At 37.2% G+C, this 288,358-nt stretch overlaps 1 protein-coding gene across 3 annotated transcripts; it reads left to right on the top strand.

Annotated features, from left to right (window-relative positions):
* Positions 1–56,458: 56,458 nt before the first annotated feature.
* On the top strand, positions 56,459–218,469 carry IKZF2 (IKAROS family zinc finger 2). 3 transcript variants are annotated; one of them, XM_055123067.1, is made up of 9 exons: positions 57,273–57,592; positions 58,929–58,995; positions 60,682–60,730; positions 61,498–61,602; positions 160,142–160,408; positions 168,376–168,543; positions 199,849–199,986; positions 209,173–209,316; positions 217,471–218,469. In XM_055123067.1, exons 2-9 carry the CDS (start codon positions 58,993–58,995, stop codon positions 218,193–218,195), a joined length of 1,599 nt encoding a protein of 532 aa, XP_054979042.1. In that variant the 5' UTR covers positions 57,273–57,592; positions 58,929–58,992; the 3' UTR covers positions 218,196–218,469. The 3 variants fall into 3 exon arrangements, with proteins under 3 accessions (XP_054979044.1, XP_054979042.1, XP_054979043.1); XM_055123068.1 differs by having other exon boundaries at positions 58,929–59,032; XM_055123069.1 differs by lacking the exons at positions 57,273–57,592; positions 58,929–58,995 and adding an exon at positions 56,459–56,556.
* The last annotated feature ends 69,889 nt before the right edge of the window (positions 218,470–288,358 follow it).

Raw genomic sequence — 288,358 nt, 5'->3', positions numbered from 1 at the left:
TGACTGGTTCATCACCTCCATGACTGTGAAAGGAATGCTGAGAGTGGGAAAGCCACAAACAGATGCCTGTCTTCGGAAACTCTCGAGCACATTTGCCAATGTGGTCTGGTGTGAGCCTCAGGCAATCACAAGCTAATGTCCGAGCTCACAAAACTATGCAGAGAAGAGATAAAGGAAGACCTCAAAGAGAGAAGAGAAGCAGTGTTGACTGATGCGGCAGAAGCCAAAAAATGTATTCGCAATACTCGCCTGTCCTTCGCCAACTACAAGACCAAGATGACTGCCCTCCGATGTCCTGATCAATCTATCACATTGTCCAGAAGGGCAATGGAAAAGGTTATCCATGACTTCTACTCGGATCTCTTTGATAGCCATGTCTACCTGCCCACATACCAAATTCCACAGGATAGATATGTCATTCCTAACATCCTCCCTTCCAAAATCCGACATGCCATTTCATCAGTAAAGACGAGTACAGCACCCGGTACAGACAAGGTCAGACCCGAACACCTGACGAATCTGCTGCCAGTACTCGTCAATGCACTGGCTCAGCTCTTCACACGCTACCTGTCGGAATGCAAGGTCCGTCCCAGTGGAAAACCAGCAGGACCATCCTGTAGTACAAGAAGGGAGACGTCCATGACATTGGCAACTATCACCCAATCTGCCTGTTGTCCATCATCTACAAGTTATTCACTCGAGTCACCCTGAATAGAATTGGCAGAACACTAGATGAAGGACAACCATGCAAGCAAGCTGGGTTCCAAAAAGGATTCGGCACAATCAACCATATCCACACGGTGACCAAGCTCATTGAGGTTTCGCAAGAGTTCAAGATACTGCTCTGTCTAACATTGATTGATTTAAAGGCCTTTGATTCTGTTGAGACTGAGGCAGTCATCAAAGCCCTAGCCAAAGAGGGCATTCAAACTCAGTACATCAAGGTCATCCTTGAACTGTATTACGGATTCACCACTACCATTCTACAAAGAAGTGTTCATGAACGTAAAGAGAGGGGTTTGACAGGGTGACACCATTTCACCGAAACTCTTCAGTGCCACCCTCGAGAATGTCATGCTACCACTGGAACGGGAAGGAATGGGAGTGAAGATAGACTGTTGACAACTACACCACCTCTGCTTTGCTGATGACATCATTCTCATAACACGAAATGTTAGCCAAGCGACACAAATGCTGGCCGACTTTGACCGCAATTGTGGAAAGGTTGGACTGCAGCTAAATTTCACCAAAACAACATTCATAAAAAAATGATCTAGTCCCTGGTGTTCATTTACTCTCAACGGAATGAACATCTCCAAATGCAACAGCTATGTATACCTGGGTCGAGATCTCAACATGAGGAATGACTTGGCACCAGAACTGTGCAGGAGGAAGAGAGCAGCGTGGAACACCTTCAAGAGCGTCGAAGAAGTGGTTAGGCAGACGAAGAACCTCTGACTTTGGGCACGTCTTTTTGACTCTACCGTTCTTCCTGTACTAACATATACCCAGAGTCCTGGGCCCTATGCAAACAGGATGAGAACGCTATCCAAGTATCCCAAAGAGGAATCAAAAGAGCTTTGCTTCCAGTATCACATTCCACCCAAATGAGAGAAGGAATCTAGAGTTCCAACCTCCATTGACGATCAAGAATCAGGGATGCTGTCTCATTTGCCAAGGCGTCAAAAATCAGATGTGCCAGACACTTAATGCGATTCAGAGATGATCACTGGACTAGAGCTGTTACTGACTGGATTCCACAGGACCGCATGGCCGCCCACCTACAAGATGATAAGACTTCTTCACCAAGACCCTGAATAAACAGTTTGAGGCTCTTCATGTTTCTGGAGTGAGCAGATGCCATTGGGCTACACTAGCACATGACAGGGACGAATGGAGATTTTGCTGGTGCCCGCTCAAGCAAATCGACGAATAACAGGATGACAAGTGATACAAGTGATATATTACTTGTTACCATTAAATGGCTGGCAGAATAATCTTTTTTTCTGTTGTATAAAAACTGTGAAAATTGTCATATCTCACTATGGGGACATTAAGTCCTTGTCTGAGGGTTTACTAAGCTGTTGTTGCATGTTAAGCCTTCTGTGTTATGCTTCTGTTAGTCGAGATGGGTTGGCTTCTGTGTTACATTCCCCTCCAATCTGGTGTGCTACTACTGGGATGTCAATGTTGTAGAGTTTGGACATGTTGCTCCAGAAAATCCAGAATATTTTACAGGCAGTTAGCTGAAAGCCTCTACTTTTTTTGTACTATTTGGATTTTTAAAAAAAATCAAGAAAAATGGTATAGGGGCAAGACCTTATCAAATCCTTAAACAGAATTTTGAAACTAGCATACTTCTTGGAAAGAAAGTCACGAGGAATAATCAAACATCTCCCCCTCCCCCCCATGCCAGCCTCCAGCAAAAAAAAAAAAAAAAAAAGTGTTGCTGCCTAAATTACAGACAAACAAATGTATAGGGCTAGAGGGAGTACGTGGATTAAGGGACTTGCCCTGCATGTGGCTGTTTCCACTGAATGAAGCTACTCCAGTTGTGTGCTAGGGTTTCAGTCCTGGTGGTGCTTGGGGAACCATACCCTGCCTTGGATCTCAGTTATCTTTCTGGAGCCAGAGAGCTTCAAGCACAAGGTGGCGGACCCTAGTTCAATCCAGGTATCACATGTCACCTGAGCACCACTTCCTATGGGCCTAGAGACCCAAACACCACCCAGCGTAGCCCAGGTAATTCAGGGCGCTGTGTCCTGGGCCCTTTCGGTCCTCACGATGAAATACTGCCTTGATTAGCTGAGACTCTCCAGGAGGGGCTGTTTGGGAATCCTGAGCACTGTTTAGGAGAAACCCTCTGATAATAATAATAAAATATATATGAGGTCATTCTTGATGCAATTTTCTTGTCCTACATAATCCCAGAACATTCCGTATATATCACTAGCCTTTGGAGTCAAGGATAATTTCCGGTTATTTTTGTATTTCCAGAGTGTAGCATGGTGAGTGGAATATTAATACCAGTTAGTATGTAATAGTTCAGATAGTGAGTAACTTTGTTTCCACACTGAAAGATGAGGTTAATATTTCAACTGTATGGTAGATAAATGTAGGAGCTCTTTGTATTCCACTCATTGCCATACAAATAAATACTGAGAATCAAAAGTTTAGCGTTATATTTCCAAATCGTCAGTGTGAAAGCATTGCTTCCTGTCACTGTCACTGTCAACCCATTGCTCATCGGTTTGCTCGAGTGGGCACCAGTAATGTCTCCATTGTGAGACTTGTTACTGTTTTTTGGCATATCGAATACGCCAAAGGTAGCTTGCCAGGCTCTGCAGTGTGGGTGAGATACTCTCGGTAGCTTGCCGGGCTCTCCAAGAGGGCGGAGGAATCAAACCCGGGTCATCTGCGTGCAAGGTGAACACCCTACCCACTGCACTATCACTCCAACCCGTTGCTGCCTAAGTTAAAGAAAAACAAATGTATAAGGCTAGAGAGAGAGAGAGAGAGAGAGAGAGAGAGAAAGAGAGAGAGAAAGAGAGAGAAAGAGAGAGAGAGAGAGAGAGAGAGAGAGAGTACATGGATCAAGGCATTTGCCTAGCATGTGGCTGTCTTCCACTGAATATCCATGACACATATGGTCCCCTGAGCATCGAGCACATAGCCTGAGTACTGCTGGTATGACCCTTAAATCAAACACAACCAACCAAACAAAAAATGTCACTAGAACCAGAAAGATAGTATCCGAGTTGAGGAACTCAACTTACATGTCAAAGTTCAATTCCTGGTACCATATATGGTTACCTCAGTACTACCAAGAATGATCCCTGGGTACAGAGCATTGCCGAGAGTAGCTGACAAAACATTTTATAAAATGCATTTATCAAATTTAGATGAAAATTCTTTCATTCTTACAGATAAATATAGATGGATAAATATTTCATTTGGGACTTCTTCATTATTACTTAAAATTGTGCTCATAATCCATAATCAATGCATTTTTGACACATAATGCTATACCCATGAAGTTCTTGCAATTTATAAACTAATGTTACTTCAATAACCATATTTTAAAAATTTAACAGGAAGATATGTCATAGATTTTACAGTCTGAAAACTTGATATCTATATTCATTTGGAAAGGCTTTTAAAGGGCAAATATGCATTCTAAATAACAAGTTACATATACTAAATGGGTATAATAAAAATAGAGTTATCATAAATGTCTAAAGTTTATAATATTTATACCACAGTGTATGAAACAGAAGGATTCTTACCTGGAAAAAAGTAGATTAAGTAAATAAATGGTAATAATTAAAACACTTAATTAAAAATACAAGCAAGTTTTGGGAGCTGGAGTTATATATAGTACAGAGGGTAGGGCACCTGTCTTGCATGTGGCCAACCTTGGCCCTGAGCACTGCTGGGTGTGGGACTAGAGCCAAAATAACATGAATAATAATGAATTTTAAGAGATTTTAAAATAAAAGTTTTAATGTTAACAAATATACCAATCTGATTAGGAGAATAGATGCCAAGACCAGTAACAATAATGGGCCTCATTCCCCTGATCCTGAATGCGACAGGGACTAATGGAGACATTACTGGTGCCCGCTCGAGCAAGTCAATGAGCAACTGGAGGACAGTCATACAGTGATTAGTATTCTGTTTTTCTGAAGCTTAAGAGTAGTTTCATAGTAATGTATGTACACATGCTTGCTTTAATAAAATTTTATTATTGTAACTGTAGCACTGTAGCACTGTCATCCCATTGTTCATCAATTTGCTGGAGCAGGCACCAGTTATTTCTCCATTGTGAGACTTGTTACTGTTTTTGGCATATATACAGAATACTCGATGGGTAGGTTGCCAGGCTCTGCCGTGTGGGTGGGATACTCTCCGTAGCTTGACAGGCTCTCCAAGAAGGACGGAGGAATCAAATCCTGATCAGCTGTGTGCAAGTCAAATGCCCTACCCACTGTGCTATCGCTCCAGTTCATATTATTGTAACAGGTCAAAGAAATATAGTTGTAATTAATTTATTGGAATAATATTTGATTACACATTGAAATAAACTTAAGATACATCAAAGAGTGATCCTGTGGGGGTTTTTTGACATGTATTTCTTGGCTAAACAACTATTTAAAACATACAGAAATTCCTCATAACATTTCAATTCCAATTTCCCTCAATTAAAATTTTATAAAAGTGTACACTTTCCATAAATTCAATTTTTATATTTTAATTGCTTAGTTTGCTCTTATGTCTTTGCTTCTTTTAAAATGGCAAAATCTTCAGCAATCAACATCTCTCTATGGAATCCCTGATAAGTTTGGAAATCTATAGTTTCTGAAGAACTATATTCTAATTCTTGAAAGCATTATGCTCATGGTAAAACTTTGTAGCACAGTACTTTACTCAAAATGTCATAAATTAAAATAATGATCTTTGAAAAAAAGCAAAGCACTTATGTTGTATATGTGCCAATGGAAAGAGAGATAATAAGTGGAGTTAAGAAGCTTCCGAATATTCAACTTTCCTGGCACTTACCAATACTCATCCTTCAGGCTTTGTTGTCATTTTATTTTCAGAATTCCTAGATTTATATTTTTGCTTCTATAATATCATTGCTAGTACATAACAAACCTCTGTGTACTTCATTCCGTCTGATCTGTTCCTTGCATTACACATTGTTCTTCCCTTTCTTGCTGCATCCTCTTTGCCAAAATACATCTTCCAACAGAGATAAAAGCAAACTTGAGGATGTGGCTACTCATCCACACATTCCTATTTTTAAAACAAAACCAAACAAAACCAAAGGTTGGGTGGTGGAGAGTGTGGTGTGCTATCAAAACCTAGTAATCATGCTTTCTAGAATGATTTTTATGTTTATTATTCTATATAAAAGACATACATTTTCATAATTAAATGGCTTAATTTCATACTTAAATGACTAAGTTTGTACTTAAATGGCTTTTAGTTGAGGTAAAAGCCATACACATTCTTGCTTAAACCTCTGATAATTTTTTTAAAAAAAAACAACTTTTTTTTCATCATTTGACACTAGGCTTGTTAAAAGTAGTTCAATATGCTGTTTCACTCCCATATGAAATGCCAGCATGGAATTTTTAGCATCGTGGATATGTTGTGGGATCAACACAACAGACTGTGTATTGAGTCCGTAAAAGTGAACTTTGCATATTTTTAAATATACTTTTTACTTGTTAGGAAGCAAAGAAAAAAATTAAAATAGAATTGATAAAAGTCATATAAGGTGTAATACAGATTGCTAACAAATAACTTTCCATTCTGTATATAATATGGACATTTCATCTTTTAAAATCAAATATATGCCTTTAGAAAAATGAACAACTCAAAAGTTTTGTAAGCAATTCTTCAAAAAGTAAGCAACCAATACTTCGTGGAGGAAGAGAGAAATTACTTGATAATTTCCTTTTTTTCTATTGAGATATAAATGACACGCAACATTGTGTAAGTTTAAGGCATACAACATGTTGGTTTGACGCATTCTTAAAATGCAATATGATTGCCGCAGTATGTAAATTGATACCATTCTAAGGTAATACCACACATCTATAATTTGTTGTTAATGTGGAAAACAAAGTCTAATCGCTGGCGATATTTGATGACTATTAACATAACAGTATTGACTATAGTCACTATACTACACATAGTTATAGTTATAAAAAAAGCTCATTTATCTATCTCCTGTCTGTTTTTGTGCCCTTCGAAAACATCTTTCCAATACCCCCTCTGGTCCCCAATAACTGCCATGCCATTCTACCCTCTGTTATGACAAGTTTTTTTCAGATTCCACATATGTAGTAGCATGCATCATTCCCTGACATCTCACTTAGCATAATGCTTCCAAGCTTCATCTATGTTGCAAATGTCAGGATATCCTTCTTTCTAATGTCTGAATATATGCACAAATCATATTTTTGTTTACCCATTCATCCACTGATAAACACGTTTCCATTGAAACGTGTTATTGATTTTTAAAACGACTTTACTTATCTATGGAAAAGGGATTCCCTTACCCTACGGTGCTATGGGCTGGAGCGATAGCTCAGCGGTTGGGTGTTTGCCTTTCATGCGGGCAACCCGTGTTCGATTCCTCTGCCCCTCTCGGAGAGCCCGGCAAGCTACCGAGAGTATGGAGCCCGCACAGCAGAGCCTGGCAAGCTACCCGTGAGTATTGGATATGTCAAAAACAGTAACAATAAGTCTCTCAATGAGAGACGTTAGTGGTGCCTGCTCGGACAAATCGATGAGCAATGGGATGACAGTGACAGTGACAGTGCTTTGGGGTTATTCCTGGCTCTGTGTTTAGAAGTGACTTCTGGTGGTGCTTGGGGAGCATAAGTAATGTCAAGGATCAAATGGGGGTCAAACAGCTACATGCTTTAGCCCTGTATTGTTTCTCTGACCTCTTCATATCCTGATTTTTATAAATAGTGCTACAATGAAGTTGAGTTTGTAGATATCCCTTTGAAATGCTGATTTCAACTTCTTCACAAATGTAGTTCAGAAAGGAATTGCTGAATCATATGGTAGTAAGCCTTCCTTTAGTCTTAATAACTGGTGTTGCTAATTTTGAAAATGTGCTGCACATTTCTTCATCTTGGAGGCAAACCTCTCCTTTAAGAGAAGATAGCTCAAAGGACTAGTGCATATGTCTGGGCTCTATGCGTAAGGTACCAGGTTCAATCCTAGGCACTGCATGACCATCTTTGCTGGGTGTAACCCTTGTGACCATAAGCACCATTGGCCAAGCACCAAACCATCTGGTACAGTTAGCTAAGTATCATTAACAGTGGGTTCTGAGGGCTCCTATCAATGTTTGGAAACCCTGACTTCAGTGAAAATAAATTAATTTTTGATTAATAAGATATTCAATGCAAACAGTTCATACTATCTAAACAATTTCATTATTTATAATTCTTTTAATATTTATAAGAACATTTTTACCTGAGGTGCCCTGATATTCTTGGACATAGAAATTTTGCTTACTCATCTTCCTTTTTCTTTGGAATTTAATCTAGGAAATGGAGAGAAATACCACTTTTTAAAATATTTTACTAATTGCCGAGTTATCTTCCACAATGTTTCCATCAGTCTACTCTCTCTGCAACACTGTGGAGAGTACTTATATTCTTGTCACCTGAGCAATTAAAAAATATTTATCTGAAAATTTATCTTTGTGTTATCTTCTTTGAATATGTTTTCTTCTTATGAAATTAATGACTCCTGCTTTTGAGATGGAGCTGGAACCATAGTTCCAGTGGGTAGGGCATCTGCCTTGCACGTGGCCAACCTAGGTTCGATTACTCTGCCCCTCTTGGAGAGCCCAGCAAGCTACCAAGAGTATCCCACCCACATGGCAGAGGCTGGCAAGCTACCCGTGGAGTATTAGATATGCCAAAAACAGTAACAACATGTCTCACAATGGAGACGTTACTGATGCCCGCTTGAGCAAATCGATGAGCAATGGATGACAGTGACAGTGACAGCTTTTGAGGTAAAATAGAAAATGTTTCGTAATTTCCTCACGTGACCCTTTCTCTGGGCTGAGGCATTAGTGTCTCTTCCTCCTCTAGGAACACTGATATTCCTTTGAAATTCTTTTTCAATTTCTTCACAAATGAATTCCAGAAAGGAATTGCTATATTATACCATAGCAAACCTTTCTTTAATCTTAATAATGAATTATAGCCATATCCTATGACATCACTACCGTAAGCACCTCTTTAGAATCTTATGTCCAAATAGAGCCAAACTAGGAATTCAGTAGGTGAGTTGTAAGAATAGAATGAAAACAATAAAAGAAAAACGCACAAGTGTATGTGGGGGGTGGGGGGGCAGAGGATATGTAAGATAGAAAAGAGACCAGCATGACAGTAATAGCTGGGAATGGTCATGCTGGACAAGATCTGAGTGTTAAAAGTAGATAAAGGGATGAATATATTTGATAATCTTCCAGTATCAATATTGTAAACCACAATGGCCAAAAGGAAAGAGAGAGAGACAGAGATACAGAGAGAGAGAGAGAGAGAGAGAGAGAGAAGAAAAGTGCCTGCCATAGAACACAGAGGAAGACAGGGTGTGAGGGTGGGGGTGATGGGAGGGAACCTGGGGACCCTGGTGCTGCGAAATGTACACTTGTAGAGGGATGGGTGTTGGAATACTGTGTGCCTGAAATGACTCTATGACTGAAGTACTGTAATCGTGAACATTTTTGTAAGGGTCTATCTCATGGTGATTTAATTAAAAAGAAAAAAAAAACAAAGATAGAAAATAAAAAGACACCTCAGAGCAAACCAACCTTGCCCTACCTTGATCCTGCACTTCCAGGACCAGACCTTTGAGAAATGACTTCTGTTGTTCAACCCAAACAATCTAGTGCATTTTGTGATTGCAGTCAGAAGAGAATAATATATCTTTCTTTAAGTTGATAGTAGTGTCATAAAAATTTTCTTCTTATACTTAGTGATTTTTTTTCAATTTAAGTCGCTAATTTAATAACTCAAGATAGAGTTGGGGGGCTGGAACGATAGTACGGCAGGTAGGGCATTTGTCTTGCATGCGGCCGACCAGGGTTCGAGTCTCAGCATCCCATATGGTTCCCCGAGCACCACTAGGAGTAATTCCTGAGTGCAGAGCCAAGAGGAGTCAGCCCTGAGCATTGCAGGGTGTGACCCCCCCCAAAAGGTAGAGTTGAGATTATTTTGGTGTAAATGAGAGCTAGGATCACAGCTTTCATTTTCAAATTTGAGCCATTTGTTCCAACATTTTTTTCTTTCGAAATTCTCTTCAATATTCTGATTTGTGATCTCTACTGCTTGCTGAACTCCCAAGGAATATTATTTGTGTCTGTTTAAAACCCCTTGCCCAGTCGGGGCCCATGCTCGGCTCCGGCCGGCCGGCCGGGTTTTTGGCCCGGGCGCCCATGCCCCTGCAGAGCCGGTGGATGTGGAACGAGCGCGGGAACCAGAGACAGCTTTAGGAATTGGGGTTCCAGCAAGTGCTTGCACCCATGTATGGAGACTGTGAACTAACTTTGGCTACATGCTGTTCCAGGAAGAGAAATGATTCATTTTCAAACTTAAATCTTCGCGGACTTAATTACTATAATACAGAAAGTGTAAACCGCACGGCCGCTACCGCGGCTGTGCGACATTTTATCTCTTCATTCTCATCAGAGGAAAACTTATTATCAAATATTTCCCTATTAATAGAGCTGTATTCTTAGGGGATAAATTCCAACAAAAATAGTGAGTCTGTTTTGAAACTCTAACAACAATAGTGAGTTATGTGTTGAAATCTGGAATGTAATCAAGGTAAAGAGAAAAGGAAGTGAAATTATCACTCACCTGCAGGGTGGGTTGGGGGGTGAGGGGTGGGATGTATACTGTTTTTTCTTTTGTTTGTTTGTTTGTTTGTTTTGTTTTTGCTTTTGTTTTTGTTTTTTTTGGTGGTGGAATATGGGCACTGATGAAGGGATGGGTGTTTGAGCATTGTGTAACTGAGATATAAGCCTGAGAACTTTGTAACTTTCCACTTGGTGATTCAATAAAATAAATTAAAAAAAATAAATAAAACCCCTTGATCTCTTCCATTGATTTGCATGAATAGTAGTGTTATTGTAATGTATCATAAAATCAATCATCACACCTTAATGATTTGGTTTATCTTCTTTGGTAAACTTCTACTCGTTGTTTTTCAATGAGTACTCATTGTTTTTTGGATAACCATTATGTATTTTGACTATTAGATATATGGGTTATAGTTTCATGTAAAAAGAGAAGATTTCTGTGCTATATTTATAAATAGGTATATAAAAAAATCATCCCTTTTCAATACCTGTCCCCAGCAAGGAGACACATTGCCTCTATACACTCTGCTCGCCTTTCGTGTTTTTCATTTCATTGGTTGGTTTGTGCTTTTCCTTTGTACAGGTTGCATCTCTTTCTTGGTAAGTTTGTTCCGGGTCTCCTTAGGAAAGGGTCTGGACTTTGCATAGGAAGATAAAACGCCCTGCTGTGTCAGTTTAGTCTGAAACATATCCCTCCTTCTCAGGTCTTAGCTTCTCCCTCAAAATAGCATTTCTGAAGACTTCTGCTAAGCTTCTGATCAATTTCATTTTTTGAAAACCCCATCGTCCAAGTTCGGAATCCAAAATCTTAAACCGGAGGCTTCTGCCCGCATCTTGACAACCACCTTGTCACTGATTCTCAAAAGCTGCTAACACGACCTGAGAAGGAGGCCTGAAAGCTTTGGTTGCTTAGCGACAAATGGGACTAGCTCCTCCTCTCCCCATTCTTCTAGAAATAAAGGCTTAAGCCTTAGGGCCCAGAAGGGAAACATCAGTTAGCACTCAGAGTAAAGGGCCTTTCTTCCTTAATCTGCTTTTGCTTATTTCCCAAACCCGGGGCTGCATTGCAAGATTTGGTCACAGGATGGAGTTTTAAAGGGAAGACTCGTCCTATGTGGCACTGAGAAACCAGGGTGCCCATAATCCCCAGCTCTCCCACCCTCCAGGATAACAATATTCCCTGTCTGGATTGCAGCCCTGGTGGAAGAAACACACTTGAATCACGAATGCTGGCTGCTATTGTCACTTAACTTGTCTCAGAGAAGGAAATGGGGTCAGCGACCAGTGTCGGCAGCAAGGAGAAACTGCTCATGCCCTTCCCAGTGGAAAGCCCACCCTAAACTCAAGCCAACTCTTTTTTATATTGGACTCATATGAAACTAGAGGAATCACCAATTCATCTCCGCAACACACATTCAGCTCACTTGTTTTGTTCCCTCAGTGCAAAAAAAAAACCCCAAAAAACAAAAAACCAATTATTGAATCTGGGAACCTGGAGAGGTCACTGTTATGACATTTGCCTTGAGAGTGACCTTACTTCTATCCCCAGTATTGCATATATTTCTTCCCCAACAGCTGCAGGAGTGACCCTTGAGCTCAGAGCCAGGAATAAGCCCTGAACACAGCTGTGTGTGGCTCAAGCCCCTGCCCCCTTCCCCACCCCTCAAGATGACTTGTATTACTTGTCATCCTGTTGTTCATTGATTTGTTCAAGCAGGCTCGAACGTCTCCTTTCATTCTTGTTGCGTGTTAGTGTAGCCCAATGGCATCTGCTCGTTCCAGGAACACAAAGAGCCTCAAACCGTTCATTCAGGATCTTGAAGAAGAAGTCTGAACATCTTGTAGGTGGGCAGCCACACGGTCTTTTGATGTCCCGTGAAATCCAGTTGGTAACAGCTCTAGTCCAGCAGCCGTCTTTAAAATGCATTACGTATCCGGTCCACCTGATTTTTGATGCCTTGGCAAACGAGACAGCATTCCTGATTCTTGATCATTGACAGAGCTTGGAACTCCGGATGCCTTCTATCACTTGAGTGGAATGTGATACTCTAAGCATAGCTCTTTTGATTCCTCTTTGGGATTCCTGAATAACATCCTCATCCTGCTTTCATAAGGCCCAGTTCTCTAAGGCATATGTTAGTGCACGGAGTACGGTGGAGTTGAATAGATGTGTTTAGAGCCAGAGGTTCTTCATCCTCTTAACCACTTCTTTGATGCTCTTGAAGGCATTCCACGCTGCTCTTTTCCTCCTGCACAGTTCAGGTGCCAGGTTATTTGTCATGCTGAGTTCTCGACCTAGGTACACATAACTGCTGCATTCAGAAATGTTCGTTCCATTGAAAGCAAATGGAACATAAGGAACCAGTCCGTTTCTCATGAACATTGTCTTCATGAGATTCAGCTGCAGTCCGACCTTTCCACAATTGAGCTGGAAGTCGGCCAGCATTTGTGCTGCTTGGCTGATATTTGGTGTTATTAGAATGATGTCATCAGCAAAGAGGAGGTGGTGTAGTTGCCGACCATCTATCTTCACTCCCATTTCTTCCCATTCCAGTCATTGCATGATGGTCTCGAGGGTGGCACTGAAGAGTTTTGGTGAAATGGTATCACCCTGCTGAACTCCTCTCTTTACATCAATGATCACTTCCTTGTAGAATGGTGAGATACCGGTGGTGAATCTGTAATACAGCTCGAGGAGGATCCTGATGTACTGAGTTTGAACGCCCTGTTTGGCTAGGGCTTTGATGACTACTTCAGTCTCAACAGAATCAAAGGCCTTCTTTAAATCCATGAAGATTAGACAGAGCAGCATCTTGAACTCTCGTGAAATCTCAATAAGCTTGGTCACCATGTGGATATGGTCGATCGTGCTGAATCCTTTTCAGAACCAGGCTTGTTCGCATGGTTGTCCTTCATCTAGTGTTCTGCCAATCCTATTCAGGATGACTCAAGTGAACAACTTGTAGGCGACGGACAAAAGGCAGATTGGGCAATCGTTGCCGATGTCATGGATGTCTCCCTTCTTGTACTACAGGACAGTCCTGCTATTTTTCCATTGAGACAGAATTTTGCATTCAGACAGGTAGCATGTGAAGAATTGAGCTAGTGACATATCTATCCTGCGGAATTTGGTTTGTGGGCAGGTGGACGTGGCTATCAAACAGATCCAAGTAGAAGTTGTGGATAACCTTTTCCATTGCCTTCCTGGAAGATGTGATAGATTCATCAAGATATCAGAGGACAGTCATTTTGGTCTTATAGTTGGCGAAGGACAGGTGGAGTGTTGCATATACTTTTCCTGGCTGCCAAAAACGAAGGACTAAAATGACTATTAGCAAAATGACTAAAATCACTTGTATCACACTTGTCACTTGTCCCGTTGATCTTCGATTTGCTCGAGCGGGCACCAGTAGTGTCTCCATTTGTCCCTGTTGCAAGCTAGTGCAGCCCAATGATATCTCCTTGCTCCAGGAACAGGAAGAGCCTCAAATCGTTCATTCAGAGATTTGACGAAGAAATCTGACCATCTAGTTGGTGGGCGGCCACGAGGTCTTCTGACATCCTGTAGAATCCAGTCGGTAACAGCTCTAGTCCAGTGGTCATCTCTGAATCACTTTACATGACCAGCCCATCTGATTTTTGATGCCTTGGTAAATGAGACAGCGTCCCTGATTCTTGATTGTGTTGTGGTGATTTTAATGCCAAGATAGGTCCAAGAAGGTCGCCTGAAGAACTCCACATTGGGACACATGACTAGAATGGAATGATCAGGGTGAGAGACTGTCTGAATTCATCATGTCGACCAAGATCATCCATGGTAACTCACAGTTCCAGAAGGCCAAATCTAAACGCTGGACATAGGAGTCTCCCGGTGGACAGTTCCACAGTGAAATTGACCACATCATATTCAATCGAAGGTTTTGTCTCACCGATGTCGCTGTTGTCCCAAAATTTCAAATGGGATCGGACCACCCTCTTTTTCGTGCAAAATTCTACTTCACAGAGCGGAGAGAAAAGTCTGCAAAATTTAAGTTTAAGAAGGCAACTCCCAGAATGACCACCAACTGGGAGCTCTTTGGCACTATTGCAGCAACGTGGAAAGATGCTGTTTTTGATAACATCGATGAGGAATACGATCAACTGGTTCAGCACCTCCATGACTGTGTGAAGAATGCCGAGAGTGAGAAAGCCACAAACAGACGCCTATCTTCGGAAACTCTCGAGCTCTTTGGTCAACGTGGTTTAGCGCGAGCCTCAGGCAACCACAAGCTAACATCCGAGCTCACAAAGCTGTGCAGAGATGCGATAAAGGAAGACCCCAAAGAGAGAAGAGCAGCAGTGTTGGCCAGTGCAGCAGAAGCCGGGAAAAGTATTCACAATGCTCGCCCGTACTTTGCCAACTACAAGACCAAGATGACTGCCCTCCAACGTCCCGATGGATCTATCACATCTCCCAGAAAGGCAATGGAGAGGATTATTCACGACTTCTACTCGGATCTCTTTGACAGTCATGTCCACCTGCCCACGTACCAAATTCCGCAGGATGGATATGTCATTCCCAACGTTCTCCCTTCTGAAATCTGACACACCATTTTATTGGTAAAGACTCGTACAGCACCTGGTCCGGACAAGGTCAGACCCAAACACCTGAAGAATCTGCTGCCTGTACTCATCAATACACTGACTAAAATATGAAAAATAATAAAATCTTTTAAGATGAATTGGATTCTCTTTAAAGACTTTTTAAACCTTGCACAGGGGTTACTCCTGTCTTTGCACACAGGAATTACTCCTGGCAATGCTCAGGGAACCATATGGGATGCTGGGAATCAAACCTGGGTCAGCCACATGCAAGGCAAATGCCCTACCCGCTGTATTATCTCTGCAGCTCCTCTAAAGACTTTTTTTTTTCAGCTAGGACACAATCAGGGCCAGGAGAGGCAGCTAGGACACAATCAGGGCCAGGAGAGGCCATCAATCAAGGGATGAAAATCTGACTTTTAACAAGTGGTTGAGGTAATGCTAAGGAGTGGGAACAGGCCACAGTGGATATCTACTTTACTGCACATTCCTACTATTTTCACTTTTGAGTCATTGTTTCATTTGTCTCTCTTTTACACCCTCAAAGGCTAATTTTCCGACCTACTTTGGAGGCACATCTTTTAAAGGAACGAGTTGTTTAAGCCTCTTTCCATTTAAACTTAATAATAGCAATATTAGTTTAATAATTTACACTAAATGCATTAAATATTTCATGAAACTGAGCAGCCATTATAGAACACTTTTATGCGTGCTATGTGCTGCCATAACACCTTTCTGTATGATCACGTAAGTCTCACATGTAAGTTAATACCTTAAAGGCAAGCAAGGAAACTGTGGCACAAGTGTTAAGAAGTACTCACAGTAGCACACACTTATAACCTGTGAACTTGCTAGGAAGCTGAGTGGACTGGCCACAGAGCAAGACTTATTTTTGTCATCTTAGTTTCAGTTTTCTGTGTTTTGTGTCCTTTCCTTTATTTTTAGTGATTTACTTTATGGTCTATACTTTTGTCCCTAGCTTTGTGGTCTGAGTCCTGAAGTGTCTGGTCTAACTCTTTCTACGAGGAGATCTCCTCCTTCCTCTAAGGGACGTCAGACAACTATCTAAAAGTTTGATCAGGGCCAGGGTGAGGAGGAGCTGGGTGCTCACCTTACATACCAAAGGATGCTCAGTTTACATACCAGGGCCTTGGAATATTGTTGAACCGTGAAAGGAAAGAGGGTCCAAGGCCTGGCCTATAGCACCTATCTTTAGTCTTCCAGGTTAAGTAAGACTTATTAGAATTTTGTCCAATTCCCAAAAAACAATAAGATGCTCCAAAGAAATGACATCCCTAAGTTGATTTGTTCTTAACTGCAATCTCTTTGGAAGAAATTCTCTAATGTTTATGTTCTGTATTTGGCATCATTTCTAAAGTCTACCTCTCCCTTTCACCCAATCCAGTTCCGCCTTCACCAATGCGATTGGTCTAATTTGATTGAAGAAGTGCTTGAAAAAAAAATCAGAGGTAGAATATATGGCATAAATGCACATTATTCTGGAATTGCAAAGTTATTTTTGATTCATTAAAAAAAAAAACCAAAACTTTCTGTGCGAGAAACGGACCCTCTGCTCCTAAAAACTACAATCTAAGAGGTCTTCTAACCCATTTTGTCACCCAGAACGGCTTCTTACAGAAATGCATCTAGACTGTGAACTGAGCTACAATATCAGAAATCCAAAACCGAGCTCATAGAGTCTTAATTCTCAGCAATGAAAAGAAATTATTAAGTGATGCCTTTTCAGCAGGCCTGATTGTTGGGGGGGAAATTCCAAACAATAATAGTGAGTTCTCTATTGAAATATTGAATGTATTCAAAGTATAGACATAATAAAGTGAAGATCATTAGCTACTAGGTGGGGGCTGGGTGGGAGGGGATTATATTGGGGTTCTTGGTGGTGGAACATGTGCACTGGTGAAGGGATGGGGGTTTAATCATTATATGACTGAGACTTAAACCTGAAAGCTTTGTATTTTTTTTCACGGTGATTCAATAAAATAAAAACTTTAAAAAAAAAGTTTATTCAAGGGAAGTTTTTTACCTACTCAATATTACCACTAAAACTATGCCTAACTGGGGCTGGAAAGATACAGCAAGTAAGCTGCTTGTCTCACATGAGGCTGACCAGGTTTTGATTCTGGCATCCCATATGGTCAGTAGAAAAAAAACTTGTTTATTTTAGGTATAATCATCAAGAATTCACTGTTTATGTACAAAGAGTGTGTTTACCTACGGCATCTAAAAACTAACATTAAGGAAAGATGAGAATGATAATATGTGGTAAAGTTAACAGTTTATATAAAAACATAGAGTTTACAGATATGTTACAAATTAATACTTATCTACTTGGAATCTAAATGTCATAATGAATGTTACCTATTTATCAAAAAAATCACATCCAGATCAGGAAAAACATTCAAAGGACATTAGCCTGCTCTGTGGCACAAAACTCACCAATCTCTTGTTTGCAGTTGTGTTCTGAAATGTAGCAACAACTTAGATTCTGGATGTCTGACAAAATTTCACTGGCTCCAGTAAAAGTCAATGAAACTTTTGCATGAGTCAGATCATGTTCCTTAAGTTATTTAAGCGTTAAGTATGAATTTGGATGAGTAGAACAGAGGACAAATTGATTAAGGACAAGCACTTTACAATGATTGTGTAAACCACTGACAGTGCAAAAAGGTTGAATTCCAAAAAGTTGTGCTAACATGGGACAAAGTAACTTTAAAAATTAATTGAGAACACTTTTATTGAACTCTAGGTACTTTCGAAGAGCTAGTTCTAGGGATGTGGTTCACCTGGCAGAGCACGTGCCTTGCATTTGATCCCCAGAACCACGTGGTCTCTTGAGAATTATTGATTGAAGCTCTAGTGACTCCTAAACACTGCCTAGAGAAATCTTCGCACCCCCTTCCCCCAAACACTATTGGCTGTGACTCCTGAAAAGTCCATAATTTAAGCTACTTTAATAAAGTAAATGAGTTGCAATATTATTTTGAAGGTATTGTAAAGTATTAGCTAAAAATGCTTATAGAGCTTGTTAATAATCTGTCACAATTGTTCGTTGGTGTTCTACTCCTGAAAAAAAATGTATATGTTCCATTAGTGCTTCACAAAACAACATAAGGAAAACTTTTTAAATCTTCTTTCTGCTACAGAGACACGGCAGTAAAACGTCTAATTATAATGCTACTAAACCTCATAAAACACAGAATCCTTTCTCACCACTGAAGTCCTAAAAGGGGGATGCAACATGGTCAGAATTATTTCTGGTTTTGAAAACATCAATTATGAATTGTGTTTTTACCAGCAACTGCTTACCACATATCTGGGAATTTGGTATAATTTTCACAAATGAGGTAACTAATGCAGTTTTGTGCTATATCTTACCTCAAAATAGTACTATACCTCTCAAGGAGCATTCTAGGCCTTGGAGGTTTTGAGTGCCGCTCAGGAAATTATATCTAGGCTCTACAGGAAAAAGGAAAATATCACAAGATATACAGACCCATGAAATGAAAGACAACTGATGCAGAGACCAAGAACAAAGAGAGCAGAGAGGGATAAAAATTGAAAAATAGAAAATTATGACTGCATGACTCTCAGGTAATGATTCTGGTTAATGTAAAATATCTCCCATTGCTTCTTAGCTTTGCTTCATACATCCTCCAGAGAAGGAAAACAATCACTTAAAAATTATGGCATAGGCCTGAGAGCTAAGTTTATTCTCTCAGTGAGAGGGCAATTAATTCAGTGTTTAGTGTCCACTTATAACCCTTTGATCTTTACATTCACCTACTGATAATCTAGCTCATGGATATTCTGAATATAAACTTTCTTCAGTAGGATCATTTTCATAATAAATTGCACGTGACTCTTTTTGTTACATTAGTAATCATTGCTTTTCAAAATTTAAGGTAAAATGAGTCTTCTTTGACATTCTTTTAAAAGAATTTTTTAAAAATCTTTTTCCACCTGTTGTTTTCCATTTGAGCATTGATCAAAGCTAATGGGTTGCTATTCCTTAGATACCAATATTGTTCTCCCCTAGAAGAAGCTGAAAACATTAATACAATTATTCAAGCTGACCTGATCATTTTTCTTGAAAGCACAACTCATAAACTACCCACACCCAGCGACTAGATACAGTGTTCTATTTATCAGTTCAACAAAAATTTAAACATCTCAAGATGATGAAAAAAAAACCCATGGAATTAATTTAAAATCATACTTAGAACTAGTGGATTATTTCTCGCCTGTCCTTTCTCTGTCTCAAAAAAAAAGAAGAGGTCTCTATCTTAAGATGTTGTAACTTATAACAAACGATTTCAGCAGCAATGTGACATTTGAAATAAATAACATGTCATAGGTCATGAAGTAAATAAATAAAACAAAAGTGATCCATATAAAAATACTACCACTATTTAACAAACACCAATGTCAAAAGGACCAGACAGGTAATATCCATCAGTTAAATAAGGCCCATGTAAGTATATGTATAAAATCTTGTATGTAGAGGAGACTGTGACAAGTTGGAGAAACTAAGGCAGATGAATTCAGGTAGACCAATGTGTGTGTGTGAGAGAGAGAGAGATAGAGAGAGAGAGATAGAGAGAGAGAGAAAGAGAGAGAGAGACAGTACACACACACCTATATATACAGGTATAAAATGTATAAAAACAAACGTATAGTGAGACTAGAGCAATAGTATAGCAGGTAGGGCATTTGCCTTTCACACAACCAAACTGTATTTGACACTTTGCACTCCATATGGTTCCATAAGCCCCACCAGGAATGATCTTTGAGTGTAGAACTAGGAGTAAGCCCTGAGCACCACTGGGTGTGGCCCCCAAACCAAAACTAAATGAATAAACTTGTTAAAAATAAAAAATAAAAGCAAACATGTTCATATATACCTCTTATGAAGAAATTATTTTTTAGCATATTCTATCTAAAACAGTCATTTCCCAGTATCCTCATTCAGTTCCATGACTTTAAAACTGTTAAATACAGATGAGAGTCACTCTTACAACCTACTCCGAATTTCTCCCTTAAGTCATTTCTGATCATATTCAACATCTCCACTGTGTCATAGACCAGGCATTGAAGACATAACATTGTACTTTCCCTGGGATCTAAATGAGACTTTCCCTCTTTCTTTTCTGCCTCCATGAAAGGCCCCACCACCTACCGTTACTCAAGTCAAAACTCTCAAGTCTTCATTGGTGCCTTTTCTTTTTATCTGTTAAGGCCACTCTAAAAACAAGTTCGGTGAGCTCTACTTTCAAAATCTGTTCAGAGTCAGACCACTCCTTGCTAATACCACCACCACTACTTACTTTCATTTTTTCCCTGTCTTCCAGACAGTCGAAAATAACCTATGAGTTGTTTCCTTATTTTCAATATTTTTTCCCACATGGTCTCTTTGCCATGGAACAGTTCAAGAACCTCTTAGATACAAAATAAAATTTAAACTATAAAATAAAATCTAAAGTTAATTATAAAATAAACATAAAGTTAAAATATAAAATCAATTTGAAATCTTCCATTGAGTCTCAGGATGATGTTAGTTGAGAGAAAAGGCTCCAGGAGGGTAGACTTTATCTGTGTTCTTCTCTGGTATTCCCAGGGGCAAGAACTCTGCCAGGAACACAGTGGTTTATCCATAATGGATGCATGGGTGGATGGATCGCTAGATTAATGAAAGCAATGAATGAAGAATGAATAGTGTGACAAACCAAGGCATGCAATCTCAAAGGGCATGCTTTTTTCCCTTTTGACAGGAGGACTTGGGATACATTCTGGCTCGGTGCTCAAGGGCCACATACTAGCTCTATGCCCAAAGGTGCTGAGGGGATCAGATAATGTGCTGGAACTAAGTTCGATACACTCAAGAGAAACACCTTAATTTTTGTACTAATTCTTGGGCCACAGCAAAGTTTATGCACTGATGCTTGTCACTAACCATGCTGGATTATGAATCGTGCCGGGTTATGAAAGGTATAGCACTGTAGCACTGTTGTCCCGTTGTTCATTGATTTGCTCGAGCAGGCACCAATAACGTCTCCATTATAAGACTTGTTATTGTTTTTGGCATATCGAATATCCCACAGGTAGCTCGCCAGGCTCTGCCGTGCAGGCGGGATACTCTCGGTAGCTTGCCAGGCTCTCCGAGAGGGATGAAGGAATTGAACATGGGTCAGCCTCATGCAAGGCAAAGCCCTACCTGCTGTGCTATGAAAGGTATAAGGAATCAAAATGGTGTTTCAATTCTTTCTAAAAACAATTGGCTGAAGTATTGTCAATGTGGGCTGGAGTGATAGCACAGTGGATAGGGTGTTTGCCTTGCACACAGCCGACCCGGGTTCAATTCCTCCGCCGCTCTCGGAGAGCCTGGTAAGCTGTGGAGAGTATCTCGCCCTCATGGCAGAGTCTGGCAAACTACCCCATAGCATATTCGATATGCCAAAAACAGTAACAACAAAGTGTCACAACGGAGACGTTACTGGTGCCTACTCGAGCAAATCGATGAGCAACAGGATGACAGTGACAGCTGCAGGATTGTCAATGCAAGTGTGACTGATTGTATATGAGTTTAAGAAATCTTGCCGTGATAGTGTTCTGGAGAATGTTTTCAATGGAAACCAACCACATAGGAAGATTCGTATAATATAATCAAAAGGTAATTTGGAATAGAGTTGTGGCAATAGATGTTTTTAGCACATTCACATGTAGTTATCATAAGGCTAGTGATAGAAAGGTTGAGCCTGGGAATTAGAGTTGTCTACCATATATATTAAAATTAGATCCATTGAAGAAGTGGTCCTCCAGCATATCATGAAGATTAGAAATTGAAGAGAATCTACAATACAAGCAAATATGTAAATAAAAAAATGTAAGAGTCAGACAGAGGATGAAAAGCTTGGAAAACAGAACAAGAATGGTTATCAGGTAAAGAATAAACTACTGTTGTCTGCCCAGAAAGAACTAAAGTAGCTTACTGAAGTGCCTAATATATTCTCAAGAAGTAGTATGTACCAGGAGACTCTGAATCAAATTACACCATCACTCAAAAGAGCTAATGTGTAAAACCATCAGAACAGAGTAGATGGACAAGCTGGAAAGACATAATGGGTTGATCAATACAGTGTCATGCTTGGAATTAAATATGGTATATGATAAATAAGCAATAACGGATAGCAAGGTGCTGGGAAATGTTGAGTTGAGAAATGATGACAGAGGAAATAAAAGAAAGGGGAATGAAATATCATATCAAGGCTAACAGCCTGTTATTCCTATTCTACCTCAATCTTCTCACTCACTCACCATTTACTTGCAAAACTTTGTAGCAGTTTTACAATCCTGGAGATTGTTCCTTACCAAAGTACATGTGTCTTGAGGGAAGTTAGCAAACTTTCATACATGCTTCACTGCAATCCTTTTGTAATATAACAAGTCAGAATTGTCATTACGCATTATTTTTGCTTTGCAGTGCCAGGGATTGGCATCTCAAATGCAAATTCTCCTCTTCTGAGCCATCGCTAGTTTTTATAATTAAAAAAAGGTCAAAATTCTAGGCCAAGGAAATTGCTTAAAAGCCTAGAGCATAATCTTTGCCTGTCAGAGCCCTGACCTGAATCCGAGCATTGCATTGCTCCCTGAGCACCACCAGGAAGGGCCCCAGAGCACTGTGATAGAGTAGCCCCCAAGTACCACAAACAGTGGCCCCAAACCAAAAAAAACTCATCATTTTATTTAGAAAATTTAGTTCATTCCACTCATTTGGGGGGTTCCCAGTAAGTACTCAGGAGTCCTGGGGGCCCTTTCCAGAGATTCTTGACCCATGTCACACCAGAGGCTGTGATACATGGTGGCAGTGCTTAGGAAACTCCAGCTCTATACCTGGGGGTGATCTAGGGACCATGTGGTACTGGAGATGGAACCAGAATCATCATGGTTGATGCAACCTGCATGCAAGGCTCACGTGCTTTATCCCTCTAGATACTAATTTTATTATTTATTTATTTATTTATTTATTTATTTATTTATTTATTTATTTATTTATTTTTTGCTTTTTTTGGGTCACACCCGGCAATGCTCAGGGGCTACTCCTGGCTCTGCACTCAAGAATTACCCCTGGCGGTGCTCGGGGGACCTTATGGGATGCTGGGAATTGAAGCCGGGTCGGCCGCGTGCAAGGCGAACGCCCTACCTGCTGTGCTGTCTCTCCAGCCCCTGGATACTAATTTTAAATCATTGCCTAAGCCTCTTATGGCAAGAGCTATGAGTTTACTCTTGATCAACTGCAAATGCTATTTTTGTACCACATTTTGAACTAACATAAATAGGAACAAGATGCGTTTAGGAAATCTATTGTTTCTTGAGCAATTATATACCCTAGAAATCTTCTAGGTACTACAGATGGATCAACCAATTCGACCTGCACAACAGCTCTATGGAGTAGGCTTAATTATATTGCCAAGTTTCAAGTGGTGAAACTGAGTTTCAGAAGTTCTGAGTGTCTTGCTTGCTCAGCATGGTACCAAGAACTCATCTTCTCAGTTATTTTGCCTCCAATATTTTCTCATTCACTTCTGGTTTTCTTTTTGGTGGGAGCTAAATTTCATGCTTTCACCCTCACAAAATGACCCAGAAGATCATCTCTACAATTGCTTACCATGTGGCATTCATTTTTGTATGTTGGCAATATAAGCAGATTCTGCTGTGTGGCTTTTGGAACTGAACAATCAGAGAAAAACTGACCTCAATGATGGAGCACTTCCATATAGATTTTAATATGAAATAAATATCAAATTGTGATCAATATTTAATCTCTTACAAATAATGGGCTTATTTCCATTTCCTGGTGAGAAAACCTCCAGGGATCTTCTTAGCTGACAGAACCAATGACTAGGAAAGGAACCTAGGAGGCGAGTATTCTCCAAAGTAGTTTGCAGATGCCTACTTTCTTTGCACTGAAAATTTCCAAAGTTTTGCAGCACACACATTTTACTAGCTTTACCTTTTTCTATCCTAAATTTAAAGTTTTCTATAATTTATTGCACCTTAATATATTTGCTTGCTGCAAATATATGCTGCATTTATGACCACAGTTTTAGAGGATAGAATCATCTAGGCATAGCTCTTAATTTTGTGTATTATATTGATATATTTATCTTCTCTGTTTGAAATATAAATAAAATAAAGCATGTATTTTTATTTTACAACTTTATATCAATTGCTTTAATTTTTTGTGCATACCTGATATATGTGAATAAAGTACATAAACAAAAGGTAAAACAGAGCATTGTGTAATTAAGTTAGATGACAAAATTACTGGTTTAATTACTTGGTTAATTAATTTTGGTTTGGGGCCACACCCATCTGGATTCAGGGCTTACTCCTGGCTCTGTGCTGAGGATCACTCCTGGCTTTGTTCCAGGGAACATGTGTGGTGCCATCTAAAGAATAAAAGTCAGCCTTTCTCAAAACATACCTGTGTTATGCCTCCAAATTCAACTGTTTTAATTTTAATAGTAATGACCAGTTCCTTTATTTTTAAATCAGCATCAGGATCATTTGCAAATGAAGTTGGTTCTGTGTAACTCTTGTAATGCAACTAACACGTTGGGGATTTTGACTTAGCACACTTGACTGCTTTGTTCATCTTACCTTTTCACTGAAGTGGGTATGGTATGAGGACCATTTATTATATTGACAGTTATGGTGGGTTCAAAAATGAACACAGAAACTACATAACCCAGTGCTTGCAGTTGTGTGTTCACACACTAACATATGATTATGAGTAGAACTTGCAATCTAAATAAGAATTCTAGATTATATAAATGTTAATAATGAAACTGTTTCCTTCATGTTTGCAGAATATTATAATTGGGACTGGAGCAATAGTACAGCAGGTAGGGCATTTGCCTTGCACGAGGTTGACCCAAGTTCAATTTCTAGCATCCCATATGGTCCCCTAAGCACTGCCAGGAGTAATTCCTGAGTGCAAAGCCAGGAGTAACCCCTGTGCATCACCAGGTGTGACCCCCAAAAAGAAAAAAATTATAATTGGGAGATGCTAAATAAATTATATGATCATATAAGAAATATTTGTTAATTTTTACAACTGCCTGTGGCTATAATTATCACAATGAATATTTTCATGAAAATAATTATATAAGTTTAATTTAACTATTAAACATGAAGTAAAATTATAAGCAGTCTTTATGCATTGTGTATGAATGAAAACATTCATATTAAATTATTTTAGAGGCTACTGTGTTTGCCTATGAAATATTATATTTATATAATTGTCATTTTATCTTTGGCACATATCATTTGTTAATTTTTCTATGCATACCTACTAGTTGCATGGACAAGTAACTGAAAGCATCCAGCCATAACTTATCTATAGCAATTATATGAGACAATATTGCTAAGCAATAAGTACAATACTTTATTGCACTTAAAACCAGGGGAAATAATTTTCACATAGGAAAAACTATAAATGTGGTGAAGACGTAGTACAATGGGTAGGGAGTTTCCTTTTCATGGGACCAACTGGGGTTCAATCTCTGGCATGCCAAATGGAGCCCTGCCAGAAGGGATCCTTGAGCATAAAGTTAGGAGAAAGTCCTGAGCACTGCTAGGTGTGGTCCAAAAAAAAAAAAAAGAAGGCTATAATTATATTTGAATTTGATGGAAATAACAATGAGATGAATATTGAAATGCATTTAAGAAGGAAGAGGAGGCGGGGAAGTATAGGACTTATCAAGTGTCTGTTATATCTAAAATGAATTGTTTTGCTTTTATTGACAAATTTGCTATACCAGTCTTACAAGAGTCATATTATGTTTAGCTCCATTTTTATAGGTAAGGAAAGCTGAGTTCAGAAGAAACAATTCTGGAGGGCTCAAATATCTTGAACCAACACTATTCTGTAACGTACAGATAAGGGTGTTTAAGCAAACTAAAATATCAAGATACATGACTTTTGGATAAAATTACATAAACCAAACTTACAACACTGATAATTTCTTGCTAATCATTATAGCTTTAGATTAGCCTTCATGAAATTTTAGAATTTTTTGTGGTCCACTGAAGAAAAACAAAGACTATAAATACCTCTTAGACAATGTATTAAAGAGGAAAAAGCAAATAACAACTAAACATGAAATAATGAGAACTTCATACTCAGTGTGTGAAGCAGTTCTGAAATATTAATATGTGTTAGCTATAGTGTGACAGTAATGAGTTCAAATGCACAAATTCACAAGTTTGATTTATTTCACAAATATTTATTAAGTACTATGATATAAAAAATAGTATTCAAAAAGCTAACAGAACATGTAAATGTGTAAATTACTCTCCTTGCCCTTCGAGGAGTGCAAAAACTTTGTGAGGAGATAAGAAAAATAGGTAAATAAATTCAGTGAAGGGAAGCATGTGTTCAGATTCAAGTAAAAGGGAAAATAAAAATATTTTAGTCAATGAGTAGAAATATAACCCAGGAAGTTGTTTCCATCATGGTATCAACCTAGTACTGATAACAAAATCAATTTATTGACTCACAATCTCAGAATATCACTAGTAGCAGACTTGAGCTAAGACTTGATCCAGAAACTCAGTGATGTTTATCAAAGAACAATTTTCTTCATTTTTCAGTTTTCTTTCTCATATAGAAAATAACTCCAAGTCCATTTAATGTAACAGTCACAAAATGGTTATGGTTATAAATTACCACATTAAGATGACCACGGGACTTACAAATCCAGAATAGAGAACAAGAGACAAACATGGAGAGAGTAATTGACTAAATTTCTTACTTCACACACCAACACAAATCTTATACTTACTCTTACATTTCTCCTTGACCAAAGTCTTTGGTCAGGGAATCCCAGATACTAAGATGACTTAGGACTTGATTCCTGAATCAGTATTTGTGTAGAGAACCAATGGAGGCAATCTGAGAAGGTAGTAGCTAATTAAAATCCTTTAGAGGCATTTAGTCTAATGTGATCTCTCAAAACATGGAGCTTCTAGAAAACAAAGGCAGTGTACAAAGAATAGTTTTTCCTTGACTTAGATGCCAAGAACAAAATCATTAATTAAAAATAAATATGCACCTATATTAATTGAAGCATTGATTATAATATCAAAATATAGAGTCAACCTAAATACCCAAAGACAAGTGAGTGGGGAAGTTGTTGCCTACGTATACAATGAATACTCTTCAGCTACAAGCAAAGATGAGACCTAGCCTTTTGCTAAAACTTAGGTGATAGTAGATGGTGTCACATTAAGTGAAAAAAAGTCATGTGGAGAAGGAAAAAGGCAAGATGATATCATGCATATATGGTATATGAAGAAACAAGACAAGGAATGGACAGTGTCCAGTGAAAACAAACTGATGTGGTACAGAAAAGCTGTCCCCATTAGTAATATTTATATAAACCATATTACCTTTACCACAATAATCACTGTATCACTGTTTCAGTGTAATCCCATTGTTCATTGATTTGCTCGAGCAGGTGCCAGTAACATCTCCATTCACCCTAGCCCTGAGATTTTAGCAGCCTCTCTTTACTTGTCCTTCCTTCCCAACGGTGCTGCATTGGAGGTTCTTTCAGGGTAAGAGGAATGAGACCTATCATTGTTACTGTCTTTGGTATATCGAATACGCCACAGGGAGCTTGTCAGTCTCTGCCATGCGGGCAGGTACTCTCAGTAGCTTTCCAGGTTCTCCAAGAGGGAGAACTAGACAATAAGAGGTGGCTCGGCTGCTAACGCACGCTTCGAGGAGCTTTGTTTTATAGTCTCTGGATCTTGGCCATTGATGGGGTTACACGGTGCAAGGGGCAGTTTGTGGGTGTGACTGCCTAGCTACTGGAAAATGGGGGATGTGGGTGGAGGAGGCTCAGTCCCTATTCGAGCAGGCTTGGAGATTTAAGCCCCCGGTCCTGCACACCTGGGTTCCTCTGCCAGTTCCTTCCTGCATGAGGCTCCTCTGAGCATGGCCTTGAGCATAGCTGTGGCTGGGTTCTGGAGGTCTTCAGCTGCTGTGGCTCTGCTCAGGGCAGAGAGAAAAACTCAACCCACTCTCCTCTGAGGGGCCCTGGTGAAGATAGCCAGGTATGGAGGCAGGAGACTTTGAGTTGCTCTCTTCCGGGAGCTTTGTTTTATAGTCTCTGGATCTTGGCCGTTGATGGGATTACAGGGCTGTGGGGGAGGGGAGGATGGAAGGGGAGAAGGGGGGAGAGGGGAAGTTTGTGGGTGTGACTGCCTAGCTACTGGAAAATGGGGGATCTGGGTGGAGAGGTCCAGTCCCGATCCAAGCAGGCTCAGAGATCCGGAGATCTCAGCCCCAGGTGCCACACACCTGGGTTCCTCTGCTGGTTCCTTCATGTGTGAGGCTTGTCAGAGTGGAGAGTGCCCTTGAGCATGGCTGTGACTGGGTTCCTGAGGTCTTTGACTGCCAGGGCTCTGCTCGGGGCAAGGAGGGAAACTCAACCCACCCCCCTCCAAGGGATCCTGGTGAAGACAGCCAGGCATGAGGATAGGAGACACTGCAATAATAATAAAGTACAATGAAAATTCTTCAGTGGATAATACTGCTTGATGTAATATTTTGCTCATCAGAACACAAGAGATTATACACTACCTAAAATGATACTAGTAGCTATTCATTCTGCAATTACTCAGTGAGTGGCATGCTGGGTGTATATTACATATTAGTGCTTATATTAGTGATAAGGTAAATAATATATTAGTAATAATTATGGCAATAATGACATATATGAGGAAATCATAACTTTTAAAGAAAACTTTGAAAACTTGCCTAGTGTTCCACATATAGTGAATGGCGGATGAGTATCAGTACCCTATTCATTCTTCTGCTCTACGAAGTTAAAATTTTAATGGCTTTTCAAATTTTCTTTACTTGTTTTTAATTTTTAGTCTTTCTCTCACTGTAACCCATTACATATGATACAGTATAGTTGAATTGTTTTAATTATTACCCTATTGAGCATCACTAATTCTTTTTTATTCTTAGTTTTGCTTATTTTTCACCTCAAGGTAGATGCAAGTGTAGAAATAGGTTATCCTTCCTTCTTTACTTACCCAAGTCCTCCTTATTTCTAAGAAATAAATCAACTTCTACATTTCCAAGAATTTCCTTTTCCACTCAAGTACACAGCGGTCCCCTCCTTCTGAACTCATACAATATTAGTCTGTGAAATTCACTTGTAAATTGATTGCATAGATTTTATGATCAGTCAATTTGTCCAAGTAAAAGTAAAAGCTCTTATTCTCAAAAAATGCAGTATCTTAAGAGTGGAGTCTTTTGTCTTATGTTTCTTTGTATTATCTACATAGTACTAAATGCATAAGGACATAGTATAGAACTACTAAGTCAGGTAATTGAAGAATAAAGTGATTATAAGTAGACAAATCTCAAATAAGTTCTTTTTCCATATTAACTGTACTATAATTTGTTTATACTATATCGTTCAGAGACAAAATAAATAAAACATTTAAAAAATAATTTGTGTATAAATTTATTAAACTTTGAATATATGTAATATAGTAATTAAGTTTGGATACTCTAGAATCAACAAAATCTGTGTTTGAATCCAAATTTATTCAATACAAGAAGATGGGCAGTTGTTAACTTTCTCAAAAATGTAATTCCTTGTCCTTAACTCAGAGATTATAACACTACCAGTGCCACAGGATTGTTTTAAGGATAATTACAAAGTATTTTGCATTTAGTAATACAAATGCATTACTGATGAGAGTGTATTAAATGCTCAAGAATTTATTGAATATTACCATTAACAAACATACATAATGTAAAGCTCGAACCTATTACTTTCCGGGGGTAATTATTTATAGCTAGATGGCAACTAGAAAGAAAAATACTCCTCACTGGTATATGCTGATTCCAAAGAATAAAATAATTATACAAATGCATATATTTTGTCAACAGGTGACTTGCCAAAGTCTAACACCTCATAATGCAAAACAATGAGAATTTTCTACTAAGAAGCATATTTTAAAAATAATTACCAAATCCTAACCCCTACTACAAGTGGTTTGCAAAAGCCATCCTAGGTAATGAGAATCCTTCTTATAGATTATTTCTCACTGATATCTCCAAGTGTGGTCAGCACATAACTGAAAAGTCTATGTTTCATTCTTAACTATACAGTACAGATAATAATTCAGATAATCTTGGTTTCAATAAGAAATGGTTTCTTGTTGAATATCATTGGTTTGTCCTTTCCCCCTTGCCACTAGGAGCTTAGGTTTATCAGTCACACCCATCAAAGTGCTCCCGAGTTACTCCCATTCCTTTGTTTATCTGTAACCACTTCTACCAGTTTATCTGCTCTTCCTCTAATCAAACTCTGTAAATTGGTAAGGTCAGAACTTCCTAGGACACTGAATATTATAAAACTGCCTTTCTCTCCTCTTTATGCCTTTTGAATAGTTTACTTTAAAGCTATGTCTTTTTTGTATAGACACAAGAAGACAATATTATGTTTTTATAACTTGGGAGTTAATTGGCCTCGAATATTATTCCCTCCCGGGCATCTGCTTTCTCCACTTAAGCCTCAGTTGCCCTCAGTTCCTAGCGCCCCAAAAGCAGGGTCCCGACGAGGGACAGGAAGGATCCAGGGCAAGCGGTGAGTTATGTGCTACCCTGGCATCGAGATGGGCTTGGCCAAAGTGCCTAATTTTTATCTATAAGTTAAGAGCTTGATCATAGACAAATGCTGTCATGATCCAAAAGTAATGATGAGACTAGGACCCTGCTAGGGATAGGAAAGACTGATCTGGCCTGAGCACTGTAGTCTGAGATTGAGATGGCCCCAGGAGAGCAATTCTATAAGCTTTAATGCATCTCTTATTGTGTTCATACAAAATGATTAATATTATGAATTCTTATATGTTTGCTGGCTGAGGAGAAGAGAAACACATTCATGGGACTCTGCCCTTGGGTGGATCCTCCTGCTGAAAGAGAATTAAGTCCTAGGAGAAGCATCCCCTGAGGGAAAGGAACTTTACCCTATTGCTGTCCACACCTATGTGTATGCCCCAACCCCCTCATGCTGTGGAGATTTAACTAGGCTGTAAGAGTGGGTGGGGGGCCAGATCCACAGATCGAGAGGGAGAGAGACGGAGAGCTGGGAGAGAGGCAGAGAGAGAGAGAGAATGAAGTAGGATGGGGGAGAAAGAAGCAGGAGGAGAATCAGAGGAGAATGAAGATGGACATGAAATAAACCGATCGAGCAACCAGTTTGGCCTTCTCCCTTCCATCGCCTGCCCTTGACCGACAGCACACACAGCGGTTCCGGGGTACCGAACGTGGGCGGTGAGACAGAGCCGCCCAGAGAGCCCGAGTGCACGCGCCCCCTCGGCGAGTTTTAGTTTTTTACAGTTTCTCAAGCTCTTTTTTGAGTTGCTTTGTATTTACTTCTTTGCCCATTCATTTTTTTTCTGCAGAATATACAGATTTAAAACTAGGGTGCTGAAAAAGTAGGTATTCTACAGCTAAATTGTAAATAAGTGTGTATGTGTAATGAGGAAGGAAGGGTTGGAGAAACAAGACCTCAGAATGATCCCTAGTTATAAAATAAAATAAAAAGAATGATCCTTAGTTACATGTACTCTCCAATTGGTTATTTCCACAAACTGATATTTGCATAAGCAATATTTGCATAGGCAATTAGCAAAGGGTAGGAGGGACACTAGTAAGGTCAGGTGTCTGTATAGGGTGAGGGTGGGGTGGGGTTATTGTTGGTATTGATGCCTCAACTTGGAGGTTGTTGATGCTACTACATGAACTGGGAAATAAAGAGCGGTGACACTGAAAACAACTGGTGGTCAGTGTACTACTAATCTTACTGGCTGTCCGCAGAACCTGAAGGAAGTCAAATATGCTACCACATCTGGAGCAGTTCTGCTATGTGCAAGGTGTCTGAGAATTCAGTCAGCTCCATTTAGCTACTGAATACTGAGGAATACCATCATATTCCATAGGTAAAGGGCTCAGTCTCTATGACACAAGTGTGCCCTACAAGTCTAGGTTAGTAGTATCTGTGATAGCTGTGGAACAAAGGGTGCCAGGAGACAATTTAATATTTAAATTTGCTAGGATAAATCACAGAACTCAGAAAGACTGTTTGCTCATTAGCTGCAAAAGATGAAACTTTGTAGCAGGTACAGGATGACATTCAGAAAAACAAAGCCTGGTGGAAAAAACAACAAAGTCTGAATACTCTCTTTAGGAGCATCATCCTCCCTGTATCATTACATGTTCACCAACCTCCATGCTCCCCAAAGCCCCTTCTTTGGGGGAGACAGAACATAGAGGTAATGTCTCTTCATTTTGACCTTTCTGTTACTTCAAGTCTTACTGTAAGCAACAGGATAAGAACACCCTAATTATGTTCAATAATCCTATTTATCAAATGCAATAAATATAACTGCTCTGTAGAATTATTTTTTCCCTTGCATTCTCTTGCTTGATATCCAGAGTCTTGCAGATAAAGAATAACAATCATTCTAACCTTCATACCAGATAAACAAAAGACTTTAGAGCACTGACATAATGTTTTATCCTTCATATATGATCACAAGGCTGACATAATGTCAATGCACTCAGCTGAGAGCCAGAGCAGCAGTGACAGGTTAATGCTGAGCTACCTAGGAAGAAGGGGAGAAAGTGTTTAGTGGAAGATGGGTCTGAAGCTTGGCTGGGAGTGGGACTTGGGCCAAACCAGATTTTATACCTTTGAATAGGAGCCAATAAAATGTTAGAGGCTAGCTAAGCATATGGTAGGAATTTTTTCCTGCTCTTGGTTAATTAGTGTAGCCAGGTATCAAGTTGGGATTAAACTTGCCAACAGTATACTGTTCAATCCAGTAATTTCAAATTTTTTGTTTGTGTGCCCTAAGGATCTTGCAGAAAAATCTTCTGGGGTTAAAGGGGGAAATTACTACAATGCACTTTTTTTTTATTTTGAAATAATTTATTTAAAATATTTAACATGGATGAATCCTGGCACTCTCAGTAGATCTGCTTATTAAATAATTTTCATTATATAGGAATAATGCTTAATTATACCTTACTTCTATTATAAGGGACTTTTTTAGTTAAATCCTTGGTTTCTCCACTCTTCTAACCCAATGCTAGCAATCTGACTTGAGTAGTCTTTCATTTGAGGAAGGCTTGTCCCAGCTTAGCAATGCCTAAGCAAGTCTGATTATCTTAGTTTCCCATTAACTGGCCAATTTAACTCCCATTAAGTTACATTCTCTACACTCTATTTATAAGAAAGAAAATGACAATTTGTCTTTATATGCAACATATCATTTCATTCCTCAGTTTGTATAGAGGTCTATTTAAAGAGCTCAATGGTCTTGCATCACCTTTGATAATATGATGTTTTATTTATTTGTGTATGTGTCATTAAATAGAGTTTATTTATAGTCATAGGACAAGCAAGAAGGTCCTCAGCTATGCTCAATAATAAGATATTTTCTAAGTAACATCTAGGAGGTCTTCAACTAGAGAGTTTGTACTGAATTGATTCATTCAACCATTTTTCTTACTGTTCTATAGTTCAATTTTACATGGTTCATGATTTTAGAGATGTGTCAGATTCCTTTCATTAGTTCCTCAAGATCTCTTCTTCAACCTTTTCACTCTCTTCTAGGCCCTGGGAAACTGATCTCAGTGGGACTATATAAGGACTTCCTTGGCTCTTGACATATGGTTGGTAACTTTTTTAATCTGTGATGATCAGTGGCTATACTGCTTAATAGACACAGGCAAAAAATATTAATAATATATCTCATTATGGTACAGGCAATACTTTGATAATAAGTGGAATAATAACAAAAAATAAAAAAATAAAAAAATTTTAAAATAAAAAAACCACTTTAGGGACACGTTTTAAAAAGAGATTTTTGTAATGGTTTCTGTTTCTGTAACTGATGAAGTAGAAGTAACTTTGCCATTTAAAAGATGTCTCTCATATATTCTGATACCTAGAATATTTCAAAAGCCAAAATTTCTTACATGCTTAAAAAAATTTCAGAGAATTTGAAGAGCATTTGTCAAAAGCAAAATAGGCAGTTCTTTACAAATTCTTTACTAATTCATATCAAGGATAATGGAAACTTAACTTACAAGTAAGAATAACACAAAGTCATAGTGCAAATTTGTAGACGTGTAGGAAATTGAGTAACACAATACATTATAGTGCAGCAAAATACACATTTCTTCTATTTGGTTCTACCACTATTATTGTTTAGCTATGGTGATTATTGTTCAGCTATGGTGATCTTTAAATACAAGATAAAAAAGAAACTGAATTTCTAAACAGACCCTTTAATTGCTTCATCAAAAATCCTTAAGCCATTGTTTTCAAATATGCTTTGGAAATACAAAATAAAATAGTTTTAAGTGAAGGGGCACATTTCTCTTAATCTTGGATTGATATTTCATTCATCGTAAATTCACATAAGTAAGATATGTGAACAAAAATAAACTTTTATATATTAAGGCGCTGAGGTTTTACTTTAATTACCGGATCGCTCTTAACTCATTAAGTACCAAAACGGTACTTTTTCTGCGATCATAAGAAAAATTCCTAGATTAGTCACTGCCAAGCTGAAGACGAGTGTATAATACAATAGGCCAGATGACTGGAGAGTTTCTCTATGCCTCAGCAAGTTTTCAGAAAAGCTGTCATAGTCAGAGGAGGATTTGGACAGCAGACCACAAATCTACTAAGCCTGGAGTAACCGCAACTGTCAGTGTGATAGGGTTGGCTCCTATTGAAGCCAGAAAGACCTGCACTCCACCAAGTTTGGTTTGATTTTCCAACAGAGAATGGCAAGAGTAGAAATTTAATGCATCAGGACTTGTCATAGTTGAAAATAATTTGGAGAACTGAACTCATTGTGAAAAATGGCACTTAAAGACAAATGACCAGTGAGATTTCTCAGGAAAGTCAATCTTGCTAAATATTCACTTCTATTGGTGCTCCTTCACAGGGCAGATCATTTCAGATTGCCCCAAGTTATCTCCCTTTGAAGGAAATGCATGCAGACCAGGCACATTTAATCATATTTTTAAAATAATGAGACAAAATCTTGGGATAGGAAACTGACTGGAACCACTTTTCAGAAAGTTACTAAATTTTAAAGGAGAATTGCAGCACCACAGAAACTATGAACAGAGACTAAAAGGTGTCTCAAATAAAGATTCTAAGTAAGAAAAATAAAAGGATATCCCTCAACAACCATTCCAATTTTTTGTTTTGTTTTTTCTTTTTTTGTAGAGTTGGGTATATTTTAGGCCACATCTGGCAGTTCTTGAAACTTACTCCTGGCTCTGTGCTCAGGGATAAGTTCTGGTGTGCTCAGGGGAACCTACATGTGGACCAGGGTCGGCCCTATGCAAGGAAACACCTTACTCCTGTACTCTGTATCACTGTATCACTGTCACCCCGTTGTTCGTCGATTTACTCAGACAGGCACCAGTAACGTCTCTATTACACTCAGCCCTAGATTTTAGCAGCCTCTCCTTACTCATCTTTCCCAACGATCTTTCAGGGTCAGGGGAATGAGACCTATTGTTACTGTTTTTGGCATATCGAATACACCACAGGTAGCTTGCCAGGCTCTGCCTGCGTGGGCGGGGATGCTCTTGGTAGCTTGCCGGACTCTCCGAGAGGTATATGTGTGTGTGTGTGTGTGTGTGTGTGTGTGTGTGTGTGTGTGTATGTTTATATATATGTTATATGCATATATATATATATATATAACTCTATGATTTGTTGCCTACTGTTTGAACTCCATCACATATGGTATGGTAATTATGGAAAATGGGTAGTATGTGTCTTATAAAGTGCCTAAAAAGTGGCCTGGAGCATGGCGGTGGTTGGGTTGTGGAGGTTGGCTGCCGGGGCTGGGTCCCTTGGGGCGGGGAGGGTTCTCACCCGCCCCCCTCTGGGGCACCCCAAGTGGAAACAACCTGGTGCGGAGTCTGGTGGCATGGCTATGGGGGCCTCATTTTATACTCCTGTCTGGGAGGAGCAGCCTTTGAGATCTGGAGGGTGGCCGATGAGATTATCTGGTACTGGCAGGGTGTGGCAGGGTGTGGCTTATAGGTGTGATCCCTGGGTCACTGGAGAGTACTCTGCAAAGATTAATTTTATAAGAAAGAAATTCTCAAAGGCGGGGGGGGGGGCTTAATTTTCACAGAAAGAAGAATCATGAAAAGAACACAAAGCTACCCCATAACCTTTTGCAGTCACCCTGCACAGAGCTTGCCCAGAGATATCACAATTTCTGTGGGTCATTGATGGGTGTATCCTTCTCTCCCCTTTCCCTACTGGAAGCCTGTATTGAAGTGTGCCGGGTAGAGAATGGGCATCAGTGAATCCCTCAAAGGCTACCTAATTTTTTAGGCACAGTGCAAAATGAAAACATTGTAGCTCCTATTCAACTAGCAAAGATGCACTAAGGTTACTAAATGATAAAGTCTCATTATTTCTTTTTATTTATGTAGTTATTTATTTATTTTGGGTTAGGGAGCAAAATCGGGCTGAATCCTGGCTCTGTGCTGAGGGATCACTCTTGGCAGTGCTATGAGGACCAAATGGGATGCTGGGGATAGAACCCAGGTCAGCCACATGCAATCAGAAACTATATTGCATCTCTGGCTCCTCATAATTCCTTTGACAGTGTGTTTTTGACATCATAGTGTGTAGTATTTGCTACTAAATTCATTCTAAATACATAAGTATATAATTTTATTATTAATCTTTATATCCTGCAATGCCAGTTCTAATGGCAAATAAAGAACATTTAATTCCAATACAAAATTACTGAAACTACCCAATTCTTGATTTGTGTCACATGCATGCATAATGTATTTTGTTCTTGCCAGAGCAGTGGAAATGCTGCAAACAAACGGCATGACTGTTTTCATTTTGCATCTTGATGTGTGCACATTTTTCATTAGTTTCCTTTTGACTTACTCATGGATAAGGAAAGAATGAAAGAAGGAACTACATTTCCTTGATCATGTCCTATCTTCCTATGACGTCTGTGTGTGTGTATGTGTGTGGGTAAACAGTTGAATATAAAGAAAAATAGCACCATAAATAACAAAAACACCATAATAAAAGGATGAATTGGATTCCCTTGAGTGTCTGTGTTTCTTAGAATTCTATTGCCTTCTTTCTGTGGTTAAAGCAAATTTTGTGTTCCAATAGAGTGTGGTCTGTCTAGGCTGTTAATATCAAGATTTCTTAGATTTCTTATAGTCAATGAAACATGTTTTTTGGTATCATACCTGGTCTTGTGAAATTTCCAAACATCAGAGGGCTTCTGGAATTCTGCACTCACAGGGCAACACAAACATTATATGTAATTGTGGCACCAAGGCACAAGGACACAGATTGCCCAAATATAAGAGAATTTCCGTACCTCATTAGCTCATCAGATCTTGCAAACACCAGTTCAAAGATACAATTATTAACAATGTGTCAGTGCCTAGTTTCAGAAGATCCATTGAGTGAAGAAGCCTGTGCCATTCTGCAAGTCACACATTCAGAAAGTAATTCCAGAGGACCCAAATTTAACTAGATATGTAGACCCTATTCTGTGACTAACACTGTTGCTATGGACATGACAGGGCAGTGTCCTTATCTATTTTTAACAATTAAAAAAAAGCTCCATAGTTGGAGATGCACTGTAGCACTGTCGTGTCGTCCTATTCATTGATTTGCTCGAGTGGGCACCAGTAACATCTCCATTGTGAGACTTGTTACTGTTTTGGGCATATCGAATACGCCACGGGTAGCTTGCCAGGCTCTGCCGTGCGGGCGGGATACTCTCGGTAGCTTGCCAGGCTCTCCGAGAGGGACGGAGGAATCGAACCTGGGTTGGCTGCTTGCAAGGCAAATGCCCTACCCGCTGTGCTATCGCTCCAGTCCACGGTTGGAAATAACTTTAATATTTCAAAATTAAGAAATAAATTCCATGACTAGATGGAGCATGGATAGAATGATTTCACTTAGACAGGTAAATTCTTTATCTGTGGGCTAAAGTGAAATGGAATTTTGGTGACTAAAAGCATCATAGACTATGATAGTCATCAAGATTTACTTAATGTTTCCTTCAGAGCAAACAGCTAAACCAGATACTACTGCCCACCTGAAGTGACATGAACCACATGACTAAGCTCTGTCTCGCTAAGATGAGGACAGAAGACACATACAGAAACTCTCTGTCTGGACCATAGAAAGTGCCCGAAAAATCCTATGACTTTTAAATTTTCTTGTCTACTGGAAGACAGAGAACCCAATCCCCCACGAATGACTGTCCAGGTTTAAAACTTTCTTGAATCACCATATTGTTCAGAAAAACTAAAATTTGTTAGTACTGATAATTTGGACCACTTATTAGTAATGTTTTCCTCTTCTGAATAGAAAATTCTGCCTCATGATAAGCTATTTATAACTCAAGGATTTATCAACAAAGGGGGTTAAAAAAAAGATAAGCACGTGGAATTTGGTGGGTGGTAGTCACACCTGGCAGTGTTTAGCTTCTACAACTTTGTGCTCAGGAATTACTCCTGGAAGTGTTGGGGTCTGAGGTGCTAGGTTGGACTCTACCAGAGGTGCATGGGTGCCTTAGTGAGAGTCAAGGTTTCATTCTGCAAGGCTGGTGCTCCTTTTGCTGTTGAACTCCTCTGGTGCAACAGTTTAATTCTCTCCCCTTGGTCCTAGATCTCTGTGAGCAGGGCAGGCACTCCTTGGTCTCTGGCTTTTGTACTCAGGAATTACTCCTGGCGATGCTCAGGGGACCTTATGGGATGCTGGAAATTGAACCTGGGTTGGCCATGTGCAAGGCAAATGCCCTGCCCGCGTGCTATTGCTCCAGCCCCCTGGATTCCTGATTTATTTTTTTTTTCAGTTGGAGCTCTACATTCGTTCTCCCATTCCTTACAACACTACCATTTGCCTGCAATTTTTGACCTTTGTCCACCACCTGTCCCACCAATTCTTAGATCACTTTAGGACTTATTCCATTAATTTGTTTGCTTTTATTCTTGCATTGATCACTTCCTTCTTGTCTTATCTTCAGATCCAATGTTGTGTGTTTGCTACCGATATAAATGACACTTACTTTATACCAGGCTCAGGATCATATGTCCTGCTGCCATGTTGAATCATAGTGTTTAAAGTCATCAAGCTGCCTCTGAATCTGCTCCGTATTTCATATTTCCTTACTATTCACCGTCTAACCATTTATTTGGTTCCAGTTCACCATCTATCCTAGCTAAATTGGTTCATATCAAACACATACAATTTAAAACACAATGAAATGGGTTTAATTAAAAAACATTTGAGCAGTGCTAAAAAAAAAGTCATGCAAATAATTAGACATTAATCCCTGAGAAAGACTTGGGATCTCAGGTATTGTTTATACTACTTTATGTCTACAAAATTCACAACTTAGTACTATGCACAATAGAAAGTTCTCAGCAAATATTTGTTGAAACACTACTTATATTTTGTGATAAAATTTCAATATTTTTACAACTATGGATGTATGAGAATATCCCAAAATGTCTACTCACAGTGCTAGACCTTGATAGCAAACCTTGGCTCACTCTCCAAATAACAATGGTCTGAGATATCCCATAGCTATATAAGTGACTTGTAGTTCCTGATCAAAAAATCATTTGACAGTAAAAGACTTTAAAATCCTTCCAGCTGTAAATCAAATCTAACTTTACAACAGAACACAAAAACCCGAGATCTTGTACATTTTATCCCTTGCTGAATCAACACCAGCCAAGTCATCTGAAAAGGAACACTAAATTAATTGGCCAGTGAGAATTTGTTTCCTCGTGTGTTCCACTTCTGTCCAAATTTGGTTAATAGGAATTGATGTTCTCCAGGACTTTAAGGGAACTGAGTACAAAAGTCCAACATTTTGATGCTTTGAAATGAATGGGTCACAGGCAGCGTATAGAGAGCACTGAAACATTATTAAGTGGCTGTGTTCAGATATGCATTTTGTTGCTACTAGTATTCTATCAATTTTATTTTTTAAAGTAAGAACTGGTTGCCATGACAATTACTATGATGTCACAGAGGGTGATGACTTCTCGTAGTCTATAAGCAGCAAGAGCAGATGTGCTTATAAGAAACAAAGATCTTGTTTTCATACAAATGTTCTCAAAATAAAACACAAAGGGAAAAAATACCCAGAGCACATAAACCAAAGAAAAAGAATTGCTTCTAAATAGAATGTTTCGCAAAGTTTTCCATAAAGCCTCAGCTGCTCCTCAAAGCACGACCAGCTTGAACATGGAGAGCAGACGTGAAATTACAGTACTCAGAAAATTAGTATTCAGGTTGCACAATCTCCTTTCAAAGGCTTCAAGCATACTTTATGCATGCACAATTATAGAAGCAGGTAATGAGAGCGATTCTGATTTCCCTCTATTGTTGTTATTGTACTTTGCTAGATAAGTCTAGATAAAATTGCTTTGTTGAAAATAAATCTAAGCAATAATTTATTAATTCTATTGAAAAGATCTTTTGGCTTTTATTATAAGATACATTGGATAATCTTTCTAAAACACACATTATTCTTTCCTTAGAGATGGGTAATAACATATCAACTTCAGTAGAGAATCAAAGCTCAGCAGCAATTAATAATCTGCAAGCTAATGTAAAATTTTTTACAATTTTAGTATTTCATGACAATTAATTTCACTTCAATTATTACAGATTTTTAGAAAGGATATTCAAAGTTTATGACTCTGAGCTCCTGAAATACATAGATAATATAAACAGTATATCAAATGAATGGATTGTGTCAAAATATATTACAATGCTTTTATTACATCACTTTTAATGTAACCCTGTATCTTGATGGTCACTGATATACTTCTGAGTTAATTCTTCAGATTTGAAAATATCTTTCACAGTCAAATCAAATATTTCTTGGAATTAATCAGGCTTAAATAATAAAAAATTAATTATACTAAACTTCTCACTGTGTAGCAATAAAAAACATCCAACCTGCAGCCTGAATTTGCCAATAAAATTTTTAAATGTCTTATATAGCAAAGCAAAATATATTTATATATGTATATATGAACAGAATAAATTTTCAATACTTGAAAATTCCTAAATATATTTCTCTAAAGAAATGTATTTCTCTATTAGAAATAAAAATCTAACGGTTCAGGGCTGGAGAAATAGTGCAGTGGATAAGATACTTGTCTTGCATGAAGCCGAAGGCAGGTTCATTTCTCAGGAGCACAGGTGGTGCCTAGAGCCACAGCGAGTAAATCCCTGAACATAGAGCCAGAAGTACCCCATGAGCACAGCCTGAGATGGCAAAATCCCACCTCCGAATAATTCTGTATTACAATTGTTTCATATACATTTTATTTTATGTGTAATGTCCAAATTAATTTTGTAGTTTTAAGTAAACATAAAATTGTCAGTCTCATTTAGAAAAGAAAATTTCTAAGGCTAGATTAAAGGAAAACACAGTAATGAGGAAAAGTTCACTATGTTCTCTTGTGTGAGTCAAAAGACGCTGAGAATAAGTAACAGGTGTTTAGGAAAGCTAGTCTTTAGTCCTAGTTTCAGTTCTGTTGAGGTCATATACTATTTTAAGAAATAAGCTCACTTTTTAAAAAGTACATACTATGAACACAGAATTCTAAGTGTATATTAATGTTTGAGCTACATAGTGAGAATTGAAATACTATAACTTCTCAAAAAGAGTACTAAAAACATTTAAAACACTTTTTATATATACCTTAAAAAGTTTGGGAAAAATTCAAAGAGATATTTGTATAAGAAAGACTAAAGACAATAGAAGCTTGATTTAGCTTGTAAAGCCCTACTTTTTAAAACATAATGTGAATTTAAATATGATAAAAATAAATTGCAATATACTTTCAATGAATGAATAACTAGACAGCTTTGATATGTTTTAAAAACTTTATTGGTGCAAAGTTCAATCTCTATAATTTTTTATTAACAAAGATAGTACCAAATAGATATAAGAAATAAATACATTACAAACATGATGACCCAATCATTATTTAAATTTCTTCCAGTATAGTAAGGAATAGGTGATAAACAGGCAGAAAAAATTACTCATTGTGAGCTAAATTTGTAATATTATTTATGTAGATGATAGATGTTCAACTAGTTAATTTAAATAGATTTACAACATATGCATTTATAATGAAAGGTAGAAATACAGGTGAGGGGCAGATACAAAATGTGGCATCATGATCCATTAAAACAGATGTTTCTTATAAATAAAAGATAATAGAATATGTTGTCTCATTTACAATAATATTTTGTCTACAGTGTTTTTAAAAATATCTTTGGTTTCATTAAAATATGCTGATATAAATTTTTCTACTTCAGTAAAATCCCAACAAGTGAAAATAAGGAAAAATTGGATATAATAATTGTTTTATTTTGAGGGGAATATAATTTAGTTTGCAAATCTTGTAAATCTTGCTCAACCTGCATGAGCATAGATTAATTTAGCTGTTTGTTGCTATGTGAGGTTTTCTTAGGCAATGACACAGATGCTCTAATTTACAGTTGGCTGAGGTCTATATAAAAAACCCTGAATCTGACATGCTTCATTAGAATGATTAAATTTCAAGAGCAAGCATTAGAAATAGGCATTCTTATCCATGTGGCAAAGAATATACTTATTTAATGATTAGTTGGATACAAAAGGTAAAATATTGGGCAGGAAATCAGCATAAAATAAGGAATGAGACAACAGTCAGCTTTTTTGCCACTACAATATTTAAGTATACTAGCTGCAATTAGTTTAAGAATGTCCTTTGCAAAACTATTTAGAATACTGGCTTGCTTAATTTGTTAAAGAAACATGATCTAATCCTCACTAGGGTTTACAGCTATTCTTAGCCTTGATTTGATCAGTTACAAATATTCATTCATTTAATCCCTAGTTAACCAAAAAAAACCCTTATGAGGTAAAGTCTATTATTACTATCCTCTTTTTATAGAGGAGGAAATGGAGAGATTAAGAAACCTGACCAACTGTTAAGTAATTTAGTAAATGGCAGAGCCGGGATTATTCTAAACCTGTGAATTGAGAGCTCTCCATCTCCGTACCACCAATAACATTTTTTCAGTATCATCTGGATCAAATTTCTCTTAAGAGGACAAAGTTGGAAAATGTTGTGTATGTGTTGTCTTGATGATTTCATACTTTCCTAGACAATTACAGCTATGTAAATTACATAGAGTGCATTTCCCCTTTTGCCTGGTTGCCATGAGTTCAGAATGAAGTTTTTGCTTAACTGTGACTTTTCATAACTGCGATTTTTGACATTTTCTTTCCCCTTTGTGTCTCAATTTATTTTATGTTCTAAGTTTTCACTTCACAATTCTCTGAATTTACAATGAGTTGAAATTGTTTTCGGAAATATTGGGCTATCAACCAATGATACACTTCTAATTTGAAATTAGCCTTGATTAGAACTCCTTTCTGTTTCCAGTTTATAAATCAAAAAACTGGAAGAATCCATATGTGGCTACTATCTACTAATCATTTAAGAATAGGTATGGTAAAGCTAACTTACAGTGTTGCCTGAAGCCATTGATCTTAACTTCTTTCAATACTTAACAAAAAATTTCCACATTTTATTAAATGTTTTTTTCCAGAAATCCATTTTTTCCTTCAGTAACACTAGAAAAAAACATTTACTACTAGTCTCACTTTATATAGTTTAGATTAATTTAACAGTGAACTCTTGATTCTGTCATCCTATAAAAAATTATATCATTCTCTTTTATCTCTTATCAATGACAGAATTGGGAATAAAAGATTGTGAGTCTAGATGACATCCCTCTGCCTGATTTGAGTTCTAACAGACTAATATGGAGAAATTACTTAATTTCTATGGGCCAATATGGATGATTAAAAATATATCTTCATTCCATAATTACCTCTTCTTCCAGTAAGAGATTTCAACTTCTTTCTATTACCTCTTTATTTGAAATATGAAGAAACAAGGAGCAGAGAAGTGAAGTGAATCAATAAGAATAAAATAATACAAGCATCTTCTATCTTCTGGTGTTTTACTAAAAAGTCAAACACTGCATGTAAATTCCTTCCTTACCTCTCATTCCAGAGGTAACTGCTATTCTTAAAATGGCATTTTTATTATTTGTTACTATACATATAAATATAATAACAGACACTTTTCAATGTTTTTAGAATGAATGTAAGAGCTCTTTTTACTGTTGGCTTATTTCACACACATACTATTTTGGATTTTACCTATTTTATTACATTGTTCTACATAGTAGTTTATAACTGCTAAATAGTATTTCATTAAAGCGATACAACACAATTATCTGTAGAACTCTGACTCGTTCGTTTTTGTGAATAGTTGCTCTTGGCCATTTTTGACCAGGAAATCTATATAAGGCAAAAATACATATTATACTGTGACTCATTATATAGATTATTTTTATTTTTAAGTCACATTTTTCATTTTAAATTTATCATTGTTATTTGTTATGCGCTTTATTCTATTTTATTTCATTAAAAAACTCTGGCACGTACCAGGAACTGGACAGATAACTCAGTGGACGTTAGTACATGCCCAGCATGTGTGAGGCCTCATGGTGGATTCTCAGCAACACATGGCCCTCGAGCACTGCCAAGTGTGACTTTGGTAGTCCCAAGTACTGTTGAGTCTGAGTGGCACCACATCACCAGGCCTGAGCACTGACTCTTAAGGCAAGTTAGCTGAGTATCATCAAATGACTTCTGGGAGTCAAGAATAGGCCCCCAAATAAAAAGTTTAAAAACTAGAACAATGCTGTTCTAGGGAATACTTTTAGAAGTAAAAAATTTTCAATAATCTGGAATTTTCTAGGATTGAGTGGGAAGCCAGAATTAGAAGGTGTATCTAGCTTAGATTTTTTTCCAGGCAATGGAAGATATAGCCTAAATATGAATACATCATGCATTAAAAAGTTTTAGTTACAGAAAAAAGAAGTCTGTGAATCACAGTTTGGGCCATTGATACTATAACCACTGGGAAATTTTAAGGAAATTGTGCATAGATTTTGAAATGAGTGATTCATATTATCAAGTGGTGCAGCATGATTTCTTTAGGAATTTCTATGGAGTCTACTTGGAATAAATACTCTTAGAAACTGAACAAAATTAATATATTTTTGTTTTTACTTTTTGGGTCAAGCCCGGCGATGCACAGGGGTTACTTCTAGCTCTGCACTTAGGAATTACTCCTGGTGGTGCTTGGGGGACCATATGGGATGCTGGGAATCAAATCCGGGTCGGCCACGTGCAAGGCAAATGCCCTAACTGCTGTACTATTGCTCCAGCCTCCACATTAATATTTTTAACATAAGTTTATTTGTCAGGAAAGTGAAGAATGGCCTTAGTTCAAGGAAATGGCTTATAGTATAATATTAATTACAGTCAAATAGAAATAAACTCATTGACTTTAGGTCTTCTACTAAAAAAAGTTGTTATGAAGACTTTTGTACCTTGTAGATGATTTAGATTTAACAACAACAAAAATCAATTCCAATATGCTTACATATTTTATTGGATTTTGCAGATGCATTATAGACTACAGCCATGGCTAGGATATGAAAGAGGATATACTGCCCCCAACACTTTTGAAGCAAAAGTCTTGATTTCTATTTGCTCTTTGATATTGTTGCTTGACTTAAGTACTTGAATCAATTTGTTAATAGCTGTCAGTGTATGAGTGTACGAAGCTTGGCAAAATCTAGGGATTTCCATGAATGAACTCTTATTATGTATGCAGTTTTTTACTACTGCCTTCCTTATTTTCATATCTTGGTTTTGAAGGGAATAATAGTGTTTAGTTGACAAAGATGAATGGATTCTAACAAAGCTCAGAAGAATCTTTAAAATATATGTACCAGGGGAAGTAAGCTTTAGGAAATTATCTATTAGGGTCTGCAAGAACATGGATTCTTAAGGTCCCAAACATACAGCTTTTATTCAGTTTTCATTTCTGGATATAATGCAAGAATATAATAGGCATATTTCATCTCTGAAGGTCTTGCCATTTCATCTAGATTCAGATGAAAGTTAAACGTTTGATATGGAGATTGAAATGGAAGATGGTAGCTCCAACTGAAGGAAATTATTTTCCACTCTACTTCAAGCATTTCTTGCTATCTCTTCCAATTCAACATTCCTTACCAAATCTTTCTTACTATGCCTTGAATTCTCCTTTCAAGCAAAACTATAAAGCAGATTCATCTCATTGATTCTTTCACTTATATTTTTTCTAAATAAATGATCTTCCCCTTGAGGTAATTTCTCCATGTGCAATTGAACCCAGGAATGTTAAAGGTAAAAGTAGGCATTACTGGTAATCATGTAGGTTCATGTGTGTAAATTGGAAGTGTTATTAGCAGACTAGATAACAGAATTAGTCACCTATGGTCTTCTAAAAAGAAGGTCATTTTGATCACAGTTAGGTTATGAGGTCAGTATTCTCTATAGGATTCACGATCATTCATTCCCCATCCCACCAGAATATTTACACTTTGTAAAACCCTAGCTCTGATGCTCTTCTATCCTTCTACATCTTGACTACCCTTTTTTCTTGCTGTTTTGTATAAGCTTCTCCTGGATTCATTCTTTAGACTTCAGCAGCTATTCTGGATGTATTTCTCCATAATTTGAGACCCAAGATGCTTTCCTGATCAGCCCGTTACTTTTCTGATTATTCAACCCCTAGAGAACATGATTTTCTTGTTTGTTGGCTTTGTTTTGGGCTATACCCTGTTGTGCACTGGGGTTATTCCTCACTTCAAGAGTGATTCTTAATGGTCACTATTAATGGTCATGGGACCATATGTGCTAGCTGGGGTTGACTGTATAGGAGTAATCACTGTAACACTTTGTGGTATCCATTCGGTCCGGTTCTGGGAACATGACGTTCTAACTTTCATTTTGCATCTTACATCTTGCTATTCATTTGGAAGCATCAAATTTCTATTCACAGATTTCTTCACATTCAGGTCTTCTAACATCTGTCTGATACAAATTCTTGAACTTCACTGGGATCCATATTCTCTAGACCTCTAGACCGCTTTTTCTCATCACCTAGTACTCAATCTGCTAATATCCCCCTCTATGCAGCATTAGTCAATGTCATTACTTTATTTCATTAATTCAATACAGTGCCTTTGTTCCAGTAACTTCCAGGTCTCCACCTGCTAAAATTTCTGCACTGGATTATTCTTGTAGTTCTCCACCCTCCCCCCACCCCCCCCCAAGGGCATATCTGGACTGTGAACTCAGCTGTAGATATATTATTGAGCATCTGACTTTTTTTGTGGTCACCTTCTTCAACGTGTTCCTCTATTCCATCCATCAGTTTTTGACCTATTTGTTAACCTCTTTCACATTCTTCATGACTATATCAAACAAAACCACGCTTACGATTTCAACCTAACTACTTTCCCTTTACTCTCAGTAAATATCACTTCCTCAAACCCTCAACTTCCCATCAGGTCAACTAACAGACATACCAGCATTGGTAGCTATCCTTTTTCCTTCTCTCAAACACAAATGGGTGTTTTCTCTTTAATTTGAAACTATTCCTTCACTTGGCTAAAGGTTTTCCCCTCATCCTCACAGACTGCGTTTTATAAATTTTCTTCTATGTTTGATCTATTATCTATTTCATTTTATACATTCTCATTATAGCTGAGCCATGGTGAAGTCTACCGACAGTCAAAATCTTCTCCATATCCTCTCTCCAGCTACTGTTCTGACTTTTTTTTATAGTTAAAAACTCATTCAAATCTTTGTCTGTATCATCACTGTTTCCTAAAGTGGGTGACTGTGCTACCCACGCCACTCTGTGGAACAATTCAGGAGGGCAGTAATAGTTTATGTGCAAGTGAGGGGTGCATTCTGATGACTATTTAAAGAATGTAGATTTCCAGGGGGGTGATGAGTCATTTTGTATGGGTGGCAGTAGACCAATAAATTTGGAAATCTCTGGTCTACACTTCAACCCATGCTCCCTTACTTCTTATTCTTCTCTCCTCAGATTTCTTCTGCCGCACCACTACAAGTGGCATTTGTTTCTATAATCTCTTTCTTTTTTGTACATTTTCTAGTTTTCTTTTCTTTTTTTTTGTGATCAGAGTGTAACTCTTAACTTTCCGTTCAGAGCTCAATCCTGGTAGGGCTTGGGGGACCATATGGGGTGCCGGGGATTGAACTAAGGTTTACTGCATGCAAGACAGGCACTCTGCCTACTTTACTATTGGCCTGGCACCACATCTTTTAGTTTTCTACTCATATCTATGAATGGTTCCATTTAAGCAGTCTTGCTTAAAATTACTGCTATTGGGGGCTGGAGCAATAGCACAACGGGTAGGGTGTTTGCCTTGCCAGTGGCCAACCAGGGTTCGATTCCCAGCATCCCATATGGTATCCTGAGCACCGCCGAGTAATTCCTGAGTGCATGAGTCAGGAGTAACCCTTGTGCAATGCCCGGTGTGACCCAAAAAGCAAAAAAAAAAAAAAATACAGCTGTTATTCATTCATCTCCTTAAGCAGGCTGGCTTGGTTGATGCTGATGATTTTTAAGAAGGTCTAAAGCAAAAAACAGTGCATGATATTGTTGAGGGTTAGAGAGAGTCTTGCTAGATGACAAGAGTCATGTGCAGGATGACATGAGTTTAGTGGACTTCTCTGCCTCAGGTGTGCTCATTAGCCTTGTGTTAAAAGAGACTCAAGTTCAAAACTGGCAAACTATTGTTCTATGAACAGACGACTAAAAAGATGTCTAAACTCATAAAATTGGTGTACACAATCTAGAACCATCATTCATTTAAAAATCCCCCCACCCAATTTTTAAATACCACTGACTTGTGGACAATGGTAAGATTAGGTGAGGAGGGTGCTAACTCCCACACAGTTGAAAATCTGTTTATAACTTTGAGTCTAGTTTCATATTCGTGGATTTACAGACATTGTGGTTGATTCAGTGTGTAGATGTGAAACTTGTGGATAGAAAAAAAAATCTGCAAGTGAACCATACTTCTTAAATTCATTTTTAAGGTTTTAGCATCTGTGTATAGTAAAATGAGATGGGAAGTGAAAATACAATGCTGCTAATACTGAGTTTGTAACCAATGAAGGGGTTCCATATATGATTCTGTCTAATGGAACCAGACCTTATAGCCTGCAGTGTCTCTCTCCACAGAAGAGATCTCTAAATTTCTAAAGAATTGGGAGAGAGGTATTCTTCTCTTATTCATATTAGATTATGAAGATATTAATTTTAAAATACATAACTACTTTTTGGCTAACATTCTCTAGTTTATAGAAAATATTATTTTAAAGGATATGTTATGAATATATCAAACCTCACTTTCAATTTATTTGTTAGCTATTTTCTTATTTCTGTTAAACTTTTCTGAATTAAAGTAGGTTATTAAAAATGTCCTAAAGCAAAGTTCCCTCAAAGCCAACAGCCAGATTCCTTCATAAATAATAATATCTGTTAAAAATTTTGTTTCAGAGAAATATCAACTATGAGAGAATATGCAACTTCTATAATTAGCCAAACTTTTAACTGGGACAGAAATACACTACTTAAAATACTACAATTTTACTTCTCTACAGAATACTTAAGTATACATGTAAATTAAACATGAGAGGAAAATCTTAACTTCAGCTTTATTTAATGGAACATAGCAAAATGTTTAAATTTACCTTTACTGTACTATACTATATACTATATAACTTTGTTATAAACCAAGACCTTCAGTAGAAAATAAACCAAGAATTTCAATAGAAAATGTGTTTAAGTCCAAAATATTACTTAAGAATACCCAAATCATTTCAAATGACAAAGCTCATCCCATAAGTCAATCATTCCTTGGACATTTAGGCAAAATAAGTCTAAAGAAAAGAGCATGAGGTATGTTTCTGGGAACAATAAACCAGAAATGACACTCTTTGAATCAAAACACAAAAATATGCTTGGTAATCCAGAACTTGAAGCTTAGTTCTTATCTTTATTTCCTTGTCATCAATAACTGTTACTCAATATCTTATAGTCTGGTTATGACTTAATCCATTCTTAGTGGTTCCTTCACTTTATTCACTTATTCAGAATAAATCAAGATAGTAACAGATGAATATCTGATGTTAAAATATTAGAGGTCAAATGGATCATATTTACACACAGACTGCACCTGATTTGGTAGTTACATGTTCATATCATATTCCATCACAAATTAGCAAAAGAGCTGGACAAAACTATAGTGACAGAGTGAAATGACTGATATATTTGGATGATTGGGAGTCAATACAGGATGGTAATCATTACTATGGGCTTTCAAGTACTTATGAATTCAGTACTGACACTCAAAGACCCTGGAAAAGTTAATATTTCTATGGTTTAATTATTTTCCTGTGAAAAATGGGACTAATATTACTTTAAAAAAACATTATGGGGGTTGAATGTGTACTTGCAAAAAAAGTGTTTACAATTATGTCTGGCACAAAATAAACATATAATAAAAAATATATGTATATGGTTTCCCAGTCCCACTGATAAGTCAACTTTTTCAAAGTGAGTTATAGCATCAATATACAGTGCTATGGATTCTGCATAAGAGTTTTATTAAGGTTGGGTGGCTTGGGGGGCTTGGAGCTAAGGGCCTGGGGGTGCTCAGGACTTACTCCAGGTATTGTCTGGGGACCATATGTGTGCTGGGAATCAACCCCAGGTCAGTTATGTGTAAGGGAGGTGGCCAATCCACTGTACTTTCTCTGTCCCCAAGGATTTATGTATTTTTAATGGTGTACTTTTCAAAACCATCTTCAAATGACAGTTTCAGAATATGGTTTATAGAATCTGTTAAAATATCCTTAGTCTGTAATGTGGAACTTTTCCAGATGTGCTGTGCTATGCTACCGAGTTTTAAGTACCCTTGAAGCATGTACATAGCTGTCAGGGGGAGAGATTCTGATGGTATTATTCTTGTCTTCATACGTCATGCCTTGAGATAGTTCAGAATGCCACACTAATCTTTATATTAAGATAACCTTTCTCTAAACCACAAGTCATAAGAATTGGGGGAGATGACATTTGACTTCACTACCTGCAGATGACCTTTCTTTGATTCATCTCTCTGTTCTATGGCATACACCTTTTTCAGTTACAAGACAGAAAATGACTCCCCATTTCTATCCCTGTAAGGCTTCTAGTTCCCTAGGGTGCTACTACCAGGCTATAAAAAGAGGGCAGGTTAAGCCCTGGATTCTTTCCTTCACTTTCTGTTGAAGACACATTTTTTTTAACTTTTCCTTAACCTAGATACATAGAATTGTTTAAACATACGCTATTAGACTATACTGTGCTGTGAAAGAATTTTGGAGTACAAAGAACTGAAGCTTCTTATATACTACCGACATGTAAGTCTATGAACTTTTCACAGCATTATATAAAAAAAACAGGTTCATATTTCTCTTGGCTCTGATTTAATTAATATTTCCTTTAGATGCTACTTGTTACCACCTTACTGTGAACAACAAATATCTCTAGTAGAAATTAACCATTGAGGACCTTTAGGTCTAGCATAGCGGGTAAGGCATTCGCCTCACATGCGACCGACCTGGGTTCGATTCCTCTGCCCCTCTCGGAGAGCCTGGCAAGCTACTAAGCGTATCTTGCCTGCATGGCAGAGCCTGGCAAGCTACCCGTGGCGTATTCCATATGCCAAGAACAGTAACAACAAGTCTCACAATGGAGACGTTACTGGTGCCTGGTCCAGTAAATCGATGAGTAATGGGATTACAGTGATGCAGTGAGGTTGGCTGTGCTATTATCATCTCCCATTTACAAAGTCAATGATCATTTTTTCCTCCCTGTACCCAGAGATAGTCTCATTTTACTGTTATCTTCTATTTGCTCTGTTGAGTTTTCAAATATTCAAATCTTTTTTTTTAACTAACACATTATTGTGAAGTCTAATAACCTAATTGCATGTTTTGTGCTTAACATTTTTGGGGCTTCTTAGAAGAATCTTATTCCCAGTGCCACTTTCTTTTTGTACATCAAGTATGTACATACAACCCGACTCGAAGTTCCTATAGTTACGTTTTAATGGAATCATTTGCTCAAATGGTGAGCGCTAACTGAATTTTAAAGTAATTATGACAGATTCTAAAGACATCTTTAAAAATGCATACTTTCATCTTTATTCGCCAACTCCTGTACATCCCACTCTCTTAGTCTAACTCCCACTTTTAAATTCTCTTGTGGGATAGAGATAGTTTATCATCTGCTCATATCAAAATGTGTTCTCTAAAAGCAATCTGATATTTTATCTGTGAATTTAAGACATAATGGCACCTGTTTTAGGGACACAGCTATTTGTTTAAGACCCTATCTCTAATTGCAAAGTGACAATCTTATGAATTGTTAAAAGAAGCTATTGTTCAATGTGGATAGAATAAGATGACCCTTACCATATGGGACTTACATACGCGCTGGACAGACCCTAGACCCTTATGATAGGCAGGCAGGCAAAGTTGGAAAGTATTCATGTGCATTACTTCTGAACTGGATTTGATATCTTCTCGTGTTTTCTTTGAAATTATGGTTCCATTTTCTGGTCTCCTTGCTCGGTTTAGTGCCAATCTAGATCGTTTGGAGAAAGGGATGCCATTGTCCCATACCTCACTAAATAAGAGAACAGGACTTCAAAGAGAACACTACCACCGGACAAAAATAAGACAAATAATCAGTTTTCACACATTTGGCAAAGTGTGCTTGTTACTCTGCACTTTTTTTCAGAGATTCAAGTTATTTTAGGGCACCCAGTCTATGGATTATGTTCTATCATTTTTGATAGTGGGAAAGCTTTTCCATGTGTAAATTGTCCTATTCTCTGCTAAAAACAATCCCCCCAGTTGATATAAATTTATTTCTTTCAACAAAAATCTAGTTTCATTCAGATTCCTTTTAAAGGGTACCTTGTGATTAAAAACCAAAACAGATAAACCACCACCCCAAATAAATCATCCAAAGAATATAAGACCAGTATTCAGGGTTGATTTTAGTTGCATTGCTTTCATATTTTTTTCTTTTGCTTATTGTACTTAGTGGCTATATGATTTAATTTGTTGCATTCATTCCTTGATAGCCAAATTGATTCATTGATTATCAAGTATGAACAGGTGAAAATCCTGGTACCACCATGAATGACCCCTGTACATAGTATCAAGAGTGGATCTCCCTCCCCCAATCCAAAACAAACAAATATGCAACGATTGGCTTATGAACAGTGGAATCACATCAATGAACTTTCAAATTATATTTTGATAGCTTTAATCAATTTTATTAATTATAACTGCAAAATTTATAGTATCTAGTGAAGGATCTACATTTTTCAAACAAACCATAAGCCAGATCTAACCTATTGTGAATATTTATAATTGACAAACCGAGATTTAACCAAGTTCTATGTGCCATTAGAAAGCACCTTTAAGTCTTACCTTTTACACCATCAAAACAGAGCATAACACATGGAAATTAGGTATGTTATTAGCTCCATATTTATCCACTCAGTAAATGTTTACTGAGAATCAAATCATGTCAAACACTGTGAATTCTGAAAAACAAAACAATACAGTTGTTCACAATTCACATATCATCCTTGCCCTTAAAAATATGACATCAGGGGCTGAAGAAATAGTGCAGTGCGTAGGATGCTTGCCTCACATGAGGCAGACAGGTTTGGTCAGTCAAACCATACGGTCCCCAAACCACAGCCACAAGTAATTCCTTAGTGCAGGGTCAGGAGTAAGCCCTGAGCATCACCAGGTAGGGCCCCCTCTCAAACAAACAAAAAAATACCATTCTAGTGGATAAGACATATTTTCTTTGAAAACACTGAATTAAAAAAATTAAGTTGTATAATTAAAAAATAAAAAATAAATTAATTTATAAAAAATTAATTTTTATAAATTAATAAAATAAAAATAAAATAAATAAAAAATAATAAAAATTTAAATCGTATAAATAAAAAACGTAAAATGTGTTAGGATGGTACAGACAGGATGAGGAGAACCCGTGGAAAATAGTAAAGGTGGTATGTGTCTTCACCAAAGTGAAAAGTTTCCCGACTTGATACAGTTAAGGCACTGTACTTCTCAGGCAGTATTTTTTAAAAGTATAATCTAGCTGTATATGTACTTTAAAAGTGTGTATAAAATGTAGTTATGACCAAAGATGAAAGAGAGTCTTCAGAGAGAGAGAGAAAGAGAGAGAGAGAGATTGTGACAAAAGTAAATTCCTACAATTTAAACAGTCTCCTTCCCCTAAGTAGAATTCATTGAATTTCACAGCAGGAATACTCCACAGCAGAGGATAAAAGAGAATGCTTAATTTCAGTACATGAACAATCTTTCTTTGAATTGGACATACCACGATCTGCAAATGAGAAAGGGGCACAGGGAAATAGAACGCGAAGACGAGGGAAACTTTTCTCTAAGTGGCCTAATGAACACCACTGATCATGAGCTGTTTGACACTCTAAGCTGTGACATCCATTCATTGTCACCAGTCCCCGTCTCCCCCCACTATTGGGGAGACAAGGTCACAGGAATGCAGTGTCGGAACTATTGGCCACTAGAGGGAGAGAATGTGCCTCTGGTGGCTAAAGAGCTAATGAAAGTTACAGGGATAGATAAAATAGAGCTAGAACCAGCCGCAGGCAAGGACTACCTCAAGAGGAAGTTCTGGGGTAAGGGGGGGACTTGAGGATGAATCCTTGAGGCTTCCTTAAGGCGTATCCTCTTCTGTTGAAGAATCCAATTATTTTAACTATATATGCTAATTTTGAAAATGCTTTTAATTAATCTTGTTAAGGACTGGGACAATTTTACACAATCAGGCAAAGCTTTGGGGGTGGTGGTGGTGGCAATTTAAAGCAGCAGTATCCTGGATATTGACAAATAATGAACATCCAATTTTCTAAACACTTATGATGATAAACTTGCCATCCAATGGGATTGGAAGGGTTTTATGAAGTTCTGCGATTAGTATTTCCCAAATAGCATTCCTGAAAAATTACTTTCAGATGTGCCTATTGACAGGACATTCACGCGATAAAGTGAGTATATGTAAACAACTCAAATCGCATCATCAAATTTTCAGTTCCTATTATTGCGTGTGCATTTAGCAATGAATTCCTGCCCACATAAGATTCTAGGAACTTTATCCAAAGTTTCCCAGAATGGTGCTTAAGATATGGTTGTTTTTTTATTTCAAATGTATCTTTTCTCAGCCCGGAGGGCGAGGAGGGAAGCGGGCTTAAGGAAAAAAGGTAACACAAAACAGCCTCAACCCCCAAGGCAACTATATAGAGGATTCTTAAAATGAGGGTCATAGTGCCCGCTCCTAATCTTTAAACTTTGAGCTGTATATATATATATATATATATACATACATACATACACACACACACACACACATATATATATATATATACATATATATATGTTTTCACGGTCTGTGATAGTTTCTCAGCAAGGATGTTTGGCTGTCCCGATAATTTCATGTGTTTTCAAACTTCAGCCATCCAGACTACACCAAGTTCAGTCTTTTCCGCTCCTTTCATTTTCCTTTTCCCTTTAATTATAGACTTCTCAATTCCCCTTTTCTGCAAATGTGGTCCAGAAAGATGCTAACTGCTACTATTTCTGGAAAGCACGCTCAGTTATTTCTCTCACGACGATCCATACACAAGTGATTCACACATTCAAAAAATCTTCTGCGGAGACTCCTCGATCCGATCGAGGGGGCAACGTGGTCCGACTAACTTTTTGGAACCATCCCTCTCCCCCACCCCCCTCCACATTCCTAGCACTCGGGAGGAGGTGGCACCGGCGCGGGGGGGGGGGGTGGGGGAAGAGGGGGAGATTTAGGAAAAAACAAAAAAGCCAAAGCAACCCTCGCCTCTGCAACTTGCACTGGGAAGCACTTTCAAAATCAGGAAGAGTGGCGCTTCCCCGAGCGCCCGAGCCTCCCGCGCCCGCCCGCGGCTCCCGAAGACTCGGGTGTCCTGATTCCAGTCCGGAGCGAGCGAGCGGGGGTGCCGCTCGGGGAAACGTTTTTTTTTTTTTTCTTCACCGTTTTTTTTTTTTTTTTATTGCGAAGCCCGAGTGGGTGGGTCCGCGCGCACACACCCCGACTCCGGCCTGGACGCCGAGCCCGGGAGCGCCGCGGCGGCCGCCCGCCCGCCCGCCTGCCCCGCCGCCGTCCCGCTCCTCCCGGGGCTCCCGGCCTCCCCCGCCGCTCCCAGTTGCAAAGACTTAAACTTCAGCGGCGCCGCCATGCACCGCCCCTCGCCGTTCCCATCCTTCCACCCCAGCCTGCAGAAAACGTGAGCTTTATTAGGACGGCGCTGGGGTGCGGGGGGGGTGGGGGACAGACGATGGGCGGGAGTAGCTCGGGGGCTGGGGGGGCGGCGGGGGGTGCAACTCTCGGAAACGGGTTACCTGGTTCCCCTTTCGGGAGGGCGGGGTCCGCCTGCCCCGACCGACACCGGGGCGGGGGTGGAGGTGGGAGGGAGAGGGTGGGGGTGGGGGCGGGGGCGTGGGGGGGCGGGGGCGCGGCGCGGAGCCGGGCGCGCGGGTGGTCGCGGAGGGGGAAAAGAGGGCGCGCGTCGCGGAGCCGCCGCCGCCGCCGCCGCCGCCGGGGCCGCACTTGTCCTGTAATCGATTGCCGAGCGCGCCGAGCGGGCCCCGCGCGCAACCCCGCGCACCCGCGCCTCCGCGTGCCCGCGCGCGCGCGCGCACACACACACACACACACACACACACACACACACACACTCACACACACATCACGCGCGTCCTCGCGTCTCAGCTCCATTCCCCGCAGCTCCCGCCCCCCCCCACACATATAGACACAGGACACGCGCGCGCGCACACAAAGACGCGCGCGCGCACACACACACAAACAGACGCGCGCGCGCGCGCACGCCCGGCCGCTGGCGCCCCGGGCCCTGCCGCCCGCCGCCGCCGCCGCCGCCGCCGCCCGCCCTCCGCCCGCGGGCGTCTGCGCGAGCCCGGCCCGAGGGGGAGATGTGCCCGGGCTCCCGCGGCGGCGGCGGCGGCGGCGGCGGATCGGTTTCTCGGGGTTTGACCAGCTGTCCCGGGCTAACCCTGCTCCTCGCTGAAGATGGAGGAAGTAAAAACAGGATTACCCGTAGCTCCAGCTCCACTGCCTTAGTTTCCACCACCCACTGCAGTGCACAAACACACGTTATTAGGCACAGGGAAAAAAAAAAAAAAGAAAAGGGAAAGCAAGCAAGCGAGCGAGAGACAGAGAGATGAGAAAGAGAGAGAGAGAGGCTACACTAACAGTAAACACAAACAAAAGGGTGATGGGATTATTTTACTGCATGCACGGCTGAGGTAAATCTCCGCTTGGCTTCGGCGTGGGGAAGAGCAGCTCTTGTTTTATGATGTCTTCTGATTCCTTGATGATCTATAAATATGTGTCTCTTATTTGCAAAGGTGTGTGGTGTGTGTGTGTGTGTGTGTGTGTGTGGTGTGGGGGGGAGTGTTTTCAAAGTTAAGTGTGATGATATAGCATCTCGTTTTTTTGCACTGTGATGTGATCAAATGACTTGTTGCTGTTAACCCGTAATGATAGTAGAGATACATACATATATATCTATATGTAACATTTTTTTTCCCCCTTCTGGGAGGGATGGATTGCGGTGTATGATTAGGGTAATGCTTTCTGTAGGGGACGCTCAGAGAGTCTCGGGGTGAAGATGCTGTCCTCTGCCTTAATGTATCCGTCCCCTCTTGGTTATCTGTTTCTCGGATGGTGGTAATTGATGAATCAGTTCTCATCGCTGGAGCTCTGTAGCTGTCATGGATTGAGACTTGTTTTGCTTTGTTTTAACTTGAATTCCAAGAAAGATTGGGTAGCCTGGCATAAATTGCAGCTGTCCAGATCGAAAAGATCCTGCTGGAATTAAGGGTAAAAAAAAAAAAAAATTCCAACCTGGTATGACCCATGTAAAAAAGACAGCAATTAAATCACTTTGACAGGTTCTAGTATGGGCGAAGGAGATGGAATTAAGATCGCAACCCCCCCACCCTCCCGCCCCCACCTTTTTTTTTTTTTTTTTTTGCCACGGGCCAGAAAACAGTCCTGTGAAGTTGGCCTTGGTTCCTTGCTGGGTTCTGCCTGACCGTCCCTCCCCTGTCCCCCCCCTCCCCTTTTCTTTCAGTTTTCTTGTCTTAGCTTTTGGTCGATTCTTAAGGAACCGGTGGATCAAGTTTTTTCTCTTCTTGTTAATCGCATTGCTGTAGCACTGACTGACCTCTCTCTCTTTCTCTCTCTTTTTTTTCCTCTTTCCTGAAAGTACGTGGTGCCATTCCTGAGTGACTTTTCCTACTAGACCATCCCAAAGGGACGAGGGGGAGGGGTAGCAGGAGGAGGAGGAAGAGGAGGAGGAGGAGGTGGAGGAGGAGGAGGAGGAGGAGGAGGTGGAGGAGGAGGAGGAGGAGGAGGAGGAGGAGAAGGGGGGTGTTCCTTCTCTCTCATTTCTTGGTTTTGTTTATCAGCCGATCTGTTTGCTGGATTTGGGCTCGGAATGACCCACCTGTAAAGTGCTTTTCCTTCCTCCTCGCCTTGAACTGTGCAGGGGGCTTGGCGTGGAAGGGGCCAGGGAGGGAAAGAGAGAAGGGGCAAAACACAAAAAACTTCTTTCTCTCTCTCTCCGTTTATCTTCAGCCCGACATTGTCACCTCCTCTTTGAGGGGTTAGAAGAAGCTGAGATCTCCCGGCAGAGCTGGAAATGGTGATGAATCTTTTTTAATCAAAGGACAATTTCTTTTGTATGTACATTTCGTTTCTCGTTCTCCGTTTCTTCTTTTTTTTTTTCCCTTTCTTTCCTTCTCTGAGGGTTAATAACCATTTCATTGATGGGACAGAGACGCCTTTCGGTTCTCCCTGACGTTTCTTTCTTTTTTAATGTGTGTGTGTGAAGTGTGGACATTTTTGGAAAAAAAAAAGAGAGATAAAGTCATTTGCAAAATATCCGAAGAGACGGTTCCCCTTTTAAACTTTACAGATGCCTTTCTTGAAAGCCTTATGTAACCATAAATTGAAAGAATTTGATAACAGTACAGCAGGTTGAAATGCAAGTCCTATGTGGAGAGACTGAGTTGGGAATTTAATCTGATTATCCATAAGAAAAAAGAAAAGTTTGTGGTGTGTGTGTGTGTGAGTGTGTGTGTGAGTGTGTGTGTGTGTGTGTGTGTGTGTGTGTGTGTGTGTAGGGTGGTAGTGAAGAAGGGGAGGGGAGGGGGGAGAAGGGAAGTGGTTTTGGAGACAAGAAGTGAAGCTGCCTGTTTTCCAGTAAGTAATGGAGAAATTCCAGGAGCCAGGGCTAAATATACTTGGCGATCAATACAGAAATGGCTCATTGTGAATAATTTAGCTGCTGGTGCAGTGAGAGTTTTGAAACTAAAGGCAAAAAGGACCAGGGCCAAAGGAAAAAAAAATTAGTAAAAAAATCTTCTCAGGACATGTCGATTCTTTAAACTTCTTTCCTTCAAAGAATACAGTTAGCTTTATTGATCTTTTCATTATGTGAAATCAAAGCTAGGGGGTGTCATCTCATACAATTTACTTTTATTTCTGAGAATTAAGTTCCGCTTTTGTCTCATTGGTCCATGAAAATAATTCCCTCAACTTTAGGTGGAAAAAAAAAAAAGAGAGAGTGATTCCTTTCCAGACAGCCACAAGTTGATGAAATTTGCAGAAATCAAAATGTATTAGTAGGTTTGGCATTTTGTTTCCCATCATGGTCTGGCAGGAAACTAAGGCTACATTGAACAGGTGCTTCCACAGTGCTCGGGGTAGGCTGAAATGTCAGGACCGGTCCATGAGTTGGATAACTGCTAGAGAAACGTTCGGGGCACACAGGGGCACTACGTTTTTTGTGTTTTGTTTTGTTTTGTTTTCTTAATGTTAGTTTGTTCTTCCCCCCTCCCTGTTAGAACATGATGAACCAACTTGCAACAATTGTGAATAGAGCTATCTGTACACTAGGGAAGTGCTCAAACTGCAGTGTGATTGTGGGAAGTAGTGAATGGTAAAATACTTAAATCCCAGTGAAAGCTGGCACACTGGAGGCAGAAACCCCCTCACTCCTTTTTTTTCTTCTTCTTCTTCTTTTTTTTTTTTTTTCTTCTAAGCCCAGTAAATTCTGATGAAGAGACTCATTCCTATCTTGCTACAGCCCATCTCACAGCACACTTATCTTTCCTATCCTATCTCCAGGAGGAATCAGATCATTTGCAGAAAGAGTTCAGTGACTTGCAAATGAGCACATACAGTACACTGTAGTATGTTTCTTGGGCACAAGTTGCAGCAGCAGCAACATGGGCTAACTGCTTGGAGCTTCAAATAAGTTAAGAGTTTAAAGACAGATACTTAAAAGAATCTTTGTGCTAAGAGTGTACAATCTTTCATGTTGCAGCACTGCACTTTGACTATGGAAACAGAGGCTATTGATGGCTATATAACATGTAAGTATTTTTTTTTTTCTTCCTTCATTTGTTCTTGGTAATAAAATTACAGAAGAACTCTGTGTTAAGATCTGAGTTATAAGGCTTCATTGAGAATTACGTTTTAATTTCTATTGGTGCACTATTTTACCTTTAAATGATTTTAAGAAAGTGACAGCGCAGATGTGAAATAAGATAATGAAGGATTTTTTAATTCAATAATAGCTTAACAAATCAATACTTTCCTACTTATTTTTTTTTTTAAAGATTTACTTTAAAGTTGAGAATAGGTAAAGTTACTTGACTTAATAGTGTTTGCTAAATATTTACCACTCTGTAATTGTGTATTTTGAGCACTTTGTGAAAGAATTAGTTCTGTAAGTTGACTTTTGTAGCCGGTTCTCCTTTACGCCTCCAACTTATGATAATAAGCCCTTTGGAGAATGCTGGTTATAGATACTTTATGCTTAACTGCTGGAGAAAACTTACTTCTTTCAACAAAAAGACTCTTTGGAGGTAGTTCCTTTTATTTTACAGTTTAAGATTATTGCAATAATGAAATTTTGTAACTTTTTTTTTATTACCTGGACTGCTTTGTGACTTTTCGTCATTTCATTCAATTACTATCTATTTCTAAATGATACTTCCTTATCATTTCTTTTAAGGGAAAATGTATTACATTAAAATTTCAACACTGTGCATGTCACTGCATGTAGGAAGCAAAGTTGGTAATTAGATTTCATGTGACAATGAGCAGAGAACCAAAAGATTTTATTTTGTGAACACAGGTGACAATGAGCTTTCACCTGAAAGGGAGCACGCCAGTGTGGCCATTGACCTTACCTCAAGCACACCCAATGGACAGCATGTCTCACCGAGTCACATGACAAGCAGTAAGTCTTCATTGTTACTCTCTTACTCCCCCCCCAACACCAATATCTCTAGTGACAGACTTGAATTTGTTAGGTCTGTGGGGTCCTCTTGCATTGTGGTGTAGCTGCTGCTATAGATTTTGCTAAAGAAAGAACGCCACAGATTTTATTCCTGTTCGTACTAGTGCCATAAAGCATGAGCCTGCTCACTAGTCTGAACTATCCCAAGGTGGCATTTGGGAGCTGGTGCTTACCTGTATCAGGTAAGAAATGTGAGGCTTTGCTGGTTATTGTTTTGACTTGCCAGGTTTATGACTAGTTATGTTATTGGATATATGTTGTTGGATAAATATATGTATATATATTTATTTCACAAATATATATACATTTATATATTTATGGAACGTGTCACTTCTAAAGGATTTATAGTGAAAAAAACCCCAATTTAAAAAAATGTTATTGCCTGGTTTCAAAGCTAACTCACCAGTGGTTGGATTGTAGTTTTTCTTACTTGTTTATTTATTTATTTATATATTTATTTTTGACTTGTCAAATTTTCACTGTCAAGGCATTGGAGAGGAAAGTATCACTGAAATTTTGTGAACCTCATTTCATTGTTATTTCTTTAGCAAAACGAAAGCATTGTGTTTTAGAGAGTATAGCAATGTAGAGGGATGTTTTGAATTTGTGGGTATAGACAGTTTTGAATACTATGATAAAGGGTCATTTGTTGACATAGTAGAGATTGTTTTTTTTTTTTTGGGAACAGAAAGAATAGTTTAAATATAGTCAGTACAGAAGACAAAATACTTTATTAGCAATATCATTTCATTCCTCTTAGTTATAATATATTGTCAGTTTTAGACTCAGCATTCAAACTCATTCTTATCTAAAATGTAACTTTGAATCTTGTGTTAACCTTATGGTTTTGGTATGTGTTGTTTTTTTTATATAGAAATAACATTTGCGTAAATATGATTTAATTTCTATTAGGGTAATAGGTAAAGGAAAAACATTTTTTTTAAATTTTTAGATAACTAAAAATACCAAAAACTGAATTATCTACTGAGTTATGAACATGGTCTTGAGTTAACACTGATTATATGGAGAGAGCACATTTTCTTTTTTGCTTCGCTTCTGTAGGAAAAACTTAGGGTTATTATAAACTTACTAGCTTTCTTAGTAGTAAAGACTTACAAATTATAAGGACATGTACATTATTGCAATTCATTGACAAGTGATTCTAGCTATTTAAATTTTTTTTTATTGACCAGTATAAATTTACTGATCTGAAAGGTTTTATTTTTCCTTTTGTATTAATGGGAAGCACTTAGGAAGATTATTTTTAAAAAGCTTTCTATGAAATTTTTTCATCCTTTAGAGAAAAAATAGTGGATATATATGAAAGCATAGTGCTAATCAATAATGGATTTTATTGCTTTTTTGTTTTTTCTACTTGGCTAGAAACTTGATGAAAGTTATACTACTACTACTACTATATAAGAAATACAAGTTTTTACACGTTAATGTTTCTGGTTCAATGGTAGACTAAATTTTTATTTCTCTGGTAATTTTCTTGTAAATTCAGAGAGTGGAACTAGAATAATACTGTATTTAACTATTGGCTTTAGAAAATTGACAATATGGAGTAAATAATAGCAGCTAATCAGAGACTTTATATCATTCCTTAACTACCACTAAGATAGCAGGAAAATGCTTTTAAATTGATTCATTGATTCCCTTCTTCGGTAAATTTGGTTTGGTTTTGCAAGTACTTGCTTTTGCAAAAAGACAGCCACCCGTTTATTCAAACTAAACCTTACAGAAAGGAATCATGATCAATGTGGACAAATAAGAAGTTTGCAAAATACAGTTGAGTCTTTTGTTGTCCCCACCCAATGGCAAATAAATTATGTTTAGTATAAGTGTCATTTTTTTTCCAACTTACTAGCCAATGACAGTTCCCTGTTGGTAAAGTTTTGGTTAAGCTGTGCATATTTCTGTATTCTTTTTCAAAGAATTCCAGGTTAACTATTTTGGCTCTTACTTCAGGACTGTCTGTTGCATCCTTTATGTAGCCTCTATTTACAGTATCTAGGTTACCCACTTAGGTGTTAGTTGCAGAAGATACCCATTTTTCCTCTTGTTAGATCTAGGAGAAGACCAGTGTTTCAGATAGTCAAAGCCAATACTGGTAGAGAGGGACTCTTGTCTATTAGAACAGGACACCTAGAATATGTTACTCAGACATTTTCTGCGACTTGGAATGATTACTTTGAGGGAGGGAGGCAGGGAGAGAGGGAGGGAGGGAGGGAAGGAGGGAGAGAGAGAGAGAGAGGGAGAGAGAGAGAGAGCAGAGAAGAGAGAGAGAAGAGAGAAAGAGGGAGAAAGGGAGGGAGAGAGACATTTTGTACATTATTTTATATCTTCAGATATACTCCTGAAAAAGAGTAGCTTCCAAAGATAGAGCTTCAGTTTTCATAGAAAGCGTTAAACGTAAAAGTTGATGTGAAAACCTTTGCTAGAATAAGTTTGTGTTCAAAAACAGTACGGAGAGGACAGGAGTTTGTGTGTAAGGGGAGTAAAGTTATTTTTAAAAAGCTTAGAAAATACCAGTGAAGGCCATTGATTTATCAAAGATAACCGACATAGAGGCAATGAAGATGTGTTAACCCATTTTCTTTGGCTATTGGAAAGTGGTCAGTTTCAATCTAAAGTCCTAGTCATTTGTTTAGTTCATTTGATAACTATTCTAAGATGAAGGGTATCTGTACAAGTTGCTGCCAGCAATCTTATAAAAAATAATGACGGCAGCTATCATAGTCTGACAGTGCTGGAAGGGTACATTGATGATTCGGGAGAGAACTGAAAATGTTATAATGCCTGACAATTTTTGGTTTTAAAATTGAGCATGTAAGATAATCTTTAAAAGAAGTAAGAGGTATTCATGATCTTACCATTTTATAATGATTACAGTGTGTTAAAATGAATTTTCTTGGAGAGTTTTAGACCTATTTTTCTTCTGTAATAAGGATTTCTTTGATAAGAAGATGGGCATTGTTGCCTGAGATCATTAGTGTACATATTGAGTCTGCTGACAATCTTCGGTGTCAGGAATGACAGTATATTTCTTGATGGCTACTGGAAATACACAGTGTTAAGTGATTTTAAAAATAGAATCTGGAAGTTAAGAATCTGAGACAGACAACTCAGACAGAACAATATAAAAATAATCCATATTGTATTTCGGCCCATCGATGAGACTTACTTTGTGATTTCGTCTCTTTCTGGGTTAGCTCATTTCCACTCCTTGTTTAGTTACTTCAGCCTTGGTTTTTCAACAGGGCTATAGCTGCTGCTGTTTTGCAAACATTTTGAGTCTCCAAAATGGTAGTTAATTTCGCTTTTCTATTTTGTTTTCAAAATGCCTTTTATAAACACACACACACACACACACACACACACACACACGCGCGCGCGCGCGCGCGTGCGCATCTTTTCTCCGGAGATCTCTAAATTTAACTATGTATTGTGATATAAGTTTCATTTCTATTACTTTTAAACCTTTACATGGATAACCTTCGTAGTCAGTTCTATTCATCAGTCAGTTTGATAGCCAGGTGGCATGTATGGAATTGGAAGAAGTAGTAATTCTAGTTTTACAAGACTCTGACCAATAATCAGGTCAGGGAATCTAGTTTATTCCTTTCAGAGTGCTTCACATTCATTTTTTTTTTCCCTTACCCTGTTTCCAATTTTAGAACCCAGTAAAGATGAAGTATGTTATGATTTACATTTTTCCTGTGTGGAATTGAAGGTCTGGAGAAATCAGTTAGCCCCTTAAGTCCCGTAGGAGAAGGATGAAATTGTCATGATTGGGGGATAAAACTGTGTTATTACCTTGTAGGTTAGTTAGATCACCTAACTGATGGGACTTTTTAATGTCATTATCTTAGGGTAACTTCCATATCCATATGCAATCCTGACCTACTCAAATTATAGTCAAGAGTATTTCAGATTTAGAAAAGGCTGCTATCAGGGTGGAGTGATATCAGAGAATCTTGTTAGGCTGATACTTCATGAAGTTTTAAAAACACAGCTTACTATGGGACACTCCAGCTTCTTGTATTGTCAGGTTGTCATCTATAGCTTCGCCCGGCAGTCATCCTTGGTTGGTTTTCCATGAGACACACCCTTATCTAACACCAGATGGGTTTGATATAAAAACACTCTTTTGATTTATAGCACTTTAGTTTGTGTATATATCCAACATACCTTATGTTTAGCTTTTACATGGTAGGAAATTTAAAAGGAAAACTAATGGTTGATTTGATTTCTTTATAACTCTCAAAGTGTTTTGACTATGGCAGAACAAAAATTATGGGGCGAAAGGGAAGGTGAGGTGTACGTATAGGGAATTCACAGCAAAAAATGCTTTATTTTTTTTCCTTGCATCCAATTTCTCTTTTTTAGGTTAATTCATGATAAGGACAAAGGTCTGTTCTGAGAAACAAAAACAGTTTACTCTAGAAGTGTTATCCTTATTGCCTCTGCTAAATTAGTTATTCTTACTGGAAAAACATTTTTAGGGCCGTGGCTATCGTACAGCTAGTAAGGCACTTGCATGTAAAAGATCTGGGTTCGATCCCTGGAACCACATATAGCTCCCCTGAGCCGGGCCAGGAGTCACCCCTAAATGCAGAGCCCGGAGTAAGCCTTGAGCACAGCCGGTGTGTTCCCCAAATAAGCAAACACTGGATAGAAATGTATTTTTTTTTAAAGTGCAATGTTTGGTTAGGTTCTGTGAGAGTCTTCCTTCCAGCTGTAATAAAATGAAAATGCTGGGTCCAGTGCTCTTCTCTCGTAACTCTGAGAGTATAGTAAGATTGTAATATTTGGATCTTATGCTCTCATCACTACTTTGGCAGGATTACATTTTTAAAATCAGGTTGAGTGTATTGCTTTCCTTTGCTTTCTCCTCCCCCCCCCCCATGTTCGTATATATCAAATATATCTGCTGATCTGGTGGTAATTTCTTTTTTGTGAATTAATCAAGATAGAAACTCTATGCTTTGAGATAGGTGGAAGATTATTTTGGAATTATTTCCCTTACTATTAATGTAATCACCACTGGAGGGAGAGTAGGAAAGGGCATTATTTGTTGAAGATTCATAAGCTATCCAGCATGATTGCCATATGCATCTATGCTATTTATTTCATTGGGTCTAAACAACTCTGTGAAGCTGTTGGTTGTTCCATTTCATAATATACTCGAGAAAATGAAGACTCAGAAGCAATAGATTATCAGTGCCTGTATATAGGCTCTAAGTTATATAGGCTTATGATAGAATACTTGCTTTGCCACTAACTTGCTATGTGCTCTTAAGCATGTTACTTCATGTCTCTGAGCTTATCTGTAGAATATGGTTAGCAATTCCTACCTCAGTGGACAGTTGTGAGGTTCAAATGGGGCAATATATGCAAAAGTGCTTAGCACAGTTCCTGGCACATGGTAGTATCCAGTAAATAAGCATTGTTGCTTTCACTCAGTGTAGTCAAGTCACTATGTCTACCCATGACTCATGTTTAAGAAAAGGTTTTTGTTCTAATCCAGATCTGTTTGAGATTTAAGATTTATTTATTTTTTCTCTTTACTACATGAACTGATGGAACAGATACTGGGATTTAAAAAATGATTTAGGGTAGTATTTAAATAAATAAAAATCCCATTTTTATTCAGAGCTTCTATAAGATTTTGGTTAAGAAAGAAGTTGGATTGACCTATCCATATGTTAGAAATAAGTTGTTGTTGTTGTTTTTAATGGAGTGCTGCTGTTCTTGAGCACAGTCTAAGGGTTTTGGTTGTACATTAAGAAAATTATTGCATATTGTTGATGTTCCTAAGATAGTGGTCATTAAGAATATTTAAAAATGTGTATTTTATTTTATCTTATGAATTTTGCCTTTTGAACACATTGAAGGTTGGTGAGGGCAGGGGCTTGCTGGCTTCGTACTTGTGGGGTCACTCTCTGATAGTGCTCCAGGAATTGTGCTGCAGAGATTGAACCCAGGCTTCCGGCATGGAAAGTGGAACATGCACACTATACTTGGAGCTATTTCGTTTGCTCCCAAAATCCTCTTAGTAGGGCACCCTACCTACTTATTGAATTAATTGTTCTTCAAATGCTGACATCTAAAATTTCATGTAATTTTTTACTTTGATTAGTAGCACTGCACTGTAGCACTGTGGTCACGTTGTTCATCAATTTGCTCAAGCGGGCACCAGGAGTGTCTCCATTGTGAGACTTGTTACTGATTTTGGCATATCAAATACGCCATGGGTATTTTGCCAGCCTCTGCAGTGTGGCAGGATATCTCGGTAGCTTGCTGGGCTCTCTGAGAGGGACAGAGGAATCGAACCCGGGTCTGCCACGTGCAAGACAAATGTCCTACCCGCTGTGGTATCACTCCAGTCTGTACCATACATTTTCATTTGATGATACCTAATTAAATTGTAGGTCTGATTGATACCAGATGTGCATTTTGAGGATACACAAATGTTTAAAAATTTGAAGTATAAAATATAATTATTATTGTTTTTCTCATCTTTATCATCCTAAGTGATTGATTCAGCTACTATTTCTAGGCTATTTCTTTCTTTTTTTTTTCTCTTTGGGTCACACCTGGTGATGCACAGGGGATACTCCTGGCTCTGCACTCAGGAGTTACTCCTGGTGGTACTCGGGGGATCATATGGGATGCTGGGGATCAAACTCGGGTCGGCCACGTGCAATGCAAGGCAAACACCTTCTCGCTGTGCTATCGCTCCAGCCCCATATTTCTAGGCTATTTCCTGTGCTAGGAAATTGTTAGATGAATCCAAAATGAACAGTACACTGTCACTTTCAGAGCTCACACTCTTCTCTTAAAGAAACACCTAACCTGGACAATATACTAATATGCTCCCTCTTCTGATTGTTATAGGCAATGAGTGGTAGCAGTTCAGGGAGATTTCTTAGAGAGAGACTTCTTGAACTGGGACTTATTAAATAAATAAAACTTTGTAGACAAGCGGAGGCTTTTTCAGTAAATGAATTAAAAATGGGAACTGAAAAAATAGCATGCTGTGTTCTGGGAAATATAAGTAGATTGATATTTCTTCTATAAATTTGAAGTCTAGGAATTTGAGGCTTGTGATTACTCTGGAGAATTAATCAGGGCAAGCTGATGGAATTTCTTTTAGAAGAGGAAATTTGGACTTCATTTTCCAAGCGGCCAAGGGCTTGACAAAGTAGATGCCCAGTATTTTGATTGACATAAATCACTCTGGAAAAAGACTCTGGATGGGGACCAGTCCAGAGTCAGAATGATTTTTTAAAGGCTGTAGCAAAGACTGAGTGGGGAGTTCTGAGACTAGTGAGAATGGGGAATGAGAAGAAAGAAAAGGGTTAGGAGAATATGTAAGGGTTTTAATCAGCAAGGTTTGGACTGTAGGGTTAAGGAGAGGTTCACTGAATTATTGAGTAAATGGCGGTAGTTCCACCAGGAAAGATAATAAATACTGATGCATATTTCCAGGAAAAGATTTAGTTTCATTTAATTTTGGTTTCTAGAGTTTGAAACATTTTTGGAATTTGTGTGAGGATAAGAATAAGTAGGTGAATAGATTAGACTAAAGTGTGAATTTTTCCTCATTAGTGAAATCTAATATGTAGCCTGTGGTTTGGTTACTTTGCTCCTGTATTACTTTGACAGTAGGTTAGTGTCTCTTAAAAAGTTCTTTCTGAAGTAATTCTCACAGTCGATCAATTTCCCCTGTTGCTCCATTACAGGAAAATTCTATATTGAAATGTATGATAACGCATTTTAATGAACTATTCTTGCTTATAATATAATAGAGTCCTTTTATGCTAGTCTCAGAAGTTAGATTTATTGATGTGATTGACTCACTGATTTTTAGTAAAATATGCAAACCTTTCTTTTTAAATATTTTTGGTAAAAGTCATAACTTTTATGTATTTATTTCAAATATTTAAAAATGCAACAGCTTTTTTTTTTTTTTTTTTTTGCTTTTTGGGTCACACCCGACGATTCACAGGGGTCACTCCCGGCTCATGCACTCAGGAATCACCCCTGGCGGTGCTCAGGGGACCATATGGGATGCTGGGATTTGAACCCGGGTCGGCCGCGTGCAAGGCAAACGCCCTACCCGCTGTGCTATTGCTCCAGCCCCAGCAGCTAATGTTTTCTATATGTGCCTGTGCAGTAATTTTCTTCTATTCTGAAATACTTCTCTTTATAAATATATTATATGTTTAAAATATATGAGTAGTATATATGTATGCAAATACATATATATGCACATACATGCATATTGTTTTTGAAATTGTTCTCATATATAATTTTAAACTTAAAGTTTATTATATGGCCCCTTTGGGTACTAATACTTAATAATAAATGCATAGAATATATTTTAATCACCATATTATTGCTTCAAGATACTTTCTGTAGAACACCACCTTTAAAATGTGACTTCTGATTACTAGAGGAATAAATGCATTCCAAATAAATGATAATGATGGAAATGCTTCTTCTGAAATTTCTTCTGTGTAGAGTTTCAGAACTCTCTAGAGAGGTATTTTTCATCTTCCAGTCATTGATCTAACAAACATTTATTAAGCACTTACTTTGGTTGATATATTGGTGTTCGGGCACCAAAAACTATGTTAAGGCTTTCTATAAAGAAGAATATTAACTTTCAGGTTACAAATGGATTCATAGTTTTTAAAATATTGTTAATCTTCTTGTATTTAAATATTCTATAGTTATGATTAATATTAACTATAGATTAATGAATTGTATCTTTTGTTTTGATACCTTTGAATTCTTCAAAGGTGTAAAACTTTAAAAGTGCACAATGATAAAATCATTTTCTTTGATAAGTTTCCACAGGTGGCATTCCCTTATGTGACTCTCAGCCTTCCAATTCTGAAGCGTGCTCGACAGCACACTTAGTGTGATCTGTACCTCAGGATTGACTCACATAAGCAGGTTTAAAAAATTGATACTTAAAAAATTAACATGCTGAGTTATATGTATACCTGGAATACGAATGAAACCTAGTTCTCAGCCAACTGTTGTAGGGTCTGGATCACTTTTTCTCCCTACCCCCATTTTTATAGTTGGTTTTGGGGGCTTGTAAAAAACTAATGCCCGCCGAGGGGCGAGCGCACTCACGGGCTCTCCGGGCGGCTCTGTCTCACCGCCCGCGTTCTGTCTCCCGGAACCGCTGTGTGCGCCATCAGTCAAGGGCAGGCGACGGAAGGAAGAAGGCCAGACTGGTTGCTCAATCAGTTTATTTCTTTCTCTCTCACTGCTTCTCACCCGGCTCTCGGTCTCTCTCAGGATCTCTGGATCTGGCCCCCGTGGATCTGGCCCCCGTGTATCTCGCCCCTGTGGATCTGGCCCCCCAACCCACTCTTACAGCCTAGTTAAATCTCCACAGCATGAGGGGGTTGGGGCATACACATAGGTGTGGTCACCATCAATAGGGTAAGGTCCTTTCCCTTAGGGGATGCTTCTCCTAGGACTTAATTCTCTTTCAGCAGGAGGATCCACCCAAGGGCAGAGTCCCATGAATGTGTTTCTCTTCTCCTCAGCCAGCAAACATATAAGAATTCATAATATTAATTATTTTGTATGGACACAATAAGAGATGCATTAAAGCTTATAGAATTGCTCTCCTGGGGCCATCTCAATCTCAGACTACAGTGCTCAGGCCAGATCAGTTTTTCCTATCCCTGACAGGGTCCTAGTCTCATAATTACTATTGGATCATGACAGCATTTGTCCATGATCAAGCTCTTAACTTATAGTTAAGCATTAGGCACTTTGGCCAGGCCCATCTCGATGCCAGGGTAGCACATAACTCACCGCTTGCCCTGGGTCCTTCTCATCCCACGTCGGGGACCCTGCTTTGGGGTGCTAGGAACTGAGGGCAACTGAGGCTTAAGTGGAGAAAGCAGATGCCCGGGAGGGAATAATATTCGAGGCCAATTAATTCCCAAGTTATAAAAACATAATATTGTCTTCTTGTGTCTATACAAAACAGACATAGCTTTAAAGTAAATTATTCAAAAGGCACAAGAAGAGGAGAAAGGCAATATTAACTTATATAATATAAACTCAGTATCCTAGGAAGGTCTGACCTTGCAAATTAGCAGAGTCAGATTAAGGGAAAGCCGAGGATTAACTCTTTTGGGAAGAGAGCATGGAAAAGTGATTATAGCTAAACAAAGGGATGAGAGAGATTCGGGAACACCTTGATGGGTGTGACTGGGGTAAGCCTAAACTCCAGGGAAAACCGGGACAAGCTATTTGTGGCAAGGAGGGAAAGGACAAAGTAATGTCATCCTACAGGGGCTCATGCTTATTCTTGGCTTTCTGTTCATGGGTCACTTCTAGTGGGCTCAGGGCACCATTATGTGGTGCAGGGATTGAACCCAGGTTCACTGTGCATAAGGCAAGCACCTTACCAGCTGTACTCTCTCTCTAGCCCCTTGCTCACTCTTGGCCAGACCAAGACCAGCTCACAAAAATTCTTTATTTTTATGAATTACCATATATGAGTAAGGGATCTGAACAAAACGGGGTAATTATATAATTAATATTATTGGAATCAGACTAAAAGAGCCAAGTGCATGTTGAAATACATATGACACTGTCATTCATGTCATTATAGTTGAAGACCTTTGTCTAAATCCTTCTTCTCCACATGACATAGCTTAGATAATCTAGGACAGATTGTAACCCAAATATTTCTGATTATTTTTTTCTAGCTTCTTCATTAAATGTCTCAGATTTAGTGTTTAAGTTTTTTGTTTTTATTTTTCTACATAAATGTGAGGAGAGATTTGGGCGACATTCCATAGTGCTTAGTGGCTGCTTACTGGATTTCTCTTGGTGGTACTCAGGAAGCCATGTATGTGATGCAGAGAACAACTGCAGGGTTCCCACATTGAGACAATGTACATTAGCCCTTTGAGGTATATTTCCTGGCCTTCAGTCATTAGCTTATATTAATACTTATAAATCAATGTACAAACATTGGCCTAGGATCACTTCATTTTTCTCTAATGTAATTTATATATCTTCTTTAAATTTGTGAAGGGTTGATTTGATTCTGCGTCTTGGGACAAAATGGATGGAACTTGAAGTGATTATGCTAAGTGAAATAAGTGAAGAAGCAAGTGATAGTTACTAGGCGGTTTTACAATTGTGGGATGTAAATAACTAAGTTCAGTGAGCTGCAAAATCCAACACTGCTAACTCCTAGATTCAACTCCCATGGCTATGAGAGGATAAATAAAGGAAAGGATGAGGGATTCTTTTTGATAGAGGGATGCCACTGGAACTTTGTTGATGGTTGGTGGTTCATATCCATAGATCTAGGGTCATTCCTTTTTTAACTTTGGGGAGTCCTGTATGCATATACAGATGTGAAGCTATATTCTTGAATTTATATAGTATTGTTAACTAGCATTGTTATATAGTATTGGTAACCTAATTTAAAAAAATACTGCTTTTATAGCTTAACTCAATGAAAGCAATTTGTTAATGCTTGTCCAGAGTATCCTATTATTACCATAAACTCAAATTGCCATTCACTGACATGTTGATGGATAATGCAGTAAGCAGTGTAAGAGGTCTTAATATCTGGACAGAGAGATGGGACAGCAGGTAGAGTTTTAGTCTTGCATAAGGCTGATCCTGTCTTTTTCCCTGGCACATCATATAGGTCCCTGGGCATCGCCAGGTGTCATCCCTGAGCACAGAACCAGGAAAAACTTTGGAGCTGGGTGTGGTCCCAAAACAAAGCCATAAAAGAAGTCCTTAATATATATTTTAGGTAAAGATGGAACATTGTACTGCTACCTAAGAAAGGCACCTGAAGTTAGCTAGGGATGCAGGAAAGCCTTAAGTATATAGGTCAGGAGGAAAAAAATATCCTACCAGTTTTATGAAATAATTAAAGCCTAAATTTTCTAAAATAGTTTATTTTCTAGAAAATAATAGTATTTTACTTCAGTATATTAGGAGGACTGTCTTTATTAGTGATTTTTGGATTAAAGAATATTTTTAAAGCATGCAACTATTTTGGCACTACCGACCATTATCAAGAAACTAACTGGAAGATATTCAGATGTGAATTTTCCATGAAAATGTACGTACTTTATCTAGTTCTTCATTCCCTTCTTACAATTTTTAACTGGGACATTTCAGGAGCCCGGGGATATTTGTTAAATTAAGGAAATACTTATGATAAGTATTTTGCATATACAGATTTCTAAAGTAAAGTGATTTTTGACCTGTTTTATTTAGATGTTGAGCTTGTTCTGAGATCCTAATTTATTTGTTAATATTTTCTATAGTTATGTATTTCTTTTAGTCATGTTTTACTTCAAAAAGAATTTTTATTATCTTTAGATTGGCTGATTAAAAATCTCTTAAGATTCTAAATAACTCAAATTTTTTATTCTATGAAGTCATGTTCATTGGAAAATAACTTAATACATATACCATATTATTTTATAGTTACCATATTCATTACTAGTATTTTCGTATAAGACTTTTCACATTTATAGATTGAATTCTGTATACTTATAATTCCTAAACCTGTTCTCTATTGCTTATTTAAAACTGCTTTTAGTAGCATGTACTAAGTGGAATGCTTCAATTAACTTTTCTTATGCACTCCAGATATTTTGAGGAGCATATAATTAATCAGCGTAAAGTCACGTTCTAATAAATTAACATTCTGGGTGTCTACACCTTTGACATTTTTGTCATTGCTCTCTTATTATTATGGAAGCTGTAGTTCTCTGTCACTTGATTATATCAACTCTATCTACTTTTCACCAAGACATCAGTATGCAGGGCTTGGTCATATTTTGAAGAGCTAGGATAATACCTTGCTGTTTCCATTGAATACCTTAGAAATTCTGGTTGTTTTCTAAAGCAGTATCACTTTTACAACTATATAAACTATTTTCTGTTATGGTCATTTACATAAGACCTTGTTTTGATTTTAGTGTCTCAAGCATATACATTTTAATGATAATTCATATTTATGGGCTATGTTTCACTCATATTTCTTATAGGCCTTTAAATCATATCATGTTAATACTCTTGTTGTTGATCTGATACTGGGTAGCTGATTTTCATTACTTTTTTTGGACTGAAAGGACTAAGATATTAGTGTAATTTCTTACTGAAGTAAATGTACTTATTTCTATAAAATGATTGCTTAGAATATGTATGTATAGCATCTTTAGTTTGGAATTGCTCTGTTTAAGACTCTTAGGTACTGAAAATAAATAAGTAGCACATAATTATTTGTAGGTGATGCTTTGAAATAATAAACACCTTAAAAACACCAATTCTAAGTATTTTGAGATTAAAGAATGAATTGTATTATATTCACTGATGTATATCTACAAAATATTTTAAAGTTGTAGATTTTATTTTGTATATAACTTAAGAACTAGAAAAAAAGTTCCATGATACTGCTGTTTTTTAATGAATTATACACTACCATCTATCTAAACTATGACAAAAAAAGAACTAGTGACAATTTTTGAATTCAATTTTTTTAAAACAAAAAACAGCTATTGATTCTCAGTAAGATTAGTTTAAAATAAATGTATTATTATTTGATTTGGGGATACACCTAGCTGTATTCAGAGCTTGCTCTGGCTCTGTGCTGGCGGACCATATGCGGTACTTCAGATTAAACCCAAGTCAGCCTTGTACAAGGAAAATACCTTACCTGCTATACTTTCTCATAAGATTTTTTACATCTTTTAGGAATAAAGTTGAGTAGTTCTAGTTGATCTTACAGTTTAAATACAATAACCAGTAACAAATTTGAAAGAAGTATTTTTTTTTTAGGAAATCAGAGAAACTATAGTTAACTGATTTATACAACTGATTTCATATAACTATGCAATCTGATTTCATATAACTGTACTTGAAAGTTTTTATGTATCTATAATCATCTGTGTGAGTGCTCATGTTTGTGTATGTGAAAATGAAAAGTAAAAGGATGAGAAAGGATCGTTAAACTCTTAAAGTATGTGAGGGTAAACAAGCATTTTATTTCCCCCCCTAAATTCCTATAGAGTATTTTAATTGTGTACAAAAATGTTCACTTATGTAATAAAGCAAAAAACTTAACTCATGCAACCATTTTGTGGAAGAAATAAGTATGGACTTGCAAGAGCTGATAATCTCTTTGATTATATAGCTTTCAAGTTGAAACTTCAATATTATGGACTTGTGAAATGTACTATTATCATTGCTAGTAATACAGGGGTATTATATATAAATGTGTATGCAAATTTATTGAATATTATTTTATTTTTGATATTGGCATTTTACTTTTTGAATAGTGATAGTGATGTTTCAAAAATTTTATCCTGATATTTTTATGAGTGACATTTATTCATAGCATGAGATGCTATAAAATAATATGTGTGTAAACATGCTACTAAGGTTATGCTACTATTTTAACAATAAACTATTTTTTAGCAAGACTACTGTGGGTTTCTTAAAGCTGATGATAGGAAAGAATAGAGGTATGTTCAGGACATAGAAGAGTTAGTTCAAGAAAGAAAAATATATAAGTATAAATCCAGTAAAGAGGAACAATCACTGAAATCAGTAGAGAGTAGAGAGTAAGTCTACTTGAGAGAATATCTACTGGGGCAAATGAAAAGAAAATTTTTCTTTCTTTTTTTTTCCCAGAAAGTATAAGCAGAAAAATCTGAATTTGTAAGTTAATCATAAGCTATGTGCTTGAATAATGAGAAATTGGAAGGAAACCTAGATTGGCTTCTTGCAGAAAATAAATGATAGATAATGAGATTTAATTGAAAGAATCATAATTCTTCCTATGTCTGAAATCTAGTTAGTAGAATGGAGTAGAATGTTAGTGGAATGGAAGAATCCCTCTGTTCCTAAGGATTTCAGCCTAAGAAGATGGTTGAAGCGAAGCACTTGGAACATGTAACATGGGTAGTACTTAGTTCTTACACTACTTTATTTATTTCCAGAATCTAGTGTGGCAGTGATGGCCACCTTGGACTAATTTATAGCTTTTATATCTTGCAAAATTGATTTGTAACTTTTATTGCATGTGAGAGATAGCCTTACTGGTTGTATTCTTCAAATTTCACTGATGCAATCAATTTCATCATGCCTCTCAACTGGTTTTTCACTTCACTTCAAGGGAAAAGGCAACAGGAAGTTAAGGAGATCATAAACCTGGTCCAAATAGTAAGAACAAGAATCCTCTCCTCCCCTGCCCTCTAACCCCCTTTCTCTTTTTTCTTGCTTTCTCTTTCTTCCCCTTCCCTCTGGTGGTGGGGGTGACAATGAAGAAGGAGCCTGGTAGTGAGCAGATGAGATAGACTTTTACATTTAGATTTTATTCTTTGATGTGTTGTTTTTCCATTTTCCTTTGAACTTAGAAAGATGACAAGGAATAAATGTTTCAAGAATCTTTTTTGAGATTATAACGCAGTGAGAGATTTAGAATCCCCCAGTTCTTTTACCCACTGAAGACTTTCAGAATTAACCATGTGCTAGTATTGCACTAGAAATTTATCAGACATGAGGTGAAATTGGTAGATGTATTGTTGCTGAAGGAAATGTTTGCAAAGTCTATAAATAATATGAAGAGGATCATGCCGTATATTTGTTTAAGAAAAACATATGTTTAATAGAAGTAACACTAAATTTATAAGATACTTTATGCTAATTGAAACATTTTCATATCTAACATACAACGTGTTCATTCAAACTTGAGCTTAGTATTTATTTACACAGTCTTGGAGGAGTCTATTCATATTGGCACTCTATAAGTATTTGTTGCTAAAACTATATGTGATTTTTAAAATTACAGAATCATATAAAATCTCCTCGTTCTCTCCCTCTTAGTATAAGAAAAGTGAGCTATGATATAATGTGTGGCTCTAAGTAATTATTTCATTTCCCAGTGCTTCAGTTATAAACTAGAATATTAATAGTTGCCTGGTCAGAGCAGTGTCAAGAATTAATATATACAATTTTTAGAATGGTGATTGGCACACATTTTGGTTAACAAGAATGATAGTATTTTATTGCTTGGGAAAAAGAGAAAAAATAAAGAGAAAAAATGTTGAATCAAATAATTAAGAAAATTTCCATAATCATGTATAAAGTAGTTTTTTAAGGCCTTACTTTCAGCTGCTTTCTAAGCATTAACGCTGCATTGTTGCCCTAAAATAGAAAATATCTGGGTATATGGGTAGCTGGGGATTCAGACTCTTCCTTTATCAGAGTTTGTGAGCTAGATTAAGAGTCCTTGTTTGAAAAGAAATGTGTTTGCAGATATGAGGCAATTATTAGTTCTGTTGTATTCAAATCAATTACTAAAGAAATGAAACGAAAATTACCTAATTAAAGTGGATCACAAACAAACCTGCTCTGTTTGTGACACATAATTGAAATGGAATTATGCAGTAGGAACTCATTTCGTTTGCAGATGGTAGTTCAGGAGAGGGTTTGGTGGCCAGACTTGAGTGCACTCCATCCCTGCCTTGACCCAGGGTGAACTTTTAGCATGGTCTTGTTTCCCTAGTTTACTAGTTGTCTTGGTGTGTGAATTCCCAGTACACTTCTGGAATACTCCTGGAGCTATGCATTTGCTGATTTAACACATTTCTCCATCGAATGTCCAGAACTCCCAGCACTGTTTTTCAGCACGGTCCTAGTAATGTTCATTTGCTTTCTTTTTAACTATGGAAGAATGAAGAAGAAAAGTAGAGTTTCTGGCTAGAAAATTTTATAATAGAGGACATGGAAACAGACTACTCAGAGGGGTCCTATCTGTAAAAGTGCTGAATTTTTAAGTCCCAACGGGATCATTTATAAAATCTTATTTTGCTTTTGTTATGTCTATAGCTTAACTCTCCTTGGGTCAGAGTTACTATTCTTAACGCTGTCACAGGGCAGTGAATGAATTCTGAAAACCAAGGGATCTTTTTAATCTGGGAGTAGTTGCTTTTCCAGACACTTGTCGGCCTTTATGATTTCCTATCTGATTTACCAGTACTGGTGCACATCTTTTCCTGGCCGCCTTCTTTCCTGGAGTCTTCTCGAGTGCCAGGAATATAATGTTGTAATCTGAGGGTAGGAGGTAGAGCCCTGTAATCTGAGGCTAGGCTTTAGAGCTGGACGGACTTGGCTTTCCATCCCATCCGTGCTGTTTATAAGTCTCCGTTTCGTCTTTTGTAAAACCTGGGAAAGTTACTGCTTGTCTTTTGAGGTTGTTGTGAGGATTAATAAAATAAACCAGTAGAGCTTCTATCACAGCGTTTTGTATATTTCAGAAACACCCCAAAATAGGATTAGTTTTTCTTCCACACAAAAACTAATCAGCATGTTACTTTATATAGAATAGTCACTTAACTTAGAGTGTCTATTAATTTTAAGCATATTAGTAATCAGTATGTGTCAATTATCTAACCACACGCATTATCAGCATATCTAAGTCCTGTAAATTACTACACAGATTAGCCTTATAGTTTTGGTCACTTAGCACTATGTGTAGAGATCAAGTCACCTATCTTGTTTTTTGATTCACAAGGAGCTTTCAAAATAAATGGTTTAGGGACAAGAGAGATCTTGTACAGACCTCACCTGGGTTTGATCCCAGGCACCATAAATGATTTGTTGAACACCACGAGTTATGATTCATGAGCTCAGAGCCAGGAGTAAGTTCTGAGTACCGCTCAGTTGGGGCTTCCAAACCCAAAGCAACTGAACCCAAAAAATAAATAAATGGTGTGAAGTTGGTGTGAATATAGGTACTTCCTTTCCCACATTCATTCAAGCTGGGTGCTGTTTAATGAATAGCTTTGTGGCTTCATGAAATTCATCAGACAGGGTACTATCTCTCTAGAATATAAAAGTAGATTTTACAGAAGAGTTTAAAGATGTGTAGGTAATCTTGATTACATATTTTAATCAGTTAAAAAGGTTTACATTTGTCCCAAGGTATTTTGACAATTTGTCGGTAAAAAGTGTTGCTGAGAAAATTCCTACTTTAAAAGTGATTATTTTATTATTATTCTATTCTAATAAGGTTCCTGATCTGAACATTCCAAGATCTCACAAACTATGAATTGGCCATTTGGTAGACACGTAATGGGATGTTAATACTGTTATTATTTTCAGCCAACTCATACAGTAGATTAATCTAAATCTCAAAGATCATCTCAAAAACTGATGAACTAAATGGTTTTTCATGAAAATTGTTCTTCAAACTGGTATATAATTCAGTTTGTGCTTGATCACGAGGCCAGGCCTTAATTTGGCAGCATCTAGAATCAAACATTCAGCCTTTACAAAACTTTTACCCCCAGGTGCTATTTGAAAGATATATTTAAATATTGTTTGAACATGTATAAATAATTTTTGACAGCAGATTTGTATGTGTGTGGATAGAGGGGGCTACCAAGGAGTGCTTAGGGAGCCTGGTATGCACAGACTCCCAGTTGTCTGTCTGCTCAGACAACTTGACCAGATGCTTCAACCAAAGCCATTGATGCTGTCTCTTTCAGATCTGGGGGTGCTTGGGAATGATGAGGCAACTCCGGTAGTGCTAGAGCACCCGAAGGTCTGCAGTGCCATAGATCAAATAGGGTGGCACAAGTCTTCATTGTTTACAGGGCAATAGATCATCTCTTGAAGAAGTAATATTTTTATTGCTTCTCTGTCTCTGGTCTTCCTTTTTTTTTTTTTTTGGGTCACACCCAGCGATGCACAGGGGTTAGTCCTGGCTCTTCACTCAGGAATTACCCCTGGTGGTGCTCAGGGGACCATATGGGATCCTGGGATTAGAACCTGGGTCAGCCGCGTGCAAGGCAAGCACCCTACCCACTATGCTATCGCTCCAGCCCCATCTGATCTTCCTTTAAAAAAAAAAAGTTACAGCAAAATTGTATTTCATTTGGCAACTCATAAAATGTCGTTCTCCTGGCATAAGGTATTGTAAATTAAATCCATCACGTTTCACCAGCAGATGTAAGCAAGTAGTGTACTTTATCCACACTGGACTAACAATGCTTGTATCTGTAGAGCGATTTAATGATAACTGGTAACCTGCATTTTCATGCTGAAGAGAACCTGTTCTTGTAATCAATCTGTAATTTACTTTCTGCCTTTTTTTTTTCTTTATTGTGTAAGTGGTTAGAATTAAATTGCTACCAAGCACTTAAAAAAAAGATGCTAGCAAGATTGTTTCTAATCAGTAAAAGTGCATTGTTACATACTTGGGTGGCCCAGGATGGTGGGGAACTTCAGGACCCCAGCAAAGTGCTTGCTTTTCAACTGTGGAGACATAGGTGTTTCACATTTTTGAATATAATTTCAGGAACTTGTGCCAAGGTGAAAACAACTCTTGCGATTAATTCATATTAATTGTATTTCTAATTAGGCTTGTAATTTTGCTCTGAACTACATTCAGGCTTTGCATTTGGTGTTTCACTTCTTTTCTATCTGTAAGATACCATGGACTGGGCAATAACATTTATTTTTCAGTTCACATTTTATGTATATATTTTTTATTTTCAAGGAAAATTTGAGGAAATGATCCAGTTAGTTGAAACCAGAAAGTTAGAATCTTTTCCCAGTTATGTGAAATGTAGCTATTGTTCCCATCTACCAGAAAGACATAGAGAAGGTTGTGGTTTCACCAAGTGTCATAATGGGTGGCTGAAATTATTCAGTGAAGAGAAAACAACCGCTCTTCACCTTCATCTTTGAACAGCACGTATGCCTCTGTCTGCAGTCTTTTCTCTTCATTTGGTTTAAATTTCCAGACACCTCCAATGCTTTGGCTTTCAAGTGTATTTTTGCTGTTGTTTCTTTCTTTCTTTCTTTTTAAATTTTTTTTTATTTTAATGCATCACCTGAGGCACAGTTACAGACTTACAAACTTTTGTGCTTATGTTTCAGTCATACCATGCATATCCATCCCTCTGCCAGTGCCCATTCTCCACCACCTATTTTCCCAGTATCCTTCCCGCCACCCCTATCCCACCCTCCACCTCCTCCCCCACACATATCTCTGTGGCAGGCACATTACCTCTTTCTCTCTCTCCTTTTGGGTGTTATGGTTTGCAGTACAGCTGAGATAGAAAAGGGACCACTAAGTAAATGATGGTTGGAGTGCTCACTTGGGATGGGAGATGCGTGCTGATAATAGGCTATGGACCAAAAATGCTGGCCACTTAGTACCTGTTGCTGTTGTTTCTCTCACTCCAAAATTTAGTTCATCTAAAACCATTGATTCCACTGTTAAGATATACCCCAAATTTCCATGTCGCATCATGTTCAACTTTAGTCTGATCTACCATTATTTTTTGGTACCTAGAGCCTAAACATTGCAAAAACTTGCATCTTATTTTGTTAGAATTAATAGAGAGATCTTTCTGCCTTCATTCTTTCTCCTCTGAGTTTATTTTAATCTGTCCAGTAGATAGATCTTGACTTCCTGAAATGTGCATCAAAGTACAAGTCCATTGCTTTAAATACAGTAACTTTTTGGTGACAATACAACTTTACCAAGTCTATAAGATCCTAAAAATGTGCTCTCCTTTCTCCATCTCTGACTTACCCTTCCATCACGATTTTTATTCACTGAAGTCTCCAAATACCTTCCATGTTTCCTTTCTTTCAACATGGCAATTCCATGCCCATCTGAGTGTCTTTGTACTTACTGTTCCTTCTATTTGGAACATTCTTCCTTCATAACTTTGCATGAATGCCTCCTTCTTTTCTTATCTCAACTTAACTGTTGCCTCCTTGGAAAGGCGTTTCTGAGTACCCTGGGTAAATAAATCCGTCTCAGACATTCTTTGACATTACCCTATTTTATTTTCTTTATTCTGTTTACTGTAGCACTGTAGCACTGTCATAGCACTGTTGTCCCGTTGTTCATTCATTTGCTTGAGCGGACACCAGTAACGTCTCCATTGTGAGACTTGTTACAGTTTTATGGCATATCGAATATGCCAGGAGTAGCTTGCCAGGCTCTGCCATGCGGGTGGGATAGTCTTGGTAGCTTGTCGGGCTCTCCTAGAGGGACAGAGGAATCGAACCCAGGTTGGCCGCGTGCAAGGCAAACGCCCTACCTGCTGTTCTATCATTCCAGTCCTATTCTGTTTACTAGTATCTAAAATTAGATAACAAATTTATTTTTCTCATTTTCTAAAACGCACTTGAGGAACTTGTCTTGGTCACTGACATAATCCCACACCTACGTTATGGTCCAGAATATGGGTCAGCAAAATATTAAAAGATGGTATATTTGAGCTCAATTACTGCTTTTTCCCAGCTATAAATAGAATTCTCTGCTTGTATTTGCATGCACCTGTGCTGAAAATAGCATTTTATAACTAATACTTATCCCAAAGTATATACTTAAGCTACCTTAAGATACAAAGTATATATATAAGATCTGTATAAGATGTATAATGTCACTTCAGAATGGGTAGTAGAACAGTTACTTTGTATCATGTCTTTATGTTCTTGGCCTGGTGTGTCTTCCCTTTCATAGTAGCATGGTCCTTCTTTTCATTCATTAGATACATTTGCAGGAAATATTGAGTAGCTCACTGCTCAAGAGATCTGCCTGTAGATGTTCTTGTATTTGGGATTGAGGTTCAGAGGAGGACATTAAAGTTATACAGATTTAAGTTCAGATTTTTACTTTTCTTATGTTCTGGCTTAAATTTAGGTATTTGGCTAAACTTAGGTATTAGGTTGTTTTTCAACCACTAACGATTCTGCATCTTTCTTATATTCCTTGGGTTTTATGTTTAAGTTTCCTCTGATATAAATAAATGCCCATTGTAAAGTTTTATGAAACAAATGCTATAACTGCATAAGCACTGAACTCATTTTCTGGGCCAAAACTGTTCCTCTTTGTAGATTTTAAATATTTGCATATGATGTTATACTTGGTAATGTGGTTCCTAAGACATTACCTGGTGTAAATAATTTCAATTCAATCTAATGTTATCCCTTGCTTTTTCTAGAGTACATTTATCTTTAACTTGATTGTATAATACTTGGAATATTGTTTTCCACTAAATAAACAGAAAACAAGTGTATTATCTGCATATTTCACTACTTCACAAATCTTTAGTGACTTTTCCTAAATATGTGTTCTAGTAGCAATTTTACTTAGCTTTTCTGTTTGATTTTACATTATCTTACTAGTATTTTATTATGACTTATTTTCATGGTAATTTAGTGATGTCTTGGTAAATATAAAAAGCAATAGCTTACAAAACAGTAAAATCTCATTAATTTAATCCCTATGATGTTTTGGCAATATGCATAATATTATAGTTATATGGTATATAACTATAATAGTTATAAAATATATATAGATATCATGGTTATATATACAATTTAAGTTAGTTAATTGAATGGAAAATATGTCTTACAATTTTCCAGAAAAGAAAATTGATGTATCTAATTAAAAATTATGATGATAGATTAATCCCTAAAGAGAAAATGAAAAGTTTACCATTGACTGCAAATTACTTTTTGGACTAGAAATAACTATCTTCATTTTGCTATTATATGTGCATAAAATAGATCAATAACTTAATCAGAATGGGATTAACTATGTGGAAGAAAGTAGTGTTATCGAAGCCCTCCAGATGCAGAATATAAGAATTACAGACTTAATTGATTAATACTGGAGAACATCATTACCCAATGATTAAAGACTCTGAGGTGAAACTGACATAATGGGGTTTCCTTTATGGTAAGTAATATCTTAATTGCAATGGTGGTCCACTTGCCGTTTAGTAAAATACCAAGAACCATTACCACTGAGAACACCTTTCGGTTTTAGGAGACCTTTAGTGGTTTGGTGCTTCTGAGACAGACTTGGGGGAGAGGTTGAATTTATGATAGAAAGTCAGAACAGTATGACTTCAGCTAATGTACCGCCTGCTCTTGACCCCTGCTCCACAACCTGCCAGGAATGATAGGCCTTGGACAAGGTCTTATGCGCATTTTATTTACAGTTTTCATAGCTAATGAATAATTAGAAAAAGTCCACTAGGACTTGATTGTTTATCTCTCTAATAGCAAGTTACTGATTGTGCCTTCTGTGGCTGTTAGAAACTAAGTCCTATAATAGTATTTGATGTAAGTAGTTGCTCACCACTCTATATTGTGGTTGGAGCTGGAGCAGCAGAAAATTGGTCATTTCCCGGCAGATAGCCGTAAGTTTCAATTCAGTCAGAATCCTGTATAGACTGTGATAGGTTTATAATTATTACCCAAAGATTGATGGTATTTTGGTGAGTGTAAATTTGTGCAGCAGTAATCCATTAAGAAATCAATAATCATTCCATTCTGATGTGTAGTTCCTAGTCACTGTTATAAATGTGTACACAGAGCTGAAACCAAGGCCTTGCTTGGCTTTTTTTTTAATTGTAGTTGACACTATTGGAAATGCGGGGAATATTATATCATTTTCACTTTTATCATATTCCTTTTTCTTTTCCTGTGTTTCCTTGCCCCTGATGTCAGACCTAATGAAAGACAGTGGATTTTATTAACATTAAAAATTTATTTAGACCACTTTTAATATTTCTTTTCTTTCTCAAGATTTTTTTTTTTCACTTAGTTGTGTAGTGGCAACTAGGCAACAGTAAGTTTAAAATACCTCACACTTGGGCTGGGGAGATAGCACAAGAGATCAGGTTCTTTCCTTGCTCATGGCCGACTCTGCTCCAGTTCCCAACACTGCCGCTTCATATGGTTTCTCAGTACCCTCAGGAATAAGACCTGAGGTGTGGTCAACAGACCAAAAAAATACATAAATAAAAGTACTTCGTTTTTTTAAAAAAAAATTAAAAAAAAATTTTTTTGGGTCACACCCAGCAATGCACAGGGGTTACTTCTGGCTCTGCACTCAGGAATTACCCCTGGCGGTGCTTGAGGGACCATATGGGATGCTGGGAATCCAACGCGCGTCGGCTGCGTGCAAGGCAAACGCCCTCCCCGCTGTGCTATCGCTCCAGCCCCCTAAAAGTACTTCTTATCCCACCCCCCTTCCCCGCCCCCCCAGCTCAGAATCTAGAGATGATTTATTCCCAAAACAACATGATGAGGATAGTGGTAGGCATTTTCTTTAAAAGATTTTTTTTTTCCAAAAGCAAGCATAACATTTGTTATTGTTAACCTCCTAAGCTAGGTGTTAGTGGAGGAAGGGAGACCCAGACAACGTTGACTGCTGTGGGGACAGTGTATAGTTTAGAGAAAGACACAGGAGTCAGCATAGGTACCCAAGGATGTGAAGGAAGAAGCGAAGTGCCCCTGGAAATGTCCGCCCTGGAACCAGCCCTCACACCAGTTCCCAGCTGGAGCTTTGGCCTGTGGCAGGAGAGCGCTCGGGATGGCTGGGCGTGTGGGTAGTTGGTTACGTCCCTGGGGGATGTGGCCAGTTGTTGCAAAACTCTACCCTGTTGAGGCCTGAAGAATAGTCTAAATAAAGATGCGAAATAACAGTGATATAGGAAGAGAGGATGAAGTTTAAGAAGTGGAGAGAGTCATGACATAAATAGTGAACGTGCAGCTGCTCTGGTCATCACAAGTGTTTGGTTTCTCCTATCAGCGATTTCTTTCTTATCCTTCTATTTGTTTTTTTTTTTACTAATTTTGGGATATTTTGTCATGTTCCGTGTGATGGTAGTTCTGCTAGGCTGGACACTAACCCATCTATCTATCTGCGTTTTCATTTTTTATTTTTGGTCTTGGGGAGCCAACACCCGGTGTGGCTCCGGACTTACTCCTGGCTGTGTGCTCAGGGATCACTCCTGGTGGTGCTCAGGGATCACTCCTGGTGGTGCTCCAGGAACCATCTGGAGTGCCGGGATTGAACTCGAATCAGCCACATGCAAGGAAAGCGCCCTAACCCTACCAATTGTATTATCACCGTGGCCCCAGATTAATGACACTAGGGTTACCTTTGTGTGCTTACTTCCATCATGATTTTCCACTTAGAAATTTACTTTCTCTTCTCAGTTCTTTGTTTTTTGGGGACTTGTAATTCTATCACACACTGAGGCTACACTGTGATTTCACTGCTGAGCTGGAGCGTGTAGTTTGTTCCTAGGTTTTTGCTGTTGTATAGACAAGTATAGTCCTTGCTGTCTGTTTACCTTGGATACATCCTTAGCCTGACTTGGTTTTAGATTTGCTGTGTTATGTCTGTGTAGTGAAGAGACATTCAGTGGCTAGTATGTGGTTATATTGCCCTTTGAAAAGGTTACCTGTACCATTTCTGAGTCCTAGTTTTGTCACCAGTAGCAACCCTCAGTTTTATCAATAAATCTGATAGGGGCAAAGAGTAAGGGAGGATATCTGTTGTTTTAAAATTCTGGTCACCAAAACACTATTTTGTTTGCTTTTAGTGGGAATATTTTTGTTTAATCGTTGTCCCTGAAGAACAATTCTGCTTCAGCATTCAGAAAAAGAAAATGTAATACAATTTATTAAGATGTAGGAGGAACGAGTTGTGTGTTTTTGGGTTTTCTGTTTTGAGGCAGATTTTGAGGAGAGGATACAAATAATTTGAATTTATGCAAAAGATTACATAGGTTAAATACTATAACGGGCTGAAGAGATAGTATAGCAGGTAGGGTTCTTTCCTTGTACATGATGACCTGAGTTCAATTCCCGGTGTCTCATATACTTCAGCCCTGCAGAACTGATCCCTGACTGCAGAGCCAGAAGAGACACCCTGAACACCGCTAGGTATGACCCCTAAACAAACCCCAAACAACATCAACAAAAATGCTATCAGAAGGATAACACTTTTATTCCTCTATCTTCTTTTCTGTCACTATTTTGGTTTCGTTTTGGAAAATGGCATAATCAACCCATCCCAAGGTATTTAGAATAGTACTGCTAAGAAGTTTAGAGGTTATGAAATTGTAATTATTAAATCATAAACACTGGTGATCCATTTATTTTGTAATGACAATTATTTTAGAAGGAAGAGTATCGAAAAAGTAGAATATCAAGCAAATAACACATAAGAGTCATAAAGTTGTCCTTAAAACATACATGCCTGCTTCCATTTAAGCTTTATTGAGGTATAAAGTACACCTTATATTTAAGGGAGAAGCCTATGTATTGCTTCTGTTTTCTATTTTTTATTTCAAGCCTGGTGAATCTTTGAACCTGACGTTTGATAAGCAGGTTGAATTGTGTTGAATCTCAGAGAAACCTGTTCTTGAGAAATGCTGAAGTTCAGTACTCATTTGGTTTGTTTTCTTGAACTCTTCTGTCAGGAAAACTTTTGGTTTGCACTCACCCTGTAATTTTCTCAAATGGGAGACTCAAATAATCTTGAGAGCACAGAAGTTTCCTTTCACGACATACGTGTTTTACACGAGCAGTTACGCACTCAGATGTGCCGTGTAGCTTGTAACTTCCAGACTGTCTTAAAAATGTGATCGTTGGGCCTGGGTTGTAACCCAGCAGTAGAGCATGTGCTTTGCAGGTCTGGGGGCACAAGCATTCCACCACCGCCTCAAAAAGAAGGAGATTGATGGCAGAAGTGAAGAATCTTAGAGGTCCCGAAGGACCTGGGCTTGTTCTTTGTCTCAAAGAGAATTCCAAGGCAGAAAAAAAGCTTTCTCTCTCACTTTCTCTCTTTCCAAAAATGGTGTTTAATATTTTGCTTTTTGTGGGGCTGAAGCGATAGCACAGTGGGTAGGACGTTTGCCTTGCACGAGGCCAATGAGTTCGATTCCCAGCATCCCAAATGTTCCCCTGAGCACTGCCAGGAGTAATTCCTGAGTGCAGAGCCAAGAATAACCCCTGAGCATTGCTGGGTGTGACCCAAAAAAGCAAAACAACAAAAACCAAAAAAACCAAAAAGCCTAATATTTTGCTTTTTGTTTATAAAATCACATTTAGCCTGATTTATGGTATCAGGCTTCCAAATTATCTCCTGGTATGTGTGTGTGTGTGTGTGTGTGTGTGTGTGTGTGTGTGCACGCGCGCGCGTGCACAACCATTTATCTTACCGCTGAAAATAATGTTGGAAGTGACCCCAGAGGTCATTTAGAATGACTTCCTAAAAAAAACAGGAGTAACCTTTGCAGCATGCAGGACAGGTGGTCTTTGAGACTTTGCTTGACTTCTTGTGGTGCCTAAAGAAGGGATTCACTATCGTATTGTAGATCCACACTAGTTCTTAGAAAGTGCTTCCTTATATTGATTCCTTTTTTACTAAGCATCAGATTAAGTATGTAGCAGGCATTTGAGGTACCTTATTCCCTCACAGTACTTGTAGATTTTGCTTTTCATATAGGTTTTTAGAATATTACATTAATGATTGCAACAATAATTAATGTTAGCAGAAATTATTAATTTATTTCAAAGACTGTCCTTGTTTTTTTCTGAGAAATAATGCCATCTGTATAAGGCTCAGCATATATGTTCTGCATGTTTCCAGCTTTGCTCAGCTTTGCTACAAATCAGCTATCTCTGTAGGGTCAAAGAATAGAAACTCTTGGGCCAGAATGAAAGTATAAGGGGTACAGCATTTGCCTTGCACACAGCCTACTTGGGTTCTGTCCTTGGCATGGAAGGGATCCCTGAGCAAAGAGCCTGGAGTAAAGTCCTCAGCACTACTGGGTGTGGCTCTAAAACAAACAACAAAACAACAACAAAGTCAACAAAGAAAAAGAACAGCAACACAACACAAAGCAAAACAAAATCTCTGATTTTATTTTCAGTAGTTGGCATCTTGTCAAGTTATTTTAACACCCTTCCCCTTAAATAATATAAAACGATCCAAATTTTAACCAAAATGATATGTTTTCCAAAATTGTTCATTTTAAAGCCTGAAAGCCGTTGGTGATGTTAACATTTCAAGTGGAGTACACAGTTCTGACTTCGTACATGGATGTTTTAGTACTCCGATGTTACTCTGAAACTTGGTGCTTGGAGACATCAAAATGGGACGCAAAAGTGAAGAGGTATATAGAGAGAGATTGCAAAACGCATCTAAAGGAAATGAGATCATCTTTCAGGGATTCATTTTGTCTGGGATGTGGAAATTTACCCAAAATTTCCAGCTGAAATTTCTTAGGAAATATTCCTAGGTGAAAAAGAGAGTGAGTGTGTAGTCCCCAGACAGGGGCTGTCTCGGCATCTGCATTTGTTCCTCGGAGGGCATTAGCAATATTTGAATTGCCTTATGACTTCATATTTCTCCCTTGCCTGAGTGGCAGTTTTACTGTGCCTTTATTGGATTTACTATTGTAATTGGATCTGGAGTTGTGCTGGGAAGCGTATACTTCAGTGTGTGCAGCTTCACAATCTAAATCGTTAGGACGGTGACTCACTCACATTTCACAGGGAAATTAGCTGACTTTCCCTTTGTGTGGACACTTTGGAGGAGGAGCTGACCCTAGCTTAGAGCTATGCCAGTGTTCTAGGTTACCTGGGGCAAAACCTAACTGTACGGAAGCAGCATGCAAATGTCTCCTGACGGGCTAAGCTCGATTTTTTTTTTTGTCCCATATGCCTTTGCTATAGTTTGGAGTATGATCTAATTAGGGAGTCACCAGCTGAAAATGATTAAATATACAGTTAAAGCTGTCATAGTACATTTAATTATATCACGGCAAATTTGGTTAGGGTCCTGCAGCAAGTTCACATAATACCACAGTCTTTCCCCCTATGGCGAGGGGGATTATAAACTTCTCGGGGAAAGAACAATCTAGACAACCAACTTATTGTGAAAATAAGCATGTCATAAAGTACTCCTTCCCATACTTGATTGATCATACTATCCGGGATGCCTGGAAGATGCTTCTCATACCTCACCGTAGGTGCACTGAATCACAAAGACTTTAAGGACGGAACCCGAGTCTCCGGCTTCCTGATGGGCAGTCCAATTTAGTTTATACTATAAAATTGTGTCTATGCAGGTAATGAAAAAGGACTGCATTGGGAAAGGAGGCAATGGCTGCTCCAAGGAGTGAGGGAATTACGGCATGTTCCATCAAATACTAAATAATGAGTTCCTTGCTTTTTAATGATGGCATAAAAATATACCCAAGCTGTATTTTACGGTATGTTGCTGGTGAGGAAAATATGGAAGTAAATTGCTCCTGCCACACAAAACACAAAAGCAAAAAGCACACTGCAAATGTAAGATGTTACGTTTTAGTGGCTACATGGTTTTAGTGCTGTCTGCAGAAAGGCTGAGTCTCTTTGTGGACCTGCACTTAGTCTTTTTCCCTTTTCTTAGACTTCCTGATTATTTTATTTGGGACATCTTATAGGATCATGTGCAGATTTTCACACTGTTTGTTTGTTTGCATGCTCAGGGTTTACTCCTGGTTATGTAGTCAGGGCCTGGCAAGGCTTTTACCATATGGGGTGCTGGGGATCTAAACTGGGTCAGCTGCATGCGAGGCAAGCTCCCTACCCACAGTCCTATGGCTCTGACCCCTCATGCTATTTTTTTTACAAGACTAGCATTTTCTCTTTCCAGTTCTCTCCATTGTATTCTCTCAGCCCGTTTACAAAAAAATAGACACATGTTCCTATTTCAGCTAGGCAGCTTGTGCATCTGTTGACACTTCAGAAATAATCAGTTTAGATTTCAACAGCTGATTAGCCCTCGGTTCTAACCAAACTGAGAAGGAACTCTAAAGAATGGTAACAGATACCACTCTGCTTAGTTTTCTGTACAAAAGTATGTTAATGATCATTTCAGAATAATGCTGTGGCTCTCAAAGGCCTCCGAATAGAAGTCAAAACATGTAGCTGCCAGGTTGCCAGAGTGTGTAGTCCAAGAGTACATACAAATATTTCACTAGCGTCCTTTCATTTCCAAGCACCTCTGTGAATGTTAGAAACAGTACTGTCGAAATCCCAGGAATAATCTGTATGATCTGCTAAACAGTTTCACGGGGGTTCCAGCTTGCACGCTGAGTTGCTATTGAATGAGAGCATAGAGCTAATGGTATCACTGTGGCACCCAGGCCCAGAGTTGCCGGAGATAGGGAGCCGTATCCCCAGGAGCTGGAGCCAAGAGGAAAGAAGAGATGCACATCTTAAATGCACTTGTGCAAACACTTACCTGGTTGACCTCATATTTCTCCAGGAGTCTGTAGAAACAGGCTAGAAAAAACAGAGCTGGCGAACCGACTAGAGAATAATTGGAGATAGAATCTGGAAGCATGGAAGGGCAGACATAGATCCTATAGAATATTCTATTGAATGGCTTATGGATAATACTATGTACCAGACAGAAGAAGAGTGCATTCTCCCTATTAAAAAAAGAATGAAATTTAGCAAAAACAGTTCATAAGTGATTTTTTTTTTAAAAATGAAGTATCAGTTGAAATTTGGTGGGGGGTTTGACCCACACCCAACAATGCTTTGGGGCAGTGATTCCTTGGCTCTGTGCTCAGGGGAACCAGGTACAGTGCAAGAGCATTGAACCAGGTAGAAAAAAAAATACTAAATACTTTTGGCATGCAGCAATGAAACTCTGTAATATATGATACATGTCTAGTCTTCCTTCCCCCACTCATGGAAAGACCCACAACTTCAGCACCTGTACTATCTCTCCGATCCTAACACTATATTTTCCCTATACACATGTATAAATAATAAAGTTTTATGCATGTGCCTGTAGCCATATCAGTGTTGCTCAGGACTTGCTGCTGCGTATGCCTTCCTGGATCACTCCTGGCAGGGCTCAGGAGACCATCTGGGGTGCCGGCTATAGGACCAGGGTCAGCTGCATGCAAGAGAAGCGCCTTACCCACCTGTCTACCCACCTATACTGTCTCTCTGGCCCTTGTGTTTCTCAGTTTAGACCTTGAGATCCAGAGTCGACTCCGCCCTCCTTACTGTTTTATGGACACGTAGCTAAGGGAGAGTGCATGGGTCTTCAGGAAGTGGTTGGAAGTGGGAACACAAAGTGAGATGGACATGATTCATTGAGCTGGGCCGGGGGTGGGGGGGAGGAAAGAAAGAGACAGAGAGACAGAGAGAGAAAGAGGTAGAAAGAAAGAGGAGAGGTGGAGAGAGAGAGAGAGAGAGAGAGAGAGAGAGAGAGAGGGAGAGAGAAAGGAGAGGGGAGAGAGAGGAAGGAGGGGAGAGAGAGGGAGAGAGAGGGAGAGAGAGATTGAAAGATCAAGTAGGAAAGGCCAGTTTGAGTCAGATCTCAGTTGTCCCCTTGTGAACAGGATGCAGGATGCAGTAGGGATCCACATGCCATGGTGAAGTCCATCCCAGATGTGTACTGATAACTTGCACTCATCGCTCTGCCCATTATTTAGGCCTGGCTCCTGTCAATCCTTGTAATATAGAGCTGGCCAAGATAGGTATCTGTAGCTGGGTCTCATAGTAGACTGGAGTATTAATAAGCAAAATTCCTATGAACTTCCTGATATGTGTCATCTGGAACAGAATAATAACAGTGGTACACCCTTTCTTCTTTGTCCTTCTCGTATTTCTTCTCTCCCACACTTTCATCTGTCCTGTTTGTGCTGGCTCATGGCTTTTAATGAAACTTCCTCTGGCTAAATGTAGGGAAATTTGCTTCAGCTCAGTCATTTGCCCTTTGTCGTCGAGCTGACCTAATTCATAAAAAAAAAAAAGAAAAGAAAAATGAGGTTGTGGTGGGATGAGTACTAAGAATGCACGCAGGAAGGGGCATAATACCAGTGCCCCAGCAGAGGTTATGCAGATAAGACCAGCTTTAGTCAAGTCTGTAAATCGTCTTGGAGCCCCTCATGCTATTCTTTCTCCCTTCTAAGCACTCTCTTTAGAAACCACTTCCCATGTGGTAATTTCTTTTGCTGCTTGTCTGTCCCATTCTGTCCTGCCTTTCCTTCAAGATTCTGGTATGTCTTTACAATCACTTATCTAAATCAAAATCCAAGAGCCAGAGAAGTACTCCAGGGGTTAAGGCAGATGTCTTGATGTGTCTGACATGGGCTCACACCTGGTGGACCAGGTGGTGCTGATCTCTGGCACCAGCTGGTCTACCAGCATCCCTGTGTGTGACCTCGGTGGCACCCCAAGCAGCACTTAGGAGGCAACCCCCATAAAATATCAAAACCTATGTGCAGTAGAGACTCTACTCAATTTCTTCCCTGTTATAATAAGAACAATTTAAGAGAGTCAATGTTGAGGTTGTAGAGTGACAGTCTGTTGGATAATTGTAATGTTATGTTAGCATAAGTTCTTTAATAGAAGTTTGCTAGAAATTCAGTCTTACATCATTGATATAAGTTTCTAATCATGAGAATTTTACTCACAAGGTCACAGTAGAGGAGTTGGGGCCCTCTGAGAAGTTTGGGTTAAGGATATTTGTTTTGGGGGCTGGAGCAATTGTACAGCAGGTAGGGCGTTTGCCTTGCACATGACTGACCAGGGTTCGATTCCCAGCGTCCCATATGGTCCCCCGAGTACCACCAGGAGTAATTCCTGAGTGTAAAGCCAGGAGTAACTTACCCCTGTAAATCGCTGGGTATGACCCAAAAAAGCAAAACAAATGAACAAACCAAAAAACCCCAGGATGTTTGTTTTCTTAAATTGTAATTACTGTTAGGGGGAATATTGTCTGCCATGGAGACGGGGAGGGTGAGAAAAGGGAAGGTAATACTGGGGATATTGGTGGTGGGGAATGTACACTGGTGGAGGGATGGGTGTTTGATCATTGTGTGATTGTAACCCAAACATGAAAGCTTGTAACTATCTCGCAGTGATTCAATAAAATTGAAAAAAATTGTAATTACTGTTTCCTTATTAATTTGATTACAACAATGTGACTTTTTTTAAGCATTAAGGAGTGAAAGATTTCTTTTTTATATAGTTTCATACATTTTATTTTTTCATTATTTTTAAAAATTTTCTTATTTTTAAAAATGTTTATTAGTAAATCACCATGAGGTATAGTTACAAACTTATGAACTTAAATTCTCACTTGAACAGGAAATCAGTACTGTAATGAACGTTGTGGTTAAAAGTGTTAGGAATATTAGGATTTGGAAGCAGTGTTTTGGCAAGTCTTTGACCCTGGGAAAAATGATTTAGAAAAAGAGGGCAAAGGCTTTGGATGGCATTTATAAATCCATATAAGAGCTTGAGCTACTCATGGGTTTTGAAACTACTGTTTTTAGCATGCTGGAGTTGCCAGTGTGTGCTTTTACTTTAGTACAAGGAAATCATAATTTTACTCATACAGAACACATGTACAAATGTCTTTGAACATCGAGTGAATGCACATGTGATAATCTCAGACTGGAGAGCTCTTCCTAGCCCTTTTGTAGATAAATAATGCATGGTCATGAGTAACGTGGAGAAGGTGTGCTCATCGAACAGTTTACTCTTGTCACACTCTGCCATGAAACAGAATTTTAACTGTTTTGATAAAGTTCCCATAAAACTATGGTTCTAAATATCCATGCAGATTAAAATGCCACAGGTGTAAGGATGAAATATTTTTCAAAAGTATGTAAAGTAAATAATGCATTTATTCGAGGAAGGAAACAAAGACATTTTTAATATTAGGAATAGCCTATAAATATGTCTGTAATCTCTCTTTAAAATAAAATATGTGTGTTTATTTTATATCTTGATTATGGTCTTAATAATTATGTAATTAAGGTTTTCCCCTCCCCTTTTAGAATCCAGTTAACAGCATGTATGCATTAACAGGACTCTAAAAGGAGAAGTTCAGTTTTCATTTGCAATAATTTTTCATTTGAAACCTTGGTAAATGGTTAAATTACCAAAATAACCAATAAAAAGGTAAATGTGACATGTCTTGAATAATGGTATTATGCAAATGAATCATTCATGAGGCAGGGTATTTAAAATCACAAAGAACATTAAGGCTGCATTTTTGCTTCTTTGTATAGCAAGGAGTGGAAAAGAGTTCTAACTATTAGAATTGCAAGTGTTGATAAATGCAATTAAAGTGACTGTGATCTTAGAGTTGGGACTTGGTTGAGCTTTGCAAAAGGATAGAGTGAGAATACTTGTGAAGAGACCTTAGCCTTAGCTGGCCGGGGTTCTTGACTATTGGGCAATCATCAGTTCCATTCTTGCTTGAAGTCACTGCTCTGTCACCAGTGGTTAGCAGCAGGGGCCTAGATTTCAAATCCTGACTTCATTGTATGGTGTGTAGCTATGAATCAGCTATTGAAGCTCTCTGCTGTACCTCTCTCTGCCCTAAGGATTGTGAAGAACACTTCTCTTATAAAGTGCAATAAAGGGCAAAGATTGTAAAGCTAAGTTTGAGAGGACAACCTCAGAGGAGATTGTGAAAATGGAAGATGCTATTATTGAACAGTGTTGGGTGAATGTTTGGAGCTTCTGTGGCATTCTGATTTGAGAAGCAAAGTTAAATGACAAAGGCTCATTAAACTATTAGATTATTTATTTGGATCAAGAACTTTAAGTGAAATTTATTTTTTATTTCTTAATTCTACACGTGGTCACTCAGATGTCTAAAATTTCTACCTTTTTTTTTTTTTTTTTTAATGGGGCATACCAGTTGTGTACTGGGCTGTTAATTCTGAGTCTGTGCTTGGGGGTCTCTCCCAGAGGTGCTAAGGGACCCACGAGAAGTCTAAAATCAAATCTTGATGTTTTTTCTATTTTTTCTGTATACCTTTAAGATTTCTTTCCCATTAAATTTTATCCCAAATGCCATTGAGTAAAAATTATTAGATGCAGCAGTTAATGTGAGGACATATTTATAATGTGGTCAGTTGTTCTGGATTATGATTATTATGTGTGAAAATGATATAAAATAATATTTAATGTTATCTATTTTATTAAGCAATTTGATAGAAATAATGCAAATTAATTAGAAATGCATAAGCTAGCATATGGTAAAGCTCTTGAAATCTCATAATAGAGACCTATTACTATACAAACTAATAGCATACATTGTTTTATACTATTTACTATAGATCAGGCAAGGCACTGTACTAAGTGCTTTGCATTTAGCTCTATCTGTGTTATTGTCTATGTCCATATAAGCATTGGACTGTTTGGTATCATAGGTTAAACACTGTTTATGATTATTTCCCCTGAATATTACATATTATGAGTACTTTCCATTTTACTAAGCACATACATGCACTATGTTTTTTTGACAACTGTGGAGTAATTTATTTCATGGTAATGAACCTACTGATAGTTCATAATTTTTGTGCTTTAAAAGCCAAGGGAGAGCTTAAGATCTGTTTCTTCTATAAATCTCCTAACAGAAAGTCAATAAAGTAAACCCATTATTATTTCATATTAAATGAGATTCAGCCAGTGCTTTGGTATTCGTAAGTGAGTTATCTCGTGTTTGTGTACCCACTCTACAAAGTAAGACAGCTCTGGTGTTGCACAACTAGTATTTTGCTATATATACCCAAGCAATGTGATTCTGAAAGAGCTATATCCAAAACATGCTCAAAAGTAAAATGAAATCTAAGCATTCTGCCACCCCCAAAATTAGGTTGTTTGGGTGTACTGACATTTGGCATGTAGCATTTCTATTACCTGTAGTTTTCGGTGGCTCTGTCTTGGCCGAGTTCCAGTTGTAACTATTTCATGATAGCAAATGGACATATTTGTTGAGGTCCACATAGTTGGAGTCACCTGTCCCTTTAATTTATTTTGAAGACTTGAGATGAGAGTGACGGCTTGGTTTCAGGGTGTGAACACCAGTCTCGGGAGATATGTGAATCTGAAGTTGATGGGCAGGCTGCCTGGTTAGCCAGGCGAGCTTCCAGTATCTCACAAACCTGTACCCATTCCTGTGCTGTCCCTGCCGTCACACGGAGAGACCTCGCTATGAAAAGGCATTTTCCCAGGGTGAGAGAGAAACAGAAGGGAACACTTCATCCAAGGTTTGATTCTTGACTGTTTGGCAAGCCTGTAGGTTTCTGTGGAATGAATAGAAGGACATGTTTATTCAGGAAGGAGCTACCGGTCTTATTATTTTCTTTTCCAGCAACTCTTCCCCTTCCTCTGCCTCAAAGTAGCCACAGTTAAAATCCACGGGCCAGAGAGCTAATACAACCAGTAGGGCTCTTGCCTTGCATGCTGACGACACAGGATCAAATCCTGGCACCCATATGGGTCCCTGAGCACCAGTGGGGGTGATCCCTGAGCACAGAGTCAGGAGTAAGCCTGGAGCAATGGCTGGAGTGAGTCCCTTCCTCCTCTCCCCTCCAAACCCTAGACATATACAAGACATAAAATATAGTATTTGGGGGCTGGGAGCCAGTACAGCAATTTGGCACAAACATGTGCCCTATTGGAGTTCAGTTCTGGGGACTCCATGGTTCTTTGAGCATCGCAACATGCAGTTCTTGAGTCCAGCACGCTAGCGTGGCCAGAGAGTCCCCAACACTACAAGGCCGGGAACCATAGTATCCTCTTGTCCTTGCTTCGAGCTGCTGGCTATGCTAGCCTAGAGTCTCTGTTGGGGCCTTTGAATCTCCCGCATACGGTTTTGGAGTTACCACCTGCCCAAATTATAATCGTCTGCAATCTTGTTTTCTTTATCAAGTGTCTCACAGAAGTTAAAAGATCAATACTCTTATTGAATCCTGAGTGAATAACAAGCTATTCAAACCAATGTAGTCACAAGAAATATGAATTGCTACATGTTATTCTTACCTAGCTTTTTCACAGCTACTTTGCCCTAGAATTTCCTGTGTGTGTGTCATTTTGCCTTTTAAAAATATCTTTTTGCAACCTTGAAGTTAATATGCATTTATTTTTATTCTACAGATCTTTCTCTCTTGAATAAGTTAATGTCTTTTGTTAAGAGGTTATGTTTTAATGAAAGTCATATTAATCAGATACTGTGGAAGAGTTGATAGTTTTACCTTTAGAGGAATCTCATATTATCATTTTATCACTTTTATTTTGCAAAAGAATATACTTTGATGGCAATATTGTCATACATCTCAAATAGCGCTAATTATTATTATTTTTTCATTTCCCACAAAATCAGTGAGTAAAACATGGAAGGCAAAAATGTCATTCTTACTATTTTTAAATTAATATTCTTTTAGACTTTTTAGTTTAAAATTTATTAAGATATAAGCAGCAGATTACTTTATCACAGTATCACAAATGGCTCTCTGCCCTGACACTATACACATGGACATGAACACAGACAGATACTGATACATACATACTTTTATTTTAGAGGATTTTAAAAAAATTTAGTTTCTCTAAAAAAGTTCTGTTTTTTAAGAAATATTTTGTCTTGTTAAGAAATATGAGCATTGAAAATACACTGGCAAAATTTAATCATTAACCAAATTCTAAAATTTAGAATTCAGCATTAATGTCAGGGCTATTCACAAAGGCATTTAAAGGTAGGAAACCAGGCTTGAATAGATCTGTAAAGCTGGTACCAGCTAGAGGTAGGTAACAAGGGGGTGATGGCTCAGGTTCAGGGGACGGTAGGTGTTCTGCCAGCCTACTAGCGTGTGCCATTCTTGTAATAAATGTGTAATGATTCACTTATCTTTATTTATGTAAATTTGTGTGCGCTGTCTGTCCTTGCTAAATAGTTTCCAGTTTTAGCAATATCATCCTGTCAGTTGTAGGAACATGCCAAAACTAAAGGAAACTAGTACTTACTCTATCCTTCTATGACGATTAGATTAAAAAATGTGCCATATGTGAATTGGGCACAATTTGAAACAATGTGGGAGTGGCGGCGACAAGGAAGAAGAGAGTGAGGATGAATAGAAAAAAAAAAAAACAACTGACTTCAAACATAAATTTGGAGAATCAGACCTGTGCATAGTTAGGGATTTCTTCAGATATAGTAGAAATTAATAGAAAGCATTTTTACCAGGCCAAGCCTAAATATAAATGCCACTTCATATTTGATAGATTTGATAGATATAGTATAGTGATAGATTCCAGCAAGTTTATGAAGCACTGAGATTAATTTTAATAAGTAGTCATGCTTCATGAGCTCCAAAGTTCACTTTGAAGAGCCCCTGGAATACTTGGAGTTAAGGAGGAAATGCAATTACCCTTTTTCCAATAAAGTTGAATGAATTCATTTATTTATTTATTTCGGTGAAGCATGATAGTTTTTATTGAAAAAAACTTAGATGTGAGGAGAGAGAGAGAGAGAGAAAGAGAGAGAGAGAGAGAGAGAAAGAGAGAGAGAGAGAGAGAGAGAGAGAGAGGAAGTAGGTGTTTAAAGGAAAGCACAGGCTTAAAGTAAAAGCTTCAGCTACATTTTAAGTGTTTGTATACCTAAATTCAATAAATATTAGGTTTCTCATTCCCCCCGTTTCAGACTGTTTGAGTGGTGTCATCGTAGGCCCATGCTGTAGGTGTGAGTGTGCCACGTAGACTCATGCTAAAGGTGTACTGAGAACTCGCGTGGAATGACATCAGTCCTGTGGATAAAAGAAAAATGTTAACATTTCATTATTGTGAGAATGATCAGTGGATGCTCTTTCATAACCATGCCTATTTTTTTTTCAATTCTTAATTTGCTGAGTATTCTCCAGTGAATGTGGAGAAGGAATTTTCTTTCTAGTGCCTCGAAGGATACTTGCCCAGAGCCACTCTCTTAGTGCCACCAACTGTTCCCTTAAGAATTCTGGGTAAAAGATACCAAACTTAGGGATTCCTGGAACGTGGCTTCTTATGACATACCTGTAATTATACTGAATGTGCTGTTACCTCTCTCAGTACTCCTTCTAGAAGAAAGAAGGACTAAGATAGGCCATAAGTCAGAAGATTTTCATAAGTAGCTATAAGAAATATAACACAGTGTTTCTTTAACAAATTCACAGATTTGAAAATCTGGAGCATAAGACTACATATACCAGATATATTTTTATGCTTGGGAATTGTAAAAAAAATGTAATTAGGAATGATAATGTATGATGGCTTCCTTATACTTTGCTGATAAATTTTAATTTTTTTAGCATGCTTATTGGCTTCATAAAATCTTAAAAGTACCCATGTGCATCGCGATATGAAGAAAGAATAAAGGGGAAACCTTCATATTTATGTAATTCAGAAAATACTTTTTTTATCATCTTTAAGTTCTTGGAAGAAAAACACAATGAGATATTTAGATAGTATCAGCATGCTTATAATTATTTTTAATAGCTGGTAGGAAATACATATACATATATGTATATATGTAGCATATATAGTACATATATACAGCTATTATTAGTAACTGGTAGGAAATATATATATGCATAATGTGGGTACTGCCAATGGTCACACCCAAGACAAACTGAAATAAAAAGGAAAAAGAATCTGAGGAACAGACATTTCTCCAAACAAGATAGACAAATGGTCATGAAAAGCTACTTGACACCAGCAGCCATCAAGGGAACAGTCACTGTCACACACCAGCAGCCATCAAGGGAACAGTCACTGTCACAAATGAGACTCACAGTGAGTTTCAATTTTCACCCACCTGATGATCCATTAGAACCCTTATGTGAATAGCAAATGATCCAGGCACTTTGAAAGATCCCTTAGGCACTTCAAGATGAAGTTGCCATTTGACTCAGGAGTTCTACTTGTGCTTGTATACACATATACATGTGTACATATAAATATATATATATATATATGTACATGCATACATACATACAGATTTATATATTTAAACAGTATTGTAAATCATGGTCCCTACAATGAAAAATAATGATTTTTAATCAATTTTAATAATTTGTATTAAAAAGCAAATATCTAAAGATATCCATGGCACTTACAGAAGAGCCTGGCAAGCTCCCCGGGGCATATTCAATATGCCAGGTACAGTAACAATAACAGGTCTCATTCCCCTGACCCTGAAAAGAGCCTCCATTTGTTGAGAAAAACGAGTAAGGAGAGGCTGCTAAAATCTCAGGGCTGGGATGAAAGGAGACATTACTGGTGCCTGCTCGAGTAAATCGATGAACAACGGGATGACTGATACAGTGATATAGAAATATATGTGTGTGTATCTATATATATGCATATAATTATTTTTAATAGCTGCATATATATAGATACACACACATACACATTTGTATGTGTGTGTAATTTGCTTGGTTTTCAGACCACCTTTGGCAGTGCAAGGAGCTTATTTCTAGCTATTTGTTCAGGGATCATTCCTTACAGTGCTCAGGAGACCGTAGGTGGTACTGGAGATTAAACCAGAACTACTGTATGCAGAGCAAGTCTTTATCCCGGTATTATATCTGGAGCTCAGGAAATTTATATTTTTAATGATATCATTATTTTAAGGATGGTGTTTTGCTGGAGTGTCTCATTTTTTGCAATGATAGTTGGACCAAAAGAAATATTTTATTACAAAGAAATAAATGAAGTATTTATGTTATTAAAATATGCTAATAACTTGTCAGCACTAATTTAACCTTCATAAACCCTCTGGAGTAGAAATGGTTTCTTTAGTTTACAGATGGCAACTTGAGTACAAATAAAAGCCTTAAAAGGTCATTTACTCATGTATGAGTTACAACACTTTTTTTGTTTTTTTAAAATTTTGAATCAGTCAATAAACTTTTGCAAGCCTATGACCTACACTGTAGATTGCTCAATGGCTTGCAAATATTAGTAATTAGTGAATCTGTACTAACTTGAACTAATGTATTATTATGTAAAAATACCTGCACAAAGTGTCAGTTGTAAGACTTCTATGTTGTTAATCCTCTGTAGAATTGGACAGCAAGTGTTTATGTCACAGTTTTCAACTAATGGGCTCTCTTAAGAGCCCAGCATCGTAAATTAATTTATATCCAGTCCGACCCTAAACTTGAAGCCTCCAAATCTTTAAAGTTGGCAGTTTTTCATTAGTTTAAGATGTAGACTCTTACTTTCTTTCTTTTCTTTTTTGGCCACACCCAATGGTGCTCAGGGTTTTTTCTTTTCTTTTCTTTTCTTTTTTTTTTCTGGCTCTGCATTCAGGATCACTCTTGGCAGTGCTTGGGGGACCATGTGTCGTGCCAAAAATAAAACCCAGGTTGGCCTTTTGCAAGGAATGTGTATTACCTAGTGTATTATTCCTCCCTCCCCCAAACTTTATGTCCAAACTAAGTACCAATTCTTAAAATGTCAATTGATAATCTAGATTTGATTGAAATAGCAATATGTTGTCAATGCGTGGGGCTTATTTTACAATGTAAGGATGATTCAATTGTAGGGATTTGATATATATGTATATATGTATATGTATACATATATATCAAATTAAACTAAGAAGATTCATGATTAATTCTAAAACTACCAGCAGTGTTGGGGAGGAACCATTCAGTGACAGACATAATATTTGAGCATCCAGCATACAAAACTTGTGCACCAAACCTCTCCCACCTTCAGCATTAATTTTTTTTTTGTGTGTGTGTGTGTAGGGGTCTGAAAGGTGGTAGTGGGAAGGATTTTAGATCACACCTGCTCAAGGGCTACTCCTGGCTGTGTTTGGGGGACCATATGCAGAGCTACGAATCAAACTAGGTCAACAGTGTCCAAGGCAGTAGCCTTAACCTCAGTACTGTTAGTTTTTGGGTGTGACACGCCTAGCTGTGTTCAGGACTTACTCCTGCTCTGCACTCAGGGACCACTCCTGGTGCACTCAGGGATCTGTATGGGATTGAACCAGGGTCAGCCACATGCAGAGCGAGCGCCCTATCCACTGTACTATTTCTCGTTCCCAAATCCCATCTTTCTGGTCCCCGCAGCATTGTACTTATGGAAAAAATGGAAGGCATTTTTTCAGGTGAATAGAATGCTGATTAGGTATATCAATAATTGAATATTACGCACGTATGAAAAAATAAAGAAAAACAATGAATTTATAAAGATTTCTTATATATATAGAGAGAGAGTGGGGGTTAAGAGAGGGGGCTAGGGGAAGTGCTATTTGAGAAAAAGAGAGAAAAATACCTAGTACTTAGATTATAATATTTAAAAAGTTATAGGGTTACTGGTCTTGGAGATCAGTAGGTAGTGTGAAGAGAGTTTAGTGGATAGGGAACCTGATGCTAGAAAGATATTTTACCATATACTTATGTTTTCTTAGATTTTTTTTTTCTGGGGATGAGGGCAATATTCAGTGGCGCTCAATAGCTACTCCCAGCTCTGTGCCCTGTGCAGGGGTCACTCTGGGCAGTGCTCAGGGGACCATCTGGTTCCAGGAACAGAACCTGAGCCTCGTGGTAGCAAAGCATACACTCCAGTCCATTGAGATATCTCTCCATTTACGCTGTATGCTTTTGCTAAAGGGCTGGAGTGTTAGCACAGCGGGTAGGGTGTTTGCCTTGCACGGGGCCGACCCGGGTTCGATTTCTCCACTCCTCTCGGAGAGCCTGGCAAGCTACCCAGAGTATCTAAATTGCATGGAAGAGCCTGGCAAGTTACCCGTGCAGTATTTAATATGCCAAAAACAGTAACAACAAGTCTCACAATGGAGAGAGATGTTACTGGTGCCCGCTCGAGCAAATCGATGAGCAACAGGATGACAGTGACAGTGACTTTTGCTAAAGTCGGGCTTTTCACTATGCATCTGAAAATGCTTCTGCACTCTGCAGATGTATTTATGTAAAAGAGAGAAGGGAAGATAAGCACTAATTATAATAAAGGAACAAAACTAGTCACTGTTATTTCTTTGAAGATGTGATTTTTTTCCCTATGGAGTAATATTAAAAATATCAGCATCTCAAGATTTTAATTATCTTTATCATTACTTAGGTAGTTATAAATAGTGGTAAAATTTTTGGTATTGATATACAAATTGCTCTACATGCCCCTATCCCCAGAGTTCCTGTGACCCCTCCCACTGTCCTTTCCCACACTTCCTTTTCCCACTGTTTGGTTATTAGTTTTGTACTCCAATGGCAAGGGTTAGTCATTGCTCAGTACTGCCTATTCTTACACTCAGTTTTTGTTGCAAGTTCCTCAGGATCAGGTTATTTGATGATTATTTTATTTCTTGTACATATTAGCTACCTGTGGTGTATTCGATATGCCAAAAACAGTAACAAATCTCACAGTGGAGATGTTACTGGTGCCCGCTCAAGCAAATAGATAAGCAACGGGATGACAGTGACAGTTGCATATTTGCTAAATTTAATTGTGTCATATATCTTGGTTTGTTATACTTCATTACTACTCAACAGTTATTACTCCAGAATCTCTGTCATCACTGTCATCTCATTGGTCATCAATTTGCTCAAGTGGGCACCAGTAATGTCTCCATTTGTCTCAGTCTTGAGAGTTTAGTAGCCTCTCCTTACTCATCTTTTCCAACACTGATGTATTGGAGGCTCTTTCAGGGTCAAGGGAATGAGAAGAATTATTGTTACTGTTTTGGGCATGTCGAATATGTCACGGATAGCTTGCCAGACTCTGCCAATTAATGAGAGGAAATGTGGGAACTGTTTTATGGCACACATGCAATCAGGAACAAGAAAATAGTTATTAGATCATTGTCACTGTATCACTGTCATCCTGTTGTTCATCGATTTGCTTGAACAGGCACCAGTAATGTCTCCATTTGTCCCAGCCCTGAGATTTTAGCAGCCTCTCCTTACTCGTCTTTCACAATGATTGGAGGCTCTTTCAGGGTCAAGGGAATGAGACCTGTTATTGTTACTGTATTTGGCATATTGAATACGCCATGTGGAGCTTGCCAGGCTCTTCCATGTGGGCAGGATACTCTCGGTAGCTTGTGGGGTACTCTGAGAGGGACAGAGAATGTATATCAGAGAATACAAACAAGTATGTTAAAACCAAACACATATATGCTGTTTTAGGCACATCAGTGGTCTAGACTATAAGAGGTCGCTCGGCCACATGCTTCCGGGATCTTTGTTTTATATAGTCTCTGGATCTTGGCTGTTGATGGGCAGTTTCTGGGTGTGACTGCCAAGCTACTGGAAAATGGGGGGTCTGGGTGGAGGATGCCAAGTCCTGATTGGAGCAGGCTTGGAGATCTCAGCCCTGGGTAATTAGATAATGATAATTAATATAGCTACTGTTCAGTTTATATTAAAAACAAATTAAAGGCAAGGACAAAGAATTCCACAGGTAAATTTCCGCATAACACAAGACAAATAATAGAGAGTTTGACAACACAATTTCAGAAACTGATAGCAAACCAAAGATTTCATTGTCTGGCTGTACTCAACTCAGTTCCCTGGACCCATACTTCTTAGGAACATAATCTCAATTTATGTTCCTCAGCTGCTGGAATTATTTTATCCAAAGACAAAACACTAATCCTTTTTTTTTTTTAAGTTGTGTGGTTTTTCAATTGTAACATCAGCATCTTAATTTTTTATTTTAAAATCTGTGTGTAGTAAGAGAAAACTCAAGAGAATTTTAGACATAGATACAAAATTCAGTAGTAATATGAGTAACATTAACAATAGTTTCTTCTCATAATTAATTAATGAATCAAATTCTCTTATTAACTTTGGTTAATTGAATAAGAAGACATAATAATTTCATGTTGGCAGGTAGACTTTTTAAGCATGGCATTGTGAAAAGAGCTTCGTATCCATGATTTTCTTCAATACTTAAAACAATTCTCATAGCCAAAATCTAAGTGACAAATATAAAACTGTTACAGAATGAATATATTAGGGCTTGAATTTATTTAAAAATTTTAGGACATTTTTATACAACATGCAACTCTGAAAACTACAATGGTTTTTAAATATCTCTGTATGTAGTTTTGGTAGTGACTAAAATATTGTGGTCTCCTTGAAGTCGCACGTTGTCAAATTGTCATGCTATAATAAAGACAGTGATAGTGGCAGTGGTAGGATTTGTTATTTCATTTACAATTAATAAATATACATTTACGCTGCATCCTCCTAAATCAGAGAATAAAACATGTTTAATATGAGATCCATGAATTGCATCTTAAGTTTTGGTAGGATCCTTTATATTTGTGATATAAATTTAACCTTTCAGAAAGTTAGTTTTTTAGCTAGTTGAAAAGATACCAAGATACTTTCCTGGTTAGAATTGTGATCAATCTAGAGTGAGGGTCTTCTCCCCCTCTGACCTTCCTTATTTTCTTTGTTATATTGAGTTGACTGGGCTTGCACACAGAACTACTTGGTTGTGATTTGGTGTGATTTTTTTTTTTTTCTTTTTGGGTCACACCCGGTGATACACAGGAATTCTGGCTCATGCACTCAGGAATTACTTCTGGCCGTGCTCGGGGAGACCATATAGGATGCTGGGAATTGAACCCAGATCGGCCACATGCAAGGCAAACACCCTACCCCCTGTGCTTTTGCTCCAACCCCTTGGTGTGATTCTCACTGAGCCTAGGTGCTCACTGGGAGTCATACTCTGTAGTTGTGTTGGTGCATGTTCTGGTTGTAGAATTCAAAGCAGATAGGAGGCTCATGGGGGGTTTTGGTGTGCAATCCTTGCCAAATTTTTTGAATGTGCGATTTACCTCAGTTTACTCACATGAGTTGTAGTACTTTACCCATCTGACTTCACAATCCCAGACATGTACTCTGCTGAGGAGCTGGGGCTTGCAAGCACTAGAATCACCAGTTTTGCACATACGGAGAACCCTGAGGAATAAAACTCAGGCCATCTTTCTGGGGCAGATAGATCAGTCCTCCAACAATCCCTGGAGCTCCTGAGGCAAATGTCTTTCAAAGGCACTAAACATAACGTATGTTTAATACAACGATTAATTATTTCTGTTGTTACATTAAACATGAAATGAAGCCTTAAAATTTGAAGGTGTAGTGAACAAGTCAATAGTACAAATTATCATGCCTGTAATGTTTGATTTCTTTGAATGAAATGATGGAGGATATATTAAGATTTTTTTTTACTACTGTAAATTTGTGCATGTGCATTTTTATATTTGCTGAGAGTGTAATGGGTTCAGCTGTTACAATCATTTTATTAACAATTTTAATTGAATATTTAATATGGAGAATTATTAGGGCTGGAGAAATAGTATGGAAGATATGGTACTTGCCTTTCATGCAGCTAACCCAAGTTTGATCCCCAGCACCACTTATGGTCCCTTGAGCACTGCCAGGAGTGATTCAGCAGCATAGAACCAGGAATAATCTCTGAGCACAATCAGTATGGTGCTCTCCCTCAAAAATACCAATGTGGAGATTTATCAATGAGATTTAAATGATTTAAAACACTTCAGTGGTTGAAACGATACATCTATCATGGATGTATCATGCAGCTCTTAAAACCATGGGCCCTAAAGGGACTTTTCAAAATACTTGTGAAGAAGGATGTGCATATTGGATTTTCAAATCTATAAAGAAAATCTACTACATACCCATGTATGCATACTTCATAAAGCAAATATAAAAAGAACATACATCAAATATGAGTGACCATTAAGTGTTGGAAATTTTATTTTTGTTCTCTTTTTCTCATTGAACATATATTAATGTTTTATAAATAGAGTGTATTCTTAGATCTAGATCTTAAGTAGATTGAGTCGAACCTAAATATACAAACCTCCTTCTCAAGAGAGGCACTTCAGGGCTACATTCACTTCTCTGCGGGAATCTTATTCCAGAAGAGTAGAATTTGGCACCTGGTAGCTTCCTTGGCACGTTTTTGTCTTGAGGAGGGGTTTATTTTGGTAAAGTAACACTACCACTGTAGCCTGATGGCTTCTGCTGTGGGATCAGATCTCAGGTCACATCAGTTCAGTAGCTCAGCATGAAGCTCGACTCTCGGAAATTGTGGGCTACTCTAAGGATTTTTAAAAGGTGATCTCTAAAGTTCTTTCCATGCCTGTGGCCATGCATATGATGACCAAGTAAAGACCCCAGACCACTGGGGATGGTAAGCATGACACAATGTGCTCCTGTACATGAAGTTGCTTGGCTCACTGTGTAGGAACAGTGGAAAAGCAATGTGTTACGTACTGCCAAAGTTACTCAATTGAAAACAAATTCCTTGCTTCCTAATGAAGTAATTTTATGTTTTATGTAGTGTTCATTATTTTATTCCTTGCCAGTTTTTAATATTCCAGTTTTCATCAGACATAATACCCATTGTGAAAAGTTTGGGGATTAGTTATTTAAATACTGAGAAGGATTCGTTGCGAATTTCTAGTTTGTAATTTGAGTCATTTTTTTTTCATATTTGCATTTCCTATATCTTTCTGAAAATTTAATTGGTTTTGTTTTGTGGTCTTTCCCTTTGGCCTAATTTAGGATCATACCTTTATGGCTTTTGTTTTTTACTTCATTTAATCACACACGACTTTTGAGGTCATTCAGTCCCCTTTCTTAAGGGATATGAAAGCAGACACAGGAAAGCTAGTGAAGCTATAACTATCTAGAGCTGTGACTAGTATGTATTATGCTATACTGTGGTCTGGTTGCTATTGAAAATTCTTTAAAATATTTTCAAGAAATGGCTAAGATTTTTATGATTATTCTTTAAGGAATGTAGATGTATATTTGTGTAATTTGTGTTTCTTTCCCTTTCCTAATATTACTGAGAAAGATATTTGCTTGTGAATATTTATTAATCATTCTGGGTACCTAGCTATAGCTGGCTACACATTAATGAAATTAACATTGAAAATTTGGTACATGAAATATTATATTTGTAGCAGCACCGATTTGAAACCACAGTTTATATCTCTTAAATTATACTTAGATTCTCACTACAGATGACTATCGCTACTCTTTTTGTAGTGACAGAAACATTTGAAGATAATTCTATGATCTGCAATTAAGATTTTGAGATCTAAAGGAAAAAAGAGAAAAAAGGCATTTATGGAATACACTTGAACATTGCCATTTGTCTGGGGTTCAAATATTTTCCTCCTTCAAAAGCTCCTCTTTGGCAGTTCTTTGGTGCTCCATGGTGCCTCGGAGGCCATAGGCTGCTATGATCTAACTCGGGCTTTGCAGATGAAAGATGTGTGTTCTACCACTTGGGCTGTTTCCCAGGCTTCTGAAGGCGAACAGTTTAACTAAAAAGCAACATTGAGGCAAACTCAGCTTCTTAGAAGGGAACATAACATCACTTAATTCTTATCAGTATATATGTATATATGAACTTATGTGTGTCATAATTGTCATATAAATTGGTCAAATATGTATTTGTTAGTATATAATTATGAATAAACATTTATATGTGACATAAACATTTATATCAAGATATATGTTTGTGTGGGCATGAATTTTGTTTCTTAGGCTACACCCAGTAGTGCTCAGGGTTTACTCCTGACTCTGTGCTCAGGGCTCACTCCTGGCTAGTCCTGGGAAATCTTATGTGATTCCAGGGATTAAACCTGGGTCCACCACCTGCATGACAAGCACCTTATTCACTGTGCTATCATCTCTCTGGTCCTCTTATTAGTATATTTCTGGTGATAATATATAGATAGAAAGATATATCCTTTAACAGATTATGCACTTATATTCATTGTTTGGAATGGGGCTTAATTGAGTTGCCATAGGTATGAGACCCCAGTTCCCAGCGTCATATGCCTAGTACTTTACCCCAGCCAACACAGCAGCTACAAAAGTAAATGCAAAAAAAAAAAAAAATAGTTTCAGAATTTTTAAATCTCAGTGCAAACATTTGTGTAAGTTTTTTTTTTTCCTGATAGAAAATGTTTGGTTAAACTAAACATTATCACTATATAAATTTTGAGCATGATGCAAGTCTGTCAATAATTTGGACTGAATATTTTTTCAGAATTTTTGTTTGCAGTTTTTGATAATAAAAATTATCTTTACATTCATTCTTTTGATTTGGATTACAACCTCATATTACAGAGAAATTTGAACTTTTTTTTGTAAATTGTTTTTGTTAGGGAAACACATTTATATCTACATGCATATACACATAATGAGCTCAAACTCATAAGCCCTTATAATCATCATCTTTTTTCTTGAAATAAATATAAGGAAAATAGTCTCACCAAATAAGAAATAATAACTACGACCAGGATTTGTTCAGCCTTAAAGCTTTTAAGAATGAAAGATGGCAAAGAATGTACACAGTGTCTACTTCCTTAAATGCTTTAGATAAAATGATTGTATCAAGTGATTTGGTAAAATTTTAGTATAACAGTGGTGGGATGATGAATCGTGCATAAACAAAAGTTTCAGATGAGGAAAAAAAAGCAGTTTAGGAATGAAAATATCATTCCTTCATCTTGTGTATAAATAAATGTACACATGGTGTTTTCCTGTGATACAGCGGTATTCTCCCCGCTCCTTCCCAAACCTCTTGTGTATTTTTACTAATAGTGATGTCAGGTTCTTTTGGGAGCAGTTGGAAGGGAAAACAGCAGGGGAGAAGAGGATTGGATCTTTGGGGAATGATTGGGAGGGAAGACAGTCTGGGGAGTTGGTTTCTATGGGTAGCTCTTGGGAGAGCTTTGCTGAAGGAGAGGAGTCAACTCTTCGGGGAGGCTCTGGGGAAAAAAGGGTTCAGGAATTGGCTTTTTAGGGAGTCGCTGAGATAGAAAGAAGCCTAGAAATGAAGGAATTCTTTGGGCTCTTTCTCAAAGGAGACCAGTAAGGGAAGCCAGTGAGCTCCTCTTGAGAGCATCTTGGCATGGAAACTGGGAGGGGAAGAGCAGGGAATCTCCTTTACTTTTGTTATTCGTTTTCCACTTGGGTCCCTGGTGTGAGGGACCTAACACATAGCTATAGTTACAAATAGGTTAGCTGCATAAACCTGCTTGAAGTGGAGTTCTGATTTCCTCTTCTTTTTACTCGCTTATCCAGTATGGGAATGGCTGAAGGCTCTATTGCTATCTCAGTGTTGCTTGCTATGTGGATCTCTTAAGGTGTGACCTTATCAAAGTTGGCATCTAAATGCAAAGGAAAATGCAGGGCAAGCTTGTTCTAGTTAGGGTTCCTGCCACCAGACCATAGCAAGGTGGAACAATGGATCTTTCCCTGAACCCATTGGGTACAAGCAGCCTCCCTGCTTCTGTGCTTAACCCTGGTCATTTTAAAACAGTGCAGCGTACTAAGAGTCCTGCCTGTAAGAGAATGCCTCCTCACCCTTCTCTTTCTTCCCCCCCTCCCTTTTCCCTTATGAACATTTCAGGGGAAAGGATTTTGTTTGAGTAGTTAGAAAATGTGGAAAAACAAGATTACAAGGTCGGGGTGAAAGTAGTACAAGATTGGAAGAATGAAACTCTTTTTCTTCACTCAGTAAAATGATACTCTTGGCTCAAGGCCAGAGAAATAGGATTGAGGATGGTGCAGACAGGACTGGCAAGAAGTCTGTTAAGGAATGGGCTGAGAAAGCCCTGTCTCTGCCCTGTGGTTTACTGTTGAATTTGAGTTTTAACTCTTGGTGTTTTATTCCTTGGACCCAGTGGTAGAGCGATTACAGTAAGCTTCCAACCTTAGCAAAACAGAATCTAAAACTCTTGTGTGGTAGATACCCTAGTACAGATTACCTGGTCCTATGTTATCTTTACTGCATTTCACCCTCCTGCTGCTTTGCAGTATCTCTGGGCAAGGGATAGTTAAGTCTCATTTTCTCTTTCCATTGTATCTATATTGCGAACAGAATCTGAAATGTATGTATATTAAAATAAAGGAAACAAAGCATAATTCTAACAGAAAATAGGAATGTACCATGTATGTAATACATAGCACAATTAGCATTGCTTTTGAATATATAACATTAATATCCTTTGAAGGCCTATATGCGCCTGAAAATAGCTTAAATTGTATTTAAATATTATACTATATTCTTAATTTCTATTATCCAAAGTTTATAAAATAGACACTATTGACAGTTAGGGTATAATTTTACTGTCAGGAGATGCTTCATTTTCAACGAATGGAGGTAGGGGAAAGAAAAATAGAAATTACAGAATTTTTTTTTTAACCCTTGCCTTTAGAAAAGACTATCCTTTGTCATCTTGTAGAATTCATTTTCCATTTAATGTATGTACATTTATTAAGTTCCTTACTGAAATTCAGGTTTTTATTTTAAATTTTTACTTTTGATAAATCAGGTTCTCTTTTATACATGATGAATGAAATATTTTTTGTTAGTCTTCTGTTATTTTTCATAGAAGTAGGCGCTAAGTAAGTTGTTAGTCTGCCCTACAGACATTAGTCCCGTGGTAAAACCCATGTGTTGTGGCAGGCAGTGATAAGGACAGATGAGCTTCCCATAAGCCATCACAATCTCTCATTTCTTACTCAAAAGATGACTCTCTGCAAAGCAGTGTCTCTGATCACCAGGTGATATAGCTATATATACAGAGAAATAGTAGTACATGGAATTGTCTAGATTGTTTGAATTAGATAAGTTGTGTGTTTAAAACTCCTCTGGTTGTTTTTTACTTTTTTTTTTCTTTTTGGGCCACACCCGGCAATGCACAGGGGTTACTCCTGGCTCTGCACCAGGAATCACTCCTGGCAGTGCTCAGGGGACCATATGGGATGCTGGGAATCCAACCCGGGTTGGCTGAGAGCAAGGCAAATGCCCTGCCCACTGTGCTATCGCTCCAGCCCCGCTCTGTATTATTTTGAGCATTACAGTTGCTCAGTTACTTATTGTTGGTTTATTGTTGTGACTTGTTTATATAGACTTGAGCCTCCAACTTTTCCTTGTCTCTGAGCCATCTTACCATATATTTTCATTACTGGCTATCCAAAAGTATTTTAGAATCAAAAAGAATTTTTCAGCTGTCCTGTGTTTATATGGGTATCCATCATCATTGATGCCTTCACTTATACTATTGTAGAGTATCAGATCAATGCATAGGAAACTCCCTGCAGAGTCTTTATCAGGTATGACTAGGAGTTTGATAGACTAGATATTTCATTATAAGTTAAATCATAATAAGTTAAGATATACCATCATTAATTACCATAAGCAATCTCATTAAGTTTCATTTTACTTTATGCTGTGGGTTTTTAAAAATACATTCTATTATCTTCTGATACAGTTACTGAAATCCTTAGATATTGATGTCATTTTTCTTTTTAAAATGTATAGTTTTCTTGTATGTCAGGAAAGAGAAGAGATACAAAAGAAATTTTCCAGGTTGCTTTAGTACATTGTGAAATCCATGGATTTGTTTTCCTTTATACTGCAATTAATGGTCAGTATTGTGTTGCCCTATGCATACTAATTGTACTTCTGTCCTTTCCCATTTTCTCTATCTGCTTCAAGAGTTTATTACCTTTGCTCTGGCTGGATGAAAGTTGGGTAAACAGATACCTTGACAACTGTTAACAGAACAGTACCACACCTTGGCTTTCCTGGGTGCAGAAAAGTGTCAAATATTTTTGGGATTACAAATATTTCATATGTGAAAGATACCACTCACAAATTTCAGTTAAAATACAAATAAGAAATTAAAATTTATATTGTTAAAATATGTATTAATATGTCTCAAACTTTTACCAAAAAAATAAATATTTTGCATACATATGTATGTATGTATAATATATGTACATATATATATACGCATGTACATATATATGCAGGATATTGAGGTCTAGAGGCTGACAACCACTTCCCGTTGATTTGCATAGTGATACTTTTTTGTAAGTGCCAGTTTTGAGTATTAGTCATTGGCTATTGATCAGTGGTCTGAAATGGCATATTTATTTGGTAGAGAAAGAATTATATTAATTCTGGTCTTTTTAGACATAGGTAACATATGAATATATTGTTAAGAATTTTTTATTTTTTTTACTCACATTAAGTGGGCTGAAGTGATAGCCCAGTGGGTAGACCGTTTCCCTTGCACGAGGCCAACCCGGGTTCAATTCATCTGCCCCTCTCGGAGAGCCCGGCAAGCTACCAAAACTATCTCACCCGCCCGGCAGAGCCTGGCAAGCCACCTTTGTGTATTCGATATGCTAAAAACAGTAACAACAAGTCTCACAGTGGAGACATTACTGGTGCCCACTCGAGCAAATCGATGAGCAACTGGACAACAGTGATACAGTGATACTTTAAGTGAGATTGTAGAGTAGGATTATGCTACTGATTTTATTGCAATGGCTACTATTGTTAATATCTTGGACTAAAACATGGTATAATTTCATGAGTGATGGATTGAAGAAATGAATGAAAACCGCTACATTATTTGTTTGGTGCTCATTGTGATGTTATATGTGGGGGTCATAATGTTCTATTTTTATTTGTAGATAGCACTGTCATCCTTCATCAGTTTGCTTGAGCGGGCACTTGTAATGTCTCCATCGTGAGACTTTTTGTTACTATTTTTGGCATATCGAATATGCCAGAGTAACTTGCCAGGCTCTGTCATGCCGGCAGGATTCTCTCGGTAGCTTGCCGGGCTCTCCGAGAGGGACAAAAGAATCCAACTCGGTTCGGCCACGTGCAAGGCAAAACACCCTATGTGCTATTGCTCCAGTCTTTATTTGTAGATATTCGGCATTTTTTAGTTATTGCCTATAGGAGCTAAATATAAATTTAATTTGGATTTACAGAAAAGATTTTTTTCTATTTGAAATTAATTTGTTTTTGCAGTCTCATAATTCACTTCACAAGAGCTAGTATCAGTCACAATGTGAAGAAAATTGACCTAAATCCTTTTCCTAGGCCATTGTTAGGCAACTGAAGTCAAGGCATACTGGAGTCATTCTTTGGTATTTTTAGGGCATTCGTAGGCTTACTGCAGTCAATTCCATTGTAACTCTGATGCTTTTTCCGAACTACATTATGTATGGAAACTTTTGGTCTGACATATGAAAGAAAAATAACTCTGAAAATTATAAGTAATGCTGGTTTGACAGTACCTCTTACCTTCCTGTCCAATCCTAACCACTAAAATATATTTTATTTATTCATTTTTTAAATTATTTTATTAAATCACTGTGCGATACATAGTTACAAAGTTGGTACATAGATACATAGATACATAGTTACAAAGTTACAAAGTTACAAAGTTGGATACATAGTTACAATAATTGGGTTTTCATCATACAATGTTCCAACACCCGTCTTTCACCAGTGTGCCTGTCCCACCACCAATGTCCCCAGTTTCCTTCTTTTCACCCCTCTGCCCTTAGTCTGCCTTTCTGGCAGGCACTTTTCTTCTTCTTTCCTTTTGGGCATTATGGTTTGCAGCACAGCTAAACAGTATTTTCAGTTACCAGTAAGAACATTTCATAGCTTTTCAAATATTTTTAAGGCAAGCCGAAAGATTAGGAGAGATTTACCTAGAAGTCAAGCTTTTTGATTGTAGATACAGAAATGCTTTTTCTCTATCTTACTGTTTCCTTTCTTTTCTGTATGTAGTGCCAATATTGTTATTTGCATAAGTGCTAAAACTCATGACAGCTTGTGTTGCAGCCATAAAAGGAGATAAATAAATAATAAACATAGTCTACAGAAATGAAATATCAATTCTATTGGTTTCATATTGCTGGTACATGTCTTTAAATTTGTACGGATAAGGATTGTTTAAAATAAATATAAAACCCTTCTTGTTAGGGTTGAGGAGATAGTAAGAGGACAGTACAGTTGCTTTTGCATGTGGTTGAACTGGATTTAATTCTCAGCATCCCATCAGGTGTGTCAGGCACTGCCAGAGTTAATTCCTGAGTGCGAATCCAGGGGTAGTAACCCCTGAGCAATGCTGGGTGTGGCCCCCAAACAAGCAATAGTACCTGAAATAGCTACAAACTCTCTTAAAGTTTTAAAAAATAGTTATTTTAAGATATCACTGTCAGTGTCATCTTGTGGTTCATCGATTTGCTCGAGCGGGCACCATTAACATCTCAATTGTGAGACTGGTTTCTGTTTTTGGCATATCGAATATACCACGGGGAGCTTGCCAGGCTCTGCCGTGCGGGTGAGTTACTCTCGGTAGCTTGCCAGGCTCTCCGAGAGGGATGGAGGAATCGAACCCTGGTTGGCTGCATGCAAGGCAAACGCCCTATCCTCTGTGCTATCTCTCCAGTTCGTTTTAAGATATAGTTAGATTAATATAAGATATTTTAACATATAGCTAGGCTTATATAAGCAACTTCAGTATAACCCTATGATAATATTGGTTTTATTGGTTGATTTCTATTGTTTCTTCTGTTATATTCTATAATTATTATTATAATTATTATTCTGTATTGATCCCTATGATTAAGTTGAAACTAATATGAAGTTGAAATCTAGTAGTCTTGTTCAATAGCTTTCTAAGGTAGTGTATTAGTTGTGTGAATGGGTCTGTACTGCCTATTGTATTGTTTCTATGGAGAATTGAATTTTAATTGAGATCATGGAAGGAGTTTTCTTATACCATTTCCAAAACAGTTCTACTTAGTATTCTGTGGACAGAGATGTATTCACTAGTGGCTGACTATAAAGAAATGCAAAAGTTGAGTAAAACTTTTCTAAAAATTTGGACATGATCAAAAGATGGGGGGTTATATTTCAAGTCTCATTTTTGTTATATCATGCAAATTGGAAAAATTTTTGGATGTAATTATATTCCTTCTTCACAGGCTATTTGATATGCACCAGTTTAAAAGACATCAGAGTCATCGATGGACTTACCGTCATTTAACTTAAATATTGTACATAAAGACAAGCGTAACTCACAGAGTTCTGTACATCTCACAAAATTGTGTACGTTTATATGTTTCTTTAGTAGAGGATGAGGACAGAGATGTTAAAAGAAGTTCAAAGCTAGCTTAGGAGATGGTGTTTTCTAGCTTTAAATTCCAGAAACTTTAGGACTTACTTTTTTAATAACAGAAAAAAGAGATTATGTTATTCTCTAATGTTTTTATGTCAATAGTGCTCTAAAGTCAGGAACTACTTAGAAGTAAAAGATGAAAAAGTGTTTACTGATCGTTAGTGGTTAAGTTGGTAAATTGGGAGTAAGATAATGCTTCATTGTGCATGTTGATTTTGACTCAAAGTCTGTAATTGTCAATTAATGATAAATTCAGAATTTTAAGATTAACATGTTCAAGTCGTAGTTCATAGTGTTCCTAAGATAAAATGCTTCTTCCCCCAAAGGAAATGAGATGTGATTTTTTAAATGACAACCTGCTCTTCTTGTGGGCATGGTTACTCAACTCTGAAGAGCACTTCATATATTTGCACGTAACAAAGTAATATTTAAGGTAGTTTTCTCCACTAAACTGTTCAGCAATGTTTTTTCTTCATCTTTGTAAATAAGAAAGAGGGAGGGGAGTGAAGAAAGGCCATTTCCCTCATTTCGCGTCATCAACTAAATGTGCATCTGGCTCTTCACCAGTAGATGAGTAGAACTTAATGAGTCAACTAGATGTTTTATTTCTTTAAAATGCTTTGAGATGCTTTGCTTCTTTGAGTTTCAGCGGGCTAATTTTTTTAGTTGGACTTGTCCTTTGTTCTCTTTACTATGAATTATTATCACCACTGATTGATCTACTTTGACACATCGATATCAGCATTGCCTGATAACCTTTGGACATTCTTTAGAGATTGAAGATAAAAAACTGTGAAGGGAAATGCCAGAAGGTGATTGATTCCTGGTTCTCTGCTGCCCTTGAAGGCACTAGAAAATGGAGAAACAAGTGCCTGCATGTGTTGGATTTTGTTAGTTGGATCCAGCTCCAGCAAAGAGACAACCAAGGTCACGTCAGCACCTTGGAAGGCTGGGAAGCTGGAACTGGAGAAGCTGAGCCGATCCCTAGACAAACAGGTTTTAACCAGGACAGAGTGAGAGAGCTTTGCTCTGGAGACTTTGCCCATCACCTTAGGCAGTAATTCTGGTCATGGATTTCGCTGCTGCCTGTTCATTTTCTGTAGAATAAGCGAATCATTGTGATATTTTTCCTCTTATCGGAAATTTCATTGCTGTTTTTAATGGTAGGCTGATACTTCACCTTTGTTGGAATAAGGTGTAATTTTTATTTTTGAAATTAAGAGACCATGATGGAAAGACTGTTTGGGAAACTAGTTGTGGTGATTCTGTTGACTAGGAGCATTTGGTGTAAGGCTCAATATAAATAAAGTATGTTGCACTCTTCAATGATTTAAATGCATGCAGGTTATACAATAATAGACATTTGAATCCCATTTAATTCTAGAGTAAGGGTTTCTTATAATGAATTTTTCATAATTTCGAAGAAAATGGAGACTTTGGATTCTAGTTCTAGCTTATTTACCAGGTTCTTTTGTAAATTCGGAAAGCTATTTTTTTTCCTCTATAACTTAACTTCTCTCTGACATGTAGTAGACTAGTAGTTCCCATACCTGACTGACTACACATCATAATTGTATGGGGTGGCTAAGTATTGATGTTTTGCCTCCACACTAAACCAGTGTATTCAAAATTTTTAGGATATGGCTCAGATATCTGTACTGTTTCTTTATCCTTTCTTAAATAACTCTGAATCACAGTTGAACAAGGTTCAGAATGATTGGATATGATGTATGCTGGGAGAAGGGTATACTGATATATAATGTACTGATAAAAAAAAAAGATCAGGAAGGAGAGGAATGAGTAAAATTAAAGTAACGTTCAATAAATCTCTCTTTTGCTGTGTGCCAGGTTCTGTAATGCAATAGCTTGTAAGAATAACTCTTCCTACTCTACATGAAAAAAATAATAACTTAGATCTTATTAATTAAAATTAATTATACTTGATTAAGTAATAGAATCTCATGGATATAATTGACCCTAAAAGTCACCTAAGTAACTCATTGTAAATTAAGATTAAATCAGGAATTAACCTTGAAAATTAAACATTGTATGCCAGCAAAAATAAATATAGTAGAAAACAAAAAGTTCCATGATAGAAAATTGGTATTATACAGATTAACAGTATATTTACTAAACTGTGCAGTTCAAATTTATTACATATATTTGATTATTCTAACATTTTTGTGTTAATTCTTAGATGTAGTTGTTACTGAAACATTTAAAAAATATTGTATCATTTTATGTCAAACCTTATTTTTTCCATCTACTCATATATTCAGAACTAATTGAATAGCTAAAATGACTCCACAATTGTATTCATTAGTGCAGTAAATCATATTACAAGGTATTTTACCAGTCTCTTTCTTGTGTATGTAATATATTATCTCTAAATCTTAAGATATATAAAACAAAGTTTAGTGTCTTAGTTTCTGATATTTAATCAAATTTTCTAACTGTTGCAGTAGAGCATCTCTGAAAGTGTATCAGTTTCTATAATTGTTACATATGTAGAATATCATTCCTATTTTGCTTCAAGCTGCATAATTACTATGCTAGGTTAGTAGCTTCTGACTTGCCCTTTATACCTGGCTACTTTGGCCTTAAAACCATTCATAAGACATTCATCTCTTAGAAAAACAGCTGAACCTCAGTAATTTCTTCACTTTTTAGACTAATAGATAGAAATTAGAATTTACTTAAAACTTTTACCAACTAAGCTTACCAGTTCTACTTAATCTGTTATTATATGCTTGTCCTAAAGTTAGATTGATATCCTCACATAAAATGTTCTCTTTTCCCACTTTATTATTCCCTTTGCTCATTTCCACACCTCTAAAATTTGTGTCCTTATACCATTCTAACTGAAACATTTCCTCTAAGTTCAAAGTGACTTCTATCTCATATAATTCTTGAAACTTTTGCTAACTTCTCAGATGATAATGACCTTCTGGCTTAGAAATCATATTGTAGCAATATAGATGCATATATTTTATTATATCATAGCATATATTTACATTATAATATATTTTAATTTACATATTTTTTACACATATGTTTATAAGTAGATGAATGACATTTTATAAAATATTACTCCCATAATTGGGAAGTTAGAATTCGTGTAGTTGATGTTTCTTTCTTAATAATTCTTTCTAGAAAACCTGTCCTGTACATTGAGGATGTTTTGATGAGACTTTAAGAGAGTGGTCCTGTTGTGTACACGTATGGTTATTATTGTTTTTGTTATTTAATGAAATATTTCCTGATGTTTACTTAACTTATACTCTGCAATGGAGAACACAGGGATATCTCTATTCTCATAAAAATTACTCCCACAGAACCAAGGTTCAGCACTAGTACTGAGACCTTTTGTGCTCATGGAGCCATGCTACAAATGTGGGCAGATGTCAGTATAGCAGTTTGAGAATCGAACAGCTGTTAATGATGGAAAGTAAGCCCTAGAATTTATATGACTAAGCGCACCAAGTTAAAACGGGGCCTTCAGAAACCACTATTTCAACTGCAATTGAGGATGGTACTAGGAATTAAGGATAGAAGGGATCATCATGGATGTTTGATAAAAGACCAGTAGCTTCTGAAATAGCCAGCTCTTCAGTGTACCGCTGCGTCTTGTAGCTTGATCTGTAGACTGCGCTTCCAAAGCAAAAGAGTATTCTAGATAGTTACGATTACAGGAAAAACTTAAATATGACCATAATTGTATCTTGAAATGCTAGAGCGAGTCATTTTGGTTACATTCATAAAAGATGACTTAACTTGTTTTTCAGAAAATGGATTGGAAAATGCAAGGGAACAAACTGGGCAACTAGTAGACATGAGGAAACCTGAAACAAAATAGAATATTAGAACTAGAGTGATAGTGGTACAGAAAAGTAAACTGTTTTTTCTTTTAAAATTTGAGGGTCTTTCCCAAACACTTTGTTGATCCTATGGTCTTTCATAAATCTAGGCTTGGGGTTTCATATGTCTTTCCTTAACCCTGATTTCCTGATTTGGCTGGGGAAATCATTCGGAGGGCTGGAACATATGCTTTGCGTATAGAAGGCACCAGAACCACAGGGAATCAATAATAATTTTTTTTTCAGTAAAGCCATTATTGTTACCTTTAAAAGTTATTATGCAAACATTTAATTACTAATTTAAATAGTTTCCTTGCACTCTTGTCTTAGATGTTCACATTTCTGGTTGCAAAATCTAGGCTATGAACCCATTTCTGGTGTCCTGATACCTTTTCTGTAGTATTTCAAACAAGGTTATTCCAATAGTGTCTTGATCTCTGAGGTTGGGGTTGCAGAGTATATTTCATCTGAGTTTGTATTAATTTCCTGAAATTGCTGTGACAAGTTTCCATATCCTGGTGACGTCAGCAATAAAAAAATTGTTCCACAGTTCTGGAAACGACAGTTCTGAGGTAGCGTTGGTTTCCTCTGAAGGTTGTGAAAGAGAATCTGTTCAATGCCTTTCAGCTTTTGGTGGTTTGCTTGGAATTTCTTGGCTTGCAAATAAATTAACCTTCACCTTCGCCTTCATCTTCAAGTACCATTTTCAGGCCGGAATGCCATTTTCAGTACTAGCATGCCACGAATCCTGGCTTTCACAGCAACACATTGTCTTCCAGTTCCACTAAGGATAGCCCTGAGTAAACCTGTTGCTGGGTTCGACCCTTACGGTCCACTACTAAGTACCCATGGAGTAGTAGAACTTGGTGACCTTCAGGGTATCGCAGAACTGACTAGTATTTCATTCTAGGGTCCGCACATTGAACCACCTGCCTACTTGGCTAAAATATCACTGGGTATGACCCCAGGGCCATTGAATGCTACTTAATGAACTTCTTCTTCCCCAACAAAATATTTTTTGTTGCTTATTTGTATTCACATCTCCCATTTTTAAAATTAAGTGTATTGATCATTCATCTTAACAAACTACATCTCCAGTTGTTGAGAAGCTCTCATTTTTTAAATTTAATTGTCAGTGAAAATACAATGTGATATAAAAACTACATTGTTGGGTTCTGTGTATAGGCAGAGAACCCAATAAAAGTAGAGCTAGTGGCACAAAAGACCTTGTTTAGTTTTTATTTGAAAGTTTAGAATGAAGGAATTAGGAATCAGAGTGAGAAAGTACATCAGCTAAGATGCTTGCCCTAGGGGTCCATGGACCACAGCCAGGAGATATCTGAGTACTGTGAAGTGTGCTCTGGGACCAAACGAAAACATGAAAGAGTTGGACTTCACTTATGAACATATAACTCATCAGCATCTACCTTCTGTCTAAATGTTGAGAATAGGTAAAAGGGAGTTTGGGTTCCCCCATACTAGTACCACTGGCTTGATTCATGGAACTTGACCTTCGTTGTCGGTTCTGGTTCTTCTGGGGTCCACCATCATTTCACTTACCTGGAAATGTTTCTGCTGTGACTACCACATACTGCCTGCAGTTCCTCATCTAACTCTCAAATGTCCACATCCTCAGCTCTAGAAATTCACTGACAAAGACTCTTTCATGTCTAGAAAAAAAAGTCAGAGCACAAATCAAGTTGCTAAGAACTAACTTTTGAAAATTTTTATGTGTGTGGGACCGCTCTCTGTAATTCTAGCATATCTTGTCATCTTTCCCTTAAATTCTTCTTATGCACCAAACATCAGGATATGTATTTTGGTCAGTGTCTAGCCATAAGCTCTTTTATAAAACTTGATTTTGCATGAATTAGTTTCATCATGTCTTGCTCCATATTCCTTTACTATAAACACTTAACCTCAGCAAGAAATTCCTTGGTGAGCAAGCTAGATTTTCTCCTCTCTACTTGTTACTCCAGGTGCAATTTCCACTAACTTTTCTTCTTTACAGAATCATGGTTGTCAAATACATGGATCATTATATGCAGAATTAGGGCTTTAGTATGGCGATTGCTTTTTGGGCCATATAAATGCCACCAAAAATGTGGCAGAGGATAAGGCATTATAATTGCTAACTAATATGTATTGTGATAATTCTTGTGATTGTAAAATGTTGCATAGTTGATGTATTTCGTAATCAGGGAGTATAGTGTGACTAGTGGTCTGAATGAAAATAACATTAGAGGTGATAATATATTTTGAAAAGTTACCTAAGTAAATCTGTAGAGATCATTACTCACAATGAGATGCAGTACACTTATTTATTGTGCGTCCAAGTCAAAAGAAGCTAAAATCTATAGAGACAAAGCATAGAATTTAGCTTCATGTTTAATTACTCACATCACTGTAGCGATAGCACAGTGGGTAGGGCATTTCCCTTGCATGCCACTGACCCAGGTTCTATTCCTCCGACCCTCTCAGAGAGCCCGGCAAGCTACTGAGAGTATCTCGCCTGCACGGCAGAGCCTGGCAAGCTACCCATGGTGTATTTGATATACCAAAAACAGTAACAACAAGTCTCACAATGGAGACGTTACTGGTGCCCACTTGAGCAAATTGATGAACAACAGGACAACAGTGCTATGACAGTGCTACAGTGCTAACTCTAAGTACCCTGTGGAGTGTGATCCAGAGGAACTTTTGCTCAAGTAAGTTGCTGTGAAGGAGGTTTATGTGAGGGTGATCTGCTTGAAAGATTGCAATGCATTCAGCTCAAGTTGGTGCAGTAGAGATGGTAAGAAGTAGTCAGATTTTTTTCTGCAAGTAGAATTGACTTTCTGATGATTGGACTTGCTGATAAATTAGAAGTGGCATTCGAGGGAAAAAAGAGGCGTCAGTAATCTGTTAGCTTTTGGCCAAATCAGCCCAGTGAATAGTGATGCCATTTGCTGATGTGGGGAAGAAGGGAGAGAGGCATGAATTTAGGGATTGATGTGAAGAGTGGTTTCCAAAAGGCAAAGATTAAAATTCATTGGTATCAGATGTGCAAATGGAGGATTTTACTTAATCAGAGGGATCTAGTGGATTGGAATTAGTTTTTGATGACAAATAATATTTCTAAATGAATTTAAAACATTTCAGAATGTTAATGATTATAAATTAAAAACAAATATTTTACCTATCAATGATTAAAATATATCTTTCCTCATTTTAATGAGTTGTATTTGGGCTCCTTAGAGAACTACAAAGTGTTAGAAATCATTATTTTGAATTATATTAGTTCACCCATACAGGGTTTTTTTTATTCGTAAATATGATTAGTGTGGTGAATCAGTATTTGCTGCCTCATAAAATCTACCATACATTTATGCAAATCAAAATTGCCACAGAAATAATGAGTAAAAGTGCAACAATAGAATAGTTAGATCACGCTTATACCCTGCTGAGTGAATTAGGTTTTATCTTTGCATTCATCATCTGTCTAGATCTTTAATTTACTCAGGTTTTCCATTGATTTGACTTCTCTCGTCTTCGCTTTAAAACCTCAGATTTCTTTAGGTGTACCAGTGTTGTAATGGAAATTGTTGGCTTTGTGTTGTGTTTTTTTCCAGAACACAGTAAGTGTAGACTGGGGTGTATTATGTTAGGATCTTGGTACTGTGTTCACAGAGGAGATCTTTAAGGAGCAAAGGCTAGATCACTTAATAAAACCACAGTCTCTTCTCTGACAATCCTGTTGAACCTGGAAGAAAGCCAAGCATGGCTAGAATAAGGTTAGATTCCATTCCATCAGCATAATAGTTAATAATAGTTGACAGACAGGGATGTGAAGAGTGCTCTCTTTTCCTCCTCCCTCCACCTCCATTCCAGGCTAACCTCTCTAGGGAATATGCCATTCCTTTCCCCATTCCTAAAATTCCTTACTGCTGGACTGGTGCCTCATTGTATACGGGGCGGAGGTGGAGGCTGATTCTCTGAGAGTTATTACTCCCTGTATTCCTACAGAGGAAGTTCTGAAATCTCCCAACATCTACACCGTTACAGAAGACACACGAGCTGCCCCCATTGTGGTTAGTATTTTTGTGTTTAAAAAAAAAAAAACAAACAGCCATACTGCTGTGGCTCACCTGAACACAATTCAGACTGTTCCAGGGATGAGTTCTGCTCTGTTGCTGCTGCAGCTCACATTCTTTTTCACACCGTAATGGAGAGCTAGTCGATTCTGTTTTTTTTTTTTTCTCTCCTGAATGGTACTCATGCCAATTATTTTGTATTGTAAAAATTATATTTCCGGGGGATTTTGTATTGGTCAATGAGTAACCTTTGCAGTTTTCTTCCAACTGTTTTTTTTTTTTCCCCCTCTGTGGATGCAGGTATTTGCAGGACAGAAACTATTTAAACAGTTGCAACATTCCAGGGATTCTTTCCTTGAATTTGACATGCTTATGCTACCAGGAGTTGTGACTGCTTTGTGTTGTCTCCTTCTCTGTCTCCCTGAGCGAGGACAGTTCCTGCAGAAAACCCCAGGCGGGCAGATTTTCCTTAGGGAGAATAAGGAGAGAAAAATAGGGAACTGGTGATGTTTGGAAGGGCTGGCCCAAGGAGTGGGTAGCATAACCAAATGCTCTGTGGCTGTTTACCTGACTGCTTTCCTTTTTCCCATGTTCAGGCAATTCCCTAATTTTTGCCAGGAGTTGCTGTTCTTCTAATATTTACTTTGCCATTGCCTGCTGGCAGGGAGACCTCACTTTAGGTAGGGAGTCTTGTCTCTTCAGAACCAAAGACCCAGTAGAACAGTCTGCCCCTCTGCACCCCAAAAAGCACTAACTGTAAGAGTCCTCTGTGTGTGTGTATATGTGTGTGTGTTTGGTATTCTTAGAGTTGTGATGCCACACCTCAGGGTGCTTTGTTTCTTGGCAATTTCCCTATTTGTCATCCTTGTGGTGGGTGTAGGGACCTTGGAAATGCCCTCAGGTTATGTTAAGAGCCCTACCCCCAGCTCATACCTGGAAGACTGCCTGTCCCAACACTTTCTTTTAGTGTTATGTTCATATACTGAGTATCACTGTATCACTGTCATCCCATTGCTCATCGATTTGCTCGAGCAGGCGCCAGTAACATCTCCATTGTGAGACTTGTTGTTACTGTTTGGGGCATTATATACTGCGTAGTGCAGTGTGTCAAAGAATATAAATGATTAAGATCATGTCTGGGTAAAAGAAGTCCTAACTTTTCTAAGCCCACGTAATGCCTGTTTTTTGCAGGGCGATGCTTTCTACACTAAGAAATCTTGAATTCTGGAACTTAGTAAACTTAATATTTTGTGTTATTTGCATTTGGGGTTAGCAGTTGCTCTATGTGCCACATCTCCCCACTACAGAGTCACTTGCTAACTTTTAATCACCATGTTCTCAAGTTTAAGAACTTGGCCAGAGTGATCCCGGAAAGTCTCAGCATTTTCCAGTGAGTGAAGTCCATCTCTTTTGGAGATCTTGACACCTATCATTAGCAAGGCTGTAACCTCCTTAAGGATAATTGAGAACAGAGATCTGCTATTCTGTATATATAGCAAAACAGAGAGAGGCTGTGCATCAGGCTGTGATGGTTTTGAGATTGCACTGTATGGAGGGAAGGCTTGCCTACCACCAATTCTTCTTCATTCTACAGATTATGTTTTGGGTGTCAGATGTTTTTCTCAGGTCAGTTTCCCTATCATTAATGCTGCAACACCTTTGCTGAGTAGATATCCACTCTCTATTCTTTCATTACACCACAGTGAAAGCAGCACGCTGACGCCCAGGGGTTGAGGAATAAACGCCGGTTTTGCTGGCTTTTGTAAATGAGCTTTAAAAATAGTTTTTGAAACCAGAATGGAGGGAATGAAGGTTTACGTGAGATTTTCCTTTAGAAACCCATTTAAATAGTCACATGGAAATATGTTAGTATCTGATTTTTATAAGTTCATGTGCATGTCTTTCGTTCTCTAAGATACCAATTTATCTTACGGGCTAATCCAGTGAGTTAACATGGAATATGTATAAAACTCGTTCTCTTGAGTTTTGATACATAATCTTAACACATTATCTGGAAAATATTTACTTGTTCTTTTAGCACCTTTTAATGAAAGCACATCTTTGTATTTTAAAAGTGCTGACAAATATTGCTTCAAACACAATCACTAAGTGTTTTTCTTATAAATGAGAATGATGACTTGGGAAAGGATTCAATTTGATCCAATAAACATTTTCTGAATATTTTATGTGCCAGTCTCTAGTTAAGCATCTAGAATACAGAGATGTATAAAATTTTCCTCAGGTCACAGTATACAATATAATAAAAGAGAAAGTTAAATTATATCATTCCCCTTGTATTTGAAGTATAGATACACTACTCTGATAGTAGTCATTAATTTTGCCAAAATTGGCCAGAAAGGGATATTCTCTCAGGAAATAAAATTGGACTTGGAATGATGAAAGCAGGAAAATGAGGACAATCAAAGGCATCAAAGGAAAAGGGACATTACATGAGCAAAGACTATCAGAACACTGTTCAGTGGGAAAATAGAGAAGAATTGCAAAAGTTGCAAAGGGAACTTTCAACAGAGGTTAGTTTTATCGATATTTTTCAGATTAAAGAAGTCATGATAGTTTTACAAAATTATATATATATAAAGGCTTCAAATAACACCTTTCTCAATAAGATCTTGGAATTTGGTAGCAAATTCGAAAATAATAAAGTTGCTGAGTGATTTTTTTCCTAAGTAACAAAACTCCTCTTAAGATTTTGAGGCCTCTAAATTTTTCATACGGAACAAGGAATTATGCCATTTGCACATTTGTTCATTAGTTCTCTGATACATGCAGCATTAATTGCCTAGCCACATACTAAATATTCTCCTCAGGTTTAGGATCACCTGGGCTGACTGAAATAAGCTGTGTATCTTTCATCAAAAGGCTTTAAATTCAGGTGACCATCATGACTTTCCTCAGGTAGCTTTGTTTTAGACATAATGACTCTGACATTAAAACTCCAGAAACTAAGCTAATATAATTTGAGGCAGCCATCACTTAGGAGACTAAATGTGGAGAGGAGAAAGAACAGACCTAAAACTTATTGAGTACCACCATGAGCCAGGTGATTTCATATACTTGAACGATTTAACCCTTAAACTGTCCCTGGGAACATTATTATTATCTCATTACTTTAAAACCCTATAAACATTGGAGGAGAGAGCTACTGGCCAACAGACTTACCTTATGCGACTTAGCTGGTAAGTAACAGTTTGGGGGTTCAAGATCAGGAGCCTCGAATTCCACAGCAGGTGTTCACTTGAGCAGAACTGCTTGACTAAATAGTCAGAGGCGAGTGTCCACTTGGGTATTTATACCAAGATCTAACTTACTTCAAACTTTTTTCTTTCAGAACTCAGAACTTTTGCAGGTTACTTAACCTCCAACATTATAAATGCTGAGTGTTTTTATTGCCTCGTTTAAATATTTCTTGGTTTTTTTATGCCCTTGTCATTAATAATTTTTCACACCATGGTTCATTTTAACTGATGGCTTGCAAATTAATGAGTTGTAGCAAAGGTATAAAATCGCCATCATATAAACATAGATCTGAAGGTAAATATAGAATTATTTTCTGGAACTTAAACATATTGTTAATAACTACAAGCAAAGCTTCTTCAAAGTTGCATTTTGCAAAGATTTAAGATTGAAAAGAATAAAAAAAACTGGTAAACAAAGATAGTGGAAATTTCTTCAGTTTTTTTATGGATGTAATAAGTTAATTTGATGATTACTACCTAAATTAACTGAATTTAGTGAAAAATATCTAAAACCGTTGTCTCTAAAATTGGTACCCTTTTGATATTTGTGTAGTTAACAGCAGATTTTCTTTTTATTCTTATAACTTAGCAAATTTTGGTTTGCTTTACTTTGTGTTTGGGCCACACCTGGCAGTGCTCAGGGGTTACTCCTGACTTTGTGCTTATGGCTCAGTGCTGGTGGGGTGACCATATGTAATGCTAAGGACCTAACCTGGGTCGACTTCATAAAGGCAAACACTCTAACCACTGTACTCTCTCTGGCTTCTGTACTCATCAAATTTTGAAGGTTGTTGACTCTCTTCAAAATTGGTAAAATCAAGTGTCAGAGTTTCTGTTGATTTCTCATATATTGACAAAATACTTGTATAAAATGTTTTGGAGTGTTAAAATTCTCTATTTCGCTGCTACCATTGGTATTGATCATAATGGACTTTTCCTTTTATTCTTATTATTATTAATACAAAAAACATTACTTATTGCATGGATGTAGCAGCACAGAATAATCAAGTGAAAACGATGCACTGGTAAATTAGACACAAGTCTTCTTTTATTTGTTTATATATTTAGGTAAGGTTTTTTTTTTCCCTTAATTTGGTTCTGAGATTCTTTTTCCTCTTCTTCTTTGTCTCTTTTCTTTTTCTTTTTTAGAAAGTACTATTGTGGGGACTTTTCTCAGCAGTAGGTCATATATCTTTTCTTGGTCACACCAGGTAGCACTCAGGGGAAACTCCTGGCTCAGTGCTCAGGGTTGCTCTCAGCGATGCTCGGGGGATCATTTATTACCAGGAATTGAAACTTGGACCTCTGGCACGGCAAGTATGCACCCCAGCCTGTTGTGCTACCTCTTTGGGCTCCCTATGACTGGAGCTTAAATTCATTCTTTATTACTTTTATTATTCCCCAAAGTTAGTAAAAGATATTTTTTTTCTGTTTGGGAGCCACACCTGACATTGCCCCAGGGTTACATTTGTCTCTCCTATCAGGGATCATTTCTAGTGGGCTTGGGGTACCAGGGCACATGGAGGGCCAGGGGTCAAGCCCAAGTTGGCACATTCAAGGCAAGTGCCCTTCACACTGTACTATTGCTCCAGCTCCAACTCCAATATATACATCTGGAAATGTATATTCTTTGAATTAAGAATACATATTCATATATTTTACGTATATATATATATATATATATATAGAGAGAGAGAGAGAGAGAGAGAGGAAGAGAGGAATGTGAGAGAGAGAGTGTGTGCTTCTGGGCCACAATTGGCAATGTTCAGTCAATACTCCAGGCTCTGCACTCAGGAATCACTCCTGGTAGGAAGCTCGGAGGACCATATGGGATGCTGGGGACGCAGCCCAAGTTGGCTGCATGTAAGACAAGTGCTTTACCCACTGGACCATCACTCTGGCCCCCAAAGATATTTTTTACATAACAACCTTTATTTTTATTTTATATTCCTTGCTGCTAAATTTAAAGGCAAATTGTTTCAACACACATTGCTCAGTGTTGAGTAAAATAGAACAAAATGCATCCCCATTTGATGTTTCCACAGATCTTCTATTTATTATAATATTGAGTCATTTATAGTGAGGTTTGTTTTTCTTTAACTTGATCATGTGGTACTCTGATTCTTTATAGCTCCTTTTTAGAGCTGAAGTTCAGTTTTTATTAAAATACATTCAGTGATCCCCCTGCCTTTGCAGCCTGAACACTAACCTTAATAACTAAATATTTTTGTAGATTCAGAGCTAACCACAGAGGACAGTAGGGTTGTATGGTGACTAGTTGAGTAGGGAATTATATTGTGTTAGTCTGGTCTGATCCTGTTAAGCTTAGCTCCTCAGAGGACTTAAGTTTTGAGCTTTTTTCCCAGTTTTCTGTGTTTTGCTAATAAATCCCCACTTTCTCCTAGCCTAGTTTCTAAATGTTAGCACTCCAGTTTTTTGTTTGTTTTGATTTGAATTTTTGTTTATGTATTTTCCTACTTACAGATTTTATTGTTGTTTTTTTCCCCCTTTTGTTGAATCACCAGTAGATACAAAGTTACAAAATTGTTCATGTTTGAGTTTCAGTCCTACAATGTTTCACCACCCCTCCCTTCACCAGCATACAGTTCCCGTCACTCATGCCCTCAAGTTTCCCACCCTCCAACCCCCGTACCCAGCCAACTTCTCTTTCTCAGTCTCCGTCTCTGTCTCTTTCTCCCTCCCGACTACCCCTCTCCCCTGCTTTCTGGGCATTATAGTTTGCAGTATAGTTTCTGGAAGGTTATCATGTTTATCCCTTGACCTACTGTCGACACACAGTTCTTATCCAGAGTGATCATTTATAGTTATCACTGTCATAGTCGTCCCTTCTCTATCCTGACTGCCCCCCTCTAGTTGTGGCAAGCTTCCAACTGTGGAGCAGTCCTCCTGGCCCTTGTTTCTGCTGTCTTTGGGTATTAGTCTCATACTATGTTTTAAGTCTCTCAAATAAGTATAATCATTCTATATTTGTCCCTCTCCTTCTGTCTCATTTCACTGAGCATGATGCTCTCCAGGTCCATCCAATTATAAGCATATTTCATGATTCATTTTTCCTGGTGGCTGTGTAGTATTCCATTGTGTACATGTACCAGTCTTTTTATCTGGTGATCGGTTGCTTCCAGGAACTCAGGAAACACAAAAACACACTCCAGTTTTTCATCTCTACCTGTCGTCTTGTTGTTGCCTGGATTTCCTCCAAGCCAGCTTTATTGACGAACCTTCTCAGTGTTTCAAGATGTAGTTCATTCATAATCTTTGAGGGTTATTCCGTATCCCACTCAACCTTGATCTGTCACCAGCTCTTCTTTTATACCTCCCTCCTGTGTTTATATCCTAATGTAATTGTTCTTGGGGCCATGTGCCACGTTGTTGATTGCCAGCCTAACCTCTGACCAGCTCTCTATGTGACAGAGTTTTCCTGACATAATGCGTGTGCTCTTTCCAGACCTGTTAAGTCTGCTTTACTTGACTTTCGTGGACAATACTTCTGACTAATTTATCTGACTAATCTCTGACTTATCATGCTGCCTAACTTAGTATTGACTAATAAATGAAAAACTCTCAATTATGTTATCAGATATAATATTTTATCTTAAAATATCAAAACACTAAAAAATTCTTTTTAGAATAGAGAGATTTAAAAGGAAAATAGTCCTAGACCTTGAACTACAAAATTAATTACTAAGTAGTGTGTTTGTGTGTGTGTGTGTGTGCGCGTGCGTGCGTGCGCGCACACACACACACACATTTGGGAGGACAGGGTAGGGGAGAAAAATCAGACCAAAAGATGATTTAGGATTGAACAGAGATGGAGGAGAGTATTTTGGTGTTGTAAGAGTAAAGTTCATAAACATTAATACTATCATAAACATGTTTTATAGATTATAATTTTAAAATAATAAAGGAAAGGAATTTAAAAAAATTTTATTAGTGAATCACTGTAAGGTGCAGTTACAAACTTAAGAGCTTTTGTGTTTCCTTTTCAGTCATACAGTGATCGTTTATCCATCCCTCCACCAGTGCCCATTCTCTTTCACCAATGATCCCAGTATCCCTCTCACCACCCCTACCCCATCCCCCACTACCTCACCCTGCCTATGCGGCAGGGCATTCCCCTTTGTTCTCCCTTCTTTTGGGTGTTGTAGTTTGCAATAGAAGTATTGAGTATTCATGTTTGGTCTATAGTCTACAGGAAAGGAATTTTTAATGATTAGAATTGTGAATTGTTTAAAAAATGTGTCAGTAAAGTGCCAAACTTGCCATTCCTTATTAAGTACATTATAGAGAGAATTTACTGACTAATCTTTTCCAACATGTTTAAGCATTATTAGGATTAATTTTAATTAGATTTTGAGTCAGAGATATATATGATATCACAGTTTGCTTAAATTACATTCATCTTAAACTTGTCACTTAAGTGTATAAATAAATGTAGATTAAAAAAATCTATTCATAGGTCTTTCTAAAAACAGAAAATTTACTGTTTTTAAGAAACACTTGAAAGTGTTTTTCAAACATTTAATTTTTACATTTATTTTACACGTAAACTTATATTTCTATCCATGTCTAATTTTTAGTTTTATTCTTATAAAGTTGTTCACAATAATTCATTACATTTAATATTCAAATACCACTCCCACCATCATTGCATCTTCCCACCGCCGTATTTCAAATGTTTCCACCCCAAATCCCAAATTGTGCCCCAAAGCTTGGCACATCAGTGGTGTTGAGTAGGAGAGGAATTCTAAAATTTAGAACATGATTATAGAGCAGATTCACTCATGGGTGAGACCTGTGTTGCTCTCTTCTGGGAATTTTCTGAGTCTCTGGATCATGGCCGTTGATGAGATTTATGTGGAGCCAGGACCATTTTGTGGGTGTGACTGCCAAGCTACTGGTAAATTAGGGAGATAGGAGGCGGTGGTTCATTCCTGCTCTGAGCAGACTTGGAAATTTCAGTCATAGGTCCTGCATACCTGGGTTTTTCTGCAGACTTACTCATGAAGGAGGCTCATCTGAGTCTGTGGAGAGCAGCCATGAGCATTGTGGGGATTGAGTTTTCTAAGGTTTTCGGCTGTCGGGGCTCTGTTCGGGTGGGGAGGGAAACTCAACCTGCTTCACTCCAAGTTACCCTGGTGACGTATCTATTTTTTTTAAAATGAGGATTTGCTCCTTGAAAATTTCTTTATGGTGGTGTGCATGATCTATCTAATCAAAGAGTTGGCTTTGATATGTTACATATTAATTTTTTAAATTTAATACATTTAATGCATATTTTCTTCATATTAAAAATGTCTATTTTTAAATTCATTGTTAAAGGTTGTTTTTTATCATATTTTATATTCATCACCTCCAGGGTTCCTTTTGATTAAGCTTGTTACATTTTAATAATTACCATTCTTGAATTGATTAATTGATCAATTGAAATGTTTTCACACTTTTTTTATCTCTTACCAAGAATTGAGTAACAAAAATAGTTGTTTAATGAACCATTCTCTATTCCTCATGCAAATTCAATATTTATTGATTCACATTTATTTTTTCTCTAGCAATAACCCAAACCACTTTACCATCACAAATTATTTTAAAGAAGATCTCCAGTTTCTTTGGAAGTTTATTAAAACAGTATTTTTTAAAGTAGGTGAGCAAAGAAAATTCTCCCTCTCCTGTTACCATACCAACCTAGAGTAGATATATTAAAAAATATATAAAGTATGTATTGAGATATCTGCTTATGAGAAATATGTATATATAATAAATTGCAGTATATTAAAGCTCAAACTTGATGTTTACCTTGTTTTTCTTGAGTGTTTTTATTTAGTTAGTTACTTTTTTTTTTTTTTTTTTGCTTTTTGGGTCACACCCAGCGATGCTCAGGGGTTACTCCTGGCTTTGCACTCAGGAATTACTCCTGGCGGTGCTTGGGGGACCATATGGGATGCCGGGGATCAAACCCAGGTCGGCCACGTGCAAGGCAAACACCCTACCTGCTGTGCTATCTCTCCGGCCCCATTAGTTAGTTACTTTAAACTTTCTGTTTTAAGTTAATAGGTAGTGGAATTCCTGTATAAAGTTTCAATGTTTTCAGTTGTTAATCAAGTTTTTTTTTTTTTTCAAGGAACAAATTAGTAGTATAAATGGAAGGTGAAATGACATTTGGTACTAATTTAAATCCTTGTGGATGCTGACTCTTTGGGAAAAATGAATCGTAGTCGCAAAGCAAAGTTAGGAGGCCACAGACTTTCAATTTATTCACACTTGACACCATTTTATTATAATTGCAAACATTTTCTCCCCAATGTTCTAGGACACTAGGACAGTTTGAGCATCAACACTGTAATGTGCAATAATTTGATGTAGGTCATTTTTGGATGGAGACTCAAGATTAAGGAAATCAACAAAAAATGCAGTACTTGAAGTTTTTATTTTTTTCTCCCAGTAGACTCAGTTTCACAGAGATAGACTAGTATAACAATCTTTTAGATCAGTCTGCTTTATTAGATCTTAGTGCCACATATCAGTACCATCCTTCATAGATCTGGAAACAGAAAACTCTTAGAGGATATAGTTTGCCTGTGATGTTGGCATGGAGAGAAGAATAAATGATATCAGTTCCATTTGCTATGTGAGTTGTCCATCTGGTCCATACTTGTGAAGCAGCTGATTGAGAACTTAATGGTCAAAATAAAGCAGCTAGGGCTGAGCTAGGACAGGAGCTGTGGTGCTTGCCTTGTGTGCAGCAGATTGTGATAGAACCCCTGTACAACATAGGGTCTCCCAAGAACCACCAGGATTCCAAAGCTGGGAGTAAGCCCTGACCACTGCTGAGTGTGGCCCCCAAACCAATATATAAATAAATGCATACATAAAAATTAAGGCAGTCGTTCACTTTGTTTCACTGAAATGGAGAATCTTTTAGCTGATATCACTACTCAAAAGAAAAAAATACAGTATTTTGATGTAAAACAGAGAAATGAAAAACAGAACAAAATAAAACCAACTAAAATCTAAGCTAAGAATCTTCAACCTTACTAGCTGTGCGATTTTATGCAAATTAAATTGAGTTTTCTGTAGTTTCTTCTCATTCATTAGAAATTCATAAACTTTGCATGATAGTGTAAAAATTTAGAGGGCAGATTTGAGTATTCCCTGCTAACTATAAAGCTATCTTAAGGAGTAAGTGTCATTATAATACAAACTCGACAAAATATTTCTTAATGTGTATAAGACAGGTTTTATTTCTGTAAAGAACATAGTAATTATTGTTATGAATCAGAGAATAAAAGATAAATGGCAAATGGTGGAAAATCCCTCCCTTTATTACAAAAAAATCATTTTTCTTTTGCATTTCAACAAAAAGTAAAAAGTTACAACAAATACTATGAGATTTTCTTAGCAATTTTAGGTAATTAATTTAGGCTGAAGATCTGAGGATATGTAAATACATACCTTTATTAGTGGGATCCCTAGTGGAATTTTAAAACTTTAGAGGTAAAAGAAAATATAAAAGTTCCTAAACAATCTACTTGATCATTACAGAGAATTACAATTTTCCATTGGAATTCTATAGGTAGAGAATTGTTCAGAAGTTCATAAAGTAACTTTCTTTTGTACAGTTTTGGTGAATTTCATACATTTAAGAGGTATTTCTGTAATTCTTAAGCACCCCATACAAAGATGTTTCATGATTCTTTTAGAATTTGTACCAGTTTCTCTTAATTTAAAGTAATAATTTTCCTTGAAATTGTTTTTACTTTAGTTATATACCTCTTTATCATCTAAGTAAATGTGCTTTTTGAAAAATGAGAAATCAGAATTTGAAGATAAAAGTAGGGCATCTCTGATGTTTTTTACAGTTTATAATAGCACACATAAATATTTCTGTTTAATTCAAAATAAATAGCCATTTATCATAGTATTGTATAAAGGGAACAAAAAGTATCCCAGTTATTTTCATTTATATATTAAATATTCAATTAAAAACTACTATAGAATCAAATTTAATAAATGCATTTGTCTTTAGAATTAAGAAGCACCGTACATCCATTATCAATCAGATTAAGGAAAAGAACATGTGCTGATTAGGTAAACATATAGCTATGTCAATATAATTGTGTTATGAACTATCATATTTGTTTCTCATGATATATAGTGTCTATTACACATCTTGTCTTCAAAAGTTGAGACATATATCACTGTGTCACTGTCATCCCATTGTTCATTGATTTGCTCAGGTGGTCACCAGTAACATCTCCATTCATTCCTGTCATGTGCTAGTATAGCCCTAAGGTGTGAGAGCTCTTTCAGGGTCAGGGGAATGTGGACTGTCATTGTTACTATTGACATATATACAAATCTTTTATATCTTAGATTTAGATTTACTATTGTTTTCATTTTTATCATTATTAATTTATAAATGTCTTTACATACTAGAACTCCTTTCCTGTTTTAATGTATTAAAGCAAATGGAATCAGCCTTTTCCAGATAAGTGTAATGTTATTTGACAGTCTGTGTGATCACTACATTCATGGAAAAATTTTGAGCTTTATAATGGCGTTTTAGGAAACTTAATTTTTCACCTGTTTATGAACACCTAGTTGTAATTTTACGTGATTTCAAATGTAAAAAGTAGTTGGAAAAAGTTGCTTTTTACAAAGAGTGAATCTTTAAAAAATTTTAGTCAGTATACGTTTTTATTTTTCAGTTTAATGTTTGTTTTGTTGAAGTAATATATTCCAACAGAGCTAGTATTTATACTTTAGGCATACAGTATCACTGTGCCACATCCTTCATAACAGCGCCAGTCCCCTCCGTCACTTCTCATACACTCCCACCTTCCCACCCCACCCAGTTCCTGCTCCTGGTAAGCCCAGGGCTCTTGTCAAAGTCTCAGGGTTTGTTTTCTTGGAATATTGTAGATTCACTTGCTTTGTTTCTTTATGTATCACATAGGGATAACATCATCTAGTGTCTGTATTTCTCCTTTGGACTTACTTTGCTTGACATGGCTAACCTAACGTGATGAACATGGTTAAGATAGCTCTCCCAGGATCTTTCTTCTCTCCAGATGAAAGACTTCATCCTTCCTCATAGCTGAGTTGTGGGTGTATGCCCCAATTTCCTTATGCTCTCAGATGCTTTTGAGCACCTGGGTTATTTCCAGATCTTGCTTCTTGTAAATAGCACTTCAGTGAATGTAGTTTTGCATGTCTTCTTTGAATCAAGTGTTTTTGTGCTCTTGGCATAGATATCAAGGAATGGAATGACTGCATCTGATGATAGTTTTGTTTTCCATTTTTTTGAGAAGTCTCCAAACTGTTTTTATCTAGGAGCTAAATCAGTTTTCAGTACCAACATGAATGAAGATTCCCTTTTCTCTACATCCCTGATAGCTCAGGTAGTTTCTGACATTTTTGATGAAGTCCATTATTATTGAGGTAAAGTGGTACTTTATTATTCTTTTGTTTTGCGTTTCCCTGATCATTGGTGACCTTTTGTTTTAAAAATCTCTGATTTCACATCTGCTCCGTTCTTGCTGTACCGTTCACTTGATTAGATAAAGCTCAATGCTTGGTGTATTCTTGGTACATGCATGTGAATATTTTATGCCCGTTTTCCCTGGAAATTTTTATTCAAGGTGAAGAAAGATAATAAGTATATCCTTATTTTTCAGGCTGTGTAGCAGAGTATAAATTATACTGTGTTAGAAGTCACATGAAAATATCATAATTGAATTTTTTATCCAAGAGAGAATGATTAAAACAGTCTTATAGTAAATAACACTTATGATATTGATATATTGAATTAATGAAATTTTAGATTTTTTCACTTGAGGATACAAGTTTTCTTTTAATGAATTCATATTATTGATGTGAGCTCGGTTTTCGAGTTTGTTTGTATGATTTAGGTATATAATGCTGCCAACCGTTCCAGCTGCCAGAGTGCCAATATATGTCCACCACTGTCCGTAACTTAATTCTAAAGACAGTTTTTATATTACCTCACAAATGAAGTATTTAAATATAATTCTCAAAAAAAAGATTGGATAAATGTGTACTTACGTGACATCTAGAGTAAACTGGGAGTCACTTTTAAAATAATTCTTAAGAAATTTAATTCTAACATCTACATTTGAATTCACAGAGAACATGTGCATAGGTATATCTGTGTGTATCTGTATATGCATTTTATTGAGTGTAGACTTAACATTCTTGTTCTTTTACCTGTTTGGGGCTAATATTAAATATTTCTGTTGCTATGGAAATTTTAAGTATTAAAATTATTATCTTGCTGATGAACATAAAGACAGCATATCTAATTCTTTCAATCGCCATGGCATAGGGGCTGGAGCAATAGCACAGCGGGTAGGGCGTTTGCCTTGCACGCGGCCGACCCAGGTTCGATTCCTAGCATCCCATATGGTCCCCTGAGCACCGCCAGGGGTAATTCCTTAGTGCAGAGCCAGGAGTAACCCCTGTGCGTCGCCGGGTGTGATCCAAAAAGGAAAAAAAAAAAAAAACGATCACCATGGCATAACTTGTAAAAAAATTCCCACTGAGATTTACTGCTTTATATTTATTATTAATGCATGCAAATGAAGCATATTGAAATAATGACAAGGCATTATTTAGCTTATAGGAAAAGAGTAGATATTTACTGAATAAAATAAGTCAGTATACTTAAGCATTTCTCTTTAGTTGAAATAGTATATATTAATAATCAGGTATCACTGTGTGTTTCTCAGTAATGAATTTAAAACAATGAATTTGCAAGCTATTTTGGAATTGTTTCCTTGAAATCTATACTCATACTGCAAAAATAAAATCACGAAAATTTTGATTAAAATAAGCTGTTTTTTATTATCAGTATCCATTCCCTATGGGCTGGAGCGACAGCACAGCGGAAGGGCTTTCGCCTTTCACGCGTCCAACCTGGGTTGGATTCCTCCGCCCCTCTCGGAGAGCCTGACAAGCTACCAAGAGTATCTCGCCCGCACAGCAGAGCCTGGCAAGCTAACCATGGCATATCGGATATGCCAAAAACAGTTACAATAAGTCTCACAATGAGAGACGTTACTGGCACCCGCTCTAGCAAGTCGATGAGCAACGGGATAACAGTGACAGTGACAGTGATCCATTCCCCATCTCTCTGGCCTGGATAAGTCAGGTTTACATTTAGTGAGACTTTATTTTTTTTTTATTTATTTTTTTAGTGAGACTTTAAATAAATTATAACAGCAGTATTCTATATCAATATCTTAACATATTAAAAACTTGAACAGTGTGGGGCTGGAGCAATAGCACAGCGGGTAGGGCGTTTGCCTTGCACGCGGCCGACCCGGGTTCGATTCCCAGCATCCCATATGGTCCCCTGAGCACCGCCAGGGGTGATTCCTGAGTGCAGAGCCAGGAGTAACCCCTGTGCATCGCCAGGTGTGTCCCAAAAAGGAGAAAAAAAAAAAAAAAAACTTGAACAGTGAAATTTAACACAATGTTTAAAGAGCGAGCTTTTTCCTACTTGGATTATTTGATATGCACTGTAGAACTGTCATCCCATTGTTCGTTGATTTGCTCGAACGGGCACCAGTAACGTCTCCATTGTGAGACTTCTTGTTACTGCTTTTGGTATATCGAATACTTGGTAGCTTGCCAGGCTCTCCAAGAGGGACGTAGGAATCCAACCTGGGTCGGCCGCGTGCAAGGCAAATGCCCTACCCGCTGTGCTATCACTCCGGCACCCATAATCTTTCAATTTTTTAAAAGAGAATTTTTAAAATAATCTCTGGGATTGTCTTCATTGTATGTATATTACTGTTGCAGTTAATGAAAATCTGGTTTAGCATTGTAACACATTAAATACATTATAATTTAAGATGTACTATAACTCTAAAAAATATGGGGTGAGGGACATTTGGGGTCACACCTGGCAGTGTTCAGGGTTTTACTCCTGGCTCTGCACTCAGGGATCACTCCTGGAGGAGTTCAGAGACCATTTGGGATGCCAGGGACCAAACCAGGTTGGCCAGATGCAAAGCAAACACCCTTCCCACCTGTACTATCCTCCGGTCTCAACTTTTATAGATTTTTGCCTAGAAGTAGGTTTTATGTTAGCATTTGACTATATGGTGTGGTCGAAAAATTATTAATAGAGACAGACACAGAGAAGTGTGCCCATTTAGAGAAATCACCTTCATCATAGTCTATAAATTTGCCCTGAAGACAATATTGGATATAAACATTAGAAAATTTGGTATACTTATATTCTAGCACAACATAGTAAATGCTGAATTATAGCATAGAATCTCTATTATGAGTAAAATTCAATCCACATATCCTTTTTGTCAATTATATAATTCCAATTAGATTGGTATTGACCTTTTCCCAACATGTAGATTTTGTTTCATAAAAATTTCTTTATGTCATTTTGAATTATATTAATTTGCATTCAGTGTAAATTATTGAACTTCTGAGTCATTAGATGTGAAATGCAGTTTCACATCATTGATATAGATTATATATCCTTAATGGGAACTGTGTGTTGTCAAGTAACAACGTTTTGGGCAAGAGTAATAGTTCAGCAGGTAGGATGCTTGCATTGCACACGACCAACCCAAGTTCAATCCCTGACATCATATATGGACTCCCAAACCTTCCCAGGCGTTATCCCTGGGCACAGAGCCAGGAATAAGTCCTGAGCACTGCTGGTTGTGACCCAAAGACCAAAAAAAAAAAAAGTATGTGTAGATTCCTCCCGTCCCCTTCTTTTCTCAAGGTATAAGAAGTACTTCCTTCAAGACTTTACATGCAGCGTATCAATTGCCATCAGGCATTAAATAATTCATGGGTTGACTATTTTTGTGTATGTGACTATGAGAAAAAATTTCTATAATACTTCCCTAGAAATGTTTTCATGAAACTTTTGAAAAAAGTTCTTCTGTGATACATGTGAATTTTTGTTTTCTTTTCACACATTGGCAAACAGATGTAATTTCACTTCCATTTTTACTCACTAACACCCATCATTAAGCAGCAGTAGAATCTAGGCATCTTCTAACTCTGTAGTTAGTTTCTTCCTACAGAATTAACCACATGAGTTTCTTGTATCCATCTTTGTCTGTGATATTTCTCAAATAAAAGATTTTCTATTGACTTTTCCCCCTAAATATTGAAGGATAAGGACTTACGACACGTTATTGTTTAGTAATTTTAGATTTTGTTTAGATTTTAAGGAAATGAGGTTATCTGTTACTTTACATTTTTTTGCCCTGTTACACCCAGGAAAGTATGGTATTTGTACTACATGATCAATATTCTAATATTAGTTTTTGTAATAGGGTTCACATTAATAAATAAAATGCTAAATATTATTTGAGAATATAGAGTGTTAAGTAGAATAAAATTTATAGCATAAAACAAATCCAGGCTTCGATAGAATGAGTTATGGTACTCTAGCCCTTACTGAATTTGTGTGTCCAGTTGAAAATTCATATATTCCAAGCCATCCTTAATTTTTAATGTGTTGTCATTTTTAATATTTCTCAGCAAAAGCTTAAAGTCTAATATGTGTAACATACTTTTGAAAGTCAACATAATACATAGGATAAAAAACAAGTAATAAACATGACCCCCTGTCAGCCTTTACTCACAAGTGTTGAGATTTACCAAGACTTCCAGAAGTTTATAACTTAACCAAGTTCTTTAGACAGGTGCCTCTGACTTCCCTCTTTGAATTAGCTACTTGGTGATGTCCTACATACAGAAGGTGCTCAATACCCAATATATGATAATGATAATACAGTTTGCATCTGGAGTGGAAATAAATTCGAAGACTCTACTGTATTATTGCTTAACCATTGTAAAGACAATGAGTTGTAGTTTTGGCTGCTTTACTATGATATGCATACCTAGGACAGAGTGTAAGGAACAAAACCTGCTGACATGATATTTGAGAATTCTGGTAAAAGAGGGAAAAATTGCCTAGAAAAGGAACTTGAAAACTTATGCTTTCTGGTCAATTAGTGACAGAAGTTTTTGCTTGCTTGCTTTCTTCTTCATCGTCATTAGCTGATTAGATTAGGAAAAGAAAAGATATTTTAATTTTTCCCTTGTCATGCAAGGCTAGAATCAGCTCTTTCAAAGTGGAACTGACAAGTGAATTTCATTAAGACCAATAATATGGCAGCATAGTGAAAGCTTGTGACTATTAGGAGCACATTGAAATTTTAACTAAGCTATTGCTTTTGTGACCACTTGTCAGAGCGACCTGTCTAATGATGGTGAACATAATGGGTTGGAGAGATTTTGGATTAGATTTTCCCTCAACTTTTTACATGTATGTTTCAGTGAAGTTTTGAAAAAGTATTTGCCCTCATTGTGGAACTACTTTCCTGATGACAAAGGGCAACTAGATAGTTTTGTTCATGCTTGTGCTGGAGATAATCTGTTTAGTGAGAACTTCCTGCTGAGATTTATATGTATATTTTTAGCAGTGAACACCAGTGCTTTGTTAGTTGTTCACCTACTAGAAGCAAAATTTCACAATACTGACCTGAAATCATTTCTGATAAAAGTCAGTTTTGGAGGGCTTCATTTACACACGCTGAACCTTCTTGGTTAGGCAGTTCTTGCCTTGTTACTTAACTTTTCCTCTGCACAATAGATTTTTTTTTATGTTTTCAGGATTTTTATCTCCAAGACTTTATGGCCAAAGTTAGGAGTAAAATAAGAAGACAAACACTGTATAGTTTTACTTACAAGTGAAATACTAAGAAGTAGGGCGTTCCCTTTCACGTGGCCGACCTGGGTTCGATTCCTCCGCCCCACTTGGAGAGTCCAGCAAGCTACCCAGAATATCTTGCCCACACAGCAGAGCCTGGCAAGCTACCCGTGACATATTCGATATGCCAAAAACAGTAACAACAAGTCTAAGTCTCACCATGGAGACATTAGTGGTGCCCACTCGAGCAAATCAATGAGCAGCGGGATGACAGTGACAGTGATACAATGATACCAAAAAAAACGTACCCCTGCATTTGTGGGAATAATGAACATTCAGCTTTTGCCATCTCTTAGAACCAGGTAGAAAAGTTCTGCTCTTGCCACCATTTAGTTGTATTTAGCTACTTTTCTCTGAAACTACTCTGCATGTCTGTATTTATTAAGATGATTTTTCATTAGTTGCATGTTAGTGATTTGTATTTGTTTAAATATTGTTATATCTTTGCTTGTTCTTTAATAGTCTGAGATAAATTACAATTTTATTAAGGTACTTAATAAAATAGGAATATCTTATTATAGCACTATTTATAAAATAAATTGAGTCCGCATTTGGTAGAATTTGAGTTCTTGACTTGGTTTCTGTTGTAGTCATTAATATTCTTTGTGAGAGTATATGACTGCTTTTACAGACAGAGTATAATTCAGTGTTACCATGTAGGCCTAATTCATAATTTTTTGGTCACTAATACCTACCAGAAATATTGGTCTGGGAAGTACGTGACTGAGGTATAAGGACTCTAAACTAAATGAGCCTCCCCCAAATATTAGTTCTTGCACCTATTTTTTCATTTATTCCTTCCATTGCTAGCCATTTGTGTCAGATTCACAGAAAGAATGGATCTTGTGGCCCCTTCAGCCCTTTGTGTAACCTTTAAGATCTTTAGTAATACAGTTTCAAGACCCCTAACATCATCATTTTCTCTTCCCTCTGTTCTTCTTCCTCTCAAACTATATATTTTGTTTATCAATCTACCTAGATGCAGATAGATAAATATTCGTGGTTCAAAGAACTGCAACATTTAACATTGTTGGGATTATCTCCGTCTCTATCCAAGCAAGGCATACTTGATTGTTTCCCTCATATTTCAAGTACTTATATTTGATCTTCACTTCTTAAATATGTCAATGACTGGATGAATGAATTTTCTCTTTATTTTCTTTTTATTTTTGTTATAATTCATTCGGGGGCCACACGCAGCTGTGCTCAGACTTCCTTCTGGTACTGTGCTCAGGCATCACACCTGGGGGGATTCAGGCAACCATATAGGGAGCCGGGGATTGAACCCAGGCTAGCTACATGCAAGGCAAGCAACCTGTCTTCTATAACTATTTCTCCAACCCTAAATTTTCTTATTTAATTTACTTTTAGTATTTTGTATTAGTCTCATATTATGGGTTTTGCCTCGCATGTGGCCAACTTGGGTTCGATTCCTCCATCCCTCTCGGAGAGCCCGGCAAGCTACCAAGAGTATCTCACCCCATGGCAGAGCCTGGCAAACTACCCGTGGTGTATTCGATATGCCAAAAACAGTCACAAGTCTCACAGTGGAGACATTACTGGTGCCCACTTGAGCAAATTGATGAGCAATGGGATGACAGTAATACAGTGACAGTGAATTTATTTTTATGGAAAAGGGATTAGGTGAAGGGGTTGTCTCATCATGAAAGCCAGTGAATTTTTAGATCTTGGGGCATAGTACTGCTTTCTCAAACACACATTATTAAATGTAAGCAATTTCAAAAGATGTTCAACTCTTTTGTTACTGTGTTAAAAAAAAAAAGATGTTTCTCTGTGGAACACCTAATTTTCTTTGTTTTATGTCATTGAGAGCCTATTTGAATGCCTTTTAAAGGTATGCCATTTAAGCCTTACTTATTTCTCTGCCTCTCTCATAAAAGTACATTTTTCTATTCCATAATTGAGCATCATTAACAGTATACCATGTGCTGTCTAGGCTATTTAAAAACTATATGAAGATTTTATTGGTTTCCTGTTAACCTTGTAAATCTGTGGTTTGGGTGTTATCTTGGAGTTTCAGCCTTCATGAATTTAAGAAAGTTCCAATTTTAACTCTTTTTAAATCTAAGTGTGAAAGTCGAACCAAGGATTTTAAAAATACATGTAATCCAGATATACATAAAAATACTGGTGTGTACTGAATCTGTATATTTTTGAACATTATTGCACAATTAAAGGTTACCTTGTCATTAAGTCAATTAGCCATGCCACCGATTTAAACTGCTTAGAAATACTATGAGGAAGAAAATGAAATTAATTCAAATGATACTGTCAGATAGAGGAAAGAAAGAAAGAAAGAAAAAAAAGACAAAGACCTCCCTCTTGCCAGGCACATTGTTAACTCTGTTCAGATGACAGCTTTAGTGGTTTGTTTTAGTTTCAGCTTGTCCCAGAAGGTGTTGCTACACTGTGAAGGTGTTAGGCAGTGTAGTAGTGCAACTGGAGATAAAATGGAAGGCTTTAGAAAATGTTTGATCATTTGGGCCTTCCTCTAGACTCCAAGCTGGGACTTCTGAGTGGTCAGCTTGACATTTTCAAGCAGAGAGAAGCTGTGTCATTATTTCTAGAATTCTGCAGTAGTTAGAGGAAAAAGATTTAAAGTTCATCGCGGTAATTGCTGACAGCTTCCATGGAATTAGGTGCTTTTAGCAAGCATATGCTGCCTTGAATAAAGGCAGCACCAAGATCATGGAAGAGGACAGTGAGTTTTGGGCGTTTGGATGTGACAGTATGTCGATCTGGGGCTTTCGTGGGACCAGAAGGAATGCCACTCATTTTGAGCAAGAAAAGAAGTAGAATAACTTTTCACAGTTCACGTGTTTTGTGCTATCTAAGCGAAGAAAGACCCCCTCTCGTGTGTGAAATACAAGCCTAGTTTGTCTGTCATTCCCTCCCCTCACCCCCCTAGAAGCTAAAATATAAAACCTGGTGTCCGGCTGGTTGCAGGGAGGGAGCAAGGTGGCTGGTATCAGCAGGCTTGGCAACGTCCATGGGAAGCTCCGAGGCAGTCCCTACCCTAACAGCATTCCCCCTCCCTGGAAACCTGCAATTTGCCTCTTAGTCCCAGATGGGGAGGAAACTTGCAAACAGCCGCAAGCCATCCATAATGGCAGGGTTCACATCCTGGCCGGGACAAAATAGAAAAAGAGAAAAATTCAGAAGCGTCTCCATAAAATCATTTGAGTCAAGAACTTCATGATTTCTTTCCCGTGAAAGTTGTAGCAGTTTTTGTTTGTTTTGAAGGTTCGCAGATGCTTCTTTGTTTTGTGCCCCAAGCTAGCCAGTCTTCACCTAAAAAGAAATAGAACACAGGAGAATGCCACATTGTTCACTCTACACTTTTTTTTTTTTTTGCTCAACGTGCACTGCTTCATTATACTTCATTAATAACACCTGACTTTTGTACCCTTGTACCCTCTTGGTTCCCAGCATGTATACTAGGTGTATGTGTAAATGTTCATGGACATTTAAACATGCTCTTGCGTATTTATAACTTGAGAATGACATTAGGATGTAAATGCAAGATTGCTGGGTTTATTTTTCAAGCACTCATAAGAGGGTTTTAATACACCATCTAAAATTTTGATTTTTATTTGAATCTGAAATATAGGATCATTTTTATAAATCTACTTATTCATTAGTTTAAATTCTTTCTGTATTTTCAGCATTATTCAAGTATAGTTAACAAAGTAGTAAGATATTTTAAAGTATGAAGTATCTTAAGTTGTGAAAAGTTTCTTCTCCATTTAATCAATACACTCACTTGTATACTTAATGTATGTGTGTGAACACTTTTTGTTGTTGTTGAATTTGCTCTCTGAGCAAACTTAAATTCACTAAATTTAAGTCTAGCTATTCACTAAAGTCACTGAGTTGCACATTCGATTCTCAGACTGTTAGACCATATTCATCTTAAAGATGAAGTTTTCTGTCCTTTTACCAACCTCTCCAGCTACCCAAACTCTCAAGCCCCTGACAACCACTTTTCTACTCAGTTTCTATAAAAAAAAAAAAATTCTTTAGCTTCCTCCGTCCCTCATGTATGTGATATTGTGAAGTATTTGTATTTGTATGACTTTTTTCAATCAGCAAAATGGTTTCAAGATCTACTCATGTTACAAACAGAATTTCCTTCTTTTGTTAGAGTAATAATATCATGTGTGTGTGTGTTTATTTGATCTATTCTTTATCTGTTCCTGGTTATTTTATTTTCATATTTTAGTGATCGTTCATGAAAAAAATTAAAATCATCAGATAACAAGGAAGATATAAAATTATATCATATTTGGAAATAAATCGGTTTAAACAAGGAGGTGAAAGATCTAAACACTGAAAATCATAAGATACTGAAGAAGATACAAATAAAAGATTCAGTGCTCATAGACTAGAATTAATACTTTGTATTCTGATAACTTTTTTTCATAAAATAGAGAAGCAATCCTAAAATTAGTATAGAACTACACTAAGTAGCCAAACAAATATTTCAGAAATAACACATACTTGTTTCATAATATATATGAGTTTCAAACTATATTACAAAGTGATAGTAAAGATACTAAAGCAGAAATTTATTGTTATTGTTTATGTAAATTTTTCTTTACATTAGTTTGAATTGTATCATTTAACCACATATACCACAGGCTAAAATGACCTCTGCCCTTTGGGCTCATGCTGGTAGGAATTAGTTATTTTAGCTGTTTATATAGTTAGCTTTATTTTTATCTCATACATAAGGGAGCTAAGACTTTTATAATGTAACCTTCAGTGACATACTAGCATTATATTATATTAATAATAAATGCATAAAGCTCAGTTTATATATAATTTTAAGTTTGCTTATGATATCATAAGAAAAATTCAAGTATTTATGTATTTTTTAAAAAAATTAAATAAAGAACACTTTCCTATCTGTTATGTGTAATGACATACCTTTATAAGTCTTGTTAAAATATTTATTCACTCCTTAACTACATTTTACATATCATAGTCTATCATTTTACATATCATAGTGCTTTCTATGATATATAGAACTGTGCTGTAGAGCTTCTTAGACTTTAGTTATGTGTTTTAGAGAGCTGGCTAAGAGTGTTCTAGAAGTGAAGAAAGAACTTACCAAACAAAGTTCAAAAATAGATGTCTTGCTTTAAGAAATTACAACTCAGAAGGAGTTATCTTTTGAAGTAGTAGTCTTACGGAGGATTTGTTTTTTGTTTATGTACTACATTTTTTATTGAGATTTTATAGTAGTAGCATACTCTGGAGGGAGGGCTTATGAATCATTTTTCTGACACAGTATGCAAGACAAAAAATAAATATGCATAGGTGTTTAAAATTGAGTTTTTAGGGAGCTTAGAGAATAATTCATAGTAAGCAATATAGCCGCATGAAAGCAGGATCCATTTGTGTATTACTTTCTGCTGCACTGAGCTGCCTAGAAAGAAGCAGGGACTAAGTCAGGACTTTAGGATGAATGAATAAATTCTTAGGAGTATCCTCCTCCATACAATGGTGCTTGCACTATAAACCTGTTAATAGAACAAAGTACTTGCCTTTGAAATCTCTGTCCTACAAGCATTAATTCTCTTATGTCTTATTTCATTTTAGTGTGCCTTGGAGTTTAGAATATTTTCTGTTACCCTTTGAATATGTGCATACCATGTAAAATTGAATGACTCAAAGCCCACATATATTCCTGCCATTTTTGAGGGGTGGAGGGTAGGGGGGTACTTCGTACTACTCCAATCTTAAGGGCTATCTACTTTCTCTATTCTATAAAGCTTAGCCAGCCTGTAAGTACCATCTTAGATGCCACTTCATTCACGAAACCTTCTGTATCTTCCCTGTACTTGGATGTAGTAAACATACCTCTAAAGTTACATTTGTTAGATGTTCTGAATTTCATGATACACTTTTCATATGATTGACAAATCAAAAGTAAAATAGCTCTAAGGGTGTCATATATATATAATTGTATTTAATTTTCAGAGCAATACTGAAAGGAAGGTAGAGCTATTTTTTTACTTTATGGATGAGAAAAATCAGCTATACAGAGGGTTCTTTAAGGTCACGTATCTAAAAAATGAAAAAAACTTAACCTTCCACACCAGAATACTGAATCTAGATCTCACACTTTTATCACACTACACTTCTTCTCTAAATGTTTAGAGTTTTTCTAATCTAATGGTATTTGTGTAGAAGGTATCTTTACCACTTTATGCAGCAGGAATCAGGTACTATTTTTATATTCATTCATACATCCATTTTTTTTACCTATTGCCTTTTGCATTGCTTTAATTTTTTTTTTAAACATGACTTACATGATTCTGAAGTATCTATTCTTAGGGTAGAACACAAGTTTTGTATGTTGTAAAAAAAATAGATTGCAGTTGCCTTATTGTGCAAAAATAAGTATTTCACACTAATCTGTTATCATTTCTTAGATGTTTATCCCGATTCATTTTTCTTAAACTTCACTGGAAACATTCTCTTCTTTGTTACTAGTTGGTATGTTTTGTCGGTTCCAAATTTTGAACTAACCGTGCCTACATCTAGGGACACGGTAGCAAGTGCTCATTTCACTCAAATACTGAAGCTGTTTATGGAAGAGTTCAAGGCAGAGAACCTAGGCGGTCTCATGTCAGCTGTATAACAGAGATGTTGGAGGTCAGGAATATTTGTATCCTTTTTTCGGAAAGCTTTGGCTTCCTAGGGCACTTCACGTCAGACTCAGTAAAGCTGCCCGAAGTGCAATGCGTGGCTTTGCTTCCTCCCCCGGTTGCTGTTGTCCGGTAATAGAAACCCTGCTCCATTTCTTATCTCTTTTTCTTGAGCGCGCCTGCTGCACTGCCTTCTGACCTGGTTTAAGCGTCCTTAGTGACCTCTGGCAACCCAACGTGTGGGTCCCTTTGGGAATACGCCCACTAGGTTGGATTTTATAGTAATGATTTTGCTTTATACAGAAGTTGGGCTAAAATTGCTCTACTCCCCTTATTAAAAAGATAATTTCACAATGTAATTTGCTTCACGAGCCTCCCACAGTTATGTTAAGCAGATGGTTGCCAAACACCAGTTCAAAGTAGATTGCTCTTATATGAAATAAAATCCATGCTCAGAAAATCTGGCAGTGTGAGCTGGTCTTCTTCCAGAACAGGCTCGCAGACAAATTTCTCTGTACTCAAAGCTGGCAGAGAACTACACCTGTGTTAGACATGCAGTTTTAAGAAGCATGTCAGATGGCACACATCGAATCAGATCTTCTTCGTTAAGATGTTGGCATCCCCTGTCTTTCTTTTTCTTTCTTTCTTTTTTTTTTTTTAATCGGTAGCTAGTGACCACTTGGCTTTTGGTGGCACAGAGAAATGAAAGAGTGTCCAGTTATCTGTCCTGGGTTCCTCTTTCAGGCGTGACTATGAGTACATGTGTGACTTGGACATATTACTCTGCCCATTTTCTGCTTCAGTTTCTTCATTTGTAAAATACAAATAATATTATGTACTTAAGAGAGTGCCGATTGTGATTAAATAACTGAAGTAATGTGTCTAAAATCTTTGCTTTCCCACGTGGTTCTTTATTTAACATTATGGTGATTTTGATGTTTTGGTGTTTTTGGTGATTTTGATGTTTTGATTTTAACATTGCAATGATGTTTAAAGCCTAACTGTATTTGTCAGCTGTAGTCAACCTAAGTCTTGTCTCTGTTACTTAAAAAGAAAAGAATGAATAGGCACATCAGCCATGATATTCAGAAGAGGTTCATTGGGTAGGATGATTTTACAACATTGAGTAAATATGGAGTTTTCTTTCAGGAACCTTACACTAGACTTACACTCTAGGTAGTGTGAAGTTAAGACAGGCTAATAAAATTATTATAATGAGTGTCTATGTTGAGGAAACACTTCTTTCAAGAAAAGGTAGCAGATAAGTGAGCTTTAGAGTATGCTAATATTGATGCAAATAGGAAAAGAATTCCAGAAAATAATATCACATGTTGACAGGACAGGGGAATAAGTAGAAACATATGGGATGTATTCCAGGAAGAGTAAGAATGTTTTGATTGGAAATGTTGTGAATAACTAAGGGACTAATATCCAAAAGATGTAATGAAACTTTCCCGTGGATACTCTGAAATCTCACTGCAGTGCCTTAGTATTTAATTTGTAGGCAGAAGGCAGTCACTGAAGATGTTTTAGCAGAGTAATATGAGCCCTGATTTAGAAAGATTAATTTAAGAACTCAATATAGGATGAATTGGGAGACTAGCGTGTGGCAAAAGACTGAAGAGGCCAGTTATAAAGCTGTTGAAATTGTTCCAGGTGAGAGGTCATGGGGAATATTGAGTTCTGTGTTGCCTGTGAAAATACAAAAAAGGACTTGGATGTGCAAGACATGGCAGATATTAAATCTTTAACACTTGGCAAGTGAAAACATTTATTTAAAGGATGGGTCATAGGAGATGCTCTTGTTTGCCGGTGGCATTTTTGTTTAAACTTGGCTTATTTTCTTTACATTGTAAATTTCTCATGAACTAGTTGTCTGCCAAAAAATTGTAAGTTCATCTTTTGGCAACAATGGTGCCACTGTGCAGGCACCAAAGGGGTGTGCTTTGAAGACGGGCATATATATAAGGCCTCGTGCATGGTGGGACACCATCTGGGAATTGGGTGGCTTTCCATCCTTTCCTTTTCAAATGAGGTTAGGACGCTGCTTTTACCTTTATTTTCTTGTGCGATCTCTTTAAATCTGAATGAAATGTTGCATGAGCTGCTCGTAGTATGGTTTATTTTTATAACAGTAATTGACATAAGATTATCACAACTTGACCACAAAGGAAGGCACACAATGCCATCGTCCATGAACTGTTGGTAGAGAGATTAAAATTGATAATATTGACTTATTCTCCAAACGGTTGTCTTTACCCACCCATGAGAAATTAATGCATGGTGAGGGTTATAGACAAAATAGAAGGTGGGGAGAGGATTGACTAGTGACTGATTCTTCTGGAACTACTTGAAGTGTCAAGGACTCCTGCTGTAAGATCTGTGGAGGATTTAAAATTAGTAGGTGGTTATTATAAGTGAGTGAATACAAGCCAGACTTAATGGAAAATATTAATTTCATAGCTCAGCTTGTAAAACTAAAAGTCACTGTCATCCCATTGCTCATCGATTTGCTCAAGTGGGCACCAGTAACATCTCCATTGTGAGACTTGTTGTTACTGTTTTTGGCATATCGATTATGCCATGGGTAGCTTGCCAGGCTCTGCCGTGCAGGTGGGATACTCTTGGTAGCTTGCCAGGCTCTCCGAGAGGGACAGAGGAATCGAACCAGTTTGGCTGTGTGCAAGGCAAAGGCCCTACCCACAGTGCTATCACTCCAGTCCATCAATATTAGTAACTTGTTAAATCAGAAAGCAAGTATATTTCACAAAAAAACTTGACTGTGGCTAATAGGTAGTGAGTTGATAGTAAACTCACATTAACTAATTTAGTATCCTTGGGAAAACTTATTAATAGTCATTCCTGTTTCTTTATCTATGATTGCTTTGCTATAGTTACCCCCCTTCTCAGTACAAATGGGGAAAACTACATATATTTAATTTCTGAGGAAAATACAGCAAATTTCATCATCATCATCATTATCATCATCATCCTAAATCCCTAGTGTAAAGAAACTAATTTATCCATTTCACTATTTTCAGGACCATCAAGTATTGTCTTTTCATGTTTCAGATAATAAACATGACTCAGCCAAAAATAAATGTGTCCTTAGATGCCACAGTTAGTGGCAAAATGAGAAGTGAAATCCCTGTATTTTGCCTTTAGGAACAGAGCAACTTTCGACAAGGCTATTATTAGTACAGAAATGATATTTTTCCGAAGTTAGCAGTCTTGGTATAGTTACTTTAGGCTCTGTAATAAATGCATGATCTGTGGCTGGGCAGATAAGGCAATAGGTAGGTCAATTGCCTTGCATACTGCTGACCCGGGTTTGATTCCTGGCACGCTGTATGATCTCTCTAGCAGTGCTAGGAGTTCAGGAGTGCCATTGCACAGAGCCAGGAGTAAGGCTCAGGCACTGATGGGTGCCTGCTCCTGCCACTAATAAGAAAAAATGCATAAAACTATATTCGAGAGAGGAGTGAGTCTAGAGATAGTGTGGTGGATAGTTTTCGTGTATCACTCAGAAATAGCTCCACTGCGTTTCAGTGACACTGGTGTCTGGACATGTCCAACCATTTATTAGTGACAGCCTGAATAATGTTGTGAAAGATCTGTGCTTCAAGTTGTACCCATACACTTACTTATTCACCATTTATAGAAGCAGGAAAGAGCGAATGAAACAGAAACAAAGGAAAAAAAAGGTTTCATATTTAAGCACATTTTATTGAGGAATTTAAAAATATGTAACAAATACCTTAAAATAATCGCTGTTGTGATCATTTTACTTTGTTTAGACTGTGTAAGTTTTCTCAGTATGTAATTGTGCCTCACAACTGAGTTTTGAAGGCAGCTTGTTTTTCTAACACATTATTTAAACAGCTGCTAGGCTGTTAACATGGATTTAATCACGTTTGTTTCTATTTTGTAACTTTTAATGAGAGTAATATGAGCTCTGAAGAAACTTCCAGCAAATTATTAGATAGACATATTGATTCAATTAGTGTCTGTAACACCAATTCAAGTATTTGGCCCAGACTTGAGAAATTGATGCTTTTAAGTAATAATACCCTCTAAGAGTCCTCTTGGATTGTAACACAACAAAAACCAACCATAGAAAACTCCACTTACACCTCACACCTTAAAGATTCCCATCCACCTAACATAATTTGGTAAGTTGCAGAATGGCATTTTACTATTTTTGCATAAACACAGTGCAGTATTTAATTTCATAGTGTTTGTTTCCTTTAAATAGTAAAGATTTTAAAACATAGCTCAGAAACTAAATTATTAATCTGTTAGTAATTAATCTAGAAGATCTGTTTTATATCTAGAAGATCAACACATTTTTTGGGGATCACACCCGGCGATGCACAGGGCTAACTCTTGGCTCATGCACTCAGGAATCACTCCTGGCGATGCTCGGGGGGCCATATGGGATGCTGGGAATTGAACCCAGGTTGGGTCGGCTGTGTGCAAGGCAAATGCCCTACCCAGTGTGCCATTGCTCCAGCCCCAAGCAACAAGTACTTTTATTTTCTCATTTTAAATATAAAAAAAGTATCATAATACTTTCTAATTATTTTCTGGGTTAGAAAGCTTGAATAATATATTCATGTGTGTGTTATTATTTGTGTATATGATAATATTATTATCATGTATTATTATATAATAATGTTCTGTTTTATAGGAAGTTTGGTTTATATATTAATTATATTTAAATGCTATCCAGATTGATAGTATAGCAGCCAGGGAGCTTGCCTTGCAAACTGTCAACCCAGGTTCAATTTCAGTACCCCACATGGTCCTCTGAGCACCACCAGAGTAATCCTTGAACACAGAGCCTGAAGTAAGCCCTGAGTTCTGTCTACGAGTCGCCCCCAAAACAAACACGCACAAGTTTAGCAATTGTATTTGAGGTTCTTTGGTTCATTTTACTATATTGCCAAAATTTAGTGTTCAAATAACCCTAAGAGTGTAGGTAGAATTTATTCCTTCAGTTTGGTAAATGAAAATTAAATATTTCGGGGCTGGAGTGATAGCACAGCAGGTAGGGCGTTTGCTTTGCACACGGCCAACCCGGGTTCGATTCCCAGCATCCCATATGGTCCCCTGAGTACCGCCAAGGGTAATTCCTGAGTGCAGAGCCAGGAATGACCCCTGAGCATCGCTGGGTGTAAACCAAAAAACAAAACAAAACAAAAATTAATATTTCACTATGCATGCAAAAATGACCTTTCCCTACAAAATTTTAAAAACTGAGAATTTTATATTATTAGGGTAAATACGGTATATGTTTTCCAGAAATCACATATTAAATACTATCTTGCATGGGCAAAGAACTTTACAAACTGTCAGAGTAAAAATAGTATTCAATTTCTAACGGAGATTCTTTTTGCACATACTTTCATGCAAGCCAGTAAATTCATTATATAAATCAAATTTATATTTTAGTAAAATGTGTTCTGAACTCCTATTAGTGAAATCTTTCCAATAGCAGTTTTAAGTATATACTGACATGTTAGCATGGGTTTCTTAAGTAAGTTAATAATACTCTTCAGTTTTTAGATTTAAACCTACATGTTAATAAAGTATTGGCCAAACAATAGGTATATAATAAATATTTGCTGGCCCAGTGATTTTTCAAGGCAAAATAAGTTTTGTCCTTGTTTCTTACTTTTGAGGGTAGAAAAGTTTTATGAGTATGAGGCCTCCAAAGTATATGTAATATCACAGTTCATTTTTTCCCCTTTTATTTTTAAACAACTTAAGGTTTTAAATTATAACTTTCATTTAAAAATATACTTGCAAATGAAATTTTCATGACTTATAGTGAGTTAAAATTTATTTTAATACCTTCCCAAAGAATATTTTCCCTCAATTTGGGTGGTGTGGCTTTCAAGTCTAGTGTAATTTTATTCCTGTTCTGCTGTGTATCTTGAAACAATGATAATTGCATTGTTTCAGTGATTCTTTTGAATGATACTTAGTTTACCTAGTATAAGTGTTTACAGTTGATAATTATTTTGCCTGGGATCACTTATAATAATAACTTCTGTCCATGTCTCTCTAGTTCATATTGGTGCAGTCATTTTAAATTGAAGTGATTAAATATGTATGTGTAAAGTATCTGTAGCTATAGTCTAATGGTGAACAATAATATTTTGCTGGCAGGAGACATTAGTCAAAGGATTGGAGCACATGGTTTGTGTGAAGCCCAGGTTTATTACTTCACAGTATGTGATTCCTGAGCACTCTAGGACCCACCCGGAGCACTGAACTGAAGGAGTCCCTACCAATCTTAGTAGACCTCAAAGAATGCAAAAATGTATGCTGAAAGTATAAAATTAGGGTGGTATTTAAATTTATTAAAATGCCCCCATTATAAAAGCAACACTTTTTAGAAATATCTATGTGGGACTTTATATTCTGAAGTATATTCAGTGTCTTTTCTATATAAAATTTGATCATGAATGTATTTTTCATTAAACATTAACATCCTTAACATAAAATTAGTATATATGTAAGTTGTTCACACCTCCCAATATACAAAAGATATCAATATAACAGGTAATTCTTGGCTTTTGTTGACCATTAGTGTTTTAAAATTTGAGCCCTATTGTTTCATTTTAAATCGTGTATTTTAGAGAAAAATAGCAATACCAAATATCTTTATTTTGTTAATTAAATTTTTCAGATACCGATTATATGTTGTTTTTGACTGTGATATTGAATAACACAGAAAAGTCCATTTTCAGTGCCATTCTTATCATTAATAGCTTGTTCAGGGGCTGGAGAGATAATACGCAGATAGGACATTTGTCTTGCATATCTCTGACCTGGGTTCATTCCCCGTTAAGTCAGTACTGCTAGGAGTAATTCTAGAGCACAGAGCCAGGAGTAACCCCTGACCATCATCATTACTGAATATTAGCACACCCCTCAAAAGTAAAAAAAAAGTGCAGATAATATGTTTTAAGTTGATTTATTTTGGGGTGCTTTGTTTTGAACTCTGTACATGAAAAGCACACGTTCTTTCACTGTGCTATAGAACTGTCCATAAACTTTGTGTTTATTATTACTTATGTTATGCTGTAAATTACCAGAAATATACCTGAATTTTATACTCTTCATATCATAAAATAAACTTGAAAATAATTATTGGCATTGAGAATTATTATAGTGGAATTTAATTTCACTCATACTTACAATTTCTCCTCCTCTTCATAGAAATTATTTTACCTATGGAAGATCTTCTAAATAATTAAAATAAAAAGTTAATTTCAGAGATGGTAACAGACATGTTTTGAATATATTATACAATGATTGAGAGCTATAATAGATTTATATATTGTGCTGCAAATAGTATCCTTATTGTTAGAATATAAACTATAGTTTAGATCTAGCCTAGCTTAGTAAAGGTTTGGATTTAATCACTAACAGATCAAACCATTAGATGATCTATATTATGTAGAAACATTTAAAGAGTGAAAAATAAATTATGCAAGTATTTTATATTTTTTAAGTAAGGAAGATATTTTTATTTAACAGTTAAAATTCAGAGGCTAGGGACTGGAGTGATAGCACAGTGGGTAGGGCATTTGCCTTGCATAGGGTCGACCCGGGTTTGAGTCCCAGCATTGCATATGGTTCCCCGAGCACCGCCAGCAGTAATTCCTGAGTGCAGAGCCAGGAGTAACGCCTGAGCATCGCTGGGTGTGACCCAAAAAGCAAAAATATATAAATAATAACATAAAATTCAGAGGCTCCTTTACTGTCTTTTTTTACTAGGTAAAAAGTATGCCAATCAAATTTTAGTGAACTGGGTTAAGAATTAGAGTGGTTTTTTAATATTGTTTACCCTTACATATCTACACAACACATGTAAAATTAAATGCATTATATATTATGAATTTGTGTATATATACACATATATACACATATGTATATATGAACTTACTGAATAATGTCAGTGATCCCTAGTGCATAAGTTCTTAAGTATCTAAAAACTCTTAAATTTGGTGAGAAATACTGGTTACAGTAGAGGGATTGGCAAAGAAATTTCATAGTCCTAAAATACCTCAGCAATTAAAAATAGAAAAGATACACAATTTTCTTACATTAAATAAATTCAAGCTACACCGATGGTGGAATTGCTGTTGAATCCTTTCTGGTGATGCTGTTTCAAGAGAGCATCAACACTGTTATTCAAATCTGGAATTTCTGCTTACAGGATCCCCATCCTTAATAACTAAATTATTCTGCTGAAGCTTTGATTTGAATTCATTTCAACTCTGCAGTTGAAAAATAGCCAATTCAGAGGTTAAGCAATTAGTTCAAGATTATATTTCTGGGAAATGTCAAAACCCATATTAGAGCTGTCATTTCCCAACTAAATCCAATGATCCCATTCTCCCAGCCTGCTTCACTTAACAGGGGGTTTCAAGGAGAGGAATAGGGTATGAGCCATTCTGGTAGCATAATTAATATACATGTGGATGAATGTATTAATGACAAATCACAAAAGGTATAATTTCTCTCGGAAAGAAATCTCAGTAAAAATAACTTACTTTCTTTTATTCAAGTGTTTATTCTATTCAAGTAGAACCAAATGATTTCTGTTCAGTGACATAGATGGAATTTCTTAAAAAAAAAATTGAAGATCACTGAAAAAAAAAACCTGGTGTTCATTTAAATTTCCCTCCTACTTTGGGAAAAGACTCTCAAAGGAATTCAGAATGAAGACTGTGCTAACAACATATCATCTCTTCCACGGGATGGTTAAAACAGCAAACAAAAACATTACACTTCATAACCATCAGAAAGCACGTTCTTACTATTCACTGCATTTTAGAGTACATACTTTCATTTTGAAATATTTTTGATAGTTCAGACTAATATGTTCCAGAGATTTTTTATACAAAAAAATTAAATAGCTTGAGAGCATATGAAGAGGGGCTTTTGTATACTTTTGCCTACTTCTGTTTAGCTCTTTAATATAAATGTTCAGTCAACTTTAGAGCCTTGGTAGTATGCCTCTATACCAGGATCCCAAATTATTTTTCTTTCTCAGTTAAGAAGCAGGTCTATACAAGTACTCTGATGTGAGAGTACTATATATTAGAGTACTATATATATGTATGGCTGGAGCCATAGCATAGCGGTTGGGCGTTCGCCTTTCACGCAGCCAACCCGTGTTCGAGTCCTCTTCCGCCCCTCTCGGAGAGCCCTGCAAGCTACCGAGAGTATCGAGCCCGCATGGCAGAGCCTGGCAAGCTCCCCGTGCATATTGGATATGCCAAAAGCAGTAACAATAAGTCTCTCAATGAGAGACGTTACTGGTGCCCGCTCGAACAAATCGATGAGCAATGGGATGACAGTGACAGTGATATATATGTATGTATATCTATATATACACACACACATATATATGTATGTTTAAGTAAGGAGGTGACATGCTTGATGACATCAGATTTGAAGGCAGGAAGTGAAAACCAGACTACTCATCAGGCATGTTCACCTCCTTATTTAAATTTAAATGGTATCTACCCTTTTTATATAATTCAGACTCAGTGCACTCAGCAATTAACTAAAAAGTTGATACCAGAATTATTGAAATACTTGCTTTAAAAGACATGTAGCTAAAGTAAATAAGCATCACTGTATCACTGTCATCCCGTTGCTCATCGATTTGCTCGAGTGGGCACCAGTAATGGGTTAGATTCCTCCACCCCTCTCGGAGAGCCCTGCAAGCTACCAAGAGTATCTCACCCCCATGGCAGAGCCTGTGGCATATTCGATATGCCAAAAACAGTAACAATAACAAATAAGCATATGTAGAAGTAAAACATCATGATGTGTAGCTTCCTGGAACAATTGTAGCCATCTAGCTTTGATGCTCTTCACCCACCCAAGTGTCATAGGTGGAGCACAGTATATAGGAGCACTGTGGTGGACCAGATCATAACTCAGAACTGTTATTTGCAACCATGTTCATTGGATGTCAGTGTGTACAGAAGAGATGGAGGGGACAACACTCATTTGAATTTTTCTTCTTTTTAATTGCAGCAAATTCAGTAAAACTAGAAATGCAGAGTGATGAAGAGTGTGACAGGAAACCCCTGAGCCGTGAAGACGAGATCAGGGGCCATGATGAGGGGAGCAGCCTAGAAGAGCCCCTAATTGAGAACAGCGAGGTGGCCGACAACAGGAAAGTCCAGGAGCTTCAAGGCGAGGGAGGAATCCGGCTTCCGAATGGTAAACTGAAATGTGACGTCTGTGGCATGGTTTGCATTGGGCCCAATGTGCTTATGGTACATAAAAGGAGTCACACTGGTAAGCAGCTGAAAGAATAACCTGATGACTGCCTGTGACATCTGATGTTGATATTACCTGACATCTATTCTCTTTCCTTTTTATTCAGGGGTGGCAATGGTGAAACTACCTTTTCAGAATTCTGCTAGTATTGGATTGCTGAAAAGCAGAGAGTAGCCTGGGTCTTGACTTCCTGCCTTCAAATCTGAATAGCATATCAGAAAAGAAGTTTGGGATTCAGTTTCCACAGTTCTTAATATAGCAATAATATGATAAGGGTTCAAAAGGTAGAGGAGAATTCATTGTGTAACTTAATCTTTTTGTATTTCTATACATACTTTACCATACCCACGGGCAGGTAATATAGTTTACTAGCTCAGAGTTTATGTAATAAAATGGTCCTCATGCATTTATATAGGGGTGGATCATTTTAACCTTATCTGGTTAACTTTGTGGAATACAATTTCCAAATCAATCATTGCCAACTTTGGGTCGCAGCAGTAAGCTGATACTTTACCTAGTCCAAGGATGTTACCATCTTACTGTAATATATTTTTATTATTATTATAAATCCTGCAAGGAGACTTACAGGGTGGAACATAGTAAAGGGTGGTAGATCTGTGGGTAGGATTATGTAACTATGGAATAGGATGAAGATAGAGACCTCAGATTGATTTGTTATATACTTTAAGACAGTTAAGTAATTTAAAAGGCCAATCTAGTGAGCAGAGGGCCTTATTGAAATCTTTTCAAATCCTTCAGCAAAATTGAAGAGCAAAATGTATAAACCAGGAATGAGATTGTGGTAAGATAAGCAGATCATTGAGTATTATGGAAAAGTTTCAAGCTTATATGAAAATTAATTTAAAGATGCAGATAGTTTGAACTATATTTCAAAGTACTACTATATAGCTGAGTTAATTATATTAATAATTTATAAGTTTTTAAATCTACTCTTTTGAAAAAATAAATCACAGTAATTAAGTCAATTTTAAAGATTGATTACTAGGTAATCCAATTTAATAATTATAGATGTTTTAAAACATGATTGACATGTGCTTTGTTAAAATCTTTTTAGCCCAGATCTTTCATTTACACAAGAAGAAACTAACACCCCAAACAACCAAATGAATTGTCCTTTGTCCCTTATATATCCCTGCACTGTGACATTTATAGCCAAGGTTTCCCAGTGTCCCTAAATTTTTTCCTGATATACCCAGCCTTGGTAAATAACTATGCCATATTATGACTCTGAAGCTTATTAGTATTTTAAAATCATAGTGAGAAATTGCAAATTAGAATAAGTATTCTTGGGCCAGAGAGATAATAGGGAAGTCATATGCCTTGCTTGTAGACATGGTTTCCCAAGTAGCACCCTGATTGGCCTAGAATCCCCAGGATTGATGCTCCAAGAGATCCCCCAAATATATAAATAAATAAAATTAGTATTCCCAATTAAAATCATCAGCTCTAGAACTTTTACTACCACAAAATAATAAGTTATGTTTTTTTTTTGTTTAGTTTAGAATTTCTTTTTAAATAGCACCAAGTTTTAAATATGCCTTTATTTATTTTTGTAATGTCTTTCAATAATAAAAAAATATTTCATGGGACAGTTTAAATCAAGCTTGCTATCTTATTTAATTAGAAAATAAAAGAAAAAGGCTAAAAATACCTAGTCTACTTTTCTTTAGGCTAATAAAACTTTTAGGTCTAACAGGAGAGTTACAAAGCTATAGTTTATTCATTATACTAGAGTTACTATATTTAGAAAGATAACACTTAGAATTATAACTGATCCCATCTAACAACTGATAGAAAAATTAGCTTAATGACTTCCAGTTGAATTGCAGATAGTTTATCTTAAGACAGAAAACATAATACTAAGTACAGTTTCATAAAAGTGTTAATAAGCCTTTTTGTCTTTTACATTAAAAGAGTTCAAAGAACCTAATTGTGCTCTCTTAAAAAATAAGATTAATCAATATATCACAGTAACCTGCAATGAATTTCATGAGCCTTGTGCCTATGTAAGCACAAGTACATACCTACTCTGTAGTTGATTTGACTACTATGTGTAGAGTAGGATTGTTTCAATTTTTAAAATTGATATATTACATATATCTATATGCTTATACAGAGTTCCACAAATCCTATAACTATGAGATTAATTTGATATTTAAAAGAAAGGCAAATGGATTAAGCAAACATTACTTTTTTAATTGATGAATTTTTAATTAGCATTGTAGTATGAAAATCATTATACATTCTTTATCCTTGAAGGATATTTTGTTAATATATTCAGAGTCATAGAGCACCTTGAAAGACCTGCATACATTTTTTTTAACTTGAATTTGTACAATTTCTTGAAATTAGCTAATTTCATTTATTTCTAATAACCCAAAATATCTGCCTATCTGGGTGAGTCATGATATATTCAACTCCTCTATCTTAAAATGCAAAGTCTATTGGTGTTTGTTAAATTAGATTGAAAAAGAAATGTAGTCATAACCTACTCATTAAACAAATGTTTACTCCTTAATGCCATGAACCACTGTCTTTATTTTGGAACCAGATATTTATATAGTAAACATAAAAAAAGGCACTGTTTCATATCCTTATAATACCTCTGAGAGACATATGTTTCTCTTTACTCTTAGAATATCTAAAATCAAATTAATAGTGAAGGGGCATTAGCGATAGCTTAGTGGATAGGGCATTTGCCTTGCACGCTGCTGACCCAGGTTCAATTCCCAGCATCCCATATGGTCCCCTGAGCACCGCCAGGATTAATTCCTGAATGCAGAGCCAGGAGTAACCGCTGTGTATCGCCGGGTGTGATCCCCCTAAAAAAAAAAGCAAAAAAAAAAAATAATAGTGAAAAGAGATACACACCAGCCAATTCCTTGAAATGACATGACTTTTCCTTTTTCTGTATCACTGACGTGGTCCTGGCCAACAGGAAGTTCATTCCCTTTGTGACCTCTATCCAGAACAAGAACATGAAATACATTTCCGTATACCTTCCTATATTTGCAGAAAGATTATGCCTTCCCCTCTTTCCAAAGAGCTGGATAGAAGCACAGCAAATGATCCATGCTCATCTAAAGGATGATGAACTTGGGTTGTGTGAGGCCACTCCAAATGCCAGTCAATCGGCAAAGTATTCCAGGTTTACAGGATGAAATATGCATTGGACATTATCTGAGTTTCATTGGGAGAAGGTGAATCCCACATCTGCTGTGTGTCATCCACATCACCATGGTGGTTGTCTCCAGACTAAAACTAGGCAGAGAGCACAAAAAAAAAGGTCCTTGAATGCAAATTCCCATCTGTTCCAGTAGGAAAAGGAAAGGGGCAAATATGAAAAAGAAACAATTGAGAAGATTCAGGAATAAAGTGATCTTCTGTGTAACTTCAAAATGGCATGGAGTATCAGATCTAATTCATTTCTCCTTTCTCTTTCTAAATTACTAAAGTACCAATGCCAGTGTCTTATTAATGGCTTGGTGTTATTTCTTTGGTATTGCTTCTTTAGTAGATCATCGGGTAATATTGTCATCGGATACTCCAGGCATTCTTCACTGGGAAAACAAAGAGAAGAAAAGAAATAGGAATAATAAATCAATTCATGTATAAGCATGAATGGATGTAAAATTTATAAATATAGGATATCCTTTATTTTTCTCCTCTTTGGGTAGAATAGTGTCACCTTTGTAACTTGTAGTTTTGCATGCCATATTATGTATGGAGCAGTTTTATGGGGTCATTCTCTTGCTCCAGGGCCCTGTCTTCAAGTTTCTCCGATTTTTTCATAGTCTTTGACAGCTGGTCCATCTAACATTGGAATGTTTTCTGCCTTTGATAAAACAAATCAAACTGATGCGTAGATACTTACATTTCAACTGAGTATTTAAGAATAGATTAAAAATGTGTTTTACTGAACTATAGAAAATACTGAAAAACAGTTTATTGGATGGTAAGACTCATCTTGATCCAGTGAATAACTCATATAGTTCTCAACAAGATGAGTAGATTGTTTTAAGAGAAAAAAACCCCATGAAATGGAAATGAAGGACAGAATGAGTACATATTAATTACTCTCCTATATAGACTTTGGTGGGCCCCCATGCTCGCACAATTAGTTATCACAGATACAGTAATCTACTCGATTTTAAAAATTCCATTACTTTATTGAAGTCATTAGCATTTTAATATATTTTTAATGCGTGTGTGAGGTTTCTCTGAGAGTTACCTGTATTTCAATTTGACAAACATGATTAGCATATTTTTCCAGATAACGTCTAAACTTTTAAAAAAGATCAGTGTATTATGCCCATTAACGAAAAAATAAAATGATTTAAAAAAATAATTTCAAATTACATAGACAATAAGGGGAGTTAGCTGACCCTTTCACTTAATTGTCAGATGATTTTACATGTGTAGCCTTAATTCTTTGGCTAAGAAAAATCTCCCAATATTTGATAAAATGATTGCTGACATTTAGCAGAATGGCTTTTTAGAAAAAATCAGTTCATTTTTGATTCATTATTAGTCATATTTATTTATGACTTACATTATTGTTCCTAGAATATAATAATTAATACCTTTAAGATATCTCATAAGTTAAATTCAGTTTATTCTTGTGTCCCACAAGTGTCTGTTATTTGAGAGTTTTCATTGTAATTACAACTAATTTCATGTGGAGCTCATCCAAAAAACTCGGGGGATTATTAAAGAATTGTCACTGAATATGAACAAGACAAAAAGAATTCTGCATATTTAAGATCCAGATAAGGAAAACCATGAGCCATATTAGACAAACGTGAAAACAAACAAAAACAGCCTACAAATCTCTAACAGTATTTCTGAAAGCCTCATCTGATTAAAATCAAAATGAGTTATTTTTGCCACTTTTTTATCTTATCAAGAGTTAGTACAGGGATAAGGTGCTGCATTGCATGCAGCGAACCTAAGTTAATGTCTGTGGCATTGCATATGGTCCCCTGAACACCACCAGGTGTGGATTTCTGAGCTCAGAGCCAAGAGTAAGCTTTGAGCACTTCTTGGTGTGGCCCAATGAAACCAAAAAAAAAAAAAAAAGTATGGCTGCTCAGCTGTATCATGTTTGTATTTACTTCCATAGGAATATGTGTGTGCATGACCTCCATACTAAGACCTTGATACACTTAGCAACACATAAATATTTCTTTATGTAACTAGAGCCTTTGTCATTTCTCCTCTCTTTAAGGATGATCCTCTAAATTCAGAAATAATTTCCCTTTTTTTGGTGGGGGAGGGGCTTGGGTCACACACCCCGCAATGCCCAGAGGTTACTTCTGGCTCTGCAATTCAGGAATCACTCCTCAAGTTGCTTTCAGACCGTATGGGATGTTGGGGATTGAACCCATGTCAACCCTGTGCAAGGCAAACACTCTATCTGCTGTACTATCTCTCTAGCCACAGAAGTAATTCTTATATTAAAATATTTCCATATGGAATAAAAAAAAGTTTTTAGTCAATGTAAAAACTAACTTGTCCTGTCGTTACTCTCATAAAATTCAGTTAGATGAAATTTGGAGAAAAAAAAATCAAAGCCATTGTTACCGTTTTTTCTTCATTATAATAGCTTTATTTTGAGTGACAAATTTTGCATCCTAAATTTGAAAGTTTTCAATATTTCAGTCGAAGATTGGAGGAGACTTAGAGAAATCTAAGCATGATCTGGAGTATTTTCCAAAGGCAAAAATGACTTCATATGTTTCTGTTTAGCAGACTAATTTAATTCACTTTAAAGTTACTGTGTTCTGATTTGGTATTTCAAAAGTAAAATATTAGGAATGAAAGATGTTTTTACATTATTTTCCTTCTGCCTAAAATGTTAAGTTCATGTTTCTTTACTCTCAGTTTTAATTTTCTGTCAGTGATGGATTATTGAAAATCCTAAAAAGAAGTAGATTCATGCTCCATTGGTTAAAAAAATAAATAAATAAACCCCAAAACCAGACCACTTATGTGTGTGTAAAATTAGAGGATTGCCACACTTTTTTTTCCCCAAATTTTAATTTTTTTTGTAAAACTTCATATAGTATCTTTTTGATAGTATATTCCAGTTATAAGTTCTACTTATCATGGATACATTTTGTAAGTTTTACCAATTGCATCAAACTAAGTTCCCTGAAATAAAGTTTTGGGTAAGTTTAACATGATGGATATTTTTTTCAAGCTAATATATCAAGCTAAATAAGGCTTTTTAGATAGACTTAAATCCTAAGGTTTCCAGATTTCTTAAGGAAAAAACAAAAATAGTTACCATTCCTTATACACACATGTACACATACATGCATGCATATGTACAGACACACAGGTATCACACTTTTTCATGTATCATATTTGCTTATTCCATATGAGCAAATGCCGTAAATCTTGTCAGACATCTGTTTATCAACTCTTAAATTTCCTTAAAATTTTTTTAAAAATATGTTTATTATGGAGGCTGGAGTGATAGCACAATAGTAGGACATTTGCCTTGCACGCAGCCCACCCGGATTCAATTCCCAGCATCCCATATGGTCCCCTGAGCGTTGCCAGGAGTAATTCCTGAGTGCATGAGCCAGGAGTAACCCTTGTGCATTGCGGGTGTGACCCAAAAAGAAAAAAAAAATGTTGATTAAATGTGCAGTGACAGTTGCTAGAAAGTAACCAGAGACTTACCTTCTCCATAATTTCTGATTTCCTTTAATTAAAAAAAATGAATTACATTGTATTAAAGACAAAAAATACAGTTCATTTTTGACTATTACTATAAAAGCTTTACGTATTTGAGACATGGTAGCTCACTATAAATATGTCAACAATTAGAATTATGGCAATCACCTAACCTCAAATTCAAAAATGTATTTAGTTTAAGCTAAAGAGATTTTGTTAATTTTATTTGTATCCTGAACTTTGAGATTTAATATAATATGTTTGAACTATATACTTAAAACATTTTTTTCTATCTTGACAGACAAACTTAAAATAATTCGATTTTCCTGTGATTTTATGATCTTGAGCCACCAATTTGATCCACCTTATCTGTTTTACTGCTTCATTAAGTATGTTTTTGTGTACTGCTCTCTGCTGATCAGCAGTCCAAAACAATGGACTGAACCTATAATTTTTGCTTAAACACTGAGTGTTAATATTAGTAATAGGAAAAAGGCATTCTTATCAGACAGATGTTTTTTTTTTCACAACAAAAAAAACACAACTATATGGGGAATATCTGGATGAATACTTTTTTTGAATTTTTAATGATGTGATAGAATATTTTCCCAAGGGTTTTACTATTAGTGAGAAGTATAATTGGAATACCTGAACTCTATTTGGAGGTTTTGTGGTGATGAGCTTTGTAACCTGCTTTTCTCGTTGAACTTCTTTGACCTTCTGATAAATTATCAGCTAAATAAGAGAGTTAGGTTAAAGATCCCCTTCCAACTCAAAATCTATGTGGTTTTTAAAGTAATAGCAGAGTACAATGAAGAGTTCAGGATTTTATAGTTAAATTGACCAAGATTAAAATTATTAGCTAGAGTACTCATTAGCCATGTAGCTATAATTAGATACTTTGGTATTTGAATTTCAATTTCTTCTTCATTTGCAAATTGAAACTATTAATACCAGATTAGTAATATCCTTATGAGGAATGACCTGAAAAGTTGTCAGCAACAGGACAACTAGTTGTCCCACCAAAAGACAGGATATTTTTGTTATTTGAATTAACGACAGGAATTCGTTAACCTTTATGTGATCGTGGGAGAATGACACCACCTGCTTGAAGCTTCAGTGCCATAAGACAAATCTAAGTAGATAAACTTTGAAATACTTAAAAATTTTGCAGGCAATTCTCCCCAGCACAGAGATCTGGTTTTAGTTAATTTAGAAATAGCAATTTGTCAGTAACTCATAACCTACCTGATATCTCCCACTTCTTTTTCTTCCTGTAGGTGAGCGTCCCTTCCACTGTAATCAGTGTGGAGCTTCTTTTACTCAGAAGGGCAACCTTCTGAGACACATAAAGTTACACTCTGGAGAGAAGCCGTTCAAATGCCCTTTCTGTAGCTATGCCTGTAGAAGAAGGGACGCCCTCACAGGCCACCTCAGGACCCATTCTGGTAAGTGTCCCCAAAACCCTGAACAAGAAAATGGGAGAAACTCAAGAGGCTGCAGTCGAATAATCCAAAGTAACTTACAGTTTGGGTATGTAGCTAGGAAGGAGCTAGACAATGTTTTTATTTGTGTGTGCTGAATAACTGATAAATCTTGCAGGGTGCATATGGTCCTTCTGTTTAAGACTTACACATTTGGCAAAAAGCCTGTCAGCTCAATAATCTTGTATTTAAAGGCTTTACAGTTATGAAAACAGCTGTTATGGAACTTTTTTAAATGTTGTTATTGATACGGTAATTATTGATTAATTGAGGGAATTGAAAAGCTGGGAAAATATCACACTATGTTTACCATAGAACAGATGAAAAGTGTGATTTTTTTGGATTAATATGGGATCCAGAGTGGGACCTTCATAGATAGTCAAGTTTGGCTGTTTTTAAACTTGAAAATATTTTTTATTAGAAACGTGGCTATAAGAATATTTTCTATTTCACTTTAACTTGTCTTTAAAAAAACAAATCTTAAACTATGGTTATTGAATAGTATCTGGAACATCTCTCCCTTTAAATAGTGTTAAAAATTTTTTTTTCAGTTATAGGATATAGTACATAAAAGAGAAATATGATTAGAAATCTCTGAATGAATTTCATTTTATTTTAGCATAAATTGCCATAACCAAGACATTAAAGGTGGAAAATTAATACAGAATACTCTCAACCAAGTTTTATATGCTCCTTCTGTCCATAATGGCATATTAAAATTTAATTTTAATATGAAGATGTGATGGAAGTGAGATATTCATCAACATGGGCAAATTATATTAGTGCTGTGCATTGTGAGGTTAAGCTTATCTTTGTTTTTTTACATTTTTACTTTTAATCCTTATGCTATACTTAGTTTCAAAAATATGAATATAAAATATGTAAGGCTATTTTAGGATTTAATTCTAAAAATCTGGGCAGTTACAGAAAAATGAAATCAATCGAAGCATTAAAATATTCAAGTATATATTTTTATTTTCCTCACTGGCCAAAAGTAATTCGCTTTTGAATTAATTTTGTTACAAAATACAACATTTTATATTTTAGGTAAAATTTTGCTGTGAAAATTATTATCTTTGGGGCTGGAGCAATAGCACAGCGGGTAGGGTGTTTGCCTTGCACACGGCCGACCCGGGTTCGATCTCCGGCATCCCATATGGTCCCCCAAGCACTGCCAGGAGTAATTCCTGAGTGCAGAGCCAGGAATAACCCCTGAGCATCGCTGGGTGTGACCCAAAAAGCAAAAAAAAAAAAGAGAGAGAAAGAAAATTATCTTCAAGTGCTATTGTTTCATTTTAAAAGGTATTCTTTTTCAAAACTTATTAAGCCTTGAGGTTTTTTCTTCAGCTAGCTATATACTCTGCTTTGTTAAAAGATTATTGGGTGGAATGAGAATTACATAAAATAAAATTTCCTTGAACATATCTGTCTCATGGTCTCGAGGCAAAAATATAATTGTAAATATATTACATTTTATTCTTTACACAGTATTGTTGCTTTTAATATCATGATGTAGTGCACATTAGTTTCTTTTTTGACTACTTCTAAAAAGGCTTTTCAAAAGTTCAGGGTTTGGTGATACATCTGGAAGTCTTTCAACTGATCAGTCACTATAGGTGGTATCTAAGAAGTCAAAACTCCTAGTTTTGTTTTTGTTTTTGTTTTTTAGTTAGTTTGAGCTGGGAAGCTGCAATGAGGTTTTAAAATGCATATTGATCATGAGCCATTCAGAGTTCCTAGCTATTGAGCTAAACAAAGGGAAAGAGGTTCCCTCGTAGTTGGCCTCTCCTAATTTTGGTCAGGTCAGACACTTAACATCATTTTCATGGCTATGTGTAACTACACAAATTATGTGTATAGGACAAAATTGTTCCTTAAAACTGTATTTTTTTTAAATAAACATATTGTTATTTTGAGCTTCAAGAAGGAAAAAAAAAACAGATGTGGTCCCCTATATATTATACTATTTGGTGTAGTATCTTGAATTTCACATGTATTTAAATAGCATACTCAAACTGGCTAACCAAAGACAGCTTAATGAAATAGGGAAGAAAACAAAATGGCAAGTGGGATGAGGGAAAGAAGCACTGGATATCAAAAGGGTAATATCAGTTCAGTCCTTTTATTCAAGTCTTTTTGCAATTTAAAATACTAGCCTTTACTAGTGTTCTTTTTAAGGGATAGAAACTAAAACATACCCATTAAAATCTATGCTTTTCTAACTGGTCTCAAGTTGATCACTATAGTTTTCTTCATCTGCTACCAATTTCATCTTCCCTGATACTCCCACCCATTTTTTTTTTCACGTGTAACAAGATAAAGGACCGGAATTCCTACACATTCTGTTAATTTGGTGTTACTACCTACTGTCCTTCGATTACTACAGTTTTTAAGAAACCAGTATTTGGGGATTGAATTGTTAAGAGAGACCCTAGTGAATCTACTGAGTTTCAAACATAATTGTCCTTGCCTTTTCCATAAAGCAGTAACCCCAAATCATCTCGGTTACCTGTACAGAACGCCAATCAATGACCAATCTGCTTTGCTTCCTGTTAGTTCAGCAGCTTGAGATATTTCAAATAGCCAAGGCGGGGTTCTCAGCTTCCCCTATAACAGTGCCAGAACTCTGATCCCAAGGAGAAACATTCTTGCCTTGGGCATCAGACCAATTTCAAAATGTCACATCAGGAGCAAAAATTATTTCAAGATTATTTAACATAATGTTATTGTGGCATGGCTAACTCCTTGATGCCTATCCGGGAGGCAGTTGACTTTAGGCTGTATCATATCCTATCGATTACCCACACTTGGACCCACTGATAAACATGTATGGATGATTCTATTGGTGGCACTTCATCACTTCATTTAGCAGCTGGTTTTGCCTGAAGGAGCTTTGAAGTATCGTATCGCATGTAAAAGAGATATGGGCCCATTGTCTTATTTCCTTTGTCATAATTTTTTTTTTTCTTTTTGGGTCACACCTGGCAATGCACAGGGGTTACTCCTGGCTTTGCACTCAGGAATTACTCCTGGCGGTGCTCAGGGGATCATATGGGATGCTGGGTCGGCCGTGTGCAAGGCAAACACCCTACCTGCTGTGCTATCGCTCCAGCCCCTGTCATAGTTTCTTGGATGAGGTTAATGTTGTAAGGAACACTCTGGTACCGGGTTAGACATTCTCTCAGATCTTTGCAAATAGGAGCTTGGAAATTATTGAGGGGAGGGGCTTCCATATTTTAATTATCTGTTGACTCCTATGAGGATCAATTACTGCTGCCTTTATTTGGGCAGGAGCCCACTATAAACAGTCCACCTGATTGTTCTTTCTTTTTTCCACATCAGGGGCTCAGCATTGAAAAAATGCCAACTTGGCAGTGATGCTAGGTAAATTATGTAGGTGTTAAGTCTGTGTTGTTGAATCCATAGTCTCTATCCCGACTTCCTTTGTCACTTTGTAAGCCCCCACACCCTCTCCTTCAGCATCCAGCAAGGACCATGGTAGTTAGATGTAGAATGAGATTTGGAGGGTGGAGAAATACTAGAGCTGGTATTGCCTGATAGACAGCCAATCTGGTGTACACATATTGTACATTGATCTCCGCCAACAGTGAGCCATCAGCACAAAATATGAAATAAATTTTGAACACTAAATCGTGATTTCCCCCCCAAATAAAAGCCTCAAAAACCAATAAAATTAAGTAAATAAAAAGAATGAGGCATTCAAGATTGGAGAGATAGTATAGCTGACGAGGTGTTTGCCTTGCACACAGCCAACCCTGGTTGGATCCTTAGCAATACCTATGGTACTTCCAAGAGTGATTCCTGAGAGAAGAGGCAGGACTAGGCCCTGGGCCCAGCCAGGTGTGGCCAAGAAACAAAAGAAATGAGACATTGATGAAATAGAGTAAAATAGCTGATTTGATTTGCTTGAGTCACCATCTTGTGACTCAATTCTAGGCTACTAAGAATTTTTTTTCACAAGGTGACAGTGGATGCCCTCTAGAAGGATTCACATAGGGTTTTGCATTCTTATATTTTACAACAATTCTGAAAGGTATATTCATTTAACTTTCCCCGAGACCTCTGCTGCCTGTCTTCCTGTCATGTTCTGTTTTTCATTTGTTCATATGTTTGGGGCCATACCTGGCGGTGCTCCGGGTTTATTCCTGGCTCTGCACTCACAGATAGCTCCTGGTAGGACAAGGGACTATATGTGTTGCTGAGGATCAAATCAGGACTGGCTGTTTGCAAGGCAAGTGCCTTACCTGCTGTACTACAACCTCTCCAACTCCAAGGAATGTTTTTCTAAGCCACTGATCATGTGTTCAAGCCCTGTAGCATTACCTCAGCTTTCTTTAACTCCATGCAAAGTTTAGACTGACAATCTTGATTTTGAGGGAGAGATATCCTTTCACAATTGCGATTTTAATACCCCTCAGCAGATCTGTAACACAGTAGTGACAGCTGGTACCATATACCATACAAACCGTTTACATGTTAGATTCGTATAGTTTCTTGCTTGGTTACTAAGATCCATAAATGTAGACTGAAGGAGAGATTATGAGTATTAATAGCAGGTAAGAGTGACACCTGAAATATTTGTTCATCAGGTATTCTTGGTTTTCCCAGACCTGCATGATCCTAGTTAAATTTAACAATTAAATGTTATTAAGCCAGTCTTCACTTTATTATTCACTGAATCGCATAACAGCTAGAACATTTTTTTGTTTGTTTATTTTATTTGGGGGCCATAACTGGCAGTAATCAGGACTCCTTATTCTGGGTTCAGGATTACTCCTGGAGGTGATCACAGAGCTTGGTCAGCTGTCTGTAAATCAACCCATCTACTATCTCTTGATCTGAGATACGCATCTTAAGATCCATAGTTTAGTGCTCAGGCTTTACAGTAGCAACATAGAAACTATATTTTCTAAGCGAGAATATGTATGAGTAGAAAATCATGTCTTTACTCAAGAGTCATCTGATAGGCACCCTGTTGCTTCTATCGACAGATTTCCTTTGGCCTCTTTCTTCCACTGGCATTTCAAAAACACTGCTGTACAGAATGTCACTTCCCATCAAACACAGTGACTTTCAGAACAGCAGAAATATGTTCAGACTCTTTTCTTACTCCCATCCTATCTCCACAGTGGCATCGTCTTTGATTACCCAATATGTATATCAAAACAGTCTATTCAAATATGGTATGTCTTGCTCCATAATCCAAAGAGGGAACCACATTTAATGCATCCATTAATATTACACTGAACTTTGTAAGGTGCAGAAAAGTATCATTTTCTATTGAAGATCTATTTCAGCAGACCCAGAACTCTGGACACATAACATTTCACCAGTGATGTAGGTCTCTGAATTTTTCATTGAAATTATCCTCTATTCTCTAGAACTGCATTTATCAACTGGTGCCATGTGGCTCTCTGCTTGATTCTAGGGTGTTCGAAAGGGGCCACAGGTGAAAATTTTGTAAATGGGGGTCCGTGGCTTATGACTAGTTATGACAGAGGTGCTATAGTAAGTAAGCAAAGTCAGCAAGGGGCCAGAGTTGGACAAAGGTTGAGAAACATTGTTCTAGAATGTATCTAACTGATACATCTTAGGTGTTTACTACTTCCTGCTCACCGAGTCCAATCAGTATTGCAAGAAAGTAATGTCCCAGTTTGATGTTTTGTGAAAAATCAAGATGAACAAGATTTTTCTACAGGATGACATAAGAGGAAATTGACCTAGCCTTAAGGTTAAGATAGAGAAGGTATGCTGTTTCTATAGTGTGAAGGTAATAGTTCTGATTATCTTTGTTGATAAGATATTTTAAAAAGAAATTGAGATCCCCATGCCTGGTGTCAGAGTCTATATTAATATACTCCAATAAAGACACAATAAATAATCACATAAAGCCATCAATAGATTTCTTTAAAAAGACATTTTTTTAAAATTTTGTTGAATTACCCTGAGATAGTTACAAGCTTTCATGTTTGGGTTACAATCTCACAATGATCAAACACCCATCCCAATACCAGTGCACATTCCCCACCACTAATATCCCAGGTACACCCCCTCCTTTCTCACCCTCCCCCTGCCTCCATGGCAGACAAGATTCCCAATAATCTCTCTCTGCTTTTGGTCATTATGGCTTGCAACACAGACACTGAGAGGTCATCATGTTTGGTTCATTATCTATTTTCGGCACATATCTCCCATCCTGACTGCTTTCTCCAGCCATCATTTTCTTAGTGATCCCTTCTTTATTCCATCTGCATTCTCCCCTCTGCTCATGAAGCAGGCTTCCAGCTATGGGGAAATCCTCCTGGCCCTTGTATCTACTGTCCTTGGGTGTCAGCCTCATGTGATGTTATTCTATACTCCACAAATGAGTGCAGTCCTTCTATGTCTGTCTCTCTCTTTCTGACTCATTTCTCTTAGCATGATACTCTCCATGTCTATCCATTTATAAGCAAATTTCATGACTTCATCTCTCCTAACAGCTGCATAGTATTCCATTGTATAGATGTACCAAAGTTTCTTTAGCCAGTCATCTGTTCTAAGGCACTTGGGTTGTTTCCAGATTTTGGCTATTGTGAACAGTGCTGCAATGAACATATAGGTACAGATGTCATTTCTACTGTGCTTTTTTGCATCCTCGGGATATATTCCCAGAAGTAGTATTGTGGGGTCATATGGAAGCTCAATTTCTAGTTTTTGAAGGACTGTCCAAATTGTTTTCCAGAAAGGCTGGACCAGTGAGCATTCCCACCAACAGTGAAGGAGCGTTCCTTTTCCCCCACATCCACACCAGCACTGGTTGCTATTGTTCTTTAGAATCTGTGCCAGTCTCTGTGGTGTGAGATGATAAAAAACAAATTTTAAAGCAGGAATTCTTTCAGAATGTTTTCTTGGGGGAGGTAACAGGGCTATGTTCTTCAATAGGGTAGCAGTAATCATATGTGGCTTTCTAAATATGTCTAGTACCACATGTTGAAATGACATTTTTATTAAATTTTTTTAAAAATCTACATATTTAGAATGTGTTAAGTAGAAAACTTCCTATGAGTCACATGTTCATTGAATGGCACTGTTTTCAGTTTATTATAATTATTATTTAGATCACAAGAGCAGTGCTCAGCCTTACTCCTGCCTCTGTCCTCACGGATTGCTCCTCGCAGTCATGGGGAAAAATATCTGGTGCCAGAGATCAAATATGGGGTGGCAAGTTGGAAGCTAAATGCCCTACGTATTGTCCTATCTCTCTGGCCCCTCTTCTGGATTCTTTATAATAGATCTCCCTCCATGAGTCAAGGAACCAACATAAAGATTCTGTCCCCAGCACCCCATATAGTCCACCAGGAGTGATACCTGGAGCAAGAGCCTGGAGTAAGTCCCGAGCACCACTGGGTGTAGCCCAAAAACAAAATATTCTGCTCATCAGTAAATATATGTATATTTTATTATATTGTAAGGGGATCTTCATAGTGTTTCTATATATTGACCTTCATTACTTTCTACTTTAGTGGGCCACAGTGTCATTTGCATTGTACAGATTAGTGTCATTTCATTGCTGATATGGCAATGTATTTCCAAAACATTGTTGTCATCATAAATAGCCACAGATAGTCACAGATGGTGATGGAATATTGTACCGGAAATTGCAAACTTATTTGTTATACTGTAGCCTTGTTAGAAAAAAATTAATATAATTATCATTGCCCAGTTCTTCAGTACTGTTTTAAAAGTCGACTCATCTTCTTTTCTAAGATGTTCAAATTATTTTTATAAACACAAATTTCTTCTGGCACTTTATTAGTTTATATGTCTGAATTATTTGCATTATTATGATTATAAGTAAAACTGGCATACATTTGGCTAGGATACTTTTCGATGCTCCTTAACTTTACATCAATTTCTGAATGTTTGTGGACATTAACTCAAAGAAAAGTCTTCTGCTTGGAATTCAATACGTTAAGGCATAACTGTCTCTTAGAATAGTTTTAGGAATATAACTTTGTGGCTTTATCAGGCCACTTAACTTGACCTTCAAATCTCCTTGTGCTGTTAACGCCATGCTAAATACAATGTGTTGTCTTCTACCTGGACTTCGCTTCTGATTAGACACTATTACCAAACGTTGAAGAATAAGAACAATCCTCAAACCACCCTTAACTAGTTCATTAATTTAATCCGATAATTAAATTCATTCTCCAGTCTTTGTTTCAACTTGTAAAACACAGTGACACAGAATAGGCCTTAGTTCAAGGTGTCATCTGATTTGCAGACTCTGATATTAGTTCTGATTTTCTGTGGTTTGGTTGGGTTTGGTTCTGTTTGGAGCGGTCAGAGCTGGCCGTGCTTATAGGACCATGAAGTCCCCGATATAGAACCCAGGGCTCTGGCATGCGAAGCGTGGACTGCAGGGCTCTGAGCAGTCTTCCTTTTCTAACATTAGTTCTGTGTGATTGTCTGCTAACCTAAGAACTCTTTCTGCTTCTCCCCATCTTATCCAAGACAGAGTTTGTTTGCTTTAACATTTTATTTATTTATTTATTTCATTGCATTTTATTTTGATAACAATTTTTGGAAAAGATTTTTTTTAATTTTTGTGGAAGCCCAGAAGAAGTGGTAAACAAGTTTGCTAATTAATATATGAGTAATGTTTTGCACTGAGAGTGAAAAGATATTTCATGTGGGAAAACACTTGATTTGAATAAATGTTTTGGATTGGGATTAGTCTTAGTTTTTTTTTTAACTTAAAACTATGTTCAATTAGGAACCAGAGTGATAGTACACAGGTAGGGCATTTGTCTTGCACACGACCTACCCGCATTCCATCCCCAGCATTCCATATGGTCCCCTGAGCACTGCAAGGAGTGAGTGGTTCCTAAGTGCAGAGCCAGCTAGGAGTAACCCCTGAGCACCAGCAGGTGTGATTCAAATAGAGAAAGAAAAATTAAAGGTTAAATTTAAAGCTAACAAAGAGAGCCTCTTACAGAGCAATAAATAATACTATTTTGGTAGCATTTGACAGCATTTGCCATGGAAAAAGCTTTGTTCCTAAGAATTTTTGAACAGAATTGTTTCATTACCTCTAGAATAGTATACAAACGTGTAGTCTTGGTAACAAGATTTTTATTAAAATTATATATTTTATTAAACTTAATAAAATAATGAAAGAATTCTAAACCCTTTTTCATTTGGTTATGGCAGTGCTATATTCTATATGAAGTATCTCCCTTCAGGAGGTAAAAAGAAAAATCATGCAAACTAAATTTGGGTTGCATATCATTTATTTTAAAAGGACTTTTCATGTCATGGATGACTTAGAGCCAATCCATGTGTCTGGGTGCTGGTATTTCAATAGAAATGCTTTACTTTATGGAAATAAGTTGAGTCGATTGAAACATATCTAGCAATTATAACCCACTTCCTTCTTTTGCCTCATCTCAGCACAACATAAATTCATGACAACATAAATACACAGATTTTTTTAATGTGAAACTTAAATATTTTAAGAGGAAATGAGGAGAAAAAGGGGAGAAGTAAAAAATGAGGATATGTTGGGAACAAGATTGCCAGGTGAAGGTCACAGTCAAATGTTTAGGCCGGTTAGAAACTAAACTACTCTTAACACCCTTGCCTCGGCAAAGCATGTGGATTCCAGTGCTCTGAGAGGCCCCCCCCCCCCATGAACTACTGGCTTGTGAATTGCAGGACGGGGTAGCTCAGACTTGTGGTGGGATGCGCCCTGGACAGGCTTGTGGACCACCATTGTGCCCTGCGTCTGCAGGTTCCAGGAGATCATGTGGCCACCTCCCATTTGTCTGAGGGTCAAACCCTGAGTGCTATGAACATTGACAGATATGTACACACCTGGGCCCTCATCTTGAAGAGCCACTCAATCATTAAATGACTATTAACCAACTGAAAAAAAATAAAGAAACTATGCTTTTATAAACTTCTGTCTTATAAAACATTAAGTATTTAGGACAGAATGGACATCTTTTATTACATGAAACTTACATAATGTGTTATAAATCTTAGAGAAAAATAATTAAGAAAGCTTTTCACCCAGTCTCTAATGTTTTTATGCCATATCTAAAAATTCCACGTCCAACTGTGAAATTATACTGAACTCAAATTTTTATCAAAAAATGTTGATATTTATTATTTAATAATGGAGACTATTTAGAAAATTAAGAAAAAAAAACAGCCCTAATGTCCCAAGGAAATTTGTTCAATGTCACATATTCAAATAAAAGTTTTCCTAAATATTAGTATAATTATGAGAATCTTACAGCAGCACTCATGTATTGTTCAGAGAGAACGTAAGTGAAGTAAATATCATTGGTTGACATCACTGTGTATTTTTTTCTCACTTTATTTTCTCTTATTTTAAAAATATAATTCATTTTCAGTAAGGCCAGCTATCAAATTCCATACAAAATCTCTCAGTTAAGCTGATATTTACTATAATTCTTAATCTGATAAATCATCTAATATTAAGTACTTTGTAAAATTATATTATGTGGTTTATTTGGATCACGTGGCTCCGGATTCATAGCTATTGAAGGAAACTTCCAGTATCAAAATAGCATTTTTAACTTAGGGTTAGTAGCCCACGTTATTCTAAGCAGATCTCTTATTTATTTCCAAACACCCCAAACCACCTTAGGAATGTTGATTTTTACAACACTACTTTATAACTTATTCTGTGTTTGACAGTTTTCAGCTTAAGAAGTTTGTTCTTTATGTCTAATTGTCAGTTTAAAGCTATTTTGTCCTATAAAAAGGAACCGGACCAGATGTACCATATAAATATCCATCTGTTAAGACAACAACTTCCTCCTCGTTGTACATTTTTAGATCTTTTATGTAAGGATTGTCTTTTTTATTTTTCAGACTGTGTAATTTCAAGGACTATATTCTATCCATAAAAAAATTCAGAAAAAAAATTAAAGTTTATTATTAGTTCTTAATACTGATTTTTAGAAATGTATGTAAAATATACTGCTTGGGCTAGAGAAATAGCAGAAAGTACGAGATTACTTGATCACTTGTGCCATACAGTTGCTCAAATGATACTCAAGAGGACCCCTCCCCCAAATACTCAAATTGCTAGAAATATATTTAAAAATCTGCCTTTTCATTTTCACTGTCACTGTCACTGTCATCCCGTTGCTCATCGAGTTGCCTGAGCGGGCACCAGGAACGTCTCTCATTGAGAGACTTATTGTTACTGTTTTTGGCATATTGAATACACCACTGGAAGCTTGCCAGACTCTGCTGTGCTGGCGCGATACTCTTGGTAGCTTGCCGGGCTCTCCAAGAGGGGCGGAGGACTTGAACACGGGTTGGCCGCATGCAAGGCAAATGGTCTACCCGCTGTGCTATCACTCCAGCCCCCTTTTAATTTTGGCCTTATTTAATTTTTGATTCAGTTATGCCTTTCCCCATTTTGAGAAAATACCCATGATAAAATTATATTTTTTATTTTGAGACGCTACTAAGAAGAGATTAATTTGAAACAATCTGAAGAGGAGAGAGCTAAAATTAAACAGAATAACTAGTTTGGATTAGATTTAACCTCTGACCAATATTTTTTTTAAAAAAATGTTGTCAGAGTTTCCAGTTTTTGTTTTCTTATATATGATAGTTAATTTGAATGATAGTATGATAGTAGTATATCCTCAAGTATATATTTTTATTCTAAAGAATTCATTAGCACACATATCATTTCTTTAAATTATTAATTGATTAGAAATTATGGGCTGGACCAACAGCACAGCAGGTAGGACGTTTGCCTTGCACACAGCCGACTGGGTTCAATTCCTCCGCCCCTCTTGGAGAGCCCAGCAAGCCACTGAGAGTATCCCGCCCGCACGGCAGAGCCTGGCAATCTCCCCATGGTGCATTCGATATGCCAAAAACAGTAACAACAAGTCTCACAATGGAGACGTTACTGGTGACCACTCAAGCAAATTGATGAACAATGGGAAGACAATGCTATAGACAATGCTAGAAATTATGTAAGCTAACAATATTTTAAATTGAATGTATATGTCTTAAAATGTATTCCTTATTTTCTATTCTACTATACCCTATTTTCAGCATCTTACTTCACTTAAATTATATTCCTTCTCTATCCTTTTAACTTTTTTCTCTTTGTGTCTCTGTTTTTCCCTGAACTTCAGATATTTGCGTCAATATTACTTCACTTGATTTCTGTGATGACTGCCAGAAAACAATATATAAATATACATATATAGGTATATATAGATATAGAGAGATTGTATCTTATTAAAATAAAAATGATTTGGGGCTGGAGTGATAGCACAGTGGGTAGGGCATTTGCCTTGTGAGTCCCAGCATCCCATGTGGTCCCCTGAGCACAGCCAGGGGAATTCCTGAGTGCAGAGCCAGGAGTGACCCCTGAGCATCACTGGGTGTGACCCAAAAAGCAAAAAATAAAATAAAATAAAATAAAAATCATTTGTACAACATGGAATTGCTTCTGGTTATAGACCTTTGGATAGAAGTATTACTGCCTATTTTGTGAAATGAATTTAGTTTCTTAGAAAAATGTACAATTTAAGTTCTTGGCCAAAATATAGAACCAGTTACTTTCATAGTGACATTATTTCAAACTCAGATCACCATATTTGGTTTTTCTACCATATTTTCTCTCACATTTGTCAGAGACATCCATTTTTAAAAGCGAATCCATAGGCTGTTCTGATAGTCCAGCAGGAGAGGTGCTTTATCTAACGTGTGGCTAGTCCAGGCTCGATCCCTGTTACCCCATATGGTCCTCTGAGCACCGCTAGGTGGCCAAGTGTGATCCCTGAGCACAGAGCCAGGAGTAAGCCCAGAGGACCACCAAATATGGCCCCCAAACAAAAGAAGAAGAATGAAATATTTTAAAAAATTAACCGTGGCCTAGTGTAACGATAGATACTTAAGGTTAAATTATATCCGCGCAGAAACTGAATCTAGTGCTTCTCATTCCTAACAGTGATGGTGCATCAAGTGTAGTGTTGTTTGTCCTGCAGACTTCCCATGAGAAAGAACTGTTTTTACATGATTGTGGAGCTGGCACCTGGCCCATTTTTTTGAGTGATCTCCCACGTGTGAACTTTCCCCACCCTCTACCCCTCCTTTTCTTCCTGGAGGTGGTTGATAAAGGTGGATTACACTGCTAATTACACAAGCAGTGTCAGTTGTACTCATGATTTGCATAACTGTGCTTTGCTAATTTCACCCATCAACTGATACTCATGCCCCTGATGCCTCTCTGCATGCTCTAGGATGAGTTCAAAAGAAGGAGAACAGGTTTAGAATGTGGAGTCCCTTCTCTTTCACCAAGGATTTAAGGCTCTCCCCATTCAAATTTGACCAGGATGGAGGAAAATCCACTCTCAGTCAGCCCTCTGGTAGAACATTCCATATGACTTTTACGTAATAGAATACACCTTCCTAATGCCAAACAAAGCAATTATTATTTTCCTGCCTTATATGTTATTCATCAAAGAAATGAAAATGAATTGAGCATATATGCGATCTCATATTTTACAAAGAACAGTAACTACTGCTTCTTTAAATTTCAGTAACTTATTTCTAGAAGGAATTCTATAGGAAGTCTTCCTTCCATAATGAATACTCTTAACATAGCTCTGAATTTGGTTGCAGAGACATTTATTACATCGCTTTAGTGCTAGAACCTTCTGTCTCATTCTTCTTGTACTCAGGTGTTTTAAAACCCGTAAGAATTATGAACTCCTTTCACCTTCTTTTCGGTTTTCTGCACACTTTCCAAGTTCGCTAGCACAGTTTTCAGCCTATGTAGATGTGGGTTTGGACAGCCTGAACTTGTGGCCGTTTCACCTTTCCCTTCCACATTGCTGAGTCTGCAAACTTGGCATGTTCCAAACTCCATGGCAGAAGTCAAAGGGCTCAGTGCCAACTTCTTACTCACTCAGTGTCCAGAAGGACACATCACACTTCTTTTTGTCGTTTGTTTTAGGGATGTGTGTGTGTGCGCGCGGGCGCACACGCAAATTAATCTTCACCCTTTCCTCTTATTTTTCTTTCTTGATCCAGTATCTGTGAGTCAAAAAAACCTGTTCATCCAGAGCTTGTGCTATCTTGCCAGATCTTGTATGAAAAGTTCTAAATCACAGAAAATCGTATGAGGGAAATAAAATCCGCTATCAGTCATGATAAGCATAGGAAATATATTTAAAATATAATGAAAATGTTTCAAGTCATAGTTATCTCTCCAGATATATCCATATTTATGCAATTGTACATAAATATGATGACAGTAGAAATAATAAAAAAGAAATATCATAAATTAAGCATTTCAAAAGAGATCTTTTATATAGTCCTACTTGTGTAGCTCCACCCTTACATTGTATTGGATGAATGAATTAATCCACTGAAGCTTTCAGGGGAAGTCTTAAATTAACCAGAAAGTTACTTTTCTTCAAATTAGTGGATATCACTGTTGGCTATGTGTATTCTCTAGTGGATATTGGTGTAAGTTCATTTTGAAACAAAGTTATTAATATTTATGGGGCATTATTTCATGATAAGCACCATTTTACTTAACTTTAAAGAAAAGTCAAAGGTAAGAGTGTCTTGGCACTTTGCCTGTTTGTGGTCTATTTGATGCATATACATCAAAATAAAATGTGTTGACATTATTGTAGGGCTGAAGCAATAGCACAGCGGTAGGGCCTTGCACTCAGCCAACCCGGGTTTGATTCCTCCGCCCCTCTCAGAGAACCTGGCAAGCTACCAAGAGTATCTCGCCCCACAGCAGAGCCTAGCAAGCTATTCGTGGCATATTCAATATGCCAAAAAACGGTAGCAACAAGTCTCAAGATGGAGACGTCACTGGTACCCGCTCGAGCAAATTGATGAGCAACGGGATGACAGTGACAGTGACAGTGACATTGTAACCATGTTGCTTAAACTAGAAGAAAAATAAATATGAAGTAATTGTTTTAAAAATAAAAATATTTAACATAGTCTTCAGTTTAAAATATTATGTCTGGCCTTTAAATATTTCAGCAAGGTGAGTTTTATTTTACTTTTTTCTTTATATTTTGCCAACATGTATTATTTAGATTAGATTTTATTATTTGAGGAAGTGAGGTTAGGCCACACCCAATCATATTGGGTGACTACTCTGGTATCAGTGCTCAGGGGTTACTACAGATAGTGACCAAGAAGAGACCATAAATGGTGCTGAAAATTTAACCACGATCAGCTGCATTCAAATCAAGCACAGTACCTTCTCTGTTATCTCTGGCCTTGGCTTAGATTTTAAGCACACACACACTCATGCACAAAAACAAACTGGTGACTCTTATAGTAAATAACTGACGAATATATCCACTAACAAAAATGGTCTTTAATGAACATATAAGAACAGAGACATAGAATATGAAGACAACAGCATGCAGAATCAACTTAAAAGGAAACCAGCCTATTAAAAGAATTCATCCTTGTGAAACTACCTTTTAAAAATTATTTTCTGGATAAGTGAAAAAAAAATCTTACCATTATAATATCACATGAAAAGCCTGAGTATAAAGTCCTCCGTGCCTAATGGCAGAACCCCCTATTCTTAATCACTATACTACTCATTTCCAATCTATTTTCCATGTAGCAGATGGAATATTGTTTTTAAAACCCAATTTCGTTCATATCACTTCTCAGCTTAAAATCATCTCATGACTTTCTTTTGCTCTTAAAATAAAAATCAAACTAATTACCGTGGTCAGTGGAAGTTCATCCTACCTCTTCTGTCTGACTCTATCACTCTGCACATTACTTGTGCTTTGTCACCCCAGAATCCTTTCTTTTTTCCAACCATTCAGATTTTTCTCCCATGATTGCGCTAGTCTCTTCCTCCAGTTCTTTCCCCAGTTCTTGGCATGGCTGGCTCATTATCTTTCAGATATTTGCTTAAATGCCATCTCCTTGGAGATGGTGTCCTTCCACAACCACTTTACCTAACACGTCCTCTTAGTTACTATTCTTCTTGCTGTTTCTATCTTCAAGTTTTGTTAACTTTGAATCAGAATTTGTGGTTTTCTTGGGTTTATTCATATTGCGATTACCCATAACCTTCCTCTCAAATTTAAGTTCTGCCAGTTCATGGACTTCCTCTGTCCAGCTCTTTGAAGGGCACTTGCTACATATCAGTAATAGAAAAAAGATTTATTAATCGAATAAAGAGGACCTTATAGTAGGATGTGCTTGTTCTAAAGAGTCATGACTTGTCCTCATTCCTAGGATCTTCTAATACATATTTTAAAGTTTATAGACCACAATACTTATGTACACTTAAATATTTTTCTTGTGAAATTAGATTTAGCTCAAAAAGACTCTTTCACTCTCTCTTGGGTAATGGACATAGTAGACATGGATAATGGGCTCTCCTTGTGAAAGTTCTAAGTACCCTGTGAAGGAGTCTTAAAATCTTCTTATAATTAAATGTTATTTATTCATACATACTTGTTTCTTGAGTATCTGTGTGTCGGGCACTTGAAATACAATAGCAAAGAAAAAGATCTTGTTCTGAAAAATATAAATTCTAATGATAATAAAAATAGATAAGTTTTGAGTAGGTACAACTGCATACTCATTCAGATAGGTGTTCACAGTTCAAAGAATTATTAATGTAATGGAAAACAAAATATGAAGCTATATTGCAGATATGTGTGTGAGTGTATATGTTTGGATAATTTATATATATATTCATACTTTACATGTGAATGCGTGAAAAATGTGAATATATTCAAACTGAATGTCTTTGATATATTCATTTTTTAATTTACTTATATTATTATAATATTCAAAGCCTGGCTTAACTTCTCTCAGTTGATATAATATTGTAAATCAGATAAGAAAATACTGATTTTAAGGGGCCAGAGTGATAGATAGTATAGTGGATAGGGTGTTTGCCTTGTGTGCGCCTGGCATGGGTTCGATCCCTGACTTCCCATGTGGTCTACCAGCACTGCCAGGAGTAAATTCCTGAGTGCAGAGTCAAAAGTAACCTGTAAGCATTGCCAGGTGTGACCCAAAAAATTAAGAAAACAAACCCAAAAATACCACCACCACCAACAAAACACACTGTGAGAAGTCATTTTTAAAAAGTCAAAGTTTATTGGATTCAGTTCTCTATTTTCTATATTTTCTCTGCCTAAAAATATCTTACTTGACTTTCTATTTGCTATTTATTCCTTACTATCAATGTTTTTGCACATTTTTAATGACAAAACTGTACAAAACTGAAATGACAGCTTTGTGTCTTAGATTTCTCCTTGATTATCTTTTAGTTGAAACATCACTTTTTACATAATTTATAATTTCTGTAGCACCTTACATAAATGTTAGCGTGTTTTACATCTGGGCTATTTCCAAGCAAAAATTTTTTTATGTTCTCTTTTGCAAAATTTTACTGATATACCTTGATTTCAGTACTGTTAATAGAGTAAGTCATTCATATGGTATCCCAGCACCGTGCTGACCCTCGGAGTGTGAGTCCCTCCTTCTAATGTCTCAAACTCTCTTACTTCCACCCCTTCATAAACCAAGCTCTATAGTTCAAATATCAGTATCTCTTGTCATTGGCCATTTCTTATCTTTTTACTCTGTTTCTTTTGGCCTGTAATAATAATAATAATAATAATGAGAAAGGTCATTATGATTTTGTCTCCTGCCTTTTACTGACTTCAGTGAACACTCCAGTTCTGTCCATGTAACAGTGAATTCCAAAATTTCATCTTTTTTTTGCTGTGACTTCTTTTCTGATGCTTATTGCTCAGTTACTTTTGTGTTTCTTTTGGCTTGGGGGTCACACATGGCGATGATTCGGGGCTTACTCCTCGCTCTGCACTTAGGAATCCCTCCAGAAAGTGCTTGAGGGACTATATAGATGCCCAGGATTGAACTCTGATCGGCCTCATGGCCTCATGCAAGGCAGGTACCCTACCCACCATACTCTCTCTGAGTCCACTGTATTAAGTAATATGTCATATGAACAAAGAAAGAAGCAGGCGTACCTCTGAGTTCAGTGGCTTTTTAATATTAGTCTGTTAGGATGATGGTATATGTCACACTTTAAACAACTGATAAAAATGTGTAGTCTCAGCAATCAAAATACGCTTTTAATGAAAGAACTCTGAGACCTTGGCATATATATTACTTTATAAGAAATTAAAGAAATAAAAACAATGGGCATTTTATGTGATAAACCGACTAGGAAACATAATACACTGACAAAATATTTCACAAAGTATGTATTAGTTACTTATGTATGGTCTTCAACTATATAAATCTGGTAAAACGTGTTACTTAATATGATAATAAAGTAGATACCAGCAGTTTATATTTTTATTAAAGTATTACATAAGAATTTTCCTTTTCAAAAAAGAAAACTGTAGTAGGAAATTCAATTCTTTCTGATTTGTATAATTGAACATTTTTCAAAATTTCTGTATGTGCACGCACGTACATGCCTCTGTGTATGTGGGTGTGATTGTGTGTGTGATTGTGTGTATGTGTGTGTGTTCTAGCCACATCCAGCAGTGCGTGGGGCATCTTTCTCGCTCTGTCTCTGTGTACAGACATCACTCCTGGGGGAACTGGAGCCATGTGTGGTGCCACAGATCACACAGGTGTGCATGACAAGTGTCTTAGCCACTGCTCCAGCCCTTAGTGAAATTTTCTATAACATAAATGAGTTTATTACAGTACCTGTTTAATAATCTTGTGGTGAGTTAAACTTAAAAAAAAAAAGAATTTTCTTTTTCTTCAGTTGTGCCTATTTGATACCTGTCATGAGCTAAAGAAATATATATTCTTTATATATAAAATATATATTCTTTATATATAAAAACATCTGGTATTTTTCATTGAAAAATCCCACCTAGGGCTGGAGCGATAGCTAGCACAGTGGGTAGGGCATTTGCCTTTCATGCGGCCAACCCAGGTTTGATTTCCAGAATCCCATATGGTCTCTCGAGGACTGCTAGGAGTAATTCCTGAGTGCAGAGCCAAGAGTAAACCCTGTGTATTGCTGGGTGTGACCCAAAAAGCAAAAAATAAAGAAAAAAAAAAGAAAGAGAAAAAAGAAAAGAAAAATCCCACCTACATACACTTTGATATATTATTATCAAATAGTACTATCATCATAGCACTGTAGCACTGTCATCCCATTGTTCATCGATTTGCTTGAGTGGGCACCAGTAGTGTCTCCATTGTGAGACTTGTTGTTACTGTTTTGGGCATATCAAATATGCCACGGGTAGCTTGCCAGGCTCTGCCGTGTGGGCAGGATACTCTCTGTAGCTTGCCGGGCTCTCCAAGAGGGACAGTTGAATTGAACTTGGGTCGGCCTCTTGCAAGGCAAACGTCCTACCCATTGTGCTATTGCTCCAGCCCGCTATTATCATATAGAACTGGTTTTTGCATCCTTATAGTTATTTTGATTTAATTTAAAAATCAGTATTATAAAAAAAATTTAAAATATAAAAATCAATATTATAAATTAAATGGCTTGAATGGTTAAGTAATGTTGGTTGTATGAATTTAGGGAGATATTGTCTGCCTTGCTCAAAATCTGTCCATCCTAATTGTTTCCAATAAATATCTGTGAAATGAATGTTAAGATTTTATGACCTTTCTCATTCTTGGAAAATCCTATCAAAGTACAGAAAAGTGCCTTAATATTGGCAGTTGGTGCCTATTTTATTGTTACAATGCACTGCTTCTCAAACATATCTTTGGAAAAAAACAGGAAATTAATGGTTATAAATAATTCTGTATTTAAAATATTTCAGGGAAATATTGTGTGAATCGGGTTATGTTTGCTTGTTTTGCTATTGAATTTAAACATCATAAAGTTTCTTTATTGCCATTAAGTATATACATTGCAAATTTTATGAAATTCGCCTAGATTTACTAATTTATATACTTGTTTTAACACTTAATATTCTTTCCTCTCTGGCTACCATTAATAAACTCTTCCTACAGAGAGGTTATTTTACTTGAATAATTTTGGGCAGAAACCTAATTATAGTCCAAGTGACCTAGTATCACAAATTTTCTGGGAAGAATATCTCATTTTTCAGGTAGGTGTTTCCTTTCTAAAATACTCTTTTCCCATCTACAAGTTTTATCAGAAAGTCTAATCATTAAGACTTCTAAAGACTGAGGTAAAAAACAGATGTTCTTAGAAGTTCTGTATCCAGTCCCTGGAGAAATAGCATAGGTATTAAGACGCTTGTCTTGCATCCCATTAACTCTGGTTCAGTCCTTGGGACCACACATGGTCCCCTGAGCTCAACCAACCAGCTTTTACTCCTGAGCTCAGAGCCAGAAATAGCCATGGATCGCTACTGGGTGTGGCTCAGTGCAGTCCCCTCCAAAAAACAATATCAAGCAGAATTTCGAAACTTAGAAAGTAAAATAAACCATGGAGGAAAAAGTTATAGTTTAAACACCCACGGATTAAAATAGTGAAATACCAACAATCGTAAATGCCCTGATAACTTGGTAAATCAAAGGATTATTGGCATTATTAGATTAAAAGATGAATCAAGTGATTATGATAAGAATAATAATAACAAATCATAAGTAAGCATATTGAATAGGTCCTTTTGAAAGGATGGTTGTACAGGACTCCTTGAGATAGTGCAGCCTCTGAGGCACTTGCCTTGCATGCACTTGACCCAGGTTCTGTCCCCAGAACTGCAGATGGTTCTGTGAGCACCTTCAGAAGTGATCCCTGAATGCAGAGCCAGCATTAAGTCCTGAACACAGCCGCAGAAATGGAGAAATTTCACATACAGATGTAGAAATATATGCTTTTTAAAATTTATTTTCCATTTCAGTATGGCAATAACTTGAAATGTATAGTTATTATGTATTTATAATGAAAATGTATAATAAGAAGAAATACAAATGATATTGTGTTGCACAGCATAGAGGTTCCCACACCACACTCTCTTGATTCACAGTGCCAGGTATCATGGTGATTTTTCCTCAGTGCTTCAATTTAGGCCTAAAAGTACTCAGTTATACACAGTTCCAAACTATTTAAATATTTCTCTTTTAACAACTTGATAGTCATTTTTGGGGAAAAATGATAGATAGTAGATATTAAGAGACCAAATGAGGTTTTTATTCCATTCCAGCACCACTGCATAGTGGAATTGTACGTCTTGGTAGGTGATAACCAACTTCCCAAACTTGAGTATGATTATACTAGGACACTGCCATTATCATTTCCTGTTCCATTGTAGTTTTCACATAGTACTTGTTTTGTATGACAGAAACAGCTAAAACTTAGCTCCATAGAGATCTGATGTCATTGAAAGGAATGTGATGTCATGTATTGAAATTGTGAGTAGGTAGTTGGTATCATGGGCAAGGGGGATGTTATTTTCCTCAAAATTTTAACTACCCTGTGTTTAAAATTGCTTATGATCAAATAACTTACTTTATCTGTATCAGAGACCCCAGTGTGCCTTACTTTTTGAGGACCATTGGTTTAGCACATTAGTAGAGAATTAACTGTTTTAATGAGAGTACTTGTTGAGAGTATGGTATGATGACTCTCATATTAGAGTAGTTTGAATATGAATTGGAAAAACCATTTTTTATGAAACAGTTTAGCAATAGGGATCGAGCTCATTAACATTTTTCGCCTTGAGGGTTCATACAAAAATAAAGTACTGATTCAAACTATAGCTTAACAGTACTAATGCCAGAAAAATGTTAATTGCACCATATTTCAGTGTTCATCTTTGTTCAGATTAATTTGCAGTTGCTTAAGCAAATGCCAGGTAAAATTAGGGATCGTGTTCCTATTTTTTTAGCATTATAAGTATAGGAATGTGAAAATATTTTGGGGAGGAAAATGAATGTACTGTATGCATCATGCTCTTTTGCCGATTTTGTATGTGTCATGACAAAAGGTAAATATATTTTCTGTATATAAATGTGCCTCTTTGCATATTTCTATATGTAGAACCTTACATACATCTATATAAAAATAAAACATTAACCACATATATTAGCGCATTGTAATTTGTTTTATAGGTTTCACTAGGATAACTCTTGAAGTGACATATTTCAAGAAAGTATAAGTGAACGGGACTTGGTTGTGCTATATACCTTCATAACAACCTATGAATTTATGGTAAACATTCCTACTTCAAAATTCTTTATGGCTAATTGATTTGCTCCTCTTTTGGGGTAGGTATATGCAATTCTTAAGACTATAGGAGCTAGTGTTTCTTGTTTCTAATGTCTTTAAATGACAAAGCAAATTATAAATTGTAGTGATTCTTCTAATGGAATAATTATAAATATTATCAAGTTTGCTTTTTTAAAAACAAACCTAAATTTAAATTTGTTTTTAAGTAGTTCATCAATTTGTTTCCTCTATGTGACATGAATGAAATCATTCAGTGCTTATTTTATGCTTATTTCTTTAAGTATTTTACCCTCTATGTTCATTCATGTTATTGTAAATTGCAGGATTTCCTCTTTTTTTTTAATTGATCGATAGTATCATAAAATATTTCATACTTACCTCATCTTATATATTTTTTTACTGTTTCAAAGTTGCAATGCATTGCTCAGGATAGTAACTTGTATCTTTATCTCTGAGGATTATACTGATAATGCTTCCTTTGTTAGTGTAGGATTTCCCTGAGGGACAGTATATCCAAGAAGAAACTATGTTAACTCTTAAGATAGTTGGGAACACTGACCTTGCTGTCTTCTGTGTCTTAGAATTCCTAGGATTTTAACACTTCTTGGAATTATACTTATAAGAAACTTTATTTCAGTTGCCAGAATTATAATGACAGTAAAACAAAGCTATAGTTGCTTTCTTGGACATCTAATCTAATCAAAAATAGAACTTTCCTTGACCCATGAGAAGACCTTAGGAATCACATTCACATTCCTGCCTGGAACTATTGGAATACTAAGTACCAGTTAGACTTTGAACAATAGGCACTGAAGGACTATGATCCCTGAGAGAAGTAAAACAATGGTGTGAGTCCTGTGATTACCCCAGTTTACTTCCTGGAGGCAGTTTCCAGACCAGAGCTCAGGACAGCAAACCCAAACAGAGCCAGGCAGTCTTGTGAATTGAGGAGATAGAGATCAGAATCCAGGAGACCTGCCTGTTTAGAGAGTACAAGGGTAGCAGAGGAGAGGAAGCTGCACTTCTACCACAGGGGGCCCTTGGCTCTTTGACTAAATAGCGATCCCCTTGGGTATCTGGGGAAACTTGGGATCTGGGAGGAAAAGACCAAAATGCAGAATGCCAGTGTCTGGAGCTCCTGAAAGGCTAGGAGTTCATTCTCACCTGCTGGTGTGAAAAGGCTTCGTAATATGCAGGTCAAGTCCTCTGAAGAGTATTAACTTAGTGCTACTGCTAAATTGACCTCTGGATAAAAGCATGCTCTGTAGCTGCCTTACAGCATAAATGTAAACATCAGAAAGATTACCCTGCTTCCAAGTAATATAACAGTTTTGTCAGAGCAAGTTAACCACACTCTGAAGAAATGCACTAAATATAGAACCCCACTGCCATAAAGTTCATACTGTACAGAACCCCATTAAAATATTACATGTATGTAAAGAAAATGGAAAATATTAACCCGTTATTAGTAGGAAAATTAATAGAAATAGTCCCAGGCATAAACATGGAAGAATGAGCAAGCAAGGTTCATAAAAACCATCTATTATAAATACATTTTCATATGTTAAAAATGCAAAAGAAAACATTAACATAAGTATGACACTTGGAGAGAAATGTTAACATTTAGTGTCTTATATTAGAAGAGAAAAAAATTTTAAACCAATTGAGCTTTATTTATAAAAAATTATAAAAGAATAAATAAAATATAGTTTGTGGACTATGGAAATAATATTGGTAAAGGGAGATGTTGATGAAAGAGTAGATAAAAAAATTAAAGAAAAATCAGTGAAATCAAAGGTAATTCTATGAAAATATCAACAAATTGGATAAAACTGTCAAAGATTACTCAAGTTTCCACCATTATGCATGAAAATAGGACATTCTGTATCCTTGGGAATAGTAACAGAGAAATAAATAAGTTTGTGTTAGTAAGTTCAAGAACATGAAGTAAATTCCTTGAAACAGAACAAGTACTGAAGTTCACTCAAGAAGTACTGGGTAAGCTTATTTAATTCCAAGAACTGAAATTACAGTTAAAAACCTTCCTATAAGAACATTCCAGATGAGTTCAGTTATAAATTCTGTTTAACATTTAAGAATTAAGGAATATCAGGAGTAAATTCTTCCAGAGAGTAGAAGGGATAGAAATATTTCTAAGTAAATTTTAAGAGTTCTTATTATCCTAAACAAACTAAAAATAGTACAATAAAACTATATAGCTGCATCCTTCACAGACATAGATGCAAAAGTCCTTAAGTCAAATTTAAGTATTTATGTGTAAGAAATTTCCAGAAGATATTGAAAGTGTCCAAAATTGAGAGATACAAGATGAACATGGTTTAAAATATGAACTTTTATTCAAATGTTCTAAAATTGATACCGTACCTAAAATGCAATTCTAATCAAAATCCTATTGGATTTTTTCATAGACATTGACAGAATGATTTGAACATTTTTAAAAATAGAGATGATGTAGGGCTGTAATGATAAGACAGCGGATAGAGTGTTTGCCTTGCACACGGCCACCAGGGTTCGATTCCCAGAATCTCATTATGGTCCTCCGAGCACCACCCAGAGTAATTCCTGAGCGGCGAGCCAGGAGTAACCCCTGTGCATTGCTGGGTATAATGCAAAAAAAAAAAAAAAAATACAAAAGATGTTAGATAAAATAATTTTGGAAAAAAAACACTGGGATAAGTTATAGAGTCATACTACTAATCCGAAATGTAGTCCTACCAGCAATATAGCTATACCTTTTTAGGGATTTAAACAGAACTGATAGAATGCAATAGAGATTTCAGAAATAGACCCACAAACATATATCAGTTGATTTTCAGCAAAAGTATTATAATTTAAAGATGAAAGAATAATAGTTTCTACAATTAACCCAGAAGAATCAGACGGTATAGGATTTAACTTATACCACATAAAAAATTGAAATGAATTGCAAGCTTTACTATAAGAGCTAAAAATACAACTTCTAGATAAAGAAAAGAAGAAAAGCATTGGTGTAGCTGGTTAATGAAAGATCTCCACATCTCCTGGTTGCAGCTCAATGATAGAGCTTATATCTCAATGCCTAAAACTCCATCAAATTCAATCTCAGGCACTGCACAAAGATCTCTTAAAAAGAAAATGTACACACATACACACCAAAGCACAAAATAAAATATTGATAGATTGTGCTTCATCAAAACTAAACTTTGATCTTCAATCACACTCAGTGATAAAAATTTAGAAAAGACATGTCACAAACTCAAAGTAGTATATTTATGTATTGAAATACCTAGACTGAGGATATATACCCTTGTAACTCAGTAAACACAATAAAAACATAGGTGTAAGAATTTGGGATTGGAGATATAGCTCAACAGATTGAGCTCATGCTTTACACGTAAGAGGCCCAAGTTCAATTCCTGATACCACGTTGTCCCAAAGAATCACCAAGAGTAACGCTAAGCACTGAGCCTGGAGTAAGCCCTGTGTACCACTGGGGCTGACCCTCCAGAAACAAAGTGAAGAATGAAAGGTATACTTTACCAAATAATATTTTAAATAAAATCTAGGCACATGAAAAGTTTGATCTCATTAGCATGGGGACACAAAAAATAAAAACATCTGGAGATATCACTACATACTTGTTCGAATGAGTAAAATTAAAAAAAAATAATGGCTGTCAAAAATGTGGAGCAAATGTTAAGTAATATACTGTTAGCAGAAATTAACAGTGATAACAATTTTTTTTAAATAATGAGGCAGTTCTTACAAAGTTAACCCTGTATATGCTTAATTGTATGACCCAGTAATTCCTCTTATAGATACTTACCCAAGAGAAATGAAGACATACTATACAATAACTTGCCTACATATGTTTGTAGATTTATTTCTAGTCACCACAAATTAGAAGAACTCAACAAGTGGATAAACAGATGAACTGCAATATATTCATACAATGAAATACTGTTCAACAATAAAAAGTTATAAGCCACCAATATAGCACAGCGGGTAGGGCATTTGCCTTGCATGCAGCTGACTCGGGTTTGATTCCTCCGTCCCTCTCAGAGAGCCCGGCAAGCTTCCAAGAGTATCCCACCCACACGGCAGAGCCTGGCAAACTACCCATAGCGTATTCAATTTGCCAAAAACAGCAACAAGTCTCGCAATGGAGACATTACTGGTGCCTGCTCAAGCAAATTGATGAGCAATGAGACAACAGTGCTATAGTGCTATCTATAAAATATTTGTTTTTCAACTTCACCATATTAACAGTGACTTGAGAAACTGGTTCAAATCCGGGGTGCCCAAGAATTGTTTTTTCTTTCAGCTGTCCCATTTTTAATATGGATAGACAGCAGTTCACACTGAGAGCTATTTCAAGTGGTTAAACCAAAATATGTTTGAATATAAGTAGGGACACATTCATGATAACGGACATAAGCAGAAAAAGAAACATATGCAATGTTCCATTTCCACAAATTCCATTGTCTTACAAATGCAGAGTTATATAAATTCTTGTACTCCAACTATCCCAACCTCTCATGCTCCTGTTTATTAAAATATAAAATGACAGTACACCCTCTCAAAACCATTTCTGCTTAAACACAGTGAAATTTAAAACTACCTCTGTCCCTACTCTTTAAAATTTCACTCAAGTCACAATAGACATTTATAGATGTATACACCCAGGGCCTCACTGGGAAAGGGTAGAATAGCAGACAAGAGGAAGATGGAAAACAGATAGAGGGCAGGGTGGTAACAGACTAAAACCAAAGACTATAACCTTTGGAGACAATAAAGGGGAATAAAGGACAAGCAGCAAGCTAATTGGTACCAGAGTTCTGAAAAGCCTCTGGATTTAGAGGAAACAGTACTGTGGAGAGCAGGGATGAAGCTCGGCACTGAATACAAATTAATTACAAAATCTGCATACGAAATGAGACCACAGTGCCATTTTCCCACTAGAACCAACCAACTAATCCTCCCATAGAGGAGAATAAATTAGTTCTTGGAGAAATTGAATTGGGAGGGGGGAGGAGTAGAGGGGGGTATAGCTCAGGGTCTCTAAGAAAAATAGAGGTATATGAAAACAAAGAAAGTGGGGGAGATTATGTAAATGTCTGGATTGAACATTTATATGGCTGGCTGATCCCTTCTTCTACTTCCCAAATACTAATAACCAGTTTCATATTCCCCATGGGGCTGAAAATTGGAGACATCATCTCTAAGGGAATTCAGAGATCCCAAAGAAAAGAAATGTATACTAATAATTGGGTAGGTGCAATCAAAGATTGGCTCATTACCTGGTCAGTGGTTCATCAGTGATTAGGAAGCCTCACCTATATTTTTCCAGTTCACCACTCAGGATTTTTAATGCCTCACTCTTAAATATGAATAAATATGCAGGCGTCAGACTTCTAAGAAAGATTTCCAACACAGAGGCCAATTTAAAAAAAAAAAAGGATTCTGAAAGACAGTAATAAGGTTAAACTGAGTGCCTTGCATGTGGCTGAGCCTAGTTAGACCCCTGGTACCACATCGCATGGTCCCAGGGATTTGCCTTGAATAACTCCTACATTCCACCAGGGTGGCCTGGGTAATCTCTTGTGTCACAGGGCCCACACATTAAACTTCCAACTGATGGTCCAGGGGTCATTGAAAATGGCCTCCAGAACAATGAGTACCATTTGGGAGGAGCCCCCCCCCCAAATTAGGGGAAAAGAGAGAAAACATATTTTGGAGATAGTTTTAAAACCTTTGTAAAAGAGAACTACAACCAGTTGTTTTTTTTTTTTTGAAGGCACTTGCCTATTGATTTCTCATTTTCATTTTAATAACATTGGTCTACAAAGCTATAATTTTAGAGATATTTTATTTTTTCACATCGAAGAATAAGTATTTTTAAAAATTTATACTCATTTTACCAATTTAAATTTTGTTTTAAATAATATGGAAGAATGCAGAGAATTAAAACATATGAGAAAAAGTTTAGAAGGTTGGAAATACAACAAGATAGAATTTCACATAGTTTCATCAACTCAGAATAGAAACACAAGTTCAGTAAGTTCAGTGGAATCCTTACATAAAAAATGAGATGAATGTAGGGGGTGTGGATTTTCTTGGATGTTGATTGAGCCAGAGATCAAGGGATGACATTGTTAAAAGAATATATTGGTTATTGAAGAGAGAAGTGACTACTCAATCGGTAAAATACCTCATTTAGAGTTCATATGTCAGCCAAAGCTACCGATATGAATCCTTGAACCAGTGGACTAGCTGTAGGTATGAAAAAGAAAAATAAATTATAGAATTTTGCAGCTATTTGACTGAGGGCAAGATGCAGGGGCCAAGAAAAGAAGCTGCCTTATAACTCTAGTGCAAAAGAACAGTGAAGTTTTGAGGAAGATGATTTCAAACATGTTGAATTCAAATTTAACAAGCATTTAAAGTATGAGCTTGAGGTGTAATTACTCAGCAGAATCATACTGAGTATCTGTGTTTAATAAATCCCCTAAGAACTGTCAACTCGAAATTAAATAAAAATTGGGTTTCTGTAGTGAGAACAAAACTCATTGTTTGAATGGAGAGAAATACATTGATATGTGATGAATAAATGCAATCCTATTCTCAAAAGTAATGTAGGGAAATGATGCTCTGTTGCTGCATTACTTGTCCTTGGATACACCAAGATTGTTTTAAAAGATGTCATTAAATAGGAATTTTCAAGTCTGAGCTGTTATTTCAGGCACAATTTGGACATTTTCTAGATAGGAGGGCTTAACGAAGATGCAGATAGAGATTTGAGTAACTGGAAGTTTACTTCTACTCAAATTTCTGTTGAATTTAATGAGACCAAAGTTGGATGAAGAGAAAAAGAGTAACAGATTTCAAAATGAGAGAAGGTGGAATAAAGCTGATAGGTTGAACTTTTAAAATCAGGATAGTAAAAATGACTTTTGGAAGGAATGAAATGAAAGCTGTCTTTTCCTGCTTATTTGAATTTTTAAAAATTGGAAGTATAGGATATATTCCCAGTATAACATCGCGATTATAGAACAGATTGTGACAGGTCTAAGAAAGGCCAAGACAGGGAAAGGACAATTATTGTATGGTGGTGAACGAACTAAAATCTATGTGCTTGTCAGCTGCTAATTGACTAAAGTCTTGTTCATTGCGAAGTTACTTAAAGAAACAGCACTAACAAATGCAAAATTGAGCAATGATGAAAACAAACAACTGGCTTTTATAATACAGCTCCACTCCACGTTGAAAGCAATCACATTTATATAGACATAAATATATTTATATTGTTTGGGCTAAAGACTTTAAATTAAAAGAATTTTCTATACTTTTAGGGGGGGTGAAGGGGGGTGAGATGAGCCATATTTAGCAGATCTCCCTGATCCTGACTCTGGTTAAGGTCATTCCTGGCAGTACGTGGGTAACCATGTGCCGTGCTGGGGATTGAACCCTGGTTGGCCACATACAAAGCAAGCCCCCTTAACCCCTCTACCCCCCTTGCCAGCCCTATTTTTGGTTTTAAATGCTCTCACAGTGATATCTATTCTTCGCAGTGTGCACAGCTACCTGGTTTCCACTTCCCAGACATTCTTCCTTCGAAAAAAATGCTTCTTTGCCCAGTATTTTTAGGGATGACTAATTCTGCCACACAGAGCAGAGCTTTGGTTTCTGAAAATGCTTTATTTAAAAATGCGATTATAAAATAACTAGTTTTGCTTTATGTACACTTCAAATCAAGTATGACATTTTCAAAACAATAAATAAAAATAATGAGACTTGTATACAAGTTAGCCTTGCCTTAGGAGAGTTTTTCCAGCCCCTGCCTTATGACTTGTCAGAGCATGGGACTATAAAGTGACCGGAATTTGGCGTGCCGTCCTTGGCAGTGTGAAGAGGTGATCTGCTTATCCTCGGAGGAAAACACAATGATGGGCAGAGGGTCCGGGTGAGACGCTCTGTGCTTCCCTGCTGAAGACTTGCTCACAGACCTTCACCTGTCCTGTATGGTTTTCCTTGACCATTCAAAACCGAATATCAGAGTGTTCCATGTTATATCCATTGTAAATAGTCCTAACCTAAAACATGCCTCTTGCCATGAAAGTTTTTTTTTTCCTTTTCTTCATAAGCAAGTTTTATTTGAATTAAAAAAAAAATCCTCTGTGAGTCTCACAGTTTCCTGCCAGGTCTAACTGAGATATGGTTGGCTCTTAGGAAATATGTCTAGCTCTTAGGAAATAATTCATTTCCTGACTATAAACTGTGTTGGAAAATATTACCGTCGTTTTATAACGAAATACACTTGGGCTTTCGTGGTTATTGTTGATTCTCCTGATTCACAGCACCTACTTGGTTGATTCTCGGTAATACAAGAACAGTGCTGATATGAGAGAATGCCCTTCTCTGCAGTGCAAAGTTTTGCATGTGTGAACAGCTATTACCGAGGTGGAAAGAAATGAGAAACTCCGCTTTTATCTGAATTTGTTCTCATCTCTCAAATTCTTGTTCGTCTTCTGGGTACCCATGAATAATTTCTTCTCATTAAACAGTGACCGTGTGAGTTGCGGCTCTTTGGTTTTGTTCCGTGAAAATTCCCTGTCCCCGCCTCCCCCCCACCGCTACCGCCAAAATAAATTTCAAAAATAATTGTCATCCTGTATCTAGGACACTCCTGATTTGTCTTTTAAATGAGTCAAAGCTGAGAGAATTATGTAAGCGTAAATGTGAGTGTGAAAGCTCAAGAACTGGTCATCTAACCGCCCATCTCCTCTCCAGCTAGAGCATGAATACGACTGAGACTTTCCCCCTGTTGCCCTAGGTACGATCTGCTGTCTTGCTCTTTCTTTCTGGTTAAAAAAAAAAAAATGTTTTCTTTTTCTTGCCTCAATGTGAGTGTGCAGACCGAAAGAAGTTTAAGTGTAAGTGCTATTCCCCCCCGACTGCCAAAAAGATAGCTGTGAATGTTGCATTGGAGGAGACTGACAGAACACTAATCTTAGCTCTCTTCGCAGTGGGTAAACCTCACAAGTGCAACTACTGTGGACGAAGCTACAAGCAGCGCAGTTCATTGGAGGAGCACAAGGAACGCTGCCACAACTATCTCCAGAATGTCAGCATAGAGGCTGCGGGGCAAGTCATGAGTCACCATGGTGGGTAACAACCGGCATTCACAAGATCCACTCCCACCCCCCTGCTGCCTGGTCCTTTCTCTCCGCTTAAATTATCTGTCCACCCTTCAACTTGAAGATAACGTCTTCTGTTCGCAATAATTTCCCATCGTATTAACTTTCTGAGGGGCTATCTCTTGAACATACGTAATGAGTAGAACTTTACAGTATTTTGCAAAGGTCATGATAGACCACCAAGTTTTCTGTTTTGTGTTTGAATTAATGTACAAATAGGAACCAACCTTGAAAGTGTGGAAGAGACTGTTTGCTCTTCTTTCATTTGCTGCCCCAGAGAAATCATCTTACATTAAGTTCATAGTTCTAAAAGAATTGACTATCTATCTCTGTATCTATCTCATCTTCTTAGGCAAGTGATCATGATATTAGTGGAAATTTCTCAGTCTATTTTATAGTTGGACACAAACCTGGGCAGCCATCAACACCAAAATTAGACACTACTTCCCTCCACCAAAAAAAAAAAGGCCCTCAAGTAAAGCATTCTGATATCATAAAATACAGTAGCAGAAAGGTAATTCGCTGAGGCTTATCAATTAATAATTCTCTATAGTAAAAAGATTGTTAGTAAATCAGGTATCAGTTTTAATGAAAGAAGTTTATAAATTTTAGTTCTTTAAATTTGTAACTTCTGACTTATCCTACTTACTGTATTTTGATTCATTTTATTAAATGTTACGTACATAATGAAAAATATGTACATAATGAAAAATGTTCTTGCTACACTTATGTGTTTTACTTAAAATTAGTTGATCAATATTAAATAGTATAGTTGTATACTATAGTCACCTCCAAGGTAAAGATAGGCACTTAGTGACTCACGGATTATTTGTTCTCTTTTTAGAGTATATAATGTGGAACTACATTAATTTTGAAACTAGTAATATTTGTTACTTATGGAATGCTTTTAATTTAAAAAATTATTTTGTTATTCTGAATAGTTGAAGCATTTTTTAAAAAATAGAAGCTAGTTTAAACAAACTAAAGAAGCAAATGTAAGTCCCTTAATCATTTTTGAGTCCATTTATTTTTATATCCATACTGTCATCTTTTTAAAACTTTTCTGTGTTTAAGTCTCAGACAATTTGATATGGCATGCATCCATCACCTGGATTTATGAGGGTAGCATAAGACCCAGATGGTAGAGGTAGCCTGACTGCTGTGTCTGAGTATGTCACTTGATGAGAGAGTGAAATGTGATAGGATATGTACAGAATGTTTTTCACATTACAACATTTAAGTTCATTAATCCCTATGAAATAGCAAAGGTTTCAATCTCTATAAATTTATATTAGTTGCAAGCATTAACTTGACTTTTTCTAGTGGTTCCATTTGAGGTTCCATTTGCGTACCCAGCACTCTGTTTCTGTTTAAGTTGTGGTTTTAGAGGTGCTTTGGAATTAAGGAGCTGTTGGAGATTTGGGGTATGCCAAAGCTTTCCAAAGATACATTCTTGGGGAATTGGGCTTCCTTCACTGGGCCCTTCCCAGAGATTCTGTACCAATGGGGCCAGATGGTTAGGTGTCATGGCCTGAGAATGCAGTGGCACTGCATGCTGGGTGTCTCCAGGGCCACGCTGATCCTCAGAAGCCTCTCAGGCTACAGCAAACCATTCTGGAGTCAGGCGGACATGCAGTTCTGGGGACTTACCTGGTAACCCTGGATTGTCACCCCCATCTTCCAAATACGTGTTATTAGATTTGCTTACAATGTTTTGTTCATTGTTGTTTTGACTTTAAATTGGATTATTAATGAATTCATTGCCCCATTCATAGTTGTTTGTTAAACATTCTGCTGCAAATATCCCTGAATAAGAAAGTCTCTCCTAAAATGCTGTTATTATAAGGGAATGAGGATTACATAAATAATTATTTGAACATTTATTTATTTTTGGAAATTTAACTACTTTAGAGATTATGTACTGGAAAATAAGGAGTAAGTAATTGTGGTGGATAGAAACTTATAAATACTGGAGATGTTGCATTAACCCCTAATTAGACCTCGTGTGTACAAAAATATTCTGTACCCACCCTATCACATTTAACTCTCTCATCAAGTGACATTCTCAGACACGACAGTCAGACTACAAGGTTCTTCACTTTAGCCTCTAAAGGAAAAGACCTTTAGAGATGGTTCTGAGCTTGGTAAGAAGTAGGGGAGTGGGGAAAGATGTTCTAGTGCTGCGCAGAACAGGGCTGAGAGAAACTGTAGGCTTTTCATATAATTTATGGGTCCAAATAGTCTAAATATTGGGTACGGTTTCATGTAAATTTATACTAATCTAAAACTTATGCTAACTTTATACTAATAGTAATCCTACATTTATACTAATACAAGGCTATATCACTGTATACTCTTCCAAGGCATATAGTGATGATGACTTGAGATTATCCTATTCTCTTTTGTCCTCTTGTTAACATGCTTGATGGAGAGTTGACTCTCTGTGCAGAAGCTTTTTAGTTTAATGTAGTCCCATTTGTTGGAGAGTTGACTCTCTGAGGTAGGAATTTGTAAGCGCCATCAAGTGTGAATAATGTGCTGCTAGAATTTGTCAGTAATCATGCCGCATTTACAAGCACATGTCTCCTTTTAAACAGAGCCCCGATGAAACACATCTCTATCCTTTTCCCTCTCTTACATATATCTTTTATGTGATCGTTTTCTGTTCTTTTCAAGTGGCAAGCGTGGGAATGACTATCATTGTATTTGACATTAGCCACATAAACTTGATTCCTATTTTGTTGTCACATAAGACACAGTTGTGTTTCGTCGCCTCCCTTTCCCAAAGCATGTTTTCCCCCATGTTAAGTGTCCAATGAGGAAATGTCTGAAGTCAGAGACATTCTTTTACTTCATTCAGGAAACATTTGTAGGAGGTTGGGAGAAGAAACCTCCCTATAGGGCTCGTGGAAACAAGGGGCCGTTCCCATATATGCTCAGGCTAGTGGGCAAATATTTTTATTTTCTGGTCCAGTGTTTGAGATAGGCAGGCAGGGGGTGGGTAGAGGTGAGGGGTAACTGAGGCCGCCTCTGCAGTACTTGGGGCCATCCCCTGGTAGTTGTTAAGAAATACATGTAATAACATTGATAGGTAGTAATGTCTATGGAATTTTCTAGATATATAAAATAAATGGACACTTTTGCTCTTATATTTGTAGTGTAGTCAGTGCTACTTACGGTAATTGAAATTAATCAAGTGCTCTAGTGTGTACACACAATTCTTGTACAGTTGTAGAACTGATCTCTGTTTGGAGAAGCTAAGAAAAGCTTCAAGCTTTGAGGATGAGAAAAACTGCATAGATTGGTCAGATTTTAAGTGACTGTACATTCCAGCGAAGTTCCCTTATGCTAGGCTTGCAGTACAGAAGAGCTTGAAAAAGGGGATTGAACTAGGAGTAGTAGAAAATGAAACTGAGATTGTAGGGGGTTTTTTCTCTGCTTTTTTGGGGGGGGTCACACCCAGCGATGCTCAGGGGTTACTCCTGGCTTTGCACTCAGGAATTACTCCTGGCGGTGCTTGGGGGACCATATGGGATGCCGGGGATCAAACCTGGGTCGGCCGCGTGCAAGGCAAATGCCCTACCCGCTGTGCTATCGCTCCAGCCCCCTGAAATTGTAGGTTTTGATGCAAAGAGAAAGCAGTTTATGCTGATAGGCTTGAATGCTATTAACTTAATCAAAGTTGTGTCTTCCAAAGAGAAAATGTAACCTTTGTCTATTATTGGACAGATGCCTGACAGGGGCATGAGCAATGGATGGATGAGGGAAAGAAAAGAGGAATATGAAAGGTGGTGATAGGACAAGGAAACAGCAGGAAGCATCCATCGAGGACACATTTAGGAGTGAAAGGAATTGTTTGAAGTTGGTGTAAAGACAGTAAATTCATGTTGTTTTGGAATTAAAGATAATCAGTGGGGATTTATGGCAAATTATATTATTTGAAAGTTATCTTCATACTCAATTTTTAAGTATTTTCAGCTTGAAGTAACATCTTTGTGTATATAATTAGCTTTTCCCCACTTGTCTGGAGACAAAAAATGATAGTGCGAACCAAAAGGATAATCAACTTGAAAGCAATATATATATATATATAATTTTATTTGTATTATATATGATATATAATTTTATGCTTACATAATTTTATACTTTGAACTATTAGGCAGATGACAGTCAATATTTTAAGTATGAAGAGATAATTGGGAACCTATGAACTTTCTAGCAAGCTTCATCAACCTCTTGACTTAGGGTGATAGCATTTCCTTCATTAAGGAATTCAGTACACATGCATTGAACATTATATTTGTCTCATAACATAACAGGAATTCAAGGCAAAAGCAAATAGAATGCAGTCCCTACCCAGAAATTCCAAGTATTGGAAGGAAGGCCAGCACTACCATGAGTTCAAGCACAGTGGGTGATTCATTATGGGGCACAGATAAATAAGTGATGGGAATTTCATTCTGAGAAAACAGCAGATGCAAGTAAATACAAGTCTAAAAAAGAGCATGGACTTACCACCTGCTCTGTCTTATCAGAGTCCATGAGTAAGGGCAAGAAAAATCAGAAGGTAGTAAGGTTGAAGAACTAGATTATTATGACCAGTTCATGAAGAGCCTCTTGTTTTAAGGAAGGTTTTGCCTCTGACATCTATAATCAAAGGCCAAGCTGGTGGTAGAGCGATTTGCTATACTCTTAAATAGAATTTGGATAGAAAAATAAATATTTGTTTCGAACTCATCTTCATGGTATTTGCAAGAAGCAGCCAAATGAAACGGGACTATAAAAATTTGGATAGGAGATATGAAAGTCATGATTACAGAGTTTATAGCGTTTTTTTTTTTTTTGCTGTTGGTTGGTTGATTTTTTTCACTTGTACATATTTCATAAGGTTATATGGATGGAAGGAATACAGAAAGAAGGAAGATTTAAAACAAATAAAGCAAGTATTAACATTGTATAGTATTGTCAAGAAAATAAAATAACTACAAAAAAGGGTTTAGCTTCTGCCACAAGGAGAGAACTTAACAAAATTTAAAAAAAAACATTGTCATTTTGTCTCTTCTCTACCTATTTTGCCCCTTTTGATTACAAAACTTCCATTTTCCCTGAGAAACACAGCTCCTACAGATAAAGCCATAGCCAGATTGTCAGTCTAGCCCTATCCATTCATGACAAGAGGAGCAGACGCTTAACCTAATATAAGCCCCTCACATTGTCCTGGAATTGAATTTTAAGTGGATTGTTTGTTAAAAATAGCTATGTTCAGAGCACTCTTAGGTTTCTGTCTTTATGATTTAGCAATGCAGTGAAATGCTGAAGCATTTTGGGTAAACTATATATTTTACCTGGTTATAAATTCACACGCAGCGGGTAGGGCGTTTGCGACCAACCCAGGTTCGATTCCTCCGTCCCTCTCAGAGATCCCAGCAAGCTACCAAGAGTATTTTGCCTGCATGGCAGAGCCTGGCAAGCTACCCGTGGCGTATTTGATATGCCAAAAACAGTAACAGCAAGTCTCACAATCGAGACATTACTGGTGCCCGCTCGAGCAAATCAGTGAGCAACGGGATGACAGTGATACAGTGATAAATTCACATATAAGATGAAGGAAGATGCTTGATCATGATTACGGTGTTTGCTGTATTGTTGAAGTTGGCTATATTGATATTTCATATATCAATTTTCGTATTTAAATATACATCTAATCTGAGTACTCCTAATATGAATATTATATTGTGTGATTAATGCATTACACCAGCTAAAAAACTTGTCTTGTGATTCAAGCAATATATATGTCTCATAATATTTTGATGCCCATCACTTAGATCCATGAAAAATAAATTTAATTTATGGAATTGATTAAAAAATGTTTTGATAACTCCCCACTTACACACCTTAATATTACATCACAGGAGCTGGAGCAATAGTTGAGCATGTAAGGCGCTTGCCTTGAACATGACCAACAAGAGTTCAGTCCCCAGTATCCCATATGGTTCCCCGAGCCCACCAGGAATGATCCCTGAGTGCCGAGGCAGGAGTAAACCCTGAGCACTGCCAGATGTGGCCCCCAAACAAACAAACAAGAATCATACATGCTTATCAAATGTCAAAGCTCTAATCATATTTACATAGTGCAGAAGTGCCTGGTTCTCTAGCCAGATCTCCTAGGTTCAGTTCCTATATCCCTTCCTACCCAAAGATAAATCACAAGTAAACTACTTAACATCTTTATGTTCCCGTGTGTAAAATGGAGATGATAACTATTGTTCCTACATATCTGAGGTTGTTGAAATGATTCGATGAATTATTAAATACAAAGCATTAGAGCAATACTAGCACTTACATCTCATAGTTTAAGCCAGTTGTTGTTGCCGATAGCATAGAAACAAGATCAATATTCAATGTGTAGAGATGTTGGGAAGTAGAAGTTACATCAGAGCTCTGCCAGAGTCACTGTTTTTAGTTCACATGAGCTTCATTGAACTTAGGACAGATCCTCCGTATTGAAGTGGATGTGGTATAGGACAGTTCCCACACCCAGGTTTCGCTCTGAGTGTACCGTGTATAGATATGAAAATTCGAGGTGAGATTTAGAGCAAAACTGCCAAGTTTTCGTCTGTTCATTTCAAAACTAATTAGTATATTCATTTGTGGGACAAACCCTGTTAAACATTTTGCTGGGCTTTAGCAAAGTTTACAACACGTAATGTTTTCATTTTCTTTCATTTTGGGTTATGGTTTCATGACACATTTTCAGTATTAGTCTATTAATGAACTGCTTTTAGTTTATAAAATTATTTTTAATAACATGCCCATGAGTTTTCCATCCAAAAAAAGACTTATTATTATTTTTATAATAATCATACCTTGTTACATATTTATTGCCATATTATCAGTGCCATTCTGATCCCCCCCTTATTTTGATTCTGTGATTATTCTTTCTCTAATTTTTAAGTTATGTTAAAATTCTTGGTGTTGCTCAAGGAGGGCCATAATGTTTTATGAAAAATCTCAGGATAGACTTTTTACATTTGATATTATTAAATAATAGGACATAGCTGGTTTCTTTGTTTCTCAATCTCATCTTAGAATTAATTTTTGCAATTTAAAATCCATTATTTTCAGAATTCCTTGACACTAATAGCTAAAGAAAACTTTTAAAACTAGAGATGGAAGGTTACATTTTTCATGCAAAGCCCAAAAGAAAAAAAAAATGGCGGCATTTGCCTTGCATATAACAGTTCATCCCAGGCACTACACATAATGCAGTTCCTTAAGCATCTCCAGGAGTGATCCCGGAGTCACAGAGCCAGGAGGAAGACAGAAAGACCCGAGAACCATAGTTTGCCCAAAATCAATAAACAAGTAAACTATTGTTTTGTCTCATCTACTACTAGATTAATTGTAAAGCTTAGTTTTTATGTAATCAAGTTCAGTGTGATTACATTAAGTTAACTCAAAATGTAGACTTAAGTTCCTTTAAACATGTCCAAATTTGGAAGACTACTTCTTTTTAAATTTTTTTCTTTTTGGGTTACACCCGGCGATGCTCAGGGGTTACTCCTGGCTCTGAACTCAAGGATTACTCCTAATGGTACTTGGGGGACTATATGGAATGCCAGGGATCGAACCTGGGTCACCCGTGTGCAGGGCAAACTCCCTATCTGCTGTACAATTGCTCCAGTCCCAAACTAATTCTTTCTAATGTCAGTTTTTACCCCCAAATCAGCAGCCTGTATTATTAAATAGGTCACATGCGAGATAAACTAGATTTTTGACCTGTATCTTGCTTTCCCACTATATCTTAGTATCAAGACTTATAAATGAGAACTCATTATAATTCATATAGTGAGACCATGCATTACAAGTGAAAAGAGCAGAATGAATATAGCATATGCTGAACAAGTGAAAGTTTCTTAAGGTATGAAAGCTTTAGGAGTCCAAACAACTCGTATCAGTACAATTGGAAAAAGCCGAACCATTTAAATACAAAATTCTTATCTTTCCTACGAACAGTTGTTTGGATTTGTTGATTTTATTTTCAGGACTGTAATTAAATGTCCTTTGATAATATTTTTATTATTTTCAGTCAAAAACAATTTTTAGAGCTAGTCCTGCTGGTAAGGTGCTTGCCTTACACGAGGTTGACCAGGTTCCAGCCCCACACACACATGTGGCCCTCTGAGCCCAACCAGGAGCGATTCTCAAGCACAGAGCCAGGAGTGAACCCTGAGCACAGCTGGGTGTGGCCCCAAACCCCTTCAACCCCACCAAAAGCAAAAAAAGAAGAAAAAAAAACCATGTTAAAGTTTTTTGTCTACACATGAAAGCCATTATTTAATGTGAATTCCTGAGTTAATTCATATCAGTATATTGCTACATATTTTGATATATTAAATATATTGGCTTACCACAATGTATTCAAATGGGATGAGTAGAGAGTAGCAATGGAGAGTTTACATTAAAATTAACTGGAACAGTAGTTTAGGGAGCAAAAATATCATTTTGGAACTTGATTCTTTTAAAGAAATTTTTGGAACTTGATTCTTCTCCTGAAGAGCTCTTTTTAAAAATATTACAAAGCCAGCACAGTTTACATGTTTAGAGTTGGATCTCCTACATGAAGACTGCCTGGTGCAGGCATTTAGCTACTACCAATAGACTAACAGTTCACTTGGTTTCTCAGATAGAAAATATGTTACAGGAAAAACACATGAATGGAAAAATGACTGGTCAAGTATAGTGCGGTTATTCTGAGTATCTCTTTAAGCTTTCTTTCAAAATAAGATACCTTACTTAAATTGTTTTAGAGAAACAAACTCCAAAAGCCTTGAGAATAGTGCAATCCTAAAGTAGTATTGATTTTAATCAATGTTAAAAACACTTTCCGGGGAATAAGATGAGAAACAAGATGAACGTATTTGCCACAAATAGTGGCAACAGTTAATATCATTGATTTTAGAGAACCTTGAATAAGAACAAGTTGTTTGTGTAAAATTTGAGTGTACTTGCATGCTGGCGTTTATTTTTTCTACCTCTATTCAAGTACAGTAGGAAACATTTGTAAAATATATAGGAGATGGCAATTCCAGCTTTTATGCCTTGTAATTGTTGAAGAAATTATCAAACTGCATCTTTTATGATTTTATATAGTACCTCCTCTGGAAGATTGTAAGGAACAAGAGCCTATTATGGACAACAATATTTCTCTGGTGCCTTTTGAGAGACCTGCTGTCATAGAGAAGCTCACAGGGAATATGGGAAAACGTAAAAGCTCCACTCCACAAAAGTTTGTGGGTAAGCATCGCAAATGCTTTTATTTTTCTTTTTAAAGGTGGTCGTAATGGGTTAAAACATTTTCCTGTGAATTAAAGATCTATGATGTATTTCTGTTTCATGAAGTAAATATCTTTAATCTTTGCTCAGTTCTTTCCTCCGTTATTTGTGCTACTCCATGCATGTCATACTGAACACACAAGCACACACATGCCCTTAGGAATGTAAAGGCCTAAGAAAAAATAGTTCTGATAACAGTACATTGCTATCAGAAATTATATGTAGAAGGTGAAATAGCATTTTAGACTAAGATTTCCAGGGTCCTGAGAGATTAGTACAGGATATAGGGCCCTTACATTCCATGGGGCTTACTCAGGTTTGATCCCCAGCACCTAAGATTGTCCCCTGAGCCCAGCCAAGAGTCATTCCTGAGAGCAGAGCCAGTTTTAAGCTATAAACACTGTCAATTGTGGCCCCAAACACAAAGGACAATAGATAAATAAATTTTCCATTTATATAAAATAATAAAAGGACAGCTAGATAGTACAGAGGGTAGGCACTTGTTTTGCCTGTGGCAAACGCATATTTAATCCCTGGCACAGATAAGGTCCTGAGCACCAAAAATTATCCCTAAGCACAGAGCCAGGAGTAAGTCCTGAACATTACCAGGTTGTGGCACAAAAACAAACAAAAAGTAGTAATAATATTAAAGAGAAACTAGGTAGTCTGTTGGTCAATTTAATGATCCGTTTTTAGTTTTGCATTAGCTCTCGGTTATAAAACTGTTTTCTTTACATTATATTGATAGTCTTACTGTTTGATCTAGAATTAATAGAATATTTTTTAAACTATATTAGAAAAATAATGTCACAGAAAGATTTTTCATATTTGTATCTAAAATTTATGTTTTGAGCTTTGTATCATTCAGCCTCTTTTCAACTGGGAAAACTAAAAACAATGTTTATATTTTTTCTACTTTAAATTTCAAGCCCTTAGATATTCTTTGATATGCTCAATGTATCAATCCAGGCATCATTTGATAAAACTAAGCCACATTGTGTCTCTTTATGAGTACACAAGCATACTTTTTAAAAGAATATGTGAGAATTAGAGGTTGTATATAAAGATTAAATTAAATTAAATATGCAGTATATCAAGTTCTGCTAGACTTTGTAAAGTTAAAAACTAGAAGAAAAAAATTCAAACAAATTCTCACAATCTAGTGAGAGCTAGGTTGAGTGGTGTCCAGGGGAAAAATTTCTTCATTGTAGAGAGAAAAAGGTAGTAAAAGTCTTTTGCTCCAGAAAACGCTAAGAGACTTATCTTCACTTTTGGTAAAAAACAAACAAAAAAAAGTATTGACAAATTACTGAACTATATATAGCTTAAATATAGTATGGAGAAATTTATTGACAGTTCTTTTTGAAAGAAGGCAAAGAATAACTTTGATGAGTTTATATTAGAATAGCATAAAACTCCTTGGCAGTATTCTCAAATGCCTGTCATGAGTTTTAGGTAACTTTTATTTTTTGTATCTTTCTTTCCATAAGTAAATTTTTAAAATAAAAGTTCAACTGTTTGTAAAACTTAAGTTTATATGGATTAGGGAAATGTCTTTGTATGGATGACTCTAAGAAAATATGTAGTTGTTTGATTTTTTTTTCTTTTGGGATTTTGTTCTGCTTTTGATTTTCTATTTTTCCTATAAAAATTACATTACACTCAATTTGATCTGATTGCATTCCCTAGGAACTGACAGAAATCTCTGAAGTGTCTTTTGATTCTAAATTAATGACATAAGACTTTTATTAAGAATTCGTTCTTTCTTTATTTGAATTCTGTCCACGTCATCATATATAACAGTCACTATAGTCATTGCTTCCCTGATATCTCTTGAAATAAAGTAGTATCCACATTTAGACATCTCATTTTAGTTTGTTCCTTAGCTAAATAGTGTTCTTTGACTTTATATTTCCTTCAAGTCAGTGATCTCCGAACTTCCTGCATATGTGTTTGGGGGCTTCTATCCTTTATTATCCAGGTTAGACTGTATGGTTTATCACTTTTACCACATTCATGCCAATTATCCATAACTCCTGTGCCTTCCTTCTTTCTATCATTTTTCCTGGTGAAAATAGTAAACTAGATGACCCAACTTACCATATTTTGCAAATCCATATTACCGCTGCTGGTATAATTTTGAAGAAAATCCTAAAGGTTTTTAAATTGGTATCACTATGTAAAAAAAAGAAAGAACTCTGATATTAATTGTCCATATCTATAGAAGTTCTCTTTTAAATCATTGCTGATTAACCTCGCTTAATCACCATCATTTCCTTTTTGACTATTGTTTACTATAGCAAACATGCTATTTTATTCCTTGACTTTTTATCCCTAAATCTCTCTATAGTGAGATTTAGCGGGGGGGGGGGGAGGCAGTATAAGTGATTTCAATACAATATTGTAGTTCTGTGGATTATGGGCATACACAAAATTTCACTCCTCTTTTTTTGCTTTTTTCAGTGAGAAAGAAAATACCTTTCTAATTAAGGTTAATTTCTCCACATTACTCCTCTTCCAGATCCTGTTACCTTACATTTTTTTTTCCTATTTCTGATTTTTTTTAACATCTCCAACTAGTGACATTTTTTTTACAACTCCCAGTATTGGCATTTTTCTTTCCTTTCAGTGTTTAATGTAATAAACATTTATCATTATTTCAAAATATTCTCTTGTCTCTCTGCCTTCAGCTACTATCTACATTCTCCTCTTCAAAGATGCTATTTTTGAAGAGTTCTGTATGATTACTTTCCCTAACTTAAAAATTTTAAAAATCTACTCATCTCAGCTCATGAATGCTGGTTTTCTTCCCTAGCGTCCACTGGAATTGCACTCAATAGTGTCACCAGTATCCATAATATCAAACTCAGTGGCCCCTTTTTAGACTACCTGTCACAATTTGCAGAGGGCATTTGCCATCATTGAATAGTTGATTTCTTCTGAAACATGATTTCTTTGGTCAACATGGCATTTCTTCGCTCTTTATTTGTTGTTGGCGATGGTGTTTTTCAGCTTCTCTGCACTTTCTCAAGTCTTAAAGATTTTACCCTTAACAGCTGTGCAAATGGAACAAAAATCACAATAAGTCTCTTGACTCATAGGCTTAAATGTTTCAGCACTACAGATCAAGCTGGAAAATTGTTCTGTTCTGCCCTTCTAACATGGAAAACTGAGTTCAAATAAACTGTTTCCTCAAAGTAGCACACCAGATATGGCAGCGCTGGCATAGTCACAGCGAACCCTGCTCTCACACATAGAGAAAGACCACCTCACCTTCCACAGGCTGTCCTCACATTGTACCACTCATGTAGCATATATTGAGCAATGTTTCAAGCCGGAGTCCTAGTATTGAGGTACTTGCCTAGCACATGGCTGACCCTGGTTCAGTTCCAGGTATTGTATATGGTCCCCTGAGCACAGAACTAGGAGTATGCCGTAAGCACCACTAGCACCGCACACAACCCAACAGCCATTTCACTGGTCACATCTCACACCAAAATATATCTCTAGCATCAGAATGTTCAGAGAATGAGAAATTATGAATTTGAGGTTTGGGAAGGCCACAGATAAAAACCTACTTTCAAAACTGAGATAGTGCTGAACTTCAGGGGTAAGATCTGGGCTTGCTAATGTAGATTCTTAATCATCATTTGTTATTTTGAAGCCATGCAAGATATTGTGGCCTTCCCATACCTTAAATCTTTATCATCTTACTCCTATCTACTATGTTCCCCAGACCAGAAACCTAAGCATCATTCTTAATTTCTCTTTTTGATTTTCTCTTTGGATAATTGCCAAAGTCAGAAGTGATTTTCCAAATTTCACTCCATTCCGTTGATTTTTTTTTTCCCAGTCCCACTGACTTTATCTGGACTGGAGTGATAGCACAGCATGTAGGGCGTTTGCCTTGCACACGGTCAACCCGGGTTCAATTCCTCCATCCATCCCTCTCGGAGAGCCCAGCAAGCTACCGAGAGTATCTCGCCCACACGGCAGAGCCTGGCAAGCTACCCGTGGCATATTCAATATGCCAAATACAGAACAAGTCTCACAATGGAAACGTTAATGCCCGCTTAAGCAAATCAATGTGTAACTGGATGACAGTGACAATGACTGACTTTATAAGTTTAGGGCACTATGATTTCTACAGTATCAACATCCTTAATTGCCCTGTGAAATAAATCCCTATTCAATTTATTTCCTTGTTTACCCTTTAATACTTAATGCTCTCCTGGTAAAATTCAGCTCCCTTAACTGTTCAGTGTGCATTGTATTTTCTGACTATCTTTCTCATCTGTGTCAATACCAAGTAGTCCCTGAAGCAAGCTAGGACCACTTGCCTCTGAGCTCTCATGCTAGCTGTTCCAAACCAGCTTTACATTTTTTGTTTGTTTTGTTTTGTCGTGTTTTTATTTGGGGGCCACACCCAGCGATGCTGAGAAGTTACTTCTGTCTTTGCAGTAAGGAATTACTTTTGCTCCAGGGCCCATATGGGATGCTGGGGATCAAACACAGGTCGGTCTTGTGCAAGGCAAACACCCTACCAGCTATACTGTCACTCTGGCCCAAACCTCCTTTTCTTTAAGGGGCAAAAATTTGTTCTTGTATTCTTATCTCTGATACCACTTTTTTCAAGAAGTCTTAACTTGACTCACCTTTTATGCTTGATATATTCTCACTGAGCTCTTACCACACTATCACCTTCATTGTAAATTATCTGTAAATTTCTCCCCCTCCCCCCCGCCCCTACTTTAAATTGTAGACTTTTTTTTTCTTTTTGGGTCACACCCGGCGGTGCACAGGGGTTACTCTTGGCTCATGCACTCAGGAATTCCTCCTGGCAGTGCTGGGGGACCATCTGGGATGCTGGGAATTGAACCCGGGTCGGCCGCGTGCAAGGCAAACACCCTACCTGCTGTACTATTACTCCAGCCCCAAATTGTAAACTCTTCTTGGAAAATAGATTAACTTTCTCTAGTATAACTTTCAAAATCTTGATTTCCAATATCTCTAACTGGACACCATGGCAAGGTTTCTCACGACTTTTTTCTTCCATTTTAGTGGCTCTAGTAAATACTCTGATGTCACTTTGGGACCCTTTCTTCAAATCTGAAGGAAGTAATAGTAGCTGCTTGAGTGTACTTTTATAGAATCCAGTCTGGTAAACCAGTATTTCCTAGCAACAGTATATGTTGGGCATGTACCTGAAGCAACCTATTAAGCATTTGTGAAAAGGCTGCATATGTTTTGTAGAAGAATTTATATGTAAGATTTAACTTGCAAAACAACTATATTTATTGAAACAGATGGAGAAAGATAGCCAGAAAATACGACGCACACTGAACAGTTAAGGGAACTGAATTTCACCAGGAGAGCATTAAGCATGAAAGGGTAAACAAGGAAACAAATATTTAGAAAAACCACTTTGGGAGTGGTTTTTATTTGCTTTGGGGGTAGTCTTTGTTTTTGAACTGCTCCCATGAGGTGCTCAAAAATTACTCCTGGCTCTGTGCTCCTGACAGTACTTAGGGAACCCTACATGGTACTGGGGATAGAACTGGAGTTGGCAGTGTGCAAGTTGAACCCATTAGCCTCTAATGTCCGTGCTACCTCTCGGGCTCTGTGGGGCTCTGTTTTAAAATTTCCAATTCAGTGCAAACATAGTGGAGGAGAGAAATTAATATTACATTTCCTGTTTGGGGCACCATTGTTTGTACCTGAGTTCTGTTTCTTGAATCCCAATTTTTCACTCTGCCACAGTGATCTGCTGGACTCAGCACCAAGTACCAGTTTCCTTAACCAGACAGTAGCCATTTACCAAACACCCAAGCACAGTGGCATAGACTATCATCTTTACTTACTTATTTATTTATTTTAGAGCATTACAAAGCCGTTCATGGCTGGATTTCAGTCCTACAGTGTCCCAGCATCTAACCCTCCAACAGTGTTCGTTTCCCAGCACCAGTGTCCCCAGGTTCCCTCCCGTCATCCCCAACCCCCCACCCTCTGCTTGCCTCTTTGGCAGGCACTTTTCTTCTCTCTTCATTCTCTCTTTCTCTCTGGGCACCATTTTATTTTTAAAATATAGATGCATTGAATTTTTTTGCCACACCCGACAGTGCTCAGAGCTTACTCCTGGCTCTGTGCTTAGTTATCACTCCTGGAGGTCTCAGAGGAGCATAGGGGGTGCCAGGGATCAAACCTGGGTGCCACTTGCAAAGCAAGTGCCTTGTCCCCTGTACTCTCTCACCAACCCCTATGTGCAATTATTATATTGAAGTAAAATACAGAAATAAAATAAAATGTGATGAAATAAGAATTAAAAAGAAATTTACAAACACTTGTTCATTAAGCAGATATATAAACTATACTAGGATGTATATGCCATCAATGTTGCACACATGGTTGAATAATAAAAAGGGTGTTATGAAAATAAAACTATTTCAAGAATTAAGACTGAAATGTAACATTTCCCAATTTCATAAGCAAGTGCTTTCAGAAATGACTCCTGTTTGGGTCTGTGTGTGCATGTGTCTGTGTTTGTTTTATTTTCCTCCCTCAATTTTATTGAAGCACCATAAGATAAATTTATTCGTTAGGATAGAGAAAAAATCACTATGACAATGAAAGTTGGAAGTGGTCACTCTGGACAGGAACTTAGTACTGAAATTAGGTAAAGGACTATACATGAGAACCTCTCAGTACCCTATATTGCAAACCATAATACCCAGAAGAGTAGAGGAGAGAAGGAGAAGCAAGGAAGAAAGAGAGAGAGAGACAGACAGACAGAGAGAGAGACAGAGAGAGAGAAAAGTGCCTGCCATGGATGGGGCAGGGGTGGGGGATGAGGGTAGTGGTGGGAAGGAACTGGGGACATTGGTGGTGGGAAATGTACACTGGTCAAGGATTGGGTCACGATCACGAAATCCTGTTAATCATCGATTTCTAGAGCAGGCTCAGTAACCTCTCCATTCGTCCTTTCCCTGAAATCTTAGAAGTCTCTCTCGACTCGGCCCTCCCAAGGATGTCTCACTGGAGGCTCTTTCAGGGTCAGGGGAATGAGATCCAGCTTGTTACTGGATTTAGCATATGAGTACACCATGGGAAGCTTGCAAGGCTGTCCCATGTAGGCAGGAAACTCTCAGAAGCTTGCCAGGGATGGATATTGGAGCATTTTATGACTGAAACCCAATCATAAACAACTCTGCAAACTGTATATTTCATGGCGATTCAATTTTTTTTATTGTAAAAACAAGTTTATTCATAGTTGGATTTTTGACATACAATGTTCCATCACGGACCCCGCCACCAGTATCAACTTCCCTTCACCAGTGTTCCCAGTTTTCTTCTACCCACCCATCACAGCTCCAGCCTGTCATTTCATAGTCACCTTTTAGGTTTGGATATAAAAGTTTAGTTCTTGTGATTTCATTGTTGACCTTCAGATTTGGATATTTAACTCAATCATTCCTTAACACCACCGAAAGAACCCTAAATATCATCCAATTTATCGTGCAGTATACCTTTTCATGGTACTTTAATAATAATAATGTATAATATGTAATTCACTTATCTAGTACAATTCATAACAAGAGTGACTTTTTTATTCATCTACAGATAAATTCTAGCTCTGTAACATTTTTATAAGATGGCAGCTAAATCAACCAAACTAATTTAGCAGAATGAGATGACACATTATAACCAGATCATTTTCACATTTATGACCAGGTAGCTTTGTCAGTAATATTTAAATATTCAAAAATAAGCATAGTCTCTGACACATTTTTATATTATTTTTTCTTTGTAGTCACTGATTCTAGATATATGGACATTTTAATAGAATGAAAATAAGATAAGACACTTTATCATAACTTTCAGGTCAGATGTGCTTTCTTAATAGCTTTAGAACAAGTGCTTGTGAAATTTGTATGATTGATCTTCTTTGCAGATGAAGAGTATTTGTGAGTCTAAGCAGAATTGTCAAGCACACATATTTGATCTAAGGAATAAAGTAAATCATGATGGAAATGGAGGCAACTAATTAGCTTCATACTCTCAATGTTTTGTTGTAATTTTTTTTTCTCCTTTTCACTCTTTTCTCTCTCTTTCTTGAAGGGGAAAAGCTCATGCGATTCAGCTACCCAGACATTCACTTTGATATGAACTTAACGTACGAGAAGGAGGCTGAGCTGATGCAGTCTCATATGATGGACCAAGCCATCAACAATGCAATCACCTACCTTGGAGCTGAGGCCCTTCATCCTCTGATGCAGCACCCGCCAAGCACAATCGCTGAGGTGGCCCCAGTTATAAGCTCAGCTTATTCTCAGGTCTATCATCCCAACAGGATAGAAAGACCCATTAGCAGGGAAACCGCTGATAGTCATGAAAACAACATGGATGGCCCAATCTCTCTCATCAGACCAAAGAGTCGACCCCAGGAAAGAGAGGCCTCTCCCAGCAATAGCTGCCTCGATTCTACTGACTCCGAAAGCAGCCATGACGACCACCAGTCCTACCAAGGAAACCCTGCCTTAAATCCCAAGAGGAAGCAAAGCCCAGCTTACATGAAGGAGGACGTCAAGGCTTTGGACACCACCAAGGCCGCTAAGGGCTCTCTGAAGGACATCTACAAGGTCTTCAACGGCGAAGGAGAACAGATAAGGGCCTTCAAGTGTGAGCACTGCCGAGTCCTTTTCCTAGACCATGTCATGTACACCATTCACATGGGTTGTCATGGCTACCGGGACCCACTGGAATGCAACATCTGTGGCTACAGAAGCCAGGACCGTTACGAGTTTTCATCACATATCGTTCGAGGGGAGCACACATTCCATTAGGCCTTTCCATTCCAAAGGGGACCCCTATGAAGTAAAGAACTGCACATGAAGAATTACTGCACTTACAAATCCCACCTTCCCTCCAATGTCGGCATATCTTTATTTTTTAATATTATTACTGTCATTAATTATTATTTTGTGGACGCAGTGTCATTTGCTCTGCCTAATCACAGTAAGGAAGAAACTGAAGAGAGAAGGGACAAGGGATAGTGTGTCTTGATAACTTGGCTTGTTAATATTGTGAGAATTCAAGAGCAGTTCTGCCGTGCATAGATGCGAGGCGTGTTATGCTTAAGGGGGGTGGGGGGGCAGGGAGGATCACTCGATTCCTATAGATTCACCTAAGAGATTCTGATTTGCCACTGATATTCAGGATGATTTAAGGGAGGAAGTTTTCTGGGTAGAACTTTCACAGTATAAAATGGCATAAGTGATTTTACTCTTCAAAGAAGAATTTGTTTCACAATTTAGAGTTTTCTTCCCCTTTAGAGATCATTGAACACAAACACGCTGTTGTTTTTACTAACAACTCCTTGAATGAGTTGTTGTCCTGGGTTCTATGTTTACTTCCCCTCTGGAATTTATACTATGTTATACACTGTACCATAGAGCAAACTTTGAAACTACAGGTAGTTAAGGGCACCTACAATACGTCTGAGGTCCTCTAATTCTTATTTTTCTAAACATAAGCACTGTTTTTCCATAATTTTGATGACTGGCATTTTATAGACACCCTGGCAGCCTTACTTTTAACACCTTTAATGAATAGTATTTTTATCTAGTTTTCTGAATAACATATGGTCTAAAAGTGGCTAAGAAACAGTTAATCGTTTCCAGAAGGTACCTCTACTTTTCATAAAAATTGGGAAGTTTTTCTTTTGAAGTTGTAATGTGGATGGCAGCATAGTATACATATTTGTTCCATCTAAAAGTATGCTTGCAATTGTCACTTTATCGGCATTAATCAGTGTTAACCATTCAGCAGAATATAATATCATTAGGCTAACAGTAGGGGGGAAAATCCACTTAGAATTTCTTTGTCTGGTATTTGTCTTTTCACTGGTGTTTTCAGATTGAGACCTCCCAATGTTCTGTCCGTAGTGCATTCACTTTTTACTCTTCCAGTGGAAGGTCTTAAAACTCTTATTACAGGGCATTTCTTTCAAAGTCGCCTTGAAGCAGTCGCTAATTTCTCCCAAAAGTGTGGTCATTTGAATCCCATGAGATTATGGAAGTAGTAGAGTTATTTATTCTAGTTTTTCTTCAACAATAAATTTACCAATGCGGGTATAAGGAAAAAGGAACTTTTTTTTATAAATCGTTCATTGGACTATTAGATAAACAAAACACAAGGTTTGCTTTGACCCTTCTTTGAGCCTAGACTGTGACAGAACATTTAAGGAAACATGATCAGGTCTTTCCCTTCCATTTGCATCTCAGCAACATTCAACTCTTTTTTTTTTTTTGCTTTTTTGGTCACACCCAGCGATGCTCAGGGGTTACTCCTGGCTTTGCACTCAGGAATTACTCCTGGCGGTGCTTGGGGGACCATATGGGATGCCGGGGATCGAACCCAGGTCGGCCGCGTGCAAGGCAAACGCCCTACCTGCTGTGCTATCGCTCCGGCCCCCAACATTCAACTCTTTGAAAATCCAGAAAGTAAGCTCAAACTCTAAGCACATTTTTCTTCCTTTAGCCCATATCTATGTTGCCATATTTCGTGTTCAGGTCTCAATTTCATGACTGTGGGTGCTATGTTTTTCGTTGGTTCCTGTTTTCTTTTGCAATCCAACAGAGAACTGGGTGGCAGCGAATCATATGATGAGGGGACGGGGCACAATTTGGAAGCAGAAAGTGCTGTGTTTCAGAGGACAGGCCTAGCAATGACTGAATTATCTATTAACCATTTATAAATATTAAGATTCTATTAAGCAGTAACCAATAACTGCTCTAAAAAACTCGTTGCATAGGCTGCCGAAACTTTGTCTTTTCACAGAGTGGTTTGAGAATAAACCAGATTAGAGAACTATGCACAGAAAAGCAAATCTCTTCACTCATTGTCTAGTTTTCTAGCTGCTTATTTAGGTAGCCTCTATCTAAGCACTAACATCTAAAGCTGGACAGAAACAGTTACAACTCAGCAATCCTTAACTTCTTTAGTGATTTGAGGGGAATCCAAACTGCTCCTTTAAGTGGAAGAGAGTGCACCAAAATGATACATAAAATGTTTCAAATTGTACTTTTGTTCTGCCTGCTTTAATACATTGTAAACATACAACTGTTGAAAGGTAAAGCATGTCTTTGAGACTCCCTGGCCCACCTACCTTAAATATTTATAAGTAATTAGAACCCTTTTTTCTTTTGGAAGAAGGTATGTAATTTAAAGTTAGTGATTTTGTGTTTTACTTCAAATTAAGGAAACATTTGGGTAGCAGTCAATACGTTCATTACTTTGGCTGTGTAAAGAATTTCTTCTGGCATCATCTATGAGATTCCTTCATGCTCACTGGATATTTTTCCTCCAGCATGTGAACAATAATGCACATAAATTCTCTGGATGAAAATTAGTTTGATCTAAAATTGTGGCCATATGAAGACAGAACTAATACACTGTCCTTTGCTGGTTTCAGCTTTTGGGGAATCTGTTTTCTTGAAGGATTTATTATTGCTGAGAGTATATAAGTGTATATATATTTTTGCTGTCTTCACTTCATGATATGAAGAACAGAAAGATAAAATAGTTCAAAATATGGCAGGGACAAAGGAGGAGTAGGTTAGTTCAAACGTTTAGGTTAGAAAGAATTTTTGTGGACATAGTGATTTCTGGGAACTCTGGAATATTTGCATTCCTTTTCTTCACAGAAGGAAATATGCAAGGCAGTAGCACCTAAAAATAAATACAAGGATTAAGCACCAAATAAATCAAATTTATTTAACAATTGTATGCCCAATTTAGGTGAGATTTCCTGTTACAGAGAGTGTTTGAGGGACATGAAAAGGTAAGGTTAGTCACTGTATTTTCCAGTTTGGCAAAAATTCAGAAATTTTTTATGTTTAAATTGTTTTGCCCTAGCATTTTCCCTCAGAATTTTATGCCCATCTCCTCTGGGGAAGTTGTGCTGCAACTACTTAGTGGTAAATAACTTTTAAAATGCCATTCTAATTGGGTTGTGTTTTGTTTTTTTTGTTTTTTTTTTTTTTAAGTGCAAGTGATCAGTGGTCAGATTGGAAAAGACTGACTTGTTGAAGCATGCTGCTGAGAATTTTCTGGAGGGGCAAAATGAAAAGAGCGACTGGGATTTAGACTTGGCTATGATGTAGGGAGTATCTCTCCTACATCCATACGGACAGTTGTATGTATGCATCATACTGTATGTGTGTGTACACACACTTTTAATGAAAATTCCTGAAAAGATAGAGTGAAAAGATGTGCAAGAGCATATAGAGAGCATTCAGATTATTATACCTAAGAAACTTATTGGGTTTATTTTACCATATTGTATTAAAATATATTGAAGAGGTTACTGGACTATCCTTAGGACTAGTTGTGATTGTTAGTCTTGGATCTTTACTATCTGCCTTCCAGAACAAAACAAAACCTTTTTTTTAAAAAAGGACTTTAAAACTGTTTTGATGTCGTAGCTAAAGTGAAAGAAACACAAATTGCTTTTTTTAACAGGAAGATATAAAACTGATACATTTTCTTGTTCACGAATTGAGAAAAGCAAGAATATTTTAATAAGTTTTTTTTTTACTTAGGGTTTCTGTTTCTCAATTGTATGCATCCAAAAGAAACTATACAATCTTTATATTTTATAAATGTTTGTGACATTTACATTAGTGAAGACATTTAGATGAAAATTATGTTTTACTTACTTTCCATTATTCTTTAATTCTAGCTCCAAATTGATTCCTTAAAATATAAAAACAACAACAACAACAACAAAAAGACTGCAAAAAATGTAGACAAAAAAAAATAAAAATAAAAATGAGTTCCTGCATACCCCCTAGTTTTAAGGCAGACTAAAATTATAAGAGATGGTGGATACATTATTTTTTATAAACTTTGAGCATTCATTTTTTAAAAAAGGGATTTTACAATGTGGTTATCTTTAGTTATATTTCATATATCATTTTAGTGCTATCTGTTGAATATTATTCTAAAACAGAAAATTCCCCAAATCTCAAAAAGGGGGGTGAAGTTTGAAGTTTGTATACATGGAAATTATCTTTAAAGTATTTTTAAACCTCCAGTTTCTGCAAAATAATTAAAATATTACAGTAACTGGTCTCTTAAGGTACTGAATTTAATGTATTTAATACTTATAAACTTTCTTTGTATTGGTGCCTTTTAAAAATGCATTGAGAAAGTGTTGCTTAGCTATTGTAGCTCTGCAATACTTTTGTTATGTATTTTTTAAAAACCACTTAAAAATCAGTACTATATCATTCATCCTCAAGACTTTTAAAGGATTTCCCAGAATCAAGATTTTCAGCACAGCTGTTTAAAGTAAAAGGAGTCTTTGAAGCCGATTTTTATATCTTCTTGGTTTGATAGAATTTTTGAATATCATTATAAGATTAGGCAGGTACAATGTGAGGTAGGTGATAGTGTAGCTGTGAATTGTGTTATGTGTTTCTTGCTTTGCTTTGGGGAGAGATAAGTTCTAATATCATACAAGCTTTCTCAGAGGAATTTGGGGTCAGTAACCTACAGTATTCTATAATTTTATCTAGAGACTAGTGATGCGCTAGTCTTTGAACCTCTCTTCAAATTAGTTCATGTCTGATGAAATGTTGTAAAGGAGCATGTATTTCATTATCCTTGAGCAAAACAAACTGAACCGTCATATCACATTGCTATTTTTCAAAGAATAGTCTCCAATGGTTTCCTAAACTATGGTTGTATACTACTTGCTATGGACATGTTAGACTATGACAGCTTTTAAAAAAAATAATGAGCTGCTTGTTATACAAAGCAAATGTCATATGACCAAGAAGCTGTGATATGTTAGTGTTTCTTCTTATCATAGTATATTGCTAGGCCAAATAATTATACTTTTAATATTTTTACATTGATGGCATAAACTTAAAATTTTGGAATTTTCATAAGGTCTTTATGTAACTTTTGTTTTAGCTTTTTAGTTTTTCATTGCTTATAGTGTAAGTTTGTGGATACTTTCCACATGCACTCTTAGAAATAAGTTCCTAATTCCGTTTATGGGTCTTTTTTTTTCCCCTTATAACATTGCATTTGTATATTTTATGTATAGATTTGTTGTGAATTAATCTTAATGCATACAGAGTGGTACATGAATGACAAGTTTTCTAAGATGTCCTTTATATTGTGAATAAGATATAAAATATAGAGGCCCTCTGCTAAGCCACATAAAGTATAGTATATGACTTCATGTAGGTACAGATAAGCCAGTTTGCAGCAATTGGGCCTTTCAAATTACCTCAAGTGACACACAGTAAGAAATGTTTCTTGAACAAATGGAGGTCACTGAATCGCCTACTATGCACTTAATCAGGATACTACTTAATTTAATTTACTGGAAATGGATTTTTTAATGAATACACTGTAACATGGGATGGATTTGGGGGGTGTTTTGGGTTGTCTGTATGTGTGTGTGTGTGTTATTTTGGTAGGTCAATTTCTGAAACTGTGATAAAATGTTTTGTTTGTCAAGCATTCTCAGATTTTAAACATAAAGCACTTCCTGTTGTGTGCATTTTGTTCTCTCTTAAATTTTGTCAACTCTTCCCCACCTCTGCTCTCCTATCTTTGTCCCTCCCACCCCGTCTCTGGAGGTCTCTGCTTGTCTATCCCCCTACTCAGTTTGAAAATTAGGTCAACTCTTATTTCTACTCCATTGGGCTCTTAAGTCTTAATTCGTTGTGTGATTTTTGTTGGTTGTATAGTCTGCTGATATTTTTTATATTCAAGTGTAGTTTTATATATTTCTTAAAAAGTAGTTGGGTTAAAAATAGCAAGGCCTATAACCCTGCATTACTTTTTTAATTATTGGATACCTGAAATATAACTTTAGAGATTCTGTAACCCCTAATATCATCCATTTTCCTTCCTGTTGGATTTTGTATTCTGATTCGGTTTCCTCCTAAGATGCATTTTATGAAGATAACATAGATGTTTGCAAATATTAAAAAAAAAGATGTTTGAAATCTAAAGCAAAAAGTCTTAACTGTCTCCCAGTTGGGAGAAAATGCTTTAACTTTATTATAATAATATTCCAGGTGTGAAGGGCCTCTCTTAAGATCTGTATTTTCTCTACTAGCTGGACCTTTTAGACCATGTGTTATTTGCATTCTCAGAATAATCGCTTCTACTGTTTTGTTTAAAGAGTTTTTTTTGTTCTGTACAAGTGCAATACTTTCCTAAAGTCTTAAAAACTATGGGTTGTTTTTTTTCTTTTCTATTCTATTCTTTCCTTGGTTGAGGACAAACAGAAACCCTTCAGAATCATGACATGTTAGTTAAAGGACAAAAGAAGCAAAGACAAAAACACTCCATTGTCAAAAGTAGTAATCATTTGGCTGAGAAATGTGTCCTAAAGTTGAAATTCTTTTGAAGACTGAAGTTTCTTCTTGGATCCTTACCCAATGTTTTAAATTAGGAACCTAGTATTTTTTAAATTTTTACTTTTTTCCTTTGGAAATTAACTTTAAAAATAAAAGCAAAGCACTTAGTTCAGTTTTAAACACTTAACTATCACCTATTAGAGAAAATGTTTTGTTTTTTAATATTTGGAGCACTCCTGTTTTCATACAAATTTAAGTAAAAAGTATTTTTCTTACCAAACATATTTATATGTAGTATGCTGGTTTTCTTTTTCTTTTTTATACCTGTGTTTCTGTAGTAAAACTGCTGTAATGTAAATACATATTTTGTTAAAATATAACATTTCTTTGGCATTTCTTTTAAAAGCAGTTGCTGCATTTGTACAGTATGTGTCTTGGTCATTTTAGATTTAATTTCTTTAACAATACCAAAGGTAATTAGACTACTTTAAAACTAATTGCTTGACAGTTTCTAGAATATTTTGAGTTTTAGAAGAAAAATAAAGGTCAAACCGGTAAACCTCATTTTTTTTCAAACTAATAATTTGGGGAAATAAGAACTATTGTTTAAAAAATGAAATATATATATATAAATATATATGTAAAATTAAAGTTCCAGACCTTGTATGTTAGGTTTGCTCAGTGTAATGTAGTTTTTTTAAAGCTCAAACATAATACCTCAAAATATGAGGTTTACTATGGAAATACTGAAGCAGTCTTGCAGCTGTATGAAAAGTCATATATACATGTGTGTATCTGTATACACAGATGTATATTTGCACCAATCTTGAGACCTCCACTAAATAGTTTTATCACTGCAGAATAAAACGTGGGACTTGTATTTTCTTTGTTCTTAATACACACGCATACTTGGTCTGTACATGTATGCGGGTACTGTGTATATGTGTATGAGTGTTGTATATGCATGTGTGAGTGTATGTATGTGTGTACAACTAAAGAAGCTGCAGAAACTTTGTAATACTTTGTGAAAAGGATTATATTATAAAGGTTTGTACTGTCTGAGTGCACAGCTACTGGAATAAATTTAGGGAATCTCAGGAACAAGCATATAATTTGTCCAAGATTTATTTCTTCTCAGAAGTGTAAGTGCAGTTTTTAATTCTGTATATTATTTAATATTTTACCAATAAAATAAACTTCTGACATAAAGAGTTTGCTATAAAAACTTTCTGGTGAGAATTCTTCACACACATACATCTTCCAAACACAGAAGACTGAATTGTAGAGTAGCATCAAAGTCATTTCAGTTACTGCCTTTATAGATACTTGTCCCATTGTGTGGCCCAGCACTGAGTGTGAGAGCAGCTCTCCGTCATGTATGTATGTAGTCCACCAGACCAGAGGGAAAAGAATTCCTGGTGTACTAACGATGACATTCGGTTGTGCTTCATTTTCACGTGTCTTATTTTGCCTTTCAGTCAAGCAAGACTTGAGTTAACAAATTTATGACAAGAATTTCTTAACCAACCAAAATAAAAAATTAAATCACAGGGATTGTTCAATCACACTGGTCAAAACTGTTTTTCTAACCTGCTCATGTTGTGCTAGTATTATGTAAATTTAAAACTTCTCAGGTATTGGGACTGGAGGAATAGCACAGTGGGTAGGGCATTTGCCTTGCTCTTGGCTGACCCAGGTTCAATTCCCCGCATCCTATATGGTCCCCTGAGCAGCACCAGGGGTAATTCCTGAGCGCAGAGCCAGGAGTGACCCCAGTGTGTCACCAAGTGTGATTCAAAGAAGCAAAAAAATAAAACTTCTCAGGTATCATAACTGCAGTTTGTGTTTTAACAGTTCGTTCTATTACCAACATATTCATAGCTAGAAATGTCAAGGAGCATTGCAAACACATCAACACCCCTGCCAGGTTTCCCATTACCTTTGAGATACTTAAACTTTTTCTCACTGATATTTATTAAATTTCATGGATACCTACTGATTAGCCAATAATTTTAATTTAGAGTGCCACCTAGAATGAAGGAAAAGATTCTAGTAACATTTTAATTCCTTCATTCTAATTGAAAAAATTTTAAATGTTTATCAAATATACCTTGCTACAATATTGATGCTAGCAATTTTAAAATACAATTTAAAATAGTGTTTATACCGATCAACAGTTTCTACGAGGTTTGAGATTAACTCAGAAATAAGCACAAGTGGGGGCTGGAATGATAGCACAGCGGGTAGGGCGTTTGTCTTGCACGCGGCTGACCGGGGTTCAATTCCCAGCATCCCACATGGTCCCATGAGCATTGCTGGGTGTGACCCAAAAAAAGTAAAAAAAAAAAAAAAGAAGAAGTAGGTACAAGCTTCACATATCTGAGGCCATGAGTTCAATCCCTGGGATCCAAAAATATTACTTCTTAAATAATTGCTTATCAGAATGATACAAAATATTGAAACAGTAAAATATATTTAGAATATGTTATGTGTTCTTGATTCTTCTCCTGAGAACTGTCAGAAATGATAAATACGTAAAATTTTATGTTATGGCTGAAAAACTTTTATCAATATGCTTAAGTCAAAGGGCCCTATTTGGGATAGGGGCCACTTAGTAAAGATGTTTATGTACAATTTTAACAACTCTGCCTCCTGATTTTAGAGTGTTCTCAAATGTTCCCTTTAAAATAAGCCTCATATTTTGCCGTAGAAGTACTTAAATAAGCCTCATATTTTGCCGTAGAAGTACTTAAAGATCCCAGTATAATTTTGAATTTCTCTAACTAGAGGTTCCAACAAACAAAGTAACTAGTGAAGTTTAAGTTGCTGCTTTTGTATGGTCTGGCATAATATGTGAAGGAGGAGCTTAGATAAATTTAACCTAAGAGTCAGCAGAAGTAGGTGAAAAAGTGATTTGGATTTCTACATCACTATTCTAAGTCACTATCCATGTAAAAATGGACAAAATGGAATCAGATTTAAGATTTAATCATAGTTCAGAATTTAAGAATCAGATTTAAAAAAACATAAATATCCTGAGAAAATGAAACATTAGCTTTTTTTAAAAAAAAGTTGTCCTTCGTAATGCTTTATAATTGGAGATTATGACTCAGATCCAGAAAGCTACTTCTAACTTAAAATTTTGTCCAGCACAGGACAGATCTCACAATAAGGTGAACACAACTGCCCGTTTTGGTTTTGAGTTGCTAGACAGAGAAACTTAAATGAAGTCGATCTGGCCACATGGAACATTAGCAGAGCAATACTTTTCAATGTTCCAGGAAGAGCAAAAGGTTAAAAGGAAGTAAGGAATGGGGCTGTGGTGTGTTGGGTTCCATGGAGCTTTGGTAAGTCTATAACTAACACCAAGTCCACCAATGTTTTCATTTTGCCTCAGTCCATAGAGATTGGGATCAGATACAGCTGTATCTACCTTGGGAAGAGAAATTCAAACAAGCAGTAAATTCTTTTTTAATGTTAAAGACAGGACTTGAATTATGTCTGGTGGTTATAAAATCTCTGACTGAAAATTGGGGGGATCCTATTGAGGCTATGTCACATGCTCAACCCAGAGTCAGCTCCTAGACCACGTGACCTCCAAAGCACTCTCAGGTGCAGCTCTGGAGGTCTCTCCTAGCTTGCCAGGATTGCTCTGATTCAGGCTCTAGCACTGAACCTCCGAAAGACGTGAGCAACACAGCTGTTGCCAATGTTGGACAAGTTTCCACCTCTTGGCTTCAGCCTTAAAAGTTGGGAGACAGAGAGGGACATTGGCGATTAGAGCTGAAACAGTAGATGCCCAGCTTAGCAGTCATATATCCCTATTTACCTAGAGTGCAAGGGATTTCTTTAGAAATCAAAGTCAACACAACCAAATTATAACCAGAACCTGCTTCCTTGTCAAAAAAAAAATCAGAAAACCTATATTTTTCATGAGAATCTGGAGAATAAATCAGAGCCAGTGACAGTTATGCTAATTTGTGAAGTACTTGCTAAGAGGGGTGACATAGTTAAAACTCATCCATATTCTGGTTGTATTACTTATTGAAAGAGACCTGAGGATTAGAAAACCAGAATTATAACAGGGTCAAGAGGAACACATGGTAAATGGGACAAGTTATGGATTCAAAAAAGGGGAGAGAAGAAATGTTGGTGTGAACACAAATAATTATAATAAAGTTGGGAAGAAATGTAGCACTGTAGCACTGTTGTCCTGTTGTTCATCGTAATGTCTCCATTGTGAGACTTGTTACTGTTTTTGGCATATCAAATATGCCATAGGTAGCTTGCCAGGCTCTGCCTTGCGGGCAGGATACTCTCAGTAGCTTGCCTGGCTTTCTGAGAGGTCCAAAGGACTCAAAACCGTGTGGGCCGAGTGGAAGGCAAACGCCCCACCCGCTGTGCTATTGCTCCAGCCTGGAAGAAATGTAGATGAACTAATTTATGCAAGAAAAAAATAAGCAAGGACGGAATAAAAAATAAAGGAAATATTCACTTTGGTTGTGATTTTGTCCACACATATCCCAAAGAAGTGAAAAACTAAAACCACATAGACTTAATTTGGAGTTTTGTTTTCTAAAGAATTTTACTTGGTATTTGAAAGATAAAGAAGTAAATCCAGGGGCTGGAGTGATAGCACAGCGGGTAGGGCATTTGCCTTGCACGTGGTCAACCAGAGTTCAATTCCCAACATCCCATATAATCCCCCAAGCACCACCAGGAGTAATTCCTGAATGCAAAACCAGGAGTAACCCGTGTGCATCACCTGGTGTGTGACCCAAAAAGAAAAAAAAAAAAAAAGTAACTCCATTGTCTGAATATCTGGGCTTCCCCCTTTTCATGTAAGTCAAATTTGAATGTCAGCTGGATAGTCTTAGGTATGGGGTGATTAGATCCTTCATGAACGGTATTATTGCCCTTGTTAAAAGACTTACACGACTCCTTAGTCTCTTCCACCAAATGAGGATACAAGGAGAAGATACCAGCTATGAGGCCTTCAGAGAACATAGCCTTATTAGTACCCTGATCTTGGACTTCCAGTCTCCTGGACTATGAGAAAAATAAATAAATCTGTTGTTTATAAACTCTACAGTCTGTAGTATTTGTTGTAATAGCTAAAACAAACAAAATATTGCATAGTAATGGAGGATCAAAAAATGCGTCTCAGCAGATACCTTATAAGTAATATTGCAATTAATCTAATGGTTAAGCAGAATGATGCCAAATGTGGTTTGACATCGTCAAGAAAGCTGAGAAATACGGCATTAAATAGGGCAAAAGACATCCCAAATAAACATGTTATGCATAAGCTTTGAAAGATGGATGAATTCTAAATTAGACTTCTAAAAGTTCCATTTATACTTTATTTACATAAAGATGTGCTATTGATTACTTTCAAATTTTCTTTATTATTGGTGGAATTGTTTGCCTGTTCTAAATCACTCTATCACTATGATCATACACATATTTTTCCTATGAAAAATTACAATCTGCATTATGCCTCATTTCCTGATTCCTTTCTATCTTGAGCTGTCTCTTTATGAGTAATCCAAATTTACTAGTAATAAAAAATTAGTACTAATATTTTAACAAGTCTTAGTATTAGAATCAGTCATCCTTTATTATATCTCCCAAATTTAGTGATTAATCTGGACATTGTGCTTCTTCCTTTGGTATTATAAACCTTTATATATAGGTTTTCTAACTAACATATCTTATGCTATTAATTAAGCATCATAGGGACACTTTCAGGATTCACCCCAAGCTGGAATGATATAACCATAATAAAATCCAACCTCATGTTGTCTACCCTCAGGAAGGATTCATGTACAACCATTTGGAATTCCATGACTTTGATAAGTTTCCCCAGTCTCCAGAGATGGTTGCTGTAGCTCCTTCTGTCATCAGGTTCTCCTTGCCTTCCTTCCACAATGTAAGTATGCAAGCTGGTATTTTGGCTTTCAGTCTATCCTATGCCTCCTCTCCCCTCACTGTCCCATCCCTTCACTGTTTATTTACATCAGATTGTAACATGCTTATATCACTATCATTTGACAACACTCAAGGGAAAAACACTGGGACAGCAAATGACTCATGATTTTCCAAACTCTTAGCCAAACTACATTTTAGTCATCCAATCCAAGGGTAGATTGGCTATACCATAACACTGATACCTTTTCTAAGCAACAAGAAGCCCAGAGCCTTCTGCTTTCTTCTTTGATGTTTTGACAAGTCAGGATTATAGTGAAGGAGGTGATCGTTCATTGCATAATGAGTATGGGAAAAAAAAAAAACCTCTTTCTTCAGATCTGGGTAAAGGGACAACAGTACTAAATTTTCTAAGAAAAATTCAATAGATTTTTTAGATTTGTAGTGGGTCACAGTCTAATTCTTTGGAAATGAAGATAATTTTTGTGCTGTTAAATCCACTTTCTATTATTTCTGGTTTTAATGAAAACTAAAAGAATAAAGAACTAGTTGTTTATATATGCTGAAAACATATCCTATACATTTATTTTTAATGTTTTATTTTTTAAAAATTATTATTGAGACTTCAGTACCATATTCAATATATCTCTCAACTTTTTTTTTTTTTGCTTTTTGGGTCACACCCAGTGTTGCACAAGGGTTACTCCTGGCTTATGCACTCAGGAATTACTCCTGGCAGTGCTCAGGGGACCATATGGGATGTTGGGAATCGAACCCGGGTCGGCCGCATGCAAGGCAAATGCCCTACCCACTATGCTATTGCTCCAGCCCCCTATATCTCTTAACTTTAAAAATATTCACTATGCTAAAATACTTTGAATTCTTCTTAGAGAAACTTACTCATGTTCTTAGGTTCATTTTCTTGGGGGACAGAGAGTAGAGAAAGGGTTTTGGCCAAATCCACTGGTGCTCAGGTCTTATACCTGGCTCTGTATTCAGAAATCACTCCTGGAAATATTCAGGAGACCATAATCCAGGGATTGAACCCACATCAGGGTCATAGTTTCTAATCTATGAAAAATTTAATACTGAAGTGCTTTCTATGGTATGGTGAATTTGAACCTATATAAAAATTTACTAAGATTATCTTACCACCAGTATAGACTATCTTCATGATATAGTTGTTTTTCTAGGAGTGTGTCACAATAAATTACAACATATGTAGATTAGTTATTTCTTTGTCTGATTTAGCAAACAGAAAACAGTTATCCACTTTTCAAAGAAATAGGAAATGACTTAGAACTCTCAGAAATTATCAACATGCTTGTTGGTATGTTTTCTTTCCTGTGAAGGTATGTCTCACGTTAATATCAACTCTCAAACCACATTTCCAATTTATGATCCAATTACAATTATTAGTCCCCAGGTAGTGGTTTATAAGTACCTTTTGGCAATGCTAGATACCCTTGGTAACCTAGACTATTCAAGCATCACATGTCTATATGGCAATCTTTCAGCCTGCTGCTGAACGCTGGTTGTCACGTATAATACATCAACATCGGGTTAAGGTCCAAGTTGTATAATTTATTCACTTGCTGTTACATTTGAAATCTGTAGACTTTATAGTTTCTATTTATCTTCCATGTGTTCTTTAGTTCTCTGAAGTCTGAGTTATAAATAATCCTTGTATTTCTCAGAAATAAAGCCTCTTTGTACTTTATTTTTAAGTAAGACTTATTTTCACTCACTTGAGACAGTGTAAATAACAAAAGCAGTAGTTTGGGAAGAGAAACAAGTTTTAGCTTCTAAATTTGTTTTGGTCTCTAAGATCGGAATCCATCCTATTTGTCCAGAGTACTATGGCAGAACTCCATAATAAAACTAATTTGGAAAAACAAGGACAACTACATCATTGGCCATCTGAATGACAGCAAGAGTAAATTACTTATCCCACCCCATTTATCACTATGTACAAGAAGGTCTTATTTTTATGTAGCAATATCTAATTCATGACCTAGCAAGGCCTTAAGATGTTTTACTATAAGTAAAGCAAATAAATATATGGCTCTAGTGATGAAAAAATATCACTTGTTTTTTCTCAGTAATATGAGTCCAGGAATTCATGATATAAAATTATGAAAGAACATAAACATTTTTAGTTTAAATTTAAACTTTATTCCATGATGGTGAAAGGAAGAGCTTATTATCAGTTGAAGGTTTTTGTTTGTTTGTTTGTTTTTTGAAAACTCTAAAATGTATACTTGGAAAATTGTACTAGAAGCAATAAAAACAAATATGAAGAAATATATTCACATTTTTATTCTACAGTGCTAGTACAGTGAATATTAATTATCCCAAATTGTTGACAAGGTTACTTTGTAAACATGAAGAAATTTATGTCTACAGAATTAGTCCTTAGGATAAGAAGTCAAGAGTATAGAATGTGCAGATGATTTTGTTTCCAACATTAAATTTGAGTCCACTTGGAAAGTTTGATAAGAATGTAGATTCTGTCCCCTTCTTTGAGATCCAATCTCCTCCTTTATGCATAAATGGTGTACAGTATTTACTATAAATGATAATCCAAAATTGAAGATATTCAACTGCCTATCACAGTTGAATAATAAGTTGAAAATAACTATCACATTATACTTTACTAAATATCATAGAGTATCCATTCGTTTGCTCAATATTTCCAGTGTATTTCCTATGTGGTTAGAAAATAATGTTGAGAAAAAAAAATCGAAATACTCAAGGAAATCACTTTAGAATAAAGCATGATATTTATTACTATATATATGTAAATAAAATGGTATGGAGACCAATATAAGAGAAACCCAATTCAGCATTGGGGTGCAAATATACAGCCTAAAGAAATGATCTCAAGGCAGGATTCAAAAGGACTAAAAAGAATTCAACTTAAGAAGCTATAATGGAGAGACAACACAAAGTAGGTTCTAACCATGAGGAAGATACCTGTAGAGTCCTGTAGAGGGAAAAATGCATGGGGGAAGATGGAAGAGATGGGGAAAGAAAGTGAGAAGGAAAAGGGAGAGGGAGATGAAGAAAGATGGAAAGAGAAAGCCATGAGAGAAACACAAGCTATGAGGCCAAATGGAAATTAGAGAGAGACAGTAATAGAAGAGAAAGAGTTCAAATAGTTACCTCAGAAGTAATTTTGTCCTATTAGCCTGGAAGATGGAACCCAGGTGTGCGGGACCCAGGGCTGAGATCTCCAAACCTGCTCGGATCAGGACTGGGCCTCCTCCACCCAGATCCCCCATTTTCCAGTAGCTAGACAGCCACACCCACAAACTGTCCCCGGCACCCTGTAATCCCATCAACAGCCAAGATCCAGAGACTATAAAACAAAGCTCCTGGAAGTGTGCAGCTGCATTTGTGGCCACGCGACCTCTTATTGTCTAGATCTTCCTCTTGGAGAACCCGGCAAGCTACCAACAACATCCTGCCCAGATGGCAGAGCCTGGCAAGCTCCCCATGGTGTATTCAATATGCCAAAAACAGTAACAATGATGGGTCTCATTCCCCTGACCCTGAAAGAGCCACCAATGAGGCACCGTTGGGAAAGAGGAGTAAAGAGAGGCTGCTGAAATCTCATGGCTAGGACGAATGGAGACATTACTGGTGCCTGCTCAAGCAGATCAATGATCAATGGGATGACAGTGATACAGTGACAGCCTGGAAGATAAAATAAGAAAAAGATCACAAGAGATGAAATTGAATGGAGAAGTAGAGTAAATTATTAGCACCTTCTGTTTCAGAGTCATGGAAGTTTTTAATTTATATAAAAGATAAGCAAGACTAGTGAATGTTCTACTGAAAATCACATGATTATATTGACAATATTACATGAGTTTCAATATGAGATTATATTGGAAGAATGCTAGGATATATATAGAAGCCATTATATTAATCCTGGAAAAGTTGGCTTGCACTATCAGAATGGTTGTAAATTGGAAAATGGGGGTTCGATTTCTAAGATATTTAAATGATAGAATATGATATGCTGTTAATAGAATGTGGACAGTTGAAAAGGAATAAGTGAAGGAAGACATTGTAGTTTCTGAGTCAAAAGTAGTAGGTAGTAGTAGTAGCAGTAGTAGTGCCATTTATTAGCATCAGAATCGCAGGATAAGAGACATATTTGAAGGGTAGAAAGAAAAGGAACATACTGAACATATTGAATGTAAAATATTATTAATACATCCAAATAAATATGAACAGTAAAAAATTAGAAAGACCAAGTCAGTATCCACAAAGTGTGTGCATTTGTGCAGGATTTTGTATATGAATGAATATACATATATACATACTGAATGTATTACTCCCTATGTATTACTCTCTAGTCATAGAAATTTGACTAGAGAGTAATACATTCCCCTGACCCTAAAAGAGCTTCCAATCGTTGGGAAAGACAAGTAAGGAGAGGCTGCTAAAATCTCAGGGTTGGGAGGAATAGAGACGTTATTGGTGCCCGCTCAAGTAAATCAACAAACAACAGGATGACAGTAATACAGTGATACATACTGAATGTAAGTATAAATTTGTATATGTGTGCTTGCAGTGACGGGATGCATGGGAAATCTCGGGATGGGGGACATTACCAGTGCCGCTCTCTGCCCAGATGTCACCCCAAGCGGCCGCACATGAGCGGTTCCTCCATTCCTGAATGTCCATGATCCCGGAGGCCCACTAACTACTTTTGGCACGCAGCAACTTCTTTCAGAAATGACTCTAGGCTGTGAACTAAGCCATGGCCCCATGCTTCCCCGGGAGAGGAAATGTTTTTCTCTCTTGACCTTTCCTTTAGACAGTGGTGTGGCGACCGCCATTTTATAAGGCCCACTAAAGAGAGGTATGAGCTTGCAGTGATGTGACTTCTGGCAGAAATTTCTCTGGACATAGATACTAAAATACAAGAAATCCAAAACTGCGCAGCCTCTATCGTGGCCACGCGACCTCATAGGCTCTTCATTCTCAGCAATGGAAAACAAATTATCAAGTGATGCCTTTCTGGCAGGTCTCATTGTTGGGGAAAAATTTCAAATATTAATAGTTTTCTGTTGAAATATTCAGTGTAATCAAAGTAAAGAGAAAGTAAAGTGAAAATCATCAGCCACACAGGCAGGGGGTGGGGGTGGGAGGGGAGGTATACTGGGGTTCTTGGTGGTGGAACATGTGCATTGGTGAAGGGATGGGTGTTTGATCATTGTGTGACTGAGACTTAAACCTGAAAGCTTTGAAACTTTTCACATGGTGATTCGATAAAAAAAATTTTTTAATGGTATATGCGCTATTGATACAGTAAAAAAAATTGTTAGTAGCTGGAATAGGAGTAGACTAGGGAATTTGGGAGCACTGGCGGAGGAAGTTAACATTGGTGGTGCGATTGGTGCTGGAACATTGTATGTCTAAAACTGAACTGTGAATAATGTTGTGAATTGTGATACTTTAATAATATTAAAGAAATGTTTTTAAGTATTAGTGTCAAGTTTATGAAATTAGAGTCTATGAAGGGGTCTATCAGGAATGTACACATGAATAGAAGGAACAGGACTTGTAGAAAATCAACTAGAAAGAAACCTTACTGAGAGTCAAAACAGAAGAATAAATAACATAGAGACTCAATGGTGAGTTATTGGGAGCATAGTGAAAGCCTCGTATAAAAGGCTTCAGAAGGATTTTGAAAATTTTGTTGGAAAGTGTTCAGAAAGTCCATACAATGTTAGAATAAATTTTTGCTACAGGGAGATTTTAAGAAAAATAAAACAATTTTTAGTCACTTTGAATATTAACTTGCCTAAGAAAGAGAAATGAAGCAGAAACAGATATGAAATCCTGCTTAGGCACAGAGCATTGTTGGGCAGTGAATAAATCCCCATACTCCTCCGCTAGGAAAGAGACCAGGTCCTGTCTATATATATCTATCTTCTCTTATGCATACTTGACTATTTTTTCCTTGTCATCATAAATAGAAGAGTTACATTTTGTTTTTGTTTTTGTCTTTAGTCCACATCCAGCCCACCCATGCTCAGGACTTACTCTGCACTCAAGAAATGCTCCTGATGGTGCTTGGGGAACCACAGGTGACACCAGGAATTGAACCCAGGTTGGCCACATGCAAAGCAATCACCGAATCCTCTGTACTCTCCTTCTGGCCCCTACTTTATTATTTTTATAAATGTGGTATGTGAAGTGTAAAATAGGTTGGTATATGTGCTTATATTGACAAGGAAATCACTTTAGAATAAAGCATGATATTTATTACTATGTATATCACAATAAAATTGTATGGAGACCAATATAAGAGAAACTTACTAGAATGTGCCATCTATTTTCATCTGCTCCTGCCCCCTTGCCAGGCTGTCTTCACTGGGGCCCCTTGGGGGTGGGGGATGTTGAGTTTCCCTTCCCACCCCAAGCACACCCCGGAAGCTAAAAACCTTGAGAAGCCAGCCACGGCCATGCTCAAGACCACTCTCCACATGCTCAGATGAGCCTCACCTCACCCATGAAGGAACTTACAGAGGAACCCAGGTATGTAGGACCCATGGCTGAGATCTCTAAGCCTACTCAGATCAGGACTGGGACTCCTCTACCCACATCCCTAGTTTTCCAGTAGCTTGACAGTCACACCCACAAACTCCCCTGGCACCATGTAACCTCATCACTGGCCAAGATCCAGAGACTATAAAACAAAGCTTCCGGAAGAGAGCAATGCAGAATCTCTTGCCCCAGTGCCAGGCTATCTTCACCAGGGTTCCCTCGCAGAGAGGAGAGTTGAGTTTCCCTCTCCGCCCCAAGCAGAGCCCCAGTAGTCAAAAACCTCCAGAAGCCAGCCACAGCCATGCTCAAGGCCACTCTCTCCACGCTTGGACAAGCCTCACCCATGAAGGAACCAACAGAGGAACCCAAGTATGCAGGACCTGTAGCTGAGATCTCCAAGCCTGCTCAGATTGGGACTGAGCCTCCTCCACTCAGATTCCCAGTTTTCCAGTAGCTTGGCAGTCACACCCACAAACTTTCCCCCATGCCATGTAATCTCATCAATGACCAAGATCCAGAGACTATAAAACAGAGCTCCTGGAAGAGAGTGACACAATTTTTCCAGGAGCGTGCAGCTGCATTTACAGTCGTGCTACCAATTTTTTTTCTCCCCCCTCCCACTCCCGTACATAGCAGAGCCTGGCAAGCTACCCGTGATGTATTTGATATGATAAAAACAGTAACAACAACATACTCTTATGTTCCTGGAGCACGCAGATGCCACTGGGCTACACTAGCTTGTGACAGGGACAAATGAAGATGTTACTGGCACCCGCTCAAGCAAATCGATGAACAACGGGATGACAGTGATGAGAGTGATGATTATCATCTGATCTCGAGTAAAAGGTTATTAAACAGCATCAAAATTTATAGAGATAAGGCTGGAACACGAGAAAGGCACTTCAACTGCCTGCTGCCAAATCCTGATTCTTTCCCAAGGGCCCAGATATGCTCCTCCAGCACTGCTGGGAGTTATCCCTGAGCACAGAGCCATGAGTAAGCCTTTCATAATTTCATAATTATTCATTATCTATGGCTGCGCAACAGACATGTAGTATATGGTACAAAGATAACCTGTATATGAAATTTAAATTCTATTATTCACATTAAAAATTTTAAAGTTGGACTGGAGAAATAGAAGAGTGGATAGGGGTCTTGCCTGTAGTTTAAGACATCATACAGTCCCCCAACACTGCCAGGAACAACCCCTAAGCACAGGGAAGAAAGTAGCCTCTTAGGATTGCAGGATGTCCCCCTTCCCCACACACAAAAAAAGAATTAAAAACATTTGCTCATGAGACCAGTTAGTTTTCTTGTTTTTCAGTCTCTGAAACATAATATTATTTATAGTATCAATTAAGACCAGTCCATTTCAAGGGCTTAATTACTATGACCTATCATAGTAATTAATTAGACATATAAATGCTTCTGTTATGATAATAACCAAATAACCACAGTTAACTTTTGTTAGGTCCTTATTATGTGTAAGTCACTATAGTGATTTCTGTTATTCATTTTTATCCTCAAAATAATCATGTTGGAGATGCCATTATCAACCCAGTTTTCTAGACAGAGTAACAAAAGGGAAAAAAAAAGAATTAATGCATTGCCTCAATTTATGGTGTGAGCAGTGATTCAAATCTGAAGATAAAGTGTATTGAAATGACATTTATTGATTGATTTTGTTTTTGAACCACACTTGGCGATGCTCAGGGGTTACTCCTGGCTTTGTACTCAGAAATTACTCCTGGCAGTGGTTGGGGGGACAATATGGGATGTCAAGAATCAAACCCGGTTGGCCTCGTACAAGTCTTATGCATGAAATAATATAAAATATTGTTTATAAAATATAATATGTTGGTAAAATATATATTTATATTAGCCTCATAGAAGCCTTACCCACTGTGCTATATAATTTTTCATGTTTCTAGAGATTTTGTTCTATAAATGTTTGTGGAAAAGACAATTTGATCTTAGGAGAAGTATATTTATGGTAAAGTGATTAAAGATAGTTGGAAAGATTGGAATTGGAAATTCCAATTTTAAATATTGGAAATCCTCCTAACCTATGGATTAAAATTTGCAGTGGCCTAGTGATACCACACAATATTCTGAGTCTCAGGTTGACGTGGAAATAGTTATAAATAGTAAAATAATAGATACATTACAGAGGTAGTAGTATCAAAGTGACTTGCTATAGTGACATATTTCTTTGTGAAATAAAGCTAAAAGTGTCCAGGGTTATAACGATAAAGTATATCCTTAATGTGTTTCAATCTAATTATATAGAAAAGAGCTAATTTGTTGTGAAAGACAAAAAGTTCAGTCTTTGTCATTAAATATACTGAGGGAAAGTCAGTGTAGAAGTGTTTAGAAAACTGGATAATTTATTTTAGCTCTGAATTTTATTAAAATAAGATGTCCCTTGTTGGAGAACCAAGAGATCTGGCTTCCAATAGGGTATCTGGAGAAGTAAAGAATTGGGTCAATTTTGAAGACAAATTTGAAGATAAAGGCAAGAGTCGATGGTACAGTGTTGGAGTCTAGTAATGTAATTTTCAAAACCATATTCTTACTTTCTTCCCCTGAATCTATGGAGATTATCTACTGTTCACTATAATATTGCAAAGGTTCCATCTTCAATTCACTCTATTCATCTCAGTGATTTTTTTGTTTTTTAAAAATTTGTCTCAGTAAATAGACTATAGACTGAACATGATGGCTACTTAATACCTCTACAGGAAACCACAACACCCAAAAGGAGAGAGAGAGCAAAAGGGAATGCCCTGCCACAGAGGTGGGGTGAGATGGAGGGGACAAGGTGAGGGTAGTGGGAGGGATGTTGGGACCATTGGTGGTGGAAAATGGGCACTGGTGGAGGGATGGGTACTCATCTTTGTGTGACTGAAACGCAAACATGAAAGTTTGTAAGTCTGTAATTGTATCTCACGGTGATTCACTAATAAAATATTAAAAATCACTAATAAAATATAAAAAATAATAATAATAAGTAAATAAATAAATGAAATACTTTTAAATTCAAAAATATTGTCTCAGTTCCTTCACTATCCCAGCCTTCCATCCTGCAGTGTAAACCTCTATTTCCTAACACCAAGCTGTAATTTGCCCCGACCATTCAAGTTACCGCATGGAATCAATCTATTCCAGGAAGCCTTCCCAAACCTCATGAGAAAAATAACACTATACCCCTTAGAGAACAATGACATGATAATTTATACAAATGTTCTCATTCCATGAGATAAGTAATGCCATAGGGTAAATCTATATTATCGTGTATGGCTTTCTTTTTATTATCTCTTTCCTACCTCTGTCTCCACAATACTCTCATTCAGACCACATACTCTTCTTTTCTGCTTAGGTTTATATCCTCATTTCTAAGCATTTTTCATCGTCCCTTCCTCCCTGCTGTTTGTCTGTGAATATATTGGGAAAATATTAATATTCTCAAATAGCTTGCAAGTAAAAAGAATTGATTAGGCTTAGTTCCCTTCCTAGTAGAAATTTTATCTTAATAGGTAATTGAAGGAGATGTACTAGAGTTGAAAGAAAGCCTTAGTTTTAGACTCAACAATTCAAAAAATTACCAAATTATTTGCTCTGTGATGTAATTTAAATTTAATTTTCTGGCTTCAGTTAGTACCTCTAAGGTGACAAAAGGAATATTATATGGTGGGGCTGGAGCAATAGTACAGCTTGTAGAAATGCCATATAAAGAATATTATATGGTATTTGCTATTTTATTTCTATGTGTTTTTTTGCATATTTAGTAGTTTTTTAAAATAGCACATGGTATTTTATGAACATACATAATAAAGATAATTTTCTGCCATTGATATGTAAAATGGAAAAATAATTCAAATCAAATATTAGAATATTTTTAAATGGTCAGAAACAAGTCAGAAACAATGGTCAGAATTGTTAATGGTCAGAAACTAGAAACAAGTGAAAAGGGAGAAGGAGGAGGCTGTATATCTTATTTTGAAGAATGCAAAATTAGGAAAGTGACTTTGTAATAAGTAATTTACACTTATCTAGAATAAGAACAGTGAATGGAGCGCAAGTATTCTACGTATGAAGCTGGTAAATAGAGATAGTGCCCTCTAGGACAAACACACTTCTCCTAATTTTATAGTATCTCCAGTCAATGTGTAATGTGTGTGTGTGTTGGGGTGGGGAAGGGGGGGAGACAAAAACACAGCTATGTCAACAAATTGCCCATAACACATCTCCATTTAACTGACTTGGCAAATTAACCAATACTACAAATTTCCTCTGCAAAATAAATTGATTAATATTCAAAGCTCAGTGAAATCCACAGCAACTAGGCAGTGATCCAATAATCCTACACACTTCTCTCCTCATTGGCTATGTTGCATGTGTACCAAGAATCAATTGTGTTTATGCCCAAACTATTTATGACAGTTGACTTATTATTATAACCATGTGATATAATTAACCATTGCTTACATAATTCAGTAAAATAACATAACATGAAGAGTTTAAGCTTTCTTTTTTCTTCTAATGAGGTTGGCTTTTGGAAAAAAATCAGTGAAAGAGAATCATTGCAAACTTTTCTATCAAAGTTAGGGTAGGACATGATGACTGGAAAATATGTACAAAAAGTATTTAACAATCCAGAGAATTCTATATGCAAATTGTTTTGAAAGTATGTTTTTCACTTCATTTTAAGCTATCATTCCACATTTTACTCTTTTTTAAATTTTATTTTTTTATTAATGAGTTACCGTGAGGGTACAGTTACAGAGTTTCGTGCCTGTGTTACAGTTACACAATACTCCAATACCCATCCCTTCATTAGTGCCCATTCTCCTCCACTGATGGCCCCAGTGTCCCTCCCCACCCTACCCCTGTGCTGCCCCCCCCACTGCCATCCCCCCGTGACAGGGAATTCCTTATTGTTATCTCTCTCCTTTTGGGTGTTATGGTTTGCAATGGAGATACTGGGTGGCTATCGTGTTCAGTCTATAGTCTGCTTTCAACCCGCCTCTCCCATCCTGAGTGGATCCTCCACTACACTTTAGTTGGTGTTCCCTTCTCCATCTGAGCTGCCCTCTCCCCCAGCATGTGAGGGCAGCTTCCAAGCCGTGGAGCAGGCCTCCTGGTACTTATTGCTACTATTCTTGGGTGTTAGTCTCCCATTCGGTTGTTTTATATTCCGCAGATGAGCGCAATCTTTCTGTGTCTCTTTCTTTTTTTTTGACTCATTTCACTTAGCATGATGCTTTCCATGTTGATCCACTTATATGCAAAGTTCATGACTTCATCCTTTCTGCCAGCTGCATAGTATTTCATTGTGTAGATGTAGCAAAGTTTCTATAACCAGTCATCTGTTCTCGGGCATTCGGGTTTTTTCCAAATTCTGGCTATTGTAAACAGTGCTGCGATGAACATACAGGTGCAGATGTCATTTCAATTATACTTTTTTGCCTCTCCAGGATATATTCCCAGAAGTGGTATTACTGGGTCAAATGGGAGCTTGATTTCTAATTTTTTGAGAAGTGACCATATTGTTTTCCAAAAGGGCTGAACCAGTCAGCATTCCCACCAGCAGTGTAGGAGGGTTCCTTTCTCCCTGCATCCACACCAACAGCGGTTGTCTTTGTTCCCCTGGATGTGAGCCAGTCTCTGTGGTGTAAGGTGGTATCTCATAGTTGTTTTGATCTGCATATCCCTAATCATTAGTGATGAAGAGCATCTTTTTCATGTGCCTCTTAGCCATTCGTATTTCCTCCTTGAGAAAGTTTCTGTTCATTTCTTCACCCCATTTTTTGATGGGGTTAGATGTCTTCTTGTAGATGACCTTCTTGTAGAGGTCAACCAGCGCCTTGTATACCCTTGATATCAACCCCTTATCAGATGGGTATTGGGTGAATATCCTTTCCCATTCTGTAGATTGCCTTTGTATTCTGGTTACTGTATCTTTTGTGGTGCAGAAGCTTCTTAGTTTAATATAGTCCCGTTTGTATATCACTGTTTCCACTTGTGTGTCATCTTTGAAGATACCATTAGCTTCAATATCGTGGAGGGTTTTGCGAACTTGTCTTCCATGTATCTTATGGATTGTGGTCTGATGCTGAGGTCTTTAATCCATTTTGATCTGACTTTTGTGCATGGTGTTAGGTCGAGGTCTAAGCCCATTTTTTTGCATGTGGTTGCAAGGATGGTTTAACATTCGGAAATCAATCAACATAATCTATCATATCAACAAAAGTAAAAATAAAAACCATATGATAATTTCAGTAGATGCAGAGAAAGCATTTGACAAGATCCAACACCCAATTTATGATGAAAATTCTCACCAAAATAGGCTTAGAAGAAACTTTCGTCAAGATAAACGAAGCCATCTACCACAAACCCATGGCAAGCGTTATCCTCAATGGATAAACATTAAAGGCCTTCCCTCTAAGATAAGGAACAAGACAAGGATGCCCACTCTCACTACTTCTGTTCAACATCATACTGGAAGTACTTGCAATAGCAATTAAGCATGAAAAAGACATTAAGGGTATTCAGATAGGAAAGGAAGAAATCAAACTCTCACTATTTGCAGATGACATGATTCTATACCTAGAGAATCCTAAAGCCTCCACTAAGAAACTCCTAAAAACTATAGACTTGTACAACAAAGTTGCAAGCTATAAAATCAATACCCAAAAATCCATGGTCTTCCTATATGCAAATAGCGAGACAGAAGAAAGTGAAATTTAAAAAAATCCCATTCACAATTGTGCCCCAGAAAATCAAGTACCTCGGAATCAGCCTAACTAAGGAGGTAAAGTATCAGTACAAGGAAAACTACAAAACGCTACTCAACGAATTAAAAGAGGACACGAGGAAATGGAAGCATATTCCCTGCTCATGGATAGGAAGACTTAACATTGTCAAAATGGCAATACTCCCCAAAGCACTATATAGATTCAATGTGATCCCTATAAGGATACCCATGAAATTCTTCAAAGAAATTGATCAAACACTCCTGAAATTCATATGGAACAATAAAGGCCCACAAATAGCTAAAGCAATTCTTGGGAAAAAGACGATGGGAGACATCACCCTCCCCAACTTCAAACTTTACTACAAAGCGGTAACAATTAAAACAGCATGGTACTGGAACAAAGGCAGAGCCACCGATCAATGGAACAGGGTGGAATATTCATACATGCAACCCCAAATATATGATCATCTGATCTTCGATAAGGGAGCAAGAAATGTGAAGTGGAGCAAGGAACGCCTCTTCAACAAATGGTCCTCCACATTTTACTTTTTTAAAAACAGTGAAACTAGAATTTACACATAAATTAAAATGTATCATAGTAAAAAAATACTGCATGTGTCTTCAATTATGAACTTATTCCTAAATTTAAAACCATAACCCAACCATTTACAAAATGTTGAATGTCTTACATTTTAAAGTATTAGGCAAAAATGAATGATGAATAAATTCTTATAGTATTTTCCCTTGTTGTCTGATTCCTTGAATCTACTTTCATTAAAACCATTTTGTATAGAATTTCTAGTAAAGAAATGTAACTACTGATATGGAAAATACTGAGATATTAAAAATCAATAAGTTGGAAAGGAATCTCCTAGGGAATGGAAATGCTAAAGTGTGATTAGGCCTTAATGGAAAACAAGGGAGTAAGAAAAGTAAAGCATCTTACACAGGTAAACAAACTAAAAGAAACTTGAGAGTCTGAAAACCTTCCACATGGTCTGAAAAAACATAGGTTTTCATGCACTACCACACAGGTGAGGCCATATTCAGGTTTCAGAAAGTCTTGTAATTAATTTTAAGGATGCATTTTGTCTTGCAGTGTTTTTAATTGGGGGCCAGGGGGGGAGGGATTATGGTATCAGATTTGGACTTCAGAAAAAATAATTTGTTGTGTGTATAAACGATGGGGTTGGTGGAGAATAAATTGAAAACAGAAAATGTTAATCAAATGACACAATCTTGGCAGTGATTGATTTGGAGACAGATGTTGGACCTTAGAGATATTATGGGTATTTAAGATGTGATAGCTGGGTGAAATGTATTGGTTAACAAGAGTGTGGGTGCTTATATATAGAGTCTCCTTGATTTCTGTCATTAAAATGCTGGGGATTTGGTGCCATTTAGGGATGTGTACAATTATTTTCATGAGAAGGAGGTTGGTTGAGGGATAATGACGATGTCACTTTTAAATAAATGTGCTGATCTTAATGTTAAGACAATCAGGAGACAAACTCCTATATAAGCAGTTAAATATGGAAGGTTCAGGGAGGTAGGGCTTAGAAATAGAGGTTTCGTTTGCATCTGTAGATAGAAGATAAGTGAAACCATAAAATGTAGAGGTAAATTGCCAAGGAGAGTATTAGAATTTAAAGAAACTGCATAAATAAGAAGAAAATTGTGTAACAAAGAGTCCTAGGGCAGAATATCAAAACACACATGGATACCAATGGGAGGAAGGGTGTCTATTTTGCTAAACTAAAATTATTTAGTGAATCCAGCAGCTTATAGGCCACCCTAGGTACCCAGGGTGAAGAACACAGTTGAGGAATTGTCTGGCTGACTGGTGACTCCAGTGTGATGATAAGTGAAGTTACTTGTAGAAATGCTGTCATTTTCCTCAGTTCCAAGAGTCATGCAAGATGAACTGAGGCTCTAAGGGACACACATTCGGATGAGCCTCACGCATGAAGGAACCCACAGAGGAACCCAGATGTGTGGGACCGGGGGCTGAGACCTCCAAGCCTGCTTGGATCGGGACTGGGCCTCTTCCGCTCACATTCTCCATTTTCTAGTAGCTAGGCGGTCACACCCAGGGACTGCTCCCAGTACCATGTAATCCCACCAACAGCCAACATCCAGAGACTATAAAACCAAGCTCCCAAAAAACATCTGATAGCCTAGTTCTCCCTGTGGGAGAGCCTGGCAAGCTACCAAGAGTTTCCTGCCCACATGGGAGAGTCTGGCAAACTCCCCAAGGCATATTAATATGCCAAAACCAGTAACAATGATGGGTATCATTCCTCTGACCTTGAAAGAGCCTGCAATGCGGCACCATTGGAAAGGACGAGTAAAGAGAGCCTTCTAACATTTCAGGGCTAGGATGAATGGAGATGCTACTGAGACCGCTCGAGAAATTCGACGATCAATGGGATGATGATGATGATGATGATGATGATGATGATGATAATTATGATGATGATGATGATAATGATGATGCAAGATGAAATATAGAAGGAGAAAGACATAAAGAAGTTGAAAAGCTTCTGGAGAGTCTTGTATGTCAGGCTATAAGGGGTTAAATTTCTTCCCCTGGTGAAAGTCCCTACAATAAAAACAAGCTCATTTAAAAATGACAATAGTGGGAGGATGGGATTAGTATGGGGTGAGGGACTTGGTAAAGAAAGCTAGTTAACACAAAGCTCCCAACCAAGGTTTCCTTGGCATATAGATATGCTGCAAGCAATTTGCTACTAAAAATATAGTACCCCAATTTGCACAACACTTAAAAATAAATTGGAACGGATTCAAGGTACCTCTTTAATAATGTCACTCTTACTTTTATCCTAGTACATATTTTTAGAGACATGGGAAAATAAAGAGTGGAGTTACAGTTAAGCTTCTTGAATTGTACTTAATGCTATGCCTGAGGGAGCGAATCACAGAATCACAAAGGTGAACATTATTTGTTCTATTTGTTGCTGGGTGGGGGGGGTGCAGAGGGGGCACACTCAGAGGGAACATTTGAAGGAAGGAACTTTGGACCAGAAGGTGTGCAGCAACTTTGTACATCAGTCCTAAAAACTTGAACACTATTAAGCACCTATTATCTAAACTATGATTTTTTAAAAAATGAAGGCCAATAAGTCAGAGCAAATTATAACTACTGATGTGGAGATGACTGGATCATAATTATCAATTATCTGTGAGAATGGCAAAGAGAGGAAAGATATTAGAGTGAAGTTACCAAATAAGAATGGTATTCAGAATCCTTGAACATGGAAGCTAAGGCATTATCCCCTAAGTAGCAGTGTTCTTCATTGATTTTTTTCTTTTTTAAAAAAATTGTTTCAATTGAGTCACTTGAGATACACAGTTATAAAGTTGTGATCTCATGATCTGGTTTCAGTCATACAATGTTCCAACACCCATCCCTCCACGAATGTACATTTTCCACCACCACCCATGTCCCCAGTTTCCTTCCCACCACCCACCCACAGGCTGCCTCTATGACAATCACTCTCTCTCTCTGTCTCTCTCTATCTCCCTGTCTCTGTCTGTCTCTCTCAGTCTCTCCCTTTCTCTCTCTCTCTCTTTCTCCTCTTTTGAGCATTAATCCTAGTCTGTATTCCAACCCTATGATGAGTCTCATACTTTCACTGTATGATAGGCACGCAAATTCAGCCAACAAATAGAAAGTGAAGAGCAGTTTTAGGCATATATATGGAATTCTGTTGTAAACATGATCACTTCCTTTTGTTTTTTGTTTTTGTTTTTTTTTTCTTTTTGGGTCACACCTGGTGATGCTGCACAGGGGTTACTCCTGGCTCTGAACTCAGGAATTACTCCTGGCGGTACTCAGAGGACCATATGGGATGCTGGGAATTAAACCCGGGTCGGCCGCATGCAAGGCAAAGGCCCTACCTGCTGTGCTATTTATTGCTCCAGCCCCTCCCTCTGTTTTTTTTTTAAGCCTAGAGAGTAAGGGCTGAAGATACAGTACAGCAGGGAGGATGTTTTCCTTGCATGCAGAGGATCCAAATTCTATCCCCAGCGTCCCATCTTGTCCCCTAAGCACTATCATGAGTGCAGAGCAAGGAGTAACCCCTGAGCATTGCCAGGTGTGGCCCCCCAAAAAAGTCTGGAGAGTGTCTCTGGGGAAGGTGTTTGAGAGATACTTATGTCTCTAAATCTAGAATTTACAAGAGATGTGGAGATGTCTAGGCAGAGAGGAAAGTTGGTGAAACATCGGCATTTACCTTGCTGCGTAAGCCACAGGAAAGGATGAGATTTCCCAAAGATATTGCAGTGTCTGAAGAGAAAGAAGTGGGTCTATAAGGGACAGAAAAACAAAGGAGAGGTCAGAGAGAAGTATCAGTGAAGGAGGCAGAGAAGGAATGTGAACACAAGTGAGAGGGGAGTAGCCCAGGGAAGCAGCACAGAAAGCAGGAGAGGATTGCCTGAGAAGGGAGTGATCCAAGATTACCAAACACTGTGGAATGCTCAAGGAAAGTGACTGGGAAAAAAAATTCCATTAGATGAAGAGGATTTTAAATGAGAAAATACAAGTTAAAGCAACAGGAGACTGAATTTTAAATCAAAATATGCAATATAGTATATGTTTGGGAGTGTGGATTTGGACCAGGGGAAGGACGGAGTATCAGCCTTTTGAAGACCTACATGTCAACCTTTTGAAGATGCAAGTGTCTTTCAAAAGTCTTTCAAAAGCATACTAAACCTAACCTGGGGATTTTTCTAAGAGGAAAGAAGAAATGAGAATATTCGCTCGACATTGTTTGTGTTCCAGCCTTATCACTGTGGTTAAGCGCACTCATTCTAGGGCTAGACAACCCAAGTTGAATCTGCCACTCACTAGCTCTGTGTTCTTGGCAAGGTCCATAATCTTTCTGTGCCTCAGGTTGGATCTTACTTGTGTGGAGGAGGAGGGGGGGATGGAGGGTCTTCCAAGATGCTCACATTACCTCACTGACAGTCTCCACTTTGTTTCCATGCTGGGTCTGAGGTTGTGGTTCTGCTTAGGTGCTGAGGTGTGCAATGCCTCTAAGGCCACACCTGGCAATGCTAAGAGACTTCGAGGACTCCACAGGGCAGGTGAACATACGGTGCTGGCATGGGCCCAGGGTCAGCTGCATGTAAGCCCTGTGCTGTAACCCCTGTACTAGCACCCCAGCCCTCGGGGTGTTCTTTTTTTATCTGTAAAATATTAAGAGGATTATCATCATCAATAATTACCATTGACAATAAAAGTTAAGGGATTACCATTATCATGATTCCAAATAGCTGGAATTTACAAGGATTGAGTAACGACATCACTTATTATAATATAACACAAATAATGAAAATAGTGGCTGGGGCATAGCTCAAGTGGTAGAGGCACTTGCCTAACATGTGCAAGGTCATGAGATGGGTCCCTGGTACTGATTGCCTCCAGAGAAGGCCAGGGAGGAGAGCCTGACAGTCCCTGGTACTATCAGGTATGGTTCTGTGGCCTGGAAAAATGTTGAGTGTGGCCTCATATGAAATAAATATGTGTACATATATATATACATGAATGTAAAAAAATCTTCAATGGTAAGATTCACTGAAGCAACTAATGCCTTGTGATTACATTTAACCAGGAAGATTTATATACTTCTTAATCGTTATGAAAAGATGAATGAATGATCGGGCCAGAGAGAGGACAGTTAGCAGAATGATTGCCTTGCATGCATCCAATCCAGTTTGATCTCTGACATATAGACCTCTGAGCACCACGAGGAGTGATCCCCTTGGCACAGAGCCAAGAAAAGTGCCACCGGTGTCTCCCCAGCCCTAGTTAATGAATTATTGTTAGAGAGAGGTTATTATAAATCAAGTAGAATTATTCCATTTTTTTCATAAACCTGGATGAATATGTATTGGCCATGCAGAATAATTTTCCAGAAGCTACAAAGTGCTTATTTCTGGATGAGTCGAGTATGAATATTTTATTTAATTCTTTAACTTTTACAATTCTATATTATACATTCAGTAGAAGTATTTTTATTATAAAATATGAAAAGCGTTCTGAAGGTCAGGATATTGAATAGCAAGTGATAATTACTCTTTGGTAAAACTCGTCTGTAAAAGGCAGTAAGGTCCTTATAGCGAGAGAATATTTATTACCAGTGAAAAATAGTATCTATAAAATTCTACAGAGTCCTGCCATGTGGAAGGTTTCCTGGAAATGAAAACTGCTATAATCACTATTGTTTTTATCTTTAGATTTAGTCAGGTTTTGTAGATTTTTAATACCAGCCCAGTGCCACTGAGTGCCAAGGGTAAACTGTTAAAGAAAAAATAAAATTAAATATGGTACATTCTAGAGCTGTCTTGGTATAGATATACACCATTCCTCTTAGTCAGGGCAATGTCCCCAATAAATTGTCTTCTATGGCTGACTTTGTACGGCAGAGAAGCTATACCTTAAGGTCCAGACACTCTGTGAAGGAGTCAAGAAGAGTAAGAGCACGCTAATTAGGGCTGGAGCGGTAGCACAGTGGGTAGAGCGTTTGCCTTGCACGTGGCCGACCCGGGTTCAATTTCCATCATCCCATATGGTCCCCTGAGCACTGCCAGGGGTGATTCCTGAGTGCAGAGTAACCCCTGTGCATTGCCAGGTGTGACCCAAAAAGCAAAAAAAAAAAAAAAAAAAAAAAGAGCACACTAATTAAACATCTTCCTATTCACCAGTCATGATACAAACCACTTCTAGTATCTTACTTTGGGGATTTCTGCTTTATTTCACAATTAATATAGATTATAAACCTTAACAAGTCTATACCTACCGTAATACTTCCCCTTGTCCAAATCATCTTCTATAATATATAAACTCACAATTAATGCATGAGGGGCACATATACCTGCCACACTTAAAATTATTTTAATTGACCACTAAACTAATTTTAAAGGTCTATTTTTAAGAGAATTTAAAAGATCATTTTTTTTTTAAATTTACGATTCCTTATTTCTTTCATTGACTAAAATACTAAATGTAAGAGTGAATTCAGTCCCAGGAAAACCTAATTTTGTAGTCATGGCTCTTATCAGAATAAACCATGATCATTTTGTAGCTTTGACAGTTTAAATTATTTAGTCACTCTTTCCAAACCAGTTATATTAAATTAGAACAGTATAAAAATGGACACTTCTGAATGGGAGTGATATAATGGGTGGGTGGGGCATTTGCCTTGCAAATGGCTGACCCAGGTTACATTCCTGGCATCACATGTGGTCCCTGAAGTCCCACCAGGAGTGATCACTGAGCACTGAGATTGGAGTATGCCTTGAACACCACCAAATGTAGCCCATCAACAACTAAAAAAGAAAGAAAGAAAAAAGGAGACCTCTGTATTTGTAGCTTGCTTCAAACAGGACGTGGGAAGCATGAAAACACAACTTAGAAAAAGAAACTCCGTAAATTTTACACCTATGCTCAGAAAAAAGTAAAAAGACCGTTTAAAGAGGAGCAAAATTCAAGTAGGTTTTTGAGTCAAAATCCTAACCGGTAAGTGCTTTAGATGAAGATAATCATCCTGCTCAGGCCATCTAAACTTTCTGGATACTTACATCCACGACATTTGAAAGAAACACAGTCATCATGTTATCTAAATAGACAAGTCTAACAATTTCAAAGTTCGGATGGAAGTGTAACACAAAAGAGGGGCTTATCACTACATTAGTGGTTTGCCACAGCTCCATAACTAAGTCCCCCTGCTTCCCCGTCCCATTTTTTTTTTTTGCCCCTCCACCCCATCCTCGGCTACAGACAAACAAGCTCTCCAATCTAATTCTTATCAAGATGGAAACAAGGCCAGACCTGCTCTTCTAGATAAAATGCTTTGGCTTCTAACTGCCTGGCTGCTTATCTTTCATCTTGCAATGTTAACCATAACCCCTTTCCTGACCTGTTCTACTTCTTGTTTTCAGATGAACAGTAAGGACAGGAGGGTGGGGGGGGGGATACGCTTAAATGGACAAATTCATTCACTCATGTCTCTTTTCTTTTAGTCTGTTCAAATGCTGTTTCTACAGTGATCGGAAATCACATTCCATGTAATTTGCTTTATTTCCAAGTCTTTTGCGACATTTTTACTCCTCTAACCCTACATCATCACGTATATATTTTTTTAAATTAACTTTTCTGTTGATTTTTTGAGGGGTGGGGGGATATGGGCTTCCTGAGAAATAATGAGGTTTCATTATTTTGCTTTCAATTTTTTTCTTGTCTTTCTTTGTTTGCTTTGTTTTGTTTTTTAACTTTCCTTTTTCCCTCATTTGCTTTCCCAAGCCCTAATAAGCTGAATCATCTTCTTGGCTAAGCTGTTTGGTTTGGCTCACCTGAATTCTTGTGTTTTCATCCAAACAAAGGATTGCACTTTCCTGTTCTTTCCTGAGCAGGTGAAAGTTAATGCAATATGGAACTTGAGTCGGCAGGCAGTGGTTGGGCTAGCTTTCTATGTGAGGTTAAGTGGGGCACTGTTTTCTTTAACCATCATCCTCCATAGCACTGTAGCACTATAGCACTGTAGTCCCATCCCATTGTTCATCGATTTGCTCAAGCGGGCACCAGTGACGTCTTCCTTGTGAGACTTGTTGTTACTGTTTTGGGCATATTGAATATGCCATGGATAGCTTGCCAGGCTCTGCCATGCCGGTGGGATACTCTCCGTAGATTGTTAGGCTCACCGAGAGGGACAGAGGAATCGAACCCAAGTCAGCTGCATGCAAGGCAAACGCCCTACCCGCTGTGCTATTTATCAAGTAAAAAAGACAAATTGGATCCTATTACTTCATTCGTGAGAATATTAGAAACGGATTCTCTCATACTTTGGAACAAATAGAGTTGCGTTTTGTGAGACTGCAAAGGATGCCCAAGTGATAAATGCGATATTCTACTTATACCCTATATAATCTCATCTACCAGAACCTGAGTATTCTTAAAAATATAGGAGCTTTTCCAAAAAAATTCATCTTATATATATAATAACCTGCTGAATATTTCTCCTTAATTTTGACTGTTTGAACATTTATAGATAAATGTAATAGCTGGCATTCTTTATTGTTGTTGTTGTTTGCTTGTTTGTTTGTTTGTTTTTCTCTTTTTGGGTCATACCCGGCGATGCTCAGCGGTTACTCCTGGTTCTGCAATCAGGAATTACTCCTGGCAGTTCTCGGGGACCATATGGGATGCTGGGAATTGGACCCAGGTTGGCCACGTGCAAGCAAACGCCCTACCATAGCTGCTATTGCTCCACCCCCTTGGCATTCTGTTCTTATTAAGATCTTCCATTTTCTTAAAAAGATTTTAATCTAGAAGGGCCGGAGCGATAGGACAGCGGGTAGGGTGTTTGCCTTGCACACGCCCGACCCGGGTTCGATCCCCGGCATCCCATATGGTCCCCCAAGGACCGCCAGAGTAATTCTTGAGTGCAAAGCCAGGAGTAACCCCTGAGCATCGCTGGGTGTGACCCAAAAAAAGCAAAAAAAACCAAACATTTTAATCTAGAATTATATAGATTTTCATTCCTGCAAATAAGAGGTCTCATGATTAGCTTTTTAGGTATTAAAGGGAAATAAAAAATAAAGACCTGCACTTAGATAATAAGTGGTTTTTCCCTCTGGTATTTCCATAAGAGCAGAGATTCCATGTTAAGAATGTCATATTCTTGAAAATCAAAAGATTCATTTCCGGGGCCGGAGCGATAGCACAGCGGGTAGGGCATTTGCCTTGCACGCGGCCGACCCGGGTTCGATCCCCGGCATCCCATATGGTCCCCCAGCACCGCCAGGAGTAATTCCTGAGTGCAAAGCCAGGAGTAACCCCTGAGCATTGCTGGGTGTGACCCAAAAAAGCAAAAAAAAAAAAAAAAAAAAGATTCATTTCCTAGTTTCTGTTACTTTGAACCATAATTTTTAAAATAATTTTTATTGTTAAGATGAGTTTTAAATATTCCATTTCTCAAATGATAATATGCTTTTTAAAAATGTGAGGTCATACTGTCTTTTCTACATGTGAGAAATGACTCAAAACTTGTTTTAATGACAATGAGCAAACTACCGTTCTTTTTCTTTCAATTTGATCTGGGCAGTATAAAGTAATTAGTCATTTAGTAAGTTCATTATACTTGTTGAGCTTCTGTATTTTGTTTTGGGGACATGCTTTCTATCGCATAGCATCTATTCCTAACTCAGTGTCCAGACTACCATGGAATGTTGGGGAAGAAACCACAACCTCTTGCATGTGAAGTGTGCATGCTTTGCAACCTGGTGGACCATCCAACCTGTGGAACTATCTTCAACTCCAGTCTGCTGAATTATCTTCCCAAATGTACTAACTGAGCTTTTGGTTAAAGAAAGGGGCCTATAGTATTTGTCACTTAGAAAAAAATCTCCTTTAGTTCCCTATAGATCTATAGGAAATTTTTTTATATATATGTAACTATATATAACTATACATATAGGGAAATTACAGAATTTTGACCTAGAATTTATTTATTTATTAGCTATAGAAGACTAGCATACAAAGTAGTTTGCTTTTGGTCTCAGAAATTTATAGCATCCTCCCTGCACATTGTTTTTGTTTCCTAACATGTAATAGGTCTTGTATAACTCTAGGACAAGGGACATTTTTAAATAAAGTAACAGTGTAAATAGGATAGTATGAATGAGGATTGGCTTCTCTGATGTTTCCTGGATACAACAGCCTTTCTATTTAAGAAATCAAAAATCTTAAAAGAAATCAAAATTTCCTCCTATCAAGAAAGTGCTTAAAAAATTAATGTTATGGGTAAAGAGTAAAAAGCAATAAAATGAAATATAAACACACCAGACTTGGATAAATTAACCATGGTGAATGACAGTAAAATGAAAGTAGAATTGCAAATTTTTAGGTGTGATTTAACTTGAAAATATGTTGCCTTTAGAAAAAAAAATCTGTGAAAAAATGACTTGTGGTATGGAGATAGTTCTATTTTGAGACTATCATTAAGGTTTAGGAACATGACACTAGGGTAACAATGAGAAAGTAGCCAAGAAAACATGTACACCATAAAATCTGAATTTTAAAAAATGGCCAACTCATAATGATTTATTGCATTAGAGGCATAATGACAGAAAAAGTCAGATTTTGAAGTGTGAGCTACAGAGAGAACATTGGCTGGGTTTGCAGGATGAATCCAGCATGAAAAGCTAAAGGATTGTCAGAAGAAAAGTTCTGGAAAGTTCAGAGATTAAAGAGATAGTGTTTCCAAGTGAAGTTCTCCTATATAGCACTGTAGCACTGTAGCACTGTCACCCAGTTGTTCATCGATTTGCTTGAGCGGGCACCAGTAACATCTCCATTGTGAGACTTGTTACTTTTTTTGGCATATCAAATACACCACGGGGAGCTTTCCAGGTTCTGCTGTGAGGGTGGGATACGCTCGGTAGCTTGCCGGGCTCTCTGAGAGGGGTGGAGGAATCGAACCTGGGTCGGCCACGTGCAACGCAAATGCCCGTAGCACAGCGGGTAACTGTTATCAAGGCCAGAGAGATAGTATAGTGGATAAGGTGTTTATATTGCCTGCAGCCAAGCAAGGTTCACTCTAGCACCACATGTGGGCTCCTGAGTCCCAAAAAAGGGATCCCTGAGCACAGAGCCAGGAGTATGTTCTGAACACCACCGGTGTGACCCCCAAACAAACAAATAGAAAACTTTTGATACAGGCAACAGAAGTTCAAAATAATTATGCTGACTTAAAATAATACAATCCCCTATATTAGAATCAATTATCATTAATTTTGTTAATAAAAATTCTAGAATATAAAAGCTAAACTACTATACTGTCAGAAACTGAATTAGTAATTCGTTAAGGATAAAGCCAGTGATCTAGAAGACATGAGGAAAAAGAATGAGTCGAGAGTCATGATGAGACTTTTGGAAGTATAGAATATATATATTTTCTATTGTAGGGGGTGATGTATAAATACCTACATATAATACATATATTTTTCTATAATTATACCAAATCATCAAGTTGTTCTCTGTAAATATGCTCTATTTATTATCACTGTATCACTGTCATCCCATGGCTCATCAAGTTTCTCAAGTGGGCACCAGTAATGTCTCCGTTGTGAGACTTGTTGTTACTGCTTTTGGCATATGGAATACGCCACAGGTAGCTTTCCAGGCTATGCCATGCAGGCGAGATATTCTCAGTAGCTTGCCAGGCTCTCTGAGAGGAGCGGAGGAATCGAACCCAGGTGGGCCATGTGCAAGGCAAACGCCCTACTACTGCGCTATTACTCCAGCCCACTCGATTTATTATTTAATAATTATATCTCAAGAAAACTGCTTAAAATATTCATAAACTTATTTGGTCATTCCTACTTAGAGGCTCTCAAAGAAAAGAAAAAAAATAAAAACACAAATGTAATGAAGCTATTTAACGTAATAAAAGATCAAAAAATGATACAAGAATAAAGACAGCATTTCAAGAAGTGAGCGGCAAATGGACCATGCCACAGAGATACCCAGGATGAAGACTGTTCAGTGTATTTTTTGGCTAAGAGAAAACCATGGAACATCCATAAAAGGATCTGGGGTGGAAGCTAGACTCTGAGAGACTCTGAGAGAGGCTACATGAGAGAAAAATGCAACTCACTGATCACTTGTTTAAAAAGCTCAACAATGAAATAGAGAGAAATGCAGTAGTAGCTAGAGGGGACAGCAGAGCCAGCTAAACGTTTTTTGGTGAAGTTTGAAGGAAGAAAAAATAAATAAAAGTGGAATGAAGACGAAACAGAAGATTCTAGAGATGAAGGTAAAACATGCAGTAACAGGTTTTGTGAGGAATTTGGAAGTGATGGGATCTAAAGGCACAAGTGCCACAGTGAACCTTGGAAAGGAGAAACCTGACCTCGTTAACTCCTTATAGCCCTCCCAAAGCCATAAGTGACAACAGAGCCGCGTAATGGAGCGATAAACTAAATAAAACAGAAGCAAACTTTTAGACTAGACGTCTGCCTGCAGGATTGCCAGAAAGCAAGGAAGAAGGCTCTGTCATTCAGGTAAAAGGGGTCAATTTTACAGCAGTAATGGACACACAATATAAGTGGTGAATTTCAGATAGTTTACAACGACCTATAATGTGCCATACTCAAAACTTACAAAAATCATATAATGCAAGGTTATTTTAATAATTTTTTAACTGAGGAAAATAAAATAAAATTGGCTAGAAAATTTCTTAGAAGACCTGTATGATTAAACTTCCTGACATTCAAGACTGATCTCAAAAACAAGCAAATAAACAAAAACACTCTGACCCCGCAAAGTATTCATTTTCCAGGCTGTGCTCTACTGATCTCAGCCCAGAGGTCAGTGTCCCTAGCGACATCATAATACTTCTGCTTCAGTAACCTCATGCCTTGCTGTTTCAGGGAGATTATTCTGAGTCATATTTTAGAAGGAACAGAGGGCAGGAGAAGAGTCAGGGATAAGCTGTGGGGTTTTGTGTACAAGAGAATGGGGAAATCTCCATGGAGAAGAATACAATCATAGCTAGAGGACTTTAAAGTCATTGCTAAGGTTTATAGGAGAGTTACAGGGATAGGAGCTTTAGAACTCGACAGACTTGGTCTCAAGCTGGCCTCCTCCTCCTTATGCTATGTGATCATTATTCTGCCTCCCTTAATCTTGCCGCCTCATCTATGTATTGGGCATAGTGTCTCGATGTCCTATCGTTGTTCAAAGAATTTAATAACTTGATAAATTTATGTTTATAACATAAAATAGGCAAGTGGTATCGTTAGCTCTACTTCTTTATTGTAGAGAGTTGTAACAAATAGAAGTAGCCTCATGTTGTCTTAATTTTTATACTTATTTACCATGACTATTGATATTGACGTTTGGTTAGTGGTCATCTCTGCATATAGTGTCAAGCTGTCTGAAAGTTAGAGAACACACAGGGATAAAGTGAAAGCACATCAGTTGGCCATTTTTCAAATCACCACGCTGATGTGTTGATTATAGGACATAATAGAACACCTTTCGTTCTAATCACCAGTAATCTGAATTGAGGAGACAGAAATAGCCAGGTGTTCTCTGATCCTAAAGAAGAGTCCCTTAAGGATAAATGAAATCCCTAGAGCTATTCATATTTTAAGAGACCCTGAACTATGAACTATAATTCTGCATATGCTCACACGTTTAAATCTAAATATGAAGCTTTATCCGGAAGTGAGGCAAATATTCATTGGGATCAAAGAGAACATCTCTTTAAAGAAAATTAATCCTTTAAATGCACTGCTCATAGTGCCTTGACTCTGCTTTAATTATAGTATTAGGACCACTGCTGAATTGCGACTTTTTAAATATAATTTAAAAACTTAATTGTATCTTTGCAGAATAACACATTTTTCAGGAACTCTGGCAGTTGGATGGAGCTGGAATGTGTGAATGACTGCTGATGCCTGTCTAACAATGAAAGAGGAAACGTTTTATGCTCAAGACAGAAAAATTATAAACTCAGTCATAGGTGTCCTGAATTATTACTGGAAATGCAAATATGTGGTACTAACACATCGCAGCATTAATCACTGGTGTTTTAGGGTAGGTCAGTTTGTTACCAGTTTTATGCTACAATCAAGAATTAGTTCAAGTGCAAAACTGGAATGTGGTCTTAGTGATCAGGATACATTTGCTAAAGATAGCACACCCCTTGCCCATCTGATCCTCCTGGTGGCAGTTCACTGCATACTGAGTCCTATGACTTAAGAGCTATAAAGGGTCTGGCACAAGCTTTTCCTTGCTTTATATCATGGCTGGAATTAGTTGATAACCCAAGCCGGGCTATGGTTTGGCTCTAAGTACTACTAAAGGAAGTCATAATACTGCTAGAGGATATGCTGTAAAAGTGTGTAAGAAAAAAATTTCCTGGATTTCTAAGATACGATATAATTGAGCAGGCTATCATTAAAACAAATATCTCCCATTAGTTAAAAGAGAACAAATTACATGAGTAATTGAACAATTTATAATATAAATGATATTATATATATTTTTTGGCTAAAATGGGTAAAGTTTTAGATAGTCAAGTTTGAATTGCTCTTCCTTTTCTTCCCATGCTAGTTTTTTGTCTTCTATAAAGAGCATTGACAGGGCTGGAGTGATAGCACAGCGGGTAGGGAGTTTGTCTTGCATGCGGCCGACCCGGGTTCGATTCCCAGCATCCCAGCATCCCATATGGTTCCCTGAGCACCACCAGGAGTAATTCCTGAGAGCAGAGCCAGGAGTGACCCTTGTGCATTGCCGGGTATGACCCAAAAAGCAAAAAAAAAAAAAGAAGAACATTGACATTGATACAATTCCAACACCTTGCCTGAGGAGTATCAGTAGACATTACTCAGCTGTTTTTATAATGTGCTTGAAATCTCTCATTTATCATGGATGCACATGTTTGATAAGGCCCTGCTGACAACGTCGATACTGAGGAAAGTTTGATTTAATTTGGGGATGGAGGGAAGGCTCCCAAGTAGTACTCAGAGCGCCCACCAGCTGTTCTTGAGGATTGTTGGTGATTTTTCAGCCAACAAATGGGTATCAAAGAAAGTTCTTCCGCTTGGACTTTATGGCACCAGAGACTACCAGAGCTACCTGGTGATGCTCGGGGGTCACACTAGCAGTCCTCAGGGGAGCACGTGATGCTGGGAATAGGTCACGTAAAACATGTTCCCCAAGCCTGGTAACCATCTCTTGGGTCCCTCTATGAAGTTTCGAAAGTGTGCCGAGAAAGTAAGTGTCTGCGTCAGCTCTTCCTTCTCTGCCCTGCCTCTGGCCCTGCTCGTCGTGATCTGGGCAGGTGCAGAAGGAAGAGCAGAGAGTGAGGAGGGTGTCCAGGACTCTGGCTTAGATTTGTGATGCTTCGAAGACTCTTTGTTGTTGTTGTTGTTGTTTGGGGGTCACACCCAGCGATGCTCAGGGGTTACTCCTGGCTCTGCAATCAGGAATCACTCCTGGCAGTGCTGGAGGGACCCTATGGGATGCCAGGGATCGAACCAGGGTCAGCCGCATGCAGGGCAGATGCCCTACCCGCTGCTCTATCGCTCTAACCCTGACTCTCCCTCTTTTCACCAGTTTATTCACTTCCTTTTAGTCTCCAGGTTCCAGTTACCCATTTCTGCATTGCACCCCTGCAGCCCAGCGCCAGCGCATACAGAGCCTAGCATTCGTCTTAAGTGTTTCCATTGACCCCTGTGGTTTCTTTCGTCCCATCTCACGAAAGGGACTTTCAGCTCTTCTAAACTTGAACATTGCAACTGATTCCTCCTTAGGTCGTGGACGGCTTGAAAAGGATGTTGTCCATGGGCACGTAACGTGTCACTGTTAACAAAAGCAGGTTCTCATGAAAAAATACAACCTGGGAGGTTTCTGTTGTATTTTATCTATCTTGATGTACGAGAAGCAGCGCTGAGAACAGCTTGTTGATTGACTGATTAAATCTCTATGTAGTATTTTATAAATTTTAGTTTCTGTGACGAGTATTATTCCAAGAACCAAGGAATAATCAGATTGTACATATAAAAATACAGATGAAATTATTATTTTGCTGCAGTGACAAGAGAGCAATGAACAGTTGCTGTAGTTTGCAATTATTCTTTTTCAGTTTTGTAAGAGTTTTATTATACTGGCATGTGTTAAAACAATACCTTTTTTGCTGACTTTCTTAATCTTTAAATTGCTCTAATCATGCCTTTTAAATTACAGCATAACATTGATATGGTTGCTTAAATCACTGCTTTTCATTGAAAAAACAGAAAACACATGCTTAGTAAACTCTTATGAATAGATTATTGAGTGCCTAATATAGGTTAGATTGTAAAATCATTTGAGCATTTATGTAGGGAGTTGAAAGGACAGAGAGATGGAGGCAAACTGATTAGTTAGGAATCTATTGCCAGAGTCTAAAATAAGCTAAATATTTGCTGAGCTTTGTCATGGCTTTGCTTTTGCCATTTCAGTTCTGCTTAGTTTTGGGGTGGGGCCTGTGTAGTATTGCTGGTATTTGAGTTCTGAAAACTTCTGAGTTACAGTTTCTTCTTTCTTTACCTTCATTATTTTCTTTTCCCCCAATAAAAAAAAAACCCTCCCAGGAGTATTATTATTTATAATCTAATTTAAAAACAATATTAACACAGAAAAAAGTATAATAAACCTCAAGGCAGTGGAGGAGTTTACCAGAGTGAGGTTTAGGGTTAATGTAAAAATATGTGGCCTCCAATTCCTTGGAATTATGGTTAAATGTCACCATTCTATGAGAATAAAAGGGGTCTGAGTTGGGTACCTTGGGAAATTTTCATAAAGAGCTGAGAGCTAGATGGAGAAAGGAAGATACTGATGGTAAGGAAATTCTGAGAGAGATAAACTTGCAAAAAATCTCATTTTCCTTATCTTTTCTTCTCTTCAAAGTACAGAGTTGTCTGAGTTATGAGTTGGAGGGGAGCTGTTATCTCTGAATGAAGGAGACTATTCTACTTCCTCTTTTCCCATTCCTCAAGGCTTACCAGACTTGAAATGCCTGTCCAACATGTTGAGTTACTACATGTTTTCAAGTCTGGCCTAAGTTCATGTTCAAGAACCCATTTAATTTTTAAAGAATTATAACTCTTATTTTTTAATTCTGGATGTCATAAGGATGCTCTTTCTTCTAGGAATGTTATGTGAATGGAAAGCATCTCTATAGGCCTAAGTTATTCTGAAATTCATAACGAATATTTAAATGTATGACATGCAAGATAAGTGCATAAAGAAGTGTGTTATTGAGTGCAAATAAATTTCAATCTGATTTCTGTGGTTTATATGTATGAGTCGGCTCATTTATTACTTTTTCAAAAACCTTATGAGATACCATTACAAAATTGTCCCAATTTTATAGAGAGAAGGCTATGGCAAAGAGAAGTAGAGCACATATTTACTGCCTTACAACTTACTAGAGTCAGTAATCAAACTGAAGCAGTCTGACTCCTACCAAATGCCTTGGGAAGTTATGTAACTGATCTGGTTCCTTGTCTGTAAAATCTGGGAGGTTCAACTAGATAATCTTAACATTTGCCCTCATGTTCAAAGTTGAGTGTTAGGTTCACATCCTTAATTCCTACTGTTCTCACATGACTCAAATCTGAACTTTTCTGTTATTTAAGAGAAATTCTTTCTTCATTAAAAATTTGAAAGAAATTCGACTAGGTTTCTGATTGACTTAAAGAAGATCAGATTCCAGGTCAGTCCTGAGCAAGTCCTGACTCAAATTCGCAATGATCTCAGCTTTTCCATGTGATGGACGATCTATTTTCAGGATGTGATTAGAAAATTGCCCTGGACTATGACAGACTTGAACATATTAAAAACTAAGAAATTGATCCATTTTTTTTACTGACACTGAATGCGTAAGCATTGTTGACTGACTGTACCAATATACTTTTAATTTTTTTTAAAGCCCTGTGATTTACAAAGTTATTCATAGGTGAGTTTTAGACATAAACTGTTCTAGCACCAACCACCATTGTCAAATTTCCTTTTCCAATGTCTCCAGGTTCCTTCCCATACACACACACCCCCTCCCCTAGCTTGTCCTTTTGACAGGCACCTTTTTAAGTTCAGTTCTTAAATTTGGATCATGATTTTAGGGTTGTTGCTTCTGTGGTTTTGATATAGAGCCCTATCATTCTTTAATATCACTGATGTCCCTGAATCCCCTTGATTCCTGACCCCATTGTTTCTCATCTGTCTCTTCTCCCCCCTTCTCCATTCTATATCTTTCCTTCTCCCTATAATCTGAGGCCAAGGATAATCTGGGCATCACCCCTTTGAACCATTGCATTTCCTCATCCAGTTATTCAAAATTCCACATATAAATGATACCATCCTGTGTTTACGCTTCTTATTCTGGCTTCATTTAACATGATATCATCCAATTGCCACAGATTGCATGGTTTCATCATTCCTTACAGTTATGTTGTGTTCCATTGTGTATATTTACCACATTTTCATGACCCACTTATCTGTCATTGGATATCGAGGCTGATTTCAAATCTTACCTATTGTACTAATTGCTGCAATGAATAATGGTGGCATATATCTTTTTTTTTTTTTTTGCTTTTTGGGTCACACCTGGTGATGCACAGGGGTTACTCCTGGCTCTGCACTCAGGAATTACCCCTGGCTGTGCTCAGGGGACCATATGGGATGCTGGGATTTGAACCCGGGTTGGCCGAGTGCAAGGCAAACGCCCTACCCGCTGTGCTATCTCTCCAGCCCCGGCATATATCTTTTTGAATGAATGCTTTAATGTCTTGGATATAGGTACCCAAAAGTCGGTACTCAATTATCAATTTACTAAGAACCTGTTATACTTTTTCATAGGAGTCAGACATGACAATATTTCCACTAGCAGTGGATGAGATTTCCCTTTTTGCTACATCTTCACCAACACAGATTGTTCTATGTGCCATCCTCACTGGTGTAAGGTGATATCTCATTGTCACCTTGATCTGGATTTCTCTAAGAGTAAGTAATGATGAGCATTTATCATGTGTGTGATGGCCATCCATTGGTCTTCCTCAGAGAAATGTCTGTTCCTTTTCTCTTCCCATTTTTGGATGGGGTTTTACATTTTTTTTGGCTGTTAGTGATCATTGTGTATATTTTATATAACCTGGATTTCAACCCTTTATTACATGTGTTGAGAGCCAATATTTTGTTCAATTCAACTGTCTTTTAATTTTAGCCCTTTCCTTTTGCTCTACAGATTTTTTTTTAGTTTGATGTAGGCAATTTGTTTAATTTTGACTCTGTAGCCTTTGCCAATGGCATCCTATTGTTGAAGTTTCCTTTGTGGTCTAGGTCTTGAAGCATTCTGCCTATATTTTCCTCAATGTACTTTATAGATTCATGTCATATCTTAAGGTCTTTGGTCCACTTTGAGTAAACTTTGTGTAAGGTGAGAGGCATGGATCCAGATTTAATTTCTTACACGTTGTTATCCAATTCTCCCAACACCTTCTGGTGAAGAGGCTATCTTTATTTCATTTTATGCTCTCAGATCCTTTGTTAAAATGTAACTGACCATATATAAGAGGTATTTGTCCTTGGATATTTTATTCTGACCCAATAATAAGAGTGTTTCTTTGTTCAAGTACCACAATTTTTAAAAAAATTATTATTATTAGTTTCAGGAACATGTTCTTTTATTGTTTATTATTTTAACAATGAAAATTGTTCTACTTAGAAAAATCTACATAGAAAATCGTGTGTGCAAGCACAGTTCCATAGGAGACTGGAACGTGAAGGATTCCCAAACACAGGCTGCATAACCAGTTAGCAGCCCTTAGGTATCTGTCGCTGACTCTTGGCCAAAGTCATTTAATGAAACCGTGTACATCAAAGGTATAGAGTGGGGAGGCAGGAGAAGATTCCTGCTTTTATGGGAAGGTGGTAAACTCACATCACAAACCTTCTGTTTTTATTTGCATTATTGATGACTAATATTACAATTACACCCTAATAGATCATAGGGTCCATAAAAATAAAATCTGCAATTCAAATAATTAAGTAGAGGTAAAGTACTGCAATGACAAAAACTTGAAAATATCCAATTACCCATTGACCACTTACATAGATTTAACATGAACAAGTACAACCCTATATTTCTCACAGAATCATTTGTTTTTGTATTATCTTCTGTTTCTAAACTTATAAGACCAATTATTTTATTAATCTTTTTTTTGTAATATGAGTATTATAGAAAAAAATGAGTAATTTTCTGATAAAACTTATCATTATGATTTTGGTTACTGCCTATTGCTCGGCAATATTTTTTCTTATTAAAATTTTTCCTGGTTGCTGTTATTCTTAATTTTTTCCCATTAGATGATGCCAATTATTTTTATACCTTATTTAAACAACTGGTTTACAAAGTTCTTCATTATACAGATGTCACGGGCTTTCAGTGATTCGACACCAAATTCTACCAGCTGAGTGACTTTGCCTGCAGCATTGACTGCAGCGTTTTCCCAACCACCTCCCAAACCTACCCCCTTAGCAGGCACACAATAATTTGTAATTTGTTTTATATTGCTGTTACAATCAAATGCCTAAGAGAATTACCAAAAATACTCAGTAAAATAAAATTTGTGAAACCTGTTTGATTTCACCACAGGGTTGTTATGTCTTTGAAGATTTACTAAGTTGTTCATTGCTAGTTGACCTTTAGTGCTACTGGTTTTGTTTGTTGAGTTTAGTTGGCTTCTTCTTTTACTCTCCCATCTAATTTGGTGTGCTGGAATTTCAGTACTGTGTAATTTCAGGGTGTCATGGGGCCATGTACATGGCTGCATGGTCCAGAAACTTCAGGATCTACAGAACTGAGATGAGTCTTCAGAGATTCTTAGTAAAGTCATGGAGTTGGGTTGTTGGCATGGAGGCAGCAGTGGGGTGAGGGTGTGGCTGCCAGCGCTTCAGCTGAGCAGGGACTTGATCTACCCACCTCCTGAGGCACCCCATAATTTCCAACCAAAAGACTGGTGTGCCCATGAATTTTAGCTGATTGTCTTGTATCTACTTGGAGATTCATTTCATCAAACTGAAGAGCAGGGTCAGTGGATCACCACGCTGTTTTGATCAGTATGGCTTTATAGCATAGTTTCAAGTTAAGTAAAAATATTTCTTGGACCAATATTTTCATGTACTGATCATCTCTATTTTGTTCCCCACTCGAATGTAGTTATGTATCAGTCTGGATTTAAGAGGTTTACTTGGAAGGTGCCCCTCTGGTTGGGTTTTGGTAAGCTTAGGAGATCATATCAGATGCCAGGAATTGAACCTGAGTCAGCCACATGCACTCTACCTAGTGTACTATTGCTCCAGCCCCTAACCTTCAGTATAAAGTCATTTTATTCATTTATTTTGAAAACAAAGTCATTCCACCCCTGTACCCTTCCTTTCTCTTTTTTGTTGTTGTTCCTATGATGATTAGGGATCATACACACGCATACTTGGTTGTGGTGTGTGCACACTCGACTGTGGTGTTTGCCAGGGAGTGCACACTTTAAGTGTGATCCTTTGCACAGTTTGGTGGTATCTCTCGTCGGGGTGCTGTGCTGCTCACACACATGCTTTTTAGGAGTAATGCTCCTGACTGCAGTGCACATTGCTTTAGATGTGGTCACAGCCCTGGCATCAGAGGCCAGAGATCATTTACCTTCATGTGGTTGTGCCAACTCCCAGTGATCAGAGCTCACTACATGTGGTCAGCACTGAGCATTAAATATGTAGCTTCACGCGTGAGAGGCAGGTGCTTCCTTTGCCCCCATTTCTGGGGGCCTGATCATCTCCATTTTGTTCCCCACTCTAATGTAGTTATATAGCAGTCTGGACTTCAGGCATTTACTTAGAAGGTGCCCTTCTATTTGGGTCTTTCAGGTGAAACACCCACCCACTCTTCTTGGGAAATGTCATGGTACTTCTGTTGGTTGAAAAAAAAAAAGTGATGAACTATTAAGTAGCATTTTTATGATAGAAGTCTAAGAAGTGACTTAGATATTTAATATTTGTTTGTTGATTTGGGGGTCCATACCCAGTGGTGTTCAAAGGCTACTCGGGGCTCTGTATTTGGCAGCCAGTCCTAGGGGAGCTCAGGAGACTCAGCCTCAGCCTGTCAAACTATCTCTGCACCCAACATCTGTATTATATAATATATATATGTATGTATATATATATAAAATATAGCACGGTAGCACTGTCGTCCTGTTGTTCATCGATTTGCTTGAGCGGGCACCAGTAACGTCTCCATTGTGACTTGTTGTTACTGTTTTTGGCATATTGAATAGCCACGGGTAGCTTGCCAGGCTCTGCCGTGTGGGCGGGATACTCTCGGTAGCTTGCCAGGCTCTTCTAGAGGGACAGAGATATCGAACCCAGGTTGGTCGCGTGCAAGGCAAAAGCCCTACCAGCTGTTCTATTGCTCCAGTATATATATACAAATATACATATATATATATATTTATTCACTGAAAGTCAAGAAGCAAAGTATGGAACAGGTATGAGGACATATTTACAATTATTTTTTAAGTGAGAGAAATTCTAACCATTTCTGAACAATGATGGGATTTTATGCTCATATCTATATGTATCATATATTTAATACTCCACATTGCAGCCAAAATTACTAAAGAACTTTATAGAATTGCCTTCAAAATAAAAATACTATTTTTTAAAATGTTGGAGTACTGCTATTTATTCAGCCATTGATTAAGATGATTGAATTGAGTATGAACTCCACATTTCTTTTTTTATTACTTTAAAAAAATTTAAATTGAATATACATGAGATAGACCATTAAAAAGATGTTCATAATTGGATGTCAATGTTACAATGATCCAGCACCCATCCCTCCACCAGTGTACATTTCCCACCACCAATATCCCTTGTTTCCCTACCACCATCGTCCAACAATTCAACCTCCCCCCCCTCACCCCAGCTTCCCTCTGTGGGAGGCACTTTCCTTTTTGCTTGTTCTCTCTCTCCTTTTTCTTTTGTGAATTATTGTTTACAATAGAGGTGCTATGAGGTCATGGTGTTTGTTCAGGGAATTCAGTATTTTTATTGGGACAGTAAGGCTGCAGTAGCTTTTCAAGTGGGTGGCCGCTTTGAGGTATGGATGTGACTACCAGGCTTCTGGAAATACAGGGAAGTAGGGGGAGGTAGCCCATCCCAACTCTGAGAAAGCCTGGAGATTTCAGTCACAAAACCTGCAGACCCGAATTCTCAGCAGATTAAATATTGGTGAGGACCATCTTGAGTCAGGCCGGGGGTATGTTGGCGGTTTTGGATTGTGGAAGCAAGTGGCTTCCCGGGGCTCTGCTTGGGCGGGCCCCTGGCCAACCTTCTCCCCTCTGATTTATCCTGGTCTGTTCAGCCATGCGTGGGTCCAGGATTAAATGCACCTTTTGATTTCTTTAGACACAAAAATACCTTGGCATGCACAGTGGCAGTTGATATTTTAGTTAATGTGACTGAATGCATTTCTTCTTGCTGACCTATTACCATCCAGTAAGTACTACTTTGGTGTCCAGAAGCTTGCCTTCCAAGGATAAAATATAAATGGATGCTATTTGGTTTTGCATCAGTTTTTTTTAAATATAGAATTTATACTTCTGTTATCTTAAATTACAAATCATGTTCTCTTACTCAAAATTATATTTTAGTCCCAAGGGAAGCCCAATCAGATAATAAACAAAAAATTGATCATTTTATTGAAACGTGGAGTAGATTGATCAACGAAGAATCCTGTCTCCTTGGTGAAGAGAAGAGACTTAGAATCTCAATATAGTGGTTTTTAGCAAGAAGCATATTCTCCATAGAAAAGTTAGCCACAGAGGAATTCAGTTCTATTACATAAAGCATCACAGGAATAAGCACTACCACACAGAGTTGTAGGCAACCTTCATTTTATTCTACAGAGAGGTCATGTCTACTGTAGTGTACAAGTTTTAGTTTACTTGGTGAGATACCACATGAATCAAAGTTTTCTAAATCTTGGGTGATGAAAAAATTAACAAGTTGGGAGGAGCTCATAAATAAACAGAAAGTACGTGGCAAGTACAGGCATGAGTTAGACTGGTATCAGTTCATGTGAATCTTGGAGAAGGATTGGGTTCATTTGTAATGATTTTAAAACTATCTATTGCGAAGAGTTAGGAAGCAAAGAATACAAAAAGGTGTGTGATCATTTACAAGTAGTCGGGCAAAATCAGCATATCTTCATTGAGGAAAAAATAGGAAGCAGAACTGCTTGATTTCTTATAACTTGGCAGTTTACTCCGGTTTCCAGAGTTGTTCAAGTTATCTTAGCCACTCCAGAATGCTGTAAAGCAAGGGTGGAGTAAGAGTTTTGTGCTTTGCAAAATTCTTTTTCTGGGCTTTCTTTTGACAATATTTTGAATCACTTTGAGAATTCTGACTGATTGTCACTACTTTCAGGTCACTGGTTTCCCGCCAAAGAACAAGTAAGTGCTTTTTACCAAAATAAATAAATAAATAAATAAATAAATAAATAAATAAATAAATAAAAGTTTCTGTATGAAAATCAGTGTGAAAGACCCACTTAATGCTAATTCAAAATCAGAATTTACAATAAAGTGTTCTTAATTCCAATAAATGTCCATAACCTTTCTGGTTTCCACAGAAATTGTTAAAAACATTTTTTTAATGCTCCTCAGATGGTTTTCTTCCTCTTAACCCTGGGGATTAAATATATGATAGCCTCAAATTCAGAATTTGAATAGATTTTTGCGAAGTGGTTCATATCAGATAGGGTAAACTCACTCTTACATTTCTAGCACTATGATGTTTTCACAGATCTGTTTGGTGATTCCAGATTTATTACCCTAATTACCAGCTAATGAGCGCAGAGCTTTGCAAGGAAATTTGCATTACTTGCCTAAGTAGGACAAATTACCCGCTTAACCAAGATAAAACATCTCTTGTTTGAGACCCTAAACTTACCAAAGAGATGCCTATCGCCCAGCCAAGTTAAATTGCTTTCAGTAAAGGGCACGGGTATACCTTGAAAATAATGTCTGCAGTTTTAAGGAGGTTTACAAAATGGGTCAGAAGCCTGTGAAGCCCCTTTCATTACCGTTCTCTTCTCAATCTCTTCTGCACCCCTTTCTTAATATTTTTCAGACAGAATAATGTGTAGGAAGCTATTGATGCGTCTCCTTGCAATCATAACCATGTTCAGTGATAATTTAACACAATGCCAATATAGCACAAATTTGCACTTTTCTAGGGCACAGAAATAAAACTTTCTGAATAAATTACAAATGGTTACTGGCTCCTCCCACCTCTTCTTGGAGCCAGAAATACTAGAGATGCAGTTTATTTTCACTTATTTTCACATATGGAGACGTAATGTTGGAATGTGTTAGAAAGTTAGGCAGTCATGCTTTTATATCATTTAAAGGTTGTATTTTTAATTTTTCTTTTCCTTTTACAGTATATGCTTCTCATATTATGTATTATTTTGATTTTTTTAAAAAATAGTATAAAAAGAATGATTTAAGAAGACAAACCCTGTAACCCTGAGAGATTAAGGAGAAAAGTAAGCAAATTAATCAGCTAAATTCTCTAGTTGTTTTAGAAGACACGAGATCTTTAGTACCATCACGTTATGCCTCATTAACGCCATTAGTTGCTTGACATTGTCATTATTATACCCACTTCTTTTTATGTAGTTTCACTGTGTCAGCTTTGATTTTTCTTTCGTCTTTTTTTTTATTCACTTTAAAGCCATTATATCACCTTCCAGGAGCATTGATTTTTAATCAGGTGTCACAAATTTCCCACTCATCATTTTCTAGCAAGCATAAAATTGACTGTGCCTGCTGCTATGCACTATTTTTTTTCTAGAATTAATCACTTTTTCCTGTTGACCTATTCCAGTATCCTCCTTCAATGTAAAATTCAATGTTTTAATTGAGAAACAGTGAAATAACTTCCTACCAGTCTTCTCTGGCAAAAAAAAATAAAATCATTAATAGAACTAAGTAGAGGAAGATGCTGCTAGCATTCTCTTTAAGTTATCAGACACTGTTACACACGAATTATTCAATGAGAACTGTATTAGATGATGGCAGAAGGTGATGACAAATCTTGCTACAAAAGGGAGTTTGTTATAAAGTTCACTATTTCCTTAATTTTAACTTGTCTGATCTATACTTAAGTTTTGCAAAATCCAGTGAGTCAATAATTGGCAGAGGACATTGTTTTGTTTTGGATCTTGTTATATAAAAGCATAATTCATAGTGACTTTATAACTCTAAAGTTTAATTTATGACAGATAAAATTTCAGTGAAATTCAACATTATGAGAATCTTCTATACTTTACTCAAAACTATGTTAGTTTTAAGAAAAATATGCTTATTCTTTTGGGTAAAATCCTGAAATACAAGTGACTTTAGTTATCATTACTGGCTATCTCCAGAGGGTGCTAACTTTAACAAACAAGTTTTAGTGTTGTTTTGTTTTGTTTTGTTTTTTTCTCTTTGGTCACACCCGGCGATGCACAGGATTTACTTCTGGCTCATGCACTCAGGAATTACTCCTGGCACTGCTCAGGGGACCATATGGGATGCTGGGAATTGAACCCGGGTCCGCTGCATGCAAGGCAAATGCCCTACCTGCTGTGCTATCGCTTTGGCTCCCAACAAACAAGTTTTTAACCTCTCTCATGTCTCAGATTAAATCATTTTCCAAGGAAAAATAATGAGGATTTTACTTATTTTGAAAAAATGAAAATGAAAAACAATCTTTTACTGACCTTTCTGTTTTCTTTACCACTTAACAAAAAAAATTGTTCTTGGGGCCAGAGCAAGAGTATAGTGGATAGGGCATTCGCCTAGCACACAGCCATCCCAGGTTTGATCTCTGGCATCCCATATGCTTTCTAAGCATCAACGAAAAGTGATATCTGAGCTCAAAGCCAGGAAGTAAGTAAGACCTAAGCACTATCAGGTGCAGCCCTTAAAAATTACATAAAAATTAAAATTTTTATGTAATAATGTACTTAGTGTTGGGTGTCTTCTTCATAACAGGTGACTTACAGTGTTTAGCAATGATTGCTGTGACCAGGCTGGGAAATAGTCACTATAATTCCTCATCCACAGAGTGGGGGATGGAAACCTGGTGCTCTGATCTGATTCGTTCAAGCACACACAGGTGCTCAGGAGACCTAACTAACCCCAGAGTCTTAGTCTTTGCATATATTACTGCTTGAATGGATTTTATTTTTGTTAGAATCAAGGTGCATCACTGAACTCAGGTTTTGCAGCTTCACAGTGATGGGACTATCCTTACTAGTTGCTCTCATGGAGGGAGAGAGAGAGTGGTGTTTTACTATCCCTTCTTATTCTGCAAAGAGTGTTTGCCATAACTCACTAAAGTTTACTAATGTTTCAAGTCAAACTTGATCCTTCCAAACCTTGTCTTCTGCTGATGCTTATACTTCTCCATTGCAGATAGTCTCTCCAGGGTTCTTCTCTTTTTTCAAAATTCCCATGTGACTGTGGAGGAGAGTACTACTTCTTAATTGAAACCCAAAGGCAATCTTGTAATCTTTCCTTGTATGTGGGACCTATCATACATTTCTGTGTTTTCGCCAGATACTTTTTCATACCATTGGCCTTATATGTTCCAATTAAGACTTAAATAGAATTCAACTTTTCTAAGTTTAGAGTTTGAAATGAGTACAAAACCACTGGTTTTAGAACAACAGCAGAACTTCTTTAGAAAATTGATTCAGTAAGTGGCTTTATCTAAACTCAGTTTCACTGTTTTCTGTTACTTTTGCCCTTACAAGAAATGGGAATGATTTTTAAAAATGATTTCTAAATTGATAAGTTTTGGGGTTTTTTTGTATGTGTTTTGTTTTGTTTTCTCTGAGTAGAAAATTCCCTTTTGAGACTGAAGACATAGGAACTTGGTCAAGTACATACCTATCAAGCGTGAATCCCCGAATTCCACTCCTGGCACCATAGCTGAGTTCTACTGGGTATATCCTTGTGACCCCCAGACTGTCATAGTTCAGAGAAGTGCTGTCTCTCTAGGCCCAAACACTGAACTCCCAGGCTCACACCAATGACACCTCACCAGGAGGGACCCAGAATCCCCCTAAGTACTGTAGAGGGTCCTGGAAGAATGGCTACTGAGCAGTCACATTTCTTCCTTAAAGTTTTAACTTAAATTTAACCAAAGTTTCTGCAATATAATATAAGTCTTCCAATGTTCATGAAGAAGCATCGAGAATGTCTCTGTATACTTAGAAAAGTTATATAATTAAAAATACCACAACACGTAGATGTCTCCTATGCTTTAAAAAAATTACTTTGACTAAAGCCCATTTGATGAGTGGAAATGTCTAAGGCTGTGAGTCATGGGAAGGAAATTTAGAAACCAGAAATGTTAAAGATGTTAAAGATGGGGAGATTGAGGCAGCAGGACTCACTATAGCACCAGAACCAAACTTGTGCAATTTTGAGTAGGTGTGCCGGAGGACATTACACCCCACACTCACTTTGTCTCACCCCCCTTTTTATTGATTCATCATTAGTTTTCAACATTATAGAATTTCTGTAGCATTTCACTTTTACAAACATAGGATTCACTACACCCACAATCAAACTTCCAGTGAGAATCTGCCATCTAAAATATCCCTCTGATTCTCTTTCTGTGAGTCCAATAAAGATAGTTGGAATGATCATCTAGATAAGAATTGCGTGCTGGAAGTAGGTGAAAAAGCAAGCACGATAATTTCTTTGTATCTGTATTGAAAACCATAATGCCCAAAAGGAGAGATAGATAAAGAGAGAGAGGGAGAGAGAGACAGAGAGAGACAGAGAGTGAGAGAGAGAAAGAAAGAGAGAGAGAGAGAGAGAGAGAGAGAGAGAGAGAGAGAGAGAGAGAGAGAGAGAGAAGGAAAGTGCCTGCCACAGACACAGGTTGGGGGAGGCAGAAAGTGAATAAAAGATCCCTCTGCTCTTTCCTTCCATCCCTAGCCTTCCCTCTAGGAACCACAGTATGTAGCACTGTAGCACTGTAGCACTGTTGTCCCGTTGTTCATCGATTTTGCTCAAGCACGCACCAGTAACATCTCCATCGTGAGACCTGTTGTTACTGTTTTTGGCATATCGAATAGCCATGGGTAGCTTGCCAGGCTCTGGATACTCTCAGTAGCTTGCTGGGCTCTCCGAGAGGGACAGAGAAATCGAACCCAGGTTGACCACGTGCAAGGCAAACGCCCTACCCGCTGTGCTGTTGCTCCACAATATGTATACTCCATAGTTTTTACTAAGTCTAGGAACTAGTTTTTTTGGATTTTGCCAGCTCTTTGAAAAGTAGGTGTGTGTGTGTGTGTCTGTGTGTGTGTGTTCCTGTATGTATGTGTGGGTAACAATGTTAGTCAGAATAATTTTTAGAAATTTAAACAATGAATTAATATTTAGAAGCAGAAAATATGTGTTGATAAATAACATTTTAACAGAATTAACTACAGAAGTACCAAAATCACAATACATCACTTAAAATTGACAATGCAGATCTCTGTGTCAATAATATTTTAGGGGCTAGAGAGGTAATACAAGATTGACCCCCCCACACCTGGAGTAAATCTACAGCACCACCTGTGGCCCCCTGAGCACCAGCACGAGTGATTCCTGAGCACAGAGCTAGAATAAGACCCGAGCATGGCCAGGTGTAGCTCAGTAATCCCTGCTTCCCCCCAAAACTTAGTCTTTTTTGGTTAAATGTGTTTTTAATATACAAGATGTTTTCTTGTTTATTGAAATTTAAATTATCTTAAAAAAACCTGGAAAAGAAATAATTTCCTAGTCTGTCTTAACTAGCAGAGATTATCATTTTATTAAGAAAGAATCATATAAATTTGTATGATATAACCAAATAAAAGTCATTTACAGGGGCTGGAGTGATAGCACGGTGGGTAGGGCGTTTGCCTTGCATACGGCTGACCCGGGTTCAATTCCCAGCATCCCATATGGTCCCCTGAGCACCGCCAGGAGTGGTTCCTGAGTGCAGAGCCAGGAGTGGCCCCTGAGCATCGCTGGGTGTGACCCAAAGAGCAAAAAAAAAAAAAAGTGATTGACATGCTGGACATATAAGTAAGAAGAATTTTAAATATTACACATAAAATCACTTAATCTTTCAAATGTCACACAACTCTAGGGTAGAAGTAATAAACATTGGTGATTTTAGGGGTTAAAAAAGGGTAGAGGGGCTGAAGTGATAGCACAGTGGGTAGGGTGTTCGCCTTGCACACGGCCAACCTCAGCATCAATTCAATTCTCAGCATTCAATTCTCCGCATCCCATATGGTTCCCTGAGCACCACCAGGGGTGAATCCTGAGTGCAGAGCCAGGAGTAACCCCTGTGCATCACTGGGTGTGACCCAATAAGAAAAAAGAGGGATATAAGTCATAAGGAGTTTTCATCATGAGCTGTAGAAATTCAGATATTCTTAAGCTTCTTTTTGAGATTTTTGGTGAAAGCTAATTTAGGAAGCAAGAATTTTTTAAAAAACCCTAATAAAAAACATTATGTGCTAAAACAAAGCATGAGGGGTTGGACTGAAAATGACAATCAAATCATCACAAAGACTATAAAAATTCACAATCTGTTTCCTCTAAGAATAATTTCCTCTTTTTTTCTAAGTTGTTTCCAACTTGTTGGGGTCAAAATCTTTCCTGATTCTATTTTTGAAAGGCAGTAAGTTTTATTGGAAATATCAACAAGGTTCTAGGTTTGTAGTCTAAACACAAATTCCATAGAGCACTCATTGGTAGCAAGGATAGAAGCTTCATTTGCTATTCAATAAAACATGAATACTTCTAATGGCCAAATTAACCCATATCTTAGGAATGTTGCTTCAAAACAAAGTAATGAATTTGAATATATACAGTGGGTAAAATTTTGCCCAAAGGACAAATGTTGCAATTCTCTCCACAATTTGCTCTTGATTCCTGTACATTTCCAAATCTTGATCTATGTGTTCATTTGTTGCATAGCTAAACTCAACTTGAAAAAACTATAGGAAATATTGAAAGTCTAGTAGGATATTTCATAGTAAAGACAAATTGAAAGGGTTTTTATGCAGTTTTTATAATGCTTGATCAGATTTTTTAGATGTTTTCTCACTAGTCATCCCTACCTGTCATTTTGAGTATCCTAAGTATTTTAACTGAATATATTAGTTGTAAAAATCCCTGTAATTCTTGATAGAATGTATAATTTCTCAAATATTTACTTGTGTTTTTGCTTCTTGATTCAAGTATATAATATAGAAGACATTGGTAAATATCTATTATTCTGAATTTTCCCTTAGGGGAATTTTCTGCTTTAAGACCTATTATCGTGTACTTTTTCTTCCATCCAAGTGCTAATCATTTCTAGGCTGGACCTTGCTTAGTTTCTGAGATCAGATGAGATTGCGACATTCGGTGTGGTATGGTCATAGATTATTATATACTTCTCTTTCATAAAATTGGCAATGTACAGATCTACTCTTTAAGTAGTAGTATAGTACCTGAATAGCACATACAATATGAATGTATATTTTTGTAGCACTGTAGCACTGTCATCCCATTGTTCATCAGTTTGCTCAAGCAGGCACCGGTAATGTCTCCATTGTGAGAATTGTTGTTACTGTTTTTGGCATACCGAATACGGGTAGCATGCCATGCTCTACCATGCAGGCAGGATACTCTTGGTAGCTTGCCGGCCTCTCTGAGAGGGATGGAGGAATCAAACCCAGGTCGGCTGTGTGGAAGGCAAACACCCTACCCTCTGTGCTATCTCTCCAACCATTACACCTAAAGTATAAGTTCTATGCATGAATGTATGAAGTACAGACCATCATTTTAATTCTTCTTCGTTTTGGCAGACTAGTTTGTCCCTGAGATTTTATCAGCCTCTCCTTGCTCATTCTTCTTAATGCTGCCATATTGGGGGTTCTTTCAGTGTCAGGGGAATGAGGCCCATTGTAGTTACTGTTTTTGGCATATCAAATTTGCCACAGTAGCTTGCCAGGCTCTGCCGTGCGGGTGGGATACTCTCAGTAGCTTGTTGGACTCTTCGAGAGGGATGGAGGAATTGAACCCGGGTCAACCATGTGCAAGGCAAATGCCCTACCCGCTGTGCTATCGCTCCAGTGCAATAATTATATGACATTTAATAATTTAATGATTTCAACAATTATAAAAATTAAAGTTCCTTTTGATAAAAAAATAAATAAAAATCTATATTGTTTAATATTTTACTTAAAATCCATTTCCAGAGGTGAGGGGAGAAAAAGGAAAGAACACTCCATTTAGTGAACTGCAGAGGAGACAACCTTTGCCTCTTCGCAGAGGTCTTTCCTGTCTCCAGAAAACATAGAACTGTCAGGCTCTACATTCCCTTCCCCAGTCTAACTCTTATTGTTTTAGCTGCATTTCTTTTCTAGGTTGTGATTATTCAGGTTTAGCTATAGTATGTGAGTTTACCATTCTTATTCAAGATCCTCTTTTCTATAGATATGCTTATTGAATGCTATGAAATGATTTTCATTGCTGGGATCATGTCACTCTTTTCTGAAAACTCTTTAGCTATCTGAATTGGGTTTTGAGGTCATCCACATACCCACTGGCATATGTAGCTATTGCCCTATTTCTTCCTCTGTTCCCTGCTTTCTCTGTAACCAGACCTTTAGCCACACACTTATCTTTGTCTCTTTTTACTTTTTCTTTTTTGGTTTTTGGACCACACCCAGCAATGCTCAGAGTTTTTTCCTGATTCAATGCCCGGGAATCATTCCTGGTGGTGCTTAGGGGACCATAGGCAATGCCAGGGATCATACCAGGCTCAACTGTGTGAAAAGCAAGTACCTTAACGCTTATGCTATCTCTTTGGCCCTTTATCTTTATTTCTAAACTTTTTTTCAACACATAGCTCAAAATTCAGCTCATTCATAAATTCTTTTTCATTTGTCTAAAGGCAAATGGGGAATTTGAAGTATTTTCAAAGATACCATTGCACATTTGATTCAAATTTGCACATAAGAATTCCAATCACATGAAAAATTATAAGTGCCATTATACAAACATGACCATTTGTATTTAATTAGACTATTTTATCCTGTAAAGTCAAGATCTATAAAACATGGCTTTAGGCTTCTCCCCACAACTTAAATTCATGGATATAAAAAAATACTCAGTAAAATTTATTTTACTTGGTTTATAAATAAAACATTTATTTCTATACCAGGTACTTTAAATGTATAGTTGAGATGGCAAATACTAACTTCATCTTATTTGCCTGCAGTTCCCTAATCATTCTCATAATTCACACAATACTTTCCAAAGGAGTTGTAAGGATTGCAAGATGTATAAGTTATGATACTTTGTCAAAAAATATATTATCTGTGAAAACTGATTTTCGACATTCTTTTCTATACTTTCGGTGGTTATTTCTGGACCAGATGTTGATGTCATGGCTTATAGGGCTTGATTTACTTGCTCCATTTTCTTCCCGATCTTAAGTAAAAAGTTCACATATGTTTGATTGTACTTTCTTTTATTTTTTTTGTTCTTTGGGTCACACCCGGCGATGCACAGGGGTCACTCCTGGCTCAGAACTCAGGATTTACCCCTGGTGGTGCACAGGGGACCATATGGGATGCTGGGAATCGAACCCAGGTGGGCCACATGCAAGACAAACACCCAACCTACTGTGCTATCACTCCAGCCCCGGTTGTAGATTCTTTTTAAGCAAAGGTACCTTGACACCAATGCTCAACTAAGGAAAAAATTATTAATGTAAAGCTAGAAGATAGCATTTGATGCACAAAAAGTCTTGTTAGTCACAAACTCAAATGTCATCTTGTTATTGGTTTGTCTTTGTACAAGATGCAGACTATACCCTTTGTATAGTAAATGAGTGCTCGGTTGACTTGTCTAGGTGGAAAATAATTTCAAAGAAGGTAACTCTAAATATTCAAATAAACAACCAACCGAGATGAATGGAATTGGGAAATAGGATGTCACAGTGGAGCAATTAAAAATGATGTGAAGTCCCTGGATAAGATAAAGTTCCCTTTTCAGTTGTTGATATCACTTCTGGGATGGGAAGTAGCACCTTGCTGTGGTTGGTCTTTATCTGTTCATGAGTGAGACAATACTTATCTCTGATTCCAGAGTTTGAAAGCTTTTGAAACAGACATGGGTAGTTACCCAAGAGATTGCTGTAACAGAATAGATCATGGTGGAGCTCTCCTTGCCAGTTGGACAGTCCTAGTTAGAGATGTTTCAGGATTATGTGCAGATATCATAAATCTACGGCATAAATGATTGGTGAGTTTTGCTTATGCTTCTGAATTGAAAAATTATTTCTAATATTCTTTAATTATATGTCCAGAAAGAGGTTTATTGTTCTGAGAACCTGAGGTCCAAGAGCATATCTGGAGTACACAAAATTTCTACCAAATACACTTCATAATTTTGTTATACACAAACTTATTTTTTCATTCACAGTTCTTAAAAATGCAGTTCTCTTACTTTTCTGATTTTTGCATGCAGTTTCCTAAATAAAATATCTTCTTCCACCATGAGTCATGTGTTTTGTCGATTTTCTATACAACCCACTTCATAATTTTATTTTTATTGATTAACTGTGAGATAAACAGTTACAAAGATTTTCATGATTGGGTTTCAGTCATATAAAGTTCCAGCACCTGACTGGTTCCACCACCAGTGTGTATTTCCCACCACCAATGCCCTCAGTTTCCCTTCTCCCCCCAATCCCTTCTTGCCTCTATGGCAGGCAGATCCCTCTCTCTCCCTCTCTCTCCTTTTGTGACTTATGGTTTGCAATACAGATACTAAAAAGATATCATATATATCCCTTTACCTACTTTCATCATTGAAGTCTTGTCCAAAATAATCATTTCCAACTATTATTGTCATATTGGTCCCTTATCTATCATAACTTGCCTTCACCTCCCGCAGACTCAGGGCAAGGTTCCAACCATTGATGAGTCCTCCTGGCCCCTGTTTTTCCCTGGCCTTGGATAAAAAGTATACTATATATATATATATATATATATATATATATATATATATATATATATTATATCACACAAATGAATGCAGTCATTCTCTATCTGTCCCTCTCCTTCTGACTCATTTCACTCAGTATGGTACTCTCATACTCTCCATGCCCATCCAGTTATAGGCAAATTTTGTGACTTCATTTTTCCTAACAGCTGCATAATATTCCATTGTGTAGATGTACTATAGTTTCTTTATCCAGTCATCTGATCTCCAGCTCTGGGGTTGTTTTCAGATTCTGACTATTGTTAACAGTGCTGCAGTGAATATAGATATGCTAATAATGTTTATGCTGTGTGGTTTTGGACCCTCAGAGAATATTCCCAGAAGTGGTATTGCTGGGTCAAATGGGAGCTCAATTTCTAGTTTTTTGAAGAATGTCCATATAGTTTTCCAAAAAAGGTTGAACCAGTTGACATTCTCACTAACAATGAAGGAGAGTCCTTAAAATTTTCGACATCACTAATCATCATGGAGATGCACAACAATGAGATATCATGTCACATCACAGAGATGGCACATATCCAAAAGACCAAGAGCAACTTAATAACTTTCTTTCCTTGTCTTGTGTCTTTACTGCTTAAAATGAGACATTGAGTAGACACTGACTACAGCAAAGTGTGTTTTGTCAATTTTCTGTATAACTCACTTCATAGCTTTATTATCTTTCAGAGATAATAACCTCTCACCTATAAAATAAGCTTAAACAATTAGTAGGAAAGAAAGAACTTCAATGTTTGTGGAAAGAGAATATTAACAACCAAATATAGGCAATACAGTCTGTGATTCAGTTTTAGATTGCATATCAATGGAAAATAATACATCTCAGATTTCAGAGCTATAAGAAAGTTAATATTTTTAGTTAAATGATATTATTTTGGATATATATGGCACATATTTTGCTTTGTTCAAGAGCTACAGCTGGCAGTGTTCAGGACTCACTGATGAATCTGTGCTCAGGCATCACTCCCAGGAGATCATAAGAAGTGCCAGGACTTGAACTGGGGTAGGCGGTACGCAAAACAAATGCCTAACCCTTGTACTATTTCTCTGGCCCTATATATCTCATCTTTATCCACTCATCTGTTGTTGGGAATTTGGATTTCTTCCATATCTTATCTATTTTAAATGAAGTTGCAACAAGCATACAAGTGCATTTATGGGGTGGGGATGTTTTTATTTTTTTCAGGTCTTCATGTTGATTCCTACAAGATCAATTGCTAGGCCACGGATTATAAGGTAGCCTGATTTTTAATATTTTGATAAACCTGTGTATTGTTTTCACAGAGGTTGAACTAATTTACATTCTCACTGAGAGTGCATAAGGGTTTATTTATCTCCACAGCCTCACCAGTGTTTGCAATTTCTGGTTGTTTTTATATAGGTCATCCTAACAGGTGTGAGATGATATCACACTGTCATTTTTATTTGTTTTTTCCTGATAATGAACATTTTGATGTGCTTGTTTGCCATTTGTATGTCTTCTCTAGCACAAGTATCCATTCAACATTTTTTCCCCCCATTTCTTGATGAAGGTCTTCCTTTTATAAATTTTGCAAATGAGAAAAATGTAGCTCGGAAATGCCAAGAAATTACCCTCCAGCTGCACAACAAGTGAAAAATTTCTCCTTATCCTACTCTCATTTTAATTCTCTTTCTAAGCAGGAAAAATGTCTCCATCAATAGTGAAAGAATTAAATATCTACAAAAGTATGTTTACATATATAAATATATTTACCCTGGCCATTTAGAGACTGAAAGAACAAAATTACATTTAAAGATTGCATGATAGCAATCTGTTTGGTTCAATACTCTTACCTAATGTTTAGCTATCTTACTAATGAGCTGTCACTGTCACTGTCATCCCATTGCTCATCGATTTGTTCGAGCGGGCACCAGTAACATCTCTCATTGAGAGACTTATCGTTACTGGTTTTGGCATATCCAATACGCACGGGTAGCTTGCCAGGCTCGATACTCTCAGTAGCTTGCCGGGCTCTCCGAGAGGGGCGGAGGAATTGAACTCGGGTCGGCTGTGTGAAAGGCGAACGTCTAACCACTGTGCTAATGTTCATAATATTAAAAAATTATTATTATAATATTGGCTTTTTGGGTCATATCTGGTGGTGTTCAGGGGTTACTTCTGGCTTTGCACTCAGGAATCACCCCTGGCAGTGCTCAGGGGACCATATAGGATGCTGGGAATCAAACCCCGGTCAGCCGCGTGCAAGGCAAACACCCTACCTGCTATGCTATTGCTCCAGCCCCAAAAATTATTATTAAAAAGAGAATATTATTTAATAGAAGAGGTATTTCTATAGAAGTGTGTTATTTTTTATGGAAAAGTGTTATAGACAATTTTAAATGAATTAAACAGACCCATGTTTTAATTTGCCACCATTTAATATATTGTAGTAAGGCCACATAGATTAGAAATTAGTTAGATTTCTATATCTTATCCTGGCAAATGCTCAGGGCTTACTCTGGCTCTGCACTCAGGGACAAATCCTGGTGATCACATGAGGTGCCAGGGATTAATCCTGGGTCAGCCACGTGCAGTCAAATGCCATACTTGTTGTACTATTTCTAGTCCCATACATTATTTTTTATACAAGATTTTATGTAAATTATTATTTTTCAGTCTATATGATCACTTTATTTTTTTGGCTATTTGGAACATAGGAATTTCCAATCTTTGAAAGATAAGCGCATTGTATGTGGGAATCAACACAGAATATTTAGAAAACTGATGGGCTGCATAGAAATGCTTTTGCATAGCATCTGGCAAATCTACGTACTGCAATCTCAAGATGTGAAATCACCGAGGAATCTCCTAAAGTCACTTAACAAATGATAGATAACCAGAGCAAGGGAAACTATTGTATTCCCCATTAACCAAACAGGACCATTTGGTAGCAAGAATGGTCTGTTATGGACAGACCTGCAGCATGTCTAACATGAGAAGTATGAGCAAGGTTGCTTGCCTGGATAAATCCCCAGGAGAAGAGAACATGTAGTGCAGCTCCTTGGATGCCGTGTAAAGAGTTACTAGCCATTTGCACACACTGAATGACATTTGGTTGGGGTGGGTGTGGGCAGTAGCACTCCAGGCAATCTGGCTTCCAACGTTTCCAATATTTCTTTGGCAAACTCAGTCACTGTTCCTCGCTACTCCCCCTCATATCTGAAGCAATTATCTTGGGGTGAGGAGAGTATAAATTACACAAAGCGTTATTGAAAGGGCTTTCCAAGGGAAACATACCTTCCTGGAAAACATGACCAAGTCAAAGAGCAGTGGAACATCAGCTCTGATTTGATCTGATTGTGAGCGCAATCCATTCGAGCATCCTTGTTCTCCTTTGTACTTCCTTGAGTCCGGTGGCAAGTTTTGGGGATAGGAGAAAGAGAACACAGCCTAAGACCGAATTTCCACTTCAGTATGCTGAGGAGCTTCGAGGGCAGGATGGAAAACGACTTTCAGGGGATTCCCAACCCCGAGAAAGGGTGCTTATTCCTTCCTCATATAGTCTGATTTTTAACTTTCTTTGTTCCTTTAAGTTTTGACCTATGTTGTAAGGCCAAACTTGTGATATCATCTGAGAAGGAATTCTCTAGTGTAGAGAGCTTGGGGGAAAGCACATACACACATGTGAATGCACAGAAGTGGGGGGTGGTTTTGTTCTCTGCTGTCAGTCTTTTAATTTCCTTTGCACTTTAATTCAGACCATAAGTAGGACATGTGACTAGGACAAGGAGGTAACCGTTTCAAGGTGGTAATGGAATGGTTATATTTGTTCCATTTCCTATGCGCTTTACATTCATGAGATCATTATCATGCAAACGAATTTGTGCTATGCCATTTCCTGTTCTTGCTACAATCTTTATCATGACAAGACAGTACCAGGTTTTAATGCCTGGTGTCATATTTAACTGTTTACAATAACTGCTGTGTAGTGTGATTCCTCTTCCTATATTGTTTGTCTAAAAAGTAGATGTAATGCTGCTTGGCTACTTGAATGAGAGTATATTGGGTTGTCTTGAGCTCTGAAATATCAGGTTAGGGACACACACTTTTTTCCCGTTTATATGACCTCTCAGTCAATGCGAGAACATTATAGAAGGTGCTGACTTGCTACTATAACCCCACTATAACTTTTCATGCACATTTTCTTATTACTGGTTCCTTATAGTCCAAATGACAATTTTAGTGACAGATTGTATAACTTAAGGGGCAAGATAGTACAGTTTCCAATTATCATCAAAGAATTCCCCCAGTATTACCATGCTGAGACTTCAGGCTATTGATATGGATTAGATCAAAATAGAACATGGTATAATAAGAACCTTTCCTTCCTGGCATGGACTAGAATCAGAATAGCTAATGGTATAACACTTTCAAGCTCTCTTTTTTTTTCATTTTGAAGTGGCTTAATTCTTGCAAAGGTTGTTGAATTGACAACCGCTGATACTGTGACTTTAAAAATTATAAGTTTCCCTCTTTGCTTTTCCCAGTTTACCTTCAGCCTTTACTGGAGAAAATGTCTCAAGAAGAAAGAGGCTCATTCTTTCTGTAGATACTTTAATCTTTAAATTCAAGAGTAGGAGCATTATTCAGCTGCTTATTATGAAGAATGTATCAAGATTTATTTACATTCTCTGAAGATCAAATTTAAAATTGGCAGATCAATTTACGTAGGCAACTGTAAAACCACCCAACTAGACCTAGTTTTGATATCATATGTGTCTTCCTATAAGTGAACTTTTGAGTGCCTTAAGTGAGTTTTACAATGGATTTCTTCTGAGTTTTAAGAACTTAAACTTTAGAGAAAGTTATGATTAGCATGTATTTCTTACCAGTGCTTAGAAAGAATTCATCCAAGTGATGATTTCCTTCCTTGCATTTCTTAGTAGCAGTGCTCAGAAGAATGGGACAAATAAGGAATATCTATAGACTTCAGCCATAGATGAAGGCATATTGGGATATGCAAGTCTTCTAATGCTTAATAGAGTAGAAATAAGAAGTTTTTACCCCTTCATCAAATAGTAATGATTTGATATTAAAAACCATTGGGATAAGAACCTATTAATTCATATCAAATATCTGGTGATATTTGAAAGACTATAAATTTTGTGGTAGGCATATGACTTTTTCTCCTAGAGTGAGTACAGGAATTTGGTTTTCTCTGGAGATTGAGTTTTTTTCAGCTTTTGCCTAGTCATTAAGGAGATTGTGACATCCCACAATTTTAGAGTCATGGCTATAGATGATCAGTTCTCTTGCTTCCAGTTCTGGGATCAATTGTCTATGATCTCAGAGAACTCTTATAGAAAATAGGTAATAAAATCCCAATCAAATGTAAATTAATTTCTCATGTCCAAATTCTTGACACCTCTTTTATTTGGGTTTTGTTGTTTATTAAGTATATTTTTGACTTTTAGTTTGATTATTTTCTTTTTTGTTTTGTTTTTTGGGCTATACCTGGTGGTGCTCAGGGTTTACTCTTAGCTCTACACTCAGGGGTCACTCCTGGGGGTGGGGCTTGGGGATTAGAGGGGGTGCTGGGCATCAAACACAAGTCCCCTACCCACTGTATCATCAGTCTATCTCCCTGAGTTCATTTCTTTGGAATGGCATGTATAAAGTATATTTTACTGGAATAATACCTTCATAAATTCTTGAAGTGCATGTAGATTTTGTTCTCGGCTGCTCACCCTTCCTATTATAAGGAAAGAAATGAATCCCTTTAGGAATACTCTAATTTCAAGAAAGGTAACCTTAAAAGTCTCCCTTGTATTTTACAATGAACTTTGTTTCTTCCCTTTTCATAATTCTATTGGAGAAGTAACCTGTGAGTGCCAATATAAGTATAACCCCATTGCCTGCCCTGATTTTAAAAGAAAGAGAGAAAGAAGCTAAAGAGATCAGCATCTCCTTTTTCTACCTAATATTGTTCTGCAAAGTTCAAAAGGTCAGGAACTTGACACTGGTTTCGAGTGGAAGCCAGTCAAGCAAGATTTCTTTGCCCTCTGGACAAATGGTTGGCCTACTTCAGGAATTTTGAATAATTATTGCTGTTCCTTTCAGCCAGGAGAAATTTACCTTTCACAAAGAGAAAAACTTGTGGCATTAACTTAAGCCTATTGCCTGAGTACACAAAATTAGTTGTGCTCTGCAGAGTTATTGCTCCAAATTTATGAGTCTGAGACCTACTTTATCTCACTTTGGGGGTCTTCATAAAAAAATGAAGCTTCTTATTCACATATCAGATGTTACATATATCATCAATGTAACTTTATATTTACATAAATATAGCAAAGTATATCTAACCAGGATATAATGACCAGTGTTCTGTACCTTGCAAAAAAGAATTCACCTCATAAACATTAGGTAATAGGTAGAGAGATTTTTGTTTTAGGAGCATGGAAGTTGCAATTTTTTTTTGCCTTAAAATATTTCCAGAGTTTCCCAGTTTTCTTCTTTTCCAAAATCAGATATGATCCTCATCATTCCCACAAAGATAACTCTGTAGTAGCTTAATAATTTGTAGCTCCAATGAGAGAAACATGTTAGTCATCTAAATAACATCACTGTATTGTGAAATAAGGAGTTAAATAAACTGACTTGTTCCACAGTCAGGTTCTTGAACAAAATTAGCATCTAAGTTTGAAGAGGGCATGGTATTATTGGCAGCCACTGGCAAAATTTGTCAGCAGTTCTATTTCCATCAGAAAAGCAAAGTTCCCTTCATTATTAATTCCCTCTTACTATCCCTTGGTGACATATATTGTTTTGGAATCATTCTGTATCATACATAACAAGTACTATTAACCATATGGGATTACCCATCTAAATTCCCAGGGAACAGAGAGGAGCTGTGAATATTTTTGTATGCTGGCTATGTTATTGCTTTAACGCTGCCTCAGACAACTAGAGTCATTTTTTAACCAAGAATTCCCAAGCAATTGAAATCTCAGGAATGATTTTACTTGTAATAAGAGGTTGATTGACTCAGTGGGAAAATATACCAAAGTGCTATTTCTTGCAGCAATACATGCTATATTGACCTTAGAATGTGGGCATAACTTGGCCTACTACAAAAAAAATGTTGTCTGTATTTTTGTTAATCTGAGAAGAGCTTTAACTTTGGTGTGTATATATTTGTTCATAACATCGAATGACTGAAAATATTTAAATTTTCAATCCACTCAGCTAAAATCCCTAATTCTAATATAGACTATGTAATTGACATTATACCCAATTAAGTAGACAAGAAGACCAGTATTTTCTACAGTAAATTTTGATTACTTTCAGACAAATGTCTCTTGATTTCTTTATCATGATTTTGATACTGAAAAGGTTTCTAAGGTCTATAAAAAATATAACTTAGTCCAGTGATCTCTGTAATCTCTGACACAATTTGGTCTTATCAGTCAAGTGTTTCAATTGCATTTTGTGAACCACTTCAGTGACAATAAGAAAATGTTTTAATTTCATTTCTTATTACTAAGTGCATTGAGCTCCTTAAATAAATCATATGCTGAGAAGTAATAAAGGTAAGTTTCTTTTTCCATAAAGTCAACAAACTGGAAAGTGATATGGTTAAAAGTTTATGGGTATTCTTTATTTCACAATTGTTTTTCTCATGGCCTATGCATTTCACTGTATCACTGTTATCCCATTGCTGATTGATTTGCTTGAGTGGGCACCAGTAACATCTCCATTGTGAGACTTGTTACCGTTTTTGGCATATCAAATATGCCACGAGGAGCTTGGCAGGCTCTGCTGTGTGAGCGAGATACTCTCGGTAGCTTGCTGGGCTTTCCAAGAGAGACAGAGGAATCGAACCTGGGCCAGCCGTGTGCAAGGCAAACACCCTACCTGCTGTGCTATCACTCTAGCCCAATGTGTTTAATCATTTGAATTCAGGTGACCACAAGTAGAGAAGCCTGACTTATAAACTTTCATTTTGTTCACTTGAGTCTATTTTTTTGCTACCTGTCTATTTTAATGTGTTAAGAGCATTTAGCATGAGATTTATCCTATTAAAAATGTTAAGTGAACAATACAGTATTGTTAGCTACAGTCACTGTGCAGTGCAATTGATATCCAGAACATATTCCTTGTACATAGTTGAAGCTTTATTTCCATTGAAAAGCAACTTCCCACTTCCCCCTTCCTCGAGCTCCTGAAATCACCATTTGATTACCTAACTGGTGAAGTTGATTATAGAGAGTCTTCAGATAACAGGAATCATTTGTGTTTCTCATTCCATGGCTGGTTCACTTCATTTACCATGAAGTTCTAAGGGTGTGTCAATGGATTTGTGTAAGGTGGGGTTTCCATCTTTCTGGTTAAATGATATTCCATCACATGTGTGTGCTGCACTTGCCTTTTTTGAAAGGGAGGCACACCTGGTTGTACTCCTGGTTCAGTGCTCAAAGATTGTTTTTCGAATTGCACAAGCAATAACATCTGTGATGAAGGGGATGAAACCAGGTTGGCCATGTGCAAAGCACACACCTTCTCACCTTTTCTATCTCCCTGACTTCATAATGTCACATTTTTCAATTCAATAATCTGTTGGTAGACAAATAGATTTTCCCACATCTTGACTATATTTAATAATTCTGCAGTGATCATAGAAGT

This window comes from Sorex araneus, chromosome X (genome assembly GCF_027595985.1).
Source record: "Sorex araneus isolate mSorAra2 chromosome X, mSorAra2.pri, whole genome shotgun sequence".
Lineage (NCBI taxonomy): Eukaryota > Metazoa > Chordata > Mammalia > Eulipotyphla > Soricidae > Sorex > Sorex araneus.
The sequence above is the reverse complement of the archived record's forward strand: the minus strand, read 5'-3'. Positions and strand labels throughout refer to the sequence as shown.

What these genes read in the sequence shown, in the direction of transcription:
- IKZF2 (XM_055123067.1), top strand. An exon ending in ACATAAAAGGAGTCACACTG is followed by an intron (nt 160,409 to 168,375) that starts GTAAGCAGCTGA and finishes TTCTTCCTGTAG; the next exon opens with GTGAGCGTCCCTTCCACTGT. An exon ending in CACTCCACAAAAGTTTGTGG is followed by an intron (nt 209,317 to 217,470) that starts GTAAGCATCGCA and finishes TCTTTCTTGAAG; the next exon opens with GGGAAAAGCTCATGCGATTC.